At 33.5% G+C, this 288358-nt stretch overlaps 1 protein-coding gene and 1 non-coding gene across 3 annotated transcripts; one reads left to right on the top strand and one right to left on the bottom strand.

The window, feature by feature from the left end:
* Positions 1–55804: 55804 nt before the first annotated feature.
* LOC124352873 (hypoxia-inducible factor 1-alpha-like) lies at positions 55805–232957 on the bottom strand. Of its 2 annotated transcripts, none has more exons than XM_046802589.1 (13): positions 232766–232957; positions 175126–175313; positions 170019–170176; positions 166403–166579; positions 164757–164968; positions 158848–158954; positions 142539–142686; positions 94832–95436; positions 90603–90820; positions 88008–88258; positions 81605–81741; positions 79719–79882; positions 55805–57986 (listed from the first exon to the last, which is right to left on the bottom strand). In XM_046802589.1, the coding sequence occupies exons 1-13, from the start codon at positions 232801–232803 to the stop codon at positions 57753–57755; spliced, it is 2637 nt and encodes an 878-aa protein (XP_046658545.1). In that variant the 5' UTR covers positions 232804–232957; the 3' UTR covers positions 55805–57752. The 2 variants fall into 2 exon arrangements, with proteins under 2 accessions (XP_046658545.1, XP_046658544.1); XM_046802588.1 differs by lacking the exon at positions 232766–232957 and adding an exon at positions 200515–200711.
* Positions 232958–276529: 43572 nt separating this feature from the next.
* Trnad-guc lies at positions 276530–276601 on the top strand. Its single transcript has one exon. It is a non-coding gene; the product is annotated as a tRNA-Asp (tRNA).
* The last annotated feature ends 11757 nt before the right edge of the window (positions 276602–288358 follow it).

The raw sequence follows: 288358 nt of genomic DNA, 5'->3' as shown, positions 1-288358 counted from the left end.
AACAAAAACTACTCTCCTTCTGTTTGGTCGGCCCGGTATTGGTAAACAATTACCATAATCGTTCTGTGTGTTGTTTTCTCTGCTAGGAAACCGACTTCGTGGGCGCATATCTCATAGTGTAAGATGTTTTATTGGCGATACATTGAAAACGCAAGTTCTATATAATTTAAAAGTTGCAATGAACGTTACTAACATTATAACATTATGACTGTATTATTATCATCAGCTATAGTGATCAACAACACGTGCGGCTGAACAATATAAATGAACTTACACTGTCAAATATAAAACAAAAAATAATTCTTAAGCCAGTTTTCTTTCTCCAATCATTATTGGTCTAAAATAAAGTGATACGAATATATACATGTATATATATATATATATATATATATATATATATATATATATATATATATATATATATATATATATTTATATACGAATCATCAAAATGACAGTATTTAAATAATGAAATTATAAAACATATAAAGCCAATATTTCACAGGTTTTATTATGTATTTTATTAATTTTTGAAAACCCAAAAACCATTGTTGAATTTGATATTATTTATGTAAAGCGCGGATATTGATGCCCTGTGCAGTTCTGTAACTATCTAAGGCAAATTAATCGATAGAAACTCCTTTATCAATCAAATTACCATTGTAACTAAGTGCCCTCTGGTTAATATTCCGAACCACTTGATTCGATTATTTTGATTGATGTGATCTTGACAATTTCTATTTTCAGTTAGTTTGAATAATGCTCTCTTGTCAATCCAAAAACAACTCAAGCCTCTTCTTGTAGTGTTCGGCGAATATTGTAGTCAAGGCGAGATCTTGGAATAAACTCGTAGCGTTATCTCAAGTTTCCCCGAACTACTTATCAATAAAACAATCTGTCAAACAATGTATTCAACTTAAATATTACAAGTTTATGGGCACGCTGGACTTGAGATAAGATTAAGGGACGTCACGTTTGCCACACAGCTGACTAGGTCCTGGTCCAGGCAGAGAATACCAGAGGACCTATGTATACCATTTTCAGTTTCGATTCATGTTCTGTCCATCCTATCCTACATCTGTAATTCTAGTCAACATAATCCACTAGAAATATATGAAAATAACATTGCAGTTGAAGCTACAATAATCAAAATTTGTATGAAACCAATGAATCTAAAAAACAGCAACAAAATGCATGTTAGTAAAATTTACTGAATAATGTTTAGTGATTAAACCGCACAATGTGTTTTGTTTACTAATTTGTTTATTATATGTTTTTCTCTTTGCCAACATATTAACCCTTAAACCAAATGTGACAGAGTCACATTTTGATAGACACAAATTAAGACTTCCATTAAACTGATTTTTACAATTTTCAGTACCGATGTAGAGGTAATTTAAATTAAGATTCACACAAATGGCCACTCCCTATATACGTTCAATACTTATAGTGCGTACACACAGGTGTTGGATTTCGTTCATTAGCAACTAGCTGGAGTTCTATGCGCTCAGTAAATAATTATTTAATTATTAATGCATTACTTTTTAATAATTTTTCAAGATTTATAATAAGTATATTCTAGAAAAAACTGACTTCAAACGTCATATCCCATTAGTAGAGTTAAAGGGTCGAAGGGAAAGTGATTAAGATGTGTATGGGTGGAAGGGTGTGTAGAAGTTGGGAGAAGGTGGTTACCTCACTGCGACACAGTGACATACATTTGCTGCACAATACCGTAAAAAGCACAGTTCATTGTGAGTCACACTTTACTGTTTGGTATTGTACGCTTAAAAGTACAAAACATCTTATATTTCTATACTTTGTATCACTATACATCGTACTCCTGCTTATCTCTATTCACGCTACTTGTTTATTCTATATTACGATTTTGGACAGCTCTTGTAATATTACAGATAGATTCATGAATATTTTTCAATTAAAAGTAGTATCATGTTTGTTTTTACGGTACCACATGTATTTTTGCAAAAGTCTCAAGAGCGTAAAAAATAAGTAAGACAGCGAAGAACTGACAGTATTTGGAACAGCTCAATTTGAATTTAATTACTTCTAAATTCATCCTGGGAGTTTCATTCTAGACGTATATCTGACCAAACCCTGAAATTTAATACTAAATATATTTTTAAACAATATTAATGAGTAGTTAATGTTCTTGCCTAGCATATCATAATGTTTTCATTATATTAGATATTAAAACTCATAAAAATAAATGTTGAAATCAAATACGTTCCTTTAAAAAATACAATATTGAAAATAAAAACACGAAAAACTGTAAAAACCTAGATAAATACGTGCGGAAGTTTCCTAACTCCCTGTCCAGACGTCCGAGTGCGCACCAGAGACCAACATAAGTGCTTATAAAAGTCCAATCATATTGGAAGCGTCCGTGGGTCTACGTGCCTATACGTATAATTGAATGGTTGTAGGTTAGAGGTAATGAATGTCTTCTCCCCTTAAAGGTTAGGAAGCAGTGGTGGGGAAAGATGTATTAAAGTCAATATCTGTAAGATGTGTTGTATCCTAGATTTATTGACATAATTTTCTATTTTGATTACACCTTTAACTTTCTCATATTGTATACTGTTTAAACACTGAACTGTATTAGCACTGGTGGGGAAGGGTTTATTAAATTAAATATTTGTAAAATAGGAATGCGTTGTGTTCATAGTTTGATTGGCATAATTCTCAATGTTCATTAAACCTTTAAATGTTTACCATGTACAATATGTAAATTTAGACGAAATATTGGCAAAAACTTTACAAAGGCATTGACATATATTGAAAAGGTTACTACCGTACTTCATTCCACATTCTACATGTTGAAAGTGTACTGACTTCATTTTAACTCAGTAATAAAGATTGCTAAGTATAATCGGTAATACATTATATATTGCAGATAAAAAGAAACACAAAAAATAATTATAGAATCAGAAGGCTGGACGTTAATAAAACAGGACAAAAAGAGAGAAAACGTTTTAGCACAGTTCAAAGGCAAATGGCATAGCAGAATTGAAAATATATACTAATAATCAAGATTCTTGTGTCTTATGTGTGTTATTTCTTATGTCTTCTTTCATAAAGATTCGTAAGAGTTTTTCAAATGTAGTCAAAAGAAAAGTAGAGCAGGTATACATACTCGTATATGTCGTGGATAACATTCAAGAAGGGTGGTGAACATATTAAACAAACACAAAGTAATACCCAACAGTGTTTAGAGAAATCCGTTGACATTGCACTTTAAAAGGTGTAAGATAGATACAACATAGAATGGACTCATCTCAATCACACATTCATTAGCCCAAGTAGTCTGGCAGAATACTGAAAAACAAAAATATTGCGGGACTAAAATATTTTACTAACGCACGTGGACGAACTCGTGGTGTACAAAACACACTTGGAGTGAGGGCTGTTTGTTAGGACACGTAAAGCGTAAGGGCGTGAGGAGCGAGTAACTACAATCTCTGGAATAACGACCGAGAGGAAAACTCTTAACATGTAAACTCTTAAAAATGTCTTAATAACAAAAAATTTTTCATTTCATAATATATAAAAAAGTTAAATTAAAAAAAAAAACAAAACACATATACGTAGGTTACATAAATTATGGTTTCATTCAGATCACAAGGTTCTGAGTTAAGAATATTAAAATTTGCAGTTTGGTTGAAAAGCTCCAAAAACCACCACCCTTTTCCGTAGTTATTGACATAAAAATTAGAAGTTATTGTTTTAAATTATTTTTTACATATCGAAACGTAGAAATAAACATGCTCAATTTTGATGTAACAACTACTATTGTAGCTCTACTTTTTAGTTTTGTGGTTAACATTAAAACTCTGTACTTTTTTACTGGATACTGGATAGCTACCCCAGTCGAATAGCACGGTCTCTTTGTCCCATCTTACAACTGATCTGTATAATCATACAAACCACAATTCTATTCATTTAGCAATTGAGAATTAAAAGTATTGATAATACTGGATAGCTATCCTAATGCAATAACACGATCTATTTTTACCTTCATAAGACAACCGATCTGTATAATCATACAAACCACAATTTTATGTATGTAGCAATTGAGAAGTAAAAACATTGATAATACTGGATAGCTATCCTAATGCAATAACACGGTCTCTTTGTACATATCCCATCATGCAACTGATCTGTATAATCATACAAACCACAATTATATTTATGTAGCAATGGAGACGTAAAATGATTAATATTACTGGTTAGCTAACGCAATGCAATAAAACGGTATCTACCCCATCATACAACGGACTGTCAGGTCGGTTAAATGCATCATTGACCTTCTTAGGTCATCTTAGGATTCTTTTCATGGAAAAGATTCCATCGAAAATCATCCACAATGTTTCTTCTAGAAATTAGAGTAAATACGCCATACGATATATTAAACTATAAGTATATTGATTACTCCTATAGGTTGTATAGTTTATCAAGTTTCTGTCCCTTTACGATATTATGACATTGCAATCTAGCAGTGCAATAGCGGTCTCTTTTTCCCATCATTCAGCTGATCTGTATAATCATAGAAACCACAATTATTCTATTCATGTAGCAATTAGCAATAGAAACAGTGATAATATTGGTTACCTAACCCAATGCAATAAAATAGATAAAACAAACTAGATAATACTAAGATTGGTTAAATGTAACATGGATTAATATTCTATTGAAAATCATCCATTATGTCTCTTCTAAAAATTAGAGTAAACAAGTAAGTTTTAATATTAAACTACTAAATACACTCATTACTCTTATAAGTTCAGTTATAGTTCAGCAAGACAGACAACTTAATTTCACGTTACGATATTATAATATTGCAATACAGCGATTGTTTTACATAAATGGGTAGAAAATATACGTCGTACTACTTTTGTTTGACAGACAACAGTGAAGGGCCAATCTTTTTGGACGTAAAGGCAAGATCGGAACGTTTATTAACGATTTTCGAGCCTTAAATCAACTAAGGCATGCAACTAGTTTGCCATGAATTGTCAATTAAGAATTGTCAATTTAAATTATTTTATTTAATCTAAGCTTTGGAAATCAGCGTGTAAACTTTAAATAATTTTTATTTTTGTAGTTATTTTCTAGTGTTCATAAAACGTATTATTTGTAACTAAGAGTAAATCAGTATATTCGATACTTTGAACGAATGCTCGGTCACGTGTCCCTTAACAGGCTTCGCTGATGTTGCATACACAATTTCAAGGCTATAACTCTTTTCATTATGCCACATGAGTTACTTTATCTTATGATAAAATGTACGAGTGTACTTAGTTTGATCTCAATTATTTATTCTCGGATTTCTTCGTTGTCATCATGGTTTCCCAAAAGTCGTTTGTTAAAATGTTCGCTAATTGTCAGCCAAATACCATGGACTGATATGAAACAACATCGAACTTCATGCTGCTTATATAGAATTAATGTTTCATGCAACATTTCAAGTCCATAACTCATGTTATTCCCAAGAGACCTGCATACATTCAGGGAATCATACAGAAAAAAATACATCCACCGGCAGACAGAATAGAAATTGTGTTAGCGTGCTGAGTAATAAGGCTTCGACCACACTCAGCCAAGTTCCACGGTTAGACAATAGACATGTACCATGATAGAACTCATCCTTATCTATGTAGAAATAAGTGTCATGCAAAACCTAAAAGCTATGAATGGAATCTTTCTCTATATGTCTTCTCACAACATATATTCTCATTTCTATTTATTAAGTTGAATTTCATTTCAGTGTTTATATAATACCAGTCTACACTGCAATTCACCAAAAGATCTAGTATAATTTCGTTTTAAAAATATCGTACAGACAGACAGATATATATGTATAGATATACAGACCATGATTTATTCCAAGGTGATAGGCTTCGCTAATGCTCAGTCACTTTGGCTTCAAATAAACATAACAAAACGGGTGTATTGTATGATGAAATACAGACAGAGGTACTGACATGTAGGATTATTAATAAAACGTATATTCTAAATACAAAATTGTATTTACCTTAAACGAATTAACAAGCAACTTATTTCACTGCCTTTAATTACACTGATTTTAATCACATCGCCCTTCAGAAGGTAATAAAAACATCTACACTTTATTTGCGAGTAAAGGTAAATAATAGGTGACCGACAAATTTATGAACGTCATGGAGCATTTGTTTTGCCACTCAACAATAGATCAAACTCTTCATCAATTTATTACCGACGTGCACTGAAATGTCCACGGCCGTTAGTTAAAATAAAGATCTATAATTCAAAATAAGTCCTACTCGAGTTTCTAACTCACAGACTTTCATATCGTAGTTATTGGTATAAAAATAATCTGTCCGAATCATCATAAGGATGAAAATTAAATAGATCTTTACTCTATAACATATATGTTGCATACATACTTATATTCTTTTGGAATATTAAAAGTAGCTCCAGTTTAAAATAGGCGTATTTATGGTCTAAAATAATATAATATGAAACGGATATGCTAAAAGCATAACCACCACTTAATACACTGTAACGATCATTTTAACTATAGACTTTTTATCGTTTGCTTGTCTCCTGACTGAGTGTAAAAATGTATCGTATAGATTTTCACACTTATAATAATAAACATTTAAAAGAAAAATTGGTCTCAAAGAGAGAACGGACTCTTGGAGGGACGGATTTGTGAGTGGGAGGGGGATGAGGAAGTGAGCCATACTTAGAGAAGCTTAAGAATCTGAATAATTAGCTTACTTATAGCTGTGACTTGAGGCAGTTTAAAGTTTGTTTTGGTGGCTCAGCCCATAACTCATATTAAAATAACGTCTTTTATCTCGTTCTAATACAGTTTAAAGATAACAATATAAGTTTACAATGTATTTTCAAATTCAATAATTTTACATACAACATATCATACGCAGTGTTATTTCATTTCCATCTCCATTCCTTATAGGAACTATCTTTCTTTTTCCTGGATATTTATTCTTTAAATAACTAAAAAATGTATTTAAAACATACTGAATAAGTGACAATATAAAGTAAACTTAGATTTTTTTTATTTTGAATTATAGTGCTTGTATAGTGTGTTTTTGTTACTATGGATGATTTAAAATACCGGAATGTAATTTTACAACAAAAAACTTTCCAACAACAACAGAAAAATAATTTCCACTTGCTTCAATAGAATATTATAAATATCTAAGGTACACAGTAACAAAGACACGGAATTATTATAATTGTAAATTACGAGATTACAACAAGATAGAAATTCTCAAAACAGATTTGGAATTTCATAGAAAGAAAATATGAATAGCCGCTTTACTCGACGGGCATTTGTTTGAATGTCAGCCATAAATAAAGTAATATAAAACTTCTTTTATATCGTTCAAAGTTAGTTTAAAAATAAAATATAAGTTTACAACATATTTCCAAATTAAAACATATGACGTACAACATATAATGAGCAGTTCTATTTCAATCTCCATTGCAAATAGGAACTATATTTCTGTTTACTTTATATTTATTCTTAGTGTATATTGAAGTCACAATATAAACTAATTTTAAATTAATATATTTTGAATAATATATTCGTTTGGTTTGTATAGTATTTTTATGTTTTATGTATCATTTAAATTCTAGTATTTTATGTTACAATAAAAAATATTCAAAAAGAAAGGAAAACTAATTTCCACTTGATTTGTTACAATATTATATTTAAAACGCGGAATTATCAGAATTGTAAATTACGATAGCAACAAGAGGATAGAAATTATCAAAACAGATTTGGAATTTCATAAAGAGAAAAGACGAATAGCCGCTTTACTCGACGGGCATTTCTTTGAATGTCAGTCATAAAGAAAGTAATATAAAAGTTTCCTCATTCTTCTCCTCTTCTTCCCTTACAGTTTCATTTTACGTTCATCGCTTCATTAATGATAACTCCCAGGAGGTACGAAAACTTTAGCTTATAGCGAGGAAGTTGAATCAATACATCAAGCGCAATGAGCAGTGAAGTGCTGTATCAAGAAGTTGCTTGAGTTACAGTTGATTATGCTGCTACTAATAAAAAAATATACACAAGGGTAGATCACAACAATATTCACCACTGGTTCAATTATTAAATTTCCTAACTGTGTAAAATGTTTTAAACACTATCTGCACAACCTTCTCACCTTACAATTTAGTTTGCAGAAACTACACCAACCGTTTTTATGGGTCTCTTCGTTACTAGTACGTTTCCTAATCTTAAATGTGTTTTTAAGAAAAGGTATAACAATCTATACCCACCCCGCAAAATTCCACAGAAAGGGTTCATGCGTACTAATCACCCTTGTAAATATCTAACACAATAGTGATGAAAAATGAAAATAAAATTATATAAGGCAGATTTCAAGACAGATTTCAAAACCTTCAAGGAGTTGCCTTTGATCTGCACAATCTTTAGGTATATTTTATACATATTCTTTCCCAAATTAAGACATAATTATTTCAATATTTCATTAAATAATTGTATTTACTAAAGGTAGTAGTAGGTTTAGTATCTACAGTTTAGTAGGGTTCAATGTTTGAAAAGTATTTATTTGTGTAAATACCTATGCCAAAAAGTTAAAAAACATTATAAAACGGAACATGTTAGACAACACTTAATAAATATAATTATTGTGCATTCAGCAAAAAGCGATAAAGCAGCAATATTTCTGTTATCACATCAGGCATTACTACTCGCTGTTCCGGCAGTATCTGTACAATTTCCGCTTTAAAATAACACGTTTCCGTTTAGTAAAGTACAGCCGCACGCTCTACACGCCATCGCCATCTGACTGTTTACTCAAACATTCAGTTGCTCTGGCCTCATGGTAAAATACAAATCAATTTTAGTCGTAAACAGATGATAATCAGTCATCCATAAAAAGTATAAATATAGAATAAGGTAATGAATAAGAATATAGTTTATCTAATAAACAAATTCTATTGAGTTGTTCAAGACGTTGTTGTCCATTCATTGTGTGGGGTTTAGTGCTACGACAACAATTCGCTTATTATACCTTACATGAATGACAATGATTTTTTTTTGAAATTTTTGCACAGAGAATGTAGACAAAATGTTAATATTTTGGTATATAGATTTTGAGTTTGTTGAAAAATAGTTTATTTATACATTTCTTATTTTTAATTCAACACATATTGATTACCTATACATTACCTATATTAATCGGTATAACCTACTGAAATGTCGTCAATTCCCAGAACTGGAAATTCCTAGTGAATGACGACTGTGTCACGGTATGTAAAGCCCAAGCCCGGCCCAGGTCAGAGCCAAGATGGCGGCGGCCCATGATTGATGCAACCTCAGTAAACATCGGCTCTGCAGTCAAACAAAAACTACTCTCCTTCTGTTTGGTCGGCCCGGTATTGGTAAACAATTACCATAATCGTCCTGTGTGTTGTTTTCTCTGCTAGGAAACCGACTTCGTGGGCGCATATCTCATAGTGTAAGATGTTTTATTGGCGATACATTTAAAATGCAAATTCTATGTCATTTAAAATTTGCAATGAACGTTACAAACATTATGACTTTTTGCAAGTATAATAATCAGCCAAAGTGATCGACAACACTCGCGGCTGAACATATAAATTAACTTAGACTGTCAATATAAAACCAAAAATAATTCTTATTGTCAGTTTTCTTTCTTCACTCATTAATAATTCTAAAATAATGTAATGCGGAATATGTATATATATATATATATATATGTTTATTGAAATAAATTATATATATATATATATATATATATATATATATATATATATATATATATATATATATATATATACGTACATAAATATCTAAATTAATTATAAAAATGATGGTATTTAATATTTATGATATGAAATTAAAAAAAACTAAAGTTACTATTTCACTGTTTTATGTATTTTATTAATTTTTGAATATCCAAATACCATGGTTGAATTTGATATTATTTATGTAAACGGTGAATGTTGTTGCTCTGTGTAGTGTTGTAACTATCTAAGCTAAATTAATCGTTAGAAACTTTTTTATTAATCAAGTTACCGTAAAAACAAAGTGTCCTACAGTTAATATTTCGAACCTCTTATATAATGATATGATTATTTTGGTTGATGCGATCATGACAATTTTTAAATCTCAGTTGGTTCGAATAATGCTCTTATTGATAATCCAGACACAGCACAATCTTGTAGTGTTCGGCGAATATCGTAGTAAATACGAGATCTTGCAATAAAGTCGTAGCATCACTTCAAATTTCCCCGAACTACTTATTAATAAGACAATCTGTCAAACATTTAATTTTAACATTTAATAAATATTTCAAGATTATGGGCACACTACGCTTCAGGTCAGAGTGAGTGGCTTCGAGTTTTCCACGTAGCTGACAAGGTTCTATTTTAGACAGAGAATCAACGTTTACCATTTTCAATTTCGATCTAGGTTCCGTCTATCCCATTGCACATCTGTAATTCTAGTCATCATAACCCAGCAGAAATATATGAAAATAACATCGCAGTTGAAGCTACAATATTTTGTATGGAAATAATCGGTCCAAAAAAGCAGCAATAACATGCATGTTAATAAGTTATTGAATAATTTTTAATGATTTACCGGAGCATTACTCTGTTTACTTATTTGTTTATTACTTGTTTTACTTGTTGCCAACATGGTTGCCCTAAAACCAATGTGACAGAGCCACATTTTGACAGACACAAATAAAGACTTCCATTAAACCGATGTTTGCAATTTTCATTAGCGATGTAAAGGTAATAGAAATTAAGATGTATTAGTTCAATGCTTATCGTATGTGCACACAGACATATCTTGGATTTCGTTTATTAGCAACTAACTGGAAAGTACTATAGGCTCAGTAAATAATTACTTATTTAATAATGTATCACTTGTTATTAACTTCTATACATTTATTTTTAATGTATTTCAGCAAAAGTGACTTCAAACCTCATTGCCTGTTAGTAGAGTAGGGTCGAAGGGAAAGTGATTAAGATGTGTAGGGGTTGAAGAGTGTGCAGAGGGGTAGTTGTTCTCACAGCGACACAGTGACACACATTTGCTACACAATACCGTACCGAGGACAGTTGAACGTTGATTGTGACTCACACTTGACTGTTTGATATTCTAAGCTTAAAGCTTCTCAATATCCTATATTTCTATATTTTGTAGCACTATACATTGTACTCCTGTCATTCCCGCTAGCTGTTTATCCTGTATTAAGTTTGAGGATAGCTTTTGTAATATTACAGAGAGATTAATGAATATTGTTCATGTAAACATAGTTTCAAGAATTTTTTCCGGTACCACGGGTATTTTTTACAAAACTCTAAAGAACGTAAAAAGTATCTGAAATCGTAATATACCTGACTTAACCATGAACTTTGATACTAATATATGTTTAATCAGCATTAATAGGTAGTTAACGCTCTTTTCAAGGAAATCACAAAGTTTTTAATACAGAAAATATTATAGGTCATGACAATAAACTTACAAATAAAATATTATCATTTTTAAAATACAATCTATAAAAACCAAAGCACGTAAAAATGAAAAGAACGAAATGTTGGTGAAGACGTGCGGAAGTTTCTAGAGAGAACTCCCAGTCCAGACGGCCAAGTGTGCACCAGAGACCAACATAAGTGCCTATAAAAGTCCAATCATATTGGAAGCGTCCGTGGGTCTACGTGCCAATAAAAATTTGATGGTTGAAGGGTAGAGGGTGAATGTCTTCGCACTTTTAGGGTTAAATGTACTGGTGGGTAAGGGTGTATTAAAATCAATGTTTATAAAAAATGAATGTGTTGTATTCGTAGATTGATTAACATTATTTTAAGGTTGTATTACTCCTTCCATTTTTTTACTATGTACAATACTATTTCAATTAATTTTAGACGAAATATTGGAAAAACTTTACGAAGGCATTGACCTATATTGATAAAGGATAAAGGTTATTACCGTTCTTCTTCCCCAATTCTACATGTCGATAGTCTACTGACTATATTTTAACTGAATAATATAGATCGGTAAATATAATCGGTAATATATAATATATTGCAAATAATAAGAATCATAAACAATAATTATAGAAGGCACGACATTAATAAACAACAAAAAGGAGAGAACATGTTTTAACACAGTCCAATCAAAAGCAAATTTAATTAATTACTTATTGCAAATATAAAATAAATGACTCTACATAATTAAAAACACTGGAGGGTCCTCATGTTAGTTTGCTACTCATTGCAATTACACTCCTATTTATTATTTTACACTTGAAGTGATTATGCAAAAAATGATACTTCTTAAAAGAGAGCACAAATGTATACAATAAATAAACTGCCACGAGACAATGTATAGTTACTAAATGTTTTATAGCTTACATGCGCAATAAAACATTTCATTAAAACTTCTAAACTTTAAGCATATTTAAAAAAAATGCTTAGTCAAGTGTTGTGGTTTTTTAATCCTGACTAACATGGGCGTCATTTCAGCTTTTTAACTGGGGGTGGCAAGATCTACTGGGGGGTATGGAATACCCCCCAGGTGGAGGGGGGGTCCGGGGGCCCTCCCCCGGAAAATTGTAAGAAACTGGCTTTAAATTTGTTAGTATTTTAAGCTTTTTCAAGCTATTTTTACAAAAATTTTACTGCTAACAACTTAGCCTAAAACAATAATTTTTAATGAATTGAGTTATTAACTAAACCACAAGGTCCACAAGTGAGGTAATTATTGTTCACACACAACTCAAAAGTGTGCCCAATTTTAATTTATGTGTGCCCAGCCCGTTTGTTTTTTATAAAAGGAAAAATCAAGTAAACATGATCAAACAAATTTCACTTTATTCTATGTAACCAGACTGCATCCACAAGTTAGTTTTAAACAAAAATGAAGCCTTCTCTCTTCTGGCTTGAATTGAAGTCATCAATTACTTTTGAAATGTCTATTTCTACACTCCTTTCAATAGCCAAAAGGGCTAACGAAGACAACCTCTCACTGGCCAATAGAGTTTCTAGTATATGTCTTTAAACCGCCGTAAGCATGAAAAGGATCTCTCACACGATGCCGAGTTCATTGGAATTGTATAGTACAAACGAAAAAGTTCAAAAAGCATAGGAACACACTTTTCAAAGATGTTTGTACAAAAAACGTCAGCTCTTTCTTGGATACTTTTGCTTCTTGATTCCTCCGTTCTGTTAAAACAGTTTAGTTCAGACAGAAGAATGTCATAGTCTAAACTATAGTATTTTACACACATACTGTACACTGGCTGTGTCTATATCACTTCCACCTAGAACTTTGCTTAAGTGGTTAAGTACATCTAGGTTGTTTTCTTGAAGCCTGGCCTCTATCTCCTCGCTTAGGATTATCAATAACTGGCCAGAGGATTGAAACTTTGTAGTACTGTTGTACAGATTCAAATGGAGCTTTACTCCCACCCCCCGATTTTTGAGGGAATTTTGCCCTTTCTTGGCAACTCGGCAGCTCTAAACCCGCACGTGTCAGCAATTTCTGTGCAGTGATTGAACAACTTGGTGAAAAAACTCATCTGTTCTGAAGGATTGCAAAACTTCAAGTGTGCTGTTTTTTACAGATTTCACAACTTCATAGGTCACACTGCTTGACTGAAGGGTCTTTGACAGTATGTCACATTGTGTTAGAACTCTCCTGAGTAATAGAAGGTCAAATACAAAGTTGAAGTCCTCCATATTTTTCAACAAAGCATTGGCTTGTCCACCACTGTCAGGGTCTGTTTTCAGAAATCTCTCGTAGTGTCGTAAGAGTGGCATCAAAATTATCTAACAAAGAACGCACTGCTTCGACACGGCAAGCCCATCTGGTATCACTCAAAGACTTCAATGTTGCTGTTCCACCACTAAAGCTTTTTGCACTTTTTTGAATGTTTTTCAAAAACAGCATGTCTTTTAGTTGATTTCTCAATGAAGTTGTAAAGACTTTGAAGCACAAAGAAGGTGTTTCTTATTGAATTCACGCTTGTGCAAACAGCTTTACAATGCACAAGTTCAATATATGTGCATTGCAGTGAATGTACATTGCCATGGGGCTTCTTGTATAATTCTAGCTGCCACTCCTTTGTAGGGACCCCTCATGTTCGAAGCCCCATCATAGCACTGAGCACGCAGATGTTTAATATTCAAGTCCAGTGAAATCAAAACGTCCTTAAGTACATTTGCCAGTGTATCGCCATCAGTTCTTCTAGCACGGTAAAACCCCACAAACGACTCATGAACTTCTAGTTTATCATTAACATGTCTCAAGACAATAGCTACTTGCTCGTGCTTTGCTATGTCTTGGGTCTCATCAGCTATAATGGCAAAAACATTTGCATCTTTAACTTCTTTGGCAATGTGCAACTTAATTTGTTCCCCAATTATGGACAGAAGCTCATTCTGGAAAGTCGCTGAAGTATATTGAAAATTTTTGCGATGCTCTACAAAGAATTTGTTTACTAAACTATTATCTTTGGAAACGAAGCCTCATCAGCTCCAAAAAGTTTCCTCTGTTTTTTGAATCTGTAGATTCGTCATGACCTCTTAGAGCAATAGATTTGTCTCCCACAAAATATCAGGGATTCACACAAAGCCTCTAAGTACAATCTGTTTTCTTTGTACTTCTTCTGAATACTTTTGATTTACTTTTTCAATAACAGTGCCACTTTTGTCGGCTTCTCTTAAAAGAACTGAGTTTAGTGTTACTACTTCGATGCGAGTTACTCTTTTCATGATTCTCAAATACTTTTACATACTTTTACAGCTTTCTTCCATTTGGAAAAACCCACTGAGTGTAAATACATTTTCTGCATTTTTTTCTTCTGGGCTGTAAAACGAACGGCAGGCAAAACAGAACGCTTTGTCAGTTAGAGGACTGTATTCCAGCCAAGGATACAGTTTATTACCACTCTGGCCTAAATTTCCTACCATCCGTTTTAGGGAAATTTAATTTCTCGTGGTTTGGAATGAGCCTTCCCTAAAAAAACGCCTTAGCCAAACCTGGGCCATGAGCAGGATCACGTTTATTAATTACAGTGATTGTCAATTGGTCAGATGAACTAGAGGAACAGCTAGGACTCTGCACTTCATCTGTAGGAGTAGTTGTGGTATCTTCATTTGTAGTTGTGGTTGTTAACTGAGCCGATGACGAATCTAAAACGTCTACTACAGCGGTTCTGGTTCATGTTCCAAAACAACTCCTTCTGGTAGTTCATCTTCTAACCGTTTCTTTTTGTTTGCTGGGCCTGAGCTAAAGTAGGACAGCAACGAACTCTGCCCTTTTTTGTTCTTCTGAGCCTGAAAAAACCCCATTAAGAATAGCAAAAGAACATTTAAATAATGGCAAAATGCTACTAGAACACACAGAGTCCTAAACCTAAAATTAATACAAGTCTAATATAACATGCATAGGCTTTGCACAATTTTTTTTTGATTTTGGGCGCTATTGTGTGTGACACTATTTCTCATCTCTTTGTTTTGACATCGTACCATTTGATAGGGGATTGAAAGGGCAACAAAAAAGATGCCCTGACATTTGACTTCAAGTTTATGGTTTTCATACAATTTAGGTTAAGAAAATTTTAAATGGCAATCATTTTGAAACTAATGATTGAATTAAATTGGTAATTCTTCTGAATATGGATATTGTATTAGATAAAAACCATGCCAAGTTTGAGTTAAATCGGTCAAAACATTCTCGAGATATAAATAAAAATTTAATAAAACAAAATGGTAGATATCTCAAAAACGGTGTTTTTAAGAAAACCATTATTCTTCATTTTTACTTTATTTTGATTTATCTACCAAAGTTTTGTTTTGTAATTTTGGGAAATTTTGTGTAAAATTTGTATCGGAATAAACACAGCCTAACAGCCAATGAGTAAAACAGTCATACTTTTTATTTGCATACTGTAAACTGTACTTAAGAAGCTGTAAGGCGTACACGAAAACCCAAGTCTGCCTACATTAACCAGGTTTCGAAATAGTTTTAAATTTGCTATTAATCTGGTATTTTTATTACACATAATCTTTTTTTGCCTAAAGATAAAGTTCATTTAGTGCCTTACTCTACGAGTTGATTTGTAAAACATGTATTTTAAATAATTGCAAGACCATAAAAGATCTGGATGTTTACTAATTATTTTGTATGACCTTTTTAGTCATTGGCTCTTCGACACAAACGTCTGCAGCCTGACAGCCACGGCATTGCAAAAACAGCTGTCAAACACAGGAAGGCGGGAGTTATTAAAATGACAGTAACATAACCTAATTAGAGGTATAAGCTGAAATTACTTAATTTTCAGGTGATTGGATGGTATCGTTGTTATTTTTACATATATAGGTTAAAGTAGTGTTGCGTTAAATGTGAGGTTATATGACATCGGTAAAAGCATTTAGGTGGCCAAACAAACAAAAATAAACCTAGTATTCCATACCGTACTATAAAACAAGCTACTTCCCTTATATATGCAAAAACTTCTCCTATACCAACCAATTACACCTATAAAAATGTTTAAACAACTAAAACCATAACCCGTAACAATGCAGAACTAACTGGCAGAACTAATAAAGTTAGAAGTTGAGGTTATGTTTTTTGGGGGCCATTTATTGAAATCTAGTCAGTAAAAAGATTTTCTATTTTTCAGCATTAGGCCTAGTTGGATTGTAAACAAAGATGGGGAAACTCCAGAAACTGACCAACACCTAAGTTTTAACCTACGAAATAAGAAATAACTGAACTAAACTTACCATCTCTTAGTCCATGCAATCATACGACGGTTCACTTGAAATGTAATTCACATCGTACTGCAACTGCACTAATCGAATACATCTACTGAGGAGTAAGGTTTAAAGTAGGCAGGCGACACGACAGACGTTGTCTGCTTCTAGCTGTAAAGACAATATACTACAACAGGTGCCCTGTTGCCAAATCTCCCTCGCCAACTGTGTATTACAGAGTTGCCGTTTCCAGACGGCAGACGAGAAGCAGCCTACATTGCTCATTCTCGCTCTTCACGCATTTAATGTTCCTTATTTCATTTCGTAAATTCTACTACACCAATATTTCATTTTAAGTTTATGATTTACAAGTTTTTAAAAGACGTGCTATCTTTCTGTGCTAAACTAAGCAAAATTAATGGAGAATTGATAAAGTTAAAAAGGTTTCCCTATTGGTAGACTTGTATTTTCCAGTTTTTAAGTAAGTTATATGTAAATTATTTAGACATTTACTTCAAAATTCTGGGGTGGCAAAATACCGGGCTCCACAATTCTGGGGTGGCAACTGCCACCCCTTGCCACCCCCAAATTACGCCTATGCTGACTAATGAAAAAGTGGTACATATTGGCTTTGGTAAGGAAACGGTTGGTTCTTAACATGAGCCCGTTAAAATAAGCAATGATTTCAAAACGACAATGTTATTATTTTGGGATTTTTTGAGCTATAGTTTTAGTTTTCAATCTTGAGAAAAATTTATAGATTTTTTATATTTCGGCTACTAGTAAAAACATCAAGAAAAACTCAAATATTAATTTTTTACAAGATACGTATGGTTTTTGTACCATTGTAAATAATGAACAGTGTCCAGTGAACGCATTTAAACCTTTTTTTAAAACATCAAAACACTGTCAATTGTAATATAATAACATTAATTAATTTTGTTCACAGTTACAAAATTATTATCAATGTATTCTCTTTTAAAGATAATTTTGTTCAAAGTACCCATTTTCGTGAAATTATGTCGTTTGGTTAAGCTATTAGGATTGTTTGAAAATGTATTTAATTGACACTGATCGGAGCGATCCCTGGTGGCAAAGATTGAATCTAAGGCTTTGAAAACCCACAAAATGTCTTTACATGAAGTTTCAAAGTTCTAATGTTTCATCATAATTTAAGTAGGGTACTTTGATTTAAATAGACTGAAGACATTGAAAATATATACTGATAACGAAGATTCTTATGTCTTATGTCTGGTATTTCATATGCCTTCTTTCACGAAGATTTGTAAACTTAAAGCGATGTTGTTTCCATTCCATTTAGACTAATAATCAAGAGAAGAGTCTGACCATATTATGTAAAAATAATTGCGAGCGGAAAATAGTTTTTTTTTAATTTTGTAAAAAGAGAAGTAGAGAAGTTATACATATATTTTATGTCGTAGATAACATTCTATAAGGGTGGTGAATATATTAAACAAACACAAAGTAACACAGAATGGTGTTTATTGAAACCTGGTGGCATTGCACTACAAAAGGTGTGAAATAGATACAACGTAGAATTAACTCATCTTCCTCACACATTCCGTGGCCAAAGGAATCTGGCAGAATATTGAAAAACAAGAGTATTCAGGAACATTTTACTAACACACGTTGACTAACTTGTGATGTAGAAAAGACACTTGAAATGAGAGGCTCTTTGTACGGCCACGTAGAGCGTAAGAGCGTGAGGAGAGAGTAATTACAATCTCTGTAATAACGACCGTGGGGCGGGGGACGTGTAAACTCTTAAAACTTTTCTTAATAACAAAAATTGTTTAATTTCATAATATATAAAGAAGTTAATTTTGAGACTAATTTGAACGAGCGCAAACTCTAAAACAATACACATGTACGTAACTCACAAGGTTCTGAGTTAAGAATATTTCAATTCCAGTTTGGTTGAAAAGCCCCCAAAACCACCAACCTTTTCCGTTGTTATTGACATAAAAAGTAAAAGTTATTTTTTTAAATGATTTGTTACATGTCGAAACGTAGAAATAAACAATCTAAATTTTAATGTAGCAACCATTATTGTGTCTATTAATCATTAGTGTCAAAATCTTCCTTTACATAACTTGCATTGAAAAAATTCTGTTTGAACTATATAAACTATTATTGTACTTTAAAATTTTTATGACAGTTCATTGGTGTACAATCAATCAACTCCTCCATGCTCCAATGTTTATTAGAGAAGTGTACAGCGAGGTTAGTTTTTGTTTATAAAGAGTAATGGCCTCTACAACACCTGTGAGCCGACCATCACTAATAATTTTTAAAACATCATTTAAAACATTATCAGAATTTTGTACTTTTTTGTACCTTTTTGTAGCACAAAAATAAAATTTTGTACCAATCACTAAAAAAGTTATTAACCATTTAAAAGTCGGCTCACAGGTCTAGGTTTTGAAAAAAAACTTTGTAGTAAATAAAAATAAACTACACCATATTTTTTGTACGGATTTTGTACCACCAATTTTTATTTTTGTACCAGTCAAATAACGTCTCAGACGTACCGTTGCCCATGCACTGCTGGGTTGCAGCTGATTAGTTGCAGGCGTGCGATGTACTTACCGCACTGTCACTTGCTAGCCGTGGTCACATGCAGTTTAAGGTGATTTATTTTATTTTGTTTATAACATTAATAATCTACGATGCCGAGTTGTGTAGTATAAAGTACTATAAAGTTCCAGAAAATTGTAAAGTACAACAGTGGCTAGTTGTCTGTAAGAGGTTAGACCATTTTTATTGGAAAGTTTGTATGATTCATTTTGAGCACATGGCAGAAGACTGCTTTGTAATTGACTAAATCACTCTATTCTGAATTACTCACCAAAATAGAATAGAATCCTTAAACCAGATGTAGTCCATACAAGAAGATTATTTTTACGGCTTTTGACGTGACAACGTCTTAAATTAGGTTGCGGCTCGGAGTCACTCATGAAAAAGTGTAACGCCCGGTAACGTTACGATGCCCGTCCAGTGGGTCCGCCGCACGGGATCCGCACGGGATAAAGCAGATAACTGTGGGTCCGCCGCACGGGATAAAGCAGATAACTATGTTTATTCGTGAAAATGTAGAGTGCTTAGATTCGTCATTTACAACAACTACAACAATAAAGGTAAATAATTGTACACTGATATTTCATTATCGTAAACTATGATTGATTGATTAATTGTTAGATTGACACAAAAGTTGAGAAACTGAGTTTATAGGTTATGTCATACTATTGACAAATGTTGATAGTGTTAAGTAAATTATTAGTTTAAATCACTCTGCAATCAATCGTAATTCAGTCGATTGAGAAGAAACAGCGCGTATTGCTAGTCAAACATTTAAAATAACAAATTATAACCTCTAACCTGTCATAACAGTGCGACCAAACAAACGAACTAAACCGACCAATCACCACGCGCGGAGTTAGAATTTAACTGTGTTTAGCAAGAATTTCAAATTCCAATTTTAGTAAATGTTTTATTCAACTTTACCATTTACAATAACAAATTTTAATTAATTTCAAATTATGTACAATGTTTTAGTAAACAAAATATATTTCTATACTTAAAATTTGTGCAATTCTTATTTTCATTCAATTCCTTGTTCCTATTGTGCAATTTAATAATATTCATATCGATAAATATTCTACCGAGAAAAAGACGTTGTCACGTAAAATCTTCGCCCGTAAAACCGACTTTACAGGCAACCATAATATTTTTTTACCAAATATTTTACTTTGATTTATGTATTTTATGATACATAAAATGTGATGTACACTACAATCAACATCAAGTAAAACCTTCAATTTATAAAAAAAAATTAAATAACAGATATATTTCAGAGAGTTAATCTATTGAACACATATTAACCATTAAGATCATAATAAGATATAGTAAACGTAATTGTATATAAATAAATAATATTACAACTTAAATAACCAATATAAACTGTTACATTAAATAGAATAAATACTATGTAAAATGTAAACTTGTGTAAACATAAAGCAATCAAATTCAATTTCATTGAAAAAAGTTAAGGTACTTAGTTTATCCGGGTATAAATTAATTAAATGGCATTTTACACTATCCTTTGGTGTGTACGGCAGTGTTTTCGATCGTTAAAAGTTTTCCACAAGCCATCACGTCTTGAACCAGGCCAATATCAGAAAGTGAATCCACCATAAAAGCTGTGCATCCCCTCAAGCGAAACTCTTTTTCTTCATTTAATTTAATTTAGCACGAATTGTAATAATTTATTAGAGTCTAATTTTATTAGAGTCTACAGGCTCTATTAACAGATAGTCCATTACAAATTTCTGGAGAACTCTGCATTTTAATAATTTTAATAATTATATATGAATGTACAAATATATTAACAGTCTATCTAAAATTTAATTTCGAGTCCCGGCGGAGCAAGTACTTTTTGCGATTCAATGTTTATTGAAATTAAAATTTAATTTACAAATACTTTATAAAACAACTAACAATAAAATTCATAAAAATAAGCCGGAACTCCCAGAGGCTGAGTGGTCCTAGAGGTTAGTAGCTGTAAGCGTAATTAGAAAGAAATTAGTTTAAGTAAGCGTATAGTGTTTCAGAGATTAATTTACATAGTAGATGTGAGCCAGTGCTCATAAATGTTCTTGTGATTTTTACTATTTTTATGAACTAAAACGGAATCCTACTTTGAATCTTCTTAACAGTTTAACCATAAGGTGTTGTTTATACAGGAAGATTCAGACCACCAAATTTTAAATGCCAAATGAAGCGCATATATAAAAAACAATTTGTTTTTAGTTTTATGTGGAAGATTAACATTAGAATGATTTAGGTTATGGACATTTTAAAGTTTTCAAAAATTAAATTTTACATTGGATATAGAGTTTGTTCGATTTGGCCATGTATGGTATTATTTGAAAGCTATTATCATGAAGTATCAGAATTTGATATACATAGTTGTCTTTTTATACGAAGATCTGTGTTTTATATGCAGACTTTTAAGAGCTTTTCTTGTCTGGGCTGCATCGTGTTTCGGTTTCTGTGGGATTTTGGGCTGTAATTCATAAGAGTGTTTAAAAAAATACAAAGTACTCTTCTGTAAAATGTTCAAAATAAATCGTATTCATTTTCCAATTATAATCGTCCAATTAAAAACCTCCTTATTTTACACAAACCGGCATGGTAGAGTATTATTCACGTGCACAAAAATGAAAATAATCATCTTAAACAGAAAGTAAATCATCAGTAACAATAAACATAAACATTAGCCACGGCTAGTAATTGACAGTGCGTAAGTACATCACGCGCCTGCAACTAATGAGCTGCAACCAGCAGTGCATGGGCAACGGCACGTCTAGTTTTCTTCCATCTGTTCGGCAAAACTTAAATATTTTTCTGAGCTTTTATTTGACTGGTACAAAAAATAAAAATTGATGGTTCAAAGTTGGTAAAAACAATATGGTATAGTTTATTTAAATTTAAGACAAAGTTTTTTTTTTTCAAAACGTAGACCTTGTGAGCCGACTTTTAAATGGTCAATAACTTTTTTCAGTGATTGGTACAACATTTTATTTTTGTGGTACGAAAAGGTACAAAAAAGTACAACATTCTGATGTAGTTTTAAAATGATTCGTGATGATTGGCTCTCAGGTGTATAGAGCTCTCAACATCAAGCCTTGTGGGACACTAACGATACACTGTCCAGTTAAAGAGTTACCAGTGAACCTATGAATACCACACACCCATAATACTGAGTACTACACAGAATACGGTAATATAATTATTGCAGTGTAACATTTGGCTCGTAATACACCACGACATTGAGTATCTGGCAAATATTCCCGCCAACCCTCATATTTCCTGTCGGCTTCAGATAAATAGAACTATTTTGATATTCAACACCGGTGATAATTGAGTAAATGTTTACCTCTCAATATATATATGTAACATATACAATTTAAATTTTTTTGTTTTCTTTATTCAGAACGTATTAAATGCAACGTATATGATTCGCATTATTAATATAAAACATTAATATAATGAGGTTTGTTTTGACACTTAAAATCAATACTCAAAGATGAATCGTTAATACTATGTGACGTAACAGCATGAACGGTTCGAAATGTAAAACACAATTATTAATACATTAGTAAATTGCGTAGTGCTTAATTTATCATCAATACATTCAATATTGTGAAAAATAATTTTGTTAAAAGTTGTAAAACAGTTCAAGACATTTTTAGACTTCTGTGAGTGCAAATATAGTTTTTATATATAATAAATAAAACAAGATTTTCCGTACATTTACCACCGTTCAGTGACACAAAAAAATCAGTAACACTACTTTTCGAGATCTGAAATCTGATCTTTTGTTCAGGCAAATAACTAACCAACACATAAAATTAAAATCTAGGTTAAAATAAGCAAACAATACCAGAGCGTTGTGACACGCATAAATCAGAAATCACAACCACCATGTTGTATGTCAACTTGACTAACTCTAAAACATGTAAACATAAAAACAAACACAGCAATAGTTATTAAAACGGAACTACAGAAATACAGGTCACAATAGGTCTTCATCAGACGACCAACAACCTATACATTTTGTTATGTTTAGGGATTTCATAGCCTTAAAATGTTACAACCGTCTTCAGATTTGTCTAAGATTGAGCTGATGTACTTTTTGTGATATCTCCTTTTTAACTATTCCATAACTCCCAGATCCATTGGTTTAATAAGTGAACTAACATTTGGGGGGAGAATGAGAGCTTTTATGCCCCGTTCACTAAATTATTCTCATTTGAATGTGACGACGTGTTATTCAACAGCAGTAGAGCACGAACAGGCAGCTTGTTTTGTTTTAAAGTTTTTTGACCGATGGGACAAACTTGTCGTAAGAACAACATTTGGAGAGGTTGCAGTCCATTTAAGCAGATTTTTGATTACGGTACTAAACCGGCAAGGAAGATGAGTTTGGTATGTTTTTGAACGCCCTAGACTTCTTGGATGTACCAATAAAACACAGGGGATAACAAACCCCATAATAAGCAGGGGATAACAAAACCAATAATAAACAGGGGATAACAAAACCAATATAAAACAGGGATAACAAAACCAATAATAAACAGGGGATAAACAAAACCAATAATAAACAGGGGATAACAAAACCAATAATAAACAAGGGGATAACAAACAGGGGAAAATAACACCAATAATAAACAGGGGATAACAAAACCAATAATAAACAGGGGGATAACAAAACCAATAATAAACAGGGGATAAAAAAACCAATAATATACAGGGGATAACAAAACCAATAATGAGCAGGGGATAACAAAACCAATAATAAACAGGGGATAACAAAACCAATAATAAACAGGGGATAACAAAACCAATAATAAACAGGGGATAACAAAACCAATAATAAACAGGGGATAACAAAACCATAATAAACAGGGGATAACAAAACCAATAATAACAGGGGATAACAAAACCAATAATAAACAGGGGATAGCAAAAACCAATTAATAAGCAGGGGATAACAAAACCAATAATAAACAGGGGATAACAAAACCAATTTAATAAGCAGGGGATAACAAAACCAATAATAAACAGGGGATAACAAAATCAATAATAAACAGGGGATAACAAAACAAATAATAAACAGGGGATAACAAAACCAATAATAAACAGGCTATAACAAAACACATAATAAGCAGGGGATAACAAAACCAATAATGAACAGGTGATAGCAAAACCAATAATAAGCAGGGGATAACAAAACCAATAATGAACAGGGGATAACAAAACCAAATAATAAACAGGGGATAACAAAACCAATAATGAACTGGGGATAACAAAATCGAATAATAAACAGAGGATAACAAAATCCAATAATAACAGGGGATAACAAAACCAATAATAAACAGGGGATAACAAAAACCAATAATAAGCAGGGAATAACAAAACAATAATAAGCAGGTGATAACAAAACCCCATAATAAACAGGGGATAACACAAAACCAATAATAAACAGGGGATAACAAAACCAATAATAAACAGGGGATAACAAAACCAATAATAAACAGGGGATAACAAAACGAATAATAAGCAGGGGATAACAAATCCCATAATAAGCAGGGGGATAACAAAACCAATAATAAACAGGGGATAACAAAACCAATAATAAGCAGGGGATAACAAAAACCAATAATGAAGCAGGGGATAACAAAACCCCAATAATAAGCAGGGGATAACAAAACCAATAATAAACAGGGGATAACAAAACCAATAATAAACAGGGGATAACAAAACCAATAATAAACAGGGGATAACAAAATCAATAATAAAACAGGGATAACAAAACCAATAATAAAGCAGGGGATAACAAAACCATAATAAACAGGGGATAACAAAACCAATAATAAGCAGGGGATAACAAAACCAATAATGAACAGGGGATAGCAAAACCAATAATAAGCAGGGGATAACAAAACCAATAATGAACAGGGGATAACAAAACCAATAATAAACAGGGGATAACAAAACCAATAATGAACTGGGGATAACAAAATCAATAATAAACAGAGGATAACAAAACCAATAATAACAGGGATAACAAAACCCCCATAATAAACAGGGGGATAACAAAACCAATAATAAGCAGGTGATAACAAAACCAATAATAAGCAGGTGATAACAAAAACCAATAATAAACAGGGGATAACAAAACCAATAATAAACAGGGATAACAAAACCAATAATAAACAGGGGGGATAAACAAAACCAATAATGAAACAGGGGATAACATAACCAATAATAAACAGGGGATAACAAACCCCATAATAAGCAGGGGATAACAAAACCAATAATAAACAGGGGATAACAAAACCTATAATAAACAGGGAATAACAAAAACCAATAATAAACAGGGGATAACAAAACCAATAATAAACAGGGGATAATAAAAACCAATAATAAACAGGGGATAACAAAAACAAGAAAGCATTTGCGTTGCTACAAGGAGTGACTGATCCTATCTTCCATAAATTTCATTCCTGCCAAGGATTCATTTGAAGCTGCCAGCGTTTTTGTTCGTCGATATTTTAAACTTGGAAAGGTAACATTTAATTTTCTTCGACAATTTCTTGGAACTTGTCAACTAGGTACAACTAATCTGCATAATCATACAAACCACAATTCTATTTTAATGAAGCAATTAAGTAGTAGAAACATTTATATTATTGGATAGTTTTTATAATGCAGTAACATGTCTCTTTATACTTACCTCGTCATAAAAATGATCTGTATAATCATAAAAACCACAATAATTGTTTGAATTATTCTATTTTAATGTAGCAATTGAGAAGTAGAATTGATAATACTGGATAGCTATCCCAATGCAATAACATGGCCTCTTTGTAAATATCCCATCATATAACTAATCTGTATAAGACTGTCAAGTCGGTTAAATGCAACATGGATTAAGATTCTATTGAAAAACATCCACATTGTTTCTTCTTGAAATGGTGGTAAACACGTCAGATGTATTAAACTATGAGTACATTGATTACTCCAATAAGTTCAGTATAGTTTAGCAAGTTTCTTTCCTTTTATGGGATTATAACATTGCAATCCAGCGATTGTTTTATATGAATGGGTAGAAAATATACGTCGTACTACTTTTGTCTGACAGACAACAGTGAAGGGCTAATCTTTTTGGCCATAAAGGCAAGGTTAGAACGCTCATTAGAAATGTTCAAGCCTTAAATCAACTAAGGTATGTAACTAACTTGCCATGAATTATAAGAATGATAAATTTAAAATGTTTTTTGAGTTGATCTAGGCTTTCGGAATCATCTTGTAAACCTTAAATATTTTTCAGCTTCGCTGTTATTTTGTAAGGGATAATAAAACGTATTATTTGTAACTCGGAAGAAATCAGTACATTTGGTACTTTAAATGAATGCTTGGCTTTCTGTCTTAGAAAAAAGTACACGTTAAAAGTGTACCACACCATGTGTTCATTAACAAGCTTCGCTAAGGTTGAATGCAAAATTTCAAGTCCATAACTCATGTTATTCCCAAGATGACCTGCGGAAATTCAGGGAATCATACAGAAAAAAATACATCCACCGGCAGACAATTAATTAATTAGTTGTAATTCGCGTGCTGAGTAATTAATTAGGCTTCGACCACACTCAGCCAAGTTCCACGGTTAGACAATAGACATGTACCATGATAGAACTCATCCTTATCTATGTAGAAATAAGTGTCATGCAAAACCTAAAATCTACAGATTAAATATTTCTCCATAAGTAACACACAGTAGTCTACATTTTCGTTTTTGTTTATTAAGTTGGGTTTCATAGTTCGTTTTAGAAATATCGTGCGGTCAGCCGGATATATGTATAGATAGACAGGACATGATTTCCTCCAGCCCCACAAGTGACAGGCTTCGCTAACGCTCAGTCAATTAGGTTTCATATAAGGCATAAACATAACATAAAGGTTGCATTATAGCATGATGACAGCTAAATGAAATACAAATGTAGGATTCATACTGAAACGTATAGTCTAAATACAAAATACCTTAATTGCCTTAAACTAACCGACAAGCAACTTATTACACTGTTTTTAATTACTCTGATTTTAATAACATCGCCCTTCCAGTGGAAAATAACAACATGTACACTTTATTTGCGAGTAAAGGTAAATAATAGGCGACCAAAAAATTTATGAACGTCACGGACCATTTGTTTTGCCACTCAACAATAGATCAAAAGCTCTTCATCAATTTATTACCGGTGAGCACGAAAATGTCCACGGCCGTTAGTCAAAATAAAGATCTATAATTCAGCGTCAGTCCTACTCGATTTTCTAACTGCCAGACTTTCATATCGTAGTTAATGGTATAAAACTAATCTGTCCGATTCATCATAAGGATGGCAACCAAATAGATTTTCCACTATTTTACGATATTCGTTTAGTTGATACAATCACATAAAATCAATCTAAATTCATTAAATCATGAAATACAATGAAAGGCTTATTTTATTGTTACACAATAAATAATTAAAACTTTTAATTATTGCAGCAGAAATTTTATAAGTCCTTACGTACGTGAGGACGTGACCTATTTGTTAATGTTGTATGTCACAATTCACCCATTTGTACCATTTGTGAAAACGCTTCTAAAACAATACGCCTTTAACATATTTTCACGAATTGCTGATAGTGTATCAGATACAAGATAAAAGGAAATACAAACGATATGTATATACAGTTTCTCTTTCATATATTGCTCATGAGGGTATTACATTTGAGGACACATAACTGTTAAACTACTATAATATTGCATTTTGTATAGCATGATAGAAATAATGTTTTACAGAAATACTCAATATAAGTTAGGGTTGATTTTGAGATTTGAAGTTATCTCTGGAATACCCACGAACTTATATTAGATGCGAAAGGAAAATACAAGAACAACATGGAAATTGCACCAATACTTTAACTTGATTATGAGTTAAAATACCATTTAAGAACAATAAATACATAATTATATGTACATGGATTCAGGTCAAGATAGGGACATTTTCGTTTTACCTGCTTTTACAATAATGGGTGGGGGGGGGGGTTGTATGAGTTCATTGATGGGAATCGGTGGTTTAGCAAATCATGCATTCAATCGATATCACGTTTATGAATAAAGTTTTTATTTTTATCCACGTTTAAATTTATCTTTCACTAGTTAAATGGTCCATTTATGGTCTAGACTATTACGGTCAAGACAACATCGAAAGAGTTCAAAACTGTTCTTAACATTTTTTAGCTTAATTTAACGAACAATTTAAAATGTTATATATATATATATTATATATATTTTATATATATATATATATATATATATATATATATAATATATATATATATATATGTATATTCATTTTGCTACTTTCAGGGTTTTTATTTGAAAAATCTATCACTAATTTTTTACAATATTTTCAAAAGATTTGCCTAAAAATGCAGTCGCTAGCGCATTATAGCATATCCGTTGCCTACATACTTATATAGTTTTTAGAATATAGAAATTGGCTACTGTTTAAAATAGGCATATATGGTATAAAATAATATAATATGAAAACATACTCTTAACCACTTAACTGTAGTTAGTTTTAACTATGGACTTTTTGGGGTTTGCTTGTTTCGTGACAGAGTAAAAAAGGTTTCGTATAGATTTCCACACTTGTAATAATTAACATTTAAAAAAATTTGTCTCAAAGAGAGAACGGATTGGTGGAGGGGTGGATGGGGAGTGGGAGGTGGGCCATACTTAGAGAAGCTTAAGAATCTGAATAATTAGCTTACTTAAAGCTGTGACTTTAGGCAGTTTAAAGTTTGTTTTGGTGGCTCAGCCCATAACTCATATTAAACTAACTTCTTTTATCTCGTTCTAAGACATTTTAAAGATAACAATATAAGTTTACAACGTATTTTCAAATTTAATAATTTTACGTTATTATAAGCAGTTTTATTTCCGTCTCCATTCAATATAGGAACTATCTTTCTGTTTACTGAATATTTATTCTTTAAGTAAATAAAAAATGTATTTAAACATATTCAATAAGTCAAAATATAAAATAATTTTGTATTTATATATTTTGAATGATATATTTGTTGCACTTGTATAGTATTTTTTATGTTATTATAGATCAATTAAAATAGAAGTATTTAATATTACAATAAAAAACGAAGAAAAACTAATTTCCACTTGGTTTTATACAACATTATAAATATATTTGGTACACAGTGACAAAGACACGGAATTATTAAAGTTGTAAATTACGAGATTGCAACAAGAGGATAGAAATGCTCGAAACAAATTTGGAATTCCATAGAGAGAAAAGACGAATAGCCGCTTTACTCAACCGGCATTTCTTTTGAATGTCAGCCATAAAGAAAGTAATATAAAAGTTTCCTCATTCTTCTCCTCTTCTTCCCTTACAGTTACATTTTACGTTCATCGCTTCATTAATGATAACTCCCAGGAGGTACGAAATCTTTGGTTTATAGCGAGGAAGTTGAATCAATACATCAATCACAATGAGCACTGAAGTGCTGTAACAAGAATGTCTTCGCGTTACAGTTATTACAACCCTGACGAAGTGTATAATTTAATCTCTCACTGGAACACATCACTGGAAATGAATAACATGAAACATTAGCGAAAGTGTCGCTTTTTATTTGACATATAAGGCGCTGTAGTAAACATTTTTTATAAAATACTTTTAATAAATGCAACAAGTACATATTGAAACATTGAGATTAAACAGATTGTGATCTTTTCTAAGGGATAGGACTTCATAAATTTAAGAATAAATATATATATATATATATATATATATATATTAATTTACATACATATATAATAATTTTTACAACTGTACTAAATAGATTATATTGTTACCTTATTTACGACGAACGCGTTTTCGACTGCTGGTGAAGTCATCAATGCTTGATGGGGTGGTGAGGGTTCGTCGTAAATAAGGTAAAGCACATTAATTCAGTACCGTTGTGAAAATTATTTAATTCATGTAATGAATATGATAACTGCACTAAAATAATGGCATATATATATATATATATATATATATATATATATATATATATACACAAGCTGTTACCCGCTGCACCGCAATTTTTCTATTTGTTCTCTTCATATACATCTACCGCGGATTTCAATGAATATTTAACAAAAAGAATTAGCCGAATTGGTCCAATCGTTTTCAAGATTAGAGCTTTGCAAACACACTTTGAAATTAAATTTTAGTTATAAAAAAGGCTAAATAAATTATATAAATAAAATAAAAATATACTATTTTTTGTTTATACAATTTTATTAATTTGTATCATTTCTGAAAACGACATTTGTTGAAACATTTGGATTGTTTAGAATGTTAATTGATTACATAAATAAAATTAACATGTTTTTTTTAGGAAATAAAGTTATTTTGGATAAAGTTATTAATCTAAATTTGAATTATCTGACAAACAAAAACAATAATTTTTTCCTCAAAACAATTATAAATGAATAACTATTTTTATCCTGGTCTTCAAAAAGTCAATTCAATCGTGTGAAGTATTAATTCTATTTCAAAATTATCAAGAAACTAAAGATTCATTTCCCAAATCTTCAAGAGTGATTTAAAAAGCTAACCAATATTAATGATAAGTTTGTCTGTACTGATCGTATAAAAAAGTTAAATAAGGAATGACAGCTCTTTGGTTGTAACCTCGCCCGAAAATTCCTGTAAGATGATGTCAGCGGACAAAATTTTCAAAAATAATATAACAACGAAGTATGTCCCTATCAAAGGAAATATTAACTGTGGCATTAAAAACTTAATTTATCAATTTAAATGTCAGTTATGTTAAAAACAGTATGTAGGTCAACAGGGCATTAAGAGGTCAGTAAATTTTACCTTGTTTGTAGCGACTAAGAAAACCCTTTAGCCAGTTGCGCTATAATTATGCGACATCAAAATAATATAAGAAATTGTTACACTATCAAAGGTATTGATAAGAAAATGTAAATCTTAATAAATTAGAAGCGAAAAAAAGTAAAACTGCACACTAACTAGCTCTTCAAACAAAATATCCGAAAGGTTTTAATTTAAGATAAATTCATGTTTTTTACTTATTTATTCCTTGATGTCAGTTTCATGGACCATCAACTGCTCCTTTGTTTTTATTTATATATTTTTCTTATTGTAATCCTAGTTTTCTTTTCTTTCATATTTATTGTAAATATTTATACATTTTATATTTATCTGAAAAGGTGTACCAGACACAAAAATTTATAAATGTTTCAAACAATTATACAATAGTTTTGACTTGAAGAGAATTAACCTTTTTGTGTATAAGTAAGCCATTTAGTACGCAATCTTCTTTTGAAGATTGAAAAAGCCTTCTGGTATATTTAATTAAAAAAAGTAGAAAGTATTCTTGACAGTAGTTTCAAAGACAAAAATAGTAAAAAAAGTAGAAAGTATTCTTGACAGTAGTTTCAAAGACGAAAATAGACTCAAGTAGGCTATTGATACATTTATTGACAGTTTTGATGCATATCACAAATATTTTACCCATGTCTCGTTAAGCGAATCAATTATTGTAATAGTTATTCAGATCAGAAATAAACACAGTAAAGCCTAATCAATTATTTGTACTAAAGTTCATGTTATACTGATCGAGTAGACATCTGTACTTGGGTTTTTATTGCACTGGTTCAATTTTGTTTGATTACCTTATCTTATTTTGACCAAGCGTTAATATTTCTTTTATTTTTTATAGCAACGGACAGAAATTCCTTACTCTCCTCTTTAACTTCATCCATGATTATAAATTAAAGATGGCTTAAGATGCCTTAGTTCGCCGACATTCGACTTCCACGAAGTTGTTTACAAGGGAATGATTAGAATTCCCCTCTTCAAAGTTCCCGATCCAATGACCTCTGAAACATAAGAATGTTTGTAGATTAGAATCATGGAAGAAGTTCAGGAGGTGGAGATACTTTCGAATGACCGTCACCAATATCGGAAATGCTTCGAACGCTTTAAAAAAATGATTGGTTTGTGAAGTCACAGGTAATGTATAATAATAATAATGCTAGCGAAATCGTTTTAACCATATTCTCAGCTACCAGGAGAATACAAGTAGTTATACAACCCAAGAATATATTCAACAGCTGTTATATGAGCCACTCAGATTCAGTAGAGTAAGACAATACTCCTACAGCAATAAACTAAAGTCAAAGAAAGCTGAAGCACGGTAGGCTCAATTTTATATCCCGTCGGTACAAAGTTTTCACATCAGATCTACGCTCCCGTCTCGAAATGAAATAACATTAACTTACTCAGATGACAAGAGTTATTTTAGCTTCTATGTACTCCAGATAATGAATGTATCAAACAAATTTCCAATTCTTTTCCATAAAAAACATTGGTTAAATATTGAAAAGTTAAAGTAAATTCAAACTGATCTGTTCCATTACTACTAGTGAATTAATGGCAGACTATTCCTGTACAAGTGTACAGTTCATCGCTCCTTGTGGCTTTACAACGGCACAAGTACGATCTTAACATTGCGGAACAAACCTATTGGTTATACCCAAGAAAATCCTGCCAGAAAACGTACGCATTCTACGTAACGAAGGGTATATATTCTTGGTAATTGGACAACAGGAAAAACGAAAACAATATAAATCAACAATGATAAATGTAACAAGTTACAAATAAAATTCAATTAAAATTCAGCTATAATCATTATCAGAGGGCAAATATTAAGTCACGTTTGAGATACAGTAAATTATTTTGCTTCAATTCTACAATCACATTTTATGTATACATTGTGTTATTATCAGTGATAATAAGTGTTACTTGATCAATGACAAAAGTCTTACAAAATTGTCTTCACACAGAATTCCTCATGCCATTGTGAAATAATAAGCTCTTACATTGTACTAAATTTTACGTTGTACTACATTTTACATTGTATTTACATATTAAAGTACTTGGATCCTTAAGTATTACACATTTTTGTATTAGTATGCTACAAACAGCGAAGGAAACAGGATTTTCCTTCAATAAACAATGATTTCTAACCAACAATTGTACGTTACACAGCCAGCGCTATTATAATATTAACCTCCTTCTTCGTGTCCCTCTGGTGTCGGGAACGCTACGCCAGTGATTACTGCACTATTATTAGGCACGACTTTGAGAAACCAATCTAAACTCAGGCTATGTAGAACTACGTTTAAACTTGTAGGAATAGTTTAGAACAGTTTGTGAGGCTTGTGTGACAGCGCAGGCTACTCAGGGAAGAAGTGAAGTAATGTATTCTGCTATATAGTACGTGAAGCGCGCCACGAGCATTGTGTCCACAGGAGCTTGTAATTATTCACCTGCCTGGTACAAAGCCACTTCTTTGTCAAGCGCTCCTCTCATCCTCCCACGACCTGCGCCCGCCCGCTTTCACAACTCGAGCGCTTTTCAGGACAAACAATAATCACACTTTGATTCTTCACATATAAAATGTGAGAGTTCTAGTACGGTCAAGCATAAGTTCTCGACGTTAACTAATGCGCTTTGGAAAATAAGAAAAAAACCACAGTTTAAATACTTATATACATTATTACATTAGACATTATTTACTAAACCAAATGCATCGCTTTGAAAGTGACCAAAATATTTGTCGGTTTACAAAACGAAAAACTAAAAGATCACACGCTCTCTTTAAGAAAATCTGTTTAACGTGTCACCGAAAGCAGCCGTTAATATCATTTTGAGCCCAAACCAACTTATTTATACAAGGAATCTAATCTAAGTTATTCTTAGTTATTAAAGTTTTAAATATTACTTTTTCGTTTGTTAATTTTCCAAGTACAAACTACAGTGCCCGTTGCAGTATAACTTGTTTTTACAAATACGTTTAATATTGGTTTAACATCCCTTAGAAGTAGCCTTGATCACTGCAAGCTAATTGTGACAGCTAATGCTGCAAGTTTGACGTTGCTTCAATACGCTTAGCCATCAAAAGAGGAGTATTTAATAAACATTACTTCTTACTATGATACGCCTCAAAGCGTGTTTGAAATCTGTGAATATATCTCCATATCCCTTCTCGTTGCAGGGTACCCATAAAGTCGTAGCCTACAACAAATATTCCTATTCTTTTAAAAGAAATTTATGTCTAGTGAGTAGTATGAACTAGGGTCATAATTTCATAACCACCAACAAGATAAAATACTCCTTCTAACGAAGAGATTGTCTAAAACACATATTCCCGAGCATTCCTAATCACCAATTTGGAAATCATAATCGTAGCGATCATGTTCCACAACTTCATGGGGTGAAAAACGAAATGTATTGAATATATGCAATTGGACGATAGATATAATAAGCATCTCTGAATATAATTAAGTTCTTTCGTAAATTTCCTTATCTTCAAAATCTCCTAACCATATCTACGTCTTCTGTAGATCTTCTGTTCAAGTGGATAATTTCAGAAAGTTCAAGGCTTCTAATAGTTGCCATTTTAGAATTTTGAACAATTTTAAAGCATTCAAGAAGTCAATTATTATTGTAATAACTATCGCGAAGAAAATCTAATCAACTCGTTCATCCAAACTTGGAATATTGTGACTTCCAGAGCATTATCATCAGAAACATTTTTGAACGATAAATAATACGTAAGCATCTTTAGGTAAATGAAAAAAGGTCATGGAGGAAGTAAATCTCCACGCTGTTACCTTCGCCGTTGGGAGAGTCCAGAATCTATTTGTCTCCTCCAACAGGAGAAAGTGATGCTAAAAAAAGCGCATTACCCAGGGGGAGAACTCTCATGGCAGACCCTGAAACTTACTGCTTTTAGTAGAGTTCAAACGGATCGAAAACTAATTATTGTTTTTCATTAGAAGTACCTGTGAATCTCGAATGGTAATTGGGCGAAATATGTTTATCTAGATATGAACACCTATGTCAAAGCCTCCAACTGGGGCACCACCGGACCTATAGATGCCACAAAGAATCACTATCCTTCAAAAGATAATAGAACCTCTTCTCACCTTGAGGTATCCAATTAGGTCACCATTGGCACTGCACCCTCTAGTATGGATACTTGTTCCAGAGCAACCCTGAGGGCAGCTATGAATAGGAGGAATTCTAGTGTCTGCACTTCACCCAGCCTCAATGCACCCGGCCTATTGGATTTCCAAAGAGCATTATCGGAAACTATGAAATATTTTCAGCCAGGTCAAAAATATTAAATATAAATTTTCGCTTACACTGATTACAAAATCACTTAAAATTTACTTTAAAACATGTCAAATACAATAATTGTACATTCCTTATTAAAAAAGTGAGAGACCATTTCCTCTTTGAAATACTCAGGGAGGCACTTGACTTATACGGGCCAGCCAAAGTATGAGAAAGTTGTTCTTCCGATTCCTATGTCCTAATGAGAAAGTTTTTAGGTACGTGGCCTCTGCCCAGAATCTAAACTCCTCGCCCCCCCCCCCCAGGGTCCTTGAGGAGCAAAACTTGTGCGATGCATCTTGTTTTATACATTATCATTACTTCAGCTGATAAAAAGTTCAACGGTGCACTGCATTAAACATTTATTAAGTTTGGAAAATTACCTTATTAGATTACGGTTTGAACGATTTGAGAGTCATTCATATATTTTAATTTTGATCTCTTTAAACACAACAACTATAAAATAGTAAGTCTATGTTGATGTTTTCTTTATTTGAAACAATAAAAAAAATCAAATCATGTTACACAGTTGTTACTCCATTATTTTACAAGAAGTAAAATAATTAGCAGATTAAATTGATTATATTTAAGATGCTTATACTTGAAAAAGTTTGACATTTTATTAAAACCCATGAAGCCTTGAAATGCCCAACTACAGCAAAGTACGCACGAGCACTCTGGACTTGATCCAGTGTATTCTACTATTCAAAGTTTCAGCCAAGAAAGTTTTAAAGATGGTCTACGATAAAAAGTTTCTTCGATATCGACAAAGAAGGCTATCCATCCACCCATTGTGTTGCTTGGAACTCCTCTCTTCTACGAACTAGTTGTTCAACAATTCTAAGTTACATTTGTATCGTTGCAATAGTTAATAATTCAATGCTGAGTTTTTATTATATACGAGTACACGTGTTAAAAGCTGTTATTGTAACAACTTGCAACTCCTCTAATAAAAATGTTCAACAATAGAAATTTGGGGAAATTCTGAAATTATCATCATAAAAAATTAAGCATAAAAACAATAAGACACGACCTTCATTGTCACTACACGCCTTCGATGTATTCCGATGTGTGACGATATTTTCGAGAAAATTGAAAATAACATGTGAAACAGCTGTCACAGTAATAACTTTGAATGATTTATACACACGTTAACGTATCTTCTTTCTAATATTTCAATATATAACATAATTAAATAACATCTATAAATCACGTATAAAATTATTGTATTCAAAATTAACTGTCGGAAAATTTATTTTCTTAAATTATCATCACAGTCTTATTTTTGGCTTGTGGTCCCAGAGGATACAATGCTTTCCCATCATGTAGGTATAAGCTCAAGGAGATTTTAAATTCTCTCTTAACTGACATGTGGTTTTTGAGAAGTAACATCATGATCATTTCATCATAATATTGTAAAATGAATTGTATTGCAAACAATGGATTTTTTATATACTTCACATGTTTGAAAAATGTATGTGTTTAGTAATTCATGTATAATGGTTCTATTTCTTACTACAAATAAAATCAAAATGAATGTGTTGTAGTAAAGTTTTGATTTCTCCATTTACTGTTAATGTCATAAAATTGTGTACTTCGATAATTTATCATTTTCAAGTACCACAATGCGCCATAGTGTTGTGATACGAGATTTGTAATCAACGTAATATACAAGAAGAAACTAAAGTACTTAAGATAGTTTATGGCATGAAACACATAAGTGTGATAAGTAAAACAACAAGTTAAAATGTACGATTTGTCTTAAGAACTAAACTATACAGCTATAAATTGTAAATGTGTTGTTACCGAATCCTGTATCCTCTGTTGAGAACAGAATGGTTTTTTTAGCTCAGTCCTTTTGAATTAACTAGGAAAAGGATGGAATATAATAAATCTCTTGCCAATCCACGTTCAAAGTCACCCAATATTGCAACATTTGTATTGCTAAATACACACAGCGCCAATCATTAAACAATGTTTACATAGAACAGTTGGTAACATTTTCAGGCTTTTCAAATTTATACTATTATTATAAAAATAGCTTTTAAATTTAAACGATTTTTTCCGTGAAATTTGAAGATATTTTAATAGCTATTCAACTATTCGGGGCATAGATAAATCCAACAAATTAGAGATCATTATAATCGGTACAGTACAGCCGTTATTGAGTACAAACGGTGTAACTAACCATATATACAATAGGCTTAGTTACATCATTTATACTCAATAACGGCTGTAACGACTATAATGATCTCTAATTTGTTGGATTATATATACAGGGTGTAAATGATGTCCTGATACGCCTGGATACGTTCCAAACGGATTGAGATATTGATATACTTATTACCTTCACCATACTTATTAAAATACCTTTTTGGATTTTTTTAAATGATAACATTTCTCCCCCTTTCAAAGGAGGGTACGGGGGGATAACTTTAAATTTTCAAATTTTCAAATTTTCACCTCTATCTGGTGACATATAATTTTAATGGCCCTATTTAATAGAAACAAAAAGCCATGAATAAACTATGTCTACGACGTTCCTAGCAAAATTTATGGGCAAATAACCCATTACATCTCAGGGTGTATATTAAGTATTGGTACGCCTGGATATATTCCAAACGGATTGAGATATCGATGAACAACCTTCATCATACTTATTAAAGTACCTTTTTTGGATTTTTTTGAACCAGATGTGCTCATACACTTGCAAAGTATTCAAAATTGTGTTCGAAGCCGCGGGTAACTGCTAGTGATGTTATATATTTAAAAATGAATTCTTAAGTTAAAGTATATTGAAACACAAATTAAGTTACATGTAACATATAAACATGCTATCCACTATTAATCAATTTAAATACCAAGACGATGTACAAGCCCCTCATGGTCATGTTTCAATTCATAGAATGTGTACATTTCCGAGTAATGTTGAAATTTGGAATTTCAAATTTGATTATTCAAATCTTAGATACACGCATGGACAGACCACCAATAGAGATCCAGTTCCTGAATCATGACACACAACACTAATAACATAAAATTTATCTTAAGGAAGAAATACGTATGGTAGACTGCAAGTGAGCTAATATACATTGAGGAACAATGTTTTTGAAGTGTGTAGTATAGAAAGAATATAAAATATATGTATGATCAGCTTCAATACTAAGAACATTCTGTAAGATCATATTCATGCCATAGAATTATTACATTAGAATTGGTATTTGGAATTTACAATTTTATAATTTGAAACTTGGATGTTTGGAAAGGCCAAATTCTTTACGTAGCTGAGTTCTGCATTTATAACGTGTTTTATTTGGGCAGTGACTTCACATTTCCAAGTTAATGCAGTGTGCATAATCAGCATAGTGGTAACGCTCCATAGCGTGTTGTTTTATTAGCCCATTGTTAGTTTTTGCGTAGGGTAATATTGTCTAATAGTCTTCTATTTATTGACACATTTTATTATCGAACTCATACAATTCTTATCAAAACTCAGATGCTAACAACTGTATGAATACATATTCTAAGTTGAATTATTATTAACAAAATCCCATTCTTATGGCTATGGGAAGACGAGGCGTTTTGTAATACCCAGAATCTCATGTTCTCAGCGATATGTATAATTGGTGACTAGCAAGACTTATAATAAGCTACTTGTGATGCTAGCATTTTAAATATATTATTGCAAGGACTACACCAGACCACGTGTCGCGTAACAGGCTTCCGTTTTTGTTCACTTAGAACACGAAGGTGAGAAATCTCTCATTGCACTTGGTTCTAAAAGGACATTTGCCCTTGCTTCCGCAGTAAAAGGATATTCAGGATCACCTAGGAAGAAGAGGAGGCAAGCTCTTGACCAGCCTCTCCAGTCATGGCGGACAGGGGATAAATCTTCCTGATACTAAGGGAGGATAAATCTTTGTGATACCAAGGGAGGATAAATCTTCGTGATACTAAGGGAGCTCCACCCTCTCCAACAGCCGTCCTGCATAGTAGACTAGACCTATTGACCTACACGTCTACCAAAATAGCTCAACAATTGCAGTTGGTGATGTGCTGCCGCTGGATATCCATAGAATTGCCCAGATATAAGTGACACACTGTTGTTTTATGTACTCATTGTAGGTTCAACTGGAGTGTATAAACCTACCAGAAGTGAACCTTTCTTCTGAGGAAACAAGTTTCGTGGAAGTTGAGATCAAAATTTCAAGCCTACAGCTGATTTCGATCTCAAGATGTCCTGCGGACAGGTAAAAAGGCAATCAGACAGAAGTAATGACGACCCCTAGGCAGGCATAAGACCAATTTTACCAACCTACTGAGTTGTCACTTGGCTTGCGCTTTCTTTGCTTTGGAACATGCAACACTCTTGTCCATAAACCATGGATAACTCACTCCTGTTTTTGCATAGATAAAGTTTCATGCAGTATTTAAAACCTACAGACGAAATCTATCGCGAGATATCTGGCAGATATTTAGGCTACACAATCGTTCAAGCATAAACCTTCGAGGAACATGCTCATGTCAAACACGACACTGCCTATATAGAAATGAAGTTGCATGCAAATTTTTCAAGTTCATAGTGCACTTAAGTATCCACCGGAAAACAGACACACATGCAAATAGATAGTAGAATTTTTTCAGGACCTCTAGTGACAATATCCGCAATATACAAAATTACACGTTTATAACTCAATACCAGTTTACAATTATCGAGATATTACCCTTTCCTAACGCTCAGCCAAATCCTATGGAGGGGCAGGCAACATCATCGAATTCTATATTTTCTATAAAGAAATAAACCAATACTACGATGTACTGAAGAACCCGACATAATGTAAATAAAGTCCTATTTACCAATCCAACAAAGCAACCTCATTACATGTGTGACTTCGTCACATGACAAAAAATAAATTATAGCCTTAGCCTATTCGGTTGATCACATATTTGTTAATACTACGATTTTCTCGTTGCCATCATGGTTACCAATACGACCGATGAAAAAATGTTCGTTCACTCAACCAATCATGCAGTGACGTGCTCCATCATCAACTCTCGTTGCGTGTATAGAAATGAAGCTTAATACAAAATTGTATTGGTGAATTCGTCCTCGATATATCCTGAACCACACACAGACAGAAATAAAATATTTCCCTTGAGAGATATGCTTCGCTAACACTCAGCCAATAAATCTAAAGTTAATTTTCAGAAATGTGTCGTAATTTAAATTTTACCTTCAGACTAACCTTTTAATTCCTTAATCTTAACAATTTTTAACAGAGAACGAAAGCACACTAATCTACAACTCTTTCAAAGTGCTCGACAATATCTAAGAGGAAAATTATATTACTATATTTGAAAAAAAAAGGTTCATACAAATTTCATAAATGTTATGTCTATAGTATAAAATTAATCAGATCATCTTTGAAATCAGTAGTTACTGATGAGGACAAACTGGTTTTAAATGTTAATTTAAGTTTATAAATATGCTAATAAACGTTGCAACGAAGCTGAGTTTTCTATCATACAAGCCTACGACAGATCCTCGTTAAGCTTTAGAACGCCTATTGACTAAATTCAACGTTTAAATTTAGAAAGTAATAATAAACATATCATATCTTAAATAATATAGGACCTTCGGTAACAGCTAATAAAACATGGCGACCATGCTGTAATTAAAACCAATTACAATTTTATTTGTCCGATTATTCCTTTTTATTAAGCAAGATATAGGTTCTCATTGTGGCTTATTGTGTGGGGAAATTTATGGTTAGTTACTGTACAACTTGGTTGCACTCCATGGCGGAAACCATTGTGCAGCTAAAATAGTAACCCGCAGACTTCAAGCATAGCTTTCGCTGTTAGTTTAATTGTACTAAAGAAATATAGATGTTGTATTGTGAGGTAAATGCAAAGTTTATTAATAAGAAATACACCATTGAATCATTCAGGCTTTCTTTCAATTGCGAAATGTGAATATGGATTAGCGATTTCCGTAACTTAATGAATAATGATTTATATACGTTTTAAGGATAGAAAGAAACCATTATTCGTGTTTCATCCATTATTCATTCAGTTAAGGAACTCTGAATCATCATGTCGTGAGCCTTGTAATGTCAAACAGTACCTTATCAAAATTATCCTTCCAAAACGCTACACTGTCCCTGACTGAGTCAACACTTCATGACCCCTGTAATGACATACAGTACCTTGTCAAAATTATCCTTCCAAATCACTACACTGTTCCTGACTGAGTCAACATTTGGTGAGCCCTGTAATGTCAAACAATACCTTATTAAAATTATCCTTCCACATCACTACACTGTCTCTGCCTGAGTGAAAATTTCGTGAGCCCTGTAATGTAAAACAGTACTGTATCCTTCCAAATGACTACAGTGTCCCTGACTGGGTTAACAATTCGTGACCCCTGTAATGAAATACAGTACCTTGTCAAAATGATCCTTCCAAATCACTACAATGTTCCTGACTGAGTCAAAATTTAGTGACCCCTGTAATGAAATTCAGTACCTTGTCAAAATGATCCTTCCAAATCACTACTATGTTCCTGACTGAGTCAAAATTTAGTGACCGCTGTAATGAAATACAGTAACTTGTCGAAATGATCCTTCCAAATCACTACACTGTTCCTGACTGAGTCAAAATTTAGTGACCCCTGTAATGAAATATACAGTACCTTGTCAAAATGATCCTTCCAAATCACTACACTGTTCCTGGCTGAGTCAAAATTTAATGAGCCCAGTAATGTCAAACCGTACTTTATCGAACTTATCCTTCCAGATTGTAATGGTGACTCTCTCTCCAATGATCTCCAGCCTATGACAATTATTTAACATAGAATAACCAATGCTGTGTAATTTTTAGGAATTACCCTCGGTTTACAATTCTTTTAGGTGGCAAATCCAGTACAGTAAAAATACATGGTATTGATTTTTATTCTCATCATTATGAATATTATAAAAGACGTCTTGAACATTGTGTAGATTATGTTTAATATTACCAGGTACTGACTGCGAAGTTCTAGACTGTTCACTCGCTCTTTTAATTTTTTGTTTGCAGTCGAATCTAAGAAAATGTTATTGTTACCACTAGGATGCAGAATAGAATGAGCACAAAGACTTCTTTATAATCTTTGAGGGTTTAGGCATATTAGTTATGGTCTAGGAGCCGAGAGCCAATTCGCATTGTGTGAGCACACATCCTGGGTTTTTCCAATCGATAGAGAAATTATTGATTATGCGAAAAAACGCACAGTGAATAAAGCGCACAAGGACTAGTGTGACTAAGAGTGGGGGTTACGTTACCAGGAATTAAATACATGGAGCTGTTACAATAGCTAGTAGAATTTCCGATCGGTACTTCCCAACCTTTGATCATGTCCCAGATAGTCCAACTTTTCCTATGGCAAATCACGTTTAAGAAAGGAGGAAAAGTACCGATTGGAAATGTCTCTGGCCATCAGCGTGGGCTTCGGTTCGGCGCCACCCTGCCCTTCTGGCGAAAAAAAAAACATCTCTTGAGATAGTACACAAATTCAAGCTCAGATCATCTGAGCATTTGTGTGCGTAACATTTTTTTTATTTTTCAGAACGCAGGGACTGTATTTATTTTGTTTAAAAGAGTTATCTGTGCGCTTTCTTCACGACACCGAGAATTTCCTTAAAAGAAACAAACCGAACATCAGCCGCGCTAGTTTTGGTGAAGGCCAAAAGGGTTAGAAATATGAAACGACATTTCTTCTCAGACAACATTATTGGCTGATCTTAATACACTCAAATCAACTATCACACACGTAAATAAATATTAAATAAGCGTCAGTTAACCATAAACAAACCCGTTATCTGATGGTGATATAACTATTATTTATGTGCCTTACTGTCGGTTTTATTTGTATCAAGCTTGGAAAAATATAATCTTATAAAAATATTATTTCATATTTTTAACCCTTTCGATACCTCCCATCCACCACGAGTAGCGTGGCTGATGATCGATTTGCTTCTTAGGAAACCTTTCTGTATAATTAAAAAAGCCAATATGTGCCTTAAAGTGCTTATATTTTAATACTAGTAATATCACTAGAACCTAATTTTATATTATCATGCAGGTTTTATACAAGATATTTCAGGCCTGTCATTAATTAACAGTTTATTTGTCACGATCCAGGCTTGCAATGATGTCCCGTACTTTAGTACAGATTAAGTATTAGAGTATAGTACATTATTCAATGTTTTAAAATACATAGAGTATATAACTGGTCCAAAACATTCTTCGGAGTAGAAAACTTGAATATTTCAAGAACACTTTGATTTACACTTTAAAAACAGGTTTGTCATTGGAGGTAAATTTGTAAAATATATGTACAAAAAAAAAAAAAAAAAAAAAAAAAAAAAAAAAAAAAAAAAAAAAAAAAAAAAACAATTAAACCTGACTCACTTTTATACTCGTATTATTAAAGATTGTAAACTATATCACTTGTGTAGGCAAATTGTCTGTATAAGGCATTACTTTCTGTACATATAAACGTTTAAGATTTTCTGATGATTGAACTTTGGATTGTTGTACGAGTATACATACATCCAACAATTTAGTGCTGGCCCGTCCCGGCGCAGTGCTTGCTGGCAGTCAAGGCATATCTGTAGTTATTTGTATCAAATTACTCAGAGGTGAGATATTTATATGAGATAAGGCAGTAGTTGTTGAATAGGGATGTTATGACTTGTTCATTATAAACCAAAATACGATGTCAATTAGGGATTTCATAAAGATAGTTTTAAAGAAATCCGTTTTGAATGTATTTTTATAAAGTGAAAACTACATGTTTTCTTATCTGTCAAGTTTTTGTATGTTGTGTTGGTAAAAATAGTTATTTTTTATTTACCATAACACCAACGTACTTATTATTGCTCAGGAGTGTGTCAATGCCCGTTTGATAGCAATGATAATTAGCCTATATCGCGATAGTAAATATTGTGTCTCAAAGTTTACATAAACGAAGCTTAGAACATATTTAAGGATTAAAATAAAACATATAATTATAAACTTGTCAGGAAATCCACCCCTTGGGAGCTACACAGATTGGACAAAAACAGTATTCAGCCCTAAACTAATAGGCGTATATTCCCTAAACTATTGGAACAATAGCGTTTCCCAAGGTCAAAGAGGGGTTCCCGAACCAGTGAAAGCGAGCCGCCCCAAAGAAGAGACAAAAACTTTAAAATTAAATTATTTCACGGATAGAGCGTCCGTCGTAGCAAAACTTGACAAGAGATCACTTAAATAATGCTATAATAATTATATGGGGTGGCTTTTTTAAAAAAGAAAACTTTACTTGATTTTAGAGACATGTAAAACTATATATAGAAAAAACTTTTAAAAACTGCCGCCATTTTCCAATTGGCGGTCAACTTCGTTTTTTTTTTATGGAATATTCCGTATATTACTTGTATTATTATTTTCGATATAAAAGTAATGTTAAAACATTTTTTATAGGCATTTTTGTGATATTTTAGTTAATAACGACACATGAGATCTCAAAGGGCCGAACTCCTTATGGAGTTTAACGATTTAGGGAGAAAAGATTTTTATAATAGGGATGCATTTAAATATTCTTAGCTGTCTGTACATCTAAACTCAAACATTTGTCATTTCAGCATTTCACTTGTTTTTAAAATATTTATGAATGTTTCAACGGGAAAGGAGACTTACAGGTATTCGCTAAGATCGTTTTTGTTCGTTCAAAGTGTCTGATTAGAAAATTACGCTTTGTTCGATTAAAGCTTCTTATTTATAACTTCCAGCTACTAAATGAATGTGTTAAAGGAAACATACATTTTAATGCACATGTAGAACTACCTGAGAAAACAAAGAAAGATTTTCAAATTTCACCCTGTACATGAGTGTTTTTAATATTTAGGGTTTTCTATAACGCAGCTAAATTGCTCGAAATCAGAAAATCCTAAAAACTATAAAATTCTTTTAACACTGTCTATTTCAAAAATCAAATCAATCAAGTGCTCTGGAAAATTACATTTTGTGGTAGTGTAAGACTATTTTGGACGCAGTGAAAAAATACAATTTACACCTCAACTTTGGAATAATGTATCTTCCATGGCATTTATTTCCAGACACGTTCATTTATGTGAAAAAAATCTCATTTTGTCCCTTAGAAAATTCCAATTTTGAAACACTATGTATAATTTTAAATGAAACAGAAATGATAAATTATGTTTGTCCATTAAATTTAATATTGTGATGCAAATTAGCATTTTCTAAGATATATGTGGTTTCTATACTAAATTATGGGTAAACACTAAGAGCAAAACTACTGTTACAAATTTTATTTTCTTCAGGGAACATCGAGTAGTTAACACTGATTTCAACATGCACCACTTTCACTAGCCGATCACCCTCAAATGCTAATATCAGTGGCTCAGCATTGAGTAGGTGCTTAAGCGTTGATCAATAAGTGATCTGGACAACCAAAGTGGTTGGTAAAGGGTAGAGCTCAGAGAGAACCTCAGTGGACTCACCTGAAAGTAGGTAAAATTAAAATTTTACTCAATTAGTTTTCATGGAATAGAATTAATATACCAAAACTATATTGGATATACATTATATTTTATTATCATCAATCTACTCTTAAAGATTAACAAGGAGAAAAATCATCAGACAACATTTTTCTGTTTTTTACTTTTAGGAAAAAAATAAGGTAATAGAATAGAGAGATCTCTGTACATATTCTTTAAGCCTGGAGACACCCAGATAACTTTTTATTATGTTAGAGTAGAGAAACTAAACTCATAATGTATTTATAGAGCATAAAAATGTACACATACAACACCCAATAAACGTAGAATAAAGATGAAAAATGTTTGATTATGTCCTATAGTAAAAAGAAGAACTTAAATTTTATCAACTCTGTGGATTGTTAATTTTTAAATTCTATATCATTAAAAAATTATAATTTAAATTGTTAATTATAATTATAATTTTGATCCCAGATTTAATATATTAATTAAGTACTTTATGCTTTCAGGCAAACCCTCTTCTTACACTTAGATGCTGTCACAAGTGGTGGAGACTGCCGTTCCTAAGTTAAATAAACTTTCAAGGAATTTTAATTATTATTTCTAATTAGAATGTCAGTACTTTCTTCTGGAGTACAAATTATAACTAATAGCAAAGATTAATATCAATTAATTCCATTAATGGAACATATCAAATTCCATCAAACAAGACAGCTTACCACACAAGAAGATTGTTGAAGATGTGACAGATACGGCCAAATACAAAATAATTGAATCGGAAAAAGTAAGCGCTCTGTGGTGTAATGGTAGCACATTCACCCGGCAAGTGAGAGATCCGGGTTCGACTCCCGGCGGAGCAAGTACTTTTTGTGATTCAATGTTTATTGAAATTAAATAAGGCTATTGCCATTTATACAATTTAATGTAAATAAAAGTCGTTTGACAGGTATTTGGTATTCCGATCATATGTTTAGTTTGCTTATTTAAACGCATATGTGACAGATACGGCCAAATACAAAATAATTGAATCGGAAAAAAGTAAGCGCTCTGTGGTGTAATGGTAGCACATTCACCCGGCAAGTGAGAGATCCGGGTTCGACTCCCGGCGGAGCAAGTACTTTTTGTGATTCAATGTTTATTGAAATTAAATAAGGCTATTGCCATTTATACAATTTAATGTAAATAAAAGTCGTTTGACAGGTATTTGGTATTCCGATCATATGTTTAGTTTGCTTATTTAAACGCATATGTGACAGATACGGCCAAATACAAAATAATTGAATCGGAAAAAGTAAGCGCTCTGTGGTGTAATGGTAGCACATTCACCCGGCAAGTGAGAGATCCGGGTTCGACTCCCGGCGGAGCAAGTACTTTTTGTGATTCAATGTTTATTGAAATTAAATAAGGCTATTGCCATTTATACAATTTAATGTAAATAAAAGTCGTTTGACAGGTATTTGGTCTTCCGATCATATGTTTAGTTTGCTTATTTAAACGCATATGTGAAAGAGAAGGCCAAATACAAAATAATTGAATCGTAAAAAGTGAGGGCTCTGTGGTGTAATGGTAGCACATTCACCCGGCAAGTGAGAGATCCGTGTTCGAGTCCCGGCGGAGCAAGTACTTTTTGTGATTCAATGTTTATTGAAAAATTATATATATATATATATATATATATATATATATATATATATATATATATATATACAGGTACACGAGATATACATCTCAATCGTACTAGCTGTTCAAGCAGTAAAAAGCCTTTAAATGAGATTTCTGACACATTACGACCAAGTCGATTGCATTGCTATAGCAAATTCAAGGGATGATAAACTGTAATATCAGTTGTTCTCTTTCTGTGTTTTAGTTCTATTAAAATCATATTTAGCACAATACAAAGGCCAATATTTTACAACTTAAACATGGAAAATTACCTACAAAAACTTGCATAAACTGTTTGCTTGGGTTAACAGAGAAAGAGAGACTGTCTCACTTCCCATTTGATTTTAGTCCCATAAAAACACTTTTTCACCGTTATTTTGAGTAATAGAATCATGAGAGATATTTCATTTTAAAGTTTTTATTACTACACATTCTAACAGTTTTAGTTTCTAAAATATTTTTATTAATTGTTTGTGGAAAAATCTCTAACTTTTTCTACTTCATTGTTTAAATATTCAAAAAGTATACACTTGACAAGATATACTAATGATTGAATTTTCCGGAGTTTTAACATTTTACTTATGTGGTACAATTCAAGGTCATTTCACAATATACAGTCTTGGTGGAACAATCAATTTTTGATTGGGAACATTATTTTTAAATTTTAATTCGTAGCACCTTAAGATTCCTTCCTTTCAGACAGGAAAGGTAGAACAAAATTATGATCATTTCACGAGGAATTAAAAGCATTTAAAGTACGAAATTTAAATAATTTTGTGCTCAAGTAAAAACAGCTGCAGATAAAATTGTGAAAGTTTTACAGCAAGTACATGAATTATAGCAACATAAAATGACAAGTTTTTATTTATAACAACATTTAATTTCCTCATGAAACATATTAAGAACATACCATTTTAATAATTAATTCACAAATATAATTTCCTTAAGTCATAAATAAATAAAAACATGTCACTCCCTGAAGACAACTCATGTATATACTGCACAAATTTAACATTTTAATCTTCAACAGTTTCTATTTTGTGGTTCATTACAAAATTGCCTAAATTTTCTATATTAAACACATAATTCCTTAACAAGTAACACGTTTTTTAATTTTTCTGTTTTAAGAAAAGTTATTTTAAAGGACAATGAGTATGCAATAAAAATATCTTTTTAGCAAAAAATTGATTCCTAAAGTTTAATTTACGGAAGAAACGGCCATGATGGCTGGTTCCACATACTCTTGGCATACACTCTCAAAGATATTACAAACTATATTAACCTTGCTTTTCAAAGCTACTTCGGTAGCTAATTTGTTAAATAAATTCCAATAGTTTAGAAGATAGTGCTGATATATTTAAGTAATTACATTAGCCGATATAGTTAACATTAAATAAAATATTGATTACTTCCAGTTATTTCTCAATATTCAATACTAATTTAACAGATCTGAAATGGTGAATCATTATCCCCTTTATGTTCAAACAGACTTATTTTGAACTTGGTTGTGATCCCATAATATAGAAAGAAAAGTTTTTTTAATTACAAATTTTATTAACAACTTTTCAATTATAATTATTTTAATCCTGTAAGAATTTTAGATAACGATTTCATAATTGTGAAAAATAATATATTAATATATTAAAGTACACTATGTTAAACATTATATTGACAAATTTGGCCTGTACTGTGAGAATCTAAAATTCACATATCATATGTTGGGAAAGGTTAGGGTTTTTCAGTTTTGAGATTTAGTTGACATCCTAAATTGTTCTATTCAGAGTAATAAAAAACATTCTTAATATTAATTTCTCTACAGAGTTACGGACTAGTGCTATGACAAGCATTGTATTCCATTCAGATTTTTATTTATTCCATTGACTAAATAATTAAGAATGTTTATGTTAAACATTTAACTCAAACATGTAATAGAAAAGGAAATCTATACTTAATGCATTTATTGTTGTGTTAATTCGAAGATTCATTTTCTAGTTACTAGACAGGATAGAAGTTTAGTATTCACAGAGTTGATGGTTTGATTGCTCTTTAATTAATTGTAATGCTCTATAACAATTTATAATCTATATAAAAATTTACTTGATTAAAGTAGTATAAAAACAAAATTACTCTAAATTAAATTAGAGCAAAATTTAATTTTTAAAATACTATTTTTACTCTAATCACAACCTAGTTCATAATTGTGTTTAGACATACAAATGCATCACATTAATATTAATTGAGTATTTCCATTAATATTAAATATACATTTTTGCTCAAAGTAAATCTCATAAACCTTTAGTGAAAAGAACCTATATCTCTCCAATAAGAGAAGTCGTGAATCAGACAAACAAAAACATACTTTCCTAATGCCGATGTTGTGTAAGAGAATCTTTATCCTCACTCAGTCCTGCCTTTTTTAGGGAATATAGAAATAGTTGTTTATGACAGACAACATAAAGTTAATTGAAAATTAAGAATTTAATTGAGTCAAGATTTCAAGTGGGTGTAAGCCGGAAAACTAAATTTTTCATCATAGTCATGACACTAGCTGCATAAACCTGAAGACTAAAGACAAAAATCTCATCTTTGATGCAAAGTCTTTCCTCAAATTCAGTATAATAATTATTAAAAGCAAATAATACTAATAAATAACATAACAATAACTTTCAACTACACAAAAGTTATAATAAAAACAAAACAGTCTCTTATGCTAATACCTTGTAAACTTTAGTTTGTTACCCTCGAACTTTTTTTATTTGTTTTTTATTCGATTATGATACTGAACCGAAAACATTTCATCAGACCATGGCACACCACAGTGCTGATTGTACCACATTGCTGACCCCACAATTCACCTGCTTGCTTCATCAGCATTGTCTTGACATTTACACTATCCCTCCACACATCATCATCATGTTTCGACCTACCTCAACACATCAGGTAACCTTCACCTGTGCTTTTATCATTTACCTTTGCTGCTCTGCCAGTAAATGAACTTCATACCACCACAGATCTTTATATAATTATTTATGTACTTGGAATGTCCTTCTCATTATTAAAGAGACATATGGTTATAGAAGCACAAAATGATCTTAAAACACACGACTGGTGGCATGTTGAAATAGCTGCTTGAAAAGTGCTGTAAACCTAGCAGAAAAACTGAAAACTGCATGCAAAATCAGCAGACGAGATGACTGTCCACGTAATTACTGCTGTGTACGGTGCTGCGTGGTTTACGCGTGTTTGAGTATGTTAATGTGTTACAATTTCAGACTTACTTGCTGGGAATTTTCAAACTCGTTTAGTGTAAATTCCATTAGTTTTATTCCAAGACACACTTAGTCTGCATTCCTTGGTTACATGAGGTTAGCAAAATGATCTTGATAAACTAATTCCTTAATATAATTTTATTTTATAAAAACCGTGATCAATTCGATTAATAAAATACTACGAAAACTTCAAAACGACTTGAGCCTTTTTCCTCAACTCAATTGGCAAACCATACTTTAATTTTTAATAAACATTAAAATTAATGTTGAATTGATGTTACAATTTAATAAAAAAGTTCTACAGAATAAGTAGGTCAACTGATTAGCAACCTAATGTATAGTAAAGATAAAGATTGTCTATTTAATGACAGGAATGATAATGATGTGTTTAATTTAAATAACCAAAGCAAGTAAAATTTGTGAAAATATTAAGTACCACTCGATAAGGCATGTTAATGATGAAAGCTTAAGTGTTTACTTACTTGTCATACGTCTCTTCTAATCCAGCAACCAACTTGCACCACTTGACCCAATTTCCAACTTGTCCTATACGGCTTGTTCATCTGCCAGCCAACTCATCCCCTTTAGCCTTACTGCTAATACTTTCTGGCTAGGTATGACATGCTTGAATTAAATTCCTGATTTTTCAGGAAAACCAGAAAAGAATCTAAAAGATTTCAATTGTTTTGGAAAAGTAAAAGTGGTACCATGTAGGAATTATGGCTTCCTTTGGAAAAGGACAACGCTATTTTACTAAAGGAAGGAATATTGAAGTTATCTTAATTAAATTTCACAGCTTACCTCTGGATCTTAAGTTTAACACTTTGGCTCCCAATCCGGACAGAGTATCTAGTCTTGAGGTAAGCAAAATTGTCATCTTGTGTAATTTCTTGGAGTGAATGTGTTATATATCAAAACTACTCTGATTATAGTATGTACAATGTTAACACTTTGGCTCCCAAATGGCACAGTATCTAGTCTTGAGGTGAGCAACATTGTCAGTTTGTGCAAGCTCTGGGAGCAAATGTGTTCAAGGTTGATTAAATTAACTTTATTTATTTTTAAATATTTCTTTACAACAATGGTATATGTAAAATTCAATAACTTCCATTTGGTTTTTACATTTTAAGTTTCGTATACAATTTATAGATGTTTGTAAGGTTGAATGAAACAGTAGAGAAAACATAATTTTCATGTAGTGTATAAAATAAAAACGATAAAGTAAACAAAATTTGTGAAATAAAAGCTTGGACAAGATTATGTACAATGATGATAACGTACAATATTTACTCAAAAATATTTAACAAATTTTCTTTAAATATATTAGTTTGTTATCAATTAATATTTTATTTTGCACATTGAACTAGTGAGTTGTGGATTTCATAAATATCTATATTTAGAAAGAGAGTTTTCCTGAGAGTTAAAGGTAACCTAAGGTGTGTTCTTATAGTACTTATAAAAAAGATATGAGCAATTATCTTCACCTGATTGAGAGTTGTCTGTGATGAGCTAGCAATTTTAAGAGGTTCACAATTTTCTCTGTGGAGGGTAATAAGATTTCAGTAAATCAATAAAACTGAACTGAATTGATTTTGAGATGATTGTTTGTATGTGAGAATTTCCAAACAGATGGTGAGATACTCCGCTAACTTGTCAAAGGCATTCTCAGGTGTAAATGCTGACAATGTCAAGGAAAAGCTTTCAGCACCTAACATTCAAAATTTAGCATTGGTATATTTTTCACCCTTAGCAATTTTCTATGCTTAATATATATAAATTGTATTGAGGTTTAGTGGAAGGGAGGACTATATTATAATCATACGTTGCCGCCAATTGTAGTAATGTTTTTTCATTTTAAATATTTTACTATGTAAAGTAGATATAAAATTATGTAAAATTGTTCATTAAAATAAATTCTTATCAGCAATAAAAAGCTCAAATAGATTACAAATGGAGTACTTCAAGGATTAATTTAATTATGGAATCCTCTCTTACCGATTTAAATATATGGAGTTGCAAATACAAAATTATAAAGAAATCTCTTGTTCACAATGACACAACTCTGGTTACCAAGCAAAAAAAAATTAAGTTTTATTTAAGTTAAAAAACGGTTAAGTTTTAGTACTGCATAATTTACAAAAATAATCTGTCTTGCCTAACATTTTACAAAACAATAGTCCACAAGTTAACCATTACAAAATACTGCATTCATTCTAACAAACAAAACAAACGAAAACAAAACAAAACAAAAATCTAACCTTGTTATCGAGAAAGATTCATCTCGAGCAACAAAAATATTTAAAATTGGCACTGAATTATATATTGAAGTGAGCAATTGACCAAAAGTGAAAGGTAGTTTTCACTGTTGCATTTGCGTATCCCAAAAAATTAAAAAGCACAATCATGAAAAATTTCAACTGTTGCTTACACATAAACCACATGTTCTACTCACTAATTTTATGAGGTGAAAGAGAAAAAAATCTAAACAAAATTTTGATTTTCTAGGAATAATATTAATGAGGCTGTTATCTTCAAATTATTGTTGATATTTTCACCAATACAGGTATTTTGGTCCCACCCAGCTTTTTCACAATAAAAATTTTACTTTTAGCCAACAAGTACAAACAAATACATAACTAGTGGAACTACAGCACTATCCATAAATACACATTTCCAGAGAGATGCTGTAAGTTGGAATAGAAACCTAATTTGTCAGGCAAAACTTTTTATAATGATAACTTATATATTTTTAGTTATAATGATTTATGATGATCATTAATGTTTTATAATAATAACTAGTTTTTATCATTGAAATAAGATAAAGAAAGGAGGTCAGTTTAAAAATAACCTAAAATATGTTATAGGTAAAAATGGGTTTTGTAATATCTGTGAATTTAATGTGCTCCTCCTCCTGTTTAAGAAATCGGATTGGATTCTGACTTTAATTGCTGTCATTCAGTAAGCTGCCATTACCCATTTACTTACTCTAAATGTACTTTGAACTACGTACTATCACTCTTCCAGGACCATTTATAGTTGAATTAAAGACAGAAGGGTATTGAGACCCGGCAGCGATGGCCGAGGCTCGGGGCTCTTCGGGACCGGTTGGCTACAGTGTTGCCAAGTTGTTCTGTCTGACTCGATCATCCACAGCGTTCACATCAACCGCTTCTAGGTAGGGGTGGTTCGCAGTGGAAACATGTGGACACATTTATTTAAGTGATAAATTAATAGCGTTCGTTTTTTGAGAATTGTTATTTTATAAGTAATTCAAAAATCAACTTAAAACAAATAAAGATACTGTAGTTTGAACCTGATAAAGCTCATTTAGGATAGTATTTTTAACCAATAAAAGATATCCTGTTAAAACCGTTATAGGATAATAATTGTTAATTGTTGAGTCTAAACTTAAATTGCTAGGGTGACCAAAATGCAAAATTTGCGACTAGGGCATATATCGGACTATGATATGAAATTTCCTTCAGTGTGACTTTTATCGATCAACTTAATGTAATCTAATTACTTGACAAAAAATCTGTAAAAATATTTCAAAACTTGTTATATTTTTAATTTATTACTAAATGTTACTAACTTTAAACCACAAATTTGTGATGAAGGATGTTTTTTTTAATTTTTATATCATTCAATTTTGGAAATCAATTTGATATATAGAAAACGTGGATTTATTTACAAAATGTAAGATTTAGTGAGTCGATTATTTTTATTTAAGTCTTATAATTTTTTCATTTATTTTTGAATAGCGCACGTTTTAAAATCGGTTAAAACCTCTTTGGAAATTACTTTTATTTCTGAGTAAATTAAATACTAAACAGTACATATACAAAAAGCCAACTGACTTTGCTGCACAGTTTAACCAGGAAATAAGTAGTGCCATTAAAATGTATTTAACAAATTTTGTAAGTAACATGTAAGGTGTAATATTTACCAATCATTACAAGCTATCAATCAATACGGCTTTTTACAGTTCACCGAAGTCCAACACTCTTTCTGCCACCGGAGAGAGAGGGAAAATACCACTCACGTTACTGCCGCGTTCTTCCTCTTCATTGTCGCTGTTGTCACTTTCCGAATCCTCTTCACTGGAGCTGTCATTGCCGATGTTTATTACCATCTGCACAACGGAGTCTTCCATCAACCCTTCATTTTTCCAAGCATCTAGGATTATATTCTTCGTGTGGTCTACTATCTTCTTCCAATCAGACTCTGTTACACGTTCCAACCCCTCTTTCGTCAACTGTAATATTTCAGTTATATTAAATTTCCTGTTGCTTCTTGCAACATATTACTTTACTTGAGCCCAGACTAATTCTATAGGATTGAAGTGACAGTGGTATGGTGGCAGACGAAGTACTCGGTGACCATGTTTCTTCGCAATTTCGTCGACTTCATATTTTGTCTGAGGTTTGTTTCTTTTAATAAGTTCTAACAATTCGGCTTTTAATATCGCCCCTTTTTTATTTTGAGTCGAACCCTTGTTTGTTCTGGTGGGTATGCTAAACCAATCCTTCCCAATACTTCCAAAGTATTTGTCCTCATAAGAAGAATTCTGGGAGTTCACAACTGTTTTTCATGTCTCACTAAAAGTATTTTAACTTACCCAGAACAATTTAGTAGTGAAGTAATGGACATAATAAACAACAAGGTCATAAATAAAAACAGTGAATTAGTCTGAATTACCTTTTATTAAAATTTGTACATTTGCACTGCACAAAAACCAACTCTCCCAAGAATAAGACTAAAGTTATTTGATTCTTCTGATGATATACCCTTATAAACTCCTCTACTACAGTCAAGTAATTAACAGACTAAGTTGTGAGTGTCTATACACTACATTCTTATACAACTATAGGACAGGTTTCATTTGACTGGGGCACATTCACTGTTTGCAGAAGCACTAGTTGACTTTTGTAATTCCACTGAAAAATACTGACTGACAACTAAATCGTTTATTTGACTAGTATTTTGAAAGAGAATATACCAAGGTAAAGGCAATTTGAAGAAAGACATGAATTTATTCAATAACACTAATTATTGTGGTATTTAATGGGAAAACACAAATTAAAACTGCAAACCAAACAACACTAAACAAGCATGAAAACTCTAATTTTCGAAAGTTAAACCCATTTAAGAGTACATAATGAAAGCAACAAGAACAATGAATGAACTTCATCTAACAAAAATGGCAGTGGATTTATCAACCTAGTGGTAAAATAAATAAATAAAACAACAAAACAAACAGATGAATAACAAACATTAATCTAGAAATGGGTCGGTTGTCATTTTAAAGAAACAAAATGACTTGTGGAGTTAGTCAATCACTCTAAAATGCAAGTAATGTTGTTCCCAGCCAAAGTTCCCCACACTGGAAGAGACAATTTAGGGAGATTCACTTGTTAAATATAAAAGTCACAGTCTTATATAGTTTGATCCTTACATTACAATTTTAGGGAAATTTCATGATAAAAATAAATCTTATGTTAGTTCTATTAATCTAAAAATATTGTATCTAAAATTTACACATTATATGATTGCTAGAAAACATTAAAGTATAGATGTTTCAATGTTGGATTAAAATTTTTTTTCTACAATTACAAATAAATCTGCGTTAAAAATCAAATGCAATTAAAATTGGTCAAACAGTGTCAACTGTGTTTTTATTTGTTAAAATAAATTATTAAATCATTTTAAATTAAGTAACATTATTAACCTGAGTACTATCTAAAAACAATATAAATTGAAGCATAAACTTCTACCTTTTCTCTTTATCCATTAGCTTAAACATATAAATTTGTAAAAATATCTATCATATACTGTTATACAACATTAAGCCATGTTAGTAGGAAGAAAACTTTGTACAAAGAAATACTATACACAAAATATATATATTTTCAACAATAATAGAATGATACTATATAATTACACTAAAACATAACATGAATATGCTAATGGGTATCTAAAGGAAATAGCAAATTACATTCTTGTAACCCTGTGATGAGCTTTTTAAACAGACTGAGATGGAATATGCAAAGATAAAAGAGAGCATATACTACCGTATACAGATGAATGTAATGTAGTTGGCACTAAAATAATAATACAATAAACAAAATAAAAAATGCATCAAGCTAATGATGGCCAGATGTAAGTGGAATGCTTTACTACTACAAGTATATACATCCTATAATGCACTATTTACAGAGTTTTTGCAGGGTGTTAATTTTTTTATAAATGCAATTTACATCCAGACCCTGCCTTAGCCATCTTATCAGGTTTCCAAAAATCAATAACAATTAAAATTGTACTAAACTCTGTTCTGCTTCAGCAATAAACATTCAAGCGTTTCTATTCAAAAAATATGAAAACAAATAAATTTGTAAACAGTTCAACGAAATTACAGTTTATTAAGAAAATTTGTCAAACTAATTTGGTGTACTTAATAACAATAACGGATAAAATGTTTTAAATACAAACTCGATCTGTGGTCTTTTCATTTCTACTTCTTACAATAAAACTTTTGTAAACACTGTTTGTTTGTTGGACAAACACAACCAGTCTATTTTCTTAAAATAATTTATTTCCTTCAATTATATGACACACTGTACTGACAGGGATATTTACATATTGACATCCAATGCTGTAAGCAGCTCTGCACCTGTCAACAAGGCATCTGCCGGTGCATTCACATCATAATCCTGCTCTGTCAAGTCCATCAGTTTGGTGGGGCAGTCGGGGTCCAGCAAGGAGAGGGACTTGAGGCGGGAGCGGTACAGAGGACGGGGCTGTCCCCAATCCGGCCCTGGTCCTCGACTCGGTCCCGTGTCCACTGGCTCTTCCACCGTCATCACCTTCTGCAACCAGACCATAGATCCATGTTAACTGAACTGTCCTCCAAAAAACAATTGTGACTACTTAAAACAATTCTTTTATTTTGTATACAATCAATTTCAAAGAAGATTTAACTCTTGTAATTCATATCTGAAAGCTTACTTTTTATTTAAAAATATATTTAAACTTTTGAAGAGTAATTTTTCAACTATGAATTCTAAACAATCACAAGAAAATGTAAATTAAAATTAATTTTATTTCAAGAATAGAACCTCAAAAGCAGAAACTCTTTAGTTACATTATTACTATTTACTACCATATCTTATATAAAAAATCTGTTAAATGGATAACAAATTATGAGGCATTATGAGGATGTCTTTAGATAATCTATATACTAAATTTGATCCAATATACTAAATTATCTTGATATGAATAAGCCATATAAATCTTGATATAGAAGTTATGCATTTTGACCTCTTTGAAACTTTAAGGTGCTCTTTCCTTACTTCTTGTTTACTTGAAATATAACTTCACATCAGATGAGTGATAAACCACATGTCATCTTAATGTTATAAAAGTAAATAGTACTATTGCAAAATATTAGGTGAAATATATTTTAATATCTAATATTATTAAGATTCCACTATATTGTAAAAACATTTTACAAAATTAAAAGTAATTTACCATAACTGTAATAACAACAATTAAGTGCTGTTGACAAATAATAAAACTTTTATAAATTTGGTAATTAATCATTGTAGAATTTAAGAAATTACTAATATTGATAACTAAAATAAATTTTTAAGAAACTTACACTATAAATACATTCCGTGGTCATAGCACTGTTAAAAAACCGACAAAATATGATAGAAGATGTCTTTTCCATACTAACTTCATAGTTAGAGACATCTGTGATCTTGTTCCAAAGCGACGGTTGCAGATATATATTTAGCTGGAGAATTTATAATCTGAATTTAAACAAGTACTTTGTTAACCAATAAGTGGCAATTTTACCGATCTCAGACAATTATTAGTCATACAGCGCATTTTCCAATACCAATCAATCCATTTATACCGTCAGTTGAGCATTGTATAGGGATAAAAATAAAGATATAACTGAAAATATTGAAACAAATATTCATAATTATGTGATAAATCATCATACACAAGGTTATATATTCAGAGACTTAGTCACAAAACGTTAGATTCCCCGTTATTAATTTTAGGAATCATCTTCCTACATATTAAGATATTTTCACTTGATAAACACTGAAATCTAAAATGCTACACAAATATTCCAATGTTGACACTGGTTAGCTTAAACAATACCTAACTGTTGTCTTAAAAATGTTTATAACTAAGTAAAATATATTCCTTTAAATACTATCCCATAAGTAACTAAGATTAAATTTCTTCACCTTGTTGCGATTCAGCAAATTTTGTTCCTTTGGATGCTGTCTTGTATGTAACTAAGATTAAGCTTCTTTCAACCTTGTTGCAGTAATTCAGCAACTTTTGTTCATATCCTTTGGATTCTATCTAGGAAGATAAACTTCCTTCAACCTTGTTGCCATTCAGTAGCTTTTTGCATGTTTCAGAAATATTCATTTGAATGCTATACCGTAAGTAACTAAAATTAAACTTCCTTAAACCTCAAAGCTGCCATTAGCTACTTTTGTGCCTTTTAATGCTATTCTGTAAGTAACTAAGATTAAATTTCTTTCAACCTTGTTGCAGTAATTCAGCAACTTTTGTTCCTTTGGATGCTGTCTTGTATGTAACTAAGATTAAGCTTCTTTCAACATTGTTGCAGTAATTCAGCAACTTTTGTTCATATCCTTTGGATTCTATATTTAAGATAAACTTCCTTCAACCTTGTTGCTATTCAGTAGCTTTTTGCATGATTCAGCAATATTCATTTGAATGCTATACCGTAAGTAACTAAAGTTAAACTTCCTTCAACATCAAAGCTGCCATTAGCTACTTTTGCGCCTTTTAATGCTATTCTGTAAGTAACTAAGATTAAATTTCTTCAACCTTGTTGCCATTCAGCAAACTTTTTTTCTTTGAATTCTATCCTGTATATGACTAAGATAAACTTCCTTCAACCTTGATACTGCCATTCAGCAACTTTTGTTCCTTTGGATGATTTCCCAAGTAACTAAGATTAAATTTCTTCAACCTTGTTGCCATTCAGGAAGTTTTGTTCTCATTGGGTACTATTGTGTAAGTAACTAAGATCAAACTTCCTTCAACCATGTTGTTGCCATTCAGCACCTTTTCTTTCTTTGAATAAGATTAAACTTTCTTCAACCTTGTTGCAATTCAGGAAGTTTTGTTCTCATGGGTACTATTGTGTAAGTAACTAAGATTAATCTTCCTTCAACCATGTTGTTGCCATTCAGCACCTTTTCTTCCTTTGAATAGGATTAAACTTTCTTCAACCTTGTTGCCATTCAGGAAGTTTTGATCTCATGGGTACTATTGTGTAAGTAACTAAGATTAAACTTCCTTCAACCATGTTGTTGCCATTCAGCACCTTTTCTTCCTTTGAATAAGATTAAACTTTCTTCAATCTTGTTGCCATTCAGGAAGTTTTGTTCTCATGGGTACTATTGTGTAAATAACTAAGATAAACTTCCTTCAACCTTGTTGTTGCCATTCAGTAGCTTTTTGCATGTTTAAGAGCTATTAATCTGAATGCTATCCTACAGGTAATTAAGATTAATATTCTTTCAACTTGGTCACCATTTAATTTAATAACTTTTTTAATACTACAAATCCTGTAAATAATTAAGATTATTTGTTTTGACTTTGTTGCCATTTAATAAATTTTTTGAATATTTCAAACCATGTAAGTAATTAAGATTAATATTTTGACTTTGTCTCCATTCAATAAGTTTTTTTTTTAAATATTTTGACGCTATCCTGTAGGTAAATAACCTTAAACCTTGTTTGTTGCTGTCATTAATCCTCGAACTGGCAGTCATTCTTTTCTAGATGGTAGGCCATTTTTGTACCCGTACTTTAAACATTTTGTAAGAAATATATTTTTTACTATAAACCTGTATGTGTAATAGATTATTTTGTCAGGAAAATGTGGAGATAGCTATAAAGTGGTGGGACTGCCCCTTGTCAAGTGTGATATTATTATAAATATTACAATTTGAGATAGCCAATTTATTATTCATTTGATCTACTTTCAAAAAATATGTAATGGTATCTAGTTTCTCTTGAAGATAAATATTGTAAAAATCACAAATAGTACACAAAAAGCTCAATTTGGTACTATGGGTATGATCATTTTCAAAACTTTACAAATAATATAATTATTTCACTAAATGTTTCCAAAATATATCAAAATTTATAAAATTATATGGATTAAAAAACAATAAATTAATAACCAATTTCTAATTTATTTTTTATTTTTGAAAAGTGGTGGGACGTACCTAAATTTGTTACTCTGGGTATGATTATTTGTTGAATAACAAAAAAATTTACAACAAATATTTATAAAATATACCAAAATTTAGCATAGTAGAGCCTAAGACAAATTTATAACGAGCTATCAACCAACATATAGACCATAGACATGATATATCACTAATTTTCAAAATGGCTAGATGAAGACGATCTTTCTGGCAAGTTTTATGACATAAATGTGACATCACTGTTGCCAAAACAGCAAAATAAATTTCACCATTGAAATCAGCAATTCCTTCTGTTTGAAATGGTATATAAATAGTGGTGGAAGTGTTCATTTATGTACTATATGAACTGTAAAAATCGTGCATTTCAGATTGACATTATAATTTTGATTGCCATTCATAAATCGATTCAGATCAACATTATAATGTCCATTACCAGTTCTAGGGTTAAGTAAGTTTCATAATAGTTTTAGGAGTATTCCTTTGGATGCTTTCCTTGTTAAAAGTAACTAGGATTAAACTTTCTTCAACAAACTGACCTGTATAGACTTGTAATTTTGCATGAAGCTTCATTCTTATATAGACAACACTGAATTCAATGTTGGTGCATGTCACTCTATAGGATTCAGCTAAAGTTAGCTAATATTTGTATACTGGTCTTATCAATGAGCTATCAACCAACATATAGACCATAGACATGATATATCACTAATTTTCAAAATGGCTAGATGAAGACGATCTTTCTGGCAATGAGGATGACAATGAGAAGATATAACAGTAAGCAAATTTGTAAACAATCTCAGCAGAACCATATGAGATTTTTACATGACATATTAACACATGTAGCTTACTTATACAGTAAAAATATAAACCAATAGAGTGGAAGGTCAATGTTAAAAGTTCGTGACAAGATTTGGTTTCAGCGCACCCTTGCGTTGCAGTACTCTCCTTACTTTATTGGAACTTTTATTATTTGAACAATGCTATGAAACCTAACTCAATGAAAAAAATGTGAAGTTATGGCAAGATAACTTGAGAAAGATTTCACTTTTAGATTTTCAATTTTGCATGAAACTTTATTTCTACACAGGCAAGAATGAGGTGTGTGATGGTGCATGTGCAACCATTAAATTTGATTGAGCGCCATTACTCAGTATGCTGACACAATTTTTCATTTGTCTGCTGGGAAATGTAAAAATTTCTTTTCTGTTGATGTTTGTCTGTTTATTTGTTTGCAGGACATTTTGAGAATAAAATGAGCTAAGGACTTGAAATTTTGCATGTAAAAAACTCGTGAATTAGAATCTAGGATTATTTTTTGAACAAAAACTTTTTATTATTTTAGTTTTAAGAATTTTAAATCCAATAAATTAATAATGGTCATTATTCTAATATATTTTTAATATAAAAAGCAGATTTGTTAAAAGGATGTATTTAAATTTTCATTACTTTTCCATAATTATTACATTATAATTGGCACAAATACATGATAATAAAGTTTATATACAAAAGTTACATTTTGATTTTAGATAAATGTAATATTTAATTTGGACAATTTTTCAAAGCCAACAGTTTAGATAGGTATATTTAGAACTCATATAATTGTTTTTTTTTCAATCTTAAAGTAAATTTTCTATCAGCGGGTGTATTGTTTCATGAAATTTTAACCATAACATTAGAGGTATTACTAGCCTCCTTTTACTGAAAGTTGGAGGTCAGGAGGATGTATTAAAACAGTTTTATTTGAATACAATAGTTACTGTAGTAAAATTAATAGCATGAATTTAATACAGGCAAATGGATAGACAAGCCATGGACTTGATGTGCCAGATAAGACTGAGGTAGATCAAAGAAAAAACAGCTGATTTGGATATACAAATTTTAGGTTAATTTTTAGAAGTATTACAGTTTTATTTGTTTAGTTTTTTTTTAACGAGAAACAAGTGAACATTTATGTTTGTTTGAATAATTTTTTTGAAGAGGTGACTTTTTATTTTCGAGCCAGATTTTGATTTAAATAGGGCTTGAGTGTTGACTTTTTCAAGTAAAAACTCCTTTGTATAATTTTATATAAGCTTTTTGAGTAATTAACAAAATTGAGCTCAATAATGAACTGTTTTATTTTTCATTGATGGATAAACAGATAACTCCTACTAATAATAAATTAACGTTAATATAGATGTTTTCAACCCGTTATTTGATACAAGATAAAAATAAACATAATTAGGAATCTATTTATATTTAAATATTCTGACATACAATAAAACATACAATTTGCGACTTTTTGCATGTTTGGTCAGATTATTTTAAGGACTTTATCTCAACTTTTGTTCTTTCAATATTTGAAATTTTGAACTGATAAAACGTTTAGAATAGGACAGCCTCATAATTAATTTTTATAAATTTAAATGTAAAAATATAATGTCCTTAAAAGAGATGTATCAAATAAAATATAAGCTCAGTCTCACTGACAGGATAAAAAAAAACAAATTTCTATACAATTAATGATGATATTTGACTTTACCGCAATATGTGGGTTACATTAACACTTTCTTGTCTAATTAAGTTAATTAGAGTTAAAGTGGCTCTTTCGACTCTCTTAAAACACTACTTCAATTAATTAATGAAAAAGTAAGACATATGTTTTCAGAAAATGCTTAAATATTTGAAATTCCAACTTTACATGAATTTCCACACTGTGACTGTCCTCATAACATAATCTTATAAAAAAATTATGAGTTAAGAACAATGCCAAATTTTCATTTTAAATTAAATGCAGATGGAAAAACTGTTCTATTTATACAGCTTTCTAGTCTCAGTAAGAATTTTTTCTCAGTAATGTTTTTAACTCTGTGCATTATAATACCCTCTTTAGCACTATAAAATTCATAGTTTTATTTAACAAACAAGATAATTTTTTCAACCTAATTCAAGCTATTTTTGAGACAAAAAACATTTGATTTAACAAAAGATTAATTTCATAAAAATGTGTATTATGATTAAGCGATTATAATTCAAAATATAATAAAAGGTTTCACTATGGAAAAATAGTCCTTGAAGAAATAAGAGAATTACAAATTGTTTAATTTATTTACCAATAAAGGTTTTTGAACATGACTGATTTTATCAGCTTGTTCTAGTAAATTTTGTATTCCAAAAAGAAAAAAACTCCTTCCAGCTTAGTCGGAAAAAGTAGGTGATTTTTCTGACAACTGAAATATTACCAATTTATTCTTCTGAGATTCACATACTTTATATCTCGAAAACCATTCAAAATAAAAAATTATTGCTTTTAACACAAAGGTTATGAGATGTTATACACATTCCAGAACACTTATTTGTTTTTAGTTTCATAAGTTAACAGAATTGTGAAACTTTTCCATTCGAATTTTTATGATTTAATTATTTTGTATTTGGCCATTTCTGTTACATATATATTTAAATTACCAAATTAACATATGATCGGAAGACCATATACCTGTCAAACGACTTTTATCTTTTACATTAATTAAATTTGTATAAATGACAATAGCCTAATTTAATTGATATAAATATTGAATCACAAAAAGTAGTTACTCCGCCAGAACTCAGTATTTATGTAATTATATATATATATATATATAGATTTTCTGTGTTGATGTTTATGTTTATTGTTCTTATAACCCTATTTATTATATTGGTTTAATATCCTAAAGACGGTTTAAACAGAAATATAGAATTTGCTCATTATGACCTTCTTATTGTTATTCTAAAGATTTATATATATATATATATATATCAAACATTTTAAATGGTGGTCTTGGGCTTTTTAATGCAAATATTTCTGTTAACTGCTACCATGAGAACAATTGCAATAGGCTGATTTTGTATACAACTTCTACCTAAATTGGTAAAAATAAAAAATATACCTGTTATATTTTTTGAGCCTTTAATGGTTAACTGTATTATTTGATGATGTCATTTTTACTACATTATTATGATTATTAATAATGAGATTGCGCAAAGTGATGGAAATTAATCACCAACTATTATTAGTTTGACCAACATCTAACAAATCCAAACAAAAAAATATTAAAAATTATTAATTGAAAATTGAATAGTTTAGCATAATATTTCTATTAAATAACTTATGATTGTGTGGTTAAATATATAACACTAGCCACAGTTTATCATAATAGTCTTCCTCTAAACTGAAAATAATACGAAACATTTACTTCTATTGTTTATATAAATACAAGTAACAATCTATGCAAATTAATTCAGTTACGTACAAACATGTTTATTCATTCCCATCACTGGACGATTACATCTTTGTGTCTCGGGGGAAACTGACCTTTCTCCCTTTCAAAATAAATAAACCTCACAATCCATCCCCTCATCTTGATGGGTGGCTCAACTAGTATTGACTAAGCATATCGAAACAAAATTGTATTTAGAAAATATTTGTTATTTCTTATGTTAGATAAACATTATTATAGTGAAAATAATATTTATACCATGAAGAAAAATCCCATAAGGACAAGAAAATACATATTGAAGTGGTATTTTTTAAATTTGTTATATCATGCATAATTTAAAGTGACTTTTTAAGAAAACTTATTGTTCTATAGGTACATTTAGATAATTGTAGAATTTTGAACCACTGAATACTACATAGTGGAATCAGTCAAAGCCAGACCTAGAAATTTAGCCACAGCTGAATACACCACCGTAGCAAAAGCTATCTAAAGTTTGAGATCTCAATTGACACTTGTGCCAATCCTCCATTGCAGAAACAATGGGACATTAATATGGGTCACTTAAATTCGGTCAGTATAGTGTAGAAAGGTCAATCTTCTTGGGAGAATCTACAGATTGGAAAAACCTAAATAATTTCATTTAGTTTTTAATTGAAATCATTTTAATGATCAATTGAAACAGTTAGTTGTGTCAAATATGTCTTTGTCTTGTTAATGGAATGACACACCAGACACCTAAAAATCCCTGGATCCGATGTTGAGAGTGAATGTTTGTTTATATGATATTATCAGTTTGAGTATACATGAAAGTGTAGAGGAATAGATTTTTTTATGTTTCAGCTGAATGTTGTACCTTTATTGTTGCATGATATACAATGTTTTCTTTAACAAAATGTCAAAAATTACTATTTTTTATGACGTGTCACAGGCTGTTTGGGTATGTCGTACGAGCTGATGGGCATATGTATAAATTGTGTGGTACCCACTGAATTGGATTAATTCACATATTTATTGTACCTTTAGCTCATGACTACTTAAGGGTTGGTCAGACTGATTGCTATGTTTAGGGTGATCACTAACATGACTCCATTAGTAATTACCTTTAATAACTAATGGATGTCCACATCACCAAGGACAATTATTACATTTTGTGGGTCACAACATCCTCTCTGGAATGTTATGTACTTGCTGTAGAGTTTATGGGGTGGCAAGACAGTGAAGGATGACAAGGTAAAAATTAGGAACAATCTTAGCGTTTGCCAGAAAATATTATGTATAAAGGAAAGTTTCTGTTAGATGGACAGCAGCAACTCATTACGAATGACAATGGATGTCACACTATTGGGTTATTATAATTGTAAATATTTTAAAGAAAGAAATTATGTGCAGTAATATCTTGGAATCTATTTCAACAGCATTATAGTATAGTAGTTAATAGGTTAGAAGTAGTAAAATGCAGGACCATGGCAACTGTCTCGGGTTTAACAAATTTAAAAATAAGTTTTACCAAAGAAATACATACTACTCTATTTTTATAAAATTGACACGAATAAAACTGTTTGTTAAAAAAAATCTAAGTACCCCATAGCTACTACTTGGTTGAATGCAAGTTTGCTGACATGACGAAATACCAATTTATTCGTTTTAAAATTAATAAATACTAAAGAAAATGTGATCCTAATGTTAATATTAAGACTGAGTTTACTAATTTAATGGAAGACAGATCCTTGTGTCTGCCACTGTGTCAGACCATCTGGTATGGCTTGATCTTCCAAACACCTGATCCACTACTGACATGTCTGTGTTTTAAATCTATTGTCAAGATGGACACTCAATTCACACCATTCCCCATCTCTAGCTAGTGTATATTATTGGTAACTTGCATCACAAACGTGTCATTACTTATTTAATGTATTTCTTTCCTCTTGTATGAACTCAAAAAACTCTTGACATCACACAATTAGAAATTATGTCAATTAGGTTATTTCCCAGCAGATCTTATCTTTTTCTACCATTAAGAGAAGTTCATTAATTACAATCTTTAAGATTTCAAATATCAAAAATACATACTAATGTATGTGAGAATGAATGTCAATAGATAAACTCAGCTCAGTTGAACATATAATTAAATTATTGTGTTGTATGATGTGTGTTTAAATAAGATGGTCTCTCCAGGAATAAAACTATCCTGGTGTCTCTTTTGTTCTCTATGGAGGCCAGCCAGCACTCATTGCTGTCTTCTCCTTTGCAGTATTTATACGTTTGGTTTTGATTTCTTCTGACAATGCATTAAAAATTCTCGTTCCTGTGAATGATAGTAGTTTTCAAAAGTAGCTGTTCTGAGGAGTGGCAATCAAAAGTGTGGAATGTAGCTAGTGTGATGGTCATAGAGGTCATACAGTCTTAGTAGACATTGTGACAGGCAGTATCTGTGTCCAGTCAAGGAGCCGAAAGCCAATTTGTATATAAGCACAAAACCTGGTTTTTATTGTAATTTATAGAGGAATTTCTCTAAACAAAACATCATCATAAGCCCTATAGTTTTGGTGGAAGTTGAAAACAACAGCCAAACACATAAATAATTTTAATTATACCAGCTAACATACAAAAATACCGGGTAAAAGTGGTTACGGTTGGTTTTAAATAAGTAAAGCCAAGAAAAGTATGATATTAGAAACAATAGTTTGATAGATATTTTAAACACTTTCAATACCCTCCTGTTGATGCACCCAAACTAGCACAGCTGATATTTGATACTTTACTCCTAAACTTCTAGTGTGCAATACAAGGAGGTCACCATTAAAATATTTAGGTATTTAAAAAGCAACTGTTCTTTAACCCCAATTCAACCATTATCCTTCAGTTTTTTTTCTTAAGTTTAAGGACTTTTAAAAGAGGGTATAGTATGCTACTTTGTTGCCTTAAGAGTGCTAGTTCAAGTACTTCTTCTTAGAGCATATAATGAATAGTTAAGCTTCCTGCCTAGTATATCAATATGGTTGGACCAATATGAGATATCTTTGTTCTTGTGTTTTCCAGAGAGAGTGTTTAGTTTTTACTTTACTACAGAGTCACTGTCTGAATTTCTGTGCCACCTTATTGAGATCAAGTATTTATCTCACATAGTTTTATGTTCTTATGGCTGAGAGCAGTACAGTATCATTAGCATATAAGATGACATTGTTATAAATTACTTTGTATTTCGGCAAGTCGTTAGTATAGAGAATTAACAATACTGAGAACAGTAGTTAATATCAGGGTTCTTCTAAAATCATATTAACTTTTCAGACTGCACTACATGTATGTATTTATCCATATTTTTCTGTATGATCTCTACCACCTCTTTTATCTATCAATTAAGTAGCTTTTAATCCAGTTTAAAACTACTTGTTGGATGTCTATGGTTTGTGGTTTATACAGTATGCATGAGGTCGTGACATTGCTTAGGCATGAGAAGATACTTGTGATCATATTTCCTGCCTCTACATTGTGATGTATTAAACTAGGTCAATTATTGCAGTTATTGTAAATTTTCCACTTCTAAAACCATGTTAGTTGTTGAATATGAGATTATTATCATCTAGATGAGAGAGCACAATCTTTTCTAGGACTCTTTAAATGGTTGGTAAGGGTGGTAGTTTGAAGCTTCATCATTGTTGCCTTTGTTTATAATTAGAGTGTATTTTGGATAATTTCACACGTCTTGGGAATATGCTTTATCCAAGAGAAAGGTTTGTATTGTGTAAGATAGTACATATAAGTTATGCTTCACAAAATTTAAGAATTTTGGACGATGATATAATGACCATTGACATTTTATTTTCTTCATTGCTCGGATAATTAGTTTTATTTCTTCAGCAGCAGATAAGGTCATTTCTGTCATCGTTATATCTAGCCTGTAGGGGTGGTATACTATATTAATGCTTGATATTTGTAATTGCCATTTTGAGTGTCATTGGCATTATTGATGAAAAAATTATTGAGGTAATCAGTATTTTTTAATATCACCCTTATTAATAATTGTGTTCAAACCTTGGTTTTAACTAACTTTAGATTTTGACATTAATTGAAGACAAACAGTTCAAGGAATTAAGTAGTATTTTCTAATAAACAGTTCAGTTATAAACTGTATCCATATTATAAATTCATTTTTCAAATAGACTCTAATATGAGATTACGTGGCTTGCGTGGTTCATTCCCAGTAAGCACCATATACAATTTACAACTTGGCTAGAATTTTAAAAACCAAATGACAGTATTCAATCATTTCAATATTATTATAAATGTGAAAGTGCTTTGATTGTTTGTTTTGTTTTCATATATAAACTACTCAACTACTTATTCTTACGGTTCCTACGATGAATTCTTATTTCGAAAACCCCCCGGACTACAACCCACTGGTCTTTAAAATAGCTTCAAATCCCATCTTGGTCTCTAAAGTTGTGTAATATTAATGGAACGAGCCTGTCAAATCTAATGAACCGTTCTGTGTAAAAATTGTATTGTTGACAAAATGACAATATGTTTTTTAATTTAACTGCTATTTTAACTATAATATTTATTTCATCAACATTTAACTGACACTAAACTTCTGTTCTCAGTCCTAAGATGAATGTATATTTTCTTCATTTTGACAACAAGGCAAACTCAACTATGGCACTGGAAATATCTTAGAAAACAAAAGAAGATTGAAAAAGAAATAAGTAGGCTCTTTTTTTTGACAGAAGTACTTTTATAAGATTAGGATATGTATATACTTTCTTCGTCGGGACAATAGAGTAAACTAAAAATTTCACAACATAAATACATTAAATCATTGATTTAAACAACCTAAAGTAGACGATTTTTGGCCAAAGTAGGCTTATCAGTTCTACATGTTTACATGTATTGTATTTATCAGGATCACATGGGGAATTCTATAGATAAACCACTCACAAAGAAGCCTCCGCAGAAACAAATTTCAGAGCAGTACCGCGCAGGAGGAGGTCCCCCTCCGGCGGGGGGTTGTGGTGAGGAGCTTATAAACCTCATCATATGCCTACTTAAATTTAAAAATGTCATAGATGACCATCATATTACATTACAAGTGCTTTGACAAAGTAGGCTACAGACCCTGATTTAAAAAAAACCGTGTGCGAGGCCGTGGGTAACAGCTAGTGATGCCATAAAATATTTTAACTTGCAACAGTAAAATTTGTGCAATATGTGAGACAAAGTATGTGTTGACTTGATAGAAAACCAATAGAACCAGCTGAACGCATAGGCACTCAAATTAATGAACTTAGTTCATTAAGACCCACAACTCAAGAGGAATTAAGATTAATTATTAAAAACTTTAAATCAAAAAACTCAGCCGGTATTGATGATATATCCACAAAAATACTAAAACACTGTGCAGAAGAACTTATCTATCCCCTTACTGATATCTTCAATAAATCTTTCAACGAAGGACACTTTCCCTCAGCACTGAAAATATCAAAAATCTATCCTAAATTTAAGACTGGCAGTAAATCAGAATTAAGTAATTACAGACCCATTTCATTACTACCAACTGTCTCAAAACTTTGTGAGAAAATTGTTCTCGTCAGGCTATTAGAACATTGCAGGTTGAACAACCTGTTAAGCAGCTCTCAGCATGGCTTCGTCAATGGCAAGTCAACAACTACAGCAATGATTAGCTTGATAGAATCAGTGACTGACAGCATAGAAAAAGGCAACCTGACTACAGCTATCTTCTTGGATTTGAGTAAGGCTTTCGACTGCCTGGGTCATGACCTCATACAGAAGAAACTAAAAGCACTTGGTGTAACAGAAACAGCTCTGAAATGGTTCGAAAGCTACCTCAAACACAGAAGTCAAATAGTCGAACTAAAGTCTACTGAAAAAGGGGTGACTAAAGCACCCGATCACAACCCCATCCTATACATAGAGGTGTCCCACAGGGATCCGTGCTGGGTCCAGTGCTTTTTATTCTTTTTATTAATGACCTTCCAGAATACTTACATGAATATACTAAAACTTTGATGTACGCTGACGATACAACCTTAATCCTTGACAACAATACACCTGAAAACCTTAGTGTAAATGCTTTTATTGCGGTCAACATGGCATATCAATATTGTGATGGAAATGACTTAGTGGTTAACCCCTCTAAAACTACCCAATTAGGGTTTGGGAGAAGAACAGGACAAATTAATTGCTCACCAGAAGTTAACTTGGTTGAACAAACCAAATTCCTCGGAATTACAATTGACTCAAGCTTATCCTGGACACCCCATATTGACCAGCTATGCAATAGACTAAACTCAAGCCTATATGCACTCAAACAGGTTAAAGAAATTGGTGATCTGACTACAGCACGTACTGCCTATTTTGCTCTATTTGAGGCACATATAAGATACAGTCTAGCTGTATGGGGAGGGACATCAAATGCTAACATGACCAGAATTCTAATCCTTCAAAAAAAAGCAATAAGAATACTTGCAAACCTTCATTTCCGGGAAAGCTGCAGAGAGGTCTTTGCAACATTAAAGATCTTGACCGTGACCGCTCTCTACATACAAGAAGTTATTTTATATGTTGATAGAGAAAACCTATCAAGGCTTGAAGACCTGCACTACTACAACACCCGCAACTCAACTATGTATCCACTGCCCATTCACCACTTAGCACATTATGAAAAAAAACCATCCTACATAGGAAGAAAGCTGAGCAACTGTCTACCGATAGAAATAAGAACGAAGAAGGGGAAACAGCTAAAGACTGAACTCCATAAACTGCTCTCACACCAGGCCATCTACACACTTGAAGAATTTTACCAAATGACCAACCCTGGACATTAATATTCTACTCTAAATGTTTTATGTCACCAATTAGGTTTATTAATTTTTGACACTATCTCTGTACTTGATGTATCTGAATAAAGAACATTTTGACTTTGACTTTGACTTCTTATAAATATGTTATCAAATTTGATCTAATCTTAGTCATTGTTTTTTTCTTGGTTATGAAATTTGAATCTAATTGTCTTGTCAGTGTTTTAATAATAAATATGTTTAAAAAATGGGTATTCTATCATTTGCAGGACCAGATGTCCATGCTAAAAAGTACAGTAACTTAAATTTTCTTATCTTCCTTACTGACTTCATTATGCCGTAGAACTCACTGTTACAAGATGAACTCATGTTTTAAAAGATGAAATTGGTTATTTCAAAATTCCTTGAGATTTATTAACTTCTGTTTCATCATGTTTATAAATAATTATACTTGATTACTCCATTATACATACTGCTTTTCTCTTATGGATACATCTATATATATAAAAATGAAAACTGTTCGTGTGTAACAGTATCACTCACAAACGGCTGGACGGATTCGCCTAATTTTTTTTTTAAATTTGTTCGTCTTGATCTGTAGAAGGTTATAGGATACTTTTTATCCCTTTCCCGATTCAGGATTCCGCCCCCACTGGTTACAGAAATACCCGTAAGAAATGCATTGCAGCAAACATATGTTATTAAGTGAAAGAGTCTTTTCAAATTTTTAATCAGCTGTTCTTTGTAAACATATATAATGCGACAAAAAATATATTTATATATAAATTTCTTTACACTTATAGTTTTAAAGCATAGAGTAAGCTTAAGAGAAACGACAAATTTTGTTTAAACTGTTTCTGCAATCATAATATATAAAAATGAATGTTTGTGTGTTTGTCCTTTATAGACTCAGAAACTATTGGACCGATCACTATGAAAATTTGTATTTTTCTATGTAGAAGGTTTATACGCAATGCCCATTGATGTAACTAACCACCAGGCTGTACTGCAAGATATAAAAGTTATCAAAGCGCCTGCACATTATAAACTGCAATTACAACACAGTAGTTACGTATATTAAAATATCCAAACACTATTTGAAGGCAAAGAAATATACGGGCAAAGCTTAAGAGACGCGTGCGAAGCCGCGGGAAACAGCTAGTCTTGTATATAATTTGGAGTTTTGGATCCTATTGATTAATGGTTGCAAATTGATTTTTTTATATTTGACTCTTATGAAAATGGAGATAAATATGCCTGTTTATCAAACATGCTGTAACCTTTTACATTTTTTTTTTAAGAAAGATTACCTTCATCTGTTTTGTAATAACATGTAACATAATTGCACTTGTTAAGTTACATCTTTTACACTGTAAGCACACCTAGGATGAACAGTTGAGTTATAACACCATTGTGCAAGCAGTGTTTTTCTTGATGTTAAGTAATTAATGTTTGAATACGTATTAGTATCTTATCTGACATTTTTGTGACACATTGTTATTGTTGTGCAGTACTTTTAGGTTGTGTTTACAAGTACAATAGCAGCAACGCTTGAAACTCTCACAGTAACTAGCACTTCACGTAAAGGCACTGATTTTTCTTGAATTCTAATGTGAACTGATCTTTAATATTCAGCACACTGAAATACATCATTGGTATTAACTTCACATTCACAACCATTATAAGGCCGGAGAATTAACTTATATGTCAAAATCCCAGATGCGCACTGTATTTACATGAAATACTTCAAAGATTAAAACATACATTTACATTACATATTATTTCTTAAAAAAAACATTCTGAGTGCTATTACTCACAGACTGAATCCATCATAGACCACAAGAAATTAATAGATTAGTTACAAAATGTACTTTGAGAACCTTTGTTCTTTGTTGATATCGAAACTTATGAAAATAATAAAGGAGCTATAATTCAAAAAGCATGCATGTTGCATATACACCAATGACATTGTTATTGTATTACAATACAGGGACAAAACCTACTGAAAATATGATTTTCATACTTTCAGAAACTACATATTATGTAATAGTCTATGGACAACTCATTGAAACATAGTCATAACAGCAGTCATGTCCTTTCCCTGTCACCAACTTGTGGTACTATGCAATACTGGTCCCTTGATAGAAAGCTGTAATGGCAGTGTTTAATATCTTGTTCACCCCTAACCTACCCAAGATCTTTCACCGCACATAAGCAGATTTAACTGCTTTAAATATAGTCTACAAAAACAGATTAAATCCGTCAACTTGATACAAATTAACATATTGGCCCACTGTAAGTAAAGCTTATCACTTCAATTCAATGATGGATTGTGTTACTCCATGCATGGGATTTGGCTCAGAATTAGGGAACATATTTACAACGGTCTTATAGGGAACTGTATGTGGTGGCAACAAGAAAATCGTAGAATAAACAAACTGCGTATAATAACATGTGACATAGTAACACAAGTAATGAGATTACTTTGTCTGATTAGTCAGTAAGACTTTCGTTATGTTTTTTTGGAGTCCATGAAAAATATAAAGTTACTACTTTCCTTCAGGAGCAGATGTCAGAGTCGGTAAGAATGTTTACTTGTTAACAGCTTAATATCTCAATTTTGATGGTCTTCAGTAGAATCAAATGAGTATGACATGATACTGTAGGGTTTAATTACAACATATTTAATATCCTTGGACACTGCAACTCAGAAGTCCTGGAATTGTGTTTATATTTAATGGAAACACCTCCTATCCGATCTTTGAAAATATCTTACGTTTGGTATTATCAATTCTAAAATGTTATAAAAGAGTATCAATATAAAGAACTAATTGGAATAGTAGATATTTTAAATGTTTGTTTTACACTTACGACCTGCAGACTATTCAAACAAAACCACAAACTGTCAGCTGAGATGAGCTATAAGTATAGATAAACACTACAAGTTTTAGTTTGATTTATTTTTGAACTATTAAAATACTGTGTTAGCAGTTTGATGACTGAAAAATTAAAGTGCCACTTACTGTTTTACTATAATGGTACATTTACCACATTTCAGATTTACTTTAGACAAGACAAACTGAGTATTTTTCTTTTCATTTGCGATGTACAACAACACACTTGGATACCATACCAGTTTGCTTGTTTGTAAGGATGAAGTAGAAAACTATAAATTTCTTCCTATATCAGATGAACAGTGTTGCTCGAATCTGTATGAATAGAATTTTATTCAAATGAGAGGTCCGGGTTCGAGTTCCAGCAGAGCAAGATTTTTTTGCCATCAATCTTTATTGAAATTAATAAAGATATATATATTATATCTTTCGCCCCATAAGGGTGATTGCAAAATGTTGCTAAACAAATCTAAATAAAATCCCATACCAAAAAAGGAATATGTAGTAGTAATAGTATTGTGGTACATATATGAATATGTAAAGCAGGGATGGATTTATCGTATCGCACACGTTGCAGGAGCGAGGGGTCACGGGGCTCCAAAACAGAACATTCAAATACACAAATTTTTTTAAAGTTTTTCCTGACTTTTGTTTTTTCTTTATCAGTTCTCTTTATAAATCTGATTTTGACTTCTAATATACTGTAAATATACGTTGTTTGTCTTTTTTTATTTATACACGTACTTTACAATAGGGTACAGAACTGTGGAAGGAACCAACAGGGAGGAATATGTACAGTACAGGTGTATTCTTGTACTTCAAGCATTTACTGTTCTTATTTCTAACAGGAACGTATCAAATTCATGATATGGCCAAGGTTTAGAAAGATCGAACGGCAATGCTGTAATTGAAAAAGTAAATAGATTTGTATTTTGAAATGAAAAATAATTTGTGAACTTGACACGTTCCCTTTATAACTCGTGTGGGTAACTATTGCGATTTTGGGCTGGTAACATTGTGATAGAGGGAGGGATAGTACTGTAGTAGTTGTTCATCAAGCAGTTTAACCTCAAAGTTTGTTTACTCCTGTGTAATTGCCATAGTGTGAATGTGAATTCCGTGTTATTGTTCATTAAGTATTTTGTTAAGTGTGGTCAGTGTTAATTGTAAATTCAATAAGCCTACACCATGAAACGAATTTATGAGCCTGGTGCAACAATGTAGAAGAAATGAAAAGAATCTGAAGAAAATCTTTTGAAACAGAAAGACAGCATGTAAATTGTTATAAGAAGACTAGCATAAGTCATATAAAATCAGTTGATGAATGAATTATTAACAATAGATCATCAAGTCTGAAAAGTTAGACAAAATCGAATAACTGCCTTCTTCTTGTTTAATCTGACACTCCCTTCAACCAAGATGAAACCAGGCTTAATCTTATTTCCTCTTGCATGGCTGAATTTGAATTAAGTCTAAGTAATATTGAGCTTGAAGCTAGTGTCAGCTTAACTAATGTATAACCTGAGCTCATCCCTAGACCTAGGCCTACTGCCAAGACAGAATTTTCTTTAGACATCGCACTGTGGCCCCTAAACCCTACGAACAAAATGATAAATTTTTCCACCATGTACATAAAAATGTTAGCAAAATTGAAAATCTAAAATAGCAATTTACTTAGAGTAATTAAACCTTTCCTAGGTGCTTCACCAAAAGAGAAGAATTGACCATGAAAATGGTATAAGCTTAGAGTGACAAGCAACGGGCCCCATAAAACTTTTTCCCAATCTAGAAACTATCTTGAAAACCTTTCTTACAATTCAAATATCCAATGCTTCTGGTGAGAGATCCTTTAGTGCTTTAGAGGATAAAAACAAACATAGTGACTCTGAAAAATATCAGCTACGTCAAACTGATAAGACTTTTACTTCTCAAAAAGAAAAAAAATGTATTTAGCCTTTGCTTTATAAAATGTAAATATTGAGAATAAGCTACAGTTCCTTACAATTTTATCATCTTTAAATTATTACTGATATTATTTTCAATAGATCATTAAAAACATTTTATAAAATTGCTTTCTATAATGTCATTATGATTTAACTCACATAAATTCCCATTTTAAAGCTATAGTGTCAGCAAATATTTTATACTATACAATTCTTATTGAAATTCAGTCCTATGGGTAAATGAAAAATGTTAGTATTTAACAACAGAAGAGGGGCCCCTAAAAGACAAGGTGCGTCTGGATCCAAAAGTATGTAAATCCACCACTGACACAAAAGTGATTAAAGAGCATTATTAGCATTTATGGTTTACTTGTTTTTCATTCATAACCGGACTTTGGTGAAAATAAATAACTGGTTCTCTGCAGAAATTGTCAGTACTTAGAACAGTGTGAACTCATCTGAGCACCACATCAATGTATGTAGTTCTTGTAATGTTTCTACATCTAAAGAGCCAGACAGTCACAGTGTGTAATGATCCAGTGAATGGTTATGTTACTATATTAAAATACATGACAGTATTTAAAACTTTATCTGGATTATTTCTATTACACTTCTGATGTGTCAGAGTTTAATAGTAGAACATTTTAAATCTATATTCTTTTAAAATTGTACTTTTTAGTAAAAAACTCAATAAGTGATTTGATTACAAAAATCCTAGAAGTGACAAAAATAATCCATTGGAATCTATTTTTATTCCATAATACTAAACTCAAAAGTACCATTTACATATTAATGATATATTGGTCTCTAAATTTTTATTAGTAAATAGGGTAAAATCATTATTTTTGAGACTTTTATTTTTATTTTCAGGATAAGGTGCTTGCCCTATAGAGCGGGAAATGATTTTCACTCTAAAAAAGATTTTCCAATTCCCAACTGATTTCTAACTACAATTGTACAATAAGTATGACAAAAAGTATTTGTCGTAGATGCACGATGTGATGAACCCATGTTAGACGAAGTTGAGTATGAGGATGATCACATTTCACAAGTTTCTAGCATTGTAATGTATAATGCTATTATATAAGATGTATTCTTTAAAAAGTGGTTTCTATTCTTTTTACAAATAATGGCAGTATCTGTACCATTGTGTTTTGAATTTTTGTAATAAATAAAATTCTGCTTATGATATTTATAAAAACTACCGTAAGTACTATTTAGCAGCTAAGTAATCATTTTGTTATTTTCAACATTTATATAAGTGACTCATTAAAAAAACAACAACAAAAACAAAAAACAAAAACAATGTATTCCTATGTTTAAAAATTTACACAATGTATGTAAATTTATATTTGTTTTTGTGATGTTTCTTGGTCAGTCTGTGCAATATTATAACAATTGTATATGTCATTTTTTTGTTATTTGTGAGAAATAAAGTATCTTTCTTTCTTTATATTGTTTACAGAGGCATCATCTCACGTTATATTTTTATGGAATTGTTTTAAATAAAAAGTGTACTCAAATTAATATAGTTTTAATTGTTCTCATAATTTACCAAATCATATATAAATAATAATTTAAAACATTTACAACTAGAGGTTTTGTGATTTTCTTGACTTTACTCCTCTCGGAGAAAACACAAATCTATTTTGAACACTATGTTGATGTATTACCATAATATTGTATTATGTTTGTTCACTGCTAATCTCAATTGTTTTGCTATGTAATCACACAGAAAACAAAAAAGATATCAGCAAAAACAAACAAGACCTAAATGAGGGGATCAGGTAAGACAAAACAAAACATTGTTGTAGTAAAACTAACAGCAAAACTAACAGTTAATTTAATCTGTCTCCATAACAACAATATGTACAAGAAATACTACAAGACATAAAACATCTATTAGCGCAGACCAGTCCTCGAGCGTCTCCGTCAATCCCAGGTCTGTGGTCCAGCTATACCAGTCAGACTTATTTTTGAACACTACATTTCATATTGTATTGTCTGATCAGAATCTATCAATTTACATGTCAATATTGTATAACAAGCTGGGCAGTGCTGCACAAAAATATCAACATCTAATACAGCATTAACAACCACATGGCATAACTTTTCTAATGTCTTGTGACTAACAACATCTGAAAATATATTATTTGCTGAAAATATCAATGTAACAATGGTCAACGAATTATAAGACAGTCACATGAATGCAGGTAACGATGTTATTTATGACTACACTATAAATGCTTGAAGAACGAATCCCCTGCCGGCTGACTAGATTGGAAGGTACGACTGAACTGACTCGGTAGGACCGGAACGTACGCAGTCTACGACAGTCGAGATCTGAGCGGTGCTATGACCACGGTGTGTACGAGCGCGCGTACGGCTTGCGCGCATTGAGGCAGATATAACCGGCACTGATGTCACACCCACTGACCAATAGGTTCATTAAGACACTGCCGCTGTTGGGTGGTTTCCCCCCACCGTCCAACACACCGGGCCGCGGTATCGTGCCAGTGCTTGGTCTGCTCCGTTTGGCGCCAGTTCTGGCACTTCCGGGACAGTGGTCCGACACTGGTCGTTTCCGCCGTTCTCCATCACCTAGGCAACAATACAAAATCAGAAAGTTGTACAATACACACTTATACTCTACCACTACAAGTACTGTTCCATGTTTTGAGGTCTGCAACTCATAACATTTTGGCAAAAAGGCACTCAAGATGAACAAAGCAAAAATGCCGAAAAAACTCAAATCGCCGTTATTTTAAATATCTGTTAGTAGACGTTCACAAGAAACTGTAGTAAAGAATATATCAATGATAATTAGTCAAAAAGTTAAAACTAGTCATAAGTTATATCTTGTGCTGTTTGATATGTTGCTTTAGATTTGTCACAAAACAAGAACACTTTCTTAAATTAAATTTTGGTGTGAAAAGTAAAATTTAGATTAATTTTAGTTTCTTATCTTTTTAAAACAAAAGCAACAAACCATATTCAACTTCTTGGCAGGGTGAGTTTCACTAGAATACAGATCTTAGAAAAAATATATTGTAAGCCAAAATCTTAACCTGTAATAATGCAATAATTTTAACCTGGTGTTACATGGTAAAGTATATAATACAAATTTCCTATAATATAAAGCTTCACATGGGGTTCAAAACGTAGTCATATCAGAAAGTAATGGATTTTAAATATTGGTTTTATTGTCGTATCAAATCTTATATTCTATTGGTTTTGTTTTTACAGAAGAAATGAGGTATAAAATCTGTAAATTCTGTGTTTTATTTTAAAATAATATTTTTTAAAGATTTTTGTTAAACTTAACAAATGCAAATGTTTATCAATTAGCCACACACACACAAACACGACTAGATACAGTACACTCTCTTAACCTCCAACACCAAACTGATTTTCATAATCGGTTTTCATACAAAAAAAGTATAGGAAACTCAAAGTTTTGGGCCAAACAGTGCTGAACTATGTTTTCAAGTTGTGTAGTAGATTGTTTGTTGTAACTATACTTATAAGATTAATTTAAATTTGAATTACTGTGTGTGTACTTTGTATAAACAGATTTACCTATTTGTAATGTTTATCAAATTGTTATATATTAATTATCTACAAGCAAGTTGGCAAAGTAGCAAAGTTGACAATTGTCACTCTTTGGTGACAGAAATCGTCACAGACTCTACAAAACACTTTTTACGTCCGATATCTGGATTATAACAGGCGTATCGCCAATCACTCCAGATCAGATACATCAGTCCAGATATTGGAGGTTTTACTGTGGTTCATTTTATACCATAGATGCAACGTGAGGAGTTTTATGTAGAACAAAAAGGTTGAAATTGAACCAAACTGTTCTTGTTTTTTAACATAAAATTAATCTGTACTATTGATAAAATTTATAAATAGATTTTGACAAGATTCTTTTACTATTATACAAAAATTAGGTACGGCAAGTTCTAGTATCAGATATTACATAGTATACAGAATTTTGTTCTAAAAACACAAGAGAGCAAATCTCAACTATTTCATTACTGTTTGTTGATTAGGTAATGTAGTTTAGCTATCAATACTAATATTGGTGGCTGTGGTGGAAAAAATATTAAAATGAATTTTCTACTTTATTGATTGATTAAAATGTTTTGGGTTTGCAAAATCAAAAACATTCGAAAATAAAATTCTAAGTAAAATATTTATCTAGTACTGTTCAATTAATTAAAGTTAATTTTAATTTGATGAAGAAATATTTTTTGGGTATAACCTCAAATCGATTTTTTTCACAACTGAAACATTACAATATTAAGAGGAAATGCGCACCTTTCTTCTGTGCGAATGTACTGTGCGAGCTGTTTGTGGAGAAGCCCCGTATCGAACCCGACGTGTCCGAGCGCAGCAGTTTGGCCAAACTTGATTCCACGTCTGGTTTCTCCAGCACCAGCGGTGGCGGTGACGACCTTAACACAGAAATACAACAGATTAGTTTATTTGATCAAATAAATTGTTACTCAGTGAAGTTGAAATAAATTATTTACTACATTTATTAAAAATGCTCAGGTTATATTCATAGCCTTCTCAGTTATTATCTTCTTTTATGTAAAATGAGTTTTTTATTGCAGATCTTAATTTCTGCAAATTTTTGGCCATTTATAATTAGAACTTAAGGCAATTATTTTGACTGAATTTTGCTTAGTATATAGAATGAATGTATTGTTAAGGTGACCTATTATTTTTAATTTCCACATGGTCACTTTATGTTTAGCTCCAGTATTACAACCGCTGGACTAAGCAGAAGGTGTACTTGAGTTGAACTTAACATTCACACATTACCACATGTAACATTGTAGGAAAACAGGTCTCTTCATTAATTAATTTCTTAAATGTATGAAGGGGAGTATAAAATTTCCTAGGACTGTAGTAATCTATATTCAATCAGAGGTTTGCTGAAGAGGAATTTTTCGCTACGTCATCTGTAGAACAGCGTGTCAACATGAAATTCTGAGTTATGCTTTGAAATTGCTATCTCAGATATTTGAGATGCAGTAAGTAGAAAGCATACGGAGATGATCAAATAAAGAAATGGGCACAGTTTTGGCTTAAGCGTTTTCATGAACGCTGGCGAACATTGAAGATGACCTTCAGAGTGATTAAATCTATGTATTGCAGATGACAATATTTATCACAATCAGGATATTTACGTGCGAAGACAGACGAATAAATATTTCTGCTATTGCATATGAACTAATGTTTTGCACAGAAGTGTTTACAGTATTCTAAATAATGGTTTAAATTATTTATGATTTAGATTTATACATTTATTTGTACATTTGAAAATAACTCAAAAAATTTGTAATCCCTGAAAAAAATAAGTAACGGTAAAAGAAACAAGTGATATGATTTTTGAAGAAGGTATATTAAAAATAATTTTGCCATGTTATAAAGTGATGGTGCTTTCTTTTTACCACTTAGATTAGAAATGACAAAATGTGACTTCAGAATGAAAACCAGAATTCGGATAATAAGTGCAGCAAATAAACACAGCTCTTTTTTAGAAACAATATACAGGTTTCAATGAGAGTAACGAGAATCCCAGATGGTTAGGGACTTTCACCAACAGTAATGCCAACTGCAGGAAAGGAAATGAAACTTTCCCCTCTACAAAGAGCTTCTAGAATGAAGTTATTTCTATAAAAAATATTTTAAATCTATTCAGCTATTATTCTACATATAAGTTTAATATTATTAGAGAATGTGGACAGTAACATGTTTTGTTAGTACACTTCTTATTGCTGATGAATTGTTACCAAGAAAATAGCAACACACTAACTATCAGGAGGACAAGTTATATTTCATGTTTCGCTGGATATTTGTTTGTTTTTCGAGCCTGAACTGGTTTAAACAAAGTTTATTCCCATCTTGTTTAATATTGTTCTCTTGTGTACTACTTCTCCTGTTCTATTTTGTTTCTCTGGGCTTCTGGTTACATTGTTTCCTATCCTCTTTGTTTTAACTTAAGATTAATGTCTCGATGAATACATACAATGAATATTGTCACTGTAGCAGCAGAAGTGGGGAAAAACTGTTATGAAGTAGTTCGGTTTTGCATCAATAAAAATGGGAGAAATTTTTAATATTTCCCGCTGAAAACACAATGTTTTTTGTTTGTGAATAAACAGAAAATTAAATGTTTGTTTATTTAGCTTTGCTTATTTCTAAGCAAGTCTCTAAGTGTACATGAAAACTTGCAAATATGTGGCTTATAACAAATTTACAATTTTTTTTAAACGGAGCATTGGTGAAGGTGTACTGACCAAAAATGATCAAATTCACAACCTCAATCCACCATGAGAATATATGCAATTTTATCAGAATCACTCTGTATACTCATACACAAACGTTGTTTTTAAAATTTAAATTTTTTTCCAAATAGTTTTTAAAATATTTAGAAATAAATTATATTACCTAAATACTGAAAATCTTCTGGGAGTATGTTCTAGGAGTCAAAATTAAGATGTAATCCTAGAAAATATTATAAAAATCTAGCTACAAATGATTTATTAACATGAGCTGTACACACCCCAGTTTTCCTAAAAAATATATTTTTCCTTCATTTTGACTGAACTAATCGCTACATTACTCAATTAACTCGGACACTGTTTTATACTGTTTAATCATATTCAAAATCTAGCATTATATGTAAAAATTTCGTGTCACGATGTTCATTTACACGAATCTCCGAAACCGCAGAACCATTTTCAATGAAATTTTGTAGATATGTATAGTTTGACCTAACTTAAAAGAAAGGATAGTTGATTAATAAGAATTAATTTTTGTATTTTAAGGATTTTTAAAGATAAAGGGTTGAATTGAATTCTCTTCTAGAGCCTGTTAAATGTAATGATCTGCTCTGTCTAAACATAGTTTTATGACAGTACAATCATATGTTTAATTAATTTAACCACAATTTTAAATTTGTTTACATTTATAGACTTGAAAGAATAGAATAGACTTGATAGTAACATCAATATCTTATTTCAATTTTTTCTGCAACCAATGTTTAGCATAGAGTAAGAAAATCTCCAGATAATCAATTTTGACTAAAAAATTTAAAAAATAAATTGTCCTATATGTATGTAAGCAATAAAGAATTTTTATATTACTTCTTTTTTTATTTTTTGCACTTGAATTTAATACAATACATAATGATGAATAATTAGTACATAATATTAATTGTATGGTAATCAGTTATATAGGTTAGTTTTCTTATACAATTGTCTTAAAAAATCTACTTTGTTATTTTATTGAATTTCTTACATTTGTTACAAATATAAAAAGAATGTGGTTTTTAAAGTAAGATATCTATCCTCAAAATACTCAGTAAAACCTAAATCACCAAAGAAGGAGACTCACCAGATTTTCATGGACAAAATCTAGTTTAAAATAAAAATACCTATAAATAAAACGTTAGTGTCTTATATGCAGATATTTCTTTAGACATTAATTTTCTAAGATGTGTAAACTGATTTACTTCAAAAAGACTGAAAAGTAAAAGTTTTCATTTTAATAATATTTTTAAACACCACATTTTATAGATCATTCCCACTTATATCCTTTTAAATCATGAGCTATTAACTTGAAATAAATTAAAACCTACATTAGAAAAATGAATTATAAATGAGCTAGATACAAGTAAATGAAATTATTCAAATGAAAATAAACCGTTACAATCTTAACAGGGTTATAAAAGAGCTTAGACGATATGAGTACTATAAAGTGATGATAAAGAAAAACAGAGATATGATAGAACATGAATTGGTCACACAATCAAAGCGCTCAATACATACTGATGGTTTCTTTTCATCTATTCAACTGAGTTTCATACTGTGTTAAAACTTTTTAAAGAATATAACTTGATTAACAGAATGTGAAGCATCACACATTTACAAGGGTTATTTGGAAAGTAATAAAGTAATGTTTTATTGAGAACAATACACCAACAATTATTGTTTTCTAACAAAATTTGTAATTAATTAACATTTTTATCTATTTTTATACATAGTTTCCAATCTTGTTTAACATCTGTCATCTGTTATAATATTCTACAAAAATTGGTATGTCGAAGTTGTAGAAGTCTGTCACATATGAGGACAGCTAGTCTAATGCTTTCACCTCATTATCTCAGGTGGAGTGCTTATTACTGGGAAATTACTTTAGGTTGCGAAACAAGTTATAATTGCTCTACACCAAGTCTGGTCGCTTAAAACATATTTTGAATTTTAAAAGCAGAAAAAACTTCAGAAGTTTGTGCGTAATTTATATTGTAAGTGGAAGTTTAGTCACAATAACACAAACAGTGACTGTATCTGTTCTTGTCTCTGTCTTTTTTTATTGCCTATTGTCTACTGCTGCATAACTAGATAATAAAACTCCATATCAATCCTAAAACAAAATCACCATAACTTTCAATGCTGAAACTGTCTCATTGGCCTTGACTGGTTATGTTGATCCATTAATTAACTGATTAGACTCTAGGATCATATGAGAAACACACCTTCTTTATATCAGTTCACAAAAACAAAAGAACAAGCTTTTCTTTATACTTGATATTCTTACATCTTTTTATTTTAACGAAACGTTTTTAAGCGCAAATCATGATATTGTAAATTCTTATAGACAATTTTGTACAGAATTGTTCTACTTGCACTAAAAAGTTAAAGTTGAAATAAATTGTGAATCACTAGTTTTTGTGAATTATTTTGTCCATGGAATTGACCAAATTATGGACTGATAACCAGCACACAGCATTAATATTAATGCAAATGGGATTGTTTACCACCTTTACTAAGACTAGTCGTAATGGTACATGACGCACTAACATGTCTGCCATATTCAACATTACACTATTGTGTAAAAACTGTTAGCTATACTTTTCATGCTAATATATACTGAGTGATCTTGACTAATGATCACACAGTAACGTATCTAGGTGATAATGAACAAGATACCAGAGTCACTGTTCATTTTGATGTTTGGATAACAATCGATTGGCTACAGAGATTCAGATTTTACTTTATGAATAACCATTGTATTTTTCATTTAACATCACACAAGTCTGATTCTAGCAAACAACCCAACATAAACATAACTATGGTATTTGGATGTCATGTTCATGGTGCAAATAGACTGATAGAATAGTGACTGTCACCATAAGATAACTCATACTGCATTTTAAAGATCTCAATGATTGTTTGGCAAAACCAGACCAGGCCAATCCTGCCAAATCCTTTATTTATAGCTTGGAAGAGAACAATCACTTGGCACAATCAAGGTTCAAATTCACGGCTCGTTTATCTTTCTTGCCTTAATTAAAGGTACAAACGACAGTCTCAAAAATCGCTCCATTACAATCTGTGTTTGTATACAAGTTACAATTGTCCAAGTTAAATAATACTTGACACAATATTAAAAATTAACACACAACGACTGCTCTTGTTCATGTGGTACAAGTCAAATGTGGTTTAAGTTCTGCCAAAACTTTGGAACAAGCTGAGAAAAACTCATAAATTTGAAAAATATTGAAAGTTAATCATGTCATGTCATGTCATGTAATGAACTTGTAAGCCTGTTCAATTTTCCAAACCAGCAAACACTAGTACGGTTTCATATTGACAGAATTGCAGTGTGAAGTACAACAAGTTAGCTTTCTAGAGCTTCTCTACCTCTTGGTGTGTACGGGATGATTTTGGCCTCAGACAACAACCCTTCTTGTTATCCACCCACAAAATATTTAAATTCAAGAAGTTCAAAAAACTTGATGATTTTCAACAACATTGTTTCTAGTGAAGATTTCTGAGCATTTCAACAAAACTAAGTTACAAAAACTGAATCTGACCCTTATCAACAAGGCATATGAACATCACCAATTTAAAAGGCACCTGGTAATCTCTGAATTTCCTATAAACAAAACAGATATATTTTTATACGAAGAAAAGAAATCCTTGTACTAGTAAAGGATTTATATTGGGATCACAGTGAATGAATACTGAAGGTACTTCCACAAAGGAATGAATAAAATAAACCGGGGTAAACAATATGTTAAATGATGGTAAATCCAAAACGAAAATATGAAATGGAAAAAATGCAACCAGTCAAACCACATTTAAAGCACATAAAAATCAGTGAAACCAAATTTACAAACCAAATGGCTAACACGAGAGTGACTAACAGCACTTTTGACAATCAAGGACAGTGTTCAGAAACCATGTATGTGTTCCAGATGGATGACATTTGATCAAAATACTTTAATTGCAGCGATTATGCTACTCAATAATAACATTTTCAATTCTTAAATACTAAAGTCTAAAAATTATCCCTACATTAAAACAAAAAAATGCATATTGCATTCAAAATTAAATGAATATTTAAATAAATAAAATATAAATGAAGAAAAACATGAGAGAAACAAAAACTAATTAAAATACAAAACTTAGTTTTAAAATATGAATTACGTATATTCACTTAAAATAAAAAAATCATTTCATATTTTCTTGCAACTTAAATATTAATAAATCCTTATTCTGATAATTGACATCTATAGAGATGTCCACCCAAAATAGTATGTGATAACCCATTCCATATGTCTGATGCTCTAGTCAGGAAAATAGAGTGTTAATATTACAATGAATGATTAATGACAGACACAGAACACAAGAGGAGTACTGACCACCCATTGGTAGGAAGGGGAGAGGTTCCTGGTGAGTGTGCTCCATTAGCACCCCACATGAGATCGTGAGACATTAGCAACGGCAGGTCATCCCCCTCACTCATGCTGATGTAGGGTGCCTTCACTTCCAGGTCCTCACTGTCCAGAGAGTCCATCATGTCCAGACCCAACAGTTGGTTCATAGATGTGGCTTCTTCCAGTGCTGGACTGTCCTCCTCCAGTAGAGAGGGCAAGCTACTAGCCCCTGGGCTCTGCAAGAACACGCACACTGGTTTCATTTGATTGTTAATATGAAGGTTGCTTTTAATTTAAAGTTTCACGAAATTTATAGAATAATTCTATGGAGTCTTAAAACAAATTGCTCTGTCTCTTATTTTATCTAATTCTTGAAATTCTGCAAAGTTTGAGGATTTTTATTTTGTAACAATCCAATCTGATTCATATTTATAAATGATAGCAGAATGACTATGTAAATAGTATTTCTCCTCCATAGTTTCTGATAAAATGTAGCTGATATTCCTTCTGAGTCCTCTAGCAAACTTCAGAATTATAATAGCTACAAAACTGCCACTTTTTACAAATTAGACAATCCAATTCAAATTTCTACATTGCATATTCTTCCTTTTAACTGAGAAGATATAAGGAAGCTTTTTTACAGCAAATACCCTCAATATGCTCTTTTAAGGTTTTGGTAATATCCTCAATTGTTTAGTAACTAAAACAATGATTTGGGGTTTTACAAAGTATAAATTTTAAATACTCTTAAAAATAACATAAACAATTTTAAACGAAGTATGTGATATTTTGTAACATTTATACTTTATAACTCAAATGCCTGCCTTTTGTCTTTAGTATTTAAGAACATAATGCTGGGAGGGGGGGGAGATACTTTTAATTTCTCTGTGTGACTCTAATAAATTTAAATTTAAGTCAGCCCAACAATTTTTATTTGTAGAAAACTTCCAAAGTGTGCGTTTTGATATTGCATTTAACAATAGGATTGGAAGTAACTGATTAGAATCAATCCAGGAGTAAGGAAAGTTCACAATATATGAAGATCTAAATTATAATTAGGACATTGTTTTTTTCATAAATTTGCATTACTTTTCCTGACATGCTTTCTCCAGTACTTCTACGAAACAGAAACAGCACAAGTGAGTGTACTAGATTATGAACAAAAAGTGGATCAAGCGAGGCAGGATGGTGGACAGAACCTATTTGGGCTTCTCTATTGAAACCAGTTATAACTGGATCAAGCCAAGAGCAGAGTAACAATCGGCTGGTACAAATTATTGCTCCTAGTTACAATGACCTGTTAAATAAATTTGAGTTAACTTAAAATAAAATAAATAATTTTTGATATTTTTCTAATTATTTTTTTACTGATTATGAATTTTTATACTGGACATTTTTTAACACTATTTGTTGACAATAACAAGAAATTTGTACTTTGATTACATTTTTCACCAAATTTCCTACTGAATCACAGATTTAAAACTGTAATTTTAATACAAGATGTTTTACACTACCCATTGCATTCACAGTATTATTCTGTGTAGGCTGATAAGGGGTTTTAGCCCAATTATCATGAACTTTTGTAAAGAAAGAGAAGAGAGAGAAAGAGACAGGTTAGTCGATAGCCAGCGAGTGTCCACAGTTGGCCAACTGTTGGCTGTTGCCAACTTGACGAGCAACCAAGGCCGCCTCACTCCCTACTGTGCCAACCGTGTGCAGCCAACAATGCATTGTTATGTGTCAGCCACACTTTGTGCACCCACAAATTGACTGTTACCACTCCTGCTCAAGGAGTTGAGTAATTACTCTAGACTTGTCATTACTATACCCCCTTACTATATCTACAAGAATTTATAAATGTTTTATAGTATAATAAATAATTAAAGTATCAAAAGACATATTTCTTGCCAGAACGAAAATTTCTATCACTATACTAGTCTTCAAATGTTTTTATCTTGTATAGCTTAAATGACCACAGAGATTCTTTGTTCAAAGTTTATAACTGACAATGAGAGGTTTGAGAGGATAATAGGAAATTTGCCATCGTTATATGTTACAAAATATATAACACAACGTTTCTCGAGGATTGAAATCTATCCTCTTCGTCAGGTGAGAAGACAATTTATACATAAATGTAACATTTTATAACATATAAAGATGGCAAATATCCGAAATCCTATTAACGATAGAGATGTTTTGGCTTTGTTGCGGAATGTAACTTTGATTCACGAAACATCATTGTCTCAACATTTTGAATAATAATTAAATTAATTAAAAAATAAACACAAATATAATTTTATTGTTGGAGTGTTTGTTTTAAAATAACTAAAGAATTCCAATAAGAAAGAAGCTTCTACAATGTATAATTAAAGTTTTGAAACAGGAAAGAATTAATTATTGAAGTGGAAGACTTTATTAGTAACAATTTTATAAGGAATCGTAAGCATTAAAGATAGTAATTCAATATCAATCAAACACAATGAATTTCTAGAATCTTTGTAAATGCAGGGAAAACAATCCGATTAACGTCATATAATACGACACTTCCCAACACACTACCAGTTTTAACTCCTGACTTACAAGTGTGAGAGGTGGTGACAGTGAGTCGTCCCTGTAGGAAAAATAGGGAGAGTTGGCAGGACTGATCTCCTTGGTGTCGCTGAGCAAAGGTCCATAGTTCTGGTCCAACATGAAGTGGTCCAACATCATGTCGTTGAACAACGGCCCGACCAGTGGGACACAGACGTCTCCAGGAGTTGGTGCCAGGTGCGTCAAGTCCTCTGGCTCATCCTTCATCACTGTAGAGAGAACATCTTTTGGTTACTTTTCTGTCAGAAACTGACTAATTATGGCAAATGTGTCAACAACAATAAACTTGTAACGTAACGGAAGTGTTTCTAAATCTTAGTTGCTATTTCCTAAAACTATTTCATCGGGTTTCAAAGCAAAGGTTGATGAACTGGAACAATTTCAGATAAAATCTTCATTTTATCTAGATTAAGTATTTTTATAGCTTGGAATCACAATTCAAATTTAAATATTTGTATTCATTGTTCAAATTTTTGTGATTAAATGCAGTTCTTTGAGTTTTAATCTCATTCAAACAATTACAACACTCAAAATAATGAATTATTAAATTTGTGGAGTATTACTACTTAAAATAAGACAAAATAAATTATTGCTATAACATATAATATTTGCTAAAGGAATCATGCAGACTGCCTTTTCAAAATTATGAAGGGACCACCAAAACATAGAAGTTTATCTTTATGAAGTTGGAATTGCTGATTGCTTGAGTAATGTAAAAAAACTGTAGGAAATCAACATTAGATAACAATAAGAAATATTTCTAGTTCATGTTTTCTCATGGTTCAAGAATTATACAGATTTTGTAACCTTTCAGTTCAGAAATAGTTTACAGTACAAATATAGAACTAACTCTGTATGTTAGAAGAGCTCTTGGAATTTTTGGAGATATCAAGGAAATTCCTGAGCGGGACTGATGTTCTGTGAACTGCCAAGAATGTTTGTTATCACAAGAAAGGAAGGGCTTTGAGAAGTAATTTGTAACTACATAGTAAATTTACTAAATACAACCTTTATAAATGGGTTACAATATAAAAATACAGGTTCATAATCTACAGAAAATGGAAAATTGTATGAAAAATCACTCTAAGGAAACGTTATGTTAGCTATTGGCAGTAAGTTTATTGAAGCATACATATTATAGATAAAAGAAGTATTATAAGGAATAGAAGTGGTTTTATATTAGTGTAAATTTATTCAATTGGTCATAAAATTACTTACACTGTTTTCAAAGCCAAACAGAATAAAATAAAATAACTCTTAATAGGAAAACACAAGCACATTGTAAATATCGGAGGTTTATTAAACTTTGAACAATGAAAATGTTATTCCTATATCATTTGATCATGTTTCAGATCTACAACTTTGTATCAAAAATACACAGTCAATGGCAAAATGTCATTCAGTTGTACTATTAACATTGTCATTTTAATATTCATACCCAATAATTGTACATAAATAGTACAACTACATTGTTTTTAAATTTCTTTTATTTATTTTGAGTCACTGAAAGGTGAAATATAGTTGGATTTGTATGGTCATGAGTGTTGTTGGTTATATTTTGTTCAATTGATTCCTGGCAAATTTAAAACTGTAAATTGTAAATTTTTAACACAATACCAAAACAGAATTACAACAACATAATCAACAGAACTATTTATTGTATAATTTATTAATTATATTTATTTAAAAACAATTGTAAATATATATATATATATATATATATATATATATATATATATATACGTGAGTGGTATTATTCAATTTTAAATTAAACTAGGCCAGAAATTATACAGCTATTTATTAATTAAGTTGTACATAGTTTTAATCTGTAAAATTTTAAGTTTAGTGATTGTCTATTTCTGGAATCTTTCCAAAGAATTTATATTATTGCTGTTTGAAGATAAAATTAAATAGTAATGATTTTTATTTATCACAAAAATAAAAATCATTACTATTTAATTTTATCTTCTGAATTCCTAAAACGATTGCCAAAAAATGGCCATTGTAACCGTGCTGGGTAGCAGGTGTGAGGTTTAAATGAGCAAGTAGATCATTGTGATATACCTGTACTGTATACCATTTGTTTAATCTTATACCATAATTTACGTTTATTTTCAGTCATGTTCACATAACTTACAACAGAATTTACAGTTCCTACTTTAACTCAAGAAAAAGATAAATGATTTCAGCCACACAAAGATCTTTCCTCTTTCACAATAATTTCTGAAATCTAAATCAATCTTTAAATTTGAAATGATTTAGATTTGATAAGTTAGAATAGACAATGTCTTTTAGTGGTAATAGACATGGATCATTACAAATATCGTATTAGAAGTGCTTGTGTATAAAAAACTGAAACACTATGTTTTAACATTTTTGTATTTGTCCTCTTCTACAGGTGACCAGTTCTTAGAAAGTAGTGATTTAGATTGTTGTTGCCACATAATGATGGCAAATTTCCAAAATTCGGTTAACCTCTTCAAATTATTCTTTTTGATAATGAGCTTTAAACGATAAATTCTTGAAAGTGCTAAAACAACACTAAACACCCATTTGTTTCATAACATAACGTAACATGATGAATTATATCCTGATGGTAATTAGTAACAAACAGTTCAGCATATTTATCTCAGTTTCCATTCTACTATACAGTTACGACATGCCTCTCGCATCTCTGGAGAAACGTTAGTTACACAACTGTAACTGCCGGCCTTTCTGGATTGGCTTGTTAGAAATTGAAATCAACCTAATGACTAAACCATGATGGCTGGTTATGCAGTCAATCTCCCTAATCCTTATGGTAAACAGAACTACATCTTCAACTGGACGTTTCCACTCAACAACCATGTGCAGTACCGGTACATATTTTTGTACGATCAAAATTTGTTGATCTCAGTTTGAACATTGGAGAACTTATTAAAGGGAGAAGATTACATATGCGAGTACTAGTGTGTACAATAAACACTATAGCAGGTTTCTTCAACAATTTATTTATGGTTGGGTTTAAATACTACTCTTTATAAAGATGCATTTAAAATTGTTTTTGCTACACTCATAAACTTTTTCTGTTTAAATAAACTTACTATCTGGACACAAACATTTTTCTTACGAGTTTCTACTTAATACTTATTTAATTAGAGTAACCTTTGCCTAGAAGTAAAATAATTTGTAAGAGAAAGATTGTTCTGATTATTTTGTGACCGCTTCCAAAAACTAGAAAAAATTAATCAGCAAAAATATATAATTATTTCCTAACATAGTTTATTATTAAATACCAAATGTTTCTTAGTTAATTTTTCTTGAATTCCAAATACTCCTTATACCAAAATTAATTTTTGTTTAAAAATCAATGTAGTTTTCAGGGGGATGAAACTCTTTTCAGTATATTTGTTTAAAAACGTGTATATAAACTTTATAATAGGTCATAAATAGAGTATTTTCTTTGCTGCCTTGATTTATTTTCAGGATAGCATTCATTAGTACTTACATGTGAAGTAATAGAACATTAAGGCACTTCTCCCACAAATGTTTTTCAATTATCTCTAATACTCAGTATAATTATCATGAGTGTTATGTATCATTACATTACGTAGTGATAAGACATTGACATGTTTACAACATCAATCTGATACTTGAGGTTTTGGACTAAAAAGAGTCTGAAATACTGAACATTGGTGATCAGGGACAGGTTGTCAACATTGACAAATCATATAGCATATTGCCTGAATACAATATGTTATATCATAATGATACAATAAATATTGGAGTTAACTAACTTGGTAAAATCCTCTATATTGCTATTTATTTACATATTTGATTATTCGTTCAGGTCTATATGAACTTGGGGACTCAGGGACCACTTTGAACAAAATTTGTAATTTATAGTCTAAATTAAACTATAAAATATGTAAAAAAGGCAAATTGTACATTATTTGTGTGTAAGTCTATAACATTAAATTCATTTATGTTTTGGAACAAACTTTATGTGTAATTGTATTAAAAGAAACACAACTGTCCAATAATTTAAAATTTAATCCACGAGGCCTTTTAAAATCAAAGATTGTCTTTTAAGTGTAATGTTAGGAAAGACCAATTTCATATAAATAAAGAGATAATTTAAATTATAGTTGCAGTTGAGGAGGCTATACTAAATAAATAGCTGACTATAGTAAAGTACATGACTACTTTATTGAAAAATTAGTACCATAGGATGTACTTACTTGTCAGGCCAGACTCGTCATCAGAGAACATGAGGAAGCCCTTGTTCATGTCTTCAGTTCGCGGTGCGAATATCTTGGAAGTTGCGTTCTGAGGCCGTGGTTGGGTCTCGGGGTTAGGCTGAAGTTTTTGTGAACGTAGTTGGGTCTCAGGGTTGAGTTGCAGTTTGGCGAACAGCTTAGCTGTCACAGCCGTAGGCCTAGGTGCTGGCCGGGATGTCGAGGGCTCTCCAGTGGGGAACGGTGGAGGTCTGACAGAGGGTGGAGCCGGGGCGAATATCTTGCTGGTGACCACTTGTGGTCGACTCTCTGGCTGCTTATTGAAGGGCCTGACAGTTCCGACTTGTGGCGGAGGGGCTGTTGCGGACCTGGCGATAATCTTGGCAGTGACCACCTGAGGTCGGGTTGGTGGGAGCACCGGCGGGGCAGCGACCACCTGAGGGGTTGGCAGAGTCACTGGCGGGACAGCGAACACCTTGCGCACCACTTGCTCCGATGTCACCTGACTTCTCACTGGCTCAATCACCTTCCTCACCTCCACTTCGCGCTTTATAGCGCCACTCTCCAGCTGACTGCACGAGTACACTTCATCCTTGCACTCCAGCCCACTGCAAACAGCCACATGTACACCCTCCTATCCACAACTGTTCTTTATACAAGCATATCTTACAATAATTGTTAATAAAATCTAAATATTTCAATTTTTATGTACTATGGTTGTGATTATGATGTGATTTGTAGATAATGATGTTAAACTTTTACTTTGAAAGTTATCATTGCTATTTGAACATAATAGATAGAAATATGTTTAGCTTATGGAATCACTGTGCATGCTACTTCAGCCAACACAATGCCTTGTTTTCCTGCCATTGGAAAAGCACATTTTGTTAGTCAATGTTGATAAAAAAAAGTGGAAAACAAGGAGATTAAAGTTCAAGGTATTTTTGCATATATAAATTTGAAACTAAAAAATTAGAAGTTTCAGCTGATTGTTTAAATGTTGATATTACAATGAATACAATCATTTAGGATAGACAATTACTTATTATTGAACCAGAGGTAAACATTGCTCCAGACAATTACTTATTATTGAACCAGAGGTAAACATTGCTGGAGCAATGTAGTAATAAAACCCATGTGTAACATAAGCATGTATGCAAGGTGTGTGCAGCCCACCAGCTACTACAAAATTAGCATGTGAAGGCTCTGCAAACATCTACTCTTTCCTAAGACACCCTTAAAGGGATCTGAACCAAATAATGTACAGACTCTTTAAGTGTAACTTTATTTTGATGTACGCTTTATTAGCCACAAATTTGTCATTTTATTTTGATGTACAGATTATTAGTCACATATTTATGTATACTTATGTCCCCTGTGTTTTTGAGTTTTTCTAAACTCACAAAAAAATGATTTATTTGTTTTGAGGGAAGACATCTAATTACTAAATTCTGATTGTGTAAATATGTTTCTTACATGACATAAGTACTTATGGAAATATGAAACAGTTGGTAAATATTCAGTAATACTAGAGCTTTATAGTTTTATCAAATATACATTTAATAAACCAGTAGTCTTTTTTGAGATTTTTCAATGTATTCAAATGTGGTTTTTAGGTCAAAAATAAAAGTGTCTGATAAAGCTTTTAATATTTACATTTAGTAACGCCTATTGACAGGATTTTTCCAATCATTGAATGTTTTTAGAATATCATATTGTAATTTACTTTGAACGCTGGTGTTTGGGTTTCATATATTAAATTATGATTGGGTTTTAAGACTTCGAGAAATCCATCAAACAAATCTTAAGAGTTACTACATTTCAGTGTTCATGGAAAATATTTTTTGTGAAGTAATGAGAGTATTAGGCAAAGTAGTACTTTTGATTTTATTGCCAAAATATAACTGTTTGAATAATTAAGTCAAATTGATTACTATTGCTTGCTTACTAGTGCATTTAAAATACACCTTCACACCAAACTATCAAGTACAATGCGAAAAAGAAAAAATCACTAATAAGGAATAGGCAACAGTCAGCAAGCAAATATTAACCTACAAGAATTATAAAATTAATATATTACATTTGTACATTTTCAACTCGCATTAACAAAAACGCTTCATACGGAGGAAAAGTTTGAGCAAAGTTCATCCATCACAAAATGTACATTAAGAGAAAGATGAACACATGGCAAGTAAGTATAATCTGCACTACCGCTAGTTTAATCCAGACAGAACAATGACCTAACGCGTAATCGTCTACTGGCCACTGGGTCTCATATTACGTTTTCTCTGGTTTGTCAAACCGGTGACATAAATACGAGGCGGCGCGCAGCGCAGCGTAACAACCGGCTGAACCGCCATTGTGTAACAAGTGTAACAGGTCCGACAGCACACTTAAGTCTTAGTAACTTTCCTGTCAGTATTGAACAACAGGATTACGGTAAACGTTCCACGGATTTACACATTATAAGCAATTAGATTTCAACAAAAAGTACAACAACCTTTCGAGTCTGCAGACCTACCCATACGTCTCCTCCATACCTAGCTTGTGTACTGTATCTCATATGGTTAGTCCTTAAACTAACAGGTTTCAACTGCAGAAGCTACTGCATAAAATCCTTTTTCCCAGTTGGTGGTGTATTATTTTTGAAGTTGGGTATACGTAATTATTTTATTGCATTACTGTAGAATTTTAAATTTAGAAAAAAGTTTCTTACACTAATATATAAATAAACCAGACATGTTTATAAATACCTATGTTAACTAATAACCATTGCTTTAAAAAGTGACAAAACCGTTTTTTAAACAAATAAAAAACAGTTTTTGTAACAGTTATTTTGTCCGAACAGAACACTTAACCAATATTGTCACAAACTTAAGAACAGTCCACCTTTTGTTAAAAACTTAAACTATACCAAACGCTTTTGTAAAAATAGATGATATATTAAGGAGCTAATATTTAGAAGTGTGGCATGAAAATAGATTCATTTATTTTGGTGAAGTTTAATATAGCTTCAGTTTTGGATTAAACCCAACAATAGCCTAATGCCTTTCGAGCGTGAGGTTCAGTAGTTCATATTATAATAATGTACAATTGCACCCGAGTTTGTTTAGTCAGTAACTTTTGCCACAATAGTTAGGAAATGTGGATAAATAACATACTCGGTCGTTATAGATTTACCGAACAGACTGGAAAATGTTCAATGTTCTAAAAAAATTCAGTAGAAATTCCTCACAAATTGTAATAGGCCTACATCATACAAAACTGATTCTTAGTTTAAAATTTAACAATATATTCTTTTAGGCATATTACATTGAAGCCCACCTATTTCATACATAGATGCTTGTTTGAGAGTGACAATAAAGTAGGTCAAATATATATTATACATTAAACAGATAAAAGTCCTCAATTGTTATAGAGTGTCAAGTGGAATACGTGCACAATAATACCTGGCGCAAAGTGTACTCGGATTCCGAAGAAACTCATAAATCAACAAACACGCCGGACTGGAGGAACCCCTGGAGGGGTGGGGGGGGGGGGTGGGTATTTGAACTGGTCACAACTTTAAAACGTGAAGCACAGAAGTCGGTATTCTAATGTAACAACTTGGACAGGTTAAGTGGTTTAAACTTGGCATGAGCCCAAATTGCCAAACACGTGGTGCCGGGAGGGGGAGACAGGGGGGCTATTGATTCATCGGGCCACCACTGTTACAGTAGTAGTAGTACAAGTACACTCGTGCCCCTCTCAGATCACCGGCCCGGACCGGTATATTGGCTAATCTCATCTCTCGGCGACTACGACTGGGTCAGGGCAGTTACGTGCGTGCGTAGAAGCGACAGCCTACTGCGGCGATCTCTCTTCAGCCAGCTCTGTAAGAACGGTTTGATACAACATATCAGTGTTACTTCAGTTCGCTCCATATTCAATTTGTATCAAATTAGCACCGGTATCAGCATGGAATCGGTATGCCCCCTTTGTATTAAAGGTGCAAATATAGTAAATACGACAGCACAATCGAGAATGAAAACCTCGATATCTATGTAAAATGACGCGGAATCCGACTGAAACAATACGGGTAAATGTAAACTATAGCGATTTTAAAATGTCACCTCCCATTTGTGAGACGATGAAAATTTCTGATGCTAAAAATGGACGACACCCAGTGTTATTTGTATTAGAATTTTTAAATCCGGCCCAGTTAATTCTTTCGAACTGAACAACGTCTTTATCAATAGTTATTGTTATATTTACTCCATTCAAACTGTTTTATTTTTCCTGTTGTTTTGTTGAACCATTCATGTATTCCCAGCAAAAAATCATTTAAGAACGAACTACAGTTCAAAATAGGCGTATACTAGATCTTGTTTACAGAAGCGTACCAAATATAAGTTACACCTGGTAACACTGTGTGTGTACCGACATAGCATCATATTAAATATACAACTACAAACGTAGGGTCACACATGAACTTATAATTTCGTTTATCCTCAAGTACGAGTTTCGGTGATATTGCCACTTTGAAATAAACGGAAACAACAAAATAAACGTCTGCCTTAATGACATATTTCTGATCCGAAAGAGGACTGACCTTACAAGCCCGTGGCTATATGACTGTGTTACCACACAACTGGCAACTTGGACATAGCTCTCGAGCCAAGACCGGTAACCTATTTTTGGGAGCAAGCCAGCGAAGCGATGGAAAATAGTCTTTGGAACACAAAATCAAGCACAACAGATCCGAGAATACCTTGTGTTCCTATCTACATACAACAGGCGGAATGTTCTGTTCAAAGTTTCCCGCAGACTGTATGCTGTGTGGTGTGTAGGAGGAGGGGGGGGGGGCAGGCATGTGATGAGATAACTGACGGCTTTGTGGCCGCAAATAGTCCAGTTTGGCCGACGGCCATCCTCCCTCCTCCCACCACCAAGGGTCACACCGACAGCTACTCCTCCATTCAGACACACGTTCTGCTCATTACTCAAGTTACGCGTCCATCTAACATCCATCGAGCTGACCTGAGCTCACAACATCCTAGTTCATGCCTTGATTGAATAGATACGGACACCATTATCCTGAAATGAGTGTGTAGACCCCCGTATTAACTGATTTAATGAAATGCCGAAAAAAAAAAAAAAAAAAACGGGTACCCAAACATCCGGATAACCGATACCGTTGTGACAACTAGTTAACCGCACAGTCCCGTAGACCGGATACACAGTAGACGCATATTATATAAAGTCACGTCGATGCGGTCTACTACACCTATGCAACAGAGGGAAAGATATGTGCGCGATCAACGATAATTGGAAAATCTTGGATCAGCCACACCTATGACGCTACACTGTCACTGTTGTAGACCGGATAAATCGTAGACGCGGATAACCGAGCCACCTAGGAGCGGCGCGGTGCGGCCTACACTGGTGCAACAGAGGGAGGGATACGTGCAATCAACGATAATTGGAAGCGCTTGGCCCAACCCAGACTATCGCGCTACACTCTCACTGTTGTCACAGCTCGCATGTGATTCTTTCACTTTTAATTCGATCCGAATAATTTCTGAAACATGTCAAAACCACAATATCAATCCGTTGTCCGTTGTCTCTTATTAATGTGACTCGAAAATGTACAACATAAAGGTGTTTTATGTCGACATTCCCACTGACAATAACTGTAGTAAACTCTACAAACCGTACAATATAGCCTAATACAATAGGAAATAAATCTTGTCATTGAGTTATCGCACACGCACTGGCGTTTATAGTGGCCTAGGGCTCTTTTGTTGTCAAAGAAAATCCAATAAACAACAATTCAGGAGAAATGATTCGGTTTTAATAGTTAAATATTGGACTCCTTTTTTTTACTGACAAGCTAATAATTAATACACTTCTTTTAAGAAAGAATATATTTCTTTAACTACCGTGTGCTTGCCTCATTCCTGTACGGATGCATTCTGTTCAGACAAATTACACATTTCCCAAGTTTTTAATTTTACGATGCTTTTTATCCGGAACGTAAAATAAGGGGTTTTCACAAAAAACATTAAGACTGTCGCTCCCATAATGTATTACATATACAACTCCAATTCAAAATGTATTCAAATCAAGCATTCACCATGTAATATCGTGCCGGTTTGTCAATTACAATGGCGACACTTCAAGCCTTGGAACTTCTACCACCACGCCAGACAAACCGCTATCTATAACTGAGGTTAAATACGTAACCAGATAATAGCCGGATAGGTTGAGAGCTAAATAGGAAAACTACAACACCGCATCCAATCGCTGATAAACACTGTATAGGCTATTTGCTTCACGTTACGGCTAATGTATCGAAACGGGCCGTTCACGGTTCATATTGTACGAGTTAATGAGCGGAAAATATAAGTACACACGACAAAATGACGGCCAATTAGGGAACATTCAATGGTAAACATGATATTTACAAACCAGCTTCATGATAATACAGAAATCCACAACAAAGTAAACATGGGGAGGTGCATGTACAAAGTAAATATGCACAGAATCATTAATTTGGCCCGTACGAATTTAGTAAAATGTTCGTGGTTGACTGATACATTTAAATTTCGCGATAAAATTGCCGGCCCGACAAATAGACATAAAAAGTTCCGACATTATAATAGACGCTCTTTAGTGTATTAGGTGGGGCATGAGAAGTTCAAAATAACAACCCCTCCTAAGTAAAATATAGAAAAGTTTACGACAAATTCTAGTTTCTCTAACAGATATTTTTACAAGTCAAATAAAATTAAGATTACAAGTTTTTATAAACATAAGCACGACAATACATTAGTATATAGTGCACCTTTACCAAGACTCATGGAGAAGTTGATTGTAAGGCGACCCAAGGAGAGGAAAACCTGATCGCGGAGAAAAGCGATCGGGAAACCCAACCGCTGCCGACCAGTCAGTCCACTGGTGCGCCGGAGGTTGTACAGTCACTACCACTACAGTTGCGACAGAATAAAGGCCAAAGTGATCAAGGACATACTTGTATCTACGGTGGAAATCGAGAATTATATAGTTTTGATAACATTTTAATGATCAATTAAATTGTACGAGAAATAGAACATTTGAAATAGGCTGTGATATGTTTTTTGTAAAGCTCATGGTTGAAATGGATAGGCAAAACTAAACTGATTAGAACTACATACAGTTGCACCAGACTTGAAACGTCCATGAAGGTGGATTTACATAAATCACGGACGAAAGATAAGGAAGTGTGTACAGAAATAAAAAAGGCTGACGTTGTGAAGTCAATATTCTTCTTACCGACTCAGCGAGACAATTTTACCATTGACACACTCAAGGGTCTTCCTAAGTAAGTAGTCCTCAACAGTCTAAAAATCAAAATAGTACACCAATGTGGCCTGAGGTTTAAAGAATTGACTTGGACGCCGAGACGTGGGATCTACCACAAAAACATTAATTCCAAACAAAACTTTACGTGGTCAAAGGTGGTATGCACTGATATTTTAGCGTTTCACGAGGAACACGAACTACGGAGTCTAGGCATGCGTGGGCCAGGTAAACAAGTACCGTAGTTATAACGCTTAAGTATGCGCTATCTTATCGCAGCTAATCAGCATGTGACAAGGCCGCCAGTTCTGATAAGGCGATACACTCACTGCACTAAAGACACGTCGGAGTCGAGTGCTGGGCGTGCGTGACCGCAGCTCAGCCTTCGCGGTTGTGTCTTCGTCTGCTGCTTTCACATTATCATTATTACCCTGACTTGCAATCCGTATATTGTCGGCGTTACTGCAGTACACGAATGTACATTAGAATGCAATGGTGCAAATTCAATAATGCGTGTCTCAGAACATAATATATTGAACAATAAACTTGAACAACACTAAAGCCGAGAGCGCCAGTTGTTCAGAGGCTTAGGTGCAAGAACAACCGAAGTACAAGCTATCTAACTTCACCATAGCGCCCTGCCAACTGGAAGACAAAACTGCAATGTCACAAATACATACATGTACGTGCCCATGGGGAGAACCTGCTACGAGTAAGATAGTAATTTTTTTTAAAGTAAAACGGAATATGTATGTTTGGCACACTTGCTGTGTTGCCAAGTGGTGCAGGCTCCAAAGGTGAAATTAGAGAATGACGCCCACACTGGATTTAGCAAAGAGAATGGTCCTTACCGTCAGTTAAGGAGTTAGACTTTGAGAAGTGAAAGGAAAAAGATGTATGATTGGCACATCTGCTGGCTGTGTTGCCAAGTTGTGAAGGCTCCAAAGGTGAAATTAAAGAATGGCGTCCACACTGGATTAAGCAAAGAGAATGGTCCTTACCGTCAGTTAAGGAGTTAGACTTTGAGAAGTGAAAGGAAAAAGATGTCTGATTGGCACGTCTGCTGGCTGTGTTGCCAAGTTGTGAAGGCTCCAAAGGTGAAATTAAAGAATGGCGTCCACACTGGATTAAGCAAAGAGAATGGTCCTTACCGTCAGTTAAGGAGTTAGACTTTGAGAAGTGAAAGGAAAAAGATGTATGATTGGCACGTCTGCTGGCTGTGTTGCCAAGTTGTGAAGGCTCCAAAGGTGAAATTAGAGAATGGCGTCCACACTGGATTAAGCAAAGAGAATGGTCCTTACCACCAGTAAAGGTGATAGGACTAGATTTTGAGAAGTGACAGGAAAGAGGAGTGATTGGAACACTTGCTGTGTTGTCCAGTAGTGCTGTCTCCAGAGGTGGAATTAGAGAATGGTATTCACACTGGAGCACACTGGATTAAGTAAAGAGTGTGGTTCTTACCATCAGTAAAGGAATTAGATGTTGAGAAGTGAAAGGAAAGAGGAGTGATTGGAACACTTGCTGTGTTGTCCAGTAGTGCAGTCTCCAGAGGTGGAATTAGAGAATGGTATTCACACTGGAGCACACTGGATTAAGTAAAGAGTGTGGTTCTTACCATCAGTAAAGGAATTAGATGTTGAGAAGTGAAAGGAAAAAGATAGATGATTGGCACATCTGCTAGCTGTGTTGCCAAGTTGTGCAGGCTCCAGAGGTAAAATTAGATATATAGTATAGTGATCAATGATAATCTGTCAGATTCAATTTCATAAAGTAGGTAGCAACTTACATCAGCTGGACTAAATAAATGTTTAAATACAGTACATATAAAACTTGACTTACTCTGCTGCTTGGAGACGCAAGTAGTTCCGCACCGTACAATCTGCCAAATATTGTACATCAATAAGTGTGCGCTGTGCTCGGACGCCACTGCACTGCAGTGCTAATGAGTGCAAGTGCCAGTGCCAGTGCAATGGCAATCTCTGGCACCGGCATGGCGGCACGGCAGCGGCATCCACGACACCGGCCCGCGGCCCTACACTCGTACTCCACACATCACTTGGCTCCTAGCGGAGTAATAACGTACAGATTTAGCCCCTTATCTTCACCTCGACCTGCGCGTATTGTACGTGTGCAGGATTTACGACAGTGAGAGTGCAACAGTGTTTAACAGTGCATCGCTAATGTCGTCTTTTATAACTTTGGGCGGCAGCGGCAATTATTTGGACTGAAGCGAGAACGACACTATCTTTCCATTGTGTAATAGCGTGGAAATCAGGACTGTTGTAGATATAAATGTGTATGGTTCGAGTTCCTCGTGTAATGGTTATTTCACAAGGCTGTAGTACACGTACTCAAGTTCACACAGCCCTGCTAGTAATACCACACACCTTCACTAAAATACAATGTTCACATTATTTCTCGACAAAATAAGCTTAACATTGACATCAAAAATCTAAAATGATGAGTACTGTGGATACGAAATATAAAATCGCTTTGACCTAAAAAACAACAAAATCTAAAAATATTTATAAAGAGAAATTCCGTCTAAAATATTGCTAAGTTGACTTAAGAGAGGAACTTTTTGAAAAAGACAAACGAGAGGATTTTGGTTATAAAATATCATCAGTAATTGTTTAATATAAAATTTAACCATATCCCAATATTTCCAAGTTTTACAATAAAATATGATAGTATGTTCAATTATGTCACACTTTAAAAAAAGGATCATACAGTCAAAAATAGTAAGGCTTGTTTTGTAACGTTCTAAAAGAGCCTACAAAAGCGATAATAAAGCATCCAATTCATTACCGTAAAGTATCAAATCCATTACTGTAACAGTTAGGCAATTGAGTTGAAAATATCGACAAAAAAACACAAGAGGTCACAGATAATGCTGGGCAAAGTTCCACTATTCGATAAATCTCTAACGTCTTTGTCAATGTATTTGTTTTTTAAACAACACAATATATTTTTAGACAAATGGATATGGCATTTTTTTTATAGCAAGTTATGCTAATTGAAAGTAAGACAAAATTGCAATTATTCGTAGTATTAAAATGTGTGTTGGTTCTACTCACTTAAGTAAAAAATAGTATGACCAATAAGAAACAAACATTCTAAAACACATTATGTTCTACATGGTTACTTTCAATAGTTGTGTGGTAAAATTTGTTACACATTACCAGAATAATAAAACATAAAAACTAACTCAATTCTCAAATATGCTTTACAAATAACCTAAGATCCATCTCACTGAGAGAGCTTTTGACTAATTATTTCTAATACCTCCTCCCCCTTTAATGTGTACCCCACCACACATTGTGCGTGCGTGCGTGTGCGCGTGCGTGTGTGAATCACTAACACCTCGCCTTCAAGGTACGCGAACTTGAGACAGTACTGTACCAATAGAAATACCCGCAAATAAATGTGCCATTGAACCATTTGGCACGTCGAGTCGCCAACACCGCTGTTTCGGCATGTTTTCAACTTTTCAACTCACGTGCGTTTGAACTGTTTTTAAACGGCTTAATTTAAAACAAACACACCATTAGTCATCGCATTCCGGGCAATATTTTTTACACGGGACGTCCCGGGAGAAATTAGGAACAAGATTTTGATTCATTGATTACTATTTATTAATAAAAATAAATATGGCGTGATACAAAATTCAAGGTTTTTATATATATAAATAAATATATATATATAAATATATATATATATATATATATATATATATATATATATATATAGGCTATTCACCTTGATATATATTCATACACACGCACTTTGAAATTCAATTCCAGAAATTTGTAAGTGTCTATAAAGTAGAGGCCGCAAAAATAGGATGGTTTAAAATTGTATAACGTTTAATTCCACAAATCCCGGTTCATAAAAACCCACTTAATGTTTCGAAAGACGATTAAAATAATAAAGAGTTAAATTAAGGCGTTATGCCTTTAATCCAAGTTTCGTCACTTTATATAACTTAACAATAATACAAACAATACAGTTGGAAATTTCCACTAGAAACTGACCGTTGATTTCAGCTATATACTTATTTAAGTTTCCTAGCGTTTCAAATTACGTTTCTACAAAGTTGTCATACAAAAATTTGCAATAGTATAAGGTATTGGGCTTTCAAGGTTTATATCTACCGGTGCAACGAAAGAGAACATTGGAAATCACAATAATATTCTGGCAGTGACTGGTTTTGGTTTGACACAGTTGACACACTACAATGAATTCAGGAAAGTGCGTTCGATAAGTGGTAACTCTAATGTTACTTAGAACTAAGCTAATATAACTCAACTCTCAGGAAAGATACAATCTTATCAATTTTGACAGTAGATGGTCCAAACTCCCTAAATATTAGCTAAGATTTGTAAAATGAGACCAACACAATAATGATTTGTACAGTAATAAAGAAGGTGTCACATCTTAAGGAGTGTGTATGTGAATGTGGTAATCTAATCGATGGTAGTACCTGAGAGGCAGTCCAGTCCGAGCCGATGTGGATATATCCAGGTATCACTGGGAGTCAGTCACATGAGCTGCCGAGCGCCGACAAGTCAGCTGACTCCCGACTACGACTACGACACACGAGACAAGAGGGCGAGCGTATCTACGCCTCTACGGTAAGCTGGCACAGACACTACACCGAGGCAAGAGTGAGCCGGTCGCGCGCCTGTGCGGACGCCCCTACCTCGCGCTCGCCTCGCCTCTCCTCTCTCCTCTCACTTTCGACCCGGCTTTGCGCGCCTGCTGGCCGATCCATACCGATACCGATACCGGCGGTCACGGGCCTTGTAACAGTTTTCAATTCGGACTAGAGCTTTCGGAATTTGACGAACTGCTCCTTGACGGACAACACGTCACCGTCAGGTGTCAGTCGCAGACTGTAAAATTGACTGAATGTAGCCAACTAAAATACTAAAGAAAATAGAAGATATTTTTAAAAACTTCTAACTTTTACCGTACATAACGAACATGACTCTTCTGTTGAAACATACTGGGATTTTGTACCTATCATTCTTTTAGTCACAAAGCTCTTTAAAAAATTATATTTAATTTTTATCACTGTATACACTGAATCAAGTATATTGTCAATCACAATATATTGAAATGCGATAAGGGCCTTGACAGCACAGAAAGCGGACACCGTGACACACACACCAAACAGCATAAACGTAAGCACGGCGACACGACACTATAATAATATAAACTAAACTCATGATTAAGATCCTTGCAGAAAAATACAATTTATTAGGATATTAATTTACTCTTAAAGGTAACACAAATATAACTTCTTGATGCATATCACTTAGGAGATTGCGTTTATTATAATTATAATCATTAAAGTGTATGCATTCAACTTCCCCAATGTACAAACTTTTACTATAATTAAGTCAGATTCTATACAGCAAAAGTAAGAAACATTTTAAAACACTTAAAGAAAGTGGAGCTCAGTATAAAATATACATATACGTTGCAATTTATTTGTAACCAAGATAATTCGTCGATTCAAACCTAAATATGAATTACAGCGTTGGGTTAGACCTTTAATAGCCTTAACAGTCAGACGTCTCGCCCGGGCGTCCTCGATGGCCAGGACCTCGCCTTGCGGCTCAACCTTGGGCAAATAGACCGGTCCGATGACCCAAATGCCTATCATTTAAAGAGTCCAATTCGAGAGCCTAGGGGGATACGATCATCCCAAGCGTGTGTGTGGCAATCAGCACGAGTTTACCAGGAGTGTTGCGTCCAGATCTCTGACCCAGCCCGAAGCACAGAAGATTTAGCCTACAGCGAGTGAGTTAATAGCACGATAATCCCAAGAGTGTGTGTGGCAATCAGCACGAGTTTACCATGACTGTCATCCAGATCTCTGTCCCAGCACAGGCAGACAACGAGTGAGTTGATAACACGATCATCCCAAGCGTGTGTGTGGCAATCAGCACGAGTTTACCATAACTGTCATCCAGATCTCTGTCCCAGCACAGGCAGACAGCGAGTGAGTTGATAACACGATCATCCCAAGCGTGTGTGTGGCAATCAGCACGAGTTTACCATAACTGTCATCCAGATCTCCGTCTCAGCACAGGCAGACAGCGAGTGAGTGGATAAACACGATCATCTCAAGCGTGTGTGTGGCAATCAGAACGAGTTTACCATAACTGTCATCCAGATCTCTGTCTCAGCACAAGTTTACCATAACTGTCATCCAGATCTCCGTCTCAGCACAGGCAGACAGCGAGTGAGTGGATAACACGATCATCTCAAGCGTGTGTGTGGCAATCAGCACGAGTTTACCATAACTGTCATCCAGATCTCTGTCCCAGCACAGGCAGACAGCGAGTGAGTGGATAACACGATCATCTCAAGCGTGTGTGTGGCAATCAGCACGAGTTTACCATAACTGTCATCCAGATCTCTGTCCCAGCACAGGCAGACAGCGAGTCACGATCAGCAATCAGCACGAGTTTACCATAACTGTCATCCAGATCGAGTGAGTGATAACATGATCATCCCAAGAATCAGCACGAGTTTACCATAACTGTCATCCTGATCTCTGTCCCATGAGTTGATAACACGATCATCCCAAGCGTGTGTGTGGCAATCAGCACGAGTTTACCATAACTGTCATCCAGATCTCTGTCCCAGCACAGGCAGACAACGAGTGACACGATGTCAATCAGCACGAGTTTACCATAACTGTCATCCAGATCTCTGTCCCAGCACAGGCAGACAACGAGTGAGTTGATAACACGATCATCCAAGCGTGTGTGTGGCAATCAGCACGAGTTTACCATAACTGTCATCCAGATCTCTGTCCCAGCACAGGCAGACAACGAGTGAGTTGATAACACGATCATCCCAAGCGTGTGTGTGGCAATCAGCACGAGTTTACCATAACTGTCATCCAGATCTCAGTCCCAGCACAGGCAGACAACGAGTGAGTTGATAACACGATCATCCCAAGCGTGTGTGTGGCAATCAGCACGAGTTTACCATAACTGTCATCCAGATCTCTGTCCCAGCACAGGCAGACAACGAGTGAGTTGATAACACGATCATCCCAAGCGTGTGTGTGGCAATCAGCACGAGTTTACCATAACTGTCATCCAGATCTCTGTCCCAGCACAGGCAGACAGCGAGTGAGTTGGATAACACGATCATCCCAAGCGTGTGTGTGGCAATCAGCACGAGTTTACCATAACTGTCATCCAGATCTCTGTCCCAGCACAGGCAGACAGCGAGTGAGATTGATAACACGATCATCCCAAGCGTGTGTGTGGCAATCAGCACGAGTTTACCATGACTGTTGCGTCAAGATCTCTGTCCCAGTACAGGCATACAGCGAGTGAGATGATAACACGATCATCCCAAGCGTGTGTGTGGCAATCAGCACGAGTTTACCATAACTGTCATCCAGATATCTGTCCCAGCACAGGCATACAGCGAGTGAGATGATAACACGATCATCCCAAGCGTGTGTGTGGCAATCAGCACGAGTGTACCATAACTGTCATCCTGATCTCTGTCCCAGCACAGGCAGACAGCGAGTGAGATGATAACACGATCATCCCAAGCGTGTGTGTGGCAATCAGCACGAGTTTACCATAACTGTCATCCAGATCTCTGTCCCAGCACAGGCAGACAACGAGTGAGTTTATAACACGATCATCCCAAGCGTGTGTGTGGCAATCAGCACGAGTTTACCATAACTGTCATCCAGATCTCTGTCCCAGCACAGGCAGACAACGAGTGAGTTGATAACACGATCATCCCAAGCGTGTGTGTGGCAATCAGCACGAGTTTACCATAACTGTCATCCAGATCTCTGTCCCAGCACAGGCAGACAACGAGTGAGTTGATAACACGATCATCCCAAGCGTGTGTGTGGCAATCAGCACGAGTTTACCATAACTGTCATCCAGATCTCTGTCCCAGCACAGGCAGACAACGAGTGAGTTGATAACACGATCATCCCAAGCGTGTGTGTGGCAATCAGCACGAGTTTACCATAACTGTCATCCAGATCTCTGTCCCAGCACAGGCAGACGACGAGTGAGTTGATAACACGATCATCCCAAGCGTGTGTGTGGCAATCAGCACGAGTTTACCATAACTGTCATCCAGATCTCTGTCCCAGCACAGGCAGACAACGAGTGAGTTGATAACACGATCATCCCAAGCGTGTGTGTGGCAATCAGCACGAGTTTACCATAACTGTCATCCAGATCTTTGTCCCAGCACAGGCAGACAGCGAGTGAGATGATAACACGATCATCCCAAGCGTGTGTGTGTGTGGCAATCAGCACGAGTTTACCATGACTGTTGCGTCAAGATCTCTGTCCCAGTACAGGCATACACAGCGAGTGAGATGATAACACGATCATCCCAAGCGTGTGTGTGTGGCAATCAGCACGAGTGTACCATAACTGTCATCCTGATCTCTGTCCCAGCACAGGCATACAGCGAGTGAGATGATAACACGATCATCCCAAGCGTGTGTGTGGCAATCAGCACGAGTTTACCATAACTGTCATCCAGATCTCTGTCCCAGTACAGGCATACAGCGAGTGAGATGATAACACGATCATCCCAAGCGTGTGTGTGGCAATCAGCACGAGTTTACCATAACTGTCATCCAGATATCTGTCCCAGCACAGGCAGACAGCGAGTGAGATGATAACACGATCATCCCAAGCGTGTGTGTGGCAATCAGCACGAGTTTACCATGACTGTTGCGTCAAGATCTCTGTCCCAGTACAGGCATACAGCGAGTGAGATGATAACACGATCATCCCAAGCGTGTGTGTGGCAATCAGCACGAGTTTACCATAACTGTCATCCAGATCTCTGTCCCAGCACAGGCAGACAGCGAGTGAGTGGATAACACGATCATCCCAAGCGTGTGTATGGCAATCAGCACGAGTTTACCATAACTGTCATCCAGATCTCTGTCCCAGCACAGGCATACAGCGAGTGAGTGGATAACACGATCATCCCAAGCGTGTGTATGGTTACGCGAGTCTAAAAAAAGGACTAATCAAAATCTAATCACGTCTTGACTAAAACATCTACTGTTGTCAAAGGCGGAATTATGCTGTATCAGTAAATGCCAGGGTTGTTGATAGGTGTGGTAGAATGAGTTCTACATTTCAGAAATTACGTACGTTTAACTGATAATGTACGAACGAATTGAGTAGAGCATAACAAATATGGCGTGTCTCGTAATATCATTATCATACGGTTGTGATACATCTGTGAAGCTTTTAAAGCAACGTTGTTGGTTATGTAAATAAATCAGTGTAGTAATAGAAATTAAGAAATAATCAATACTGACGGAGATAGAAAGAATAAACCTGAAGAATGTTGAAACCAAACTAAATTTTATAATACTATCCACTCGAGGCACACAGGACATCATGCACGATGCACGTGACACCGCAAAGCATCCGAGACGTGAATCGCAACCAAACAAACCTTTCCAGGTGCTCGATGACCGTCCGCTCACGGGATCACGAAAGTTGTGGGAAGAGTTATTACAAAATTGTAACCGACACCGAGAAAGTAATTTGTATCGTAAATCATTCGACAGATGAGAATGTTTGACGCGGGTGTTGGCAGAACACGATGTATTGTACAAGTGTCTCGCACTACTATTACTACCACTGCCACTAGTAACAGTACAGAACGTTCATCAATGGGTGCCAGCTGTTCCGTTAATTATAAGAATGTCTATTCAACAGAGCGTGCAGCGACCGCGACGGCAGCCACACCACCACTGAGAGTATACTCTCATGTACAACACAACACCACTACTGTATACCGATTTATATGGGACGTGAGCTACGCTACGGCGGTAGTGAGCAGTCGTGCCAATAGGAGCACTAAACTGCAATTGCTATATAATTATAGCATACCTTGTTTACGTCCAATGTAAACTGTTAAACCAATAATTTATAGCGTAAAATTAGAAATTAAATTGGCAAGGGCTGCCATTTATAGACACTTATACACTCCCACTTATGAATTAAGCCAATTTAATTTGAAGTCTAAACATACTTCTTTGGGAAAAAGTGTATTATAAACATCCTAAAATCTATGTGTAAAATAAACCAATGATAATGGGATCTACTACAGTTTTATACCTGTGAAATTAATTTAACATATGTTTACTCTATACAAACACCTATAACGCATGAATTAAAACATTGATTTCAATAGTTCAAACTTTGTCCGTTCCAAAATAAATTTATTCTTTAAACACTTACTAACGAACAACATAAACTAAACATTTCGATTCTGAAATTGTCTCATGTGTGAAATAACATTTGCTAATAATATACAATAATACACCTTTTGATGGTACAACAATATGACAAGTACCTGAAGATGAATTCATAGAATTCGGAACGTTCATTGTACACAATAAAATCGATCAAAAAGTTTTAAAAGGTGTATATATTGTATATTATATATCAAACGCTTTCGAGGCTACATCTCTAATAAACATTTGCTAATGTTTGTTTTATAACAAATATAGCCCACAACATTTATATTTATAGCTCCCATAGAAATAGTTATATGTAAAATAAAATACAGAGACCGGGCTTGAAGTTCCATAAAGAGGAGGCTTGAAAATGTAAAATAGCATCTCATCAGAGGCCGCGCGTCGCCTCATTAAAATCGGGATGAGAGGCCAAATCTGTGTCGTCAATTCCCCATCCCCCCCCCCCCACTAACAACCATCCTTGACTCATCCGAAAACTTGGAAGATCTCACCTGTTGTGCATTCTCTGATACACAGTGACGTATCCATAAGAAGTCAAAGGGTTACAAATCCCCCCCCACCTTTTTGGTATAAAAAAGGGGTTGATACTAATAGAAATATAGTACAGTAAATAACTGTGATTATGTACATGAACTTAACAATCACTTAACTTGACAGTTTCGTAATATTATCTCGGACATGGTAGCCTGATAAAAGGTGACGACCCGTCCTTCACACTCAGATCGTGACTGGAATGCTCGTGATGATAAAATGTATCGCTCATGAATGCCGCATTGTAAAGTCTGTAACGTCATCTTCCCGTCTTACACATAATTCTACGCGGGATATGGTCATTCCACAGAGAGTACCATTTACGGCTCCATAGTGTGATCTCGGACTTGGTAAGTCTGATATGAGTTATGACCTGTCCTTCACACTCAGATCATAACTGCAATGCTCGCGATGATAAAAATTATCGCTCATGAATGCCATATTATAAAATCTGTTCCGCCAACTTCAAGGCACGCACCTCCATTCTACGCGGGATCTAGTTGTGGCCCAGTTCGGTAGCCCTTGCTTAATGCGGGAATCACAGCTCACGTTATCTGAAGACTACGTTTTTCGGTCTAACAAAAGAAACAAAATAATATCCGACGAAAAGCACGAAATGAAACACAAGACCGAACAATCAGGAATTCATCGCCTTTGGGTGTGATTTCAATCAACGTGGATGCAGCAACTTACTACCTATTATTAATAAGTCCATCGTCCCATCATTATTATATTCTATTTTTTCTGTGATTATCATCTGTGCCAGTGTCCAGTTGTTGATAAGTCAGCAACAACTACATACCTCTCACAATAACTTCACTCATCCCTGTTTGAAGGCTGCGTACTGGAATTATCTCTACGCGATTGACAGCACCACAGCACGCATAACCGTTCCAACTGAGGCAAAAGATAACCCTTATCAAGGCCAATAGAAGTGGCCTTCTCCCAAGGCAAGTCAGGCCGTTACGGTCTTGACCGATTCAGAACTGAAAGTTAATGCACTGTATCAGGTATAAAAAGACGTAACCGTGTGTTTATGAGCAAATGTTCTTGTACATTGTCTAACACTCCACTTAACCATGATGCTCATTGTAACGTCGTAATCTGTACGGTATATCCGCTGTATTTTTCTGCCCCCCATCGGTGTAGTTATTTTTTAGTGTTATTAGATAATAAATTATTAAATCAAAGAGAACACCTCCAAATTACAATTTTGCAAGCCGAATCTTCAGTCAACGCAGTAAGTCTACTTTTTCGGAATGATCTATGTGTATATCTCACAAAGAACTCAGGCAACTTCGAATTTATATTAATGTGATAATTTCAAAATCTACGAGTCTATCCTCATATTCCGCAGCTTAATGTCAACACAACCATTAAACATAATTCTAGCCTAAAACTCTTTTTGATAGAGATAAATTCTGTAGAATTTAATGAGACACAAACTCCAGTTTAGACTTTTCTATCGCGATGCTGCAGGATGCAGAAATAAAATCCGCCACCATATCATACATTTTTAAGAGAATTACGAGTTTTCCAATAATAAATTACGATTAATATGACAATACCAATCACTTATGAAGATAAATTTACTTAAAATAGTCAAAAATATTAAAATAGTTCCGAGATATTTTTGGGATACCAAAATTCGTCTCTACCAGAATGTGTGGTTTGGGTTGGTAAAATCGTACGTCTGCTTTACACAATAGCGGTTCGTCAAAGTTTGTCATTAAATCACAAACAACATTTTGCTATTTTAGAACTTTTCTCCTTTGAGTTTCTACAATCTTTTGGCCTTTTGCGAGTTGAGGAATATTGCACAGCGACAGCAACGACCACAGAATGATCGCTGAGTGACAGTAATCAGCAAAAGTTGAATTTTATTTTTTTGAGATGTCAACATTCTTTTCGCGATGACATTGTACAAAAGCTGTAAACCAAGCGAAATGGACCAACTCAATTTAAGAATTCCTCTTGCGCAAGTATTTCTTACAGTAACATCACGGACCACTGTTGAATAAAGTCAAGCGAAGCGGACAAGAGAGGGTTATTAGAGAGGGGTGGGGGGAGGAGGAGAGGACGAAACACATCTCGAGATAACACTTTGACATTTGTCCTGGTATCTGCTCCACCCTTCCCCCTTCAGCCCTTTACCCCTCCACAGCCATTGCCGCCGCTAGAACTGCTCAAGAAACTCTTCTTTTAAGTAAACTAAAATAGGCACTACAAAAATACTTAAATATATGCGACAAATTTCCTTTTTACACCCTTTAATCAGATCATCTCTACAGTACATGTAACGGTTTGTATAGACTATAACTGGAAATCATAATTAAATCAGCAATCCATTAATATACAAAACTGTAATTTAATTTACAAACCCCACAAACGAAGGCACTGTACAATCGTCGACTAGGATAATTCACGTTTCCCAGGTGGAAATGCAAATTGCATTGTTAATTTGGCTGACGATCGCGCCAAGTTTACAAGTTTAATTAAATATCAGCACTGCATACGCGGGCGCGACTGCGAATAGCATCTCAAATAGCAATAGCGGTGCGTCCATTTAACTACCGATAAGAACGGTGCAAGGTGCACGCCGCTGCGAGTGGTCGGTCACAAGGCCGTCGCTGCCCACGATGGGTAGGGGGAGGGTAGTGTGGTGATAGTGATAGTATTATCGGGGTGGAGGTCAATGACGAAAGTGTCTTATCTCGGCGGAAACAACAGCTGCATGTTGATAATAAGACGATCTTTCGGTTGTAATTCAATTTCCTAGGTATGTGTACACTATGTTACACATGTTAGATAACTTGTGTGAGATACTTGTTGAATTAACAAATCTGAAAACATTTGTTTAATCAAAAAGTCACACATTTTGTATGAGCTACAACATTTGCTCAAACATTTTAAGTAAACAAAATTGTGCTTCAATATTGATTTGTCTCAGATTACAATTAAAGTTTTCCTGATTTAGACAATATATATATGTTATTTTCATTGTGTTCAAATTTTGATAGTAAATGTTTTTTACATTTTAAGATTTTACTTGCTATGTCTTTAGACTAGAGTAGAGAAACAATACTGCGACTAATTGAGAAAATTAGAGCTTCATATGGGGTGTTAAGTCCAAAGAGTAAAAGGATAGTAACAATAGGAAATACATTTCCAGACAGTTTTCCAAACGGCATACTGTAAAAAACCCCCTTTCTCTCTCTGTTGAACTTTTCTTTAAAAAAGATCACGCTGCACCACCCCAGTTTTATTTTTATTGACAGCAGTGTACTAGTGGACAAGTATTAAAACTCTACTGCATCATTATGCATTAATGTATAAAATATTAAGATGTACGAAAACAACCAATATTTACAAAAGAAAACTCATATTGTAAAATCAACTTGTGTGCACGTGTAAAAGCTCAGATGTCCGTATTCATGGATTGGTATTTCAGTTCTCAAACTTTTAAACTTGCATCAGACTAGAATATCACACAAGTTCTCATACATGTGTACCAATCAAGTCATGGTCAATATTAATCGGATTCCAGGTACTCAATATCGACACGAATTAGAAGGTTAAATCAGCACAGTACCAGTCAGACACTACAGATGGATAGTAAATATGGAAAGATACCACAATATAAGTAAATCGTCCTATATATAGATTAGTCCAATGTATAGTAAGGGAACCAAAGGTATGTGAATCTATGATCGTTATCTGGTACTTTACAAAGGTATACCCTGTTATCAGTGGAAGATCTGGAACATCCAGAGTTGCTCTGTATCTCCAATGTTTTGAAATTTAGTCACCTCAAAATTTCCTTCACAACCTCAAGTATAGTCCAAATAGAAAATATTAAATGTGCCATAATTGTTATTTCTCGAATTATTCAGTGAAATGCATTACACAATTAGTTCCTGCGACGTATAGACCATCCTCTAATAAATTTAAACTAGCCAAACTATCTCTTTCAAACTTTTACGATTCTTCTGATACATTTCGGTATATTTTAGAAAATATATTTGGTTCCTTTGATAAATCGAATAACAAACTTTATTTACATCGAAGAAAAGAATAACGCTGTGAGCAAAGTTTGTGACTGAAATTGGGATATATGTAATTCCAGCCATCGCTCTCCACCTCTTCCAACTTACTCACTTTAAAATCGTTCGATATACTCGAGTTGTTTCAAAAACCAATTTTAGAGTGATAGTGATATTAAAAAAGACCTGGAGGACACAGTAACAATCTCCGATACAGCAGTTCGTTGGATATATGCGATAAGCGAAATTCTTGCTTCTAATAATTGATCTATCGGGATGATCGCCGCTGACGCAAACATGAAAGTGGATATCTTCAGGTCAACCGGAAGTGACAAACGCCGACACCGTGACAAGAGGAGATGTGAGAAAAGCGTGGGACCAAGAGCGGCACATCTCACATTGCACCCTTTGTTCTAATTTTGACACGTGCGTTCTAGAACTTTACTTACTTCGGTCCCGGGTACAGAAAATTCGTTCCCATTCATTACACACCAATCTCTCACTCGTACTGCACGCAAGTAGAAGACAATTCCGAATCTCGTCTATATTTGATAATACGAGAACTACAAAAGAGGCACTCGTTCGTTGAAAGTGAGAAAACGAACAATTGTATCACATATTTAATTATATAGGCCTATTTACAGTTCCAAATAATAAAACAAAGAAAGAAAAACAAATTCCACGATTGAATCTGTTGTATTTACTAAATACCAAATGGTTAGTAAAGAGGAGAAACCCTGTTCAGGCTGCTTAAGCACTGAAAGTTCTTTCAGCGCGATCCCAAATAATTAACCTCTCAAAAGTTTCAATTCCTGGCAAAAGTTGAAGGAAAAGCAGAAAGCTTGTTGAGCAAAGTGGACTTTTGAAAGGCTCAGAAGCACACCAGTGACAAAGGGTGTCTGAACAGAACGCGGCTCAAGAGTGCTTTCACTTTAACTGAAGCGACCAAGGCAAGCAAAGTCAGAGCTCGGAGGTGGGTATTGATCAGGCCTCGGCCCGACACATAAAGTACTGAGGTCTCAGCTGTATCTAGCCTTCTCACGAGCTTTGACGCTCTCCGCAAATCCAAAACATGTCTTCGTTACTATGAAAATAAATCACCAAGCTTTCTATAGACGTAGATACGGAACAAAATTAATTTGAACAACCTTTGTAAAAACATCAGTTGATTTTATTTTTGAGTACGCCATACAGATCCCTGTGTTACATTAATATAAAACCACATAATTTTGTAGTGAAACTTATTATACTCCGTATTACAACACAGATGCAACAAAGTCACTTTGTTATCATCAGAGACCGTTCGTTCGTCTTCCCAAAGTTAACTGAGCGCCTTCACCTTATTTCCAGAACACTCCCTTCGAACGTTGTGCAATAGTTTGTCTGTAAAGTTCCATTTATTATTTTATGAAACTTTAATAAATTGTGCTTTCAATCCATATGACCGTACAAAGCTTAAAACAAAATAATCTGCATTTTTAATGTGCAACATTTAAATACTTCAACGAACGCTGTTTGCCAGAGTTATTTAAAATCTATTTTGCAATATAATGTTTACTATCTAATATACCTCAGATGTGCCTATCTAATAAATACAGTGGCATATAAAAGGTTCAAGTAAACATTTAAAATGTTCAAGCATAAAACGGAATGTTTTCATAGCTATTCAATGTCGTGTACAACATTATTACTGAAAACATTACGATGATATAGTCGAACAATTGTGTACTACAGTAGCTTTCCTTAGAGGTTATCTTACAATCAGCTCCCTCCCTTGTTAACCATTGACAATTTAGTTTAGAAACAAACACACTAATTCTATAATTGGGTGAGTTTACATCGACATTTTAAAATGCTTAAAATCAAGAACGAAATCGTACTGCAAGACTAACTCGATGAAATCATCTACGGGACACGTGGACTACTAAATAACTTGTTATTTTCTGGGTTTCCACGGTAACAATGACGCTGGCCTTGACACGTCTGTCTCGGTAATTATTGAGGGAGTAAGCGGCGCGGCGCAATCGCCTGACAATTTACACAAACCTTGTTATCTCGCCGCTGCGCTGTGTCACACTACTGTTTAATCCCTCCACTCAAATTAAGCCAATAGAACCCGAGTCTTAATTTAAACAAGTTTGTCAGCTGAATTTAAAATACTCTTGCCTCACTATACAATGGTGGATGTATTGGATGTATATATATACTGTTACAAACAGTGTCACGATACACTGTGCTATGTGGCAATTCTGAATCACGAGAACAGCAGCTCATCAGCTACAGGCCCACTTGTATCGGATACAACCACTCTGTGTCACAAACGGAGTAACAGATACAGACAGGATACACTGTGCTATGTGGCAAGCCTGGATCACGAGAACAGCAGCTCATCAGCTACAGGCCCACTTGTATCGGATACAACCACTCTGTGTCACAAACGGAGTTACAGATACAGACAGGATACACTGTGCTATGTGGCAAGCCTGGATCACGAGAACAGCAGCTCATCAGCTACAGGCCCACTTGTGTCGGATACAACCACTCTGTGTCACAAACGGAGTTACAGATACAGACAGGATACACTGTTCTCTGTGGCAGTTCTGAATCACGAGAACAGCAGCTCATCAGCTACAGTCCCACTTGTATCGGATACAACCACTCTGTGTCACAAACGGAGTAACAGATACAGACAGGATACACTGTGCTATGTGGCAATTCTGAATCACGAGAACAGCAGCTCATCAGCTACAGGCCCACTTGTATCGGATACAACCACTCTGTGTCACAAACGGAGTAACAGATACAGACAGGATACACTGTGCTATGTGGCAAGCCTGGATCACGAGAACAGCAGCTCATCAGCTACAGGCCCACTTGTATCGGATGCACAACCACTCTGTGTCACAAACGGAGTAACAGATACAGACAGGATACACTGTGCTATGTGGCAAGCCTGGATCACGAGAACAGCAGCTCATCAGCTACAGGCCCCACTTGTATCGGATACAACCACTCTGTGTCACAAACGGAGTTACAGATACAGACAGGATACACTGTGCTATGTGGCAATTCTGAATCACGAGAACAGCAGCTCATTAGCTACAGGCCCCACTTGTATCGGATACAACCACTCTGTGTCACAAACGGAGTCACAGATACAGACAGGATACACTGTGCTCTGTGGCAAGCCTAGATCACGAGAACGACATCCGGCAGTCTTTGACACATGGCAACCATCCCAGTACTGGACATTTAAGTGTCGCATTCCTCTTGTACGTATTCTGGTCGGAGACAGTCGAATCGCACGTGAGTCTAAAATAATTCCGACCCGGGATTCTAAATGCCCACGTATGTATGATATATGCCAGTAACAATATACTGAAGTGCAAAATTGTTCCTTGCTGCTGCATTCACCCAGGGCACGAGAATGCAGGATTTGTAATTTTGTCCTAACTATAGTGTTTATTATTAATTAATTTTTAAATCGTACCTATTTAATAAAAATGGGAAATTTCTTTACTTGTATTTTAATAAAAGCGTTGTCAAATAAAGAGAAAACTGACAACTGATCTATAAATGGCATTCGAATATTAATGCTGTTGGCAATCTTGGCAAGTTCAACAACAAGTCTTCCTGGAACTTATCTATAGCACCTCGTTCAGTAACTATTTAGGAGCTCATAGTGTGGTCACGGTTTTTAGACAAATGGCCTTTCTTAGATAATGTTCCTTAGTATGTAAACTTTGTATAATTAGAACAAATTGTATCTCTTAAAGACAAGAAACGAGCCAGTGAGGCTGACTACGACTGAGTTTCTCCCGCTGCAGGGTCTGGGCGACTGCGGGCAGTAGTGCCTATGTACTGTGGCGACTACGTGCAGTCGGGGACACGTCGAAGGGAGAGTGTGGGGTCACTCACGTAGGCCATACGAGCGCGTACCCCCAGGCCACCGCCGCACACGAGTAATGGCCGATCTGATCAACGAAACTACACGTAGCAACCGTTGGACTTGCCCTAATAACACCGAGAATAGCCTACGTGATTTATTAGACATATACATTGTGTATGTCAGCAGTTTAAATTAATAAACGGAAGTATAAACCTGGTAATTTCAATGCGGTATGCATATATATATATATATATATATATATATTCATACCTATATAAATGTTCAGGGTTATTATATTTTCCAATGTACAAATATGGGCTGTTTTTATTGATTTATTGTTATTTTTTCAATATATAGAACTAACTATTAAACCATTCACTATACAATTCTATAACGCATTCCATTAAAAACAAATATATAATATTGTACTCTGAAGAAAGTTGTAAACGTATCTTCGGAAGGAAGAAGAATTAGCTAACACTCTTTTTTATTCAATTCAAAACGCAATAATTTCTTATAAAATTGTATACTTACTGACTGCTCATTTTAATTATGGCTTAAGATAATTAAGTCTATATTACATTTTTTTACTTGAACATCATGCATTTAACAATTACCACCCACTTGACACAGTGACATTCACAAAACATGTATTGTCATCATTACAAAGCATGCTTATCTTTGCCTTATTATGGGAAAGATCATAAAACACCTAACCGAAGCTCTGACGCAGTTAGATTGATTGTTTGGATAACAAAACCTACAGAAGACATAAATTATTCACGCAAACTACCAGGAATTAAAAACATTAATGAACTTTGTGTTGGCAAAGAACTACAGAGAAATTCATCCAGGACTGAATACAAAAATAACACATAGTAACTTACTAAACTAGTGGCACGTTTCTTTTACTGCTTCTATAATTTGCATGGTAATAATAAAATACATCACGTAGCAAATCCACGCGAGAGTAACACAGGGATTAAGCAATCTTCATCGATTGCGATAAACGACTATAAAAGTATCTTTATATTTTTAAACATAAACATAAAATCCCACGTTTTAAAAAGTTTATAATTTTGTAAAGGAGTAAAATACAATATATTTTGTAAATAAAGTTATATTTTTTTATATATTTTTTAATTTGACGGTTCTTCATGGGGCTGCAAATTTTATGGTGCCTTTGTTTTTCTACTTGCAAAAAGGGGGAAAATATCCTTTTTTGAGTTGTTTAAGGAGTATTTTCTAATAGTTTTGATCATACTTTCATAATTAAAACATTAACAAGAGGTGTGTCATTTTAACTTACAATGTAATATGGCAAACATCGCAGCTAGAGTGGTGTTGATAAGACATATCCACTACTAGAGATTAAAATACAATAGTAGGTAGTTAAAAACTCCCAATACGCGGACGCCGCGCGTGCCGGCCGTATGTTGTCTACTTGCAAAAAGGGGGAAAATATCTTTTTGAAAGTAGTTTAAAGAATATTTTCTAACAATTTTGATTATTTTTCCAAATTAAAAAATTAGATGAGGTGTGTTATTTTTACCAACTATGTAATAATATGGAAAACATCGCAGCTAGAGTGGTGTTGATAAGACATATCCACTACTAGAGATTAAAATACAATAGTAGGTAGTTAAAAACTCCCGATACGCGGACGCCATGCGTGCCGGCCGTATGTTGTCTACTTGCAAAAAGGGGGAAAATATCTTTTTGGAAGTAGTTTAAAGAATATTTTCTAACAATTTTGATTATTTTTCCAAATTAAAAAATTAGATGAGGTGTGTTATTTTTACCAGTGTTGATAAGGACATCCACCACTAGAGATTAAAATACAGTAGTAGGTAGTTTAACACTCCCAATACGCGGACGCCGTGCTGGCTGTATGTCGAGAGCAATACACGCCCCAACATTGTAACTTCAATTATATTATCGTATTATATTCAGAAGTGTTCTAATTCCGGAGCCCTTCACTCTGCCGCATAAACCGTCCCTTGATCAGTTCATAGCGGCCGATGTTAAATCGTAAAGGAATATTGGAAGCGGAGAAACTCACTCTATATGGTACGGTACGCTAATTAACCAGATAAGGGATTTGGGGACAGAGAAAATAAAAAGCCCGATGGCACCGACACAGGACGTGAGACTGCAGCTGTCACAGCCAGGGACACGACGTGCTGTGCGACTGGTCACGTAGGCATACCCCAGGTAGGGTTATCGTTACTGTCACTGTCACTGTCTCTGACTCACAGTAGTCACCCAGTCTCAGTCCTGCCTCATCTGCCGTCTCGGTGAGTCCCGCCCACACTCCTTACATATACTAGTAAAACATCTTCAACTGTGACCTGGCTCTAATATAATACACGTAATTCTGTCTGTGATAATTTTGTTTACTAACAATCTATAGTAGGTTCACTAACTTAAAATCCTTTTAAAACTAGCGGAACAGTTTTTAACAATTAATTTGATAGGGAATAGTTAAATGTTTAACTGGTTAATATTATGGTGCTTTTCATCCATTTTCTTTCATTATTCTATAATCGTTCACAGATAAAAAAAAACACACACTATTTAATAGAAAAAAAAAACAATTTGTAAATTTATACTGTTTTTCTTAGATTACTTTTGTCGAGAAATCCAGATATGTATTACATTATTTTTATAAAGTAAAATGTACTTTACGTGTATATACTCCATGTACTCCTACAACTTTTATTTTTTTAACTCGATAATTGTACAGAAGGTTGGTTATCTGCTTAATGTTTGGCCTAAAAAGTATAAACACTATAGGTAATATTGCTAGTGCATCAAGTATGACATCAAATAATGTGATGCAAGACAAACTGAATACTTTTTTGTTGTGGTTAAAAACTTTGTGAAGTCCCAATGAAATAACTTCAATTGTTACAGAGTTTTGAATATTCAAGGTAAATATCTAATATGTAAGGGATAAGGGGTATAACACACTGTATGTCCTAAGGCAGTTTAACCTGGTTTCATGTCTTCTGTTGTTTACTGCATAAGTTGTGCTGACCACACAATAACATATTCATATTTATACGTTATATATGTACAATATTATAACAATATACTTATTTATTCCATCACACAACATTGCTAGAGTATGTAATGATATAATTTAATTCCTTCCTGTAACCCTGAATACGCCTCAAATCTAAGAAAGTTTAATAACATAACCCTTTGACTGATCTCCAAATTAGATACAAGGTTTTACATGGGTGATCCCTAAATTGATAGGCTTAAATTAGTGTTTTGGAGCATTGTACTAAAATGTATAGCTTTATTAAATACAGTAATAACATCTCGTTCTTTAGATCTTAAAATGACTTATTATAAGCAAATATAAAATGGCCTAAAACATTATTTAGAAACATGTTGTTACTTTTTATCTTTATGTGTAAAAAATACTTATTTTTCTTATTTTGTATCTACTAAACTATTAATATATTTTTAAATTGTATTGGAATAGTATTAAAAATAGGCAATTAAAACTCTTTTTATACCATTTTATTTGACATATCATGTGTTCTGCCATTAAGCCATCTTCAGTGACGGTTTAGTGCTGAAACATGTTTATGTAAAAAAAAACGTTTTAAAAGGGTTTTAGTTGCCTGCTTATTTAATACAAAGATAACCCCATATTCTGGAGTTAATAACATAACAGATATGACTAACAACGAAATTTATTGAAATAATTACATATTATTGTTATCAAATGTTATCAATAAATGTTGTTATTTTGTTATTGATGTTATTTTTATTATGATGCAGATACATTTCTCTATTAATTGACATTTAGTTAGATTGATTTGGCAAAAACATTATGGTATAGTAAAAATTTATTTCTTAAAAACAATATAGTGTTACGTATCACTTTTGGCTTAAACATCAGCAATCATATTTTGTTCTGTATCACTTTTATATAAATACGCTGACAACGATATATTGTTGCAAATCAGTAAAAGTAATAACGGAACATTAAAAAGTAATATCTATACTGTTATCATAAATCTCATCAAGATTATTTTTAAATGGACTTGTAATAAAAAATATTTCAGTAGCTCAAATAATAGCAAAAGTGCTATAGTTTACTAGGTTAACTTAAAAATACACTTTATAAAGATAAGAGTTACATTGGGTTTAATTTTTTCAGGAACCATACACCAACATTTATGTCAGCAAAAGAGCAGATTCCAACTCAAAAGAAATCCCCACTTCAAAGACTGGATGGAGTGAGTTGGATTTACACTAAGTATGAATATTTGAACTTAAATCTTATGTTTAATTTTAATTAGAACAAAATCTCCTGAAGAATTGTAATAAGCGTCTTAAATAGTTATTTTGTAGACCCAGATTTGATAACATTTCTTCAATTTGCAATATAAAAACTATTAATTTGATAAGACATTTTCAATCATATGTTGTCATGAATCAAGACTAACGTGAAAGAGAGGAGAAAGAAAGTATTGTAGGAAGAGAGACTAAGGATAGTTACAGCGTTAAAAGTAACAATGCCAAATAGTATATACGAGGTATTTGGAGGAATTATTACATTATGTTGTTTAAAGTGAGTTGACAAATTTAATTAGCTTTTCACATTCAAGCCACTGCTGTGACATAAAAATATGAAACAGAAGGATATTTTTGTAGTATTATAGTTTACAGTGTTGGAGGTGATATTTTGGAATATATAGTTATGTATTATGTGAGTTTGTAATTGTTAATAATCTTTTAAATAAAATCGAAGTTGAGGAATAAAGTACTAGGGACAGAAACCATCTCATTATACAAAAGAAGAAGACTTGAAAATAATAGCTATTCATTTTACACAACTAGATCTATTCAATGATCGAATACCCTTAATATTATATCTCATATGCATTATCATTTATGCAATCTTATTACAGCTGCATCGCAATTTGGTGCATTCCAATGCAGAGAACCTCAACTCATACAATAGTAGCAAAAGTAAATATGCTAGAGTAGTTCATGTTATTACAACATAGTAGATTGAAATTTACACAAATATCAAGTAATTGACAAAGAGGATATATCAAAAGAAAGAAACTTCATTTTTTAGGAGTGATTGTTACTAAACAAATTTTTAAATATTTTAACCTATTAGCCCTCCTGATACTGAAAGTTAGATTTGTTTAAATAAAAAGAACTGTTATGTTTCTAGACTAACATCTCTATCTATTGCCTTTTTTGTGCACAATAATAGAGTTAGGCTAAAAGACATCTCCAACTTTTAAATGGAATTTTCAGAAAATGTTCAACAAATTGTAGATAATAGTGGGAATGTGTTTAATTTTTAGCAATTAAGAAAAACTACTTATATTATTTAAACTTTAACTATAGTACTTTATTTGGAGTACAGTAAACCAGTTGAATGAATATGATAGCAATTGTACACAGTGAACTACAGTCCAACGACAGACATTAACATGAGTGTGCATGCATGCACCTGCAAGTCTGACAAAGTGGCCAGTGTATGCACTGTTAGTGCACATGCAGAAACTTCACACACTTACCAGAACATTTAACTTCTATTGTTTTATTATCGTTGAGGGTGGCTTAAAACAAAAAAAATATTACATTTTCTAATGTGATGATCAGTTTTAGAGTTTTGTGTCATTGTAAAATTTCACTTATTTGGAACCTTATGTGACGTAGCTACCTGAAATTGTAAAAAAAGTCAACACTTTGTATTTCAAGAATCTACAAAAGCTTTTTGGAATTTTCAAATACAATTTTTAGTATTACTGTATAAACAAAAACAAATAGGTTTTGACAAAAAAAATTTAAACTGGTAGCTATTCACAAGAACACTATTTTGATTTTAAACCTTAGCTTCACAAGAACAATGTTAAACTTTATTCACTATTACAGAACAATTTTGAACTTTATTCACTATTATAGAACAATGTCTAACTTTAATCACTATTACTATCTTATTTGCAGTAATAGAATTTACGGGAGATGTCTCAAAGATATGATTCATATTTACATTCGAACATTTGTAGGTTTTTTCTATGTTGGTTACTCAGAAGAAAATCATTGTTAAATATTCTAATTTATAAATATTCTAATTTATAAATCATACCTTTAAAAATAGACATCTCCCCTACTTCTACGACTAAAAATAAGGGTGTAAGTGTGAAGTTATCATTATTTCTTATGGTTTCACTTCAGCCTTAACACGCTGACTAAAGGAGACATCTAATAATGTATCAGTAGTTACTCTCCCCCTCAAAGTATAGAGCAGTAGTGAATGTGCTAGCTTATTTTCAATCTCTAGTCTTGCTGACTAAAGGAGACATCTAATAATGTATCAGTAGTTACTCTCCCCCTCAAAGTATAGAGCAGTAGTGAATGTGCTAGCTTATTTTCAATCTCTAGTCTTGCTGACTAAAGGAGACATCTAATAATGTATCAGTAGTTACTCTCCCCCTCAAAGTATAGAGCAGTAGTGAATGTGCTAGCTTATTTTCAATCTCTAGTCTTGCTGACTAAAGGAGACATCTAATAATGTATCAGTAGTTACTCTCCCCCTCAAAGTATAGAGCAGTAGTGAATGTGCTAGCTTATTTTCAATCTCTAGTCTTGCTGACTAAAGGAGACATCTAATAATGTATCAGTAGTTACTCTCCCCCTCAAAGTATAGAGCAGTAGTGAATGTGCTAGCTTATTTTCAATCTCTAGTCTTGCTGACTAAAGGAGACATCTAATAATGTATCAGTAGTTACTCTCCCCCTCAAAGTATAGAGCAGTAGTGAATGTGCTAGCTTATTTTCAATCTCTAGTCTTGCTGACTAAAGGAGACATCTAATAATGTATCAGTAGTTACTCTCCCCCTCAAAGTATAGAGCAGTAGTGAATGTGCTAGCTTATTTTCATCTCTAGTGCTAGCTGTCTTGCTGACTAAAGGAGACATCTAATAATGTAAGTAAACAGTAGTTACTCTCCCCTCCCAAAGTATAGAGCAGTAGTGAATGTGCTAGCTTATTTTCAATCTCTAGTCTGCTAACTAGCACAATCTCTAGTCTTGCTGACTAAAGGAGACATCTAATAATGTATCAGTAGTTACTCTCCCCCCTCAAAGTATAGAGCAGTAGTGAATGTGCTAGCTTATTTTCAATCTCTAGTCTTGCTGACTAAAGGAGACATCTAATAATGTATCAGTAGTTACTCTCCCCCACAAAGTATAGAGCAGTAGTGAATGTGCTAGCTTATTTTCAATCTCTAGTCTTGCTGACTAAAGGAGACATCTAATAATGTATCAGTAGTTACTCTCCCCCTCAAAGTATAGAGCAGTAGTGAATGTGCTAGCTTATTTTCAATCTCTAGTCTTATGTGGGTCAGCTTTTATGGGAATTTGGTTGCAGCCATAACAAAAATGCATAAACTTAAAAACATGAAATAAGCATGTTAAGGATGGTTGTGTCTAAATAAATTAGAGCCTTTCATGACAAAATCTCTTTATGTTGCCCTGATACTAAATGTAAGATTTTGAAGTATTTTACAGGTTCTAGTAATGTTTAAAAACCCCAGCAATGATATCTTAATGATTTAAATTTAAATTAAATTAAATTAAAGCAATTAAATTCAGTAATAATATCTTAAGCTTTTAGTTCATATTTTCTTTACCTTTAATACACCATATTTAACAAAAGAAGAACTATTCTTCTTCTCATTCCCCCCCCCCTACAAAATTTAAAATTATTGATTGGGCGCACCAAACTCGTTTTCTGTATACACCAGGACTAAATTGGTTCAGTCCCTATAGATACCAGTTGTTTCTCAAGCCTATGTAAAATGTTTAAGAGACAATAGTATAACCTCATCTTTCATTGAACATGGGTATACACTTCAGAGTATAGAATCTTTTGTAAAACATTCGGGTTACACTTCACTACTGCAGTTCATAACTGTTGTGTAAGTGTAACATCTTCCATGCTATAATAATTATAAAACTATTTACTTATTAGAGCGCATCATTTGAATGAAGACACTTAACACAACAACACATAGACAAATTTGGAATAAGTAATAAACACACACACACACACACACACACACAAAACATTTATGTTTGGGAAAATGTGTCATGAAATGAGTAAATTGTTTTATACGCTCACCTTGTTTTATGACAGCACCCGAAGAAGTTACTACTGTAATGAAACTGCAGTAGTAAAGTTACCATACAAACGACCTTTGTGACAAACCAGGTAAATTAAACTTCAAACTAAACTAATTATTGAAACTTGAGAATATTTGAAATCTAGAGATTAATTTGTGAGCAAAACTATAATATGGTCATAAAAAATTCATGGCTCCCTTTCGGAGTAATTTTGGTGATTTACTAAATTTTAGGAATACTAATGATGTTAAATTAAGATCAAACTGTTTTATATTATATTTACGAGATTAGAGTAAATATAACATTTTTGCCATTTATTATTTCTTAACAAAATGTTTTTACTAAAATTTAACTTTCAATTTAACTATGCGGTAATTAAAGTAGCTGCTGGACCGGACCGGATCTTGTGACATATCCCTCCAACACTCCAATCATCCTGTTGAGTGAGGAGTTTCAATTTCTTGCAAAATTTTCTTAAGATCAGTTTATTGAAGAAAACAAGAAAGACATAACATTTTTTCTTTACAATCACTCGTAATGTAATGATATAAAATTAGACTGTCCAATTTTTTAAATTGCCTTTTCTATTAGTTAACACCCTCTAAAACAATCCCTTGAAGGCAACTACCAGTTTGTTATGATAAAAATTTAGTTTTACACACTGAGAGGTGTCAGATCCTTTATGTGACAAGACACTCCAAATGATCAACGTGCAACTAACAGTGATGAAGAATAGACCGTGTCTGCAATTAACTACAAAACAAGTCACTACTGTACTGTACAAATAACAATCTTTATGTTTTTTGGCAAACGATGTTATGGGCCATAAATGAGGAAAAGTACATGTTCCTCTAAATTATCAGTTTAACAAGCTATCATTAAGCAAACCCAGAAAACGATTATTATATTTCATTTCGTACACCAAATCGTTTCCAGCAATTCAAGCTATGAATAGTTAAACAGCTAAACAACTACTCTTCATATTGGTTTTACATAATTTTGATGCATAATAAAAGCATTTTCAAATGCGTATCAAGGTGTAGGAGTACGTGAGTAAAAGGATTTGTTACTTTGAGTGAGGAATACACTGAGCACATATGTCGGTATGCAAAGCTCTGCCAACACTCTGAGACCTCATACAGTGAGACAGTGGACCAAACCACCGGGGGACCGAACAATTAACTGTTTATTGGTTCACTCAACGGGTGAAACCCCTGCAGAGCTCCTAGCTGCGCTATCTTCCTTTTAGGTTTCTAATTTGGCTCAGTTTCATTTAATGTTATTACTCCTTGGGTTCATTCCCCTTTTTGTTTTGGCCAACACAAGTCAACACAACACAACACAATCGATTGTTGTCCTCACTGTAGTAATGTTTTGGACAGTTGATGCCAGCCACCACTGTGCAACACCAGACAACAATTTCTGCCTGAATGTTCTGCCAACAAATGTAACACGTCCATCTGTTGCCGTGATTTCATTTCTCTGCTGATTAGTTCTGTTGCGAATCAGTGATTCCATTGCAACAGCCTTTGTGCTGGGAAATGTTATGAACCTCTAACACATAATCATTTAAATCAGATGGTTATTTGTTGAAGTACACACAGGACTGTTACTTATGGACATAACAGTAAACTGAAACTTACTTTAATTAATGCCTGTTGCTTTAAGTAAATGCAAAAATAAATGGGTATTGCCAGTTACATCTGTAGAGGTATCTGGTGTGGTGAACAACAAACTATACATTTTGTGTCTGTCTCGTGGGCTTTCATAAAATTAAAAAATAAAAAGTTTATTTTACAATAATAAAAATTGCTTAAAATAAATATCTGACAATGTGTTTTTCAATTTACATTTAAAAAACTTAATGACCTGGAAGATAAATTTTAAGACGAATTATGAGTAACCTATTAGCATGACAATTAAATAAGAATAAGATGACTTTACTACTAGACCTCACAGAAACAAGTAAATATAAGCACCTGAGTATTAGTCATTGTGTCGCATAGTAGCCAAAGTGATGTTAACCAAAAAATGCTGCTAACATATGAAACCAGGTGTATTATGCTTTTTCACAAGGCTAATTATTGATTTTGTGTATTAAACTAATAAACTTTGAATATAAGCCTACACAGAATTTGACTAATGTTTGTTAGATAGTTAAAGCTGTATCTCTTTTAGCTTCCGTGATCAATTGGCCAATTACTTCTCTTAACAATCACTTGAGGAGGTCTATAAATACATAATCTTAGTTCTACACAACATTTTACCCATCATAAAGTGTCCCGATTTAGTTTAATAAAAAAAATAAGTTAATACAACAAACAAACCAATAACCACACATTCAACCATTTCAGGGATGTGTACTGATTTGAAGATAGAATTTCTCAAATTGATATTTTTCTTTTTATACATGAAATTTATGAATAATAAAGTTAGGTTATGACTTTATTAATAAAACTGAAAAATAAATATGCGCTTATAAAAAAAATATTATTTTGAACATTTAAAAATAGCAAATACAAATATGTATTATTATTACAACATAAATTAATTGAATTCAATGCTATTGCAAGGGAAAATTTGTGATTTTTAGACAAGTACCCTACTGGCTTTTAGACGTTTGTAGTAGAAGAGTTAAAAAAGCAAAAAAAGACAGTGAATTGATCAATGCATTGAATGTAATGAATGTGATTGTTTTTAAATGCGTTTGGATACTTAAATTGTAATTCCTGTAAACTCGGCCATGACCTCTTTTATCAACTAAGTTATCTTAGGGCAAACAACTTCACCCTGAGTAATCTATCTAACCAACACTACAACACTACACAGTCGTTACAGTAATTGGCAGTTACTTGTAAAAATATAGTGCTATACACTATCCAATTAACTCTCCATTATTTTTATTTTCTAGAAATAAGTTATATTACAATAACTATACCAAACCTATTAAAAAAATATTATTTTGACAGGCTATATAATTTAAGATAATGTTTTTAAGGCAATAAAGAATTATGATCTTTAATAATTTATTTTTTTTTAAACCTATGAATACAAAATAGCTAAGTAATTAGTTTGGTTAAATAATTATTACCAAAAGCAGGATGCTAAATTTTTTTCTCTCGGTCAGTTTTTCACAATTAAAAAGTACTTTACAATGTGCATTTACAATAAAACAAATGTAATTTATAGATACAATCTATATCTATATCTGGATGTAGTCTGAGTTATTGGTTTTAAACTACATATGAATTCATTTTTGACCTTTTAAACTATTGAAATAAATTTTAATATGAAATTATTTTTAGATATGCTTACATACCTTTTATACTAATTGTGTTTAACTTTCCATTAGTTGCAAAAGTTTTCTCTGAATCTGTGTGCTGGGCAAGTTCACGGACAAGTTTTATACCATTGCAGGGTTATTCCAGTGTTCATAGCTTTATAACGTTCTTCTTACCTACCAAAGATAACTAAATAATACTGCCAAGACTACCATGTATGGCTGCTTTGTACGAAAAACAATGCATCAATTTATGAAATGATTTTTATTACATTCTTGAGAGCACACTACTATTATTTGTCAAATGTGGAGATTAGATAGTAAGTAAACAAAGAACTACTAAACTAAGAAATACGTTACCATTATAAATTGATTTTGATTCAGTGTTTCGATAAAACCACTTAGAACATTACTGATAATATGTCTCGATTGAGTAGTTTATCTTTAATGTACAATAATATTTGTTGGCTGAGCAAAGCGATGCCAGTAAACTTCTCTGACAGGATAGACACTTAAATAGTAAATACATTTAAACCGGACATATTTACTGTAAGATACAATTCCAATTAATTGTCCTTGATAGTCTGACATAGAACATCAACAGCAATAAATGTTTATGGTTTAAATGGTTCTTTTTGTAAAACCACTTGTAAATTAGATTTTGAATGAAAGTAAATACATAACACATGGAAATCAGTTATTATTATAACTACAGAATTTTAGAGATAATACGTTGTGTCTAAATCTAATAGAATGGTTTTACTAGTTCAAAATGGATAAGAAGTATATTATATCAGACATACAAAATACTTTTTTTCTATAATTAGGCCTATTATGAATTTTTAAATATTATATTAGTAGTGAATACAAATTGCATAACTTTTACTTTCTCCCAGACATATGACAGTATTGTGACAGTAAAAAGGAAAAAAGTTGGAAGTTTACTCCTATAAAAATGTGATTTAGTGTATGTATTATATTATATACCTTCTCATAAAAATTACTCAATAAATAAAATAATTTCAACCAATGTAATAAATTATTTTTAGATTTGCTATCCAAAATCCATTCTTTGGTCAAACAAATTGTCTAAAATACTGCTCTGATTTAAATGTTTATCTTCATAGCCTCTGCAATGCATAATGAAATGGTATAAGTTGTATAATTTTGGGTGAAGTCTAATTTAAACCGTGACAGTAAATATTTGTTTTCTGTTTGAGAAGAAATATGTAAGTAATATTTATAAATATTTTCAAATAAAATGTTTATTTGTAATATTTACCTTTATAGGATTATTTTTTTAATAAACCTGATTATTTATACATGTTAAACCAGGTATGCTCTTAAAAGAAAAGCTTTTTAGAGCCATAAACAACATTTTTATGAGCTTGTTACAATTGGTTTATTTCAATTCATTCAGAAAAGATTTAATTTTTATTTCACGTACATGTGGAATTAAAACAACACAGACCAAAATGAGAACTAAAATTTGAACTTAAAATTCTGGCAATGAAAAAGGCAAATACAACACGTTACATACGTACAGGGATACCAGTTTGCCCTTTCTGGTACTTTTTAACTGGTCTTTTAGGATGGCTGTTTTTGAAATTCTATGCTAAAACAAAATTTAAAAAAAATTAGAAAATTAGATTTAAAGATATAATTGTATTATAGTTGTAAAACGTAAAACGATAAAAACGAACAAAAATTGAAAACTAGATTTATTCACTCTATTTCCAACCCAAGCAAGGGATAACCCTACAAAGTAATATTAAACATAATATCTTTCATACCTTCCTCAAAAGCCGTATAAACCGGTAATGAAACATTTGTCAAACTTGTGACGGCTGTGAAGAAACTAAAGCAATGCATCATTATTTCGTCAATCGAAACAAACCAAAGCCGACCTTGCAGCAAAGAGCCCCCGCCCCCTAGTGCATGTGAGGTGTGAAATCGATGAGGAAGTGATAGTGTGAGTGGCAAGGTCTATTAATACAACAAAGCCAACCATCAGTCAGTTGCTGGCTAGTGGCACCAAACATCCTGCCCCCCTCCCGCCACGTCCATCACGCCCCTGAACATTACTACAGTATCACAGTTATAGTAATAAAACAACCTTGAATTAAAATTTTAATCCTGAAACACTTTCACACCCTAACTTTCGGTTATGGAATCATGGCAGATGTCTTTTTTTAAATATATGATAATACACATCTAGATACTTTTGAGTCATCTTCTAAGGTGTATACATTTACTCAAACGGTAAATAGTTTCTTTCTTTAGAATGAGAGCTTTCCCACAGTTACATAATCCAAAATTAAGGTTATACTACCCTTTGAGGACTATCACTGCTCTTATAGCCACCAGTAAAGTCTGTTTTCTAACTGTTTATTTCTAAACACCAAACCAAAACTAAATTCTTTATCTAGTAACCAGTGCATTGGATTAATTTAATTTAGTAGTTGTTGTGTTTACTCTTCCAAAATTTTGACTAGCCATTTTAACACCTTCAACTAGTTACGAAAACCCTTCCATTATCAGTGTGATATGCCAACCACTGAAAATCAATGTCAGGCAACATACAGGGTGTCAATTAAGTCTGGAACCTCTTTTTTAATTTTTGAACCACAATAGAAAGAAATACCAAAGTTCACATGTGCTTACTGGTGATAGTAACGCACACATCTGCCCAATTACCGACCGGATAATCCCTTTGGGGGACGGTCCACAAGGAGTCAGACAAAATTCTTAAATAGCAGCATAGGTCAAGTTTGGTATCAAATTAAAGGTCTTACTTAGCAGAGTACAATGCCGCAAACCGGACTTCAAAAGGTGGATTCATTCAGTAGTTATAGCTATTTGAATTTTAAAACAATTGAACAATGTAAATTATTAAGTATTACAAGTAAACACTAATTTTTAAGTACCTGTGATCAAAGTAAGTGTTCAAAATGTTCCCCTCCCATCATCTGACAATGTAGTAATCGAAGCCAGGAATCAATAATTATTACCAATAACACAACTACTGTTAGAATGTGAAAGTGGCAGATAGAGTCATACACAGCATCCACAGAAACTTAACGTTTGGGCAGGTATTACAGGAAATCAAATTATGGGCCCATTATTTATCAATGGTAATTTAAATGGTGACTCGTATCTAGCAATGCTCCAAAATGAGATAATTCCTGCACTACAAGCTGCTCTTGGTCGACAATTTCAAAGAATTTATTTCCAACAAGATGGCGCGCCACCACACTTTGCTCTCCTTGTTAGAGAATACTTGGATACAATATTCCTTCGCAGATGGATTGGAAGACATGGTGCAGTAGAGTGGCCTGCTCGTTCCCCTGATTTATCTCCGCTGGATTTTTTTCTTTGGGGATACCTCAAAGATAAAGTTTATCGTACTAAGCCTCGAGATTTGGCGCACCTAAGAAATCTCATAGTCCAAGAAGCTCAAGATATTCCTCGTGACTACCTTCAAAATGCAGTGGATGGCTTTTACAACCGCCTAGGACATTGCCAGACGATGGGAGGGGAACATTTTGAACACTTACTTTGATCACAGGTACTTAAAAATTGGTGTTTACTTGTAATACTTAATAATTTACATTGTTCAATTGTTTTAAAATTCAAATAGCTATAACTACTGAATGAATCCACCTTTTGAAGTCCGGTTTGCGGCATTGTACTCTGCTAAGTAAGACCTTTAATTTGATACCAAACTTGACCTATGCTGCTATTTAAGAATTTTGTCTGACTCCTTGTGGACCGTCCCCCAAAGGGATTATCCGGTCGGTAATTGGGCAGATGTATGCGTTACTATCACCAGTAAGCGCGTGTGAACTTTGGTATTTTTTTATATTGTGGTTTAAAAATTAAAAAAGAGGTTCCAGACTTAATTGACACCCTGTATATTCTATGTCTACTGTAAAAAGTATGGAAAGCCATATCATAACTGATCTGTAAAACTGTTTGGAAAAATGATAAATGTATTGGAGAATTTTTATTCAAAGAAAGAATTTTGAGATAAAAATATGACAATTAGGGAAATAGAAAAGTGCTGAAAAATTTTATGAATAGATATCCAAAAACACATATCAGTAATCACTTGAATGTACATGTTTCATATTACAAAAATAATAAATATATTGAAATATATATCAAATTTGAAACCCTTGTGTTTATAAAGCAGTATTGTGTTACTGTGTTTATTTTAAGAAAATGAGTATTAATAGAAATTCAAAGACCATACTATCAGGAAACAAAATTTCTACTTTCAAACTCTAGGATTCTTAAGGGCAAAAGCAGGCAAATCTATAATACCAGGAGTAATATATTATGTATTTTACAAATATTTATAATATTAATTACCCATTTACACTTAAAACTAATAAAAATTGTTCCATGTGAATTAATTTTGTGGATTAATTAAAAAACATTTGATTGCTATATAAGTTTTCCCTGGAATATCTCCCCCTTAGTTATTACGGCATAGGCCATAGGAAGAATCCTGCCAAATAGTCAGTAATCAATCGCTATGTCGGCCACACAGTGCACAAAGTGCCAAAAACTTGTATTGCCAGGCTGCTCAAGATGGCAACAGTCCACTGCTATGGCCTTGGCACTCAACTCATGTATTTGCTAACAATTATGTCACCAATGTGAGCGAGACATTTTCATCACTTCCCTGTAGTACATATTAGTGTCATTTATTCGTACTGTACTGTTTTAAAAAGACGCAAACAATTGTAATTTTAAAATTAAAACTGCTATAAAATATTTAGAAGTCTTGTAAAAATTACTTTGTTAACTTATAATTAAATATGAAAAGGATCCTCTGTGCCAATATACGAGCATTCATAAAATGTTAAGGAATCTAATTTTATAAAAGAATGATGGTGATTATTATTTGTCCATATAATTAAAAACTAATTTTTTATATATATCCGATTAAAGCTTTTATTTAGTTTAAAACAGCCTTATCTGATTTCTTAACAAATAGATTTGTTAATCTTATCCATTCTTAATTCAACAGCGACTAGGTAAAACCAAAATATTCATCAGGCACACTGTTTTTGTGCTCCCAACATAAATTTGCATTTTAGTAATCTGCAAAAAGCTCCATGAAAAAGTAAACAATGAGTGTCAGAGTGGTAGTATGCTATTTGGTGGTAGTAAACAAATATATAAAAAGGTTATGTTTTTCATTGTATTATGTGTAGAGTGTGTATTTGTATTACACTGCTTTGTAACCATTACACAGAATTTCATAGTAGTTTAATAATAATATTGTGAAACTTGCTAAAATATGATTTAAAATTTTCCAAAAATTACACTGGAAATCTAAATTGCTGGAAACGCTTAGGAGGATTAACTTATATTATCCGGACAACTATGCATTGTGCGGTTTTACAAGGAATAAAAACCTCTGAAAACAAACTGATGTGTTTGTTACTTTAGAAGAAAACAATTGACTCCTGAAAATGTCAAAGTGCTCTGCACTAGGAATGATGATGCGAGATCATGGTCCATGTGTTGGAAAGTCTCACAAAGCCCAAAGCACAGATCTAGGAGGGGATTAGGCAAGCATTGTATACAATAGATCTGGCAGAGGTAAGAGATGATTCTATAAATAGTGGAAGAGTTGAATATATCGGGAACAGCGAACAGCAAACGGTAAGCGTGTTGGGGGGGGGGGGTAGAGGAGGGGGAAATCACGAGGTCCGACTTGGCTAACCCACCAGTCACATGGCTTCACCCCCAGCACTCCGTCAGGCCGTGGGCAATTATTCAATCTCAAACAATTGAGATTTATACAACCAGATGCTCTCCCTCACGACTAGTGTTTATGTACGGGTCAATGGTCTTATTATGTTAAATCTCACATATCGTAATTCTTGGCTGAGAATCAAGACTTATGTATACTCAGATGATACACGTAAACAGAGGCTACAATTAGATTCCACATGGTTTCATCATTCAGAATCCTTACCTCTATAAGTAACTCACATTTATAGTACAAAAGGAGTGGCTAAAAACACTAATTCCACACATTTTCACAAAATACTTAGTGCTTCAGAATTTACAAACATAGTTAAGTTACCTTTAAGTTTAACAACTTTAGATTTCACCATTTTAAGTATTTACCAAACATTTATGATCAAATAAAAATATACCGACAATAAGAATAATTTAGTTGATTTTTATGATATTTCCTTATTTCTTTAATAAAAAAAGAGGCAGTAATGACCAACACTAACCATAAACTTAAAGTACATGTAATCCATATCTTAATTCTGATAACTAAGTTCAATTTTAAACTAACATATAGGGAAGCCCATTGTAGAACTTTACAAAATAACAAAAACGGAATAAAAAGTCAATAATGATTCATTATGAATGCTGGTTTAAGATGAGGCAGATTAACATTCTGCTTATGTATAGTTTGGTTATGCAGCTGGGTGCATTGACGCTCAGATTATGCAGCAAAACCACCATCAGTAGTTTATGAGCACGCCTCATGTAGATAATCAAGTTTATCTCATCTGATATTCTTCTAACCAACACATATGGCTCATGCCATTCATGTTTGTTTAATATTTTCATATTCCACATTAGCACAGATGGTTCACTCCCATTTTCAGTATTGTTTCAGTTTATTTCACCTCAGGAAAAGTTCATATAATAGATACCAAAGGAGTTTAGCAAATGCTATTAACCAATCTTCAGTGTTTAATATATACAGTGCATTATCCAACTGCGTTGTTATATGAACAGATTAAAATATTTAACATGTAAATGTTGTTGAAAAATAGAAAAGCAAAAGCATTAAAAGCCAAGTGTTTGCCACAGCTCTGTCAAGCTTGTCACAAACGAAAATTTATAACGCCCTGATGCTGTCAAGTCCAAGTTTTACCACTGCGCTGTTAAGACATTGAATATTTAATCCTCACTTTTCTTATTTTAACCAAGATTAATAACTCTTCAAACAAATTTAAATCTTACACTTTATCATGAGAGAGAGATTCCTAAATACACGACACTGAGTCAGTGCTCCATAAACCGTTTTCTATAAACAATGAAACTAAATGCAACTGGGTAATTGTGAATTACTTGATCAAGTAAGTATCAAGTAATTCACAATTTGATATTACACAATGATATTCAAATGGGTAAGAGCTTTAAACGATGGCCCAAAGAATGTTAATGATAAGGAATGGATTTGACTACCCTCAATGATCATCAAAGTTTTGGTGCAGTAAGTGAATGATAACAGTGAAAGAAAGCAGACATTTCATAATTTCTTCATTTCAAGAAGTTTTCTCTTTGACATTTTTATTGAGTAACATGTTTTGCAAGATCTCTTTTGTAACAAGATCTTATCAAACCATTTTGCTAGGAATAATTTGATAATCCCATAAACAGCCCCAATTTAGCACACAGTGACTACCATTGTTTTTTCATAAGAAGTATCATGAAGGTCAGCACCACAACGACAAAGAAAGTGTCAAAATGATGGTGCATTCACTGTTAAATCAGGTGGCAATCTCCTACGACAACAGTACACGAAAGGTTGTTTTTAGATATGATATGATGTACCTTAATTTATAACCTTTGCAATAGCAATTATGTAAAAAAATAGGTAAAATTGCTTACATATAAAAAATAAAATTGTTACAATATGTTTACTTGATCAAAATGGTACTTAATTAAAAAAAAAAAACACCCCATGTATTACTACTTTAACCAAATCCCTTTAGCTATTATACAAAATGACTGGTTAAAGTCATTAATTTATTACTTTGACTGGTGAATTTGGTCACTATGCATAATGACTGATTAATCACAATAAATGTAACATATACATGCATCTGTGCACTCAGGGCCTATGTTAAAAAGCTTATACTGTTGAGCAGACAAATCTCTCTGTTGCACATAAAAACACTGTCAAGATATGTACGGACAAACCCACAAGAACCCTTCAAATGAAAAGGGATGAAGTGAAAATCCCAACTTCTGGCTGTGCCCAACTATTCAGTAACCAACTGGTGCTAACTCTCCCAGTGTACGTCAAACCCTTCTCGAGATAATGAGCTGACAAATCTACACAGACATACCAAACAGGAACACACGTGCACACACACACACACACACACACACACACACATACATACATATTTGATTCCAATTTGGCACATATATTTCTACTATACCGGCTCTTGGATGAGTTTGTTCAAAGATCTTTGAACCACCTATTTTTACAAAATATTTACTGAAATTCCCAACACTATTTTGCCTATTTAGAAGTTATTTTCTTGTGAAAGAATTTGTTTCTTTAAAAAAAAATTATAATATTTTTCTTTTTATTTAGCATGGCATATGCTAAATGATAATAAATGTGAAAAATGGTTAGTAGCACAACAAAAAAAAAACTTACGAGTTATTTTTACAATGGATATATAAACAATGATAAGCACTTATCAGGTCAATTTCTATAAAAAAGTTAAAAATGAGTAATCACACTAAAGTTTTTCTATTTATCAAGACATATAAATAATATATGTGATTTTTTACTAATTGACATGTATTTTGGAAATTGCAATTTTATTCAGCATTACTGAAAAAAATTAAAAACTAAATAAGCCTAACATTTAATAAAAAACACACCGATATAAAAGAAAAAAAAATGTACAGAGCAATACGAAAAACACTATCAACTAAAAGTAGTAAAGTTAAACAACCAATACTCACTCTGCAATAAAATAAGTAGTTGTCATTTAAAGCTGATAGTTTAACATAGATAAACAGAGTCAGTTACATTACCACTGATTATATGTTCTATATCAATAGTAAAATACTATACATAGTTCATTCTTTGTTATCATTCTGGTATAACGTAAGTAAAAGTTTTGTTATGTTTTATATTTTAAAACAATTAATTTGTGAATGTCCGTTTAATCAAGAGCTGGGATTTTGAATAGATACTTTTGATATCTATACACATAGATGTTGGGATTGAAAAGGTTAAGTTAAGTATTAGTAACTGAACATGACTAGAAGAAGATTTTAAGCTTTCTATACAAAATATTAAGTTTTTGGGAAACTGTGACAATATAAATATTACTTAGTACACTTGAAAGAATAACTTACACTGTAACCTTAAAATATGTTTAGGAACATTAAAATTAGCCCTGATAATATAACATCAAAGAGAGGAAGTACTTGTTAAAATGCAGTGTATTTTATTTATGATTTGTGCAGTTTTGCCTTCACACATGGATTATAAACTACTACTCTGTACTGTGGTTAACCTACAGTACTGATATCAGTACAATTTGTCCAAAAATGTATTAACAGTTTTATACAGATATGTTTTGGAACATTCTGTTTAATACAGCGTTACAGACAAAGTAATGCACTGCCTCATTATACATGCTACCATGTCTCAAAGAAAATGATACTAGCCAAGACTTGTGCTGTGATACATTTAAACTTGGTGTTTGCATTATTGCCATTATAAAGTAATAGTTGTGTAAACCAATATACCATTAAATATAAAGTGTAATGTAGAACAAGATATAGAATAGTCTTTCAAAATTAACAAAATAATAAAAAGTGTTTTTAGTTAAGTAAAAGAATGTAGTTGTATTGGAAATTTTTGTTACAATGTCTCTTGTTTGGGAATTTAGTGCAACACATTAGCTCTTCCGAACAGTAAGATAGTTTATACATCGAAACATGTAGCAGTTCAGTAATCTCTTTTAATAAGAAAGTTATACTGTTTTTTCAACATACAATTTAAAATATCTAAAAATCACATCATAAATAAACTGATAATGCATTATAATACTTTAACAGAACAGTTGTGGAAATTTCATACACTAATCTACCAACAAGTAATCAAAATAACATTGTATTATCACCACCTAAAGACAAAATGTATATTCCCTTTCAAAAAGCACTGAAATATAATGGTAAATCAACATTATAACACGTGTATAAAACATGAAAATATGCAAACACATCTGTGAGGGACAATTGAAGAAGTGAACCAAACGATGTGCACAAGACTGGCTGATGAGGTCACGTTTCTCCCGGATCTCGCTGACATACTGTACCTAATGCTAGAAGCGGACATGCCACAGACTACAAGCGGACAAGTGCAGGTCCCTACCTGGTCACGAAGTGGACGCAGACGACACTCTGAGGCTTGTGTCCCTTGTTGTTGTAGATCAGGGTGGCCTGTGTAGTCACCCAGACGTAGCCTCCTCCATGAGCCAAGAACCGATACCTTCCGGTCTGCGTCTGTCCCTTGGCTATTACTGGAACACAACAAGTCAACCTGTTACTGAGTTGTAAAATCATTTATAATAATCACTAGATAAACACATAACCATATACTGTATATTAGCCGCCACGCTACTTCTAGTGTGGGTCAAAATGTAAAACACATCAGACATAAAAAAAAAAAAAACAAAATCAGAATCAGCCACCAAGATAGAGTCGTATCATTTGTCGGTTATAAGTGGGCAAACCTAAAAAAATATCAATCCTAAAAAACAATATGACCAATGTAATTTAGGATCTTTAACTCTTTTCATACTCTCCTACTTCAACCTCTACCAAAACTACTAGTATTAATGATTAATTATTTTTCTTTAGAGAAATTCCTTTATCGATTTCATGAAAAACCATGTTGAGTTAAACAAGACATGTGTGGCTCTTACCTCCCGGACTGTACACCATCAGAACTTAAAGCTTTACGAGAAATTCGTTATGTGTGAATTGTGAAACTATCTGGGAAAGCATATTTCATGATTATAGTTATCTACTTTTACAGCTAAGATACTTTCTTTGTTTAAATTACTAATAACAATAAAAGATGTTACAGGTATCAACAGCTACAGTCCCACTCCCTCTACATCTTTGTACTGGATAAGATTGATCCTTGCAGAAATAACTGTGAGTTATAATTATATTTTAGGAATAATTTTGTATCAATTGAGAGCTATTAATACTTTTCTACTACAGGTAAATACAAATAAAATGGCGCCCAATATATAGATAGGCTGTAAACTAGAAATCTAATATTTGTCATGAAATATTAGTTATTAAATGGATTTTCACCTTATTTCAATAATTTTGATATTTGACCTTTTCTCTTTTATTTAAAATTAGTTTAGGTTAGATAGAAGTATTCATTAACATTCTATACTTTTTTCACATCCAAATAATCCACCATAAATTTAAATTATTGAAAAAATGTGAATTTTCAATAAATTATATTGTAGATTTAACTTCATATTTTATATGTATAAAAATAACAACTGGTGCAATACAGCAGAATATGTAAAGAAATAAGCAGCATGAATTTAATTTTTCCATAATTATAAATAATTTGAAGCTATGATTTCTCCAATTGTCCACCACTAGTTTAGCAAGGATAACGAAAATTAAAAACTAGACTACTTTAGAATGTATACTATGTATATGGATGGATGGATTATGAATTTTTCTTTCACTAATAAATAAGCCAAGAAATGTCAAGCATATAATATTGTTTAAGATTAAATGTTCTTAAACTTTTGAAATAAACACTGGATTTAGATCATAAAAAATAAAATTCCACGAACTCTAAAACTTTTTTTCTTCCACCTACTGTGGATTGGACTGAAAATTTACACTCAATAAAACAAAGCTGATTTGTACGATGGCACTAAAACATTTTACAGTCTGGGAATAAACCAGTGACACCATTCTGCCAGTTGGGATAAAAATTGATTTTACGATGTCAGAGTCACTGACCAGGCCACACCAGACGATGGAGTGAGCAAATATTTTGTCAAAGCATGCCAACATCCTAATGTGCTGTGGAAATAGCCTCCGGACAGAATAGGAGGGGACACATGAATATCTTTGTGGAATCAGACTACAGAGAATTATCCATCAATCTAACACAATCGAGTATTTTGGGAACTTTCAACCAAAATTACATTTTACATTAACTAATCTTTGCATGCAAAATATGCTCAAGTTTTTAGTGTAATAAAACATCATGAATATTTTGAATGGTTTATAATTACATTCATTGATGTTTATAAACAGATTTAGAAATAAAAAAACTTTGATGATGCGTTGATGATGGAGAATTTATTAAAGAGAATTAAAGGGCATATCTTAGAAAATTGAAAATGAGGAGCAAAAAGCTAACATACGCTTAACCTGCATGTTAAAAAAATTAAGTTTTATAACATTTGCATAATTTTTAGTGTGCGCAATAGACAATATTTTTATTTACAATTTCAAGGAGAATTGTAACAGCGTCATTAAACTAATAATACAAATTTATATTTACAAAGAAAGTTAAATATTAGATTAAGTTAGTTAAGTTGAGTTTATTTATTTATCAGTTTTGTATTGGTTTTCAGTTTTCATCATGTCTTACAAAATCTCTTCCAAAATACTCTTCAATAGTGTACAAGAGAATTTGTAGCAGCCACTTCTTGACTTCACTCTTGAAACTATTTGCTTTACACTTCTTGAGGTTTACTGATGTGATTTCACAGCTTTATTTTCATGTATGAGGGCTTCTCCTCAAACAAAGATGGCTGGTGTACAGGAAGTTGGAAGTTTGCTGCACCTCAAGTGTTTTAGTGATGGATGCTAAAACCTCTGGGAAGTCCGCTCTCATGAACAAATATTACGTCCTCCAGAATATAGAGAACAACAACCGTTAGTAATGATAAGTTGATAAAGGTCAGGCAACAGCTCTATCTCAACGGCCCATCCAGCTCACTGCCATTGGTTGTACCCTTGGTTAATTTTTCAAAGGTATGAATAGCTGTAAACCTGATACAGCACACTGTATATGCCCTTGCTTTCCAACTTCTGTTCGTTATAACATCGCTGAACTTTCTGTCTGGTGCATTGCTTTGTGATTCCATTTGCAATAGTTGCAGGCTCATTGCGTTTGTATCCTCAAATTATTGTCACAGAGCGAATGGTTCATTGAATCATATTTAGTGTCTGGTCACTCTACATTTATTCCTAAGCTATAAATATACCTGGTTTGAATTCATCACTATTGCTATCTATAGTAAAGGTTCGATAATAATACTACTGTCATAAATATTTGCAGCACTGGTATTTTGTTCCTGCAAATACAAAATCTTGGACTAAGTATATTATAAATAGTGGTATTTTAGACTAATAGTATGTCTATGTTTTATTATCATATCCAAAAATAGATATGCAAATATTTTTTGTTTAAATCTGTTCACTAGATTTTGTATGATTAAATCATCAAAACAAACATCATTCTTCACAAACTTTAGTATTTACAATATTAACAGTGTGTAAGTTGTTTGTCTTTGGTTTTATATGTTTTTATAACTTCTGTTCACGTTGCTGGTTTCTTGAAATTAAATTGAAATGTGTGTAATACACATTGAAAATTGATTAAGCGTTAATGATATATCATTATTATTTAATATAATTATTGAATATAATCTTAAACCAGCTGAACCTTAAACCAAAAATCTTACTTTTTGTTTAGTTTTATTTAGAATGAGGTCAAGTTAAACAAATGGTAAAAGCAACTTTATGAACAAAAAAATCTAATTGATGGAATCATGATTTTATTTTGAAATATACAGAGACAAAACAAAACAGCTTGATTCAAATCTCCCTATCTCATGCTTAACCCAAATCTCCCTATCTCACACAAGTTCCTTATCAAACCCAGAACAATCCGGCCTGGTGGTAGTAAAATAAAAGAGGGACAGATAAAATCAGAGACAGCTTCCCCTCAAGAGACATTTGAGCCGTTGATGAGTTCCTTGCTCTACTCCTCTCTTCCCCCAACCATCACACCCCCTAGCCTCCACAACTCTGGGGATACATCCTCAGCACATCTTGCTACTGTTGATGAGTTCATTGCTCCACTCCCCTCTTTCCCCAATCATCACACCTCCTACCATCCACACAACTCTGGCATCCTCAGCAAAAATAAATAAATAAAATAATAAATCAATATACTTCTTTGTTTGAAGGTTATTTTTGACGATGGAAGGATTGTGAAGGAAACAGGATTTTTCCGGACATTTGCCATCGTTCAGTGAAACAAGAAATCAGTAACACTACGTTTCGAGATCTGCAATCTAATCTCTTCTTCTGCAATCAATATAGAATTTGTGGACAGTTACAAATGAGTTCACTGTTGAAGTCTAATATCTTAAAGTTGACTTCTGAACCACTGTCAATGACAGGGAGGTATGCCTGTAAGGATAGGATAGAAGGAGAAGTCAAAATCATGATGACTTGACTCAGTAACTGCTATACAAACAAGATCAGGTTAATTCACTAACCAGTAACAATCCTACTATTCCTATTAATAGAGTGTTATAAACACTACTTTCTAATCTGATCAAGTGAAGATAACATCTATTATATGCCAGCTGAAGTGTGACTTTCTATGATGGTTGCACAACACCACAAGGCGTGGTTAACCCTTGCTGAGCCTCAGAAATTCAAAATTCTAAACATATCATTATAATATACATTATCATTATAATATAATTGCTTTAATAACTATCGTAGAACAGTATGATGCACATATAATAAAGACCTGGTTAGGTAGTTACTTGCCTTCCATAGCCTAGTCGAGACCAACATTGTAAGTGAAAAATATGACAACTTTATTCATAGACTGTAAATATGGCAAGACTTTCGACCGTCTGAGACACAGCTTGATCTTCAAAAAATTAGTATCCTTAGAAGTTAGAGGTATCACGAAAGATTGGTTTGCAAGCTATTTGCAAGGATGATCTCAAGTTGGTGAGCTACAGTACACTGCATCTGGACTGGCAACAACAATCAAGTCAGATCCACAGCCAATCACAAGAGGAGTCCCTCAGAGACCTGTACTAGGTCCTGTACTATTTATACTGTTTACTAATAACTTTCCCTCTTTCATAAAAAACCACAGTACTCACTGCATAATGTATGCAGATGACACAGCCCTCATGATAAAAACCAACTTAGCAAAAGAACTTTATTCCAACTCCTTGACACCACTGCAGAATACCTTCACTTAGAGTAAGAATAATGACTACCTAACACAATACTCTGAGAAAACACAGCAAGTAGACTTCAGCAAAAGAAAAGACCAAATACCAAGTATTCCTGATGTATCTGTGGTTAACCAGGTTAAGCTCCTAAGAACCCTTACTCAAGGCTGTACCTTTCATGGACAGATCATGTAAACAGTAACTGCAAAAAGATCAGCTTTCGCATCCATGTTGTTAAACAACCTAAATAGTTTGGAACTCAGGAAGCTATGAAAACAGATTATTATGCATTAGTTGAATCTCATATGAGATATGGTTGAGATATGGTAATAGTTTGGGGTAACTCCTATGGAAACCTCAAAAGAATACTCATGCTACATAAGAAAGCAGTTAGATCTATAGCAGGCGTAGAGCCTCTTTAAAGCTATTGGCAAGCATTTCAGTCATTTGATATACTCACTGTAACAGCCCTCTACATCTATGAAACCATCTTATATGTCGACAGGCTAAACCTACAAACAAATGGGGATATCCACTACTACCACACCCCCAGATACATTCTACCTCAACATTGGACTTTACTTTACACAAAAACCTTCTTACATTGACCGAAAACTAAGAAAAAATGCTACCAGACAACCTCAGGAACTTATATGGAAATAGAACTTTGAGATTTACTAGTAAAAGTACAATACACTATGGAAGAATTCCTCACAACACCAAGTAGTAGATAGTCCACTTAAACGTTATTTGTTCATAACACTATTACTGTAATTGATGTTCATGTAATAAAGAATTTTGGCTAATTGATTGATTTATAGTTTCAGATGCTAAATATTCCACTCCAATGGTAATATTGACTTCGAATAAATGTAACATTTACCCATTCAATGGTAAGAATATTTTAAAGCAATTTCAATTTCTAACAGCTCAAATTCACATTATCAATGTTTTGTTATTCTTACTACCAGGATCTGACTGTATTACAACTGACTAGAAAAACCGTTTACCATATTCTCCATCTCAATCACTCAGCTTCACCTATGTAATAGTTTATATTCTCTCATAGAAAAAATGAGTGATAAACAAAGGAGTTCATCCTTATTAAGAAAAAATGCTGTTACAGTAAATAAATCTTCATTATAGTGTGTATAGGAGCTATAACTTATTTGGCTTGAGTGTAAAAGGCATTAAACTTTTCTAGATATATGAAATACCATTCTCTATTCTATCATACTAACTCTTACACTATATGTATATGAAAAACCAAAAAATGAACATATTGATGTTTAAAAAATATTACAGAAGATCATTTTAAAAATGTAATTTTTTAATTATAAAATCTAAAACATTCTTTATTATTTACAATATTTATATTTATTGGCATAGTACACGTAAAACTCACTAGCATAAATTGAAATGGTATACTTTTTTAAATTGTTAAATTTGAACTGTTTTTGTTCATAAGCTACTATTACACAAAATTGTAATTTTCTCCAAAGAAGAAAAGTGTTGGTTTAAGAAGAAACATAATAAAACATCCTTTCCTTACTCTCCTTTTCTAACCATATTATTTCTAAGACGACTTACATTCGAAATTGATATAAAATGGAAGGTTCACATGTTAAACACATCAGAATTGTACAGAGCACCTAGGAGGAGGCACAAGAAGGCAAACTCATTGACTTAACATACTCTCTACATGCTTTTCACAAACAAATCGTGTTGTTTTAAATATGTACACAACTTATTTATGTTGATGCACACAGTGTATATGATATTAATATCCAACTTAGTAAATGATACTTTGAAAAAAAAAACAACAGTAATAAATTTTTTCTCTGACCCACTTAACAATTAAGTTTAATTTATTCCAAGAGTAAACACTTTGAGACCCTACAGTACCATAGTTATAGCTTCAATGGCTATAACAGGAAAAATTGATTCAATTCACCTTTGAACATCAAAAGATTCTGATTTGGCCAAGAGACATGAAATCCGAGAGGTCATAGACTGGTGAGAGGGGCACCACCCAATGTATGACCTAGCTTTCACCAGACCGGACCTGCCAATCTTAATGTATGATCGGTAATAGGCCATTGAATAACACAACACACGTGTCTGTGAGTCATTCTTGATTGGTTGCAAGCATAACCTGACTGTGGTGCATGTACCTGGGAGCGAACCTGTTTGTTGGTCGATTCTGTTCAGTTTGTACACTGAATACAGTAATGCCTACAACATCAGAAATTAAACCATGTCACCATCTAATTGATCCAAACTTTCTCTCATGCCTTATGTATTACCACACAGTGTTTGTACAGTATGGTGGGTTGGTGACAATGCCTTAACTGACCTCGTACTCTGGTGTGTTCCAAGTCTGTGGTTGTATATTTGATGATAATATGTAATCAGAAATTAAATTATAGATTAGGTTGTGACATTGTCATTTAACACTTACACCAAATAATTATCTGTAAATAGGGACTTGAAGTTGTGTTTGTAATTGCTACATGACTTTCTGACAATATTATTTTTAGTTCAAAAAAGATGTTTTGTTTCTATGTGGGATTTGATCAAAAATTTCATGTGTCTCAACTGTACTCACCATTCCTTTAGTATCCTAGCTGTGATGAGATATGTATAACTGGATTGTTTTTATTTTTACTAAAATCTTTCTTATTTTCTATAATTCATTGTCTGAATTTTTCTATGTACATGCTTTAAATTGAATTTATAAATACAGAGTGGATGGCAATTTAGTTAAAAATTTGAGAAAAATTTAAATAACTAAATGTATAAAAGAATAAACTCTTTTATTATACTAGGCTGAAGTCACGACTACAAAGTTTTTTTTTTATTTAAACTGAAACGATTAAATGGGTTAAAATACACAAAAATATTGTTTTTCCACATGTCTTATCTTTTCACATATGCCTTTCTGCTTTTAATTTTAAATGTCTATACTTTAAAACAATTTAAATTACGGTTTTGCAATCTAGTCACAATTGAAGCTGTTTTAAAATTTTTTGCCAAATTTCTCAAAACCCTATATGATAAAAAAAATCTTCAATATATATAATATATGAAAAGGAAAATATAGCATTTAAGCTGCATACTAATTTGTAATAAAATTAACATAACTACCAAGAACTTAATGAATATTAAAACTAATTTCTTTCTATAATTTAAATTAAAAAGCACAATTTATTGAGACCAATGTATTACACAATATCCGTGTTGATTGTTTTTTCTATAAAATGGCAAACTTTTGTGAATTCGTTTGGTCAGTAAGTAGCCCTTTCTAGTTGGCAGCTTCAAGGGAAGCCAGGTATCATAGGCTTCATTGGCAATCTTATTTCTAAATTTTCAACCATAATTAAGAAAAAATACAATTTTAATAGTATGTTTTGTTTTTATTTTTTTGTAACGTTACAATCTGTTGACAAAAATGTTTTTGAAGAAATGTGGCTATTGTAATGTGTCTTACTAGAGGTTAATAAATTGTGCAAGTTCCATTTAAATTATAAGATTTGTTTATGAGAAAATATTAATGTTATTTTTAGAAAAAACAAATTAAATTCGGAATAAAACATAATGGAAATATTTAACCTGTACAATACTCAAAGAAGTACATTTGTTAAACAACACTCTAAGTGAAGTTTATCACAGAAGACCAAGTAAGACTGTTGTAACACTGCTGGAATGGTGACAAACAGTACATCAGTCAACATTATTAGAGTAAGTGTGTGTGTTCAAGTAAGTGAAATTTGTTATGAAATGAGCTTGTAACACAAAGTTCTTCAAACACCATTTTTCATTTTTAATATACATTTTTGAAAATAAATTATTAGAAAATTAACATTTTTTAAAACCTATTATTAAAGCTCAAAAACGTGAAGTTTCCGAAAATAAAAACAATCAAGATTTTGTTTATGATGAAGTACTCATGTGATTCCGTTTCAATTCTTAGCTGTCTGAGTCTTACAAAAGACTTACCGGTAATAAAAAAAAAAAAAAAAAAAAAAAAAAACTACATCAATGTCTTAAGCTTTTACTGTAACAACATTGATCCAATAAAAGGAAGGTGAACTGTAGCTAAATTCAACATTCAAATTGAATCAACACTTCCTACCACAGCTATGTTTTGTGTAATAAACTCGGTTGCTCCACCATGCTTAGAGATTGTGTAAGAAACATCATAGTGCTCTCAGTTGTGCATCTGATGAGACAATAAGCCTGCCACTTCACTCAGATTACTCTATATTGTTGTATCTTGTAGTCTAGGTATCTCTGATGTCGAATCGATGTTAAGGTTCGTTTTAAGTTTTTTCATCACCGACTTTATTTGGATCTCTTCAGACGGACATGACTCCAGATTCCAGGAGTTAAGTCTGAGGCAACGTCATATACCAAACACTGCAATAAAGGTGAACTGGAGCTGAATTGAACATTCAAATTGAATCAATCCTTCCTACCATAGCTACGTTATGTGAACACTGATCGATTGAACCAGCAAGAAAATATTGTTCGCTTAGTTTACTGAAAAGTACCCTTATGTACCGTTATGACAAATTGTCCAAGACCTATATAATAATGACATGAACTTAAGGACAAGACTTTCGGAATTCAACTGTATGCATAGGAATTCAAACTAATAAATCAACAGCAAAGTTACTATTATTAGAAATTGAGAGATCAATCATGATAAAACTAAAATAAAGCATGTCAGTATACACAGAAGACTAATTAATAAAAAGAAACATATCTATTTAACTATAATGGAGATAAAACCATCATTGTTATCAGGAATTAGGAGCTCACATCAAACTTGAAGGAGTCTGACAACATATTCTTCAAAATTGAATATTCTGAAATACAAACATACGAGGGCTATTCAGAAAGTTGATTACGTTTTGCGCTGTGGCCGCCAGGGGCGGGACTAGCGCGGCCATCTTGGTGTCAGGACGTCCCACCGCTCAGGTCCGAGAAAATTGACGGTTAACCATAACGGAACTCTCGCTTAGTTTCCCTCAAATTTCACGAACTTTGTTATACGAAATCGTCACTGATAAGCTTGGCTTCCACAAGTTTTGTGCAAGATGGGTACCGAAAATCCTGACCGACCGACGTCCACAAAAACCAGCGCATGGCTGCAGCGTTAACAATTTTGGATGCTTACGACAAAGAGGGTGAATCACTACTCGATCGCATCGTAACTGGTGATGAAACATGGGTGAAACATGTTAACTGCGAGACCAAATTGCAGTCAATGGAGTGGGGACACACAAGTTCACCTCACAAACCAAGAAAATGTTTGCAAACGATGTCGGCAAGAAAGGTTATGGCGACGGTTTTTTTGGGACAAGAAAGGTGTAATTCTTGTTGATTTCCTGAACCGAGGCACTACAATCAACTCAGAAAGGTATTGCCAAACGTTAAACAACCTCAGAAGAGCGATCCAAAACAAGCGTAGGGGAAAGTTGAGCTCGAAAATTCTGTTGATTCACGATAACGCTCGACCTCACACGGCAAATCGCACACGTGAAGTTTTCGAACCATTCCAGTGGGAGTTGTTTCCTCATCCACCATACAGCCCGGATCTTGCACCAAGTGACTACCACTTGTTCCCAACAATGAAGAAGTGGCTGGCAACGCAGCGCTTTGACGACGACACAGAGCTGCAGCAAGAAGTGACAAACTGGTTGAAGACACAGGCGGCAGAATTTTATGAGGAAGGCATTGTCAAGCTCATCCATCGATATGATAAGTGCCTAAATTTGAATGGCGACTATGTTGAAAAGTAGTATTTAAGAGTGGCTTTCATATGTATATGATAAAAATTGTTTCCTATACTTTGTTAATTTTTAATTCCAAAACGTAATCTACTTTCCGAATAGCCCTCGTATATGCATGTTGTAGAGCAGAATGGCTGTTTTGACATGATTGATATCCACATGGCACAAACTGCCTGTATTGTATTTCAAGCGTATGGACAAGTGGTAGCAAGTGAGGGCTAATTCGAGAGTAATGAAGTGGTTTCTAGAAAAATATATTGCAGTCAGATCTTGGAATTCAAAAGAATGTGGTTATGAATAAAAATTACTCCCTTACTGATTATGCCAGGTCTTTTGTTTTGGGTTGATTATGTAATTTCACCAATATCTCATAAAATGTCTCAATTGATCTTGGGGCAAAAGCAAGAATGTCCACTTAACTTTTACACCAATTTTTTGCATTATTCTTTAGTAATGAATGACAGATGGTTAACATCAATGTTCAATTTTGAACATTTGTATGGCCATCACCTTAAAATGCTTGAACCCATACAACACAATCCCCTCACTCAGCAGCTCTTTCTTCATACACTATACTAATCATTTTATAAATATTGTGATCACTTTAATTCCGTTGCATTTAAATAAAACAAATCACATATTCAATTCTCATAGGCATTTTAAATGCGCACAAACAACACTGATGAGTGGTTCCACTGGCATCACTTACTAGTAATCAGATACAGACACGAAATGGCACCCAGAGTGATGCAATAAGACATATTAAAATAACAGGACAAAACTTGCATTGAGTTATGTGTATAATGCAGTTAGAAACAAGGCTTATTAAGCATGTTATTTATTTTAAGTGGAATTAACCCTTTGAGTGCCGCTATTTGCGACTTCTGCAGAACGCTTATATTTTATATAGTATTTATCTAAATTGGCTCGATGACTATACATACGCATTCCCAAGGCTTCAACGTAACTTTTGATGAAGGTTTTGTTACATTCTGGGTAGATTCTAATTTTTACGGCGGTTGTAAAGAGAGCACCAGTCGAGTTTAGAATCGACAGCTAGACGGACATCTAGCCGTCACATGTTTTGTTTGCGCTGGTGTTAATTTCACAAATGATTGCAAATATTGAAAGTTTTTAAATGTAAATGGGTTTGTAGTGTTAGTATCTTCATATTATTTCGTTTGTGTATGTTGTTCTAGTCTGTGAGTAAGTAGAACAATGACGACCGTGAGTTACGGTGATCGTTAGCAGCTAGTACATTACTAAATACATTTGTATACTTTTTAGTGTTTGTTCAGTGATATATATATAAACAATGAGTCGTAAACACATTGTTGACAATGAAGACCTAGTATTGCAGGCATTGATTCAAGCATTTGCAGTGTAGACATTACACAGAGTGTTAGGTTAGGTTAGAAACTTTCTAGTTTTGTAGCGGTTCATATTTTCATATTTATTTTCCAAACTTTATTTATAAGTATAAAAAAGTGTTTATATGCCTTTTTGTAAAGAATTAAATGGAGTATAAGATAGCATAACTGAAAGAGAAAAAATAAAATATTTCATTAACACTATGTTGTGCCAAAATAAAAAACAAAATGTTTTGCTCATAAAGTTTTTGTTAATGTTTTTTTTTATTGGCACTCAAAGGGTTAATCATTCTTGAATTTTATCGTTTTATTGGCAGTAAAATTCAGTGTTATATTTTGTACATTGATATTTTTCCTTTTTGTTTCTTGGAGTTATTTGTACGATCTGGTAGTGTAATGGTGAAGTTTGCTATGCCATTCTAAGAACTGTAAAATACTGTTAAAAATGACAGCCACAATCTAATTTCCTGCTGACTGAAGTCTTTTCGATTTCTTGTAGTAAAGAAAATACAACTGGTGGAAATCCATTGTGAATTATAGTCTGTGTATGGAGAAAACATAATAGCAAACTATTCACAACAAAAATTTAAGTGACTAACCATTTGTGGTTACTGATGATCTCCCCGAACAAATCAAATCAATAATAAAGTTAGAGAAAATCAATGGTTCATATCACAGATCTTTAAAAGCATTTGCTAGAGATATAAGAACTCTAGTTAATGAAATTTTAACTTAGAGACTTCATTATTATACAAATAGAGACAAATGGGTATCCAAACTCTTGTCTGATGAACTCTAAACAAAGAGAAGGAGACAAGTTCTAAAATCTCTTACATCATGAAGAAGGTGTCGAAGTTCTTAACCACATAGTCACTGGTGATGAAACATGGGTTGCTTATGACAGTGTAAAACCAAAAAGACAATCAATGGAATTGGGTTACATCCTTTTTTAATTTTTAAATCAAGTTACTTTCCAAGGTGCTAATAGTAGAAGTACTAATACTGCTCTAAAGCATTTGTTTCCTTTTCTTCATATTCCTTAAAATGGGGATATGAATATTTCTTTACATTTTGCACCTGTGGAAATTCGGATTGGACAATGCAAGATTCTGACTAACAAAAATATTGAGAATGAATCAGATCAGACTAATGGTTTGTCTACCAAAGTAGACTCCATCTAATCTATTATTCATTTAATGAGTTGATTGATTTCTAACATTCCAAATTCATAAACTTCAGTGGTTGTTTTATTTGCCACATCCTTCGAATATATGATCAGGACTATATGGTCTAAAACTCACCAATTATTTCCCACAATTTTCAACAATTTCCCACTGGAAGTCTCCTGGATCTTTTCAAAATTCATGGAAGATACTTTATACTTTGTATCAGTTATGATAATAGATGCTCATAACAAACCACACCATATAAAATAATAGAGTTATTTACAAAACAGCGGACACATGCTGCAAGATTTTATGAAACCACTCACATGAGATATGTTCAAAACGAAATTGAACTGTACTTGTAATACAAAATCTAATTCATCAATTTGACAGATATCTTATCCTACACTGATGTAACTTCCGAAAGGCTAGAAATGAGTGTGAAGAATTTACTATTGCAATTTTGATACACATGTAACTTTTGAGTGGATTTTTTTGAACATTGATACATTAATCATATCAGTAGACACCCTCTCAAATCAACTTGATAATAATCTATCCTCTTCATAGAAATGTTGCTGTAAATTTCTTGAGATCGATTTTCTTTATGTTATCTTTAAACTCAGTACTAGTTTGGAAGCTCTGATTCCCTAACAACGTTTTCCAGTTAAGATAAAAGATGAAAGTTGTTTGGTTAAGTTATTTTTTGCTATGCTCATAACTAAAATAATTTCCATAAATTCGAAACTAATTTCATTTTAACAGGAACACTGTTTGTTATTACATATCAGAAAACTCCAGAAGTGAATAAACCACAAGTAATTCTCAGTTTTGAGACCTGGATAAACAATACGCCCTTTTGGTCCAAAACACAGTGGTCTTCCTGTTATTAAAAATTCGATCTTTTTGGGTTTATCAGAGACTTTGTGACATCCACTGTACTGTTGTATAAAGAATTATTGAATTCAAAGCTCATCCCATCACGTTTTTTAAACAAAGATTCCTCCATTCAGTTTCATAATTTTCAGGAAACAGCAATCAGAGATCACTGATCATTTTATCAGACAATATTCTCGAAACCCGTTGAGCATTTACTTTTTGTATTTAGTAATCCTAAATTTAATTTTCCACTTTTCATTTAACTCAGACCTGGATCTCAAGGAAGACTACATCATAGTCAAATAATTTGAAGGGCATCTGAGTGATGATTCATGAGGCTCTTGTGATCTAGCAAATGTAGGTGCAAAGATGGGTGACAATGCAGTATGGACTCTACCACCATGCAGACATGAAAATGCTACAGATGGACAGAAATAAGAGTAATAAAGAGTGGCAACCCAGCCGATTGATCATGTGCTTGTGTTAAAATTTTATAACAATAATTTTTCATTTAAACAAAGATAGTAAGGATTAATAATATACATTATTGATTGTATAATTTCTTTTGCATTGATATTGGATTTATATTACTTGCTCACTGGATTAAAAAACAAGTTTATACAAATAAATTGTTTGCAAGTTCTTAGCACTTTTATCGTTTTATTACATGATTGATTTGCTCACATGATTGCTGCCGTTTTTATAACTTGCCACTTGCTGTCCACAACAATCTGCTAGCAATCATGTAGCTGAATCCCTACTACATGTGAGATTGTGATAGCCCTCTCCAATGCAAAAATTATATTATGCCTTCAATTCAATTTTACCAGCAGAAGTGATCTCCATAATTACAGTTTAATTAGGAACAATCACAACGAAGGCGAAGATAGTTTAGCAGTTTCATATTTCTGCCTTAATTCTGATTTCATCAAATACTTTCACAGGAGGAAGGTTGGAACATATTTTCTGTATCTGTTGCAGAGCTACCCGCAACAAATATCTTTCAGAGTTTGAGCAGACTTTTTTTTATGTGCACATAAAAACTGATTTACTAGTACCAACCAGTTATTACTGACCACATTTGGTTATTATGTTTCCTAATGTAGTAAAGTGCCACAAGCTTGGCAGTATAATCGACTTTTCTAATCATAATACGGCGATAGTTCATAACAATTTCTTCCACTTCTTCACGTTTTCGTCAGTTGTTGATGTGCTGGCTTTCCGGAGCATTCATCATGTTCAATGTCTTTACAGCCATCTTTGAAATGTTTATGCAAATCGTACACCCTTGTTTTACTTATAGCAGACTCACCATAGGCCTTTGTTAACATTCCCCACACTTTGTTACACTTTATTTAATTTTTCACATTAAATTTTGATACAAATTCTTTAATTTATTTCTTAAAACACGTCTAATCTTAGCAATTGTCACTGAAAATGTAAACAATGAATGCAGCTGGAAATTGTATTTAGGAGATATGAGAACCAACATATTAAAACAAATTTCACAATCAGACTCTCCAAACCAAAGAAACTTAAAAAGTCTTGTTACTTTTTGTACAAATCTTTTATATAACTGAGAGTAAAGCTACATGTCATGATGGTCCTAGGGAGGCAATTTATTAATGCCTGTAAAAGTGAATGATAATCTGGGAGCTGTATTAGGAATGTCTACTGTCAAGAAAAAACCCAAGTTTGCACAATAACTAATTATAGGCTCACTCAGTCCCATATAGAAAATAAATTACACCTTCATTTTCTGTGTTTCATTCTGAGTTTACCTATATAAATATTTCCATTATATTAATTCAGGAGTGTCTTGTAACTAGATGAATACTAGGTCAATGATATCAATTTCTAATTTGACTTTAAATATAAATAGATTTTTGTAATGTATGAATTGAATTTTTCACACATATCATATTCTGCTAGTTATAACATTTGATAAAACAAGCTATTTGATGTTTCAAAAGTTTTGGAAAGAATTTAAGGATTTATATCAAGGTTATTAAGGCACCGCAGTGGTGTTACAATAGTTCCCTTGTTGGCATCATAAATAAATCATCTTTAACCTGACCCTTTCCACTGCCCTTAAAATTAGCAGATGGTGCACCTCAAAGAATGTTTGGAACCCTAATTTTTTTCAAGGAATACAATAAAAAACTAACCAACTCTATTTCATTGATAAAGTTAACTACTTACAGTCTTTGAATGATTTGACCACTGCCTGACTGTCTTGTGCATGGTACAGCTCAAACATGGATTTGCCAACCAGAGAGTCAGGGTCGTAGCCCAGGAATTCTGCCATTCTGTGGAAAATTATAATTTCAATACACATCTTACTATGCTGTTTAGTAAAATTTAAAAAGAAGTAATTGCTGAAAAATGTATATATAAATCAATATTAATTCATACCAAGGAACGCAATGTTAATTATTTTATAAAAGTGTAAACTAAAAATGTATTAGTATGCTACAGCTAAGTTTAACCACATATTAACCTGAATCCAACAATCACATGATTATAAAAACTGAATAGTTGAATCATAAGTCCAGGTTTGACTACTGGGTATCAAGATGAGCAGATTGGCTTGAAACCTGTGTAATTAATATCCGATCTGAAAGAGAAGTAAAGTAAAGTATTGATTAAAGTTTTCTTTACTACACTCCAAATAATCTGATGTAACATTTTGCTATATGTGCATAACTATAACATAAGAAAGACGCTTCACCAACTCTACATACTGTATCACACGCAACTTTGATGTACATATTTTGGCCTAACTATCACGTCAGAAAGTAAACTTTTGCTAAAAGTTTGATGGAAAGAAGATTTTCCCATTTTGCAAGATCCTTCAACCCAGAAAAGCTGGATGAAATCTTCTAAACAACATAAAATGAGAGCATCCAAGTATCATGCTGGCAGCTTCTGAACTCATTCCACTAGGATAACAATTTGAGAACCGTTAACAGGCAAAACAAAACCTTAATAGACAACCTAAGAAAAGAACTTTATGGAATTGGTCTCCACAGGAAAGATTGTACTTTGTTTCATTCTATACAGGAGTTGTGCAATGCAACTATTGCTAATTAACCCTTTTAACCCTGACGTCCGTACTATATGGATGTCATAAAAATGGTGTCAACTCCCGACGTCCGTATAGTGCGGACGTGCACTTTTTATTACTTTACTGGCAACCTATTTCACCAAATGCTTTGAAATTTCACAGACTTGTGCACAAAGATATTTTGCATCGAAATATATTAGTTTGTAATGGTTTGACTTCGTATTTTGTCAGTCTGTGACTGAGCAATTGCAGTTCGTCTCGACTGACTGTTCACGCTTGTTGCAGACAGCTGTATATCACGTGGTTGTGAATATTCCGTTTTCTTCACAGTTTTTAGGTTAAAGCAGTGTAAAGTACGGCAGTTAAAGTTTAGTTTATTATTTGTTTGATTTCAAAATGAGTAAAAGACATCGTTCAAAGTCTCCCGTAAGTGAAAATACACTAATTAGTAACCTAGTTGCCAGAAAGGAATTCACCCCAATTGTTTTGGTGACCACAAGTGCTAAAACATTTTGTAGTGATGTAAATATTGTTTTAAAACTTTTTTAAAATTTAGATTATGAACAATTTTAGTTATTTTGTCAGAAATAACTTTGGTTTTATGTTTATTTTAAGTACTGTGAATTTCAAAGGTCTTGTTACATTGCCTTGCCCAGAAATGACAAAAAGAAAAATTTAGACGGCTTTACAAAAATTGATGTTACTCCACTTTTAAATAAGGTAGGCCTATAATTTTTGTTTCCTTTTATTAAGGATTAAATATATCATAAAGTAAATGGGTATTTTTGTGTCAAATATTTTTTTATCTATATGGTTTCCATGATCAAACTTGAAATTTTTTCATTTTTATATTTTTTATATATGTATATGTATGTAAAAAAAATTATTTTCAAAATAATAATTTTATTTGTATATTTCTGTAAGCTACATGTATAAAGAAGTAAAACAAAAAAAGAATTACCTAAATATCTTAAGAAATAACTGAGTTATGAATTTTTTACAAAACCCTTACATTTTGTCTGAAAATGGCTTGGGATTTCTGGCACATCACTTGATTTAATGACCGGGGTTAAAAGGGTTAAGGAGGCAGATAATCAATCCTGTGGTTTTGGTGTGGACTGACGAACAATGACTCACATCATGAATGATTGTTTTCAAGTAATATCAGAACTAGATTTGTTAAGTCAGAAGCATCTCATTGACTTAAATGTTCAATATCAAGCTAGTAAAATTGATTGTATCTGTAAGGGTCACAATGTATTTTTTAAATCTTATGTATAGACATAAACTATTATTTCATGTATTCATAGCTAACATCACACCATATGATATATAGACATATTTAATATGCTGAACACAATTCTGACCCTGTCCATGTTGCTCAAGCAGAAACATTTTGTGACTACCTGAGTTTAAAATTATCCGCTGGATCGTAAAATCTTCCAGCCAATCAATTTCCACATAGGTATTTAGTAAATAGTTGTTACTAGTACGGCCATTGTAAGTACGTCTTATCATTCTTTATCCAATCACATTCTGTAACTGAACGAGTAGGATGAAAATTTAACAGTATATCTGACAAGAAATAAACCAATGGGAAAGGTTTGAACCAGTAAGTTGGTGTCTATTGTTGTAAGAAAATATTATGTGAACTCCAAGTTTACAAGTAAAAGAATCTAAGCAGTCTATTGTAAGCATTCAATTGAAAAAAAAACTTAAAACTAACATTTTAAGTTAAATTTTATACAAGAAAATCATACATTTGTTTTGTTACTACAAAATATATGACAGCTACAAAGTCTACAAACAGCTTACATAATTGGTTTTATTCCTTTTCAAGACTTGTAAGAAAGCCACTCAATGAACTGTGAATAATTGTTTAGAAATTATTGCTAGTCTTTATTATTATCTCTATATTTCATAATGTTATTTCTCTCATGTAATTAGTTCTTCACTTTTAAAATTTTAAGCCCTAATTAAACCTATTGTTTTAGACCTAAATATACACAGAACCAATAGCACCACAACAATAATTAAAAAATAATTTGATATTAGATATGAGATGTGACAGCATATCAGAACATTTGAAGTAGTATGTGTAACTGTGCCCCCCCCCCCCAAATGATAAGCTTCACTTCTTTCTCACCAATCAACCTCAATTAGGATCATTGAATGTTCTGAAAAGTAGCCTGGAATTATAATGATAACAATCAACGTACTTAAGCCTCTTCTTCATTGATTTTTCAACTTTTATTTATTTCTAAAAGTTGAAATAAAGCACTATTCAGTTTCAATACTTACCTGAGTCAATAAAGAAAATAACAGATCATTACTGCATACAGTGGGGTGGAGAAAAACACACATTTGGACAAACGTACTGTACATTGACTATATCAAGTGTCCTCAATTTTATAATGTTACTTTACGAGAGTTACTTGCATTGACGAGAGTGAATCACTGGTCAAAGCGGTACCACAATCACATTTCACCACGAAAATTTGAAACTGTAGTTGTAATGTAATCTATTAGACAAAGTAAACATTCAATCAGTATCTTGATAGAATATCATATAATTTCATCAGTCAGGACCAGTCTCTGGGCTGATGCTGATTATTTCCAACTGATCGAAAATTTTTTTATGACTCCTCTCTACCTCAGTAAGCCAGAGAATGTCACCAAGAGAATCGATTGCTTGCTTTTAATATGAAGTGTACGTTTTCCACCCTCAAATAATTCATAAAAAGACAACAAAGTGATGACAGTGAATAATGTCTCACAAGACAGACCACAAAATAAATTTGGGACAACTCACTTATTATTTCAAACACTGTTGAATTAAATTCATAGAGGCCTGTCATTTGCTTTCGAAATGACATTATTTATTTATAAAATGACATCCTATTTATCATTTATAACTCAGCCAAAAAAAGAATTGCACATGACGTAACTAACACAACTTGATAATTCACCACAACATATTATATTGTAATGTACACCTTAAGCAATTTTAAATATGTCTCTAACAAAATGATAAGTAACAATATATTCATTGTTTAACCAAATCTATAACAATGAGACAAATCTATTTTCTCCATTTGCATAGAGCCAAAAGAAATGAATCTAATGACCAATGACATGACACTAATTTCTGAAGTAGACTGGTCAAGAAAGTGTTTATAGAAACTTTTAGCAATGAAAATCATCCTTTGAATGACAAGGAAGATACCCAACTCATATTAGGGATAATATGTAATGAGATTGATAAACAACTCTCAAATCCAATGGTAAAAAGAATAACTGCAACAAGCGATGGAACTGCATTCACTCTGGAAACACAGTAGAGATGCCATACTGAATACAAAGTAAAGAAAAGAATGCCTCTGCAGCCAGAATATCCTACCAGTGAAATGCTAGGATGGAAGAGGATGAAATGGTTGCTGAGGCAACTACAATGCTTCTCCACAACTGTATAATAACAGAATACATGTTTCTATATCTTGTCATGCCATCCAATGGCTTTAGATTTTTTTCCCCACTTAATATCTTTCCTAAAACAAAATATAAGTATGCCAGACCACACATCCAAGTAACATTATCCTGTGAAGTTGCATGCGAAACTTTAAGTCTATATCTCATTTCATTCTTGAGACGACAGAAAATGAAAAAAGAAAAGACATTTTTACAGCCTCCAGACAGACAAAAGAGAAACTTTGCAATCCTACTGAGTAATAGGCATAAATTACTGCCTATTTGAGGTTGAGTGGTAGAGAGGGCTTGATAGCCCTAACTCAGCCTCTTTAATAAAGGCATTTTTCATTGCATTTCATTTCAAATGACTCATTTTGTCTATGTAGAAATCAAGTTTCAAGCAAAATTAGGAACCTGTAAATACACTTTTTAGCATCTTACAGATAATTAGGCTACATAAACATTCTTATAAACTCCATAGAGGAACATGCCCATCATTAAACACAAAGTTACCTATGTAGAAATTAATTTGCAATAAAAACAATGTAAATTCGTTCTTAAGATATCCTGTAGAAAGCAGACGCAACTGCATATACACAGACATACGAGAGGAATTTTGCCAGAACCCTTAATGATAGCTAAGATAATATACAGGTATAATTTATAGTTTATAGCTAAAATCATTCTCAAGATATCAACCTTGATTATATGTTTTTCTAAAACTCAGCCAAATCCTATGTAGGAATATGCACCATCATCGAAGTCTGTCTTCTCTACATACTAATAAACCAATACAATGGATTATCGAAGAACTCAACAGAACTCAAGAAAAATCTCTTACTGATCAATCCAACAAAGTAACCTCATTAGATAAATTATTGTCACATGTATTAAAATGTCAAATGACTGTATTCAGTTTGTTTACTCTACGATTTTCTAGTGGCCATCCTGATAATGCCCAGCCAAATGTGATAGTGACATGCACCACCATCGCACTCGATGTTGTATACGTACACAGAAATTAAGCTACATGCAAAAGTTTAAGTCCATATGTAAGTTTGTTCTTACAATATCAAACAGACAGACAAAAATATAATTTTACAGTCCCGGAAGGGGGCTTTGCAAGTGCTAAGCCTCCTTGAATTGTATTACAACAATACAGCCAAACAAAAAAAGTACTAACAAATTTCATTATACTGATGTAATAAAAAAAGAAATTAACATCTAGATGTATATTTTGAAATCTTCTTCAAATCATTTTACCTAAATTTGTAAATTTGTAATGATTTTACATGATGGACATTATTAGATATTTTGTTTGGAAACATTGTTTCTTTTGTTTCTATTAAAATAATAATTATAGCAGAGTGCAATAATAATGTAAGTCATTATAAAAGTTAACTTATTTTCATTTTGATCCTTGAAGAAACAACCGAAAACTAATAAAAGACTACTCCTGCTTAACGCTAATGCTTGGTTGGTATTCTATGTCCAAGAAAACTCCATCTGTAACTCAAATCTTGGCAATTGTATTTCATAAATTTATAACTGCTACTGTATTCTAGTTGGTACTCACTTGTCATCAGCATATGTGAATTTCATGTCTAGTGAATGCTTGCTGAGAAAGGTCTGCTGGCCCAGGGGTATCTCGATGTTGGCTGGGTGAGGGATGGGCTCTCCGATGGCTACCAAATACATTTGAGATCCTGCTGAAGAGTCCGTATCCATCACATCTTCGTCTTTGTCAGACACGTCACTGCTCACCATGTGACCAGTGCAGTGTATCACCTACGAGTCCACAATAACTATTATTGCAGTTTAAAAAACATTTACTATAATGCAGCTCGTTAACAAACAGTAATGGAGCTTCGATGCCATTGCCAAGAAGAAGAGATTCTTCCATTGTTTATTTAAAATTATAATGACAGTTTACCTTTTTTAAAAACTTGTAGTTTCCAGTTAGTTATTGTTTGAAGCTACTTTATTTAGAGGAATAGTCAAGATTTGAATTTACCACTGATATTTGTTGCAGTTCAGTGGTAGTGGGAGCTTGCTAGTGACAACTAGCACTTCTAATGCCAGATTTGCTTTAATGGTAACAAACAAAACTATTGAGTGGTGCAATAGAATCCTGCTAGGCACCATTTATAAAATCTTTACCTTTGTTTCTTTGTTTATTCAATTGTACACATAAGTAAAAATGAAATATCTTGAATTTATTGGCGACATATTCTTTATTGATGAGAGGTTCTTTAAGTCCATTTATTATTTTAATATCTACAAAATGAGTACATAGGAATCAGTATTAATTCAATCGAGAATTAAAATAATTTTAGCAACAAAATTTTAACATATACATATTTCATTAAATTGCCATGATTTTCATGTGTTGCTGCTATCTTGTCATTGTTTGGGTTTAGGTTTAGTATGACGGATGTACAATTTGGTAAGTATAATAGTTTGTTTCTTGCGGATGGTATGGTTACACAATTTACTATGTGTATCACAAAAATGTATTCCATACCATCAATTTTGTCAGCAGCAAAACAAAAACAATATCCGGGAAAGAGAGAGGCCTGGCCAAGTCATTGTGCCCTGTGACGCGATTTGATAGTGTGTTGATTAAGTAACCAGATGTACCCTTGGTTGCACCCAGTCTCTGCTGAATCTCTGTTCACACAACCTACACATTGATGTGATATTCACTAGTGTCCATAACTAAAACGTAAAAGTGGCAAATGTAATAAGAATTGTTACAAGCAACTAATGGGATTTACTTATTTAAATTAATAGTAGTGTAGTAGCAATGTTAATTTTCTACATCCCTAATATATACAATAATGTATAATGTAGAAATTACCAAATCTATAAAAAGTGTTTTACAGTGATCTCTCTATATTCCATTTTCTAAATGACATCTAAGGAGTGTCAATTATGAAAAAAATTAAAACACAGCTTCAATGTAATTAATAGCAAGTGGCTATAGATGTAAGAAAAATTTATGACAAAAATTAATTTGTCACTATTTAATTTATACAATTTTAAATTTTTGTGGTTATACACAATTTAAGGAGATTAATGTTAAAGTGGAAAGGTCTTTTAAACAAAGAAAAGACCTTTTAACATTTCCAAAATAGAATCTACAGTAACTGCAAGTGATTGGTAAAACACTGTTTTCTCATATACAAATTCTTAAATTGAAGAAGAGGACATTAGGCTTACCTTGTATGTGGCAGACTTGAGATTGACGTTCCTGCCTTTGCTTGTCAACGTGCACTTCATCCGCAGGAAAAATGTCCTCTGTAAACTCTCTGCATCTTTACCAGTGAGAATCTCCTTCACCTCATTGTGATCGCAGGGGTGGCTTACCTCGTAGATACTCTGACCCATGAGCTCAATCTGCCACACAATTGACATACATTCTTCATTTGAAGTTTGTGATAATGGAAGGATTGTGAAGGAAATAGGACTTTCCTGACATTAGCTAACGTTCAGTGATACTCTGAACGATTGCAAATTGACATACATTGTAAAACTTATCATTGTATAACAAATAGAGAAAGAAGAGTTTTTTAAAGTTCATAGTTTTCTAATTGTCCTGGTGACAAGTGGATTTTCCCACACTTCACCATTTGTAAGTTTTATCATATGCACACATATATTCACACAAATGAGACATATAGGGTGCAAACAAGACAGTTACTTGTCATCAGAGCAAATATTTACTAATCTACAAATATTTACTGATCTAAGACTCATCCAAGCCTATTTACACTGCATTTAATACAAGCAATAGGTTTACTCAGATGAATTTTACCACAATACAATTGTACTTTAAACTTTCTATGGTAAAGTTTCCATCATCTGAAATATTATTGGGGGTAATTGTCACCCTTCTCTCCTTTATTATGAACTCAAACTCTGAAATTACATAGTACAGTCTTGTTAGTCTTTATATTACTAAGTCTGCCTCAATCTTTATTCTCAGTTACCTCCACAGATTATAAGTTCTGAACATAGGCACTATGTCACATCTGTGTATTCTCAGTTACAGATTATAAAGTGCTGAATACAGACATTTATCTCATATCTGTGTATCAATGGCTCACAGGTAAATAACTCTTTTATCAGACAATGCCCCATCTATTTTATAAAACTATTCTTCATGCCAAAATGATAGCAAAACATACTAGGGCAAAATATAGTCAACTTATTCAGTCCAACCTACTAGCGTTCAATAAACATGAAAAAAGCAAAAACACCCAGGAACCAACTGACACTGGACACCAAAATGCTGCCTTCCGTTGATTTATCATATTTCTGTAACAGGGATATGAAAGATCAAAATAAACTTAGTCCTAGCCTGAGATATATTAAGGAAGAAGGACCCAAGCTTTTGGATCATAATGTGTGTTATGTTCCAGAGTTCATGATGATCTTAAAAATTAACTTGAGAACATTTCTCAAGCTCCCTTCCTCCTATCTTAAACATGACATGTGGTTTTGGGTACTCAAACCTTGTTGGTATTTTACTTTGTAGAACATCTTTTCTTGAATTTAAAGGTTTTGTAATAGTTGTGCCATATATATTTTGGCCCATATATGTTAGCAATCCTTTGCAAAGTTTTCACCCTCAAGTTTTTGATTATATAATACACGTGGCATCCAGAGTAGTATTATTGGTTTTTTCTTTTGTAGACCTTTAATTTGATGTACAACATGACAAGTCTTCTCATTTTATTTTTCAAAATTGTAAGCCTTAACACGACTTCGGATGGATTTTTTAAAACTCAACAGGAACTTGTATTTCTGAAGAAAAGTTTAAAGGAGATGATGGATGTCATACATTTTGATTACCCTGTATGTTAAAACCAATATAAATGCTCATTATAATACTGAAAAATAGATGAATCATTGCACTGCATTGTTAACAACAATAAACATAATTAGTTGTTATTGTAACATTTGATTAGAAGGATATAAAAGGTCAATGGCAGTTTTGTTTACTAGTTTGGTGGATACACCATAAAAAACAATTTAAATTGTCATATTTATTACTCAAAATCACAAACTCAACAGATTTTATGTATTTTTATAACACATTATTTAACAACAAGTAATTTATAGTTATTTATAAATGCTCAAAAAGCATACTCACTAGAATCTCATACAAATAAATGAAAGTCCAATAATGACAAAATTCATACTGTAACTCTATATTTTACAGGATGAAGAACAATAACTAGATAATGTTTTGCACTTTGTCAGTCAAAAATATAAATGCAAAGTCACTTTAAAACCTGGAATCTTTATATGATGTATATATAACACAATAATAAATTTAAACAATATAGAATTTTCACGTTTTAGTTTCATACAGGAATGTAATAATTTTTTTATATGCGTATATGTTAATGAATTACGTAAAAACAATACATGACCAAAAACGCAATGACTGATTAAAGTGCAATCTGTGCTCATAACACAGTCCATGGTATCCGGTTTAACTTCTTCAAATTCAGAACAGAGAGTGAGCCGTTCATGGTTGGGCAAATCTGTTTAGCAATTCAATCAAGCCCATTTCATTGGCCACTGTCAATATAATGCGACATAAATATTGATTCCACACCTGCACTTGGTATGTGAGATTGATCAGAGGAACCGATACAGTAACTTAATCATCAAAAAAGGCAAATCCAAGTTTTCTTGTCCGATCTGTTGCAAATAGAGAATAATGTTTTCTATTTTTCCAGTCGGCACCAGATGGACAGACATTACTGATTAATATGTTCTTGTCAGATTGTTTCACTTAATGTTGTTACGTTACCACAATCAAATATACAATAATTTATTACATTGTTATGTATTTTTTCCATATGTTAGATAGTGTATAATGATTGTACTATCTCTTTATTACTAATTTTAATCAGTTTGTATCACTGATGTTAGAATCAACTAATTTGCCTTAGGTTGGCAAATTACATTGGTCATCTGTTTCTTAGACTAGGCATTGTGATCTTTGCATTGAAGAGGATGCTTTAGTATTAAAAGTGGCAAATTATGTTCTATTTGAGGCACATGCTCGATATGGAAAAACTTTGTGGAGTCTCGTCCTCTGTAAACCTCCACTGTGTCCTGGTACCGCAGAATTGGAGTTTACAGATCATAGCAGATCTGCTACCACAAGAATTCTGTTAAGAGAATCTCAAGGACTTTGATATCTTGACAGCTGTATGTATTTATATCGTTGAAGTCATCACTCATGCCTCTTAAGCAAACTAGCCAAAAAACTTTTGGCCTTTTTTTAACATTATATATAGAATTACTTTTAACGTAAGAAGGGTGCCTAATTCATTTAATTGAATTGTTCTAATTTGAAATTTCAACCTTGACAATATTATTTTTCCAATTATAGTACGCGACTTGTCATTGCAATCTGGGTTGTGGCAAATAATCAGTTGTTTATTGCACTTAGGCTTGAGATATACTGTTTAAACTTTATATGAGGATAGAACATTAGTTTCTTGCTATACTGATTGGTATTAACATTTTTAATTACAATCTCTTTACAATTATTGATAAATAATATAGCCAAACGTCCAAGCTTGCAATGAGACCTCTTGTACTACAACCTTAGACTTGTTACTGACTTCACATGGAATATTTCAAACTGTCATGACAATAGTTTGTACACTTTCACAGTGTCCTGTAACAGTTCTTGATGAATAAGTAAATAAAGTAACTATTGATCGATTGTGGAAATAAACAACTCAAAATAAAGTTGCTTATAAATATAAAATTCAGTCAAACTATACTTTTAACCATAAACAAACATTACCTGTGACAACCCAAGGTACTCGCTGACATTTTCTGAGAGGAAGACGATGTCACCGTCTGCTGACACAACGAGAAGAAAACCTTCAAGGGCCTTTAGAAACAAGGAATCATGCTGTTCATCTGTGGGGCTGGGTTTTACAGGTATCACCTCGCTCGGAACTGAAACACGTTAGTAATAGTTGGTGACTTGTTCTCTGTTTAATTAAGAAGATGGACCATATTAATCTTATTATGTCACACAGATGAATGTAAGGGATGATTGTATTGTTTGAGCATTACCAAAGTCTGACTCAAATAGTCGACAAAATGGTGTTTATAAGTTTGTTTTCATGCAAAGTATATGAGTAATGTTTGAGTTAGACTACTAAAAATTGTTATACATTATATTACTGCGTGCAGAGGATAGTTACACTTGGATGATAAAAAGCATGGAGGACGAATTGGTATTCCTGTATTTAACTTGTTATTTCAGGCAACTTTTACTACATTTTAAATTATAGGCTAGTAATAATTTGCAATGCAATAGCAATTCAGAAGAATGGCTCATGAGGAAATCAAGGAATTTTCTTTGAATATTAATTCAAGTTACTTCACTTAAAAGATCTGGATGAGGATAAACAATACAACTTTTGAACGATCCTAATAAGTATGAGAATCAATGTAAGGGTTTTATGCTTGAAGTTGTTTAACTGTAATTGTATTACATCTATATCTGACCTACTCATACATATTATGGTTCAACAGAAGCCAAAATTCATGACTTGTACCTCTTAATCAGCCTCTGCATAATCAATCCCAATCGTTGAAAAACAAACTTCAATATTACAGAATAAAAAAGGACAATGTACAAACTACAAATACAGTGAAGATGGTTTTATTTCTTAAAACACAATAGTTGTTTGATATTATACCATTTGCAATAGAGAATGAGTTAGCTTGCAGTTCCTTCCTAACAGCTGCCAAGATGAAAGAACAGTTCATGACAATTAAGTAAGGTTTATAAAGCTGTATAAATTTTATTACGAAAAAATACTGTAATAATCTTTATCTTGGAAATAACTGACATTTAATCATAGAGCGTACAAGGCACTGCCGGCAGGACGTTACGTTCTCATTTGAGGACGTAATTCAACTGCTTACACGAGGACGAAAAGTCCTGCTGGCAGGACCGTTTTTGGTCCCATTAGAAAGAGGGAAATGTAACGAATTAGCGCATGCAAGTCTGAAGTTGGTAGCTCTGACGTTCAGAAATGGCGGCGATTATAGGAAAGGGTGACCGTGTGTATGTTTTCGCTACTTATTTTGATACTCCAAATAGTAGTGGAAATGCATGGAGTCGCTCGTTATTTCGTAGTAGTTATGATACCACTAAGTGTAATGGTACTGTAATTAAAGTGACGTGTAGTTGTGCAACAGTTCTGTGGGACATTGACAAAAAAACAACTAGATGTTTGCTAAAAGACTTTTTCTCAAGTGATGGTCGAGCTGTCATCGCTGCCCGGTGTGACGCCTGCTGCCAGCCGCCGCTATAGGCCTACTCCGCCAGCTCATATCACCTGCAACGCTATCAGGTAAGAGAAAACTTTTCACTTTCTACCATTTATTAATAGTTGATAAATTAAAACTGGGTTTCTTAGTATATTTTTGGTCGTACTTGAATAGTAAAGTTATTCATTACCAGGATAGTTTCAAAGGGGACAAGTATAGATGACGGACTTTTTGGCACACGTAAAACTCGTAATATTTGTCACATTAAAAAAAGTTCGGATAAATGTTTGTTTATTATTAAAAAGGCATCATCTAAAACAATTTCTTTGTTTCAGGTGATGCCCAGAAAAGTAAAAGGAGGAAGACTACCGTTCAACTGACCAGTGCTGAAAACAGTTCGTCGTCATCATCATCCGATAAATCTAATGATGAAAATGAAGACCTTTGATAGCGGATCAAACAGTATTATTGATTTACCTGCAGATGCAGAGGAAATCTATAATAATTCAAACTTAGTTTTTAGTTAATGACACTGAGTGGGACTTTGGTAAACATGTAAATATTGATCAATTCAAGGACCATCAATACAAACCTCGTTTTCACTTGCTCAATACTAATCAAGAAATTCTATCCCTCAATGAAATGGATTTTTTTTGGCTAATTTTTTTCCCCATTCATGACATAAACCCATATTTTAGTTTGTTCAAATGCTCATTTGAGGGATAGAAGAAAACCAATTTCGAGACATGAGTTTTTTCAAGTCAATTGGTATTTTGTACGCCATGAGTATAAATATGTTAGGGGTCCGCCGCAACTACTGGTCTACGGAAACCGACGGCCTCTTTCCTGCTCCAGCTTTTGGTTCTAGGTTTGGGATTGGTCTGCATGAACCAAGGTCTGTTTTGAAGAAATTTTAATGGCAATGGCATTTGCCATGCCTGAAGATAAAAGGAATGGAGATAGGTGGCATCAAGTTAGGGCCTCTCATCAACATGTCCGTAACACATTGGAGGCAGAGTTTTTCCCCAGGTTTCAAATTAACTGTAGAATGAATCCATGTTTGCTTGGTACGGGAAAGGCAACTACCGTGAAAATGGCATGCCTGCTGTGATGAAAATTAAAAGGAAACCTAAAGGAGTTGGTTGTGAAGTAAAAACTATTTGTGATAGCACATCAAGAATCATGATTGGGATCAAGAAATCAATGAGGGGAAAGAAGAAATGAAAAAAAAAAAATGGCAAAAGGACTTTGGTGCCGGAACTGCAACAACGCTACGATTGACTGAACCGTGGCATGGAACTGGTCCGAATAGTTGTAGGAGATTCTTGGTTTTCTTCTGTAAAGACCAGTATTCAGTTAAAGGAAAGAGGTTTGTATTTTTTAGGGATGGTTAAAAACCGCTTATAGAAACTATCCTCTGAAGCAAACTGTCCTGAGGTGCCCTAAGGAAAAGGGGTCTTTTATATCAGCTACAGCAAGCTCAAAAAATGTAGATCTTATTTGTGTAGGATGGAGAGATCGTAAGGTTCATACGTTTGTAGGTACCTGCTCTACAACTTTACCTGGAAAACCATGTACAAAAAAAAAAGATATGATGACGACGGAAAACCTTACACCAAAGAAGTAGCAACGTCCAAAACTAGTAGAAGATTACTTCATGGGAGCTCCTGCCATAGACATACATAACCACATTCGCCAAGATGGACTAGCACTAGAAACGGTGTGGCAAACTCAACAGTGGCATCATAGAATGTTTGCTTGTATATTTGGTATTATGGAAACTAATGCCTTTTTAGCATATAAACCTTCACAGACCTGCCCCTTGAAAAGAAGTCTCACACAGACTTCTTTAAGGCACTAGCCTTGCAATTAATAAAAAAAAACCAATTTGGCCTTCCACCAGAAACAGAGACCTGCAGAACCTTTGTTAATCGATGAAGTGAATTTACCTGTGGAGGTAATCTCGCACGTCCTTGTTAACCTTTCTAAAGAAGAGACGAACGGAAGCGAGTTCAAAGGAAGTGTCTAATCTGCTCGAGAGTGCACGGAAAAGCAAATGAAAGCAAGCTACTTTTGCAAGAAATGCGGACCTAATGCTGTCATGTGTAGCCCACAAACTGGCAGAGATTGTTTTGAATATCATATAAAAAATTGTATACCCTGTAGGTCGTAAGAACTAAATATGTATTGAAAAAGATGACTCTGTAGCTATCAAGATAGAAATCATACTTTTTTGAATTTAGTTCTTTGAGATAGCTAAACATATTAGAAAATAAGTCTCAAGATTTTCAATATCTTTCCTAAGTATATGAATACATAATGAATTTTACTAATTAGTTGAAATACTTAATGAAGTTTTCTTGGGTAGATCTGAGTTTTTGCTACTTATTCTATACTTTTAATTTATTCATGTATTCTCTCTCTGTTGTGTAACGGAACAAGTTTTATACTTCGTATGTTTATACATTTATTTTACATTTAAAAAATAGATAACAGTATTGTTGTATTAGTCAGTAAGAGTCATATTAAACAGTTTAAAAAAAATTTACAGTAGTTTATTGTTCGCCCAACACCATATCTGAAGTATTACTGCCACTAATGCGCTCTGGTTACCAAAAAGTACTGCCGGAAGGACGCGTCCTGCTGGAAGGACAGTTCAAACATTCGCCATAAGTGCCTTAAGTCCTGCTGGCAGGACGCAACGCTGCGTACAAAAGTACTTCCGGAAGGTCCTTCCAGCAGGACGTGGGATTGTACGCTCTATCATTAAATATAACTTTCCTTCCCTAACATAAATTTTATTGCAAATGACTGTACTCCTAATCATATAATGTACTGGGAAGAAAACCATTGTGTGGAGCTGGTATATGAAGCCCAACAAGTTAATATGTATACTATTTACTTTTCTATTACATTATGTCAACGATCATTTAACAGTTATCCATAAAATAAATAAGCGGAAATTGAAATTTAAATCATATTCTTTTTTTTAAACAAAAAAAAACTAGCAACAATAGATCCAAATATACTTAATTAACAATACATGTGAACAGAAATCAAGCACTCCTTGTAGCTCTTCTAGGTTGTTACTACATTTCTTTGAAAATTGTTTGCGATAGGATATCACAGAAATATGTAGAAATGAAAATCCCTTTTGAGATTGTTAAAGCCAATAATTATTAGTGACAGCTATAGTTTCGGCACCAATTTTCAAAATATTGCTAAAGAGGAGTGCAAACCTTATTTTAGACTAAACTTAATACATTCTGAAAGTAACATAGTTATTTTAATACATTATATCTAATACCTTAAATATAGAGAATTTTCTATTTAAAAACATAAATAAAAAAAAAAAAAAAACAATGAACCAAACTGTTTTTTTTTAGCTCTGCTTAAATCTTAATTATCACTTATTTCAAACATATAAACAGGTTTTAAGATATCTTCATCATTTTGGAAATTGATAAATGCCAGCAAATTTTTAAAAATAATATGTTATGAATCAACAAAATAACTATAATATTTATTCACAATCCCTAATGTCACATTTTATTTTAAAGTAGTCAGAATCTTTTTGTATTTTTTAGAAATAAGGTGGTAACTCAAAGATGATAACTCACTTGTGCTGAGGACTGTGCGGATCCGCAAATAGCTGATGGCTAGTCGCATTACAGAAGCCTTGTCTAGGGTAGCTATGGTGCTGGGAGGTAATGGTAGAGCTTGTGCCAGGTCAGTAAATATCTCCGTTTCTCGGCTGCGCCTGCATCGTGCGGCATCTCGAGACTTCTCTTTGCGCCGCTCAGAGTTCCTGCAACATATCGTCTAAATTTAGACAGGTTATAGACAAAAAAGAGATACCTTTAAAAAATACCTTTTTTAAACTTTTAGTTTGCAATATTAAGAATCACAAGATGATCTCAGTCTTGTTTACACAACTTTATTCTTGTCATTGAAGTTTCCAAAAAGTTTCAGCTTCTGGGTAATAATTGTAATGCTCAACTACTAAACTAATCTATGAAGATTTGAACTTGGATTGGTTTTTTTGGACAATTTTACTGGGGCCCAGGCCCTGCTACACGTCTACGGGGTGATGGGTGCACAGTGGTGGAACATGTCACGGCCCAGTATCCTTTCCGGCGCTCGCCAAAGCTGAGTGCACCCCTGAATCTATGAATACTATCTTACTGAACCAACAAGATACTTCTTTCCTATTAAGTGCTCTGTTAGATACACTTCTGCAGTAATGTAGCCCAAGTGCCATGTTAGATACATTTCTGCAGTGATGTAACCCTAACATCATTCTTTCTCAGACTAATATCACAATACTTAAAGGAATGTTTCATGTAATTTTACAATCAGATTTATAGTTTGCAGTTGATAAATTTAAGTCTATTACCGTAGAATGAAATATAAAATAAACATACTTTCATACATAAAATATTTCATGTGAGTTATGAGTCTCAAGTAAAAATTGCAGGTTCAGGACCCAGGCATGATAGCAAACTTTGATTTGAAATCATTTATCCCGATTGATTCCGCTTACATTATTTGGGTCAACCTATTAATAGTTTTGTAATGTGTGTATATTTATCTCTGTTGTACAGGTCCACAACAATGTTTTAGTGAAATGAAAATCAGTTTTGATAGATGAACGACTCCTGTAATGATTCTTCAATTGTGGCAAGGTCAGATTAATAAGAGGCCAGCGCACTTCCTTCTGTCCAAGGCATTATCCAAATTCCACTGCCAAATACTATCCATTAAAACCTCTTATATTTGTTTCTAAATATTATAAAAACCATTGAGATTAAAAAAAATATATTGTTTATATGTTGTTTACTACGGTACAATTTGAAACCTTAAATACAATTTTACCACAGTTTATATAATTTTAAATAACACAGCTGGAGATCCAAAGAAACACAAAGAAAAACAGGGTGAGCTATCTACCCTAAATATTGTGTGGTTCTCAATTTATTACCTTTAACAAATTGATACAATTGGCCATATAATGGTGTTTTTGTGGTCTCTTGAAACAATACAAAAAATGTACTAGTGCAAAAGGAATTCATCGCAATATTCTGTTTTTCTACAAAATCATCAGTATTTAGAAATTCATCCTGCAAACAGGCAATTCTCATAATTTGACTCCATCAACTTCTCTACATTATTGTGTCACACTCAGTTACTCCCAGTAAATTTCCTTCTAAACAAGAATATATTTTTTGTTTTTTAGGTGATAGCTTTGTTTATGTTTTTTAATTATCATGTGTAATTGAATTGAAATATTATGGTATGTTGTACAAATGATTTCTTGTTGTCATTTTGAATTGGTAATAATGGTTTTCTACTTTTTCTTGCTTTTTGTTTTATTGTATGAAATCTTTGTCAAGTTAGATGGTGTAACCGTTAAAAATGGTAATATCTTTTATCTAGTTAATTCTTTGTTGTAGTTGTTAGTAAAACGTGGTTTGGTTAAGTCTTTTAATCATCAAAATTAAAACTTTGTCCTTTGTACGGTTAGAATCATTGACGATAAATGTATTTACTTAAAATGACAGCATCAACTCAAATTATGCAGACAAATAATGTCTGCCATGATACATAGTTAGGATTGCAGCGTTTTTAAGATTTAGATTCTTTGGTTTTAGAAAATCTTGTACAACTATGATTCTTCAAGTTAGCGATATGATCTGCTATGTGATGATCATGTATTACGTCTATTCATGTTACAAAGAGAGGGATGAAAAATATGAGAACACTGCACTCTTATTTATCATCTTATACTTTGAATGCAATTTCCCTATCACCCATTTGCTCTCTGTTTTAACCCATTTGCTCTCTGTGTTAACCCTTTGAGACCCAAGTGACAATCTAGTTTCAAAGAGGATCACATTTACTGGACAGTCATCACCAAGTGTTACTTTATGTTGCTGTAAATCTCACACATGTTACAAAATAAATAGTATTTAATTTCATTACTTCACCTTTTTGGAAAACGTCCTATACAAAATATTACCAGGAACATGTTGACTATAAAGGTAAACAACAGTTTTCAATACAACTAACTCAAAAAACCTTTTTTTCAAAATTATACTTGTGTTGTCAATAAATAAAAGAGAACAGAAAAACATAATCATAGTATTTTCCTTCAAGAACAACTAAGTCATTACTCAGAGAGGCTGATTAAACACACATAATACTGAGAGGGTCATCTGATAACCTCTGACAGTAATGTATCGTCACCTTTAATGCATTATAATTGGCAATGAAATAATCTCAAATGGTGTACTTTCTACAGATATATGAAGTGTTCATGGGGATGCAATCTCTCTACTGACTGGAAGGCCTGCTCTAGTAATAACAGTCAACATTACATAAGCTGTAACTAGCCAACACCAACTCACTGCACATTGAGAGATTAAAACCCCCATTCATTAGCTGTGGTTCATACACCAGGCTGATAAAAGTCATTCCCCCCTCCCTGTATATTTATAAGTTCTACTTAAATATTGGGGGAAAGGAATTACATTAAAAGGCACTCAGTACTCCAAAAAGTATCAAGACAAAAACAACATTATTCACTAATAATCTCTAATTAGGCATACAAATTTACTGATGGCTCTGTTGGGAATTAAAAGTTCTTAAAATGAAAGTTTGTCATGTATTAATATATTAAAATAAAAAGAAGAATATTTTTGTATGTACTTAGGTTTTTTGCAAATGTTAAAATGGGGCACGGATATTTTATTTGTACAGTTCAAATTTAAACCTTTAACATCTAAAAAAATGTAATGGTAATAATCCAATTTGTGCCAAAATTCCTGAAATTTTGTTCTATATCAAATGAGACAACAACAAATATTTAAAAATGTATAATTGGATAGACATTTCCCCTGTGAGGATCATTCACTTTAAGTCTTCAATAATCCAAAAAGATCAGGTAGCATTAATATGTTTAGTATTGATTCATGTGTTTTTTGTGCTATTTTATTTTAAATCCATGAGGGAGCGACCATTTAACTACCCTATCACCTTTGTAGAGCCTAACACAGTTAACAGCATTTTTAGCCTGTTTTGGTTTTCACAGCTAAATTGATAAAAATAATTAATACAGGTTGTACAACACAGTTACTGTCAGAACCTACTAAAGTTCAACAGTTGTATTTAAATATATCTTATCAAGATATTTTACAAACTAGTAACTCGTAAAGTTAAAAAAAGAGTTGAGCCATTCCTTACTTGAGATATTCGTTATTTCACCAAAGATTTTTTAGAGATAATAAGCATTTGTTTCTATTCTGGTAACAAGATATTCTGATTGAGGAGTAAATATGGGATGGATTGAATCCGGGTTTTGATTTATTGCTCTGTTGAAATTTACAAGAAATAAGTAAGACAAATCCATGATTGAATATTTGACTGTAAAAGATAAATGAGATGAATTAACATGTTTAAGGTAGTAACATGTTTAATGTAAACAACTAAATATTTGTAACTATGTTAAGCCTTGCAATATAATTTATTTTTAAACAAAAATCATCTCTGTATTTAATGTTTTCTTTTGAGTGAATTATTAAGATTTTAAACATTAATTTTTAAACCATTAAAAACCGACCACAACGCTAACACTATAAAAAGTCAATTAGTGTAAAACATTCTTTATAGGCACCTTTTAACAAATTATAAGAGAAGCTGAAATCGGTGTATTGGTTTATTAACCTGTTTATTGGAAATAAACACACACTTTTACAAAATAAGCCGGTGCACATCTGAGTCACTGGTATGGCAGGGACAAGTATGCTCATTCACAATAGTAAGCCCGTGGCGCACATCTGCTGGCCCTGGTAGTGCTTCCTCACTGGAGCCACCTCAGCATACAAATGTACCAATCATATCACAGGCCATGGCCTTCACTGATACAGCCCTACAGTACCGCCAACAGAACATATAACTGTAAGAGAAGTTTAAAGCACAATCGTACTTCTTGGAATTTCACACTTTCCAACACTGTACTTGTCGGAATGTCACACTGTCAAATACTGTACTTGTCGGAATTTCAGACTATCCAACACTGCAATTGTCGGAATGGCAGACTATCCAACAGTATACTTGTCAGAATGACAGACTATGTAACACTGTACTTGTTGGAATGCCAGAATGTCCAACACTATACTTGTCGGAATGCCAGTATGTCTAACACTGTACTTGTCAGAATTTCAGACTATCTAACACTGTACTTGTCAGAATTTCAGACTATCCAACACTGTAATTGTCGGAATTTCAGATTATCCAATACTAGTCGAAATGACAGACTATCCAACACTGTATTTGTCGGAACGTCAGAATGTACAAACAATGTATTTGTCGGAATGTCAGAATGTACAAACACTGTATTTGTCGGAATGTCAGAATGTACAAACACTGTATTTGTCAGAATGTCAGACTATCCAACACTAACCGATTAGGCAAACTCATTTCTATGTTAATGTTTACAAAATCATTGTCAATCTATGGCACTATCTCAAATATTGCTGATATACTTTTGAAATAACTGTTAAAAATTCCAAAAATATTTCATTGATCTTGCAATATTAATTAATGGCAAGCTGCTGTCCTAAGAACTGAATTTATGCAAGTGATACACTACTTCAAGTATGCAGTAGAGCCTCCCTAACAGAATAACATAAACAACTGTACAGTCAATAAGTGAAAACGTCAAATAATAAGGGTATTTTATGAAAATCCATAAGAAAAACAAAGTTATAATTTTAATACTAATATTTAACGCCATGTAAACAGGGAAAGATTAAAAATCACATAATTTAATAAATTTCTTGTACATAACAAATGTTGTTAAGACTCTAAAACACTCAATAGAAAAACATATAAGTCAAGTAAAAGTAGCATTTTAAAATACACTACACTCACAAATCCCAAGATTGCCGTAAAGTTGATGACCAGTAAGTAACTGCTGCGCATTTTCTCGTCAACATGTTTTTAGACGTCCGTCAACATGTTTTTTTTACGTCGGAGTGTTATCGGGTATTACTGAATCTCCGATAGCGGGGCTCTTTCTATACATCGATTCGTAAATAACAAAAAGCGGCCGGTCGCATTTTAAAATTTATTTTCTGCATCTCAATGGGTACTTTACAGAGTACTTTACTAAAGTAAAATAAAAAATGATCGAGATAATACTACGACTGTAAAAGCTGACCAAGATATAAACAGAACAAAAACGAAACAAAATGCTGTTGTTTAATCGCGCATGGTTACACGCTGGTGTAGTCCATAGTTATGGAAAAGGCCTGTGTTTGACTTTTATCTGTTTGCTCCCCTATTGACGTCAATTGCAACACAATAGGTCTAAGACACCAAACAGTGCGTTCTGTCAACTAGTCTGAATACACGTCGCTCCATAAGTGTATTCATTGAGAAGGGAAATCCAAGTAAACAATCTTTTTCAAATAGTCCTTCCGGCTCAGACGGAAGAAGTTGGAAGATAATGCGACAACTGAAATATTAATTATTCTTAATGGGATTTAATGTACACAATATCTTGAAATCCGTTCAAGGTACAAAAATGTAGCACATCACAAAAAGAAGAATTGTCATAATCATTCCAGAACACTCCTTGTGTTTTTCTAGGTTCATAAATAAACAGAGTTGTTATTTTTTTTAAGTGTCAACGGCTGCCACAATGGAACGAAATGATGTAGCAAGCTGGTTTGAACTTGTTTCAGCATTCCCTTCGTTCGCCAGTTCTTGGTGACTGAATATTTTATGGGCCTTACATGTAATCAATATCTCAAAAACAGTTAAGAGATACAAAAAAAGTTGAGGAAATGTTATAAGTATTTCAGAATACTTTTTTATCTAGGTTCTGAACGCTTGAACAGCTGCAATAACGAAATGAAATGAAAAATGCCTATATTAACAGAGGCGGAGTTAGGGCTATCAAACCCTCTCTACCACTCAACTTCATATCATATACTGTAAATTTAAAATAGTTTAATACAACTGTGGTAAATTATTAACTTATTCTTTAAATAGAAATAACAAAAATGTTTAACCTATACAAAATTAAATGAACGTAAAGTAAAAATCTATATATTTAAATTAATTCAATACTTAAAATACAAAAGAACTTTATACATATTATGATAAATACAAGAATATTATAAATGAAGAGCAAGAAGTAAGAAAAATTTAATCACTCTAACACACCGATTGACCACATGACCGCAACAAGCAGCACCACCGCCACGGATTGAGCACGGTCCTCAATACATCTGATATAAACGGGAGAACGTTCCAAAGGCAAAACAATCCTGAACAGTAAAGGATCAATTAAAAACTGTTGAACGATAATTGGAATTGATAGTAATGTGCCTCCCCTTCTTGTAGGTTGTTCACCAATATGAGATATATAAAGTTGAAATGATCGGCCAGAAAAACATGACATTTGGTGTTGATAATTTAGTGTAGAATGGAAAGAATGTGGAATTTACGAAGTTGATGAAGTTTCGTGAGTGACAATTGCTGAAAATATTGTGTAACGTGCTCTTGACGTCTGAGATTAAAAATAAATCTTATAATTAGTTCTGGAGTCTGTCCGATTGCTCAACGGTCATGTCATTCATCACGACATCACAGTAGTCAAAGTGTGGTAGTATAAGAGTCTTAATGAGCATCACCTTAACACTGAATGGCAGGTACAAGGCAAACCACTTAAAACCGTGGATTCCTCTTCTGCACGTTATCGTAACTTGGTCAGTCCATTTGAGATTCATAGTAAGTCCGAGATTTTTCAGTTTGTTTTGGTAATTTAGTTCAAACCGTTAAGTTTCGGTGCGGTTCAAGATTAATTTGGTTTATATACAAACATTTTTAACGGGATGTTATATGTTAATAAATAAAACATAACCATTAGAATCCCAACCACTAACTAAATGCGATGGAATTTTGTCAACGCATTCACGTTTTCTCCTATGTAACTACCAAAACGTTGTTCGAAACTTCTTCGGTCGAGAAGCTTCAGAAAGTGTAGAAAGCGATGACATCGACAAATTATACAGAAATGTCAGTCCCGCCACAGCTTCCTAGTCATCGTTTGTGGTTCTCTGGTCCAAATGACGTCAATAAACACATCGTGAGACGCGCACACGTTACGTAACAAAATTATCACTTGTTTCCGACATGTTGTACTCAAATACACGATTTATCCATAGGACATAAAGAATGTTCAGTTCTGCTTCTATTTAACGCGTTATAATCTCCTTCCTGTTTCGCCTGCGCTTTCTCGCGTAGCAGCCCACGCGCTCTGCTGAATAATCACGAAGATAACAAGAATACAACACATTAAGTTGAGAAAAGTAGAGGAACGGTCTGTACTCATCTTTTTAAACTTTGTTTTCACTGCTATACCATGACTGCTGCATAAACGAGGAAAAGACTGATAATTATGTTGAAAAACACTAGAACATTATAGACAAGCTGAGCAGAGGTTCAGAAACAACACTGAATTCCAGACGTGAGACAAATTGACAAACATCGTTTCTACGCAGCCTCTGTAGCCCTGGTGGGAACATCTCTCGCCAATTATTTAATGCTGATACGAATTCTGCGAAGGTGTCAACATTTAAGCGAAATTCTAATTTTTATAATATTTTTTTCCAAAACGTTATTTTTCAATAACGCGTATCGGTATGCTCGTCTCCCAAACAAACAACTATTTTTACTTGTTTACAAAATTCACTGCCGCCAGAGCCGGAACACAGTTCGTCACGGCTAGCGGGCTAATTAACGATCTGTTCTCCACCAGTCAACAAGCGGCCACCAGCTCATCAAACGAGATGTTACAGATGTTACGTTATTGGCACGCTGCGGTCCTTATCTGTACAGGCGATGCACCTGTGTGGCCTTGACTGCTGGCTCTTGTGTTATCGCCCTCGACACCACGCCGTGTCTGAGTGAACAACACAATTATTGATACTTTGACAATTCTAAATAATATTAGACATTTTCAAGAGTTATAACCAATGCCATGGAAAACTTTAACTACCGGAAACTATAAGTTTACTTTAAGACACCCTATCAGACCTTACCATTCAGAAAAGTGTGTGCAGCTTGTTATTAGTCATAATATGTAGGTAAGATGATTCCTGCGTTTTACTCAGGCTAGATTTAGTGGAGAACGGCTCTATCATTCCCTGCGGCTGGCAAATGTTCAAATAATAAAAAAATACCAGTTTCTTTTGTCCCGCTATGGTGTAGAACCCTTTTCTCAACTATGACGTTTTAATAATTTTTGAGGCCAGGAACGTTATTTATTTGTGTTCTGTTTTTAATTTATGTTAATGTAATGTCTCATACAGACGGGTTAAATACGGTTTATTCATATTACTCAAATTACACTTTTTCTACTACGACTGAGGTATGTATTTATACATTTTATGTAAAAATGTTGATATTATAAATCAAATTCTGTATTAAATTTAAAATGTTTAATGTATAAACATTATCCTTTCCTAAAAATATGGGGTTATAATACGATTTGTTTTCCAGCTTAACTAAGAATATAAAAAAAACCATCTCTTGATCCTTTAAAATATAGATATTGAGAAAAAAAAACCCTCAAATATTGCAAATTGTGTACAGGCGATAATTAATGTACGGGAAGAACTGTAAGTATTTAACCATACAAACACTTCTAAAATAGAGGGTGTTTATAAATCATAATAACTTGAACGCTTACTCGAAATTACGTCAAGGAAAATATATTGCTACAAGCGGAAGTCAAGTCAGTCGGACAAATGTTAAACCGTTATCCCGAGATAAAGACGGCACCAGTTTATCTGTATGTACTTTCCTTACACTGGTTTACAATATCCCCAGCAGATCAACAGTCTTCCGATACTGAACACGAAGATAAGGGAGCCTGCCGTTCTATTGTAAACCAACAAAGGACTAAGTGGCCTCTGCACACTTGAAGACGCTAACAGTTAGAAAAACCCTAACAAGAATATACACATGTACAGTGTTTACAGTGCTCAGCAAACAATATTGATTCCTTTATTTAACAGGCGCCACATTCTTTGGATAATAGACGAAAAATCGACCGCGCAGCTATAGTAGCTCTGGCCTTATTATCTTTAAAGGGTTCCTCTGAATACCAACTGCCAAGAATTCTGCCATAAGCTAGCCCGGTCTCTGCGTGCAGAGAACTCAGCACAAGCCACTTTACGTGTTAGCACGTCATTGAAAACTCTGTCATACTTCTCAAATTGATTCTTTTAAAACGTTACAATGCTCAACATCTAGTGGATATTTTAAAGGCCTAGTATTTTCCTGAACTATTGTAACATTTATACAGTCCGAAAAAATCGAAACGTATTTAACTTGTACTTTACGATTACAATTTAGATATATTATACCTGTCCAATTTACGTAATATAAAACTTTGTACACATTTTACCAGAAGTGCATGACTTTGAATAGTCTACTGTAATTTCAATTTTGAGCAATTCCTCATCTGATAATACAGTTCAGATGTCTGATTGAAGTGCAGGTAGCCAGTCAGTCGCCACTACGTGCGAGGGGACATATCGTCCTGCATCAGCACCAAACAGATTACAACTCATGTGCCAAAGTCCGGCCAGCATAAAGACACATCACTAACTATCACGGTCGAATGTTCTGCAAACGCTGACTAAACTTCAAAATTTTCCATAAAGTGACGAAATTGTATGAGTATAGCGGTCTGTAACAGTAACATAACAGATCGTCACAGCGATAAACGTGCCAGTGTGTCATCTGGGCGCTCGCCACGTGGACCAGTGTAGCCGTAGCGCCACATGTCTCGGCCCTCTGGGCAGTCGGCGCGACGGTGGAACATGAGGCCGAAGTGATTAAAGTTGAGCTTGTCAATAATAAATACCGGTACCGCTAAGTTTAGGCGGATGTCAACAACTAGTTGAAAAACAATTTCCCTCTATCAAATTTCCCGATGCATTCCAGAAATTTAGGTTGTCTATACGTTACCCACTCGGTAAATTCACTTTAGACCAATACAACCTTCATCCTTCATTACATGTCCCCTTAATAATCTATAAGAAATGTACTGATATTTCCAGAAGATATATTTTAAAATGTACATTTTCTGTGGTCAAGAAAACCAGGATTATTGAACTTAACCACAAGACCTCAAGTGTTCACTTGTTTAAAGGGCGAAATACTCTTAGATTATCATTGCCTAAATTCATAAAGTACCTCTAAAGAAAATTCAATTAAAAATAGTGTACGGAAATCGTGTTAGTAGCGAACAGCATTAGCAATAATGGATAAACAAATTTGTGTGTGCTTCAATCTCGAGTACATTAGACGCACTGTGATTTACAGCTGATTTCATAAACAACGCTTATCGTGATGAAATGGAGAGAGAGAGAAGTATAGGGAATGTAGAAATAGAATGTATTTATTTCCTCAAAATACAATAAATATTTACATTTTACATAGCAAAAGAATTAAAACTAAAACTCAAATGTCTTGTTGCCAGGTTTGTTTTAGGCTACATAAGAATAAACTTAAATTAAATTAAATGCCAGTTTCATTGAATTGTTTTAAAACAAAATAAAAAGTAAGGTTTTAAAAATGTAAGGTTGACGAGGACGATATGTAAGCGGACGATGACAACCTCATATAGAGGTTCAAACCCATGGTTTCAGAGAAATGCGTTATCGTAATACTTAGTTTACAACGATATAAGTATTAAAACCTGTTACGTGATTGTTTTTATTAAATTTTGTATAAGCGGGACAATTAGTGGAATGCGACCCAGTGTTACTATATAAAATAAACGAGCTCCAAATTACGATGTACGAGCACAATAAAGAGCAGTCGGGGCTGCAATTATTGTAGCACACAGGTGAAAAGCCGTTCATTAGTATAAATACTGTAATGTGACCGTACACCCACACACCACACCGACTCGGTGGTTAGTTATCTACTTACATTGTCACACGGACAATGGCCCGACTATCACAAACCTCGCTTTATCTACAGGCTTTTAATGTTCATACAATTTATTGACAACCTCATATATTATATATTTCACATTTTAATTTTCCAGATTTAATAGTTCATAAAGAGTACAATGCATGGTGCAAACCCTGTAATATATATCACGCACATTAAAAAATACTTAAGTATCATTGAAAAAATAAAACAATTGGTAAAAAAAGTAAACAAAATGTTCACTTGATTATAAACACAGTTTGCAAAAAATCATCCTTACTTAAACGTTATGTTTCCTTTATACCATAAAGACTTTGAGCCACTCAAAACTTGAAATAATGCACTACCTTTGTTAACATACTTGCCTTATTTTGTTTATTTTAATTTTATTCTACTCTGTATATATTTTAGTACAGCTTTCTTTTCAATCAATGGTTTGTAATCCATTTCTATATATTTTAAAAGGTTTTAACTAAAACTATTGCAAATATGCATGTACAATTTACAACATAAGAAAATTAAAAGGTTAATATGACAATTTCTTATAAATTACAATAAAATTTGAATTTTTATTAATTCAAATACAAATGTTATATTGCTAATATAGATCGCGTACTATAGATTCGGACTGTTATTCGATCAATCAAATCATAAATATATGTCCTGCAGGAGTGAGAGACTTTTATGTAATCAGAAAACTTTTTACTGCCCAAATAAATGTCAGACTTGATTTCATGACCTTGGGCATTATGATAAATAGTTAACTTAAAACACTTGAAACTAGTTATTAGCTTATTTAGTTAACATTTTAAACCTAACATAAATTCAAACTCACAATTCAAATACAGTAAATCAAATCAAATTCAAATAAAATTACGTGCATTCGAATTATAATCTGACTTTAAACTCACACAATACAAATAGTAAACCTGGCCGATATCTCGATATGTAACAAGTACTGAAAATAAACATTCAACATATTATGTTAAGTAAAGCACATACGACTCTGCCAGGGCCAATAAAAACATATTGTTCCTTGTAACACAAACACTCACCGAGCTACATTATTTGTCACCAATACCTGAAGCTCCGTCAAAACTCAAATATCAACATATCAGGACGTCAAGGTAAACACAAATTTGGATAAATATGCCTATTTCAAAAACTAAAAATACAACAAATTTGTATACTTTAGTATGAAATTCCTACATTTATTACACTCACGCCTTCAGATATCAAAGAGAACAGTTTGTTAGGTATACAGAGTGTTTCAATATTCACGTTACAAACTATGGGATACTATTCCATGTACGAAAGAGCCAAAAATTAAATGGAAGTTGTGGTCTATCTCTTTTCGATTGCTGACTGTCGACGTTTAAACTCATTAATCCAAAAGTAAAAGGTATTCAGTGTTCGTAAAGGACATAATCCAACTCGGATTGGATCTGTGCAGCTGTCCAACCCTTCAAAGGAAAATGTTTAACGACCGCACGAAATTCGTTTTTCTCCATCCTAAGGAACTAACTACGCAGTTAACATTTCAGCTGGCAGCCAACAATCAACTAATAACAGTTGCCATTCAAAACTTGCTGTAATATCCGAGGAAATATCAGGCTTACCAACTACAGTGTAGGTTCCGAAAATGTCCCGCTCTTTCATACCAATTTACCAGACTTATCAAACCGTCCTCGTACACAATTCCTTACCCTGGCAGGTCAAACAGGGCACGCAATAAATCTCCGTTTAAGGAGCAAACACATTCGAAGTAGAATAATAATATAATACAATTATTGTATAATACAAACTAAAGTCACAAAAAATGACTAGAAAACATACATATTTATACGTTTACTAGTTTGAACAAAAAACAATACACAGTCCACGGACGCAAATGCAAAATTCTGTTAGTATATCCATATTCTCATCCAGATGAAACGTTTGTTAAGTTTGCCCAAATTTTACAACGAGCCAGTTGCTCAAGTAAGAATGTAAAACAGTGGGAACACACGTGATGAAAGACGATACGTTATTTATCGATTGCCACCGACATCCAGGCGGGCAGACAGGCAGACTGTCAGGTGGTGATGTAATATGTGGAAGATATAGTTACCCGCACATGTACTACTCACTTCGATACAGATCAGATCAGAGAACATGCCATCTTCATAATATCATCTATCAATATAGTCTATATATGTCCAAGGACGATTACAATAGACATCTAAATAAAAACACTTGTTAAGGCCTCCAAACACTGCGGTACCTCACGTATTAATACGTCGGCGACGTCACCTTCACACCACAAGCTACGTAGCAGACGTAGCTCCTTCCCCCTCTACCTAGTTTCCAACAATTGCTCACTTCCGTTCGGTCAGGGATGTACGCATCGAGGCGGTGGACGGTAAACATGTTAAAATTCAGTGCTTACCATTTTCAGGATAATTCTACTACATCTTTATCAAAGACTATTCTGATACGTTGTTAGGACTTGTTGATGCTGAGTACAACTTTACATCCATCGACGTGGGATCATACGGAAAGGAATAACAAGCTAAAGCCTTTCGGTGCCCTAAAGACGGACCTTTGATAGCAGGAGAGCCTAGAGTACTCTTGACGTTGCAGTGGGAGATAAAGGGTTTCCATTGCAACGATACGACGTAATAATACACCGAAAACGTGTTAGTACGTGAACTACGGCAGTGTGGGGAAGGAATTTAAAAATGGCTTTGTATGAGTAACCGTGAATTACTTGTGATTAAAACAAGCAACAGAGCGGCATATATAGTTTTAACACATACTTAATTAGCCATTTCATAAATGTTAATGCTCTTTTAATTTTTTTTATTTTTTAATTAGCAAAGGTTTGATATTTTTGTACTGTATGTCAAACCTCAAATGCATCGCCTACTGCGACACATATCGAGTATGATAATAATAATTTTTACATTTCCAGCTTATGAACGAAAACCAATGAAAGGATAACAATAATAAAAGAAGGATTTTTTGAACACTGTTCAGTCAGTGCTCCCAGAGGAAGTAGTACGAAGCGACCCAGAAGTGTACCAACAGCAGCACGTTATATTTGCCGAGTGGTAAAAACAACCTTGGCACTACCAAGGTTAAGTGTGGCTCTGGTATCAGTCTAACCACAAGTGGGATGAGCATTACAAAATCTACACATCTTGTACTAGAATTAAATTTAGTGGTTTTCGCTATCCGTTCACAGTGTCGACTCGTCTCCTAACTAAATTTAGCTACGTAATTCCACACGTTTGGACGTAAACGATAACACAGTGCACGACCATTCGTTCCTATATAGTAGTTGCGATTTGAATGCTGTAGTTGAAGTACTGTATGATGACAAATAGTCTGTAATTTACGCGAGTATTTAGAAGAGATAAGAACTACAATGGTTTTCACTTATATCCATTCATTTTCGCATCGCATCCCTATTCTCCCTGATTTCATGTCGCACTTTATTGATAATAAACACGATATGGGATGTTCAAAAAATTAAATGGCATACAACAACATTTTAAGTTGTAACGTAATTAAATGACAGTCCATTCTATTATGCTACACATACGTCTCTACATACATTTCTGAACATAATTTGCAGTTTTTTCGAATATAGATTAACTAAAAATCTTGCCACTTTTATTTTTGAATCGATTACTAGCAGTACATATTAAAGATATTTCTAACTGTGCTATCAGTTAGGTACATGAACAAGATAACGTGGATTCAGTCATATCAGACGTTGGATAATATCCAACTTTTTTTACTTATTAGTGAAAGCGCTCTGAAATTTAGTATGCATCACGTTTTCGAGTTTTCAACAACACTCGTAAAGTGTCAGTAATGAAAACAGTGCCGAAAAATAGGAAGCAAAAAACATTAACTGTAACATCTGTGGTCTTCTATGCTTAGAATAAATGTTGTACTTAAAGGAAACCAAACACAAAATTAGTTGTAAAATATTGATTTATTAGAAGGGACGCATAAGAATGTATTAGTCATGCGTAACACATCTGCCATTACGTAAAATTATAAATTTTTCTACAGTGTAAAAGTGAACAAAATAAATACGTATTAAGGCTGAAATGATGCCGTCACTCTGTTTATTTATGGTATCTGTAATGCGTGGGATATTTGGCGCTCAACTTTAATAAATCGCTGATTTGTGACGATAAAGATCAAGATTAACTGTAAAAACTGTCCTTTTGTGGGTATAATTAATATAATTTAGCAACAGTGTATCAAAATATTAACACCTCTTGTTGTTGGAATTTTAACATCTACGTTATTACGTGTAATCAACCGAGACTCGAATGTTGTACATTGTATCTCGCTCAGCGCCGTGCCGGGTAGGTAACTTAATAAACGTTAAAAAAAAAAAACACATAAAAGCTAATTGCCGCTAACAGAAATGTGTGGGTTTTAATCACGTAATTAAAACACGATTAACGCAGTGATAAATACTGACATTCAGAAATATCATTTAAAAAACAGTTATTTTTCGTGCATCTTGTAAGACAATTAACAATAGATACGTTTACAGCACATGAAACATTACAATTTTCTTTGTAATGACAGACATCGATGCAGAAAAATATCGAAAACCATACTATAGTTATTTAGAATAGTATGAGATTTCCAAAGACAAACTATTCCCAAAATGTTGAATTGAGTGTAACTTATATATGCTCAGCAACTAAAATAACGTTACAATTTCTTCGAAAACGTGTTTGTTGTAACGATAAACAACTTGTTCATCCGTACGTCTGTCTCCACTTATTTATCTCCGACCGCCGTCAAGGATAAGTCTTAAGGATAAACAAAAACAAATGCTTACGAAGAATAGCCTCACAAACTGTTGTTTTGCTGTCGATAAATTGAAAACGAACATAGGACTTGTCTAAATTTAAATACGAAAAGTGTTTGTTTTTATTATATCTACATCAATAGACAATCTAAATCATGACCTTTAACGTATCTAGTCAATTAATTACAGTGTTTTAAACACCATTTTGATGATTCATATTTTTAATATATTAATACAATTTTACAATTAATACAGTTTTAAATTTAAAGTATATAAAATCATACTCATTTTAGATATTTGTTTCTATAATTTTTTCAATTTATGTTTTAGTACATAGCGTAAAAGCTGACAATACGTGTTTACGATTGCCTTTAGAAGTGGCTTGTTTCAGCCCTCTTTGACAAAATGTAATATTTTCAATTAGCTCTAGAACGATGCACGTCAAGACCCAGGTTTACAGACGAAATTTTCAAGTTTCTTATCTTTGACCTTCAGCCTGTGCACCTTGTACTTAAGACAGAGTACACTACTGCCCTCTTTACATTCCTTATTGATAGAGGGGGAGGTTAAATTTATTCCAACTTCTTCCGATAACTGTCTTATCCTAAAGCACATTTGACATTGCTTACGTAAAACTCACAGTGCAGCTCTCCATACAATTGTATGTGTAGATTTGTTTTTCATCGGTTAGCATCTCCATACTAGGATAATCAAGCGATTAAAAAGCAATCCTAGCTAAGAGACCGCTATAAAAGTTTATTCCGCCCATTTTCGTGGAATCTCTCTATCCCGGCAACAAGTACGAGGATGGAATCGGAATTAACCAGGAGAAATCTTCTCTCTTGTTCTATAACTATGCACTTTCCCCCAGATCAAAATAACCAGTTTTAGGATTTCCATCAGGTGACAAGACAAGGAGTAAAGATCAGTCCGACTGATATGCTGGTTCTGGAACCACTGCAGTGACGTACTCTTAAATCTTACAAAAATACATTTTGGACTCATTGGGGGAGCGGAGAGTTACACAAGACGATGATTTTATGATAAGCCACTTAGAAATACTCTACCATGTACCAAAAATAGAAAAAAATAAATAAATAAGGTTTTTTCGCTGATTCCAGAACTGTGTAAGCAAATAGTACACCAAACATTTATAGGTAAGCCATCATTACATATAGCAGTTTTATAAGTAATCAAAGAAAACGTATAATATGTACATTTAATCATAAGACGTTAGCCATAAGAATAAGTAATTATTATTACTGTAGGTTATATTCAAAAAAGTTATCATCAACAAAACTGGAGACAAAAAAATGAGGTTCCCGATGCATTATGTTAGCTTCATCACAATTCATATGATCGTAATAAGAAGATAAAACTAAGAAAACACTCTTAGGAACCTATCCAACGACTCAGATGTGTTCATAGACAGGACGAGGCAACATATAAATTGTACGGGGCGTCCAAATCTCCGTTTACGTCTCTAGGAATTCTAATGTACCGGTTTAGAGATATCGATAGGACCAGAAACTGGGACATCACTTGGACTGTTCTCCGTTAATGTCCCACTTTACAAAATCTTTCGTTTGTGGCTTACACTACTACTTGCATAACGTTATGAGCACAGATATAAAATAGATACAAAAACAGATATAAAGAGTTACAATGTACGGACGGGATCTACAGATACGGCATCTTCAGTTAATTTCTATTACATAGTTTCGTAAAAATAATTTTAAAAATACTATATTTTAACTTCATATTAGAATATTGTATAGAACTTTTTTAAATATAATTTAGAATAACTGAGTTTACAGATCGATACATTGAAAACAAACTATAGTTCCGAAAATCTTTTTAATGTAAATTAAAGACTTGTATTTTTTGCAATTCTTGCATCCAACCAAAAATTATTTATTGCATCCTCAACAAAAACGGACACAGTGCGAGGGTGAGGAGTAACAAAATAGGCAATAATACCTACGGCGGACAACTTCAACTCCATGTTATAATGTTGAAATTGTTATTCTTATTACTCTTATTATAACCTAACTTACACAACAAATATGCACACGGTTTCATTCTAAAGAGTTAATTACTTATATCGTATTGATAATAAACGAACCGGACGTTAATGTTTCAAATAATTTATTTTCCTTGCTTAACCTCATTTGTAAGTAGGGGAAATTATGTGTTTTGCAATAATAATAAAGCATTTTCCTAATCACTAGATTGTGGCTCACTAGAAACTAAATGTTTTGTATCTTATTAATAATTTCTGGTTTGTAGTAAGATAGCATCACCAGTAAATTAGACCGTTTTAGCGTTACGATTTGTTTTAATGTAAAACAAGTAACCAGACAAGAATCGAGATATAACAGGAAGTCTTTGGCTGCTATTTTTGTCTATTAACACTTCCCGGAATTGTGCGAACCACTCGCATATCGCCCTTGTGATAATAAAATCGCACTTTTACGACAATCTCCGTCAACACAAACTCACACTTGTCGCTAGCCTTGATGGACGCCTGCATTGTTTAACTGGAATGTATATTCTGTCAATACTCTCAATGAATATCTCTATTGGCAAGTCCATTACGTAACTATCAATAATAATGAATGACATAACGTAATCTAGACATTCTCACTGTTTGCAGGCAGATAAACCTAGTTATCTGTTCTCTGATATGACTGTTCCAATACGACAATGACCGTCAACAAACGAGATAAACCTCTACAAATAGGTCCAGAGGGTTCTTTACTTCCACAATTAAATGACCCCGGAACAGCAGGCCTTGTAGGAAACCCACACATTTCTACATTTGAAAAAGTTCTCCAACCGAAGCCTGAAGACCAAACTCATCGCGGGGTGACCGGAAGATCACACTGCAAACTGGAAAAGGAAATGAATATTTCACCTCAAAACCATAATAATGTTTTCTTAGTTTTCATATTTTGTGTTTTACACAAACAACTTTCATAATTTTCATTAGAGAGATCTCTTGAAGGGTTTGAATCAGAGACACTGGGTGGTAGAGGATTGAACTACAAACATGAATTTTACATGTTAATACGACAATTTTAAATACACGACAAGTCAATTCCACTGATATAAAGTATTAACGGTGTCACACTCCTTATCTGTAAACGATAACTTATCGACAAAATAAACTCGTTTATCAATATTGCAGAAACGCTTCCATTTAAAAATTTATCCATGAAAGGTAAAACCAGAGCATTTACAAAAGAACGAAGAATTATACTGAGGAATGTCGTTTTGAACAGCGCTGTGGTCCAACCACAATGGTAAATGAAACAAGTACCGGAAAGTATATTTTCTGTTTCTATACAATATACAAATGTATGGGTTTAATTTTATCAACCTTATTGCATCCATATATCACCGTTAAAGTTGTAGTAAGAACATACAATTTTTTAATTTTATTTCATTTTCAATTTCATTACTGCGCCATATCCAAGAAGCAGCACATCCTGTCTAACGCAAGCCGTTGGTTGGAAACTGTTTCAAAGGCCTTCGTCCACCCTGAGGCAGTATTTTCAGAGAGAACTCCTGATTCTTAACTTCGGTTATAATTTATAGTTTTTAACTACTTGTTTTATGCCAAGTTTATTTCAGGAAGATTTTGTATACAAATCAGCCTATTGCAATTCGCGTTCATAGTAGCGCTCAAGGAAAATTTCTGCAAAACATCACCGAACAATATAAAATATATAAAAAAACACCAAACAAGTTGAAATCTGGTACAAAAATTTGGATCTTATAAATGTCTTGACTAAGTTTGATGGCCAGCTTGGAACACAATTTGGATTCTATATGGCAGCCGTATACGTAAGATTTACCCAAAGACTGTGCAACCCCAGCATGTTGTGACTACTGGTGTATATTCTCTTATTCTGCCGTATAAAAACACGGCAGAATAAAACGTAAAACGTAACAAAAACAAGGTGAAAAAGTAATTAAACATAAGCTATATTTGAAATCTTACCGGTACCAAAAACAAAAGCAGAAGAAATAAAAGACAAAGTAAATGTGTACCGCGCACCACAGCAGGAATTTGAAGAGGTTTTGTTTGTGAAGGTCTAAAAAAATTGAAGTCCCTGTCTAACCTTGTCATTGGTTTTTTGACAGTCAAGAAGAGGAAAAGTACTTATGTGGCGTCTGCACTTTTTTTGTTGGCGGGTGGTCCGGCCAGTGTCTGAGCCGAGCCTTTTTCCTATTCTCGGCCACAACTTTACTGGGCTTGTCGTTTGCGATTGCTAGGTTGCTACCTCTTTGGTACTTGCAGCTGTTTTTATTACTGGTCTTTTACGCGTTGCTTTGCCATGTTGATTCAGGGAGAGGTTTAGCTCTTCTCTTGTAACCAGTGCCGAAGTAGGACGTCCTGAATTTTCCAGTGGACAGAGAGTTTGTTTATTATAGTTTTGGTTCTTCAAAGCTGCTGACCCGCTCTCTACAGGCCCCGGCAATGTTAAGTTCTTGCCTTCCAGAGAAGCTCCACGTACCTCGCAATTTTATATTAGACCCAGTATTGCTTTCAAATTTTAGTGAACCAACGCTTAAAAACCAACACAACCATTGCACTTACAACACAACGATGGTAAACGTCCGGAATTCTGACCAACTGTCAAATTACCACCGTCAATAGTGAGTTTCAAACCGACGATTTCGCACCCTTATTGTAATTACCAGAACTCAAAACGACTGATGGGTGTGTTGGCCAGTGCTATCACCACCACACGCCAGTTAGTTGAAGTGCCGGCTGTAGAAGTTCAGTCAACTAGCTGATAGGCGGGGCGAAGGTTAACTGTGGCAGAGTCGGCGCCCATGCCCCTCTCATGGTGGTACATGCGTCAGTTCCCACTAGCTTTAAACACGTAAAATAAACTAATTTATGCGTTAAGAATCATGGTGGTACATGAGTCAGTTCCCACTAGCTTTAAACACGTAAAATAAACTAATTTATGCGTTAAGAATCATGGTGGTACATGCGTCAGTTCCCACTAGCTTTAAACACGTAAAATAAACTAATTTATGCGTTAAGAATCATGGTGGTACATGCGTCAGTTCCCACTAGCGTTAAACACGTAAAATAAACTACATTATGACTAAGTTTAAAACGAACACTTGTTTAGACATAGTTTTATTACCAACTACCATGCCAAGTTAATATTTGTTCACATAGTCATTAGTCATATCACAGCTGCAAACCTCGTCAAGTTTTGGTAGATGTTAACTTCAGTCGCAGTGGGTTGCAGTAAAAACTGTTCCAAAGCGACCAAGAAATATTTTGCAATAAGTTACGGATGATAGTTATGTAATACCATTAACTTTATAAACAATGGCAAATATTAAACAAAAGAATCCCGTCTGTTTATAAATTATTGTCTTTTAAAATTGTTGTTTAAGTCTTGTCGCCTCGTATACTGTTAGAAGAAAAAAAGCGTTAAGAAGCGTTGATTTTAATTTACTTACGGCACCTAAGTTATTGAAGTTATTTTATCCACTTCAAGATAAGAATAACAATTTAACACCACTGTGTGTTTACGAAATATTTTAATGATTTGCTTCCTAACCCTCATCACGTGGAACAGTCCCAAAACAACAACCATACCCTGACCTGACTGTACAGCAATGGTCTTTCACTTCTGTCCCTGGCATTGCTCACGACAGCGAAACATTCTTCACTTATCAACAAGAATGAGTACCGTAGTTTGATAAATCTTTAGTAAACAAGGTGAACACGTGCGCCAGGCAACGTCAACGTCAACCATCTGTCAATCGTGAATTAAAGTCAAGACGTGAAGCAAACACTTGCAGAATAACTTCGTGTACACGTCACTTAATGCCAACAACCCAACCCGGCAGTAAAACTGTAACGATTACTGTCCACATGAAGTCCATTCCAATAGAAAATACATTGGAAAACCTGAAATGAATTCTTTCCATAAACAGAAGATTAAAAACATATTAACTTAACTGTTTAATTCATAGGGAACTTCAGTCTGTATAACTTAAAAATGTGTCTGCTACATAAAACAAACCAACAGGCTCAAATTATATTGTGATAAACTTTAATCGAGGACGAAGAAGAAATTAAATTTAATGTTTTTATAAAACACCCAATTCTGAAATAAATGTCGGATTGTATTTTAACAACAATCTGCACAATTCAAACCGTGTAATAAGAAAACACGGTAATTAATAAATATACGGGATGAATAATATAATAATCTACTGAAGTTTAGCAAAAACTATAAATTCGAATGAAGTGAAACGTGCTAAAGCGTCACCAACAACAGAAACAAAAACTTGAGTCAGTATAGTTTATCAAGAAAAAACAAAATTAGTGTTATCAACTTCCGAGAAATGATATTGCAATAATCGGAAAAAGGACCTAGCAAAGCGATAGTGAACTAGATTGACTGGTCCTATAACTAACCGTAGAGTGACATCTAGATTTAGATTCTCTAGATTTTATCACAGTAAATAACTGCAATCAGCGTAATCAATTAGTATCCGGGAAAGTAGTTTCATTTACCTAGGGGTCCGGCCGAATTTATTTTCGACAAGAATTTACAAAAATAAGAGAATGTTATGTTAACTGTTGTTCCTTGCAGAGTTTCACATTCTATAAATAGAACGCTAGTTAGTTGTCCAACTAATCGTGTGTATTGTTCAGAGAAATTTCACAGTCACCACAATAGTAACGATGTCTAGCGGTAAAGGGAAAGTACCCAGAGGGTTGAATAGTAACAAAAATACCCTTTCTGGCTCTGGGCACATACCAGATAACAATTATAATTATTCAGCTGTTTACAGTTAAGTCTAAACAATTTATGTGGAGGACGGATCGTGAATAATTTGGTTGAACACGAAAAACCACTCTGGTCCCGTTCAGGTTTCATGGACGATATTTATATACATATTATACACAGCTAGAACTCCATGGACAACATATCTCCAGATAGCTCTAGGTGTGACTAACAACGCCAGCTCTGTCTTGTATGAGCCATATGTCATCAGTATTTTCAGTATTTTACAGAAAAGTGGAACTCAGTAACTCGAAGTGCTCTAAAGATCTCATTGCCAAGTAACTATCAATCTCCTAAGAGTAACAAACCAAAAACTTCCGTTCAGGTTTCATTGACGTCATAAAGTAAGCCATTACCTTTCAACGGCTAGAATTTCATGGACAACATACTACCAGGTAAATCTTTGTCTTGATGAGATACTCTCTCACAACGTCAGTTTTGTATTGTAGGAGCCGTATGTCATCAATCTTTTACGTTAAATTTTAGGTTTTTCATTTGGTAAGTAAATTACCTTTCTTATATAAAACTAAGGGTCTCGTCGATCCCGTAAGAACAGTGTGTGAGTTATATAAAATATGTCGATTACATGACATTTCGATAAATAACTTAGGGGTAAATCAAAGTTCCACGAATGAGAACTACGCCCCATATATTTTCTGAAGAATCTTGGCGCTCAAATTGGCTACCAAATCAAACAATTACACTCCACAGCTCCCAGGAATCCATCCTTACCATTCCTTACCACCACTTGAGACAAACAGGACAAACTAACTTGGTTGTTTTCTGCGACATACTTGAAGACTGCCCGCGGAGCCAACACTTCTATATTTGTTCGTTCCAGTTGTATCAGACACCGGATTGGTGCCTGTTTACGGGTTCTTACAACGGCTGACGGCTGCAGAACCTAGAAACTTGTTATGTATAATGCACCATTCTCCCTTCACACAATAAATAAACTGTGGCGGTCTACCGCGACCTGTTACCGTCAATTTTGGTTAGTCTAGCTCCAGAAAGACAAATTAAAGAAAACTTGTGCAAGTAAAATATTTTGTTTTTTGTGTAATTGCTGTGTAAAGCTAAAGTTTTTGTTGTAATTGAGAGCAAACACTCAATTTAACAAAAATGACAGTAAATACATTTGTTAAAGTATCTTTAATCGTCCAACAGGACGTCAATGACGAATACATTGGAAAAGTCTATGCAATAAAAGAAGACAAATAAGAATAACAATTTTAAAAAGTTGCATCTATATTCTATAACTTTAAAGTTGTCAGTATTCTTCCTCAAATACCAAAAACGAGTTACACAAAAAAAACCTTTTAAGATATCAATCTGCTTTGTTAGGAAGAAAACTAATATAACGACAGATAATGGATTTAACATATGACTAGTAGTGGTAAAGAATAAAAAGAGATATTATTCAAACGTTTTTGTGAATTTTAAATAAGAAACTATACTATGCGAGGAGAGTGATACTGACTCCTAAACGGACGGCCTAGTCTAAGAGCAAGATATATCGTGTTGCCGAAGATTCTACCCGCTTTCTTATTAACAATAATGTAGACTTCACATTTAAGGATGAAGTGCGCTTGGAGGCTCACATGCTGTTTATTGGTAAACATTTAATTCTTATTATATACGAAAGCAACACGTTAGATTGTGGTAATTGTTATGTCCTGTTCGAAAAAAATAGTAAAAAACATTACATATTGACGAACTAATTCGTAATAATGAATGTATCACGTTTTCAACATTAAGCGTCAGACACAATCAGGTACCGTAACATCAAACCAAACACGATACAGGAAAAGTATGTTGGTATGATTTAGACGCGTGCAAGAACTGAAGCGGAGGGGAAACATATCTACGCGTGCACAACATTAAAGAAATTACAAGAAAGAGCGTGCTATAATGTAATAAGTAAATAATAAAAAATAAAATTCCATCCAATTAAATAACAACGATCAGTGCAGGAAATCATGTTGGCGCAAGATTTACTACATGCAATGCAGCTTCACATTAACTAATTAAATTGTACATCATACAGCAAACACGTTCTAATTGTTACACCGCATCGGTTTAATTCAGAAGAGGCTACATAAAAAAATACCTTGGAAAAAATTGTGGTTTATAAATATGTGGAACGCTTTACATTTGTGTAAGTAAGTCAATATTAGATTGTTAACCAATATTTCGTTTATACTAACTTTATTAAAATTCCGTCAAACGTAACATTTTCAATTTATATGAAAAAAAGGACAAAACTTGGTAAACTTTAACTATGTTGTCTAAAACTGCAGTAAAATTTAAAAAAAATAGCATAACCAACTCACTCGGCTTGGGAGGATACGACGGGTAGTTGTGGTTGACAGTATCCAGAAACATATCCAGGACTGTATCCGGTGTGTATATACCCGGCGGGGAGTACGGCGGGCCACATCGCACTCGCACTGCTATCCCTGACTGTCACTATCATCCACTGCCACTGCCACTGTCACCGTTCAGCGCTCAACACTCACTGAGTGGACGCTAGAGTCCGACTGAGGCGGCACGGTTTCAGGCTTATCGCCGCCGGCTTGGCACGGTCCGGCAAGGTCACATCAAACGGCACAACTCACGTCTGATGCGTCGTAAAGGGGATTTAGGTGCAACGGTAATCACGCATTGAATACGAAATCGGGTGGACAAGCTTTTGAAAAAAAAAAAAAAAAAAAACAAACAAACAAACAAAAGAGGGTCTAAATCATAACCTAGTGGTATTCTAAACTGTAAAAAGTCCCCGTCGCGAATTATAGTTCACATTCTAGTATAAATATATCACCTATTGTCGTAAACTGTACACGAAAAACAGTTCCATAGATAGAAAAAATTACCATAATTTAAGCGAGTGTCAAAAACCAGTTTTTAATACGTTTTCTTCATAGCAGATCATATATACGGAGTACAGACTTTCTAATACCTCAGCATCAATCAGAATTCAGTAGTACACGAACTGCAATCTACCAAATTTTTTTATGGTGTGTGGTTTATAATTAATTAGTGTTGGAGCCTCTTATAAGTTCTCATATACAACTTTACACTCCTAAAATCTAAAAGAATTACACATTAGTAGACTGCAATAACTTATACAACAGCAAAATCAGGTCCACATAACTTTGTATAACAGGTCAATTTCATAACATAAGAAATTCACCTGTCAATTTTTAACGAGAACATGTAAAATTTAACGCGTGATCCTCGTGTAGGTAAACCGATGACGTGAAGGAATGCATCTACTTTTGAAAGTATCTCTATGCAATTTGTATTTGTTATAGCATTTTTATTGAAATTGCAATAGGCAGTATAAAATCATGCATCGCCATAAGATCATAAGACTTAAAAAAAAAAAAAAACACACCAGAACCCCACTTTAGTTTCACTACGTGTCTTACCATAAGAAAGTTTCCATTACTTGAACAAGTTTTTAAAACATGCTTCTAACATTATGTTGCTGACACAAAAGTAAGGAATTGACAGAAATAGTTTTAATTGGAGTGACGGTTGCAATTTGAGATCGAATTATGAGGACAGCTTGAAAATAGCGGAACCAAAACAAACCGGCTGAGTAAACAGTGAGTGGGTCCACAGCGACGTATCGGGCTAAGAAAAAACAAAATATGGATTAAACCTGTTTACTTGGAAAAAAGAAAGCATCTTTGTGTGACTGGTTCATCTAATACTGATAATATGGCAGTTACAGCCTAAATAAACTTGATGCATCTGCTAAAAGCGACTGGCGATTTCACGTAAGCATGGTGCTGCAATAAGTAGTCAACATGTACTCGTATATCAGTTAAACATTTGGCCGTTTTAAGAGTTAGAAACCTTAAAATACCTCAGACCTTAAAATATAGTTGTTTAAAAATTCCCCTTTAAGTACAAAACTTACGACAATGAGGTAGAATAAATCATCCACACTAGCGCTATTCATTTTTTTAGTTCCTACTTTAAAATGACCACTGCAGTATTGTGCTTCCTTCACACTTTGATTACTTCCTCCAATAGTACTGACAGATTACTGAATTAGGATAAGGAATGATCAGTAAATTTAAATGAAATTTGGACAGAATTTTTCGAAAAAAGTTGGAACGGAAGATCTGTACAAAAACATAAACACTGCGCAGTATCAACAAAATACAATGTTGAATTGCAAATATAAAAAAAAAATTACTGAAAATTGATAAAATCTTGTAAAAAGGCGATTATTTGTAATATTTTGTACATGAGTGGAACAAGTTAGTTATTATACCATTTGGTCCTTTAATTTACTTTATCTGACGAGCGTAGTAAGACACAACTTAGAAAATATAATATATAAACAAACAGCCGCTAAATATAAGATGTATATACGGTTATTATATTCATGATAATAAAGAACTTTTAAACATTTTAAAGGATTTTATTTTTGTTGTAAAGAAGTAAGCGTGATAGAATGTGATGGCGTCTTTATTGAGTAACAAACTTGTTGTACCATATACATATGATTCTTCTTTAGAACATAACATTATACTGCGAAATTAGTAAACACATCACTGTCATAAAACCTTTAGTATATACCTCAAGAGCCAAAAAAATAAACACTGATCATAAGCAAGAAGAACTTGACGCTTATGAAACATTATACATAATAAAACATAAAGATAAAATATTGAACAATGATTTTGGACCGATTCAAAATTCACCCTTCCTTTAAAATATAACAAAATTCTTTTTGGCCCAAATTTTTATACATATATTAATATTTATTTTATTTTACTTTAAATTAAACAAATCTTTTATTAAGCTTTACTCAGCTGATAATTAATTTGAAATGTTAAATATTTATATTATTCAAATTGTTGTTTCACAAATTATTAGAGAATTGTGACTTTTCGTTCATCAATTATTACAAAGTACTGATCAAAACGTTTTACAGAAAACTTAAATACAATCACATAGTGCATAATATGTAAAAAGATAACGGTACAACAAACAGCAATTTCAACACAGAACCAAAGAAATTGGGATAAATAATTAGCGTGGGCGGCATTGACACAAAGACAGTTTTATCTAAAGTCTAAAGGTTTGTTTGAACGGGAGCAGGCTCCGTCTACAAAGCTCGGCTTGTTTCAACAGTAAACAACCAGAAATATTATGAAAGAAACAACAGAGACTTATTACATATAAGATAGACGAACACCACAGAAGATCTTAAGGTCGCAATTTCTTGTTTTCCAATTACAAATCAGTGTATGCACTGTACACTGTTTTATTGTACATTTAACAATTTAGCCATTTAATATTCATTACTAGATATTAGCACAGTCCTTTCTCGAATACAGTTGTATAACAACAGTTCAAGTATACATTTTATGAATTACAAACAAGCGTATGCAAACATACTCTGTTTTGTTAAATATTTCTCGGACATAGTTGTATGACAACAGTTCAAATCAAGAGTTGATGTTGTATGAGAATGACAAGGTGTACATAGAGCCATCCCACCAAAACTGCGGAACGATGAAAAATATCTTTTAGAAAACGCAAATCCTCTCTACAAGTAAATCTTGAAAAACTATTACCCCTCAAAATGCCCATATGCGAGTACTGGGCAAGATATAAATATTCTTTTCATACATAATGATCTTTTATTCAATTCCAACTATAAAAATTATAAAATATATTGGGTGAAAATAAACTCTTTCGCCCTGATATTTTCAAACGCCCATTTAGAGGTTTCCATAACATAACTGATATTATTTAGCAAAATATATTATCATTATTATAACAGAAGTGTTTTACAAATAAGACACCTAGCCCAAATATGGAGGAGATAAGGGAAAGTCTGGTTTCCCTGAACAAAATGGTGGCAATTTCAACCTTCACTGGTTCATTCCCAATATGCGCTAGAGTTGAGTAAGCTGGTAGAGTGGTCGGTACTCTACCTGTGTAAACCCGCCTTGTAGATCTGATTTATTATTGACATCTACAATATGACCTACTCCAAGTCTAAGATTAAACACTTTAGCTAGATGCGGCATACCCAGGACAAACACGCAATTGATTTCTACTCAGAAAATTCCCAAAATATTTATCAATTTGTGTGCAGCAAAATTGTGCTCTACACTTCTGTAGGTACAAAAGTAATGTTTCACAAACCAAACGAGAACACAACTCCAGAGCAAGATGGACGACGGGCTGACTCTAAGTTGCTTAGAGAACATGACTGCCGGAAATGATGACATCTACAACAGACCTGCTGTAATGACGAGCATTATTCAGTTTTCTGTCAAGCACAGCGGTTTACTTCACTACTCTTGGCAGTACCCACTGTTGGGGTTTTGAGTATGGTATTATGGACGACGAGTAATTGCAATACTAAAGAACTTTTTGGTTACTTATCACATACAAAAAAAAACTTTACCTAATACTAGATTGAAATAATTTTACATACTGCGAACATTCGAGATCCCCGGGTGAATCTTTATAGAATACCTATCGATTCAATTAAATTAAATAATAGCTTAAAGCCAAACAGTAAACGAGTTTAAAATGAACAACCGCTAAACAATTCAACACAAATATAAAAATAAATCATACCTATTAGTAATAGCGGGATTGTATGTATTTACAATGCATCTATAACAATTCAAACAATCGACAGGTTAGATTAAATTCAAGGACTTTGTTGATAGTGTTTAAAGAGAGAGAGCAGTTAGTTCTAATAGAAGTTAATTGGACGAGGCAATAGTTATTATATGTGTACAACAATATATTATATTATTTTTGTGATGTGTCTGAAGATGATAGCCTCGCTATCGAAAGGCCTCACAAAACAATAAGTTTTAAATATTGATTTTATGTTTTTCATGTAATTTAATATATTATATTGTTTTCTTTTGTAACGGAATGATGGGTGCAGGTTAACTGTCCACTATAGTACAGAGATCACATAGCTATTTGCACATCTTGCAGTAATACGCTACTCGATGCTTATCATTCGTAGAACACACATGTATATCTGCACGTATGGCAAAAGTCAATATACTGAGAATTTAAAAAGCCTCACATGAATCGCAGCTCGCCTCTTATTACTGAATAGGCCGAAGTTGATCAGGGGCCTATACAGAAGACTAACTAAAATTATCAACAAAAAATCTAGTGTAAGAAAAATACACATTCCTTAGTATGTTGTGTGCACTTATTGTGGAAGACGGATAACCTATCTATTTATACAACAACTTCTACAATAAGTAAACTTCTACAAGGGGAATCCACACGAAAATCTCAGGTGGCATGATTATCCAAGTACATATCGAGAAATTGTGCGCACGAGGTACGTGATAAAGCTGGAACTCATAGTAAGATTATTATAATGAAAGATTAGACTTGCAATACGTACAGTTTTTATGAGAACTGTTATTTACGAAACTGATAAACTATTGGATGAAATCCAGGCAAAACATTCTTGCATAGTTACATTAGCCAAGTGGACAGTCAGCGAGTGTTTAACATTACAAAGCATAGGCATTCATCTCACAGTTCTTATCCTGTCCAAAGAAAATGTGAGAAAAATAAAGAGCCTCAGTAAAGAGACTTAAGGAACTCCATTTCTAACTGGTTTTAGCAAGAGTAGTAATTACATTTTGCATAGGAAAGTTCAATTGTTAGTTCTGTTTGACACATAAGAACAGATGAGTCTCCAATGCATTCCTTCAATACAGAATAGACAAAACATTGCTCATCCCTGACAGAACGAAAGACTGTATGTAGATCACGAAATGTATTGAGAAACTATTTCCTATATAGAAAGTTTCTAACGGAATCGAAATAGTAAACATGGTTGAGAAAGTGAAATGATTTAAAATTAGACCAACATGGAACACGAGCTCATATGGGTTAATAGTGTGTCGACTACAATACAGTACGTACACATAGCCAGACATCACAGTGTTGCTCTTTCCACTAAACATGTAATCCTACTGGACGAATAAACCATCACTACAGTTCCGATTTAGAGTTAGCAAAAATATGCCACATCCAAACATAACAATGCCTTAGTCAATTGGTAATCACAGAAGCGTTCTGTTTAGCATAAATACAGGAATGATGAAAGATAAAAGGGAGTGTCTCGTCCTCAGTAATACAAAAGCATAAACAAACACAAAACGCAAACAACGACTCGCATTCATCACACAAAAACAAAGCAATCCAATGCTGACCCATTCACAATTCCTGTCGATATCCCAGTTTCTGATTACGATCCCCATTCTCCATACCAACCACTGTCAGATGTAATTATTACCATCACGAAGTCTAGTGCGGTCAGTCGGCGTATTCAGCGTATGTTAATAGTCAAATTAATTAGAATCAAGAGCCGTGTAGTATTGCGCATGCGCATCCATTGCCCACTCTACGTGCTGAACTGCTCGCGGAACGTCCCCAGCGGTTCCAGGGAAGGAGGATGTCAGGAGGGTTTCCCGCGGCGGCAACTGTCAGACTCCAGCTGATCGCGCAGATATGGTCACTCGGCCGAGGCTCCACTCAGCATACTGACAGTCGAGTTGTGGTCTCACTGTTAAATATGTAGTACGCTGCCATCCGGTTGGATAATCGCGGGCGTCACGAGAATCGAAACAAAGGTAAGACCTTGAACGACCTGAATCACTTAGAAGACGTGGTCCAAAACTGAATGGGCTTCAGTAACTGCGCGTTAACTATTTACTACGTAAAAGTTGCCTATTGTTATGGTAAAGTTGACAAGTAAAACCAAATAACACTTTTTCTCCGTTTTAAAAAAAATCTGGGACGAGATAGCATTAACGGAGGTAAGGTAATTCATGATTTGGTACACAATTTTTTCTCCAAACTATGAACTGGTTGTCCGTGTATACCCCATACTAACTTCTGTTGTGCGATATTATACAGAACAAAAAAAATCGCTCTGCGAAAGATTTTTCCAAAAACTTATTCTGAGTACCTAGATAACTCATTTTCCCAAACATACATTTAAATTAGTTAATTTGGTCAAAGTTGCACGCCTAAAATACTGGACCTTAAAAGAAACGGCGACTTTAAACTGCATTGCAGAGTAGTGCAATTTCTTTATCAAACGAAAAAAGTCTTCCAAATATATACATTTCCTTAGTTTTGTCTCCATTAGAAAGAGTAACGTAGAACCATTCGAATAACCATAACATATTCATAAACCACTCGTAGCTGTATTACAGTCACATGATTGTAAAATGTAAAATGAAAAACCTCTATGCGAGGAATTACATCAAAATTAGGGCCTAACTACAACATTTGGTAAATTTACAACTGAAGATAACTGTAATTTACTCGTGGAGTGATCAAAACAACTTTTACTGTTACGTCTTTAGGAATGTTACCTGAATGTTATCTGAAGGGGTTACTATGAATTAAAAATACAAAACAATATTTTCCCAACCATATTAAAGGCAGAGTCCTGGATTGCACTATACAACCGTATCATACTGGATGTACGAGTGACGTTCCCCCCAAACGAAAGAAAGCACTGATGAAATCATCACGTTTCTGGGATAGGGCACGGATTGTATTCACGACTTGTGACAAGTATGCCAAGTAACACCACCTAACCATTAAATACAGAGGTCTGGATTGTAATATACACAAATATATTAATGGATATTAACGTCCCCCGAAATCTCCTTTAGAGCCAAAGTTAAAAAACTTATTTAAATCTGCCCTAGCACTAACCAAGCTTTGAATGTTATTGCACGTCTCTCAAAGAAGGCGGTCATCCCCGACTTGATCGATTCCAGAAACGTATATAGGGAAGATAAATGGCATTTACTCCTGAAACTGTACAGAACAGACGTGGCGAACTGTGAGTATTGATGGGGGATTGCTATAACGGTGCAACTCTCGTTATAGTACAATATTTTGTCACAACACTGTCACAGCCTAGCTCGTCTATGTACGTTAAGACGGCAGAACTGTACTTTGGATAAATTAAGGGTACCAACATTTCCCATTTAACGATCTCTATACTAATAAAACAGTGTACCAGATATGAAACATATTATACGTACATTACATAATACGAAAGGAAAACAAATTTACATAAATCCTAGAACTGCTACAGGAAAGTTGCATCAATGTAAAAACCAATTCACTCCATAAACTAATGATAACGCCTGTGTGGTTACGCTCTTTCCTGAGATATGGCAGCACTCACAGTAACATGAGGGAGTATATGATACAGGCCGCTATTGTGGAAGTACTTGTCTAGTTTGGGATAGCCTACATTCTGAAATGAAAATAGCTTTTAGTTTGTAAAATGTAAATGTTATGCCTACAAAAATATAGTTTGAACTGGGCACCGTCTTGTTCTGTGTGCAATGAAATATAAGTCTAGTGTACGCATGAGAGTTGTCACTCAGAAAATAAATACTGACAGGATAACTGCCATTTGAGCATTAACAGAAATTGTAAAGACAACTCTTCCCGAGGTCACTAGTACAGAACTAATCGCAAATAATAGACAAATCTCACTTATAATACTCTTCCAAAATATGTCTGCTTCTGCTTCGAATTTTCAAATACGTCAATTGATAAGTAGCTGAGCTCCTTGCGACTGTCCTATTTCTCCACTTAATACGAGATACGTAGTTCTAATAATAAGTAATGGAAGAAAAAGAACTTTGTGCATAAGCCAATATTCGGGCAATGTTATAATTGCAACCTGTGGGACTGTTCAGTTAAGAAATTAGAATGTACGCTCAAGTTTTTAAACATCCTCACAAGGAAATTATGTAATATATTATACTAAATCAAAGTCTTTTTTTATTTCCAGATAGTTTTACAAAGTATACAAATACTCAAAATAAATTTGAGTTAGATTTGACATACATGCTGCAGGAAATATCATGTAAACACACAATTTCGTCTTTTCTCCCCCACTCGATTATAATGAGCAGTCTCCAAGTCATGTCGTTTGCCAGAAATTCGTTAACATTAAATGTTTGTGACACTAAAATACGTTTCAAACAGAATTAAACATAGTTCTTGTAAATTTCACTGTGATGGAAAGTGTTAATGAACTATATAGTTCTGTGTTTCCAATTATGTATGCCTCTGTTTTCATAGGAGTATATGTTTCAGCCACTTGTCATAACACATTTGAGCACACTCGACAAAATTGTTTCCAAACTGTAAGGACACGGAAGAACCAAATGTTCGAATTTGTTGATCCCGTTTGTCATGAAACTAAATTTAATATTTTTGTTTGTGAATCACTTGTTTCTGCAGATTGAATGTTCTCGTGAATTAGCTGCTATCGCAAGCTCCACACAACGTTACTCCGTAGGGGAGGGGTGGATGGATCAAGCCATAATACGCTTTCATGAGGGCAGTATTTGGTTAAAAACCTCGCAATACAACTGCCTGAGGACAATCGCAAAATAAATTAAAACAAAAACAATTTGGTGATGTGAATTAGTCTTGAGATGAAGGTTATTGAAATGCTGGATAAACAAAACAAAAGTATGATGCTATAAATCGATTCTGACGCTAGCGAAACAGAGATGTACTGCACAAATCATCCTTGCAGAAGTCAGAAGTGATGACCATGTTTTACGATTAGATCAGGAAGAAAATTGGACTAAGAGCTGCACTCAGAGGAATTCCATACTTAAACTACGTGAGTTTCTGGAGAAGGATATCTCGGTGCTATGAAATTCCATTTTATCCGGCAGAATAGCGTTGTCAACAAAAGCGGATGCCTTAGATAAGTCGGGAAATACACGAAATGTGGGGTTCCGAAGTTTATATTCTCAACACTCGTAGTCAACTTGCCAAAAATATTTTATATGACCACTTTTACACGTTTTGTGAAATGTAGTTCTAACTACGAAAAGAATCCGCAACCAAAACTCTAGATAATACTAAATTGTTGAAAACAAAGATATAGCCTATATCATGGTGAAATAATGTTATCAACATTTACACTAATGCAACTCAGTCTACTGAGTACTGAGCAAGTTTTAACTGCTGTATTGACATATCTCGTGCTTATCGCTCAGACATATCTCGCTGAACAATCAGCTTACTGTTTTCAGATAGCGTTAGTCATACAGATTCCACCTTGCATGGCACTAACATCCATTCATTGCATCTATGATATCATTTAGTTCTAAATATAAACTTTAAAGTTTAAAGCTTAGTTAACAATTCCAATTATTGAAGAAATATCACAAAAATGAGGTACATAATTTTAAGTAAAACACGGACTTCAAGTTACTGTCAGTAACAAGCTTCCAAGTGGCTGATAACGATAAAAGTCACCTTCGGCAACAGTTCAATTAGATTAGAATTTTTTCAACCGACCAATTGAAGATTGCTTAAGTGTAAATTGACTCAGTTCGTTCATATACATTAAAATTAGAAACCCTTTAAACTTTTCTTATCGCTACAGCAATTTTTTGAAGTCGCTATGAATACAGTCGCGGATTATTATCTCCAGAATTGTGTCTTTTACACGTGGTATTATCAAATGATTGTTATAATAATTGATATTATCAGTACCGAAACAGCTGTTAACAATTTGTAGTTACACCTTCACGGTTTCACTAATTTCCTATACTATACAAATTGGTTTGGTACATTATTGATTCGCAATGAATTTCACTTTCAATTATTTTACTAAGAGCCTTTGTTAGAATTAATTATTCATTATAATGGTAAGAGAGGAAGATAATAGATCATTTTTTGCTTGCTTAATTAAAAATAATGACATTAATTAAAATAATTATTTTATATTTTCTCTGTATGACTATCGTATGCGCAACGATTTAAATTGTTTCTTATGTTATACAATCTTTCAGTATTTACTTAGCAGTGCACTTAGAAATTGTTATTTAAAAATAATGAAATATGAGTTATTGTAGTTGCTATATTTTTGTAAGGTATTGTGTAAGGTAATTAGTGCAGCAATGCAATAACTTATGTTGCCCACTGGCCTAAAATTTTAATATAGTTGTACATTATAAAAAACTACTGTACCGTCTTAAAAGCGTGATAATTGTATTACTGAATTATGAATACAAAAAGAAAATACAACTAAAACTTAGTCATGATTGCGGTTATTTCCAAATGTCTTTTACCAACTTTAGGTCTGTTGAATTAAACTGTATGATATTGGACTTTCTATGAATAACTGATTCTCCCTTCTTCAACACAAAAACTGGATATAGACAATCTCTTAAGTTAGGTGTAATACTAGTAACTGGATACATTTCACTTATGTGCGCTTTGTACTCGTATTTTATTTGATTCGTCTCATCATAGAGTAAATACTCAATATGTCACTCTATAGCTTTCATAATCCATATTATGTCCTCTGATGATTACGGACCGAATTGAGGATATATATATTTATAAAACGTATACGTAAAATAAACTTGTATTACTACTTATCACTGATTATTATATTACCACTTACTTAATATCAACTAGCCACACATATGCTAGTCATACACTGATCCAATTTAACGTTGAATAAAAACCGCATCACTTTGGATGAACCTGCAGTCAACTAGTCCACGATACTCTTTTTTGTGATGAAAACATATTGTCATAACGGTACACTGGACCTTGATATTATTTGAAAACTCCTACATTCATTACGCTAACGTTTAACTAATTCTTGCCTAACACCAACGGCTGGATAACCAAATATTTATTAATTTTAGTTATTTTAAAACACTTTTAAAACCTATAAAACTGAATGGCATTTGAATATATAACTAAACTTACTTGTGCATAACACGTAAAAATTATAGGGCCTAGACGTTTTTAACATTCATTTTAAAAAGATGAACAAATTACACTTTTCAATTTAAGTCAATATCTGCACAATCGCTGTAAACGCTGGGTTAGTTACTTAGTCTTCTTTATTTGCTCGAAGCGACTATGGTTTGTGAACTTGGTCCTATTCAAACAGATTTTCTCACTTATAAAACTGGCAACTGTACATTAGTAGCTTTTATTGGTATCACTGTTATTTGGTACATTTGATAGCTTATTCCGGAGTCTCATTACTTTTGTATGGGTCGAACATTTATATAAAACTAAATGGAACAATTTGGAAGTGTTTTATTAACATGAAGATCTTTTTGGCAAAATAAAGTAGGTTGAAAGAAGATGGCATTTTGTAAGATTCAAATTCCTGACATGCTGTAAACACTATAAAGCTTTGAATCTACAACGTAATTTACAAGTTCGGCGTTGGTTGTGATGCTAAGCGTTCGATTCCTTGAAATGTAAAACAGTTTATCTTAATGTGTCGATCCGCTGAGTATTAGCTTTTAGAATGTAAACTCAAACTAGAGTAATTATATTAAAATTTCGTATACTCAAAATAAATGGGAGTACTTGTGTGACTACTTAATTTTAATATTAAGGGGCGGCGTTTTAGGTAATATACAATGATAAAACCTAGTTTCAGATTTGGAATTCAGTACTGTACAAAGTTTCAGAGTAAAGGGCGTATATATATTGCATATGTCCCCTGGTTTTCGCTTGCTGGCAAATTACACTTGTTAGGTAACGTGCAATCATGTATGGTAAGAAGACCACGCCTCTTACTTGAATTACACGCCACTCATTAAGCTTTCACAACCAGCTCTAATTAACTGTGGATGGCGTCCTTATCTCTGCTAAGATGTTATAAACATAGCACGATTCGCACCACAGCATTAATAGTTCCATGAAACCACGAGGGCGACCGCCCACAGCTATAATCACAAGACGTGTCACCTTGAAGGGCCCCGGTCACTCGGTTAATGCAGTCCACGCGACCGGCGACTTCCGACCAGCGCTGCAGTGATAACGTCTGCCCGTCCTCAGTTGTCAGAGAGAGAGCTTTACATTGATCTGCTCAGTAACGATCGTCTGATGCGAGATAAAAACGCTCTTGAAAAGATAACGGTTCGTGACGGGTCTAAACACTTCTTTGCATCAAGATTTCTCGTGATCTTCAAGTATTTTAAAGCTGCAAACAATGCGTGCGCGCGCGCGCGCCTGTGTGTGTGTGTGTGTGTGTGTGTGTGCACATTTGCATTGAGTTGTCAAAAACTGTATTATATCGTTTGGTTTATTTTTGTACTTACCAAAACGTTTCATAGTTTACAAACCAAACCAAATTTAAATATGTATTATTCAAATTAACATATTAAAAACTTAAAGACTTGAATGGTTTATAATAAACCTTCACAAGAAGCTATACCATTTGCCTATACATTTAAATTTATTTCCTTTCACAACAAATGACTTTTAATCTTTGATGAACACAGTTTCACTAAGACAAATTGGCGAACTCAAAGAATCAACAATTACAAAAAAAATGAAACTTATACTTTTATTTATTGTTAGTTTTGTGACTATTTAAATTTACATTCAAACCTTTTACAGACAACCTCGTTAAACCATTTACACATTTAATACTTAATACAATTTTCTAATAAAAAGAGTGTTAAAAGTATTAAGACGCGCTAAAATAAAGCATTTTCATAACAGCTTATATTAACTAAATAATTATCCCGGGGGCTTAAAATAGCCTACTAAGTGCACTGTTGAACATTGGTGTAAATTGTATCAGATTAATTTGTTTTACTAAAATGTAAATTGCAATACAGCTGCATTTCTATTCACTCAGCAACAAACAATACGTCTTAGTGCTGGAATTCAAATACAGTAGGTCAGGTACCTGGGTAATAAGGGATATATACCGTTACCGGTACTTCACGTACTCGACGCCATTTATCCGTATATATTTACATTACAAGAAATCTTATATTTACCTTTTACTGCACATCGTGTACAATTCTTATTCAACTGTCTTCCTCGTCAAGGAAAAAATAAAATAATGTTCAGTTTAGCTCTAATTCGCCTTCCTCTTAGTGAAGCGTCTGACGCTGTCACAGACTTCTGCAATCAGGAGTCGTGTTCGTCTGAAAAATCCCCAAAAACCCGGCGACAAAGAACTTCAAAATGAACTCTTTTCGTCATTTCGACATTATAGACATATAGATAACTAAATATAATGTAATCTGTTTAGTTTAACTCCTGTTTACCTTCCTTTTAATGCTGCGTCTGAAATCCGACGCTGTCAGACTTCGACTCCCTGAAGACTGGAGTCATGTTCGTGTGAAGAGATCCAAAATAAAAGGACGGCGACGAAGAAGCTCAAAATGAACTCCTTACATAGTTTTGACATAAGATATTACTCGTGTAACATTTCGAGTAAATGTTCGAAAATGAATAATTCTGGGTTTTAGACCGCACAATTATTTTTTTACAAAAATACCAAAACACAATTTTAAAGGATGTTGTCCTTATAATACAAAATACATATTTTGTGATACTGGCTAAATAATGAACATTGTATTATTTAGCTATAGCACCAATTTTGAGTATTATGTGCCATTTTCGAGAGAGTCTAGAACTGCTGAGGAGGAGTCTCGAGCAGCTCGAGCATCGAGAGACACAAACCTCTTCACTTTAACAATTCAATCGAATAATGCAACAACTGTTAGAAAAAATGGAAAGGCAGTAGCAGGACTGATTGACAGAAGTAATTTCTTTTAACGGACTATGAATAAAATAAAACCCAGACTAAAATACATGGAAGATATTGGTTTGAATAAATCTACGAATTACTAATATTATTTATTAATGAATCCAACGTAAAATTGATTAACTAACAGCATCACTTAATAGCAGTGTTTAAAGCTCATCGGATTCTAAACTGAATTTCAGCCCGGTTAATATTAATTCCTATTCCAGTTTACAACTAGTTTCGTACTGACAAGATTTTAAAAAGGATTTAAAATAAATAGGTTACATCTGTTCTACTTAACAGAGCCGTAGTGTAATTTAATCCTGGATGAAAATTAGTCTTTTTGTTGATTATAATCATAACCTTCACTCAATTACATTGGACCTTACCTTACATTCACTTAAAATTATATTACGTAAAAACAGATTTTAATACAAATTTTGCTGAACAAAACGTCAAAACCATTAATTGACCTTTTTAACAGATAAATTAAATTTAACAATGCCAAACTATATAAACAAGTACAACGAGATATGGAACAAAAGGATATTTAGCATGATTTTATTCCAGAATTTTTATTTCTTACTTGTAAACCCATAATTTCATTTTTAGAATATAATGACAATAAAAATGTAGTAATTATTTCTGCCTTTCTATTTTTTTGGTCAGTATCATTTCAACTACAATCTTGTATTTCCGAAATAAGAAGTAAAAATTAGTCCCACCCCTAGCAGCTAAAGAGCGAACAAGCGTAACGTAACATAAAGTGACGCGAAACGAAGTTTTTCTCCCATGCAAAACATGCATCCATATCCCGCGAAAAGAAGTAGTCACTTCAATAACTACATTTAAAACCTTTTAAAGTTTTAACCCGACTGAGCACGCTGAAAAATCGATAAGAAATTATTATTATAAACTCTTAATACTTCAAAGAATTCTAAGCATTGCATATATTTAAAACATACTCTGTGATGAATTGATGTCTTCTGCGAACACTCCATGTGGATCTAGGCCTTACTTAACCGACAAAAACGTGTAGCTGTGACGTAGGAGAATCGAAATTATCGTGTAATGGAATTTTATATAATAACATATAATAAATGTATATACAAATAACCTAAACATCAAGTCTGATACAAAAAAGCCTAGGCCTACTAGTTTTAAATCATATTTAATACAAGTTTTGTAGTTTTTGAAAAAATTCGTTCAGAGATTTAAATTTAAAATTCTATAGAAAGAAATCCATATCAGAAGCAACCTAGTGCTACTTAGCATTTAAAAACAAGTAGGCTATATCTGCAGTTACAAACCACAAGATTGCGGTTCAGTCGATAACAATATACTAGAGTAATTTTCTCAGAAACGTATTTTACGCCGTATTGTCAGATTAGCCAAGCACTCTACTACAGTAGACCACGTTCAAGGTCATTTAAACAAAGGATCACACAAAAATGTAATTGGCGCGTGAATCAGGCGACACAACATTGCTTGTTCTTCTTTTACGTTAGTCAACATAGTGCACGAGCTCGCTCTATACGAAAAGGATTTTAAGTTCCGGACTGCCTTGCATGTGGTTATTTCTTCGGTAAGATGAGTGGGTTGATTGTGCCACAATTTTTGCTCCTTTGGTAACTATTAGCTCACACACGCGAGGTTTTTAGTAAGAATTCTGACAGTCGGGTCCTTCAATATTCCTTCGATAATGGTGTACTTTTACCTTACATTTTGATCTTTCGATCCCAAACCAATCAATTAATGTTTCCGTGGATAAAGAAATGTACACAATTCCGTATCAAGGACATTCTTATCAAGGTGAGAGCATAGACGGGAAGACTAAAAGACGATTTTAATGACTTGTTGGGTTCCAATAATAACAATGTCGAGCACGTTACTTTGATCAGACGTACTAATTGAATACAAATACTACCTCCAAAACACATTAATCTTGTATGCGAAAGTATCTACAAATTTGTTGGACTGTTGGACTAGTATACGGATGAAGCGCTACGTCAATAATAAAACTTATGAATGCAATTCTATCGATTTAGATCGTTCAGGTATCCTCTTGATTCGTTTTCATGTAAGCTCAATTTCAGTACCTACCTTACAAAATTACGACTTGACAGAGGTATAGTGCCAGAGAGAACTTTTAATTCTCATCTTAATCTCTTAAAATAATCTGTAGTAATTTTCAATTCCATTCTTTATTTTAATCTAGACAACACTGTCAGTACAACAGTTATTTGTGAAATATAAAATGCAAAACGACTTGTTTACGCCGCACAATGGTCCAAACTACTAATCTTGGAGGGGAAAAAACAAAAAGATTATGTCTAACAACATGACTGTGAATTTACCCATCTTTTCCTTGGTAGTTAGGTCCGTAAAAATATAAGAACTAAAGATTATAAGACCTCCGTACAAGTTGAAATACGGCCAGAAACTATGACTTGTACGTGCTCTGCTATTTGTTCATTATTGTTCATGTGAGTTATTCTGTACACATCTAGACGTCACATTTCGCGCTATTTTTCAACACAATCTATCTTAAGGTAAGTTTAATGAAATACTATAACGTTGAGTGATCAATATCCTGCATACTACATACGAGTATATATTTAAAGACTTATTGCATTCTAGTTTTAATGTTATAATTACCGGTTGATAATTTCAATCCATTTTTTAAACGCTTTCGTACTTAGTTTTTAGAAAATGTCAAGGACTTATTCGTCTTCAATCATTACTTTTTCAGACCATGTCTTTGAAAATCGAGATCTTTTTGAGATTTGGTAAATTACAAAATGCAGATTTCAAGGACCCGAGATTAAAATTTCAATTTTAAGGAGGGATAAAAACAGATAAAATTGTGTTGTGGTTAATTGTTTTCCTCAGGGTACCGTCAGACAACGAGAGATTTAAACTCGCAAATTTCTGCCAAATGGTAGGTCTGTGTAAGGTTAGATGTATCGGATTTAACCATCATATCATATTCGTATATATAAGTATCTGGCACTTGGTTTTAGATATAAAAATAAGAAGAATATGATCTGAGGAAAGAATTATTGTTTGATATGCTTTCGATACGTAATCTTGTGAGACTGACAACAAACTTTTGTTAAAGGAGCGTAAATTCTTCCACCGACTTCAAGAATTGCTGGCTAATACAATGCAAATCGACTTTTGGTACATGGACTATTACATAAAAATTTACTTTCGTTAAAGTTAGGTTATTTCTTATCTGTATGAATTCAAAATTTTATTTTTTTTTAAATAGTACAACGATAATTGCTCTTACTCTAGTTAAAATAATGATATGTGTATGACTAAACGCTAAAACAGTAGTCAATAATGATTTATTTCGATCTATATATGGTGCTTGTACCACTGTGCGCAGGTACATTATGACATGACTAATAAAATGAATACTTCAATACACCAAATATATCACTGCCATGAAATACATAGTATTAATATCAACCATAGGAGGACTACCAATTCAATAAAAAGCATTATTAGTGTAAATATTAGATATAAGGAGGAGTATGTCATCTCTTTTTCCCAGAAAGACATTGACAATAAAATCATTAATTTTCAAAACTTACTTGGAATACTTTGGATTCCAGTATATTGAAAAATTCTATTGACTTCTCATAAAGAATTGAGTGTTCCAAAACTTTTTTTAGGCCTGTCTTTGTAACTAATTCCTCTCTTAAACTGAAATAACGTCAGTGTGCTCTCCTGGAGTTGACCTATTATCGGAGATACTAACAATCTAGACACGAGCTCGCGGATCACTGGCGAAGTTTATCAGCAACCGCAGCAACTATCACAACGAAACAAATACTCTACTAATCACAGTGAGATTCACTTTCATCTCTAGTCGATCATGTTAATACCTACTTTCTTGGAGAAAAGTAACAGAACTGTATCCTCAAATGCGATTGAAACAAAATTCACTAGAGAAACATATTTTAAAACATTAATTTTAATCTTTAAGACATGGAATTTGGTTCGGTAGTAAAAACAGATTAATGACGTGGTTAATGATACTATTCATTTGTTACACACTGGAGAATAAACTGAGCACCAGTAGGAGAGAAATTCCTACCATTCATTCATTGGTATCAGGCCCCACGACAGATTCCTACTGGAGACAACCAGGCACCAGTAGAAGAGAGAGGTCCCTATCATTCATTCATTGGTATCAGGCCCCACGACAGATTCCTACTGGAGACAACCGGGCACCAGTAGAAGAGAGGTCCCTACCATTCATTCATTGGTATCAGGCACCACGACAGATTCCTACCTGAGACAACCGGGCACCAGTAGGAGAGAGGTTCTTACCATTCATTCATTGGTATCAGGCACCACGACAGATTCCTACCTGAGACTCAACTGGGCACCAGTAGGAGAGAGGTCCCTACCATTCATTCATTGGTATCGGGCACCACGACAGATTCCTACCTGAGACTCAATCGGGCACCAGTAGGAGAGAGGTCCCTACCATTCATTCATTGGTATCGGGCACCACGACAGATTCCTACCTGACACTCATCTGGGCACCAGTATGAGAGGTCCCTACCATTCATTCATTGGTATCGGGCACCACGACAGATTCCTACCTGAGACAATCGGGCACGGCACCAGTAGGAGAGGTCCCTACCATTCATTCATTGGTATCGGGCACCACGACAGATTCTTACCTGGAGACTCAATCGGGCACCAGTATGAGAGAGAGGTCCCTACCATTCATTCATTGGTATCGGGCACCACGACAGATTCCTACCTGAGACTCAACTGGGCACCAGTAGGAGAGAAACCCCTTCCATTTTTAAGGCGAGTTAAAGTATCAAGCAGTACGCCAAAACCATAAACGAAGGAAACTATCTCTTTACGGCTTAGTTTTGAAGAATCTTCAAAAGATACATGCAATATCTGAATTACGTGATTAGACGTAGAAATAATTTAACGTATTCAATAAATGACATTCAAAATAACGAATCGGTCTGAATTGTTACAAGGAACTCAAAACAATGCATTGCTTACTGCTAAAACGTAACAGGAAAATTCCATACTTTCCTTTTCAGAATAATAAAGGTGAATGCTATGCGTGGAACGAGTTTGCTTTGAACCAACAGAGCGTATGAATTCTATGTCTACAATATGTTCTCTTTTTCTTACATCTGGCGTGGAACTTTTTGGATTTGTTGGCTTTTTGTACTTTGATTACATGTGATTATAATTTAAAAACAATATACCATTGAAATGTTTACAATTAATTTATTATACTCATTATAGCTAATTTGTATATGATAAGTTTGTAACACAGATGGAGTTCCGATGACCGAGCGGTCAAAGTTGTTGGACTTTGGGTCTGAGTTAGAGATAGCGCAGGTTCAAATCCTGTATGTGACCGTTGCACTTTTTATCAATACCATCAACCTCGTAATGTATTGACTACCTTCCTTATTCTGTTTGATAAGATTCTCGCACAGGCCAGTGACCCTGCGACGGACGGACAGAATAAGGCTTAAAAGGGTATCGGTCTTTCCTTAAAAAAAATCACACATGTACTGCTGGTTACAAAAAATGGAAAGTTCCTGACTCTAATATGATATTTCTGATTTTTTAAGTGGGTAAAATTAGAATCTATTGTATTCTGTAAAGAACAACAAAACGAGTTATAGTACACAATTTGCATTATATTGTAACCAAGAAATAACGTCTTTATTCACTATCTTATATTGATAGTTTGTCTTTCTGAATATAATTAAGTTACTGTGGTTGTTCTATAAAAGAGTAAAATTAAAGAAATACACATTAAAAAGGAACCGTAATACATTCAAAGTTCAAGACCTCAATAACACATTATCTCTACATGGGGGATACGTTTAAAGTTTTAAAATATTTGATGGTTTGTGCTATATTTCACAAAAACGTAAAAATAGGTGTGCATTTTTTAGAAATTCTATATTATAAACAACAGCAATTGGCCAACTGACCATGTGATTAAGGCTGGTAGATTTCCGCCGTATTTTACAAGAAAAGTGGACTTCTGGAACCTCCCGGCACTGAACCACCTTGCTCCTGAGTCGACCATAACTGTACAAGCTCAAGGCCTATCCTATTGACTAGCTACCTATCTCACACTGTCTCCTAGCTAGTCGCGAGTCTCACGGTGTCTAATGTATGTCCACTGTCCAGTCTCACTCGTTCATGAACCCACAGATTTTCAAAGCTGTAGCTTCGAATGTGAAATGTTTGAAATTTTATATAAGTATTCAAATTGGACAAAACACTGATAAAAGGGCAAAATGTAATCAGTGACATGACAAATAATTATAATACTAATAAATATAATATTTCAACAATACACGCTTTTCAAACGTGTAGGTGATTCTTTTTTTTATTTCCACATGCCTTTTCATACTTATTACAATGCCGTGTGCTAAAATCCAAATAAATAATTTACACGATTAAACTTAAACTATAAATATAACTTTTTTTGTGTTTTCAAACAGCGATAAAATGTGTTTCCTTCAACAAAACAATAGTAGATTCTTTTCCTCTTGTGACTAAAGCTACGGTTATCGCCACAAGTATTATTACAGAATTAATAGAACATGTAATTATTAAATAACACTACATGATCTAAGCATTTTACTGTTCCACGTATACGTTTTATCGATAATTTTTCACTAAGTGAACAAAGCGTGAATTCTGAAGACATAGCATAAACAATACGGAGTTTATAAGATCATTTGTAATACAACTATTAATTAAATTCATTATCTCATTAATCCTATTGGTTAGGTTTGATTTTTGTGGCAATGACCGTATGAAGCTATACAGCTACTTCGGCATTTTGGAACAACCTTGTCATATAGGCAATACCTTAGTTTTTTTTAAGAAAAAGAAAAAAAACCATAACTAGCGATACGAGACTTCTTTATTTTACTACACATTTAATCCAAAAAAATATTTATGCGGTCTTTAAAACGTTTCAGACAATTACGTTGTACCATATTTCTACTTGTACACCAAACGGGTTTTAAATTTCGAAATTCCGATGAACCAAAATTGAAGATTCTGCACCCAAACGAAGAATATTGGAAATTATAAAAACTCAAAACGCCAGTTTATCTCACCAATAAAATAAAATAAAACCACTCATAATTAATTTTATGAAATTTTATTATACAATTAAAGAAAAAAAAAAACTGAAAATTAGCCATCTAAACCCCACTGTTGTCGCACTTGCAGTAATCACTGAACGGCGATATAGACAAAACAAATTTAAATTTTCTAGTAAGTAGTAAATCCACACGCGTCTAAGAATACTTACACAATCTGTAACATGTTTATTCATCCGAGTTTGCTACCGATCAAACTGACAAGTAAACACAATCGGACTTACCAGTGGAGATGATCCATGGACGGGGCTGTTGCTACAGAACGAGTATAGGCTAATTATTACCACGGGTCTGGCGGCGCGACGCGATCCACGGCCAACGCACACTACGGTAGGTAGGTAGTGTACGGCGAGAATCACGTGGAACTAAAAATACTGGTATTCAGAGTAAAGCTGTGCGTGCCGGCAGTCATACAGGAATCGACCCCGCGCCCTGTCACTCGTGATCGCGGCGGTCTTGTGGTCTGGCTGCGAGCCACCGGTGAGTCTGGCGACCAGGGTTGAGAAACTAAAATCTTTAATTACCTACACTGATCGTAACATGTGACTGAACCTCTTATTCATATCTCTTCTGAGAAAATCTTCACGGTGAGACTACAAAATCTACTGGTGTACAACAAAATCATCCACGGATGTAATCATTTAAGTTATAAATGCCCTAAAGATTATAAATTCTGCAGCGTAATATGTAAAAAAAACATTTGCGCCACCGGCGAAGCCAGGATTTCCAAAAGAGAAGGTGGAGTTATTATCAGGAGATTGTTCATGCAGACAATGGAACAACCATGCAAAGCCTTGAGATTCTACATCAACAATAAATTAGCACAGAACTATTTGATTGCTATAGTATGAATTTATTTTTTTACAATACTATTTCCTCTTTGATTACAGTTAGGGGTCCCATAAAGGGCCTCATAGGAAGCAGTTTTAATCGCCAAAACTCCCACTGCGTTAGATTTGGATATCGGTTTACAGCGTTACAATAATATTTATCAGTATTCTCACTTGGCTGAGCCGACTGATGATAAAATTACTGGTCCACTCTTGCACTCCATTACATTTCGGACTAGTTACATACCAAACTTTTTAATATTTTCTTACTCATTTTAAAATTCCATAGCACACAGGCTCCGTCTTTAACGATTTTATCAAAATTAGTTCATACCTTATACATGTCAATATTTTCAGGGTGTTCTTCACCTACATTGGTTGACAGCTATTTATCAAGTAGTAGATGATTTTATTAAATTAACGAAGTATACATAAACGATCCCAGGGTTTATTGATGCTCTACGTAGTGTAATTCGTCCGAATGTACTCTCATTAGAACGTTTAGGTCACACATGGTGTACCCGTGACCGTTGTGTCGAGCAGATAATCGGTGCTCATAGACACTTTCACCGTTCGCAGGGGAAATACTAATCGATGGTCCTTGGAGTCGACAGCTCGAGACCGGCCACCGCCCAGGCACAGCCTCTAGCCACAGTTTACAGTACACTAGAACCACAGTAGAGTAGGTTCTAGCGGCCGTGATAACCTTGATGTGCTCTAAACACGTTGTGTTGTTGCATAAGTTGTTTTGGTGGAAGAGGCCGCACGGTGGCCTGAGGCCGCGCCAGGCCAGTCGGCGGTGGTGAAAGCTGTCCAGTGTTCACCGGGCTCTCCGACTATCGTTTAACGACCTACTGGAGTCGGTGATGCACGAACCACCACCGTCTTCCTAAACATAAAAAAGGTGGGGAAAGCGCATCCCAGTAGTCAAGCAAGTATCGATAGAGCATAATCTTCTTCATGGACCCTCGCAGGGTTCTAATTCCTATCGGATATCACATTTCAGGAACCACAGAGTCCATATATTTTACAGGATCCCGTTAACCCTTAGCATTTGAATCCTCGTTAGTCGACATATGACACAACTATACGTATTTTAACATTATCTTTCAGTCAACTGAACAATCCAAAAGACAAAAATTCAACAACACTTCACCTACTAATATCTGCCAAGTAAAAACTCCCACTACAACTGCTGCCTGTGCAGTGGACTGGAAACGATCAAGCTATCAAATATTCCACTTGTGCCGGCGCCGTGACCGAATGCTCTCGTTTCACTCAATCTCATTCTTAAGAGATTGTTCTACGACTAATGTGATAATTAGCGAGTTGTTGAGGTCGCGCGACATACAGATTCATGTACGATTAGGTTTTCTAACACGCATTAAAATATCATGTGAATTAATTGACTTAATTTTTGTCAATCAAACAAATTACTGTTACTTACAGAGACATACGTAATTTCTCATTCAAAATATCGGAGCGACGTTTTTGGAAACAAAATGGCGTGCTCAATTGAAAATTATTCAGTAATTTTCATGAATTTTGAAACCTGCTTTTGGTCATTATCTGTTCGACCTGGTGAATTAGGTTCACGAGCTATTTCAATAGAATGGCGAATCTCTTACACTCATAATTTAACATTATGGTAGTTCTTAAACTAAGAAACTTTAAAAAATGTATATTTTGAACACATATTTATCCTATTCTCAGCTATAAAAGGTGTTATGGCGGATGCTTTCTGAATCTCCTAACAAGAGGATTTGTGCTTCAGAAATGGGCGCTTAAGTTTGTCTGCAGTAAAAGAGAAAATTGTAGAGATGTTTCCGTCAAGCAAGAGGACTCTTAAACCAGTATAAAAAGAAACAACACTAGTTGCATAATTAAGAAACATAGATTAAAGCTATTCTATATACCATTTCTAATATATTTGTGGATCAAAATGTGTTAATTTTTGTACTAACTCCATGAAAAAGTCCTGACCCTCATCTATTTAAACTCGTATTGGGAACCTTTCTTAAAAATGGCGAATTTTATAAAAATATACAAAAAGTTGCTGCTCATACACTCTTTCAAAATGTTTACATAATTTTTAGCAATAGTGTTGGAATACAATACCACTATGTTCGAAACAATGTAAAAAATAAATTAACAATACAATATTCTGAATATTCTATTATTATGGTTGGCCTATTACTCGGTATAAACAAAAACATAAGACTGGGAAGTGTAGCAGAAAATAGAGTACATAGGCGAGGAAGGGTCAGCAAGACACGATGTGACGTCCTGGATTGTACCGACTATTTTTGTTTAAGGACTAGGGTTAATTAGATTAGACGTAGACTCAGTCTGTTGAGTGAGATTTTATTTTCTAATGAAGAAAAAGAGAGAACAGCTTTATGTGAAGAAGCAGCTGAAGAGGAAGCGTTAAAGGAAAAGGATACAATCTGAGCCGGAATGCACTAGAACATTGCAGTACAAGAAGGACGTCAGGGGAGCCGTCTGCCTTCCCGGTACGGTGGTGGAGGGGGGGGGAAGAGCCTCACGAGGAGATCAGATAGTAGGAGAAAACAAAGTCATTACGGCGGAAGTAAATATAAATTAGTTAGTTGATTATTTATTTATTGGTCGAGTTACTAAGAATATCGTTGACTAATTTCCCACATGTAGTTAAATGTTTATGAGTCAACAATTTGTTGTGAATACAGACTATGAACAATACTCTTTTATGAACATGTGAAATTGTTAGTTTTCTTGGAGAAGTACAATATTATCTAACGATCCTTTGCAGAATCACACTTGACCCCATCAAGAGCACACATACATTCTCATTTTACAGATAGCTCACAATGCAGCAGGTGTCATCGTTTGATTAAACGATACAAGACAGAAGGTGTGATCGCTGACTAAAATTTTCTTGTGGAAGCTCTCCGCTTTGAAAGTAACAAAATACTTAATAACGATTACGAGAAATTACTATCCGTACTCTCCAAGTCTGAGGCGACCGTATGAATCAATGTCCTGTCCTTAAATGATAGCTGACGCTCGTTATCTCTTGCCATATATTAGGCGCCGTCGTTTGTGATTCTATTAGCAGACCCATTAGAAGACAATTAGAAGAGAGACATAATGATTCAAAAACAATGTTCTGCTGATAAACTTTGGTTCGACACAAACAACAAAATTTAACATTCCCCCCACAGCTGAGGCAGAGACGTCATTATAGAGGGAGGGAGGGGCAAATCTGTATAAATAAATATTTAGGTTTCATGAACAAATTCAGTTTATAAACTAAATAGAATATTTGTGTATTGTAAACAAAATCACATAATAATAAGGAATGACAGTTAGTTATATAGTAGAAGAGTATGTTTATATTTATAGTGAAAGCAAGAATATAGTAATAATTTGTGGTAGTCCATCCCTAAATTAAGAGTTTTTAAGTTTTCAGCATGCATGTGTATACAATAAAGAGTGTACATACCAAATTTCATCCAATGATTACTACAATAATTTTTAATAAAATAAAATAAGAGATATTATTATATAGAACATTAATTGTCAAATTGTATCTCAGCCATATAGATGGTAATCTTTTTAGTCGACAGTTTAAGTGAATACATCATAAAACAAGTTTTTTTAAAATTTAATTTCTCAAGTTTTTATGGTGTTTACTTGGAATACTTCTTTAGCTTTAGAATGAGTTGGTTCTTAAACTGTTATAGTACAAGGTAAGAGTACACCACATCATGTGTTACAGTCAGACTCTGCTGAGGTTCAATGTAAAATTTTAAGCCTATAGTTTCATTTCATTATTGACAGACAGAATGACATACATTCCATACAGCAAAGCAATTTTTACATTCCACGGCAAACCAAAGGGGAATTGCGCCAGCCTACTGAATGATAGGCTTCAACAACACTCAGTCAAATTCCATGGTTGGAATGTCATAGAACTTATTCTTGTCTATATAAAATTGAATTTCAAGCCTACAGGTGAAATCTTTCTCGAGATATCTTACCACATTATATATTTACATTTTGGTTCATAAAATTGGGTTTCTTTTCAGTGTTTAAATAATATAAGTCTACATATACCAAGTCACCATAAAATATTGTTGGACGTGTTAGGTTAGTTAGGTTACATGTTTTAATACGTCATATAATAAAATCCCTTATTAGTGTACTGAGTTTTTGTTTACAAATTTACTTATTCTGCTATTTTCTTGTTTCCCTCACGGTTACCCATAAGACCAATGTAAAAATATTCATGTCTGCAGTAGGGGACAATGACTGTATAACATAAATTAAGCTTAGTTTGTTTACAATGAATGTATGAAATAATGATTCTCTTTGCAAATTCTTAATTTGTAAATATTAGTCTGAATTTATTTATAATGTGGAGACCACATATTATTAAAAACTACAGACATGTGAAATTTGTCACTTTCAGTCAGCTCTCTGACGTTATCCTGATTTTTCATCACTCATGTGTTATTGCGAGGATCCTCGTCACAAGTTAAATATTAGAGCTCAACACTGTGATTTTATATATCTCGGTTCAAACACTGTTGCACTGGACTTAACATAAGATTAAGTGAATCAACACAGAGTCTTAATGTCTGATAATACCAATGTGATCACACAACACCACTGTGCCCCTCAGTAATGAACATGTTCAATACTACTAGAGCTATAGTATACAATGTTATGGGTTATCAATACCATATGTTTCGTTAGTATAATTTCACATTTTAACAACTTTAGTTTGTATATTGTATCATATCAACTAAGAATATACATTTAATTTTTATTGGTGGACCTTAAAAACTAACCAATTATCATATTGAAAAGTGTTTGTAAAAGTGTTGAAAAGTGTTGTAACTACGCCATATGTAAATCACACATAGGTTTATGGCATTGAATTTTTCATTATTTATATCTCACTCATTAGACTACTACTAAGCGTGTTTATTTAAACTTTTCAGAATACTATACCCACTCAATTTTTATGTTTACAAATTGATTCCAAAAATATTGTAGATTTTATTATTTCTGACTAGAACTATTAGAATTCAGCTGACTGATTCTCATACGCCAATTCCTCTATGCATTGCTCGTTACTGGGCAGTTAATTGATGGTTTGGTGCAAGCAACATGGGTTTGTTATTGACTGGACATTTAGTGCCAATTTTATAACTTTATCTATAAATATGAATCTTTCAACATCACGAGGCATGAAGTGATATTTTCTTCTAAGTTATACCTATGGTCTTTTAAAGCATTTAAGTATTTCATCTTTAGATTTTGAAATGTAATTTTTCAGTACACATCATAAAATAAAGAATGACTAAATATGTAATCTGGAAGGGAATAATAAAATTTTGGCCAAGAGCAGACAGTATTTTCGTTAAATTTTATACCACTTCATCGTCATGTTATATCTTTTCATACCAATATATAACAGCCATTCCATGGGAAAGTATTCTAAATGTAAGATTTGAACTATTTTTTTTATACTTTCAGTTTTAGTATCATTGTTAAGAGAAGAATCTGAGCTGGCAGAATCAATAACCATTTTTATAATTATTGTTGTTCACATACTTTTTGCACTGTTGATTAACATGCTCCTGTTAGTCTCTTCTGATTTGAAGTTCAATGTAATTTTGAACAAAATATAAGAAGAACTTGATCAGTTGTTTGCAAACATTTGCAGGGAAGCCCTTGTTGACTGTATTTTTCAGTGACATACTAGTTTTGATGAAGTTGATGACCATCAGAATTTTGGAAGTTTAACTTGTTGTAAAGGCTATTCGGAAGTCTTGTCCGTAACAGGAAAGGTAAAAAAAGTTTCTTTATTTGAGTAATATTAGGTTAAGTTAAAATTTTAATTAAACAATGAATTTTGTGTTAACAATGTACTCTTAATTTAACCTCAAAATGTAAATGTTTCTTACTTTTCTTTGTATTTATATTAAATTTTAAAATTTGTCCCGTCCGTAACGCTTTTTTATTATTATGGTTTGGTAAAGCTTTCAAAGTATTTATCTTTACAACACAATATTATACTGCAACCAACATTTTTTATAGGCTAGGCATACCTTTAACAGAGAAAAATCTGTATAAATTGTATCATACTTCTATATAAACCTAAAAAATTTGTTTGTTTTCAGATATAACTTCAAATATAGAGAGACGTGCTATGGAAAAGAAAATGTCAATTTACATGTTCAGAAATGCAGGGATAGCTTGGAACTTGGTCAGGAAGCTTGGAATAATCAATTGAAATCAGATGCAGAAAGAAACAACAAAGAGCCAACAAGAAAGAAGAATTAATGGTAGGTAGACCGACAAAATCAGGTAAGATTGAGATACAAATGAAGTGCTTAAAGGAAATCAAAAGAAAAACTAAATGTAGTCAGAAACAGAAGACAGAGACAAACCCAATGAACTTGATCAACATGACATCTTTCCTCAGTCAAGTTGTATGGGTCAACAGAAATGGTTAGAGTACTCGAAATGTATACAGAATGTGAAGAAGAGGACCAATCAAAACTCTTGGCTAGACCTGTGTCAAAAAATGAAATTAAGGTAGGACAGTTTGTTCTCATAGAATTTGTTAGTAAGAAAAAGAGAAGAAGACAAAAGTATGAAAATTACACAAACCTGTGTCGATAAGGATGACAATATTGAAGTTGTGTAAATGACTATGGTTAGTGGAAAAAACAATGAACATTTATTTCAAATTGACAACTTAATGTCTTACATTAATGCATTTATAGATATATGTGGATTATTCAAGTATTCAGAAATAAAAGAATCAGAAAATTGAATATTTTATAAATTTGAAGTCATTTGAATTATAGGTAACATTTATAATTTAAGAAGACTCCTTATATATACAGTGTATATATATATATATATATATATATATATATATATATATATATATATATACATAAGTCTAGAGAGACTTTAATTAACTTATAACAATGTAAAGTATTGTATACTTCAGTTTGGTAACTAAAAATAACATTCATTATACCTTTATCACGTCTTTTATTTATATTATCCTCTGTGTCCCATCGTAACATATAACTTGATTTACAAATGTTGTTTCCCCTATTATAAAGATGCTATAGATAGGCTAGTTCAAATAGACACAACAAAGTAAAATCAATTAAGTAAAAGAGTTATCTAACATGTATTCATTGAAATTGAGTTTCAATATATTTAACAGAAAATTTTACATGAAGTTGAGGTTCTTTTTCCCATGCCTCTTTAACGTCTCGCCCGTAACAGACCTTTCACTGTTCACAGCTGGTTTGAATAATTTTACAAGGCACACAGATTGTAATCAGAATCTAGGACCTAAGTGACAACTTACAGCACAGTTTGATTTCAAACAATGTGTATGATTTCTTAATATTTAGGCCAAATTAAATATATTCTTCTGGATATCCCGTTCTAACAATGGAATGGCTGATATGTTACTTTGACTGTATTATAAACTATAAAATAATTATGAATAGGCTATTCCTTCCTTCGTGAATAAGTATTTCAGTATGAAAAGATTTAGGTGACAACGGGAAGCCTATAAATCTTCAATTTTTCTTTTGATTCTGAGGGGAGCCTTTAATAAGTGGCCTACACTTGTTACTCGGTAGTTTTTATTGAACAATTCAATATATTATTCAACTTCGATATGTAAAAAACATACACAATAAGTTTTTATAATCACCGTAACAAGAAGAATCTCGTACATTACAATTTTAAAAACATTAATTTAACACTAACATTACAAAAAAAACAAAACCAACTACGGCCTAAACCTAAATACCAAAGAAACCTTACAATATTTATAACTTGCCCAGCTTTTGTAAAATGGAGGAAAGAATTCTTCCCACATATGTTAACAGAAGCCAAACCCACATGTTGAAGCCACTTAAACAAATCTTGTCACTTGTAAGAAATATTTCACATATTTTTCTCATACAGTATTCATCACCATTTTCAAAATCTTAAAATATTACTCATTTCTTGCTGTTTATTGTGTACATTAATATTACTATAACTAGTTGGAATCATGTTAAGTAAATTAAAATATCTAATTATTCCTTCGGATAAAAACATCGAACCATTCGATAAAAACAACCGAATAACGAGTGTAGGCCGCTTATTAAAGTCTACCCGATTCTGAAAAATGTAAGTGTCCTAAATATAATTTTCTGAAACTAGGACCATTACTGGGTTCAATTTATTGTACAGTTAGAAATGGATTCCCACAAAACAGTCAGGAATCAAATGCAAAAACAAGTTTTCAAAAAAAGGCTCTAGAATTGCTCTTTACTAGAAGCAGCAGTAGCCTAAAGTGTACTAATAACTTCCATCACTTAACATTTTAGTTTACAGTAGTTTGCATATTTTCAGCTAGGTCACTATTATTCACAGAGATATGTAAAAATAGATTAACTTTAATTAACAGGTTGGTAAAGCATTTAACACTTGTTGAATTGAGGTGTTTTCAAAGTGTAATGACTTATAGTCATTTAATGAAATTTAAATATTATAAATTAAACTTTAAACCAAAACAGCCTAGTGTATTCAATCATATAAAACATTTTTTTTTTTTTTTTTTTGCTGCAAGATGTTTGTGTGGTGCCAGAAACCCAATAGTCATGAACATGTGGAAGTCATATTTTGTGTCGAGTGAATGTAGTTTTGAGCATTTTACCATCAACCGTAATGACAATTTTTTAGACCTAACCACTGGTGCTAAGACCTAACAGTCAAATCTTCGTTGAGGGGTGTGGAATAAAGTTTAAAAAGTGCCATACCATCTGACCTGCTTGTAGATCTTCTCTGAATATTTGTACAGAAGAGAGGTATAGAGAAAATACTTTCCAACCAGTTCTTGCCACTTAGAAGAAAACATATTTAAATAGTTTCGCAACTTTCTTATTTTCTTTTCTAAATGTTTGTTACTGTTAAGTAAGCGTTTCCTATTTCTTGTTCTTGTTAGTTTGATCGTTATAGTTTCTTTATTATTTATAAAATTTGTGTAAGTTAAACTCTTATTATGACTATAGATAGGCTACACTGATATAGACTGATAGTCTCATATTCAATATTATCTATCGATGATTATACTAAGTGATACAAAAACTGGGTTCCCGCTTATCATACTCTGCCTGTCACGTAGTCTACGTGACTCTGGATTACACTACCTTGTAAGTCGCCTATGAAATTTTGTTTAGCCTAACGTACTTAACATCCAAGTGTAGCCATATGGACATGTCAGTGCATACCGTACGCTATTAGAACTCTGTGTGACATTATCACTTACAACTTGGAATGTTGGTCATTAATTACTACACAATATTATTACCAAATCCAAAACATTTCAAGATTTTACTAGGCTATATGAATGAGACTAGGCTTAGCTGTAATCCTCACATTGAAAACAACCCGAACATTACATGGTAGGTCAACGATAAATTTCATCTGCCAGCCAAAGTCACTAATGGTTAAATCTATCAAGTATTCTAGTATACTCAGAAGAAAAAGACTAACTAATAAGCCAAGGCCTAACTGAATGGTCAACAGAAATAGGCTAGTTGTTTACGGTTTCATCTCAACAAAAAATTTGACAAATTCTAAGCCAAGTAAAACTTAATATTATAATGATATCGAAATCCCAAAAATTAAATTGAATACAATTATTAAACATCATCACAGATAATCTTTAGATATCTAAGAGGTTGGTATTATACTATTTTCTCTGGCATGAGCTGTAGCTAAAATGGTATTTAGACAGTAGCCGAATAGATGTTCAACAATATACTAACAAATTTGGAATATTTACAAGAGCAACGACCTACTTATTCATACTAAACATTCTCGATTAGACGCCATGTAAACAGAACACTTCACAACTTACCTTCGCTTCTCTTTTGGTTTGGCAATTTTACCATCCATGATCTAGACTATCTTCTTCTAATTGCAAGTGCAACAAGTAGATAGCAAACCACAAAACACTGTTTCTTTCAAACACAATTTTCATCAATTCAACATCACTTAAAACACAAAAATCTTCATCGATGGGGGTTAACACAAGAACAATAATTTCTACAAAAAGTCGTCTGACTGATGAAATTACAGCCTCAGCTGACGTACAATAACAAAGAGTATAAAGAAAAAAGATCTAGTTCGAGCTTTATATGGCATAAATGTGGTAAATCGTTAATTTTGATTTCCGATTAATTGTGTCAGTTAAAAGGAGGGGTTTTGGGAATTAACACTTTAAGCCCAAAGGGTTCTATTTTACCTTACAGCAAGTGAAAGTATCATTTCGACAAATTTTCATGTGGAGTTGAGAGTAATGTAAAACAGTTTTCCACCGAAAGCAAAAGATCATATGTCTCTTAAAATTGGGTGTTAACATAAGAATTTGGAAAATCAGAGGAATGTTGTTAACTGAATATTTACACTAGGATCTCAGTCTTCAGAAGTTTAAGAAATATAATATAACATGAGTAATATAATTCATGGAAACCAGAATATATCTTGTGCAAAATCTCAGAACTGTGTAAAAAGTATGAACATCGAAAACATCGAAGTATGAAACATCGAGTCATTCTTCCCGTATTTGGCTGATAGTCCTTTCCATATATGAGTATGTATATACTAATTTTAGTTATAACTACGAGTACATATAATAAAAATTTAGTTTTTGACATTCGAAAAGCTTTTTTAGTGATTTGTTTACCTGAAGCCAAATATAGGTTAGGTCTCCGGTAAGCCCTTCCAAATTAAAAGGTGAAAATCTGTAGTAAATATTACTTTTAGTTACAATAAATGTTTATATACAGTAGGTTGCAGTGTTGATTTGTCATTATTGCTCAATCAGGAAATAAGTAATTTTTATTAAGATTCACGCCCTTATTAAAAAAGATTGCTACATTGCTTTACAATTTATTTATAAGAAAAAGAAAGTTTTGTAGATATCTTTGTGTACATTTATTTTTTGGTTAATATGCACAATTACCAAGCTTTGTGAAAGCACATAAAATCACCTTTTTCTCATCTCATCAAAGCAGCGGCAATCGTATTTATGTAACCCACCTTCCACGGAGTACATATTTTATAAAACGACGCGACGGTTCGCTGCTGTCGTACGCTCTGAAGACAGGATTACCAGAAAAGTCTGTGTTTTTCTAATATCGCCCTGAGATTCATACGGCAGATTTGCTGGTATGCCTAATGTATTCCTAATGTCGCTATGCAACTGGTGTGATAGGGGTTCAGGTAAAGCTGGTAGATTACCAATGATATATGTTATAGTGTAATCAGTGGGAGACATTTGTGTTTGCTTTGTGCTACAATATGTTTGTATAGACTATATATGGTATATACAATGATATATGTCTGCCGGAACTACAACCTACAGGAATATACGTTACCTGTCCCCATCCTCACCTCAAAAATTTAACTGTACAATTCATTAGGTTGGAAAGGGAAGATTTCATTCAACTCAGATTTTTTAATGAACATGAAAAGCAGTAAAAAAATACAGCATGAGTATTCGCATCGAGAGTTGGCTAAAAATATAGTCTTCAAATTCATCTTGTTCTCTTTGTATTTATTTTCTCTTATTCTCTCCTTACTCTAGACCAGGGGTGCCCAACCGTTTTTACCCAAGGGTCACATTGTAAACCCTTTATGGCCAGGCGGGCCAACATCCCAGGGGATTTGGAACCCCAAACAAAACGTATTGCCCGGGGTTTGTTCCAAAAATCTTGTGCAAAATATGAGTTTTAAGGTTATTTGGCCCTTGTTTCCTGATTATTGTAATTTATTATTATTTATTAGTTGTTAGGTAAAGGTTTATAATGTTTTTAGGTTCTTTTAGTAGAAATAAATATAAACCCAGACTTTTGGTTCGCCGTGTTTTACGCGTGCTCTATTCGCCAGCCGGCAGCCACCACCGTAGACAGTGAAATCTGTCTGCAATTACTTTACTTCTTTCAACACTCATACTCCACCAAATGAATACGGCTCGTTCTACGTGAAATCGGCTGGACTGCTTGGTTCTCAAAACTTGTATTTATTTAATATTTCAAATGCTTGTAAACAAATTTGGTTGTTTTGGCAACAAGGCGGGCCACATAAAACTGACTCGCGGGCCGAATTCGGCCCGCGGGCCGTAGGTTGGGCAGCCCTGCTCTAGACAGTCAGCGCCGATTGGTTTCGAGAAGCCAAGAGTCAACATACTTCTTTGGATAAAAAAACCGTAAAAGAGGTGCATTAATTTTCACAAGCATCAGGACAGAAACTGATATAATGCTGAGTAAAGAACTCAGTGGCTTTATTATTATAACTACTTTTTGTATTGATGTTTTAATTTCAACAGAAAACTTGCGTTGCATTCTTACTCTGATTAAGTTCATCTGAGAAAATCCTCTTTCACATTTAACCGACGAAATGGTAGTAGAGTTAATCGATGAATTTAAAGGAGTGAGACTTTCGAGTATCGCTCTGGAGTATATGTATTCTCTGAAACCTGTAATTACCTGTCTTTCGTTCATTATAAACCTTGCATAAAGTTTCCTCATTTCGTTTTTTTCCAAACGTTATTGAGACTATTGTGGCCATTTAAAAGTTTCCGCTAGCTCCACATCTTTTTCATCAAGCAGTCTTGTTTCAATAGAAGTTTTAAGTGCACCATAAAATATTTCGAGGTCCAACAGCTGGTTGCTTGATCTAACTTCTTTTGTGTGGAGAGTAACTCCGAAAAAAGTCAAATTAATTGTTTACTGTTTTTTGAGCTATTGTTTAGTAGCACCCTGGAACTTTTTCCTTTCTTCAAATAATGTAACTGTGATTTGTAATTTCTATTTGCATAGCTCACATCTGCACTGCGATGCTGTAAAGCTTCACTTAGATCTGAAAGTCCTTGCAAAGCATCAGCCATCAATGTCTAGTGTGAAATTAATTTCTGAGATATTGTCAAGGAGGCCTGAAATAGTACGTTGGACTAATGCTTCGTAGGACGTCCAAACAACTTATACAGATCTGAAACAAGGTGCAACCCGACGCGTGCTGAAAACTCTTCCAGTTATTAGAATTTCTATATCCAGTAGACTTGTACAGCTTCGCAGTTGCCAATTGCTATTTAGTATAGTATGATAGGCAGCCAGGGCCCGATTAACCAGTAGGCTAAGTAGGGGGCTGCAGCCTAGGGCGCGAGGCTCGGTGACGATTTTAGGGTGGGCGCGTTCGGAGTGCAAGATGAAGTTCTTTTTATAGATGTAGTAAATAAAAATGGTATGGTCTAAAACTTCACTATACATTTTTTGTACCATTATTTTAACACATCCACCTAGACCTTATAGATATTACTCTCCATTTACTATAAAAATAACCTATTGAGTTAGAAAAAGGAAACTTAATTTAATAGCGAATTAGTGATAACGCATAGTAATGTATCGTAACGGTAGTGAAAACTAAAAGGGAAAATTATTGCATTCGCCGCGAGGGGCGCCCGCCGGCCGAGCCGGCCCGTTCGCACGTTTTGCACACACTGACGCTACAACTGACAGATAGAGTACAGAGTGTAGCTGCTGCAGCTGCCGGTCCAGTCGTCTCCTCGTCCTGGCACTGTTTTGTTTTAGGCCTATGGGCCTATGAATTATTTGGACTTTCCGTTGTGAATTAATTTGGTGGTTCCATTGCTCGTTTCTAATAAACACTGACATTTATTCCGTAAGTCGAGTAGAAGTGTTTGTGATACTGGAAATATTAGAAGAAGCAGTGGTTTTGGCTTTTTTTACATATGTAAGGCTTACATTATGAGAGTATAAAACCCAAGTGGTTCCGAATACCGTAAACGGGGGCCCTGGGAGCGTTAACGAACGGGAAAGGTGGCACTCTTCTAAATAAAATTTCAAAGACTAGACGATTTTTTCCAATACACCCGAAACTCCCCAGTTGTTCTGCTGAGACAAATGCCGGTCGTCAGAGGGGAACTGCAGAACGAAACGTTGTGAGTAAGGACAAGCGTGTAATCGGTGGTTATAGTGGAATTGGATTGATTCAGCAGCCTTGCCAGTGCCACTTTGCCTACCGAAGTCTCAGACACCACAAACGGAAAATTGCTAGCCCTGTACACGTCCCTCTCACCACCATCAACCCGAGCAAATAGTCAGATTTGGGAGGACATCAGTTTGCAAGATTGTGTACCTAGCAAATAAAGATGGTAACCGATCTCTAAAAAATCTTGATGATTCCCTCTTTAAATGGCTGGTAAAATGAGGCATATGCCGTGTAATACATTTTGCAGTTGCACAGCCATCAATCCAAAAATGACAGTGGTGATTTTTCCCAATTCCAAGCGGCCAGTATTCTGGACCAAAACCGTTATATTGAACAAAGCGTGATTTTTTCAAAAAACTTGTAAAATGGAGGTGATTTGTACAAAAGAACTCATTTAGTTTATTCCAAAATCAACTGTGCTATGTATACTGTGCTCCTTGTAATGCTCAATGGGGGGACGAACTGCCTTAGCTTACATGCGGCTTTAAATGTATTGGAAAAAATTCACCTAGTAGCTACAAAATTCAAGAACATGAATAATAGTCTAAGAGTTAACAGAGAATGTGTGAACAAATATTTGACCCGGATGAATGCACCTCAGAGAATTGATGCAAAACTACTTGAGCAGCATCAAGTATAGAAGTTGAATTATTGGAGAGATGTATTGTCAGAGAAGTTTGTTGTAGTAGTTAAGTATCTTAACTTCTCGAAAGGGCTTTCCCGGTTTTAATGGTGAAAATAAAAGAAATTTCTTGGGTGTCAACCAGTAAATGGGAATTTCCTTGGCTGTATCGAGCTTTTAGGGTGCAAGTGTGAATCCTTTTCAATGGCTGGACCAATGTTGCTTCGTTTCGGAAATAAAGGTAAAGTGAGTGCCCTCATACTTATCTTCCCACGAACGTTAACGAGTTTATTACTTTACTCTGTTTAGCTGAACAATGTTAAATCCAAAAGTCGCGTCAGATAACAAGAAATTCTAAGTATTTTTTCGATTATTGTCGACTCTACTTATTTTTCCCCCAATGATTTTTTCCAATGTGGATCAATTGACTTTTGTCATTCGTTTTGTAGCACCTGACGGGTCCACCTAATGAGTCGGTTTCATAACGTTTCATTCCCCAAATTGTGGCCATAAAGGGGAAGATATGGAGAAGGCTGTGATAAATACACTTGACAAGTTTGAACTTAAATATCAGTGACTGTAAGAGGTCCAGAGTTTACGAAAATGCAAAGTAACAATGTCTCGGAGGATACAAGGGGCTTCAAAATCGAATCAAAGAGTCAAAATCCTCTTGCTCACTTACGTTTCCTTGCGACAGCTCATTCCGTTACAGCAGTAGGTTTCGACCGCTGCAGAAAGGAGTAGTAGTTCTGTTGAATATTTTGCCCTGGCCCATCACAGCAAATGTACAACTTTTTCCATTACATCTCTACACACCAGATGGGAAAATTCACCTTGTCCCGAATAATGATCAAAGAATGTTTTGACAGTCAAGACCCTTTCGAAAGACTCCGCTGGAGTGCAAGAGCAGATGCCAGTAAAGCCAATGCACAAGTCAAATAAGACACCAAATAATCGCAGCGTTAACAAGACATCACTTTCAAACGAAGAAAATAAAAAAGACTTACGACTTGAAGCCAAACAACTGGATCAGGAGAAGCTCCAGTCTTTGGAAAATGACCATGTGATGATTAGTTTTTTGGAATAAAGTACTCATGAAGGTTTCATGACATCAGAGTGTAACGACTTCAATTCTAAACAAGATTGGAGACTTAGATCAGACAGCCACTTTCGTACGAGCTCCTAGAGTCCTTATTCTAAGATATCATTAAGAACATGAGGAACAATTGTTCTAACTTTGAAAGTGAGGCAAAGCTTATGTGCAATGTCTCAAGAGTACAAACAAGACAAGACATAACAGAGACAGAAAGAAACAAAAAAATCGCCTTTTTGTGAGAAAGCAAAGAGGGGCACATTGAGGTTTGATTGGGCCGGATAAATCATTCCCGATAAATTTTTTTTTTTTTTTTTTTTTTTTTTTTTTTTTTTTTTTTTTTTTTTTTTTTTTTTTTTTTTTTTTTTACTACAAAGCAGATTGATACAACTCCTAGGGGCAAACTAAACAAGGAGAAAATCAATTTATATGTCACACTACGAGACCTCCTTCAACTTTTTATGGAATTTATGAAATAAAATTGAGAGTTTCACATCTTCTTGAAGGGAAAAGGCAAACAAAGCTAAATGAATTGAATATTCCAACAGACCTAGATGTATTCATTTCCAGATGAGTGTTTGTATCTTCAAAATTTTTTAAAAGATGATAATCACATTTTCTAATGAAGAGGAAAATGTACTGTCAGACAGAATGTGGAGGAAAAGAAGGAAAGTCAAAAAACCCGACCCCGGGAACTAAAGCCTACAGGCTATTTGTAAAACATGTAAAAAAAACCCTAAACTCAAACATACATTGAATCTCTTTTTCCGAACGTGTGAAGTTGGCATTGCGGATCATTCGTTGAGGACATCGGCGGTGTGTCTAATTGCAGCGGATAAAGATCCTGTTCCTTCTGTCACTTACTACGAGTCAAGAAATTAATTTGAGAGTCGACTCTACTGGCGCAAGAAAAACTCCAGCACTTCGCTCTCTTATTTTATAGAAAGATGACTATGGTACGAGCTCGTTTCCGTTTGATGACTTGAATCGATGCGTTTTGCCTCATCTATAAGCACGGAAGAAAGGACATTTGTTTAATATCAGGAATATATCGTCATGAGAAAAAATAAAAAGTTCTTTTTGTTAACAGTAAAAGGCCCTAATAATTTTATAAGTTCTTAGCTCATTGTTTGTTATTGTGATTAAATGATCAATGTCACCAAGTTGTATATCCAAGGTCTTAATGGTCATTTCTAAATACACATAATGTACTTGAATAAACCAGATAGAAAGTTTGATGACCAATTTGACCATGTTTCCATTGATTTATTATAAATCCCTTTTTTCCAGTGATTTACCCAGTTTAGAACAACGCTAATTAAACAGGCTATACATGAAGCTACTAACTAGCCTCTTTCTTATTAAAATGGACAACAATAAAATATCCTCCAGCAATCTCCAGCATCGCTAAATTTCTTAAATATTCAAACATAGCTAACCGAAACAACGTTACAGAGAGAAATAAAAGCAAACCACGTGTGCAAGCGAGGAGCGCATCAAACTTGTGACTACTACTGAGACACTGAGGTAGGGCAGACTACACGGCCAGACGGGTGAGTCTATCTGTTACTACCGGAGGGGAGGAGGCGTCTAACGAAAGGAGAAAGTCTTATCGGCTTCCTCAGACACAGCTCACGAGTGGCAGGCACTTCGAGTTTGCACCAAGCTACATTTATATGCTTTATTAATAAATTGCGAGCTAATCCAGAATAATATTTGTTTCCAGTTCAATACATGATGCTCTTACTCACTGTCGCAGTACTTACTGTGAAAAATTACTGCCTTTTTTTTGTTTTCGGAGAGTGAGTTCAGGATTTGCCCATAACTTGTTAGGAACGTCGCAGAGAAGTTGATTTCATGTAAGTTTGTTTCTATTGAATAGACCTTTAAAATGTCACAAGATAGGGGTTCCAATTTGAAAATTTAATGTTACCCCCTTTTTACCTCTCTTTGAAAAGGGGAAAATGTTTTTATCCACCAAAAAAGCCACAAAAATATTTTGATAAGTATGGTGAAGGTTGTACTTCGATATCTCAATCCTTTTGGAATATATCAAGGCGTATCAGGACTTAATGTACACCCTAAAATGTAAGGTGTTATTTACCCATAACTTTTGCAAGGAACTTTGTAGAGATTTCATTGTAATTCTATTGAATATAACTTTAAAATGAAATGGCACAAGATAGGGGTGCAATTTGAAAATTCAAAATTATTCCCTTCTTTCCCTTTTCGTTTTGAAAAGGGGAGAGGAGAATTATTTTTTTACCATATACAAAAACCCAAAAATGTATACATTCAATTTTTATAAAAAGCTATAGCCTAAATTAATTCCAATAAAGATTGAATTACAAAAAGTACTGTACTTGCTCCGCCGCGATATATAGCTATTTGACAAACTGAAACTGATCATATCTTAACAAAAGTTCAATTATTCATTTTGTAATTTTTTGAATAGCAATTCCTACGTATAGGTTAAACAATAATTAAATGCAAAATCTAATAACTGAACACCTGGACGTACAGGATTAACCAACATTATTCTATTGGCAACTGTATATGACACCTCGATATAGTAAATTATCTGTATATGCTCTACTATGGTAGTAATACTGTACAGGCAAACAAGAGTTAATTAAACAGTCTGGTTTCATTTAATTAATATATTGCCAATATGAAATTAAAGAAAGGAAATACTAATTGATTTTTAGTTAAATAATTTCAAACTATTAACCTAATGAAACACACATTTGTGTTTAAATTGAAGACTCTTAAGACCTGTCAAGGGCTTAGCTTTCTTAATTTAATCCCTCAGTCAGAAATACAGCATATCGTAAGTTTGGTACGTTCCAGCTAAACAGGCGATCTTATGTAATATTCAAAATTACTAAACATAGTACAACTCAAAATAAAGATCCAACTCAGTGTGCTGTGATTCTTAGTCAACTCTTTAAACAATAAAGAATCTGCAATATAGTAAGCATCTCATTGATTTAGATTTCGTGACAGTTTTAATGCCAAATTAATAAAACAACAAAATGAATATTATTATAAAAATAGAAAATGAGATCAGTTTGACAAAATGTTATTGGAAGCCACACCAGTGCAATATAGAGCAGTGCTAACATGTCGTGGCCGGAAACAAAATTAATGGTTCAGTTTTTATGAAGTTCCAGCTGCCCATTGTTCATCGTGATAACTGCCAACTCAGCGATTCATTACCTAAATTGAAATCGTAAAACAGGCGGCCTTACTTCTTTGTTCTTGTGTTCAGAGTATTACATCAGATTTTCATATTAGACTAAGATGTAAAATAAAATATAAGTTATCAATTTCATACTAAAGACATACCTTAGTTTGAATTTTAACTTTTGAAAAGGAATCACAGAAAATAGTGACGTTGAGAACTTAGTACGTAGGATTAAAATTTTAACCTAGTTTTCGGAAGTGAGTCAGTTTCATTTTACTCAAACCTAATTATTGTAAAATCGATAGAGGAATATTCCCTAAAAAATATATTTTGGTTGTTTTCGAAATGGGATGTTAATGAAAGGATTAAAATAAAACTCAATCACATAATTAGTGTATAGTGAATTAAAATAATATACAATGCACCATATTGACTCTATTTATGTATCTGGCTAAAGTTACAATATTTAAAAGTCTGCCGGTTGGTTTTAAACGTGTCAGTCAAGAAAAAAGTTGTTGACGTGGGCAACAATTCATTATTTACTATACACTGTCATTTTAACCCCAACTAAAACTAGTGCGAGTAACAATCGATTCATTTCTTAGAAACTTTTTAGAGATTTGCCACTATCGATTCCACTAAATCTAAGTTTTGGTAATGCAATGGAATTCAGCTCTTATTTTTTGGAGATTTTCAATAATCATTTTGTAAAACTTTAATTAGAATAATTGTTAATAAAAATTAATTTTTGGTAATGTTCAGTTTTTAATCCCGAAGGTCCTTAGTGAAAAGTTGGACACGTTCCTCCAGGCATAAACTATGAACTTTGCTTCTATAATAAAGGCATTTTTTGTTTAATTTATATTTAAATCTTACCTCTCCTTCAGGTAGTTAAATAATCTAACATAGAGTATGTGGGTCTACGCCCCACAAAATAAAAATTTTTCATTTATTGGAGTGTTTGATCATATATTAAGCATTTAGTTTCCATTAAGAAGAAGCTGGTAAAATGTATAGAGTACAAAGTTAAATTTACCTTGAAGTAAGGCATTGTTTATCATTTTCCTGAATATCGTTGTATGAAATTTTATGAAACGAAGCTAGTGGACCTCACATCTTTAGCAGGAAATTAATGGAGGCTTCACAATTAAAACTAGCAGACCAACCACTAAATCAACGGTTAGTTGAAATATGCTGTTTTCGCTGCTAATATAAAAAAAAACAAACTAGAAAGGAAACCTAAACATTCAAACGATAAAAGAATACAACATATACATTAATGCGGCGTCCCAATATTATCTCAAGAATTTTATTTAGAACAATGTAGTTTCAAGTATCTAGCTGCATGTTACTATGTCATCTTTTAAAATGCCATATCACTGTACTCAGTTTGTTACAAATAAGTTTTTTCTGTGATTTTTTTCTTGATTGCCATCATGGTTGCCAATAATGCCAACGTACAATTATTCCTTAAAACGTAACCTAACTCCGATGGGGTGACATGCACAATCATTAAACTCGATGTTGCCTATACAGATAATAAGCTTCATGTAACATTTAGTGTCTATAGATAGGTCGTTCTCGAGATATCGAGTGGACAGACAGACAGAAATGAAATTTGTTCACTTTAACTTATTTGTAGTCCGTATCTTATGTTACCGTCAACTTGGTGAACATTGCATATCTCGAACTAGCCCACTTAGGGGGGGGGGGGGGGATTTTACTATTGTGTTTCACATAAAGATGACCAATGGCCAACAAATCCTGTTACCTTCACAAACCCTCGTAAAAATAAAACTTTAAAGAAAAACAACAGTGAGTTGCGTTTAAAGTAAGTTTTGAACTATTGAAAGGAAAATAAGATTCGGACATTTGCCAATATTACCTCCCCCGCCTGACGAAGAGGATAGATTCCAATCCTCGAAACGTTGTATTATACTTGTTATAACCTATAACGGTGGCAACTGTTCGAAATCCTGTTATCCTTTCAAACCTTCCATCGCCAATAACAAACTTTAATTGAACTATAAAAAAAACTTAAAAAAATTGAACTATTGGCTGATGTAAGTTTTAAAACAACATTTGAATGTTGTCATTACTCAATTTCTGTTGTATTATATAAGTTGCATATTTATTTTCATACACTTTATAGGTAATACTATCGAAAATCTGTAAAATATATTATTTAATAAGTAATTTCAATACAGAATAATATAATATGAACTGAAATAAGGAAAACACGAAAGCAAAGAATAAACGGATGTCTAAAGCTTTATGTTGAAAAACTCTGTAACCAACTTTGTTATGTAACCAGTCTGGACACTAAAGTTTCACGTGGCACAAGAAGTAATTCAATACATTCAGACTTGAGTTTGTTTACCCTAAAGGACTGAGCCACGAGTTATTGGCTGAATTCATCTCCAAACTGTATATCTTGACTTTATTGAATTGAGAAATGAAGTCACAACTTCCAAATAACTATAAATCAACTTTTAAAGTTCTGGACAACATAAGTTAAACAAACTCCAACTCGACTACATGTTCAAGGATAAATAAAAAGTAGTATTTTTTATATATAGTAATACTTGTAACATATTTTGGTAATGGAATAACTCATCGCATCATTCTGAGTATGGGCGTTCCTATTTTTCACCAAGCATTGATATTTATTTAAAATTATTATTAGATACATGAATGTATCTAAAATTTTAAAACAACTCGCTTTCCTAATTTGAGGGCTTGAATTGGTGGATATTTCGGATGTAATTTTGAATACGCTTTACATGAGTAGTTAAAATTAATATTAAAACCAAGTAAAAATACTAAATTTCAATAAAACTTACTCTATTGCAGAATCAATTAAGTTAAACTTCATCAACGAGTGTGGATTTGGTTGTTTACGAACATCGTCAATAAAAAGCGACAAAGACGATGAAAAACTAAACAATTGGGAAAGGAACAGGGATGATATAATAGGCGTTGATACTCCTAATACTGAACGACGTTAAAACACATTTGTTTCTACATGTGCATATGTGGGATGAATGTAGGTACTAATTGCTTAACCTCATACAGCCTCTGCAGCTCTGGTGGTGATATGGCTCTCTCGGAAAAGCTTGTATATCGCGGATTTATAGAGCTTTGCTATTCGCTGTTTATTTTTTTTAACTACGAATTTGAGAGATATGGTTTTAGGCACTGTGATACTCACAGGGTTTATTTTCGGTGCAATGAAACAAAATAAAGTAGTCGGTGCTGTAGCATTAGGAGCCACGGACCCCCACCTCCTAGATATGATTCTCTATGCAGTCCATTTGGTAACTAAATATTAAAAAAAGTAACTATATTCTGTATACAATTGTACTATTTACAATTCACATTTAACACTCTTACGTAATTATTTCTAGATGAAATATTAATTGACCAATTTAATATGTTACAGCGAAATTACTAAATACAGTAGAATATTGCACAAAAATATAACATCCTTAGAACCCAAATTATACTTCTTATAGCGTTTATGACTGGTTAATATAATGTCCGGCCATCGTCGCAGTACAAACTCAGCTTTTATATTCTACATTGCACATGAGTGAAACCCATAAAATTAATCAATTATTTCAAAAACAAAATTGGACTTAAAACAATGTCTGTAACTTCTATTACACACGTACGAACTGTGCTAACGATACTTTATCGGCATTGTTGATAATTCAAAGTTGTTTAGTACATGATTCTACGTCGATAGTAATAAATTATAATTTATTCCGAGCAGTTAACATCACATAGACATAATATATAAAATGTCCTGTTACTGTGCACCCTGTGAAGTAACAGTGTTCATGGAGTTTCCTCTGGTAATTTTAGATTTTGTATCATGAGTCATTGGTGCCTATTTTTATAGGTATTAAAAGTTTTTCGATGTTATTACCCGTTGAGGAAAGCCCCACTCTAATTTTTTATATAGTAACCTTAATTCATTTATAATTAGAAGAGTTTTGGTGCAAACTATTTTTTTATTTTTCGTTTTAAAAATATTTTACATCTCAGTAAAGTTAAAAAAGAATACAAAAATAATAATGATACTAGCTCAGCTTTGAATCTCTTTCAACGTTAAAAAATTACAACAGAAACTCTTAAACTTTTGAGAGGGAATTTTCAAAAAAAATATAAAAAAATTGAGACATAATGCCTCCTTTTTAGCGTGTACAAATTGCAAAAAAGGAAAATGTTGATAAAATTTTCCCCGAGTTGGGTTTTTAAGTGTCAAAGAAAGGCTGGAAAAGTTACTTTTTATTAATTTAATCTTGGAATTTGACTCTTTTTAAAGATACATTTGGAATGTTTTTATATATTATACAAAATTATGTTTAATCGCTAACAAGTTGTAATAGAATATTGAGAGTGTATAATTGAATTAACGTACAAATGAAATCATTCATCCTGCATGATTTATATTGATTTACTTTGCTTACAACACTAATAATTCTATTTTGCAAAAAATATATCTTTCACTTATCGCAGCAATCCATTATAATGACTGCATATGAAAAGTTGGGCCGTATGTATAATTAATTGTGTATTTTTATATTATCTTAATCAATTATTAATTCTTTATAAATTTTACATCTGAACTAAATATTAAATGTGTTCATATTGCATTATACCATTAAATGTGTAGTTTTATGAGCCGTCCAAGGACCACTATTTAAAATTAAAATCTAAAGTGAAATAAATTTGCACCCCATATATCACAAATCAGATTAAAATATTACATTCAATTTAGATGATTATTATTAATGCATATTTTAATTCCAAAGTAACCTACATTGAATTATGGTAACTAATCTACATAGCCCTAAGCACAATTAATTAGTAATAAACCGGTTGAAGGACCTGACTGAAATTATGCCAATGATAGGATTATCGCACTAACAGACTTCCTTTTGACCTCTTCATTCCAAAATCAATATTGTTCCTCGTTGGACCATAAAGAAAACTATGTAACAAGTTTCAAGTATCTGAGACTTTTCTATAAAAAATGATCGCAAAGACGGACGGACAGAAGAATGGACTGCCTTCTGACCTTTTAACTCCAAAATCAATAGAGTTCTTCCTTGGATTAAGGAGAACCTTTGTACCAAGTTTAAAGCTTCTAGAACCTTTAAACCAAAATATGTTGCACAGTTCTCGAAAGGACTGACAACACTACGATTTGCCAGTTGTAGGATTGATAATAGAATTTTCTTTTGACCAAACAATAGGTCACGCTACTATTCTAAATTCAGTAATTAAAATGTTTGTAATAGAGTTATTTCATAATTATTACATCAATGATGATGTTTATAGTTTTAGTAACAATTCATTTATCTTTCAGTTGCCAAATTATTAATGGTTCATATAAAAATGACGACTCAGAAAAGAAGTAACCATTTATTAAAGGGACAGAAATAAGCACCGTGGTGGGATGAAGGGAGGAAGCGAGGACTTTAACCTTATAACAGCGTCTTTTATGGCCGGAGGACTTACATTAAACCCCTTCTGACGTCATCCGCTACAATATTCCGGAAACAACAATATTTGTGAAATGAAAAACACATAAATGTTTTGGCCAACAACCCCTGTTTTGTGTTTAAATTGTTATTTACAGTCTCTTACATTTACGTGAGTGCATAAACTTTCTTGATAGACGTAAAGTTTCAAATTTCAGTTTATGACTGCTTATGAGTGCACGTGTAGGTAATAATTAATATAGATGAGGTATTATGTTTACATCCACGCCTCATGACAGTTCTTTTGTTGTTGTTTAAAATGTTATTTAACTTTCTTAACATTAAATAAACATCTAAAATGTATTTTATTGCAGTGAAATTAATTCAGTATGTTACAAGAGCCATTATTCCCGCAGCAAAACATCTTGGCAACTTTCATCTATAAACTGTTAACGGACGAAAATCAACAGTACGGATTGTGTTCTGGGGGTGAGGATTCGTGGTGTGGTGTCAATAAAGCCAAGGCTGAGGGGCAGACCTACAGTCACTAAGACGGTTTGCTCTATGATGTTATGGTGAAGGTAAAAGATATCTACAAGGCATATACTGAAACCGAGCTAATGAAGAAGCATTTGCAAGGCCACACCCAAAACCCTCATGAAAGTTTTACTAATAATGTATCAGCTAAAGTTCCAACAAGGGCATATGTGAGACTCACTGCACTGAAGTGGGAGTGTAGGATGCAGTATTATCATTCAATGAAGGCCACAACAGCAAACTGGACCTCTACAAAAGACTCGAACTGAGTTTGAGTGTAAAATCCGTCAACAATTTGCGGGAAATGGATATTTTGATATATCGGAAAAGCAAGAAAGCGTCCAAGTATCACTAGGCAAGCCAGAAGAAAAAGAAGGCTCATGGAGGAAGAGAATGAAGAGGATCACCTGGATCCTCTTCATCCCCGTATCACCCCCGCCACCTTGTTCACTTATCTCTGGAAAGAAATAACCTAGAGAACTGAAAATTTTTTACACATCATTGTTGGGGTTTAAACAGGAGTGGGTTGTTGACATTTTATATGCTCTCAGGGAGATTATTAATTAATCTGACACCAGCTTGTGAAGGAAGTTGTTCAGATGCCAGTGTTCTATGATGTTGCACCCTGTAGCTGTCCCCACCTCTAGTATCATACCTGTGGACGTCCCTGCCATGCACAAACTCACATCGGAATCGGCAATACAGAGCTACATCCAAGATATAGAGGCAGGGTAAAAATCAGAAAACCATGCTCCCTGAAAACATCGCGGCACGACTCTCTAGGATTCAATTTGCACATGATTCTGATGACTTTTTTCTGAAGCCAGAAAACTCTGTTGAATCTGATCCTGGCATATCCACCCCAAATGCGTATGCCGTAGGTCCAAATGGGGATATAAAAGGCCAAAATAGGCCATCCTTAGGTCAAAAGAGCAAACCTGTGCCAAATTCCTCAAGGCAAAAAACGCCTGAAGCAACCCTTGCACATACATGCTCAATATGGTCGGTCCAAGTTAATCCTCTATCGAGATACATTCCTAGAAATCGAGTGGATTCCACTTTCTCTAAAAGGGTGTCCTCTACCATGACAACGGGTTGAATTTCGTTAACTAGTTGACGGAGACAAAAACTTATATAATTCGTTTTTGTATTATTTGTTTTAAGATTTAAGTCCGAGAAATACTGAATACAAGAATTCAGTTCAACAAAAGTTTCTATTTCCAGAGCGGTATTTGAATTTGCTTTGACGCAGAGAGTCGTGTCATCCGCATATTGGACTATCTTTTCATTCTGAATTGATAGTCCAAGATCGTTCACATAAACTAAGAACAATACAGGTCCAAGGATAGATCCCTGGGGTACCCCCTGATTCAAAGGAACTCTTTGTGACTGAACACTGGAAATTTCTACAAACTGATATCTGTCACTGAGATACGATTTCAACTACTTCAGTGGGTACCACGTACCCCATACGATTCCAGTTTTTGCAAAAGGGTAGCGTGGTGAACACAATCAAAGGCCTTCGAAAGATCGAGAAATACACCAATTGTGTGCTCCCGATCATCAAATCCCTCCACGATCGCATCCACAAGGCTTGTGATAGCATCAATTTTATTGTTGACATCATGTTTTTTCGAAATCCAAATTGGCTTGAAGACAAAGTGTCAAACCTATTGAGTAAATCCATGAGTCTTGCAAGAAAAAGGTTTTCAAATACTTTACTTAAAACTGGCAGAATTGAAATGGGACGATAGTTGCTTGCGAGGCAAGGATCGTCCTTCTTGAAAACTGGAATCACTTTGGCTGTTTTTAGATGGTCTGGAAACACTCCTATTTCAAAGGACATGTTAACCAGTCTTGTCAGTGGTTTCAAAATATGATTTAGGCAACGTTTGAGTAGCCACACGGACATGCCATTGATGTCACATGATTTTTTTGTGTTGAATCCCCGTATCACCCCCGCCACCTTGTTCACATCTCTGGAAATAAATAACCTAGAGAACTGAAAATTTTTTACACATCATTGTTGGGGTATAAGCAATTAATATTACGACCCATTTGTATTAATGTCACATTAATTGGTTTGTTACAAAAAAATTATGTTTTGTAAAATTTGTTACATTTTTGTAGTGTCCTATAAAAATTGTTTTTAAGGTAATATGCGTTTGAGAGATGTAAGATTGGGTGTTAACTTAAAAAGGATTGATAAACATAGCCCTAAAGTATTAAAATCAGCGAGGTCTATATATCATCTATTGGTGTGGTATTTTGTAATTAATTTCAATCATAACAGCCCCACGTTAGTGCTGCCATCTGAGGAAGATCCGTTTTAATGTTGATTATATATTAACTTTGGAGATGCCACTTGTCGTAGTTTCGGTTTCGTTGTTGATTTTAATAGCCTCTACGTTGAGCACTATTTAATGAAGATCTTTTTAATTTCAATTCATTGACCAATATGCTGAAGTTCGTTGTTTAGATTTAATTTATAATAGCGTCAGGTTGGTGTAATCTTCAGTAGTAAATCAGTGTGTGGTGTTTATGGTCATAGTAAACAGCTTCAAAATTGTTGCTGTTATCTGTCCTAGATTGGTGAATGTATTGTCTAATTTAATAACAAAATTTGTTATTTTAATTTAAAAAATTCAAGTGTCAAATTACCATATGTTATGTAATGTAGGCTATTTCAAACCAAGTCTCGTCAAATAAGAAACTACTCACCAATTATAAGTCCAGGATTTAATTAATTTGATTCAATTCAATTTTAAATTTATATTTCAGCATTTGTATTGCATTGTTGACCAACTTCATTTACACTAAACGAATTTCATATGAAACACGCGGTTCCTCTTTTAAGAGTTGAACATATATTACATCATTATTTTGTATCGAACCAAAACAAATTACACTCAGTAACCTTTATGAGTCTTAATACGTGATGTAGTTATACATTTTGATTTGTCACTAAACTTCAAGTTTTACTTTAAAACATGTGCTTCATGAGTATAAGCCAGACACGCATGTGTACATTACCGTTGTTCAGACCAGAGAGAAGGAGAAGGCTGAGATTTCCAGATTTGTCAGAACAAACGTCGAGGCCCACAAAACGGGGGTCACACACCGGAAATCAACGGAAGTCGTTTTATACGTCAATTTCCGTTTATAGGTTATACTTCAATTTCCGCTTACTGTTTTCACCGCGAACCATTTGAATTTGAATTTGACCGATGTTGATCTGTTACAATAATTAACTATTTTAGCCTTCAATATGAGTTAAAAACGTGGTTAAATCGATAGAACTCTCTATATTATAAAAGGTAGGAGACGGCACTCAACGTGGTGCTGCGCTCAGGTTACATGCAATATTTCAAATATATAGCTCATTTCATTCTCAAGGTGTGTTGCGAACAGGCAGACATACAAGAAATTGTTCATAAATTATGTCAGCATTCTGAGTAGTAGACTTCAATGACGATAAGCCGAACCTCATGGTTGAACATGCACCATCAAATAACTCATCTTTTGCCTATATAGAAATGACGTTTCATGCAAAATTAAAAGTTTGCGGATGAAATATTTCTTGAGACATCTTGGCACATAATGCATTAACATTGCCATGTTAAAACTTTGCCATGTCTCTAAATCTTAGAAACAACCTTATATTGCATGTCTAAATGTGCCAGAGGACGAGACATACATGGATATGAGACAAGAGGTAGAGATAACTACCGTTCAGGGAATGCACAGAACGGTGGTTTATGAACATTTGCCTTCGCAGGCAGGTGTTCATTTTATAAACAGATTGCCAAACAAAATTAAAAATGCCTCAACGCCCAAGGCGTTAAAAACTCGTATCAAACTCTGCCTGGCGTCAAACGCTTTCTACAGTGTTGATGAGTTTCTGGCATTCAACTGGGAGACCACGCGATGAGGAAACTGACTCCAGCGCCGAAAGTGGGCGTAATTGGCATGGAATGAATGGGGAGTGAATGTTTGAATGTTGTAAGTTTAAATGTGGTCTTAATGTGGGATGAATGAAAAAAATGTATACATGAAAATGGACGTTTGCTATGCAATGTATATTGTCAACTGCAATTAAACGATTAGATTTGATTCGATTTGACATTTTTGTGCATTAAATTTGGTTTCATAGCAGAGTTCAAAATAAACCTTTATACCAGCTAGCGAGGCACTACAGTGCAAGAGTGTTCTGAAATCAAACCTTGTCTTCAGTTGAACATCAATTGTCTTTATATTACTTAGAAGATATGTTCATAACATTAATAATATGTTAATTTTAAATTTAGCCAGGAACTAAATTACGTCTGGCAAATTAACTTAGTCATATTCATAATGAAAAGGCATGAACAAATGTGCGTATGACGGGAAACTGAAAGTCTTATTTTACGTTGGGGCATTTTCTCTAAATTCGTGGATCGCACAGGCCGGCGGAAACGTGCGCCGACGTAGGAAAGTCCGTTGGGTATAAGACGCAATGCAGTGACTGCGAAAAATTTAACATTCAGGTTACGTGTCCAGACTATGATGTATACAGTGTCAAGGTTTACTAAAACTGTAAGAGATATAGCTTGTTTGGTATTAGAAGAATATATGAGAGATATTATTTCAAAAGTAAACTTAAAACATTTGTGTTTGGAACAATCTGGAGAGACATAAACTTGTACCCGGATTCATTCCAATTTCACTCTTTTTATTGTCGTAGGCATGTATAAAAATACAAAATATAAAAATACAATATTTGTATAAAAGTCAAACTTAATAAGAACTAAATTTATTTAAAAAACTGATTTTTCTGTCATATTTTTTAAATGACTGGGGAGCTTCCAAAAAAACCTAGCCCCTGAATTTTGAGGCGAGCGATGTTGGCTCTGTCGCAGGTCATAACAGTATATGGTGTGTAAAAAGTTACTGTGCTTGTTTTCTTTGCTAGAACTTGGTTGGTTTATTATATATATTCGTGTAAGTAAAATAGTGGTTTTCATGACTAGGAGCAAAAATGGTTGTTATCGGTAGGTATCTTGTTTTACAAACGAAAACGAGACGATTTCGAGGACACTTTTGCTACGTGTGGTGAGCAACCGTTTATATTACATAGGAACTCAACGTAGTTATTCTGTCAAGTTTGCGTACCATAAAAACCTGTTATTTACTTGCACTCAAACAAAAACAAAGTTTGAGGTTAACGCACTGAAAAACATCAATTATGTGCCAGCTGATTTTTCTGATCTCTGTTATAAGGTATCAAAACAGTCACTTCATGGACCACGTTTGAAATTAAAAAAGACAGCTGTTATGTATACAGTATGATAAAAAGTATTTTTCTTGTTTAACATAAGTGTTGTCAATCTAGCAAATAAGACATTTAATGGGTGGTATGCCTCATATACCTAAACCAGCAACAATAATGACATTGCGGTGAATGCAACGATTAAGGTTGTGTGAGAGCAATGCAGTGACTGCGGATTGCGGATATTTTAATATTCAGATCACGTGTCCAGGCTATCATGTTTACAATGTCAAGTTTCGCCCCAAACTGCAAAATATGTAACAGCATGTTTCTGTTCTCAGAATCCAGTTATATATTTTTGAACGTATATTCAAATATATTCAATTTGGTTGAAGCAAAAAACTGTATTACCCCCGTAACGTGTAATGTGTGTACCCGTATTGATTTAGTTCTTATGATACTTTGAAACACTGAAAACGTAACATTTTGATTCATACTAATTGGTTATTACCAATTCACATTAGTATAGTGTGAAAAATCTCTTAAATTTAAAGAAAGTGAAACTAATTTTTTTTTTAATAAAAAGGAGAGACCGATCCCCTTTTAAGCCTTATTCTGTCCGTCCTCATGGGCCACTGGCCTGTGCTAGGATGTTATCAAACAGAATAAGGGGGAGAGTCGATACAGTACGAGGTTGATGGTACTGATAAAAAGTGCAACGGTCACAGACAGGATCTGAACCTGCGCTATCTCTAACTCAGACCCAAAGTCCAACGACTTAGACCGCTCGGCCATAGGCACTCCCTGGGTGAATATAAATAAACCCATCGCACCACCGACGATCATGAACGAGTTGGAACCATAGTTTTGTTATTGGAGAAAAATGAGTTTTTCTGAGCAAGTGCCAATTTTAATAGGAAATTAAGAGACAATTTAGTTTAACGTGGAAACTAATCGTGGATCGGTTATCGTGGTAGACTGGTGAATTGCCAATGCAATCAATTTCCATCTCTTCACTACCTACAGGTTAGCTGGAACTCTTCACAAGGCTTCATGTTATATAAAGAGTTATATAAAGAGTCATGTTATACAATGTAATATAAAGTAAAATTGTAAATAGTAAAGTAACTTAGCTCTGATGTTTTATTTTGCACATTAATAAAGATTAGGTTTTGTGATGTCCTTCTGACGAGACCACGTTGTCTTGATTAATAGTTATCTTGATAAATAGATAATACCGTCGTGATTTTGTTTTAGGCGAGTTTTTGACTTTGAGTTTTTGACATCGACTCTTCGAGTTTGAGCTCGAATCTTCCAGTACTTCCAGTTTTCATGTTCTAAACTTCTAGTCTTCTAATTTTTTTCCGACTACAGCTGCAATATCGAGCCAAGATGCTGACGCTGCGCGTGTCAGTCGACATCGACGTAAAGGGAAGTCAATTTTAAATTTGTATATAACAATTATTAAGTTCATAGGAAAAATTCCATAGAACATTGGAACCATTAGGCCACTCCAACGATATCATTAAGTCAAGTTCTTTAGTACTCTACTTTGGTAGCATCGTGGCAAGACATTATTTTATTTTAACATCTTAGAGTGGTACTTGTGAGTTTTTATGGCAACAATTAAACTTATAAGTAAACTTTGCAAATCGAGTATTTATTACTACGACCTCAGTAATATGCAAGCCCATGTGTTTCGTCCATTCGATAGACATAATGACACCCAGAGAGTACATACAAGCTACTCTATCTTCTCCAGTCCACAGCATGTGTCCAATCCAAAATTAGTCACTGGTGCGGGCGGCTTGTATTTTCAATGGGGCGTAAATTGCGAAGCGAGCTGTACCAGGTCGAGCCACGAGAGTGGTAGCTGTATGCGGGAGGTGTCGTTCTCCCCGTCTGAACCTGCAATCCTTCTCCTTCTTAGAAGGTCCCTTGTCCTCAGCAAGAACGTCGCCAGGAAAAAATTGGGGGGGGAGGAAGTCCAGACAATTGATATTTTCCCGTATTGGTCAGAGAGTAAGGTTCCAGTTTGTTCCATAAAAAGTTCTTGACATGTTTCTTTGTTGAGAACGATCTTTCAACAGTCCATATCAGTTATACTTAATTATTTAAATAAATAATAATAGTTTACTAAAAAATTGAAAAAGTTGCAAATTTGTGTGGTCCGGACCCCTTGAACCCCCTCGCTGGCTACGTCCTTGGTTCTCAGGCGTAACCGTGCAGAATTTTCTTTGTCCGAATTTACCATTCGAGAACGAATTCAACTATACATTTGAAAGCTGACAAGAATCTTCATTTATACTTCTTTTATCTTCTTCCTGTACATCAAAATAATATAGTTCAATGATGTTGCATGTTGAATGTTGCATTTTATCTTTAGGGACGCCTGTTTTATGACTCGTAGTGTAGCGGTCTTCTGCTTTATTTTCTACTGTATACATATAGACAAAAAGAGGAGAAATAATTATTAGTAAGATGAAATCATTTAAAATTGTCTCAAATAGTTACACAGTTCAGTATTCATCGATAGTATAATCAAGTAAGCCGGTGCAAACAATATTATCATTCCTCTGAAATGTGGAGCGTATCTCAGTAATTGTATTGTGCATCTGATCAACGAGGCTGTTTCAATACGCTAATGGATTAGTGCACGCGTAGAGAACAACACACGCTGGTTTCATGTAGACTGACTAAAGCAGAATTGTCTGCCAAGTGTTCCAAGCTGACATCAATGAACATCCCACACAAAGCGTTTCTGGATAGTATCCAAGTGGTTTGGGTGAACTGTTTTGATTGATCTATTTCAGAATTGTGCAATATATTAATACTGCATTGCAATATATGTACTGCTTTATTTTATTAAGTATAAAATATAGCATTGACTAGGTTACTTTCAAACTGAATATTCGCAATTAATTTGTATGTTTTAGTAACCAAAATATAATTTTTCCTTATTCAAATATAAATGTTTAAACCATTCTTAACTAATGTAGGCCTACTGATTTATTTCATTAAGTATAAAATATAGCAATGATTAGGTTAGTTTCAAAAAGTGAATATTCGCAATTGATTGTTGTTTTTGTGACTAAAATACAATTTTTCCCCATTAATATATATATATATTATTAAATGTTTCTGAACCAATTAAAGCCAAATAAAGATAACACCATGGATTAGGGTATTTTATAATTATATTTTAGTGTATAAAAGTCGAACCTAGATTTTGTTTAAATCAACTACCAAGAAAGTTTACACTTATGAGGTTAAAAACATTGCCAAGGGTATTTTGTCAAAATGATTTTCGTTTAGGGAAAATCTAATGCTATGTTCTCATATTCTCTATAAAACAATAGAGTAGATGTACAGGTGTATTTTGGATACTTAATTTTGAAATGGATTAGTTATTGCTCCTTATTAAGAAAAGACGAAATGGAATTAAAGAAAACCTTGCGACCTGAAGTTCTAGTTGAAACTGTTTTAAAAGAAAAGCAGAATAGTTGGATCATTTGTGAACTATATTTTCTTATGAAGACTCAGTGGCACGGAAATGCGGTAACACTCAAGCGTTATGACACGTTTTGTGCTCGGTCTGAGTGTAAAAACCTTTGAAACAACTCTACTGTGCTACATTTGTAGCGCACAAACACGGGTTGTATGTGCTCGTGTTATACTGCAATGTCGGCTCTAACTTACACGTGTGTGTACTTTTCATCTTGTCCGACACTTCTGTGAAAGTTCGACAGGAAAATATTCTTCGAAAGTTAAACATATTTTTGTATATTATATGTCATGAAGGTTGAATCATAATTAAAAAAAGAAAAAATAATAGCACATGGTACAAACAACAAAGTACAGCTCCTTAATCTTCTAATAATGATTATATGCCTACCAAGAATTTGCCGAAACTTTTACAATTTAAATGAAATATGGAGAAATTCTGTACCGTAAAATTAGTTAATTAAATTTCATACAATGTAAATTTTCGCAACCTAATCAGCCAGTATAGTATAATATTATTTTACATCCAATGTTCCGGAACTAAATTATTGGGCGGAGTAACTACCTAATTGGCACGCGTATGAATTTTTTCTTCTAACCCTTGGTAGCAGCCCAACTACGTAACCGATCAGACCTCGCGCGCTTTGTCCGCGAGTTTACGTAGCTGATGTATCTCACGTGTTGTTTGAATAGATGGCTACCACTTCCCAACTTCTACTACTCCTCTTCTAGAAATAAACCGTTCTTAGACTACAGCTTCAATGTCTCGTGCCAATACGCCGACACCCGGGTTGTGAGTCTACCTATTGCGAAGGGAAGTGAAATATTATTGTTTTGTAAAGTAAAACGTCGTACGCATAATTCAATAGAACATTGGATATTTTAGGCCCACCTAGAAGATATACTTTTTAGTTATTATATTCTAATTGGCAGCAACGTGGCATTACATAATTTTTCCATTACCATCTAAAAGTGGTGCTTTTAAGTTTGCGTAATTAAACTGAACTTATAAGTAAACTTTTGTATTTCTAGTATTTATTACTACGACCTCAGAAAGTCACCACCCCCATGTGTTATCGTCATACGGTACACATAATTTTATTGCGCAACTCTGCTATTGATGTGCCTACTCTGCCATCAACTGGGTGAAACTGAGTGAAAACGCCACAATGCCTGCCATTAAAAATAGAATATTTGTCTAAAGATGAGTTGGTATTCGAACTGATATCTAGAGGTGTTAAATTAAATAGTGACAGTACAGTAAATGAACTCAGAAAGTCCTTAAGACAGTGTTTGAGAAACAATATTTTACCTACTGCTAGTAGCCTATTAAAAATAGACCACAATCAGGAAGTAAAACTTCTCAGTGAAAAAGTGATATTATTAGAACATGGGTGCAGTGAATTGAACAGTGCTAGTTCACCTTTAGAAATCACCAAGTTCCAAGAAAAGTGTAAACATTTAATAAACCGTTTATTTTTAAACAACCAGCTTGAACTAAGTTCTGTACATAGTGAAACTTTATCAGCTTTAAAGTGTAGGCTAGTAAATGTTGAACAACTGTTGGCTAACAACTTGCTACCTACAGTGAACCTAGAACAGCTTAAAGTGTTTAGAAGCCAATTTAAATAAATCATTGGAACATGATGAGGCTATGGAACAAGTAGTGAAAGAACAAATAGGCCCTATTTCTGTACAACCACCAACAATATCACAGCCTACTGCCAGTACCCCCACTTTTGCCTATAATGCCTATTTATAATGCAAACAATGATTGTATTAGTCAACCTATGTCTGGTTTAAATATGTTTAATAAGTTAAACAACCCTGTAGAATGTTATTTACAAAATTTTTACAGTAACAAATGGCTTAGTAGTACCTGAGCTAATAAACTTTTTGAAAACTTTGTTAAAACTAAAATGTGAAACTAGCCTATCAGAAAATGAAATTTTAGCATTGTTACCATGTTATGCAAAAGGTCCACTTTTAGCCAAAATAATACAGTGTAAGTCTGTCCATGCCCAAATGTCAACTATCTACACAGGGAATTAATTAGTGCTTTTATCCCTGTAGGCCCTAATTGAAAGACTGAGACTAGATTTAGTTTATAGGCCACAAAGGTTTGGCGAGCCACTGTATGAATACATCTATGACATCAAAGAGCTCAGTCAAGTTTTATTGTGTAAACATAAGTGAACAGGACTTGGTAACTTGTATAAAAAGAGTATTAAGCCTACAGATAGAAATAAGTTAATTTTTGAAAACAATCCCATTTGTTTTACAGATTTGGAAAATGTGTGTATAGCTAGTAACAATATAACCTTTAATGATAACTTAAGGGTACAATTTAAGTAAGACATATGTTAACAACATGTATCCACCACATGTTGAACTTAGAAAAAAGTAGGCCTACTGTCAAAAACCCAAAGTTATGTTTCAATTGTAATAGGCCTGGTCACTTAGCAAAAAATTGTTTTAGGAATCCAAAAAACTAGTTGACAGGGGGAGTGGTATTACACACAACACCTAAAATATCCCTCCCCGGTTTCAATAAGTTTAAGAATAATAATTTTATAAATAGTAATACAGTAAGAAAAGAAAAAAACACTATTTTATGAGAGTCTATGGTAAGGTAATTAAAAATTGGAGTAAATTAAACTATAGAAAAACCTAATTTAAGACTAAATGTTAGACAGTGTAACAGTATGCCTTTAATTGAAGCTATAGTGGGTAAAAATGTAAAAAACAAACTGCTTATTAGATACTGGTGCTACAAGAGATATAATTAGTAAAGAATTTTATGATAGCCTATTGTTGAATAAAAATGTTTCTAAATTAATGAAGTCAGATGATAGAATGTTTGCTGCAAATAACACTGAAATAAAATGTTTTGGTTACTGTTATGCTAAGATACAAATTTCTAAATTTTGTTGGAAAGTAAAATTTATTGTATTGGATGATTTGTAGGACTGTAGGTCCACGCCTAGTTTTGACGAGGGTGGGCTGACGTCACTTTTCTGCAGGGTAGGACAGTTAGTCCACGGAGTGTCGGCGTGGACTAACTGTCCTACTTTTCAAAACTGATAATAATTGTTTCTACCTGCGCTCATTCTTCATTCTGTGAGTGATACTTCCACTATACACGCACAGCGTACTGCTTAGGCAGTAAATATAAACAACAGCTTTCTCAAACCAAAACTCAAGGTATCACATATGAAGTGGGTTGCTAATTGGGATTAAATTTGAACAATTCCATACATCACTACATTACTATCTGAGTAATTCCGCAATATCCTAATGAATGATAAACATCTACAGTTAGTTTGTTTTAATTATACCTGATCTTGGTCCATCGTTAGTTTTCAATACGGTATATATGCGAGTAGACCACGTCACTCATAGTACACGTTAATTGAAATGGATAGTTTATTGTTTTATTACTGCTATTATTAATTAAAACAACACTTTAGACCATATTTAATATACCACATTTATAACTGTATCAAATTACTTCAAATAGATACAACTTTGAAAAAAAAAAGTCTCTATTTTGTCTATTCATAGACAAAATATTTTATTACCTTAAATAGTGGCTCTTGGTCTATAAACCAAAAATTCAATGAAACTGTCTACAGAGACATATTAGCTTACACAAAAGAAGTGTGAGTATATAAGAATACTAACATGTATCAGGAGGTAATATATATTAAAAAATCAGGTAAACTTTTAAAATAGGTATAACTCAATTAGGGAAATTTGTTCATTATTTGTACCAACAACGAACTTTTGTTCATTAAAAAACAACTTGCAGTATTTACAATTTTACAAAAGGTTATAAAAATTAATTATGATCTCATATTAACAATTCTTATTTTTTAATTACCAACACACGATTAATTACAATTTACAAATAAATGATGGATTTGAATAGTAACACCAGATTAACCTAAAATGTAAGTTAACTTACGACTTACAAATTAAATATAATTCTGGAAGAAAAATTACTTTACCGACGGATACTGGTATTAAAGAAAATAATAACTTGTATACAAATTTAATGAGTGAAACTATTGCCCAAAGTCCAGGTAGGTGATAAATTAAAACAACGTATATTACTCATATATGTATTTATATCCATAGTACTATTTTGAAAAGGAGGAAAAATTAATATTTTTCAACAGAAATGTTATGAACATTAAGTTTTCTTGCATCTTTGTGTGTTTTATTATTGTAAGCCTTACAGTAAATATTATATCTCTATTTTTAAGTTAAAACTGTACATTTACAAAGTTAGAAACCTAGCTGATAAAAATAAATACCTGTATACCTTTTTTATGTAGCAATGTTCTGCTCAGTGAATTGCTATGTTATTTGGTATTTACGGTTTTGCTATGACAAGTTTAATCCTGTCATAATATAAGTGCTAAACCACAAACATTTATGAGAATCCAAGTATTATCTTACAAAACTGATATCATATTTTAGCAAATTTAGGATTTAAACAATTGTATCATTACATTTACAGCGAGGACAGTATTTAAAGGCATTTGACCTATTATATTTTAGTTGATGTCACATAGGTGAGATGACGTGGCCCTTTCATATTACATGGGAAATATTTATGTGGACATTAGATCCATTTAAAGTAAATTAATTTCTAAAGAAGGAAGTCCTTTAAGCATTGACGCATAAAATAAACATATTTTCACATTATTTATTACTCTTCTGATATATATTTGTACAAAACAAGTGTGACAGATATTGCGGTTTCATACGCAATTTAGAAGCTTTATAGTACTCACCAAAACACTGCATACTCAATATTTGCTAAAGTGTACAATTAAGAGTAGATTTTTACCAAAACTTTTAATTTTCTTATCTGAATATTTTTCTTACTATGTGTTCAACAGTGGTTACAGAAAAGGTTAAATAAGTAGTGGTTACTATCAAGCCAATTCTATGCTTTCAACACCAAATATAAATAAACTGAAAATAGTGGTAAAAATAATTACACATATGATTGTGCTATCATAAAATAATATTTAAACAGAACAGTTTAACACAACTGTTAACTAATGTTAACAGACTCGTATTATATAAAATTATTGTTCTAATTACCTGATTTTTCCGTGCATGATACTTTTAATAGTTTGTTTTAAAAGACCATCATAATCGTTACAGCAATTCTTAAGTTATAAATGGTGTATTTACTTAGCAATACACTTAAAGAAAATAAACCCGACTTTCATTTATGCATTTAGCTTTTTGTTTCAATCTTTCTGTAGGTGGACTGCTTCTGTAGTCAGAAAGAACTAGTAAAAAGGCAGTTGTTTACTGAATAATATTTAGCAGATATAGAGTATAGATCTCGAAACATCCGTTCAAGTGCTGTAGTGTGAGTAACGGCGATCCCCTGTCAAACCCTCGTCAAAAGAAACCCGTGAGTCGGACAGTAGGTCCACGGTCCCGGCCTGGGACCCACTGTCCACCCTTCAAGAAGCAGGTAAGAAATTACCCCCGACAGTTTTTACGACGAGGACCTACAGTCCGTTTACCGTATTGGATAATTTAAAATGGGGACATTGTATTGGGAAACCCATTTATATCTAATAGCAAATTAATTTTAGATCTTGATGGAGATTCATGTTATTTTTAAATTCAATTATAATGAGAAAATAATATTGTCAGACAACAGCCTTTTGAACATGAAGTAAACAGCATTGATGTAAAAATAGGGTGCACTAGAGCTGAGGCTGAGATACAAAACCTTATAGGGGATTTTCCAAATGTTTTTAATCCAAAATTAGGAGAGGCTCTAGATTTGGAAGTGAGATTAGTTCTAAATGACCCCACACCTGTAAATATTAGGCCTTATTTTATGAGCCCTCCTACTGTAAATAAGATGAAAACAATAATACAGGATTGGTTGGACCAAGGAATAATTGAAACCCAGTACTTCAGCCTACTCCAGTCCAGCCTTTTTTAACCAAAAAAGGACAGACTTGTAGTCAATTATACCAAATTTAAATAAAAAGTTACAGAAAATTGATTTTCCCATTGGTGATTTAAATAATTATTATCAACATCTTAGTGGAGCCAAATATTTTTCAATAATAGATTTAAGAAAAAGTTTTTTGCATGTCCATTATCACCTGATAGTCAAGATCTTACCTCATTTAGCACTATATTTGGTAAATATAAATTTAAACGAGTACCCTTTGGTTTACATGTTGGTAGTGCTGTATTGTCCGCCTATCTGGATAAAGTCCTAGACAATATAAAATTTAAATATGTGATAAATTTTTGTGATGATATCTTAGTGTACAGTAAAGACCTTGATTCGCATTTAGTACATGTCAGAGAGATTGTAAATAGACTAAGCAAACATGGCTTAAAACGGCAAACCTAGAGAAAGCAAAGTTTTGTTTTGAGGAAATCTCCCTTTTTGGGGAACTTAATAAAAAAATAATACAGTAACTATAGATCCCGAGCGAACAAGGAGTATAAGAGAATTTATGCCGCCTAAGAACGCCAAAACAAATTTCACAGTTTTTTAGGTATGACCAATTTCTTTTCAAAATTTATAAATAATTATGCCGAATTATGTAATCCTTTAAATCGTTTAAGAAGGAAAAACGCTAAATTTGTATTGGACAAGTGAATGTCAAGATTCGTTTGTAAAGTTAAAAAGAAGCTATAATGAATCCTCCTGTACTCCAGTTAGCCGATTTTTCAAAGCAATTTATAGTAATGACAGATGCTAGTGGAATAGCCGCAGGTGGTTGTTTGTTACAGGAAAACGACCAAAATGAATTAATGCCAATAGCCTATTACTCTAGGAAATTTACTGATGCCGAATTTAAAATATACTGTTTATGAAAAAGAAGCTTTGAGTGCACTAATTTGCATAGAAAAATGGCACGAATTTTTAGAAGTAAGAACCTTTAAATTAATAACTGATAACCAAGCTTTATCCTATGTCCTCAATCACAAAAGGAAGGTAGGAAGACTTGCCCGTTGGATCGAGAGGATTTTTGAAATTTGCCATTTGAGGTGGAATTTAAAAGTTCCACCGATAATGCGCTGGCAGACGCCCTTTCACGTATGTTTGAGGACGAGTCGACGAGAACAGCTGATCCGAGCCCCAGTGACTGCCGGAACGGTCCTGACCAGGATAAAAATAGATTATCGATTTCCTTCTGCCATTCAAACTCCTCCCGAAGGCAAAACATGTAAACGAACATCTAATGTAAAGCCTAAAATGCAGATAAATAATAAGTGCAATAACAAGGATAATTTGTGGTTGTTAATTAATGATTTGCCATTAGCGTTTAAAGATTTAGAAAAATATCAACTTCAAGATAAAGAAACTCAGAAAATCATTCAATCTGTAAAAAGCAATAATAACAATTTATGTTATTTTATAAAAAACAATTTACTGATGTACAAAAGGAATGTAAAAAGTAAGAGTAAGATATTTTTGCCTGTACAGTTAGTTGATTTAGTATATGAATTCTTCCACAGTTCTTTAATAGGAGGTCATTTAGGCATTGCTAGAACGCAAAGAAAAATTAATCAGTATTTTTATAGACCTGATTTAGACGAAATTATAAAAGACAAAAGTCAAAGAATGTAATGTTTGTAAAATGAGTAAAGTGTGCCAAAGAAAATATGAAGGCGAATTAGTATCTGTGCCATTTAAGAACAATATGGATTGTTTATTCATAGATCTTTTAGGTCCCTTAGTGAGAACTAGAAACAGCAATGTATATTTACTTGTAGTTGTAGATGCCGCCAGTAAATTTCTATGGCTAATCCCTTTGAGGGAATGTAAGAGTGCTGAAATATGTAATAAATTAGACCGCATAATTTTTAACAACTTTTCTGTACCTAAAATAATAGTGTCAGACAATGCCGCATATTTTACATCACTGTATTTTAAGAAGTTCTTATTTAAGAATTTTATTGAACACCGTTAGACTAGCGCCTTACAGGGCTAATGGAAATCAATCAGAAAGGCATATTAGAAACATATCTACATTATTACGTAGTTTTCATCACAACCGTCATAGTAATTGGGATAATGACCTAGGCTATATACAATTAAGTTTAAACACCGCCCATAATGAAAGCACAGGTTTTGCTGCCTTTGATTTAATGTTTAATCATTCCTGTAATAATGCTTTATCTAATTTTATGGAGGCTAAATGATCTAATTGGTGAGAATTTGTCCAAGGAAACTGTTGTAAAACAATTTAAAGAGAGCTGTGGTGAATGTAAAAAAGGAGTATAGCACATAACAGTAATAGACAAAAGTACTCAGAGCAAAATGTAAAACATCCCTTTAAGTTGCATTCCTTAGTATGGATTAGAACCCACTATTTTAAGCAATAAGGTAGAAAAGTTTTGTGCAAAATTAGCACCAAAATATGTAGGAATTTATAGAATTTTATATTTTTTAAGCCCTGTAACTTGTATTGTACAACACACTGAAAATGTTTTGAATGTAAAAAAAGGTTCATATTGTAGATTTAAAATTAAATTAAGACCTGTTCTGTATAAAAAATAAAAAAAAATTTTGTAGCATCCCTAGCTTAAGGAACCACTTGCTGCCAAATTTAAAAGATAAGATAAAATCCAGGAAGTTAACTGTTTGGTGAATTCTTAACGAATGTGTCAATGGAAATAAAATATAGAAAAAGAATTTGTAAATAGACCTTAGTGTAAAGAAATGAGACAAAAGTTGATCCTGACTGTTTGTAATTGAGGGAACCAAATATGAAAAATTGTCTGTGTTTTTTGTAGGTATGCCGAAATGTTGAATTTTGTAGATATATTTGAAGTGTTTAAAATTCATGTAGATGTAAGATGTATAGGATGTTGTATGTAAAAATATATATATTAATTAAGAGTGATGCAGTATTAATACGAAATGTGAGACTTAGCTTCTCGTGAGGGGACGTTTCATTCCAAAATATTCGATCCATATTGGTAACTTGTCCGCAAGTCTCAGGGTATTTAATGGCACAACACTATACACAAAACACTGGTATGAATGCAAAAAAGAAGTATGAATGTGGCGCCTATATAACAAAACACTACACTACACTTGTTTACGATTTAATCGCCTTAAACGCCCTTATTCTTGCAACGACCCGCAAATTCTAAAACGCTGCAACGTGCACTGCATGAAAAATAGTTTGCCTAAATTGATTTTCTATTTTTGGTCCCTAAGCGAGCAGTCATAGAACTGCATTGGCATGCGATCTAGCGGATTTCATAGAAAACTTTTGAAACCCCGCGCTATCGTATTGTTATGGTTGAATTTGAATTTATGTAATGAATAAAAGTTTGAATTAAGTTTGTTATTTAGAATATGTTTAAAGTAAAGCGACTAACTAGGTTGCGAAATCAAAACAGGGGGGATATTCTGTACCGTAAATTAGTTAATTAAATTTCATACAATGTAAATTTCGCAACCTAATCAGCCAGTATAATATAATATTATTTTACATCCAATGTTCCGGAACTAAATTATTGGGCGGAGTAACTACCTAATTGGCACGCGTATGAATTTTTTTCTTCTAACCCTTGGTAGCAGCCCAACTACGTAACCGATCAGACCTCGCGCGCTTTGTCCGCGAGTTTACGTAGCTGATGTATCTCACGTGTTGTTTGAATAGATGGCTACCACTTCCCAACTTCTACTCCTCCTCTAGAAATAACCGTTCTTAGACTACAGCTTCAATGTCTCGTGCCAAGACGTCGACACCCGGGTTGTGAGTCTACCTATTGCGAAGGGAAGTGAAATATTATTGTTTTGTAAAGTAAAACGTCGTACGCATAATTCAATAGAACATTGGATATTTTAGGCCCACCTAGAAGATATACTTTTTAGTTATTATATTCTAATTGGCAGCAACGTGGCATTACATAATTTTTCCATTACCATCTAAAAGTGGTGCTTTTAAGTTTGCGTAATTAAACTGAACTTATAAGTAAACTTTGTATTTCTAGTATTATTACTACGACCTCAGAAGTCACCACCACCCCCATGTGTTATCGTCATACGGTACAATATATTATTTCTTTTACATGTCATTTTTTATAATTTAAATTTCAATTAAATAAAGTTATAAGATATACTTTCAACTCTAACCCACTAAACTGATCCATTATTGCAATTTTAAATTGTTGATATTATATTCGTATTATTTATTCTACAATAATATTTTTTTATAAAGTAAAGGATGCTTTATTTAACCAGACAAAGTTAGGGCTAACAAAACCCTCTCTAAAACCTAAACTGAGAACCAATCGTTTACTAGAGGTGTCTTTTGAAGTACCACCAATGGTCGGGTAGGCGGGCTGCTTGTAAGGACAGGATCGCTCAGCGGCCACCGAAAACCAAATAGCAGTCACGCTCGACGTTGCTTGACTTAGTTATTTTGCGATAACCACCGTGTCCGCTACATTGAGCCATTGGCTTAATATAATAAAAAAATACTATAACTATTCATTAGTAAATCGTAGTAAAGAAAGAGTATTATCCATACTCATTTATACTGCATTGTTTGATTGGGTTGTTATAATGTACAGTTTTAGAGCAGTAATATAGCATGTTAGATTGGTTATTTAACAATGTGTTTGGTAGAAATGACCTTATATCAAATGCGTCGCAATAAAACGATTTTTAAATTTTATTCTAAAACACACGGCACCTTATTTATTGAAATTGCTCAAGAGATAAAGAAGTTGTGGCATTTTTCTTAACCTAGTAACATGTCATATTTGCAAGTTTGTCCAAGTTTCAGAAAATTAAAGTATTCTACAAGTGTTAAGAAAATTGAACCAAAATATCTCACCACAAAAAAGAGTTTAAAGCTGTCATTACTAAGAAATGCGGAGCAACTTAACAGTACAGCAGTTATCTCAATACCTTAGGGATCACTTTACAACAAATGTTTGATATGCTTTCCATTTGGTGCGTTGCATGCACTAACATGTCTGGTCATTGACAGTCGAGTTCTTTCGAGTATTCCTGATGTATTCCTTACAGTGTTACAGGCTGCGTTGGTACGCTGAAAAAGGTCATTGTTACTAACTGCCTAGTACTTATACCCTTATCTTCCTCTACTCGCTGTAAGATGTTTTCTTCCAAATCAGGAGTTCTACGATGTCTCTGTACACCTCGATCTGCAGTAGAGGGTAACAAATTGCCAGTCTCCTGAAGTCGGTGGAAAACAGCAGCAAATGTTGGATGGGTAGGTTGTTGTCGATTTGGAAATGATTCGTAATACAGACGGGACGCTAGACGAGTGTTACCGTTAGCTTTTCCATACATAAATATCATGTCAGCTTGATGGTTAAATGGGTAACCTGCCATCTAAAATAGAATAACAGCACTATTGGCTAATAATGTTTCTACAAGTGAAAGTAACAGATGATATCTAGTCAAAAATAAACAAAGAAATCATTTACTTATCTGACTTCCTTGTTGTTCTAATCTGCTGTTTCTCAACATGAAAGCAGATTCAACTGTTTAAACCATACAAGTTGAGTCATGCAGATTGTTCGTTACAATATTATCGTTCGTTACAAACAATATATACATACATACAAAATACAGAACTTCTTTAAGTTTGTCGGCGTATTTCAGTTATTTCAACTTGCTAAAGTTTAAACTTAAAATATTCTAATTACTTTATACCACTTTAAAAGTTTGTGTAAGATATTCTGTATTTTTCATTACATTTACTTAGTTATGTTCACAGTGTTTCGTTGTGTGTTGTTTGTCCTGACGAAATTATTTAAATAAATCTAAATTTAGTGTCTACATAGACTAGATTATTTAGTATTATATGATATATGTGTATAGATCCTACAAACTTCATTTTAACAGGAGCTTCTGAAAAATGAAATCCTTTGCTACTTTTATATTTTAATTGCTTTTCCATTCATTACATCAAAATAAATATACCTTTCTACAAGTATTTTGTTTTTTAAAGATGCGGTTTCATGGCTCTACTTAACTACTTAACTAATTAACTTTTAACTGTTTCCTCACTCTGTGAAACAAAGTCCAAAGTTTTGCTTAGGACAAAGTTAATTTCAATTTCAATTCCACGATAAAAATATTTATTAGTTAAAATTGATATTAAAATGAAATAAAACTGGTAATTTAAAAATAATTATAAATTAGCTCCGATGATAAATTTTGTTCCAATACGTATTATTCATCACGGTTCCTGTCGGTTTTGCAAATCAAAGCGAATTCTAGTATTTCACAACTTCTAAACTCTTTAAACAAAATTGTCCTCGGTTCATTTAGCGGCTGTATCCAGTTGTGGCTTCAGTTAACCATTATTTAAGGTAAATACATTTTTGGTGAATTAGCATTTTTGTGCATAAATTGAAATGCATACATGCAAACCAACAAAGCAAGTCCTTAAAAAACTTTTCAGATAAAAATCGCTTTCAACTTCTCCCGGTGAACTTTGACTCAGACAAAACTGTCTCCACAGCCTTGTACCTGAATACTGAGAAAACTTATCCTGTGCCGGAATCTCCCACACATTCCGGCAAAGTTCAGTCAGTCTTTTTAGGAAATTGGATCATTCCTAGGCCTTTTGTTGGCATCCAGGCAACGACTTGCGTCGTGTGTCTGTCAGCAGGCCGTAGGCTAAGTTGGAACCGCGGCTGATCTTAGTGAACATAACCAAGTCATTATACTTTGTTCATTTGTTCAAATCTGGGGGATTCATTTTATCAGTGGGACCTGACCGTCTAACCTAACCATCCCTGCCACCGCTAATTCTTTCTCCTGGCCTAGGACTGATGAACTGCCCAGAGTACGTTAAACCAGTAAAAGTATCAGTAAATCTGTTAAAAAGTGTGCGACTCGATCGACCGCAATTATAATTTTAATCAACTTTAAGACACCATTTGATTCCATTAAATAATTGTACTTTAATATTTCACATCGTAATGTAAAAGTAACTTTCCCTGGCAATTTGAGAGTTTGGAAAATTTTAGAAATCAAAGTAAAAAGTGTCCTGTTTAATGTAGGCTACTGTGTAACGTATCTGTTTGGTTTCAGACTTTCGGAGGTTTTTAGCTGTTTGAATTATTTTGATTTTAAGAACTGATTTTTAATAATTTTGAGTGTTAAATTTTAATTTCGAAGGAATCATAATTTTAATACTAAATAATTTAAAGTTAAGTTAAACAGTTATTGCAGTTTTTGATAAAGAATTAAAAAAAGATTTATGTTTTTAATGAATTTTAGTTCAATTTATTACAAGGAAAAATTTTAATTTTGGAAGATGGCCAGACTAATTATTTAAGTTTTGTGTGTGAATGAATTTTATTGAAAACATGAAGAATTGTTAAAAATGTGAGAACTATGTTTAGTTTTCTACAAACTCTAGACATACAACATATATGAATGTTTTCAACTAGCTTTAATTTTAAATTCAATTTCACCTTTGAAATTATACTTTGATTAAACTAAAAATAACTAAGAATACGCTACAGTACAATAGTAAATATAAAATGTATGTGAATAATGTGAGTATTTAATTAATTAAAAGAGTTGTAATTATATTTGTACTAATACTTTTGTGATTCATAATATTGTCTATTCTGTAGAATTTGATAATGATAAGCTCTAATTATAGAGTAAAATTAGATAACACATGTTGCTTTCACTAATATTTACTCTTGTTATGCTGCAGAGAGTGAATATTCGCCACACAATTATTGAAAATGGTATAGCTAAAATGTGTCCCCGGATATTCCATTTTATATGGACTGTGCGTTATCTTACATAATTTTTTAGGAGGTGAACCAGAGGTGAATGTAACGTGAATTGACTTTGTTTCATAATTATGTGCTGGATGATGAGTAGTATTCCTTACAAAATTATACAGTAGATTATTTTTGTACTTTGTTGTCTAAACCTAAAATTAAAAAGATGTATGAGTGAAAGGATGTCCTTTAACAAACACAGTTCGAAACACGAGGAAACATCGACATTTCCTTGTTATTGAATCAACCACTATCGATCAATCATTATCTGTAATTCCACAAGTAAAATTGTGCATTTGATTGTTCGATAATAGCAAATTATTGTCAGCTTTTAATCAGTACAAAAATCTAACTCTAATCCATAACTAATACATATTCTATAGATTAAAAGAGATTGAGTTTTAAAATAACGAATAGTTAGGTCGAAACAATGTTTGAAAAGAGCATGACATTGTAGTGTCCAAGTAGCAGAGCTAAATGTAGCGAAGGGGATGGACATTTTTATTTCTTTCGGTATATGAGAGCCAACGTTATCTCGAGAATGAATTGGCCTAAAGAATTAAAATTTGGAATGAAGCTGGTTAGTCAGTTGGTTGGCAGTTTTTATTTTGACTGATTGATTTGTACAATTTTATTTTTTTGCAAGATTGTCTATATGTGTCAGACTGCAAGAAATGTAAAGAATGAAATGACTTTGATATTTTTCATGCAACTTCAGCGAAACCATTAAATTTGGGAGATGTGGAATAGGGTACCTACCTTGAATTTCTATAAATAAACATATTAAATTGTTTGTTGATAGTTTAAAGTATTTTTTCAATTTCATACAAAGTTTTTTCTTCTATTTCTCATTTCGTAAGGTAGTCTGTTTATGGACCTTTTATTTCTCACTTATACTCGTATCTAGTTTTCTCTAATCCTTCATTTACTATTCAACCTACATAAACACATTGTTAGTGTCCTGAAACTTGATTATCAAAACTGATCATCGAAATTCAATGTTCACTGAAATTATAGGTCTCTCTCACTTAAAGTATTTCAACCTCTGAGCCTACGAGAGTAAAGCAAAGAATGCGGCAGATTGATGAAGCGTTGGGCGCGAGCCAGACGATCCGATGCGAGAGTTCAGCTGATGAACCTTTATTGGAATTCTCCTCCTCGCCTTCGTCAATGTACGTTGTTCTTCCCTATACATACATCTTTTACACCATGGGTAAATACCATTGTAGTATCGGTAGCTTTCAAATAGGTACTTGTTTTATTTAACACAACGTTTATTTGGGAGAAAAACTACATTGTGGTTGATTTTATTGGTGATAGAGAACAAGTACAGCAAAGTAAATAAAAAATAGTAAAGTAAAGAAAAGTGATAAGATTAATGAAGTAATGATCTATTTTCACATTGGTAGTTCATATTGATGTTGTTTTAAATCCTGAAAATAATCATCTCCTCCTATCCTGAAATAATGCATAAAGAATACGGACATAGGCTTTAAATATGAAAAAGAGGTGGCTTTTCTTTGTTTATCTATGTAATTATTCATATATACTTTTCTTGAGTCTTCTCAGGTATAGTCTACTTAATAAATTGATGCAATCTGTTTTCGAATGCTTAATAAGTTTTAGTTACAAAATTCCTCCGAAGACAGGACAATTAGAAAAGTTATTTTAACTTTCCAAGTGGGAAAGTAAAGATTAAAAGTAATAATTGGGAATATTGTGAGATCAGGTTCATTGAAAACGGTTTACAAAAAAGGATTTGCATTTTTTAAGTTTTCATACGAATGATAACTGAAGGATTTATCAGTTTTTAATATGGATTTATCACATTTTTACTCAGATGTTATACGTGTAAGAAGTATTCTTCGTGTTATTCCTGAGCTCAAATTTTTATTGTTTGTATAAATAAATAAAAATCACTCGACTGAGTGGAAAAATTTAATTTATGTCTGTCTGTATATCTGTCAATGAACTGACCTATAGCCTTGATATTGTGCATGAAGCTTCATTTCTATGTATGCAGCACTGAATTCGATAATAGCGCACGTCACTCCTTAGGAATTGGATCAGCGCTTTTAAAATGGTCACGAAATCTAGACGTTATTTTAAATATAAAAAGTTTAGGTATTCTTAAAAATAAACAACAGTTGATTGACTGAGCGTTACCAAAATCAGTCACAGTTCTTGAAAATTTACTTTCTGTCTGTGGGACTGACCGCAAGATATCTCGGAAACGGAGAGTCTTGAAGCTTGAAATTTGGCATGAGGCTTCATTTATTTATGCAACACTGAGTTCAATGATGGCGCATGTCACTTCGTGGAATTTGGATCAGCGTTACTGAACACTTTTAAAATGGTTTTATTAGTAACCATTACTGCATACCCAGCAGGGATCACTTCTGGCTGGTTTATATCTTCCAGTTGAACCCACCACTGGGCCCAGCAAAAACCGATGTATCATTTAAATCTGGACAACTTTATGGATGTCCAGGAGCGGCACATCACTAACCGCAAATGTGGAGATTCTTGCGTTCATGGGCAATTCGATAGGTCTAGTCTACTGTGAGAGATGACTGGTGGAACTGGTGGGGTTTGTTCTCTAATCTCAGAGGTTGTTGCTAGCAACAAGGGTGTGCCACCCCCTGCCTACTTTGACTGGAGAGGCTGGATCAGAGCTGGCCTCCCCTTCTTTGGGGAGACACGACTTTGAAATGTAGTGCCCTAATTCTTCCTCATGGATCTCGATAGGAGGCGGCCTTTACTCCCTAACCTTACCCATCCTGAATATCCTGTCACTTCGGAAGCAACACTAAGGTTCTTATAGGACTAAGTGCAATTTATAAGCTTCTTGTCCTAAGAGAGCCAAAATAACAATTACTGCAATAAGAAAATATCAGAATAAATAAATGTGACATATTAACGCATGCAGTCTAACTACCCAAGAACGTACAACTTTATCTTTTGGTGAGTCGGTGTGTAGACTTTTAATTCTTTAAGAATTGCTATGAATCCAAACTTAGTGAACAAAAATATGTGAATTTATACGAGAAAATGTCATCAGTATATTTTAAGTTTTGCATGAAATCTAATTCATATAAAAAACAAGAATAAATACTATGATGGGACATGTTCACCCATGGAATTTGCTTGGACGTTATTAAAATCAATCATCACTCAGGAGGCTGACATATTTATTCTTGTTTCCAGGGGGAAATGAAAATGTATTCTCTGTATGACTGGCTGTCTATCTGTCCGCAAGACATCTCGAGAATGAGATGATCTATTGATTTGAAATTTTTCAAACAAGGAAAGATTTTTACGTGCGGCTATCCTATCTCGATTAAGGAAATGATTTGGAATTTAACACAAATTGAGTATTGGAAACTATGCAGAAAGTGACAAAATGGAGTCAGATTTTGGAGGCAATATACTACCTGCAGTTATGGACTAAAGGTATAACTAAATAATAATTTTTTTGTAGAACATTATTCAGTTATTTTGTGTCGCTAGAATCAGTGTTGCTGTTTCACTGTCACCATATGTCACAAAATCTGATGTTGCCCTGAAATAGCAAAAAACATTACACTTGGTCTGCTTGTGTGATTACCTAACTGGATTTTTGTGGACAGAGAGGGCGGTCCCAGTTCCCTGGTGCTCCATGTGTCAACGTGTCTGACGTTACTACATCGGTGGTCACAACGGCTGATGTTGCCCTGAATTAGCACAAGGCATAACACATGGTCTACTTATGTGATTACCTAACTGGAGGTTTGTGGACAGAGAGGGCGGTCCCAGTTCCCTGGTGCTCCATGTGTCAACGTGTCTGACGTTACTACATCGGTGGTCACAACGGCTGATGTTGCCCTGAAATAGCAATAGCACAAGGCATTATACATGGTCTACTTATGTGATTACCTAACTGGAAGTTTGTGGACAGAGAGGGCGGTCCCAGTTCCCTGGTACTCCATGTGTCAACGTGTCTGACGTTACTACATCGGTGGTCACAACGGCTGATGTTGCCCTGAAATAGCACAAGGCATTACACATGGTCTACTTATGTGATTACCTAACTGGAGGTTTGTGGACAGAGAGGGCGGTCCCAGTTCCCTGGTGCTCCATGTGTCAACGTGTCTGACGTTACTACATCGGTGGTCACAACGGCTGATGTTGCCCTGAAATAGCAATAGCACAAGGCATTATACATGGTCTACTTCTACTTATGTGATTACCTAACTGGAAGTTTGTGGACAAAGAGGGCGGTCCCAGTTCCCTGGTACTCCATGTGTCAACGTGTCTGACTTTACTACATCGGTGGTCACAAGGGCTGATGTTGCCCTGAAATAGCACAAGGCATTACACATGGTCTACTTATGTGATTACCTAACTGGAGGTTTGTGGACAGAGGGCGGTCCCAGTTCCCTGGTGCTCTATGTGTCAACGTGTCTGACGTTACTACATCGGTGGTCACAAGGGCTGATGTTGCCCTGAAATAGCACAAGGCATTACACATGGTCTACTTATGTGATTACCTAACTGGAGGTTTGTGGACATAGGGCGGTCCCAGTTCCCTGGTGCTCCATGTGTCAACGTGTCTGACGTTACTACATCGGTGGTCACAACGGCTGATGTTGCCCTGAAATAGCAATAGCACAAGGCATTATACATGGTCTACTTATGTGATTACCTAACTGGAGGTTTGTGGACAGAGGGCGGTCCCAGTTCCCTGGTGCTCTATGTGTCAACGTGTCTGACGTTACTACATCGGTCTCCTTGCTTAATTTGATTATTGTTACAAGCATCTATAATGGAATGATTTAGGCCATTCAAGTAGTTTGCAACCCATAGTGGTTGCTGTACGGATTTCACCATCCCTGCCAAGCAGAATAGTATTACAGTTAGTAAATATCTAATGGTCAAAATGTATTACCCTATAATTTGGCAGAAATAATACGTCGAAATTAAATATTAGAAAAGTTACTTGGTATATATAGAAGTAATTTTACTCATATAGATGAAATACTCTCGGCCCATTTATATTCGTGAGAAAATCGATTGTTGAAGGTTTACATAATCATATCTCGACTTCAACGATATTAGATTTTATAGAAGATCTGGATGAAACGTTAAGAGAGGATAACAATCCCTTTTATTTCTCATCTCTACTTTGTGTTTGGATGTTTCATTTATATTTGTATTTATTGCTATTATTGCAATTCTCGTGATTCGATTATTCCTTTATAGGATTTCAAAAAGTCCCAAATACATTCTTTCTGTTTCAGTGGTTAGGTTAAGCCTACTTTTGTAATGACATGACTGATACTTTCGAATAATTATGATTATAGGCAATTATTAATCGAAAATTATAGGTTAACAAAATCAAATTTGTAATGTCGGTAAAACTTGTAATTTACATACATCTGTATAGTTCCATCGCGGTGTTTAGCTTTTTGTTATCAATGGTTAAAATTACGATTCTCTATATTCGAGCCGACATTATGATAATGGACCTGTTTTATGGCATGTAGTAGATTGAAAGGATAGTAGGATTTCGGACATGTCATTGTTATATGTTACACAATGTATACCACTACGTTTTGAGAATTGCAATCTAAACTCTTTCTCAGGTTTAAAAAACTTAAGTGTCCCACTATAGCTTGTGCTTGTGTGACGTGTGCCTACGTGTGTGTGTGTGTGCTCTTGAAATGTGCAATTACATCGCCTGGGTTAATTTTTTCCTACCTGGACTTCAGGCTGTTGCAGGTTTTGATGACACTGTCCTTTCCTCTCTTTCAGGTGGCCGACGGTTGCCGCAAGTTATAGGTTTTAAGTGCTTATGTCTTAAGTTTTATTATACGTGAGAAAGAGGGTGGATTTCAACCCTCGACATTTTTAGTATAAAATATAACAATGGCAACCATTCGAAATCCTTTTATTCTTTCAAACCTTCCAACGCCTATAACAAACTTGAAACAATGATATGTATATGATTCTTTTTGTTTTTTTCCATTATCACAATGGAATCGTTAATTTAGAGTATAATATAATTCACAAATGATCTCAAAGTTAAGATCTTACATTTTAAATATTCATGAATATCATGAATGTCTAAATTTTCATGTCCTCGGTAGTATAGTGGTCAGTATCCCCGCCTGTCACGCGGGAGACCGGGGTTCGATTCCCCGCCGGGGAGGTATATTTTTGTGCCTTTTTAATGCTTCGAAATTCATATTGATTATATTTTGGTGTTAGTACCAATAATAAGTAATTTCAAAACATTTTCATTATTTTTTTAATTTTTATAAGATTTGCGTTAAAAATCCTATAAAATTAAATTATAATATGTCCTATAATATTTATATTAATAAGCAATGAGTAGGAAATAAGAATTTTTTTCAAGACATCCATACGGCATTAAGGTGGAGTAATAGGTCCACCAAAGCCTAAGCAATTGTAGGCAAATATCCTACTCTGTTCATCCATTCCAAGAATGGGAGATACTGAATTAGTGGCTTTCTATCATTCGTTTCCTCAATTTCAGTAACTTATGTTTCGATTCATTAATACAGCTGGCAGTAAAATACTGGTGGCGAGAGAAAAGAAGAGACCTGGCCCGTGCCGGCGCACAGCAGTGTACTAGTGTGTTGCCGCGCCGTAATTTCAGGCGCTTCGCCCCACAGCCAACCCTGCGAATTGTTTATCCTAGCAATGGAGTTATTTGTTTTCAGTAATGTGGCATTCCTGCAGAGTGTGACTCGTATTAAATGTTAAATTTTATATACATAAAAGCACTACATTTACATTAGTAATTGTTATCTTAAAAATACAAAAATCTTCAATTTCAGCAATTCATTCCTTTAATTATTGTTTGTTACAACCACTGTAGAGCCTAATTATTAGAATTTATTACAAACATATATTTTGCTCAATTTTAATTGATCAAAACAGTACCGTCATTTAAATTATCTTATAAAATATAACAATTAGGCCGCAAATCAATCAAAACAGTGAAACAATAATGGAATTACGAAACAAGGCGCGGCAACATACTAGTAGTAGCGCCTGCAATTTTCAGATAGGCCAGAATCCAGGTCTCTTCTTTTCTCTCGCCATCAGTAATAAACAATCATAATTGTTTTTAATACTCGCCAATGTCATTGGCTGTGCGTTAGTGAATGAGGGCAGGACCAATTCATTTCTGTCCCTCTGTCTGTATCCACATCTCGAGAACAAACAAATATATACAATTTTGCTTGAAGCTATGTAAGGAACATGGGGTTTGATGATGGTGATTGTCAATCCATGGGATTTGTATGAGCAATAGAGAACATTGTTACATCGTTTTCTGGGCAACTTGATCCCAACGATAAAACCGCAGAATTTATAAATATATAAATAAATTGAGTACAATCGGATAACACTTTAACATATATGATATAGAACACATGTATCCTAACATAATCATCTATAAACTTAAAAATGATCATGCAACCTCAGTAAATCCTGTTAAGTGACATGTGGTGTGGTGTTTTCTACCTTGGTTACACATAAATTCACAAATGTTAGACGGTGCACAAAAAATTCCTAACAGAGATTTTCGTCAAACCTAGCATGACATATTTGCATTTTACGCCCATGATAAAGAAAGATAAGAGAACCACTGCAATAGTTGCTGATTGGTTCGAGACTGAAGGATAATACTGCACTGTGTGAATCTATGCAAATGGACCATTACTTCTAGATGATTGGTCAAAATCGAGCTGCAGAGAGAGGATAAACTGGGTTAGGTATAGCATGTCGCGTGGATAAACCTTTCCAATTACTCTTCGTATAATTTTATTAGTACCTACATGGTTCATATGTAGGCTACATACGGAACAAATATTTGGCTACATGAATATATTTTATTTATTTTTTCGCACTACAATTGTTTAAAAACACCAATATTGTGTTTTAAAGTATTTAAAATACTTACTCACACTTTATCCGTACAATTCTGTGTAAAAATAAAAATATAACTGTTCAGAAACGTTTAGAACTGAGCTGAACTGAAATTAAAATTTAATGTGCGTTAATTAAGTGTTCATAAAACAGAACACAGGAAATTTAATTTTGGGACCTGTAATATTTTGAAACACTCTTATTGTAAAAAGTTTCGTCTGGCAAAAATGAGTTATTGACTATGAACTCAAAAACACATAACCCGATAACTTATGATATTTCAGCGTAGGAGTTAGATAAATGGCCCGAGGTTAGCATTTTCAGGCGGCGAACTGTCTCTGACACTACCAATTCGTCAATGTCCTACACCGTGTTCCAGTCTTGTATTAAGCATGTTCAACTGCGAACTAATTTAACGGGCTGCCTTTCTTAATAAAACCATTACTAATTGCATTTTTTATGCTTATAATCAATATTTTTCTTGTAAGGAAATGTCATTTCCAGTTATGCCAAGCACCGGAGAAGCACCAAAATAATACTTATCGTAAATGTGTGTGATTTTCTAATAGTGACGAATGGTGCTATGAATTAATGTTTGCTTCACCACCAATATCTTCTATTCACCAACCCCTACTGAACATCGGCTAGAATCTAGTCGAATGCAGCGTTTGTACACTAGCTTACCTACTAAAATCTAGAGGAATTATCATGTTTTATTTTATCACATATTAAACCGTTATTATAATATTAACTCCAATAAATGTATAATTCTCATTATGTTGTGTGGTTGCCTTGGATCCATATCTCTGACAACACAGATTTGTAGGTTGAGAAGAATGATAGTAAGCACTGCTACCCAGAATACCAACTTCAGCACACCTAAACCTGCTCAGTTCAACGAGGGTCTGGAGGTCATTCATCTAATCAGGAGATTTCTTCATATACCATGGAGAACTCAAAAGGTTATTTCTCTATACAACCGATAACCTAGAATATATCAACCAAACTTATAAGTCGTTCTCTCCGAGGCAAACAGATTTTTCTGCGTCATGATTCGATTCGATGGAAACATAACAAAGTTGATGCTAGTTTATACGGTACTTTCTGAATAAAAGCAGCTTAAACCTTGGCCCCATTAAGTCTACCTTCATGGTGTGCATCCACCCGATAAACGACTAACACTCTTCCACTGTAAATTATATAACAGGTATACACGTTACCTTCTTTGCAGACTCATGTTCATCTTAAGATGTCAATTTTATATATGTGAAATGAGAATCGTCCAAATAAAGTGCTAAAAAATTACTAAATTTAAAATATAGTCGTATATAATATACCTAATATTTTAATTATTATATTAAGAACTAGAAAAGCTTATGATTTCTGGTTGCTCATTATGAAAAATTAATCCAAAGTTTTAACTAAATACACGGAAATTAATAACCATCGTAAAAACAATATTTTTTTACTTGTTTAAGTAATCTACTGACGCATCATTCATTTGAAAATGTTTGACTTTAGGGAATGTGTAGTATTTCATAGGGACACTTCTCAATGTCACATTGATGTTTCATATAACAATAATAGTTAAATGGAAATACGTTATATTAATCCAACAACATTTACGAATAAAGAGTTAAATTGAATAATAAATTCATTTTTAAATAAAAAAAGTTTAGGTTTCCCCTAAACCAAACAACGGTTGACAGCAGACTGTGAGAATGTGAGTGAGAATATTTGGGCTCACTCAGTACAGACCCGCAGTGAAGGTGTTACAAAAGGAAAAGCCATTACAAGAGGAATAACAGTAGAAGAAATATTGCAGATTAAGAAGTCTGCGTGTCTCAAATTTCCGTAGAGGCGGAGAGTAATGTAATAAGTTCAGTTTGAGTTGTTTACGCTCACGCTGACGTCACACGAATCTTCAGTGAGTGTGTTTTCCAACATCAGGCAATATCAGCAAGACGCCTGCTTTTTACGAGTTTACACTGTCGTTATACGAGTAAATATGTTTTATAGGGAAAACGGTGATGCTAACACGATTTATGAGGAAGAAAGAAAGAAAATGCCATAAAAATCGAAAAATGCTTGCAACTAAAGAGGAGGTTTAAAGAAAGCGTGAAACTTTTAAAAGTATTAATTTTGTTTGAATAAATGCAACAATATTGTATTTTAATATACGAGCTTATGTGCATTATTTCTTAACTAAAAAAGGGCATTACCCTTTGACTTTTTCAATGCCGTATAGCACTGTTCGACGTAATAAATTATTTACTTCATTTACCTAAAACCTACAAGTACCTGATGATGAATTCGTTGAATTCAAAATGTACACTGTACAAAATAAAATCTATCAAAAAGTGTTAAAAGGTTTATTATTGTATATTTGTATCAAACACTTTTCGAGGTATAAGAATTTGTTTAACGTCATTACTTTTGGAATAGTGATGAGTTAAAGTGGAAAAAGCGTACATGTTAAACTGTAAAGTGTCTTTTCCTCCATATTGTTGGTTATCACAATCCACAATAGCACACAACATATTTTTATTTTACTCGAATACATGAGTGGCTACTGCCTAAACAGTGAAAAATATTTTCCGATGTAATATATGTGTATATTTTAATGTGGTAGACGTTTGAAGTGAGGTGTTTAGCGTGTGAAAAAGGTCGCCAAGAACCGGCTCCGTCAGGGATCTCCTTTAGAAAAGAAACTATAAGTGAAAGTCTTATTTGGGGGTGAACACTTTCATTAAGTTATGTGAGCGCAAGGACGTAGCCAGCGAAGGGATCCAAGGGACCCGGACCCCCCCCAAATTTTCAATGCCTTTTTTAGTAAACGATCATTATTATTTAAATAGTTCTGTATTACTGACATGTATTGCTGAAAGATAGTTCTCAACAAAAATAGGGCCAAGACATTTTTAAAGAACTAAATAGGGCCTCACTCTCTGTCCAATACAGGAAAATTTGAGTTGTCTGGACACCCTCCCCCATTTTTTTCCAGGCTACGTTCTAGCGTGAGCGGTAATAATGTTATTGAAGCACTATTATCGTTCCCTACACGATATGCAGTTTTATGATCAGGCTGTTATAGTCCAAGGCCTGCAAATTAACTACAGCAACATGTTCTGTTTGTCTGGTTAAGAAAAAAGACACCGATGTATGAAATTTGGAATAAAAATTTTAATGCAAGGTAGTAAGGGTTATGTCCCGTCACGTTCGCGTAACAGGCTCCCGCTGTGGCTGCGTACAACATTTCAAGTCTATAGCTACATGTGTTCCTATGTTACATGAAATGGTATATGATTGTACTCAGCTTGTTTAAAATGTAATTATTCTTTGATAACACACAACTCCATTCATAAAATGTTCCTTAATTCTTGCACTATATATTTATGGTAACTTACCTTTGATAATGTTTTCTTTGCCAGACTAATACATATATTAGTTGTGATGTCCTTCTGACGGGACCACGTTGGCGTGATGATAAGTTGTCTTGTTAAATGGCTAATCCCGTCGTGATTTTGTTTTAGGCGAGTTTTGAGACCAACTACGAAGTATTTTGAGAACAACTTCGAGATCAAGTTCTTGTCCCACTTCTTGAGTCCTAGAATGATTCTGCTTTGAGGACTACCTTGATTCTTTCTTCCTTTTTGTGACTACAGCTGCAATGTCGAGCCATGATGCTGACGCCACGGTGTGTAAGTCGATATCATCGTGAAGGGAAGTCATTTTATAGTTTTATTAAATGATTAAGTTCGGAGGCAAAATTGATTAGAACACTGGAACCACCAGGCCCACCCCAAAAATATACTAACTGAGTTAATTATTACTCTATTTCGGCAGAACCTGGCAAGTCATCATTTTATTTTCACAAGCGGTGCTTGTAGGTTTTATTTGCCTTAATTAAACTTATAAGAAAACTTTGAAATGCCAAGTATTTATTAGTACGATCTCACTTCACCTTATGTGTTTTGTCCATTCTGTCATTCTGTACACTCGCATGTAGGCCTAGTCCACAAATCCCAATGCATGTAAATCATGAACTTGAAGTTGCTTACTTAGAAATGAAGTGTTATGCAAAATTTCAAGTCTACGATGAATTGGTTCTCGATAAACCATTTGGACAGGCAGATAAACATAAATGAAAATTTTTCAAGCCCATTGAGTAATAGGCTTCGCTAACGCTCAGCCAACGAAAATGCTATATTGTGTCTTTTGCATTTTTATTTGAAAAATAGTAGAATTTGAAATAGAAAATGTGCAGTAGTTGGCCTCATTAAAGTAAAAAGGTCACCCGGATCCATTATTATCTAATCTCTGTGCTCCTTAATCTTATCTCAGTGGCGTCAGAGTATTTGTGTTTGTATCTACTAATTCTATATATCTATTGTACTTGCATGGTTATGAGAGAACTAAACAAGTTTTGAGTTGTAATAAAGTAACAAAAACTTTTGTGTTTGAAACAATCTGTCGAGACATAACTTATACAGGGATTCATAACAGTATAAGTGTATGTTGTCCGTGTTAAAAAGTTACTGTGTTGTTTTCATTGCCTTGTATGTTTTTATTCTTTTAACTAGTTTCTTATATGTATATAAAACATAACTTACTGTTATCTCAAAAAGATATCCTTTCATGAACGATGGGCTCTCCATATATGATTAGGCAATAATGAAATGAAATCGCAGTTGTTTTTAATGAACAGGATGAAGTGGGTAGGGTGGTGTTAAGATCAATGCAGTGACTGCGGATATTTTAACATTCAGGTCACGTGCCCAGCTCTGTCGTATACAGTGTCAAATTTTACTACAAAATGTAAGAGCTATAGCTTGTTTGGTATTCGTAGAGAGAATGAAGTCATATCGTTTCCGAAGTACCTCTATAATATACAAGACAATTTCAGTAAACTAAATAAGTTTTTTGGATATCTATTAATCACCGTGATTTAAAAAAATGTGAAAGTGTATTTTAGACCATACTAATACATCGTACTTATACGTCAATCTACTCAAGTACACATTTCAGGCAAATATAGATGAAGATTAGGTATAATAAATGGATGAGTAAGTTGCTGTACTTTTGGTATTAGATAACATCAAGAATCCTTATCGAGTGTCATTACGATAGCACATCCCATTAGCGAGCCAGACCCATTTAGGTCCCATTAGGATCTCAACTGGACATAAATTCGATGAATAAGTAGACTACATGTTTCAGTTCCACTGTAAGCTGCTTTACCAGTATTTTCCAATCACAGATAATTAAATAATTTCTCTTTCAAAAGATCCGGCTGAAGATTGTGTACGGGGTTGGGTAGAAGAGAGGTCACAGGTCCTAATTTTACTTGTGAATAAAGCTTCATGTTGTTTACCTAGAAATGAAGTTTTATGCAAAATTTCAAGTCTATGATGAATTTTTTTTCTCGATAAATCGTTTGAGCAGACAGATAAACATAAATGAAACCAATCCAGCCCCTTGAGTAATAAGCTTCGCTAACGCTCAGCCAACTAAAATGCTATATTGTTGTTCTGCATTTTATTTGAAAAATAGTAGAATTTGACACCACCAAATAGCCACCATTTGAGTAGTAGTGGTGTCTCATTAAAGTAAGAAAAACACCCGGATCCATTATTATCTAATCTCTGTGCTGAGTAATCTTATCTAAGAGGCGTCAGAGTATTTGTGTTTGTATCTACTAATTCTATATATCTACTGTACTTGCATTGTTATAATAGAACTATTTTTATGTTAAAGCTATTTTTCAATTCATTTCATTTTATATATGACAACCATAATTTTTAAGGGACCACGGTTTCAAATTGTGTAAAAAAAAAAAAAATAAGATATATATGTTTCTAGATGAAATTATTTAGAATTATTTTAAATATTTGCAAAGTAAATATGTTTTTATTTTGCAACAGTGCGAGAAGCAAACAATCCCTACACCATAATTTATTCGCTTATCGCATACAGAGTTATTCAGTATTATTATGTAGCTAATCAATAAGACTATTTTAATGTGGTAATTTATTTAGTGCACATGTTGAGAACCACACACGCAGGTTCCATGTAGGATGACTAATGTAGAATCTACTGCAACGTGTTCTAAGCTGACATCTATGAAGAGAACATACCGCAGAGCAGTATTTCTGGAGAATATCCTGTTTGTTTCAGTCAACTGTTTTGATTTATCTTTCCTTGTATTTTATATAAAGAGGAATATCCAGTTAATATTTCTTGCACGATATTATTATTCTGGCAAGGCTATGTTACAATTTGTACTGATTTAATTTATATATTGTACAATGGACAAAAGTAATCTATACCTCTATATGTGGGTAAGAAATATGCATTTTGTTGTAAAAAATTAAATTAAATTTTCAATAAATGAAAACCTTCAATATAATCCAGTGTTCTAGTAAAAAAAGTAATTACTCGTGTATTACAATAATTTTACTAAAAAAAGTTCCTAATAGATCAATCGAGATAAAGGTTAAGATGGAGGTTTTATAAGTTTATAATGATGTACATCAAACTAGATGTTCACGTATTTTTTTAGAGAATCAACCATCTTCTAAGAGTTTACATGACTAACTCTCGAAGAGAAGATCGGGGGAAAGTTTTTTTGTTAAACTATTAACGTTCAAGGGAATGTAGAGATAAGTGAGATAAGAGAGAAGTGTATCATCATCATTACCGTTTAAAGTACAACATTTAAAATAGTTTTTTTTTAAATATTGATACTGTAAAATTTAAAACATTATTTATAAAATATGGAATTTGATTCTTCTAAAGTTTAAACTCTATATAACACTGCTTTTTAGATTGATAAAAAGGAATGCTGGATTATTTGTGAAATATATTTTCTTATGAAGACTCAGTGGTACGGAAATACGGTAACACTCAAGCGTTATGACACGTTTTGTGCTCGGTCTGAGTATAAAAACCTTAGAAATATAGAAACAACTCAACTGTTCTACATTTATAGGGTGCAAACACACGTTGTACACATGTTCACCTTATGATGTCATGACGTCTTCAACACCCTCACTACTGGTCAATACTGAGTGAGACCAGCAGCTACCCTCTATCCTACCTATGCATCGTCAACGTGTCAACTTACTTAATACTTAAGTTATGCACTCTTATAAAAAATCAACCACAGTCATTGTTATATAAAAGGCATATGAGGAATTTCAATGGTTATTTTCAAATAAGTTTTCAGTTATACACATATATTTACTTTATTGGCTAATCTTTAGAGTAGCCTACCAATCGAAGGGTTGGAAGAATTTCGGTATATCTATCCGCACGATATATCGTGAATGAACTGCATTGAGGTTCTTCCCTATATAAGGAACATTTAGTTCGATGAAGGTGAATGGCACTCTATAGGATTTGGCTGAGCGTTGGTGTTATGGGTAATAAAAATAGCAATCGTAGAATAAATTTGTACATAAACTGAGTCCAACCATATGAAAATTTAAACATATCATACTTTAACGCATGCAGCCTAATGAAATGGTCTATATACTTAAAATGGTGCATGCAACCTTAGCGAAGTCGTTACGTGTCACGTGGTGTGCGGACACTCTGTTTATTTACGACTACGTTATCGTGACATAAAGCAGCGTTGAAACTTGGTTGCAGCTTGTGCTGATGATATGGTTCAAAAAAGCATTGAATATACTTTTATATAAATATGTTTCATATGGTAATATTAAACAAAAAATCCGTAATAACTTATTTTAAACGGCAAATACAAATTCCACTGGAATTTGAACTTTCAACATTTGGTCCTTATTTATGTCTTGTTTGACGGTTTGAGTGTATCTTATTGACACGACTAAGATAATTCTTCCAAGTAACTAACTAATAGAATATTGAATTTGTTTTGTTATTGTTGGAATTTAATTAGCTGAATGATACCTAATTTATCCTGGGGCTGGAGAAATTTCGTTTCTGCACTCTGTCTATCTATCTAATAATGTATGTAAGCCCGCACAATATCTCAAAATTAAACTAACCTATAAGATTGAAATTGTGCATGAAGTTTCATTTCGATATGAGGAACACTGAGTTCGATTATACTTTACTCCATGGAATTTGGCTGAGTGTAGCGAATATTTTACCATTAGTTTTTTCAGTAACCATGATGGCATCGAGAACATTGGAGAAGAAATACGTTTTTAAATAAGCTCAGTATACTCATAAGGAATTTAAACATGTGGTATTTTAACACAGTGTGCCTAACTATTCCAATACATATAACATCAGTTTATTTTGACTTGGTGAAACCATTTTTAAGTTATGATATGAAACCACATTGAATGTGAAAAATATGTGAGTATAACTCGATAAATATTTCATCCATAGATTTGAAATGTTACATACACATACATAAACTTCATTTCTACATACACAAAAATGAGTTCTATGATGTTGCATATCCAACCAAGACATTTGGCCGAGCATCATTGAAAGCCTGTCACTCAGGAAACCAAAGGATGTAAACATTTCTATGCCGTATTCTGGACTGTCGCTCTAGCTGTAAATAATAATATGAATTATAGATTAAAAAATTTGCATCATCGAACCTCAACAAAGCATGTTACGTGACAGGTGGTATGGCCTTAGTTCTAACTTGCATTATTTCATAGCAAAATATCATATATATGATTGAATTTATAAAAACAAATCACTCATATTAATTGTTCAAATTACATTAAAATACATTTAAATCATAATAAATTCAGTATATATATATATATATATATATATATATATATATATATATATATATATATATATATATATATGAAAAACACACCGACAAACTTCAGGAGGTAGTTCCTGGGGTAAAAAAAAAATGTCCTAAAATGTATATCCTAAAATGCATAATTTTCCGTATGCTCGTCTGTTTGCCTTTTTTACACTGAAAATTTTGTATGGCAACCATTAAAGGTAGAAAGTTAAAATTTTCAACATATATGTCAATATAATGAAGATCGTCAATTAAAAAAATTTTTAAACTTTTAGTCGACAAAATTTAAAACGGCGGCTTGTTAAATCTTTGATGATGTTTTTTAAAACTACGTCCTATATAAAAAATGTACTATGATAAAAAAATTGATAATTTTTATTCTAAAACAAGTGGTACTTCATTTACTGAAATCGCTCAAGAGATAAAAAAAAGTTGTGGCATTGTTCTTAACCTAGTAACATGTCATATTGGTAAGTTTTTCCAAGTTTCAGAGTATTTTTTTAATATTAACACTTGATGTCAGTATTTAGGCACTATAAAAATAAAGTTATTTTGGGTAAAAAAATTAAACACGATAACTGGTATTAAAATTGAAAAACGATAACAATGTAACAAACAATCTGCATGACTCAACTTTCATCGTTTAAACAGCTGAATCTGCTTTCATGTTAAGACACAGCTGATTGGAACAACAATGAAGTCAGATAAATAAGTTATTTCCTTGTTTATTTTTGACAAGATATCATCTGTTACTTTCACTTGTAGAAACATTATTAGCCAATAGTGCTCTTGTTCTATTTCAGATGGCAGGTTACCCATTTAACCATCAAGCTGACACGATATTTATGTATGGAAAAGCTAACGGTAATAGTCGTCTAGCGTCTTGTCTGTATTACGAATCATTTCCAAATCGACAACAACCTACCTATTCAACATTTGCTGCTGTTTTCACCGACTTCATGAGACTGGCACTTTGTTTACCTTTTCCTGCAGACCGAGGTGTACAGAAACAGCGTAGAACTCCTGATTTGGAAGAAAACATCTGACAGCGAGTAGGGGAAGGTCAAGTACTAGGCAGTTAAGAGCAATACTCAACGTAGACCACATGCCAGTATGGCGAGTTCTACATAAAAAGATGTTATATCCGTACCATTATCAGTGTGTACAAGCCCTTAGCCATCCTGACTTTCCTTTACATTTGCAGTTTTGCCATTGGTTTTATCAGCAAGCTAACAACCCTTA

Source organism: Homalodisca vitripennis, chromosome 1 (assembly GCF_021130785.1).
Source record: "Homalodisca vitripennis isolate AUS2020 chromosome 1, UT_GWSS_2.1, whole genome shotgun sequence".
Classification (NCBI taxonomy): Eukaryota; Metazoa; Arthropoda; class Insecta; order Hemiptera; family Cicadellidae; genus Homalodisca; species Homalodisca vitripennis.
This window is presented reverse-complemented; position numbering and strand designations above follow the sequence as displayed.

Coding starts and splice junctions, on each gene's coding strand:
- LOC124352873 (XM_046802588.1), bottom strand. CDS start 200,657: ATGATAGTGACAGTCAGGGATAGCAGTGCGAGTGCGATGTGGCCCGCC. Junction 142,687..158,847: donor GGTCAAATCATTCAAAGACT/GTAAGTAGTTAA, acceptor GTTGTGTTCCAG/TAATAGCCAAGGGACAGACG. Junction 81,742..88,007: donor CCCCTTCCTACCAATGGGTG/GTCAGTACTCCT, acceptor TTCTGTGTTAAG/GTCGTCACCGCCACCGCTGG.